The 288,358-nt window shown below is 51.2% G+C and overlaps 1 protein-coding gene across 4 annotated transcripts; it reads left to right on the top strand.

The window, feature by feature from the left end:
- The first annotated feature begins 80,983 nt into the window (after positions 1 to 80,983).
- On the top strand, positions 80,984 to 222,402 carry CNTN3 (contactin 3). 4 transcript variants are annotated; one of them, XM_080671955.1, is made up of 23 exons: positions 80,984 to 81,119; positions 122,117 to 122,248; positions 124,725 to 124,851; positions 139,982 to 140,157; positions 159,400 to 159,495; positions 179,418 to 179,621; positions 181,417 to 181,519; positions 181,980 to 182,164; positions 186,833 to 186,969; positions 188,158 to 188,287; positions 188,739 to 188,889; positions 196,668 to 196,795; positions 197,530 to 197,705; positions 200,295 to 200,412; positions 201,540 to 201,698; positions 201,795 to 201,944; positions 203,587 to 203,657; positions 204,899 to 205,133; positions 207,647 to 207,762; positions 208,323 to 208,506; positions 217,737 to 217,849; positions 218,867 to 219,035; positions 220,181 to 220,369. In XM_080671955.1, the coding sequence occupies exons 2-23, from the start codon at positions 122,194 to 122,196 to the stop codon at positions 220,276 to 220,278; spliced, it is 3,081 nt and encodes a 1,026-aa protein (XP_080528081.1). In that variant the 5' UTR covers positions 80,984 to 81,119; positions 122,117 to 122,193; the 3' UTR covers positions 220,279 to 220,369. The 4 variants fall into 4 exon arrangements, with proteins under 4 accessions (XP_080528081.1, XP_080528080.1, XP_080528082.1 ...); XM_080671954.1 differs by having other exon boundaries at positions 207,644 to 207,762; XM_080671956.1 differs by lacking the exon at positions 201,795 to 201,944 and having other exon boundaries at positions 207,644 to 207,762; positions 220,181 to 222,402.
- The last annotated feature ends 65,956 nt before the right edge of the window (positions 222,403 to 288,358 follow it).

Here is a 288,358-nt window from a genome sequence, read left to right as displayed (position 1 = left end):
GCCTGGGATTTTATGTGAGTAGAGGAAAGTTATTTCTAAGACATTATCAGTGTTGGGTATCAAATCCAAGAAAACAGCAAAAGTTGGCGAGACAAGTCCTTCAAATATCAGAAGAAAGATATAAACCAAAGACTGGATGGACAGATATTGGAGAGAAAAGAAGTCTCCAAGAAAAACACAAGAGAACTCCATGGAGACCGCGCGTCCCCAACCCCGTCGGATAGTTTTGTGGGAACCGTAATTTAACAGAAGGGAAGCGCGCAGGCTGGAAAGTGTGCGCATTACGGCGTTCACGAGTCATAAAACCATCTTCATTTTAGCCGGTCACATCTTCTGTGTAAATCGCTCCAGGGCCTTCCAAATGGTGAGAGGAGCGAGGACTGGATCCAGTGAAGTTCATTTAAAAGCGAGTGCGTACGTTCCTTACGATTTCAATAATTCCCGTTTTGCGAGGATTGAAAACCACTGGTGAGGCAGTCAAGGGAAGAAGCCATTTACTAAAGCGTCGGGCTCTCGTTAACCCTTCACGTGCCAACTCGGCTGTTTAAGGGCGTTTGCAGGGTTAGCGCGCTCTTTTGTCCATTTTACACCGAAAATGATACTCGTCGTTCGCTGCTCTGTTAGTACTAGCCCTGTCTGAACGACACAGCCCTGTCAAAGGAAGCCGGGACTCCCCCTTCCTGGCTCTGCTCTTCAGATAGAATAACATTGTGTCATATCATCCCGTGTTATTGCTTCCATAAAGTTCTCTGCAGGGTGAAAAAGCAAGGTGAACGGTCCCTTTCCCGGGAGCCAGCCTCCTGCCACAGAAGATGAGCCTCTAATACCCTGGAACATCACAACGGCCCGGGCCATAAACTTCCTTTCCAGCAGCTTATCATTCACCTACCTGCTTCTTCTCTCTCCCACCCAGGGCGGTTCACATTATTCTCACTTGGTACGCAATGCACTGGTCACACTTCATAGCTGAACAACCTTTGCCCTTGACAAATCCATTACCCAGAGCGTCCGACCCTGGCTTGATGTGGGTGGGCATTGCTCTCGGCCATGAAAGCGCCTTCCAGCTTCCACGGTCCGCCTAAGCCAGCTCTGCCTGGCTTTGCGCCTTTGTCCTCTTCATCTCACATTGGATTACTGCAGGGCAGGAAGCGTGGAGAAGAGCCTCACCCGCCTCTAAAATTTTATGGAAATAAACTCTTTGCAGTTTGCCAAACCACCCTGGGAAGATGCTTTTCTCCTCAAATCCAAAAGTAAAGTTTTAAATCCTCATTTGCCATCAACAACACGCGAGTAGGCTGTCAAACACCTCTGACTGCTGAACGTAAATACATCATGATGTACACGGACTCCCACGTACATGCACACAGCAGCACATGTGTGTGCACACAAGTATATATGTGCGCACACGTGCGCACGTGCACACATGCTATATGCATGTATATATGTGCACACGCATGCATGTTATAACCAGCAAGTCACCTTCTCATTTCATGATGCAACTCAGCCCAAATTCACTTTCAGGTCACACCAACAAAGGGTTTTTTTTTTCCCATGGAAAGAAAGCCAAACAGAATATGAGACAATAACTCTAGTCTTCCGCTTATATTCCAAAATATTATCCCATGAAAGGTGACAATGAGGGTTACTCCTCTAGAGAAAGAAACCAATCTCCAAAATAATGTCCTGGAAATAGCTTTCTACTGAGATCCGCTTCTTTATTTTTAAGGGGAAAAATAACACAAATAGAGGCAGCATTTGAGCAAATTGCACGGTAAGAAGCGTCCGCATTAGGCACACGTCCCCCTTTCTGTTTAGGAAGGGAAAGTCTTCTCATAGCAGTGAACACAGCTGAATATTAACAACGGCTTTGCGCACCCTTGCGTTCTTTCTGAAATATTTTAGAGTCTTGTGTAAGGCTTCGTTACTACTTACATAATCAAAATCACCACCACCACCACTGCTAGAGAACATGAAGGAGGGACATGTCCTTGAGATGACCTTGACACAACTGACTCTCAAAATAACTGTTCCTAAAGTGATCCCTGAAATGGCTGAATTTTTATGTTTCAGTGAAATTCAAACCCCCAACAACCTCCCCTGATGTTCACTGACCTGGGGAATGTCCATCGGTCAGTCACAGCGGACAGGGCGGACGTGTGTCTGTCCGTCCAGGTAGCGTCTCCGTGTTTGTGGACAGGAGACGCAGTACAGGTCTGCAGCAAAGGCAGCTACACTTCAATCTTTGCTAAAATCGTGAGAGAACGGCCCAGCTCTTTTTCTAACTGGGATTAGACCGGAACCTTGTTTTTAATAGTTTTCAGTTGAGCAAATCTGGGATTTGGAGTCAGACAACCCGAGTTCAGGCACCAGCTGTTGGCTGAATACTAAGGACCCAACTTGGGGCCTCCTGAGGACCTTGTACACAAGGATGGGCAGACGCTCCTAAAAGGCAAAGGAAGCCCGGCCACAGTGTGGCTCAGTGGTTGAGCATTGACCTATGAACCAGGAGGTCACAGTCCTATTCTCGGTCAGTGCATATGCCCAGGTTGGGGGCGTGATATCTGGTGTGGGGTATGCAGGAGACAGTGGATCAATGATTCTCTCTCATCATTGATGTTCCTATCTCTTTCTCCTGCTCCACTCCTCTCTGAAATGAATAAAAATACTTTTTTTAAAGGAAAAGGAAAACAAAGACAATGAAAGACAAAGAGCCTGTCCCCACTGGAGGTGACAGAGACCTGACACCTCGGGCAACATGGGGTCCCTGGCTGGACGGCTCCTGGGCCAGAAAAAGGACACCCGGGGGCAGCTGGAGAAATGTGAATATCTGAAAATAATCAGACTGCCTCCACCTTATGTTCTTACCTTTATAAACTATATGCAGGACCATTTAAGGAAGCTGGTGAAGGCACATGGGGAATGTATGTAGTGGTTTTGAACTTTGCCTACTTCTTGTCAGCCTGAGATTATTTCAAAGTCAAACGCTTTTTTAAAAGTTGTGTGTTATGTAAAATGCAGCTTAGATTTTACACATATATACATACATACATATAAGATCTAAATGGAGCCCAGGGCCTCCCCGGATGTCAACATAGGATTTTAATCATTTGCTCCGGGTTCATAACTCACTTTAAAATAGCAAGAGGGAACCCCTTCTTTGAAGGCTGCTTCTGACTCATGACGTGAATTTTAGCCTATCAGTCCCATACTGCTTTCTGCATCTCTAATAAATTCTGGAACCTTCCAGGGGATCAAGAGGCAGGGATTGCAGGTTCCCAGGTGGAAGTTGCCCTGGAATAGAGAGGCTGCTAACTGACAGATGCGGTTCCAGGTGCGACCTGTAGGTGGCTCTGGCCCTTCGAGGTGTATTTTTCAAAAATTATATGAGTTCCGTGTCCTAGATTTCCAGGCTGACAGATTTTACACCAACACTCAGAATTCTGGCTTCTCTCTGAAAATGGGGAAACGCTGGTCCAGTCCCCGCAGTCACGCACCCCAGGGCCTGAGGAGAAGTGGCCCCTGGCTTCCGGGTTCTGATCCCTAGTCCCCACCCCTCCCTACTGTCTTCCCAGGCCCTTGTCCCTCACTTTCATTGCCTGGCTTCACACTTGCAACCTGGGTTCGCAATAGAGAGCAATGTCAGATCAGGAAATGTTGGAGAACTCCCTACCATTATTTTATAAAAGACTCCAGGGAGCGCTCTTTGTGAGAAAAATCTACATAATTACGCAGAAATAGAAACACTTGCCCAGGAAATGTTAAAGCCAAATAACACTTGATATAAAAATAAAATAGGGTAATGTATTCTGAGGCAATGGTGCATTTACCTCCTCTAGTTGAATGTTTTTACTTTAAATAAGAGCATTATGTGAAGTAATAAAAGACTCATACATTTAAAATTTGTTTGGAAGAAACATTAATGAACTCCATAAAAATGTAAAAATAATACAAAAGACTATTTTAGAAGTTTTTTGGCGTGTGTGTGTGTGTTTTTTTTAAAAGAAGACAAATAGTCTCCCCCAAATTCAAAATAGTTCTACTCATTAACATTTTTTAATGTTAAATGATTACTTAGAGGATTGCAGTAAGAAGAAAAAAAAGAAAGAATATTATTAGAACTACAGATCTCTGTTACTGCATTTCGTGGACAGTCCCGTAATAAAATAGATTAAAAGACAAATTAATCACGTGCTCCCCTTCAAGAGAAAGCACGTGTGCACGTTACCATAGCAACTACATACATTTCCTATTAACTTTCTTATTACAGGGAAAAAATCAGTAACGACAGGTTACTTAAGAGAACATACAGCTTTTGGAGATGTCTATTTACTTAGCTAATATTATTACCAAAACTGCTTTCCGATGAAAAATCGAAGGCAAGTCCTTTTTTTAAAATGAGTATCGCCAGCAACGAAGCAGGTGTTAGCAGGCCCAGCCAGACCCCGCCTCTCCGTGGCTCCGACACGCTCTCCACTAATTATGCGTCAAACAGCATCCGCTGGGCCAGCCATGCGGCTGTAATTGTACACGTTAGGCTCATAAAAACATACCACTAACCTTTGAAATTGCCTTGAAAATTAAAACAGCAGCCAACTTTCTTTCAGTTCAACTAAATGCTGTTGGCCCTGGATTTTCCAGAACTGGTTAGCATGAAAAAAAAAAAAAAAAAAAGATAAGTCAATGAGGGTGTTTTTTTTTCCCACCCTAGAAAGACTGTCCAATGAAATGGGATTGACAATTTGGGTTTTAGCTGCACAACTGCTTCATCCACATTAGACCCGTAACAGATTAGCGTCTGGAGGCTTTTAATTTTGTCTCTGATTTTTGTCTTGCAAATTCAAATGCTCTCATACAACCACGCAAATGGGGCTCCAGGGGCAAGGGCAGGGGAGGCGCAGAAGCACAAGCCTGGGTTGAGGGAGCAAGAACGTCTCCTCTCTTCAAATCCATCTTTTCCAGTTCTATGGCCTCTGGTTACCCAGGTTAAGGTCCCAGGGTCCCACATGAGTCGTCTTTGTTTGCAAAGGGAGCTGTATGATTGAAAAATGCTTTTCACATTTTATTATAACCTTATTCACTTAGTTAACCACTAATACTTTGGGTATTTTTCATAAGGAAAAAAAGCCCACCGTCGAAACTCTGCCTCTAATACCTTCACCCCCTCTTTCCTTCAAAGCAGAGAATCAAAGAGGAAGCAAACTTACTGGGCGTTTTGTTTGTTTGTTTGTTTGCAGCTGGAGGACCGAGAGAGGAATAAAGCCCTGTGATCCCAGCTGGCCAGAGGGTGGTTTTGTCCTTCCTGACATCCGGAAAGTGTCCTCAAGCTTTTGAGGTGAAAAGAATGTGTTATCTTTTTCATCTCAGCTCTCTTTGTTCCTCTCACTGCGCAATAGCATCAAAAATCTGGCTTGACGAGTGAACAATTTTACTTTTATTTCATCCTAGAATTTGTAAAGTGCAAGACAGAAAGTACCAGAAGGCTTCAAAATTCTCTGATCACATAGAGGACGGTCAGGTATTGAAGGGAACCAGATCACGTTGCCCCAAATTATGCCACTTGCGCATATTGACTACTTTGAGTTAAAGGCCCTTAAGAAACACCAAATGCAAGAAGGACACCCAGACCCCCTTTCACTCCTGAAAATAGCAGTTACATCTCCGGGGACAGGTGCCCTCCCAGTTCTGGAGGAAGGAAGATATTTTCAGCAGCCCAGTGAAGGTACCAGAGGAATCCACACACAAACCCCACTCCATCCGTGTCCTACCACGTATCTACCCAGAGTTTGCCACCTGGGAAGCAAGGACTGCTTTCTGTCATCCTGTTAGCCTCTACGCATTTACTGTTCTTTGTTGAGAATGCCAGGTAAGCTGGAGTTCTAACCACCTTTTAGAGTTACTCTTGAGTTAGCTTTCTCCGGTGTGATATGTAGGTCATGTGTTAATAAACTCTGTTTTCTGTTGTTAATCTGTCTGTTACAGGGGTGTCAGTCAAGAATGTAGGAGGGTAGAGGAAAAATTACTTTTCCTCCCCTACAGTATAAACATAATTCTATTAAATCTGGTGTTAACCAACATGTTGGATAATCCCATTCACTCCTCTGCACCTGGACACCCTACAAAGAGAGACAGCAGCAGACACTATTAGAGGCGGAGACACTGACCTACAGTGGCCCCAAGAAAGCAAACAATTTACAACATATCCCAGTTTTTCCATTCATCTCCAGTGGCTTCATAATCACCTTCATTTCTACCTTGTCACTATCAACCCCCAATTTCTTATTTATCCATCATCTTTTCTCTCATTGAACCCTCAAAGGAAAAAAATCACAATAACTCTTAACAACTAATCTGGACACATTTCAACAATGGCCTCTATCACATTGAATATGGTTCTATGAATAAGAAAGTCCACAATAACCACATCTTGTGTGGAAACTAGATGTGAGTGGACTAGTGCTGTGTTCAGGGCCCCACCCACTGGACTTCCACCTCATTAGTGTGTCGTCATGAGGGTGGCCAGGTAGCAGTGGCTAAAGTTTGGCCCCTATACAAGCCCGTTCCACTACCGGCAGCATCTGATGGAGGCGACAATGCAAACGGCCAGGGCATCTCATCCTTTTCGCAATGGCCAACCATTTCTGAAAACACAGTCAGGGCCCACGCTTCCCAGCTGATATGGGAACACAGTCAGGGCCCACGCTTCCCAGCAGATATGGGAACACAGTCAGGGCCCACGCTTCCCAGCAGATATGGGAACACAGTCAGGGCCCACGCTTCCCAGCAGATATGGGAACAGAGTCAGAGCCCACGCTTCCCGGCTGATATGGGAACACAGTCAGGGCCCACGCTTCCCAGCAGATATGGGAACAGAGTCAGAGCCCACGCTTCCCGGCTGATATGGGAACACAGTCAGGGCCCACGCTTCCCAGCAGATATGGGAACACAGTCAGAGCCCACGCTTCCCAGCTGATATGGGAACACAGTCAGGGCCCACGCTTCCCAGCTGATATGGGAACACAGTCAGGGCCCACGCTTCCCAGCAGATATGGGAACACAGTCAGGGCCCACGCTTCCCAGCTGATATGGGAACACAGTCAGGGCCCACGCTTCCCAGCTGATATGGGAACACAGTCAGGGCCCACGCTTCCCGGCTGATATGGGAACACAGTCAGGGCCCACGCTTCCCGGCTGATATGGGAACACAGTCAGGGCCCACGCTTCCCGGCTGATATGGGAACACAGTCAGGGCCCACGCTTCCCGGCTGATATGGGAACACAGTCAGGGCCCACGCTTCCCGGCTGATATGGGAACACAGTCAGGGCCCACGCTTCCCGGCTGATATGGGAACACAGTCAGGGCCCACGCTTCCCGGCTGATATGGGAACACAGTCAGGGCCCACGCTTCCCGGCTGATATGGGAACACAGTCAGGGCCCACGCTTCCCGGCTGATATGGGAACACAGTCAGGGCCCACGCTTCCCAGCAGATATGGGAACACAGTCAGGGCCCACGTTTTCCAGCTGATATGGGAACACAGTCAGGGCCCACGCTTCCCAGCAGATATGGGAACACAGTCAGGGCCCACGCTTCCCGGCTGATATGGGAACACAGTCAGGGCCCACGCTTCCCGGCTGATATGGGAACACAGTCAGGGCCCACGTTTTCCAGCTGATATGGGAACACAGTCAGAGCCCACGCTTCCCAGCTGATATGGGAACACAGTCAGGGCCCACGCTTCCCAGAGATATGGGAACAGAGTCAGGGCCCACGCTTCCCAGAGATATGGGAACACAGAGCCCACGCTTCCCAGCTGATATGGGAACACAGTAAGGGCCCAGACTTCCCAGCTGATATGGAAACACAGTCAGGGCCCACGTTTTCCAGCTGATATGGGAACACAGTCAGGGCCCACACTTCCCAGCAGATATGGGAACACAGTCAGGGCCCACACTTCCCAGCTGATATGGGAACACAGTCAGGGCCCACGTTTTCCAGCTGATATGGGAACACAGTCAGGGCCCACGCTTCCCAGCGGATATGGGAACACAGTCAGGGCCCACGTTTTCCAGCTGATATGGGAACACAGTCAGGGCCCACGCTTCCCAGCTGATATGGGAACACAGAGCCCACGCTTCCCGGCTGATATGGGAACACAGTCAGGGCCCTCGTTTTCCAGCTGATATGGGAACACAGTCAGGGCCCAGGCTTCCCGGTTCATATGGGAACACAGTCAGGGCCCACGCTTCCCAGCTGATATGGGAACACAGTCAGGGCCCACACTTCCCAGCTGATATGGGAACACAGTCAGGGCCCACGCTTCCCAGCTGATATGGGAACACAGTCAGGGCCCACGCTTCCCAGCTGATATGGGAACACAGTCAGGGCCCACGCTTCCCAGCTGATATGGGAACACAGTCAGGGCCCACGCTTTCCAGCTGATATGGGAACACAGTCAGGGCCCACGCTCTCCAGCTGATATGGGAACACAGTCAGAGCCCACGCTTCCCGGCTGATATGGGAACACAGTCAGGGCCCACGCTTTCCAGCTGATATGGGAACACAGTCAGGGCCCACGCTTCCCAGCAGATATGGGAACACAGTCAGGGCCCACGCTTTCCAGCTGATATGGGAACACAGTCAGGGCCCACGCTTCCCGGCAGATATGGGAACATAGTCAGGGCCCACACTTCCCAGAGATATGGGAACACAGTCAGGGCCCACGCTTCCCGGCTGATATGGGAACACAGTCAGGGCCCACACTTCCCAGCTGATATGGGAACACAGTCAGGGCCCACGCTTCCCAGCTGATATGGGAACACAGTCAGGGCCCATGCTTCCCAGCTGATATGGGAACACAGTCAGGGCCCACGCTTCCCAGCTGATATGGGAACACAGTCAGGGCCCACGCTTTCCAGCTGATATGGGAACACAGTCAGGGCCCACGCTCTCCAGCTGATATGGGAACACAGTCAGAGCCCACGCTTCCCGGCTGATATGGGAACACAGTCAGGGCCCACGCTTTCCAGCTGATATGGGAACACAGTCAGGGCCCACGCTTCCCAGTAGATATGGGAACACAGTCAGGGCCCACGCTTCCCGGCTGATATGGGAACACAGTCAGGGCCCACACTTCCCAGCTGATATGGGAACACAGTCAGGGCCCACACTTCCCGGCTGATATGGGAACACAGTCAGGGCCCACACTTCCCAGAGATATGGGAACACAGTCAGGGCCCACACTTCCCAGAGATATGGGAACACAGTCAGGGCCCACGCTTCCCGGCTGATATGGGAACACAGTCAGGGCCCACACTTCCCAGCTGATATGGGAACACAGTCAGGGCCCACGCTTCCCAGCTGATATGGGAACACAGTCAGGGCCCACGCTTCCCAGCTGATATGGGAACACAGTCAGGGCCCACGCTTCCCGGCAGATATGGGAACACAGTCAGGGCCCACACTTCCCAGCTGATATGGGAACACAGTCAGGGCCCACACTTCCCAGAGATATGGGAACACAGTCAGGGCCCACGCTTCCCAGCTGATATGGAATGCTTACAAAAGTGGGACTGATCTTGCAGGCAGTAAACATTGTTTCATGCATCATTGCTGACGCCCAGAACACAGAGCATGTTCGTCCCCAGGGCTGACCCGGCTTCTGGGAGAAGAGATACTGATCATGCCTGTAACCACGTGTTCAGTGTTACTTAGCACATCATGCTCCAGACGGTCATGCTCTTTCTCTGCAGGGAGGGTTGGTTTGCCTTGAGCTATTTTGAGACAAAGCATAGTCTAAATAATTTTCCCTTTGGGGGGCCGAGAATTGCTACTATTCACTTAAAGAGCGTGGTTGTTCAAAAGAGGCAAGTATTCACATTTGTCTACATTTCGTCTATTCTAGGTAGGCAGAGCTGTCCTGATTCCCACACTGGCCTTGACGAGGTGATAAACTGTATTGATTCATGCCCAAACCGGATGTTGACTTGACCGCATCTGGTGATGATATAACTCATACCAAGCACATTGTGCTGGGATTGTTTTTAATTGTCATGGGTGCTCCAAAGGGAATGTAAGCGTTCCACTCACAGGCTGTGCCAACTCAAGTTAGATAGGATCGTTCCCAAAGCAATCATGATGCATTGCAGTGCGTCGAAAGCCAAGCACATGATCATCTTCTCCCCAGTTTGGGGCCGACATGGGGAAGAGCTTGGTACATGTCCCGTCTTAACCAGGATGAAACAGGACAGGAAGGGAAAGGGCATGTGCACGTTGGAACATTTAGGTGTGTGTTTTTTGTCACTGAGAATGCTAGTCTGTTGTTTCCCTTTCTATGAGGCAAGTTTTCTGTGTCCACAATTGAGAAAGCAGAGGCTCAGAAATAGTAAACATCTTGTTCAAGGCTCCAAATTGGGAAGCCAGAGAATTGGAGTTAGGGTTTACGTCGGTTGCCATGGAGACAGACCATGGCCTTGCCCGCCCATCGATGCTGCTTTCAAAAGGCAAAGCTATTAGAAGTGCAGAACCAGTGGTTTAAACATATTGGCTCATCTGGTGATGTTTCCGGAAGGGTGTGAACACGAGCCATTAACACTAAGATGAGTCTGGTCAAAAGAAAATAAACCACAACTCACCCAGGCATTAGAATAAACAACCTCCACCCGGCTGGCATGGCTCAGTGGTTGAGCGTCAACCTATGAACCAGGAGGTCACGGTTCAATTCCCCATCAGGGCTCATGCCGGGGGTGGGGGTAGCAGGCTTGATTCTCAGTGGGGGGTGTGCAGGAGGCAGCCGATCAATGATTCTCTCTCATCATTGATTCTTCTCTCTCTCTCCCCCTCTCCCTTCCTCTCTGAAGTCATTAAACACATATTTAAAAAAGCATAAACAACCTCCATTAGGTGGGGGGCACTAAATGCTATGTGAAACTCACCTGGATAACGTGACCGTAAGACAAAGTTAGACAACCAGTTGACATGACCACAAACAGAATATTAGGGTCCCCTTTACCACACTAAGAACTTGTTTTACTTGGTGCCAGGAGAGAGGCAGGTAAGGAGGGGACTGAGGCTGTAGCGGACGCCAAGGTGGGCCCCTCCTTCTGTTCTCCCTCCACCCCTCGACGCCTCACACTAGAGCCGGTCCTCTGACAGTCACAGGCCCTCTCAGCAAAGGCCACCACCGAAGGCCTCCCCAGGAAGATGCTGAAGAAAGGGGAGCATCCGTCCTAATATTAGGCCACGTTGGAGACGCTTTTCACCTTTTTTTCAGGTTCTCATTTCCATCGGCAAGTGACGCACAGCAGGTTCCGAGAGGCCTCTTCTATGAAGACGATCATGCTTAATTCAGCGAGAGAAGCCTGAAAGCCGGAACACGGACCCTCTGCAGGTTTGCTGCGGATGGAAAGCCTAAGAAAGGAAAGGCCGCCAGCAGAGGTTTAAAAGGATGAAGATGAATAAGGAAAATATGTTCGCGGCAGGAGAACCATCTGGGACCAGACGCTGCTGAACAAACATTTATCATTCCCATCCATCCGAGGTTTCGTAGCAAACGCACTTCCCAGATGAGACGCCAAACGGGAAATGCCCATCTAATAATCAAATGGGCAGAGCTCCCCACGCAGGACAACTGTTCCAGAGAGACCCCCGACCTATGTCAGTAACACAAAAATAACTCGGAGCTTGTGTGGGGAATGAAAGGCACAAAGCTCAAAACTGGACGTAAACAGACCAAGAAATCAATTCGATGCGATTTCGACAAACTGATAGTAGCGTCAGCATCTCCCTGGTTTGTGCTAACCTTTTTTTTTTTTTTTAATTGATTTCAGAGAGGAAGGGAGAGGGAGAGAGAGATAAAAACATCAATGATAAGAGAGAATCATTAATTGGCTGCCTCCTGCACCCCCCCCCCCCCCCCGCCACTGGGGATCGAGTCTGCAATCTGGGCATGTGTCCTGACCAGGAATCGAACCGTAACCTCCTGGTTGATAGGTTGATGCTCAGCCACGGAGCCCTGCCGGCTGGGCTAGAGAGATGATTTTAAACTCTATTTGGTAAATACGTAGGACGTTGTCAACGTTAGTTAAAAGAGGCAGAGGTGAGGGAATGCAGACTGGGGCAGCCCACCGTGGGAAACGCTGTGGAGGGCCCTCAAATAATTAAACATGGAGCTGCCTTACGACTCAGCGATTCCACTTCTGGGAAGAGAGCCAAAGGAACCCCAAAATCACTAACGCGAGGAGATCTGCACCCCGTGTTCACCACTGTGATACCTACAACAGCCAAGACGTGGAAACAGCCTACATGCCCATCCAGGTGAGTTATGGGGTGTCCCCCTAAAAGGTATACACATACATTTTTTTTGATAACTCAGTTGATGTTTCCTTACTAGTATTTTCAGATTTAATCCATAGGCATTAATAATTATTCAAAGTGTATGAACATTTCTTTGGGCGCAGCCTGTATCATGAAATATTATTAAGCCATAAAAAATGAAATCTTGTCATCTGCAACAACATGGATGGACCTTGAGTAAAATATGTTAGACAAAAACAAATATTATGGCCCAATTGGCGGGGCTCAGTGGTTGAGCGTCGACCTATGAACCTAGAGGTCACAGTTCGATTCCCAGTCAGGGCACATGCCCAGGTTGTGGGCTCGATCTCCAGTGGGGGGTGTGCAGGAGGCAACCAATCAATGATTCTCTCTCATCATTGATGTTTCTATTTCTCTCTCCCTCTCTGAAATCAATAAAATATATATTTAAAAAGAAAACAAAAGAAAAAACAAATATGATAGCCCATGCTATATCCAAGGCCAAGAAGTGGAAGACACCCCACCTGATTTAGGAAGAAATGTAAAAGTTCATGGCACAGAGCAAGGAACAGGGAAGGGATGAAAGTCGGCCTGATGGCTCCACCTGTCTCCAAATCTCCATCTTCCTTACTGGGAAACCCAGACCAATCGGAAATCAGTCTCAACTGTTATCATTCATTATATTATTATTCATTTAAAACGATCAGAAAGATCCATTTTGTAGCTTTCATTCTGAAAAATTCACCATCAAAACCCACTTAAGGACTTACAAGTTCAGTTTTTATAAATCACGGACGTGCCCATTATCAGGAAGTTGCTAGAAACTCCCCGTACCTCTTGGGAGTACATTTCCTGTTCCTTTAAGGAACGAATACCTCTACTCAGCATGTAGGTCGAGCCCAATTCTGAGTCTTTTACATTCTGGAAGGCACAGGAGAGGAACATAAATTTATAAAATGTGACATTTTAATCAAGCTCCAAGCTGTTGGCTAATTACATTCCATGGCACTAAAAGGAAAGCCAGGAGTGTCAGGTTGGTGCAGAGATGAACACAAAAGTGTCCTTAGCACTTCTCAGATCCCTCTGAATACCACGTTCCCCAATCGCCCAGAAAAGAGAGAGCAGTAAATCCTCCTAAAAGTCATATTTCCAATTTTCTCTTCCATTTCATTTTGGAGGAAATTTGGACCCGGGTCTATTCAGATGCTGACATTTTCTTTCTGCACATGTTTTCTGTACCAAAAAAAAAAAAAAAAAAATACGTAGAATGGATCTACCAGTAACACTGGAGACCATTAAGCTACGGAAGCATGAAATTATTAGAAATTATTATTTTAATGCTATGCACTTGTGCATAACTGTGAACAAGCCTTTGTCAGGACCCTACCTAGTGCTCTACATGCAGATGGGGCTGGAGTTTAGAACGCAGCCCCAGGGACACACTCAAAAGCATGAGACCTGCCCCTGGCTCCAGGGAGGCCAGCCGTGGACCAGAGACTGAGGCTGACACACGCCATCCCTCCCTGGAATGGGCCTGAACTCACCTGACCTGGTTTTCTAAGGATATCATACATGAAGTACACAAGAGGCACTGCTGTTTTATTTTATTATCATTATTATTATGTTTTAAATATATGTTTATTGATTTCAGAGAGGAAGGGAGAGGGAGAGAGAGAGAAACATCAATGAGGAGAGAGAATCATTGATTGGCTGCCTCCTGCATGCCTCACACTGGGGATTCAGCACCGAAACCCAGGCATGTGCCCTTGACTGGAATCGAAACCAGGACCCTTTAGTCCAGCTGTGGGCAAACTACGGCCCGCGGGCCGGATCCGGCTGTTCTATCCGGTTCTCTTGCTCTCCCCTCCGCTCCTTTACTTTGAATTTATATTAGTTCACACAAACACTCCATCCGTGCTTTTGTTCCGGCCCTCCGGTCCAGTTTAAGAACCCATTGTGGCCCTCGAGTCAAAAAGTTTGCCCACCCCTGCTTTAGTCCATCGGCCGACACTCTACCCGCTGAGCCAAACAGGCTAGGGCTGCGCTGCTGTTTTATTGGGAGAGACTCCCCCTCACACAGAGCGAGGCAGAGGTACTGTATGCAAACATGACCAGGTAACTGACCAAAGGCAAGGCCATTCCCTGCTCAGGGAGCAGTACCTGAGGTGGACATGACTCTGGGCCATTTTCTCCCACAAGGTGATCTCCCTTCCAGTAAGCAAAGACCTGGAGAGGATGATGCTCAGCGAAATAAGCCCGTCAGAGAAAGACAGGTATCACACGGCCTCACTCATATGTGGAATCTAATGAACAACATAAGCTGATGAACAACATAGATCCAGAGACATGGAACCATGGGGCAGAATCTCGAGGGAAGGCAAGGATGGGTGCGTGGGAAGAGATCAACCACAGACCTTGTATGATATATGCATAACCTGTGGACACAGACAATGGGGTGGTAAAGGCCTGGGCTGGGGTGGGGGCGGGGCGGGCTAGAAGAGGACAGGACAATGGGAGGGGAGGGAAGGGGACATGTGTAATACTTTCAACAATAAAGATCGAAAACTAAAGAATGGCCCTGACCGGTTTGGCTCAGTGGATGGAGCATCGGCCTGCGGACTCCAGGGACCCAGGTTCGATTCCGGTCAAGGGCATGTACCTTGGTTGCAGGCACATACCCAGTGGGGAGTGTGCAGGAGGCAGCTGATCGATGTTTCTCTCTCATCGATGTTTCTAACTCTCTATCCCTCTCCCTTCCTCTCTGTAAAAAATCAATAAAATATATTTAAAAAAAAGAAAGAAAACTAAAGAATAAAGTGAGAGGATGGAGTCGACCACGCACTAAATGCCTCTGTGGCCCCTGGGTTGCGTGGCAGCCAGGAGGCTGACGGTGAAGCAGGATCCTTGTGGTACTCACCACAGTGGAGGTCCCTGTAAGAGCCGGGCTGGCCGCCCGCCTCCTTTATACTCGGGTCCCCTTGGAAAATGAAAACCATCACAGGCCCAGAAAGGCCTTTCGAAGATACCACGTCCATGCTTTCATTCTAAGGGCAGGCCACAAAAAACGAGGGTGAAGCCTTGAACCGCAATTCTGCGATGTTCCCTCCTATGGTCCAGAGCTTGTAAACGAGCGCTCTGTGTCACTTACTAAGTGAAAGTCTCGGGAAATCTATATGCATTTCTGGAATCTAAAACCTGGTCACAAGGAAGATGAACTAAAAATAAAACATTTTGGGATCATTGTTATTGATCCTTCCTTTTTCTTGTCAAGGTGGTGACTCCACTTCTTCTTCGGGGTATTGGATGAAGTGATGGATGGATGGATGGATGGATGGATGGATGGATGGATGAATGGATGCATGGATGGATGGATGGATGAATGAATGGATGGATAAATGGATGGATGGATGGATGGATGGATGAATGGATGGATAAATGGATGGATGGATGGATGGATGGATGGATGGATGGATGGATGCATGGATGGATGGATGGATGGATGGATGAATGGATGGATAAATGGATGGATGGATGGATGGATGGATGGATGGATGGATGGATGAATGGATGGATAAATGGATGGATGGATGGATGGATGGATGGATGGATGGATAAATGGATGGATGGATGGATGGATGGATGGATGGATGGATGGATAAATGGATGGATGGATGGATGAATGGATGGATGGATAGGATGGGATAGATGGGTGGACAGACAGATACATAGATACACAGATCAACACACAAACATAAATATAAACATCTTTTAGAAATATTGCAATCAGTAATTTTGATAAAGACAAACCATTGTTCTTCCTTTAACCCAATTGTGGTTCTTTGAATAGGAAATACCTATTATTTTTAAAAACTGAGGCTATCTGCTTTTCCCAGCTTCGGTTTTTTAACACTTATGTAAATTTTTCCAAAGGCACTTTCCTTGCTAAACCTATTTCTGGAATAATTTTATTTAGAAAAATAATAAATTGTCATGGTATGATTTCAGGTCCTTTAGAAAAAAAAAATGTTTAATGATTTCCCCTGTCACTTCTCGGCATTGTCAGTAACAAATCTCAGCAGACGCACTGAATTAAAATCTTGTTAATTTTGCCAAATAACAAAAAGATGTGTGAGCGCCCTGCTAACGACACATGCTTCACGCACGGAGCTGCCCTCGGGACTGAAGTGAGTCCTGCGGAACACGTGACATCAAGTCACAAAGGTGACTCACAGGATAAACTTTCCCCAAGTTGCAGAACACAAGAAGGCAAAAGCAAACGTCCAAGCTATAGATTTGGGGAACCACAGCCACATAGTTACCGAACAGGGTTACAAACTATGCAGCAAATAAGCTCTCCGATGCCTATCCTTCCACGCACTGGTCCCACTTACCGGTACTTATTTCTCTGGAATGTCCATAAATTGGATGGGTTTGTTTGCCTGAAGATGGAAGTGTGTCAGGCTAGGACTTACAAACTGCTTTCAGTTTTAGATTGTGGTCCAGTCGTTACAGTTGTGCGTCTATGTTGCCCAGGCCAGCCTTCCGTTTTGTCGATGACACATTTATTTCATGTCCTTTATAATCACCTTCATGACGTACAGGAAGCTGCCCGAATCATGCTTACGAAGGCCAAAGGCCTGGTGTAAAATGGAAATTGCATTCAGAGGCATGAGAGAGGAATCATTTTGTTCACTGCTTTTGGGATTTACTGAGCCACGCACATCCAACGACGCAAACCCTTGGATGCGTCCTGGAAACTCCGTGTGTCCGCTCTCCGGGTGGTCTTCCGGCCCCACCTGCCAGGGCCCAGTGTGAGTTACGGTGGGTCCTGCAGTGGTGACCTCGCCCTAGACTTCCTCAGTTGCTAAGAACAGGAGGCACCAGCCGCCCCGGAAAAGGGGCTGCAAGTGTTTGGACTAGAGCCAGGGGTGGGCAAACTTTTTGACTCGAGGGCCACAATGGGTTCTTAAACTGGACCGGAGGGCCGGAACAAAAGCATGGATGGAGTGTTTGTGTGAACTAATATAAATTCAAAGTAAAGGAGTGGAGGGGAGAGCAAGAGAACCGGATAGAACAGCCGGATCCGGCCCGCGGGCCGTAGTTTGCCCACGGCTGGACTAGACCTTCCGAGCAGCAGCCTCCGGATCAAAGCTGAATGGTAAATGCACTGGGGAGCTTCGCAAGGTGCCACCCGCAGGTCCCACGCTGGGTTGAGCACCAGAGCGAAGGAAAACCCCTCTGAAGCGATTAGCTGAGGTGTTGGCATGTGATGCCAGGTGGATGCTCTGGGACCTTTCCCTGGCTTAACGGGGATTAGCAAGTCTTAAAAGGGGGAGCATTGTTGGGTGCAAAGCTCGCCGCCACGCTCTTAGAAACATAAACGGGACCATCGTTGTCCTGTGGACGCAAATCTGCTGTCTATTCGTTCACGACGGTGAAATCCCCTACGAAAAGATTAAACAGAAGAAGGCACGTGGCTTGCCGATAGCCACAGAGCCTCAAGATTGTTACCCACGTGAAACCAGTTTCTCAGGGTATGTTAGTGGGTTTTGCATTCAGCCACCTGGATGTCCCTGTGAATGTACCGCAAGACTGTGCAGGGAGAGATAACGTTGGGAAAGAAATGAAACAGTCCGGGTGTTCTCAGGTAGCCACTGACCACCTGGGTGGCCCATAAAAAAAACCCACCACTTTTCTCAGCTTTCGTATCCTTGTGCATAAAACAGGAGGATGTGCACCCCACCACCCTTGCATGCTGCAGGGTGTATCAATTACACGTTGCATCCGAAAGAGCTTTAAAAGCGATGCAACATTCTTTCACGTTTTACGTCTTACTATTATTCCCATTTTGTCTCCTGCAACTTGACTGAGTTCATTAATGAGATGTAACAGGTTTTTTTTTTGTTGTTGTTGTTGTTGTTGGGTCTTTAGCGTTTTCTATTCATCATGTCATCTGCAAATAGAAACAATCTTACCAGGAAGGGGAAACAGTTATTCTTCACTTTTTCCCACTTCGTTAAAAGCAGTATTTGTCATGGGTGATAAATGAGACTACAGGTCTCAAGTCATGTTCACTAAAAAGAAATAATCAAAGTCAACTAGTTGGGAAAGGAAGAAAAATAAATATAAGCAAGAAAAGGGACGTTCAAAGCCTTCCTGCCTTAAGATAAAAAATGTTATGCTCTTGGGAACAACTTCCAATTCTATTTACGATCATAAATCTGTTGTGACGATCATTAACCTGTGACAATAACAAGGGTTTCCTGCAGAGCTCCGGTTACTGCCAGGCGATGCTTTCAGGATTTCACACAGGGACCAACACGTTAAACCTCACAACAACCCCAGGAGGGAAGGACCTTTGTCATTTCAGGTTTAAAAAGAGGAAACTGAGTTAAAGACAGGTTTGTAACTTGTCAACAGAACTATTCAGGGTTCCGTAGCTGTTCCGCTGCCCTTCACCCCAAAACACAACAACCCAGCAGGCAGCAGGCGTCCTGAGCGTGTGAAGACAGAACACGTGGCTGATTCAGGCTCTACATGTGCAGTGACCTGAAGGTTGCCAACCTGAATATATCCTTTGGGCTTAGACCAGGGGTGGGCAAACTTTTTGACTCGAGGGCCACAATGGGTTCTTAAATTGGACCGGAGGGCCGGAACAAAAGCATGGATGGAGTGTTTGTGTGAACTAATATAAATTCAAAGTAAAGGAGCGGAGGGGAGAGCAAGAGAACCCTCCGCTCTTTTGGCTCCGTGGGCCGGATAGAACAGCCGAACGGGACGGATCCGGCCCACAGGCAGTAGTTTGCCCAAGGCTGGCTTAGATGTAAAAACAAAAAGACCCCACAAAAATGTACATTGCAAGTTAGAAGCCAGCGTACCGTAGACTGAATGCCGTCAAGTTGATTAAAATTAGTATCTGAAACATCATTGACATGCAAGATTGTTGTTCATGTTCGTTTTCCCCTGCTCTCATTAGCACCAGCCCCATGGAGCTTCTGAATACATCCCGTTGTTTGTACACATTTAGCCACGTCTACTTATGAAACCATTCTGTGTCGGAAGAAAACCATACCTTCTCCGAAAATACTCATACTCGGAGTAGACTGAGTTTAAGGTTGTATGGGACATGGGCAGTCCATGTCTGATAACATAGCCACGATACAAACCCCAGTGATGTTTTGAGGCACCTTTACTTCTATGGTTGAATCTCATTATTTACAGAGACGTAGAAGTATATGTAATTAGCGCATGCCAAGAAAATCTGAGTTCCGAGAAACGGGTCATTTGCACTCGGTCTTAAACATACGAATACGATTTCGACGGCTGTGGTCAGAGCCCCTAAGCCCAGGCTGAGATGGGGGTGCTCAGGCAAGCAGCTCCGTAAAGGGGGTCCGGGAGAAAGGGAGAAGCTGGGGAGGACACAGGACAGTGAGGCTGAGGCTGGGGCTGGCCCCGCAGCAGCAAGCCTGGGAACCCCAGAGGCAATCTCTTTGCCTTTGGGCTGATGTAGCTGCCGCAACCAACCAGTCACTGACTCCGGGTACCCCGAGGGCTGCATTCCCAAGCCCCTCCCCGAAGCAGCTTCCATGCTCTAGGGCAGCCGTGGGCAAACTACGGCCCGCGGGCCGGATCCGGCTGTTCTATCCGGTTCTCTTGCTCTCCCCTCCGCTCCTTTACTTTGAATTTATATTAGTTCACACAAACACTCCATCCATGCTTTTGTTCCGGCCCTCCGGTCCAGTTTAAGAACCCATGGTGGCCCTCGAGTCAAAAAGTTTGCCCACCCCTGCTCTAGGGACAAGGGACAGCTTCACGGTTTCCTGGAGATGTGGGCAAAGAGTGTCAGCTAGAGGCGCGGATGTGAGCCAGTCACAGAACTGGAGTTTCCAGGGCGAAGAATGATGAGGGCCAAGACTTTCCTATTCACAGCAGCTCTGGCCACCTGGCCTCACACAATGAGTGAGGAGGGACTGGCTCAACCCAGAGGGGCTCCCTGTAGGAGGCGCCCTCCAACTGTCCTCCTCCGGCCACCGCTGCTGCAGCTCCTACCCAGAGATGACAGAAGGGAAGGAGCGCTGTCCCCGTCGCTGGAAGGTCTCAGAATGAAGCCAACGGGGACAAGGATTTTTACGTTTCAACGCTGAGAGCAGACGCTGCATCACACAGCACGGTGGCTACTTCCAGACTAAATACCGACAAGGAGAGGAAAAAACCACACGGTTACAAGAGACGGGAACGATCCATCACCCCGTCCTTAGGGATCACAATACTTGTCCAATCACCCTTCCAGGAATCCTTGAAGCCGTTATTTTGTTCACTTAACTCGTGGCCGCTGAGATTTATTTACCAGCCGGCAGACGCCATCCATCGCGGCGAGGAAAGGTAATTTCACTGAGTCGCACCAGAGGCAAGGCCCGACGCACGTTCGCCCCGAGAGGCCACCAAGACGGTCTCATCACGAAATAAAAACGGTGCCATTGTGCTTGATGGTTCTGGCTTCCAGATTTACAGATGCCGTAAAAAACACGGAAATAATCTTCCGGAGAAATAGATCACCTCCACGGGGAAGGGGAGGGAGGGCGGGGAAAGGCCGCTGGAGGGCCCTGGGGCCCCGGGACCCCAGGAGAGGTGTCCAGCGAACAGCAGCAGCGACAGGGTGATCGGGAGGCTCCGTTCTTAGAGAAAATCACAGGGACGTGTGGACTCTCTGCGTGAACTCTGGCTGTGCATTGACCCCCCAGGACCCTGGGCGTTGATCAACAGCAAATTGGAGAGAAATGAGAAGGGGAGAGGGTGCCTGGGAGTCAGTCACAGGAGCCGTTCCTGCCGCCAGTGACCAGGGCAGTGTCTGCAGCTGGCGTGGCTCCGGGGACGTTTTCCTGTCTCACGGGAGGAATCCTCTGTCGGAATTGCCAGCTACTCTCATCTTCGCGTTAATACCCATGCCCCTCATTGTGCCGTAACTCCAAATACATAGTTTACAAGTATTTTTCACACACACGGTCATGGACGACTTCATACCGTCAAACGCTCACCGTATATCTCAGGGTACTTTGTACTCCCCTCAGAACGAAAACATCACGGGCTGCACGTGAGCGCTGACAGACTTGGGGGAGAGCGTCCGGTTGCCCAGCAGAGAGGCCGGGAAAGGACGCACGGCCTGCTGTGCAGTGATCGGACGGCGGCCGGGACAAGGGCCGACAGGGTGCGGGTCACCGGGCAGCTGGCATGTCGGCGACCAGGCGATGGCCGTGGCGGGACAGAAGCTGGCTGGCGGCAGTGACGTGTGGTGAGTAACAGGTGGGCGAGGCCACGTGAGCAACGCATCCGGGATGACGCCGGCCAACACGGGGTAGATAAGCCGCTGCTTAATTCCGAAAACAAAATCCTCCTGGCTGTCCATGCAGCTTCATTAAAACACACACGGAAGTCCTGGAATTCAATCCAAGAGCAAACGGAACTGTGTTTTGTCACGCAGATCCTCCTGAGCCTTCCCCCTTCCCCGCCCCGCCCCCCGCTGCCACCCCCAGATGCCACATCCCTGGCATCCAGCTCCCGTCTCCGTCTCTTTAAAGCTGTGGGTGTGGGTCTCAGCAGGGAGCGTACTTTGGGAGGTGTTTAGCGATAACATCTGTTGTCTGCGTGTATGACATAGCTCGGCGGTCGTCACCCACTCCGCGTCTCCTGATCCGTGTGAATGCTACTGAGATATGATTATGAATTTCTTCTCATTTCATCTCCCCCCATCACACACACTTTATGAATCTGTTATGAGTTTTGCTTATTATCATGAGCCTAATGAACACATTTCGCCGATGGGGAGAGATGTCTGTGCGTGTTCGTGTCACTGTAACCGTGGCAGGGAGTGGGTCCCGGCACCTCACTTCACCAGTAGGCGTGTGTCTACAATGTGCGTCTGAGACTGGGGGACTGGGGTTTGTTTAGTACACACCTTGTCACACCCAAGCGGTGAGTGACTCACATGTTGCTCCAGGCAGAAACTAAGTTTGGAGGATAAAGTGTTTTTCTAAAGCTAGAAATTCTTGAGATAAAAGTTAAGCATATGTTTTTAATTCCCCGCTCCCTGACTCCTTTCCCCTTTTGGAATCAGTTCGGCATATGTCACCGTCACATTCATTTTTCTAAAAGTACGTTTTCGCCCTAGTTGGTGTGGCTCCTTGGATAGACCATTGGCCTGCAGACTGAAGGGTTCTGGGTTTGATTCTGGTCAAGGGCACATGCCCGGGTTATGGCTCGATCCCCAGTAGGGGGCGTGCAGGAGGCAGCCGATCCATGATTCTCTCTCATCATTGATGTTTCTATCTCTCTTTCCTTCTCCCTTCCTCTCTAAAAATCAATAAAAATATATTTAAAAAATAAAATAATAATAAAAGTGCATTTTCATCACTTCGCTGAATCACTTTTGGACAGAAGCTGCTCCCCGTTTGAGCTCTTCCACAAACTTTCCTCACCCTGAAAACACCACCTCACTACCTGGGTCTCACAAGCAGGGTACCCCGTACTCAACCACATTCCCTCACATCTCCTTCCTTCTCTGCAGCCAGGACCCCTGTCCCTTGTCCCTCCCACCCCGCCAGGTCCCGGAGCAGCTGTCACTCTCCAAACACCACCATGCACCCTGGAAGCCAAGATTAAATCCCAACTCCTCCCTCAATCATCACTCCATCACAGTGACCATTCATTTCAGAGTTACCTCCATTACATGGTGATTCCCACTGAAGATATTAATCAGGTTGCAGAGTAACATTTTATCACTAACTAGAGTCCCTATGCACGAAGATTCATGCAAGAATGGGCCTTCCTTCCCCGGGCTGTTGGTACTGCCTTCGCTCCGGCTGGAGCTGCCTTTCTGCCTTCCCACGCTGCCCAGAGGCCCAGAGCGGCTGGGGAGGTGCAGAACGCCTGAATTGTCGCCATGGCAACAACACAAGCATCCCGCCCCGCCCCAGCCACTCGAGCGCCTGCATATGCAAATTAACCCACCATCTTTGTTGGGTTAATTTGCATACTCACTCCTGATTGGCTGATGGGTGCCGCAAAGGTATGGTCAATTTGCATCCTACTCTTTTATTAGTGTAGATAGATCTTCTAGTCTCTAAATCAGGGATGGGGAACATCTGACCCGTGGGCAGTATGAGGCCTGAGAAATCACTTGGTCTGGCCCTGACAAGGCATGAGGGCGAGTTAATTAAATGTTTTACCAAATACAGCAGGCTAACTTTTAAGCTGATCATTTTGTATGGCCCGAGAATGATGTAAATATCCAAATGGCCCTTGGCAGGAAACAGGAAGGAATCCTTCCCCATATGCTTACCTGTGGCTCCAGGTGCCCACGGGCTTTCAATAAAGAGTGGTCCAGGGATGAGACCGTTCATTAAACTCAAGTCGGTCATGTGGGCACATGCTTACTTTCCACGCTGGGAGCACCCAGGAGACAGAACACATTCCACTTGTGTTGTCTAATCTTCCCCTGCTCTTCTGACTTGTAATTTTCAGCCACTGAGAGAAAGCCAAAGATGAAACCTAACATGACAGGAACTGAACCATTTGGAAATTCGAAGTTACTGGGAGGAAAGGCTGTGGAGGTCAGTCTCACTCTCACTGGGATTCCGTCCCCCGTGACGTGGCTCACTGAACCCTGTAACCGAAGATAAGCACCCAAAGCGCCATCGAGGGGCCACCCATAGTCACCGTTAACAACTGCAGGGATGTGGACAGATCTCACTCTTCAGAACTGACTATGCCCGTGGGAATGTGCAGACACAAAAGTGCATGATATGCGTCTTAGAAATGGCTGATATTAAGATAAACGTGAGAGCCCCGCCTGTGTGGCTCAGTGGTTGAGCATCAACCTATGAACCAAGAGGTCAGGGTTCGATTCCCGGTCAGGGCACATGCCCGGGTTGCGGCTAGATCCCCATTAGGGGGCGTGCAAAAGGCAGCTGATGGATGATTCTCTCTCATCATTGATGTTTCTTTCTCTCTCTCCCTTCCTCTCTAAAATCAATAAAAACATATTTTTATTTAAAAAAAAAAAAAAAGACACAACAGTGACCTAGAATAAAAGACTGGGGCCCTGGCGTGATACAGCTGGAAGCTCAGATGCGCAGCAAGGTCAATAGTAATGAGATGAGTACAGAAGGACACATCTCGATGATTTCCCTTGTAGGAAGTAAGTGTCACGGTAGACATGATGAGCAGGACCCGCTGAAAGGAAATGAAGTTCAACTTGACCCTGAGGGGGGAGAGGAGGCGGCCGTGCAGAGAGACCAATGGATTGTTTTCTTGACTAAATATGTTAGTAGTCGCCACAGTGAGACGTGAAGCAAACAAACATTTTATTTGATGCGACCATAACCTGCTCTTGTCGCCCCAGATCAATGCCTGCTCCCCTAGGAGCTCTGTGAGGTGGGCAGCGGACAAGCTGTTGTGTCTCCACATTTGTAGAGACATCATTTTAAGAAGAAATGTAACAGAAGATTTTAAGAGCAAGATCTAAGTCCTCATCCTCATCATTTCTCTAGTACTTTCCATTTCTTTCTGCCATGCATCTTATTTTCCTAAGAATACACAGGGAAGTGCAGTAAGATTTATTAAAAAGAACCAGGCTGCGGGTAGGGGTGGATTTATTAAAAATAAAAAACAAAAACGAAACAAACAAACAAAAAACCCACAAAAAATGAGATTTCACTTAGCAAAGACAAGTACCATATTATTTCACTTGTATGTGGAATTTAATGAATAAATTGAACTACCAAGCAAAATAGAGACTCAGAGAGCTGGCAGACAGCTCTGGTGGGGAGAGGTGTTGTGGGGGGGGAGGGGCGCAGGGTAGAGGAATTGAGCAAAAAAAAAAAAAAGAGAGAGCTCATGGACATGGACAACAGTATGGTGATTTTGGGGGGGATTAGGCAGGTGGGTAGAGGTGGAAGAGGGCATGGAGGCGATAAATGGTGATGGGGAAAAAAGTTAAATAAAAAATAGATTAAAAAGAAAAAGAATCAAGAAACAGGCTTGCAGTGAAGGTGTTTGTATTCTGGTCTGATCTTTATCATTCAAAGGCTGTTGGCTCTCAAAAATCTCTCTTCCTCTTGAAAAAACCCCTGCATGCCACCCTCCCATCCCCCCGGCCCCAGACAGTAAGAACCTTGCTCCTGGGAAGGTTCCTGCCCAATCTGAGGAGCCAGAGCCTCACAGATGCCCAAGGACCACCCAGGGGCAGGAGAGAGGAGCCACAGGGATGCTGAGCAGCAGAGCCACACCTCCTTTGCCAACTTCAACAGTTCACATTCAGGTTTGATGAGAAGAGTGGGTTCTGTGTCGGAAACGACCTGGTAAACCAGCGGAGAAGTTGACATGGAGACTCCACCTCCAAATAGCAGTTGAGGAAGAATCCATGATCCTCTAAACTAAGACTGAAATGATCATCATTTGCCTCTGATGAGGAAAGAAAGAAAGTGGGAAAGGTCAGATCCAGACATTGTCACACAATGAGTGTAAATGGCTGGCTAAATGCCTTTTGTTAAGTCATTAGTTCAAGGCACATTGAAATAACTCAGTCCCCTTTGTCTGAAAATAAACGGGGACAGTGAGGCAGAGAAAACTCGGGGGGAAACCATGGTATAGGTGTAAATCCAGGCGTGCTGCCCGCTGGGCACGGCATGCAACTCCTCCCAGGCAGGGACCGGAGCATCCTGACCCCCAGGTACCCTGCAGGTCAGTCACTGTCACCGTCAGCCACAGCCTCAACCCAGCCCTGATGGGGGACCCTCCACAGAGCTGCGACTCGGGTCCACCTTGCCACGTCCATTCCCACGTGGCATAGGCTCCCTCAAATGCAGGTCACAGTTACGTACGTGACATTAAAGACAGGCAGAAATTCTCAATAAAAATTTACATTTGCCAGTCACTTCTTTCCAAGACAAGTAGGGCGTCTTATTCCTCCGATAATTGGAATGCAGTAACCCAGCTTTACCAGGATTCCATGAGAACTCACTTAAAAATACATATATCTATATATCTATCCTATCTAATAAAAGAGTAATATGCAAATGGACCATCACTCCAACACACAAGATGGCTGCCCCCATGTGGTCAAAGATGGATGCCCCCATGTGGATACAAGATGGCCGCCACAAGATGGCCAGCAGGGGAGGGCAGTTGGGAGGGACCAGGCCTGCAAGGGAGGGCAGTTAGGGGTGACCAGAGGTAACTGGGCCTGCAGGGAAGGGCAGTTGGGGGGGACCCAGGCCTGCAGGGGAGAGCAGTTGGGGGGGACCAGGCCTGCAGGGGAGGGCAGTTAGGGGTGATCAGGCTGGCAGGGGAGCAGTTAGGCATCAATCAGGCTGGCAGGCGAGTGGTTAGGGGGTGATCAGGCTGGCAGGCAGAAGCAGTAAGGGGCAATCAGGAAGGCAGGCAGGCGAGCAGCTGGGAGCCAGCAGTCCTGGATTGTGAGAGGGATGTCTGACTGCCCGTTTAGGCCCGATCCTACTGGGATCGGGCCTAAACGGGCAGTTGAACATCCCTCGAGGGGTCCCAGATTGGAGAGGGTGTAGGCTGGGCTGAGGGACACCCCCCACCATGCACGAATTTCGTGCACTGGGCCTCTAGTATATCTATTATCTATCTATCTATATGTACATATATATGCAGATAGATAGATAGATAGATAGATAGATAGATAGAGATATACACTGAGTGGCCAGATTGGTCCGGCCAGCCTGGCCAGAGGGAGGGGACATGGGCGGTTGGCCAGCCTGCCTGCTGGTCAAACTCCTGGTTGAGGGGACAATTTGCATATTAGCCTTTTATTATATAAGATATACACTGAGTGGCCAGATTATTATGCGTTCAGAGATCATCATAATCTGGCCACTCAGCGTGTGTGTATGTGTGTGTGTGAGGAAGAGAGAGGAAGAGAGAGAAACATCCATGAAGAGAATCATTGATCAGCTGCCTCCTGCACTCCCCCTACTGGGGATCGAGGCCACAACCCTGGCATGTGGCCTGAGCAGGAATCGAATCGTGACCTCCTGGTTCATAAACACTCAACCACTGAACCATGCCAGCCGAGTGAGAAATTGCTTTTTATTGGGCATCTTCTAGCAGAAGGAGATCTCTGGGGCTACCTCCGATGGGGAGCTTCTGTCAGAAACAATGGCGACGATTTGGGAGGACACTGCCTCACAGCAATGATTCCTCGGCAATATTGAAAAGGAATACACGTCTCCAACAAACCCTTTGCAAAGGCAGATCCCATAGAGCTTTTGAAATAGAGCCAATTCCAAGTGTGGCACCTACCTCAAAGACTGTCTTATTGTCACAGGGCATTGGGAGAGAGAGAGAGAGAGAGAGAGAGAGAGAGAGAGAGAGAGAGAGAGAGAGAGAGAGAGAGAGGGAGAGGGAGAGAACAGATGGCTAGGAGGGGGAATAGAAACAGTTTATCTTTAAAAATGGAATTGCGAGGAATGTTTTCTGCCAGTTTATTCTCTGGAAAAATGTGGGGAAGGTGCATTTTGCTCTCAACCTGCAGCGATACCCCGTTCACCTGGAAATATTTCCCTATTTCACAGGAGCCTTTAAGAAATGTCTTTGCTTCACACAAATCTCCTTTCCCCTAGTTGGCTTTAATTAAGTTTAGACTAGGGTATCTAGATACTAAAAAAAATAAACGCAAATCAAATTACTGTCTCTACCAACCAGTTCTAATATTCCCCCTTCCAGCCGTATCCTGCGTTCAAGGTGTTTGTGAACATTTTTCCTAAATCAAATTTCCGATATTCAATCACATTTCAAATGCACTCCCCGATGCGATTAGTTAAAGCCGCCTCCTGGAGTGAACGGCACAGTTATTCACCCCGGGAGGACCTCACAATCTTTAGCGAACGTCTAACTCCAACGACCAGAAGTCCGTTGTCAATGTAAGTTTTTACTCCTGAAAAGGACAATCTAGATAGCAGATGAGCTGAAAAAGTGTTTTGATTTACAGCATCGGCAACCTCTAACCCAGCCCAATTTCTATCACAGAACCGTGATGCTGCCTGCTCAGAGCTCGGAGTATTTTGTTTCTTATGTAAGAAATCTTTGCTCTTTCTTGGCAGAAAGCTTCTACTGATAATGGTTACATTTATTTCTGGTTTCTTGGAGATTTCATTCCATGGAACACCGAGCAAATGGCTTAACACATCTTTATATGATCTTAAATATGATACTTTCAGCCCAAGTACAAAAGCAGCGAAGAAAATTCCCCATCACAAGGTAGCCCAGGTCATTTCGTTGGATAAAGCAGAGGCAAATGGACAAATCCTACTTTAAAAAGGCTCACAAATCCCTCACTTAACCAGGGGAGAAACATAAAAACCAAGGAGAAAAAAAAAATCTCCTATTTTTCACCAGCACACCAAAGCTACTGTGAAATTGATGAAATGCGGGATTTAGACCTACAAAAACAAGATGCACCACCACCACCACCAACAACAACAATAACAAGGAAACAAGAGTCAAGGAGAAAAGCTCTTGTGTTGCTTTAAATAAAATCCAATAGGATAAAGTGGGATTGTCCCAGGAGGCAACTAACCCCAGGGCTTATGTTGAAATACCAACCACAAAACGTAACACATGTTGGAAGAATTCTGCTTTGCGGGGAGCACACGACCTACATCGTTAAAACACCCACAGAATTACTCTGTCTTATAAGTTCTTTACATTGACTTGAAATTTCATGTCCAGATTGAACTTTTGAGGAGTAAGTGCTATCAAAAGAAACGGTTGGCTTACATCCTCATTCAAGCATTTGAACGTTAGCATTTTTTTAATCTCCCGCCCCAGGTCTGGAAGAAAGAAATATAATTTGAGGCTACTCCATATATCTTAGCTACGTACATGGGCTGAACATTGTTGTCTCAGTTTATTTTATATTCAAATATTCTTGCCTGCAAAATAAGCATAATTTAGGATTAAATGTTAATTCTAAGAAAATGTGTCTTTCCAATGGAAATAGCTGAACTCAAATAAATTCATTTTTTTTATTTTTGTAGCCTATGCTCTACATTCTAAGGGCATGTTACAATTTTCATAGAGCTATTTTTGTCTTCCTTCTAATTTATCAATCTCTGTATTTTTTAAGTATTTTTTTTATTGAGTTCAGAAAGGAAGGGAGAGGGAGAGAGAGATAGAAACATCCATGATGAGACAGAATCATTGATTGGCTGCCTCCTACTGGGGATTGAGCCCACAACCTGGACCAGTGATCAGACCAGGAATCGAGCTGTGACCTCCTGATTCATAGGTTGACACTCAACCACTGAGCCACATCTCTATAAATTCTTCTTGACTTTCTCCGCATTGCTGTTATGATCCCACAACAGAAATAACGAGAATTCATTCTGAAGATTCAGTGTTTTCCATGTCCCGAGGGTGAGGACATAGTCAGGTCACAGAAAAGGGTGGGGACAAGGGGCGGAAAGGTACCTGAAACTTAGGAATTAGCTTCTCTCTCTCCCTTCTCCTCTGTGGGTAGCACCTGTGGAGAGAATATGACCAGATTGAGGCCATCATCCCTCCTCAGACGCAATCAAGTGACCCCTGGAGATCGAACTTTTATGTCCAAACCAACTGCAACCCCTGGTCCTCAAGATCAAATAATTGATAAACGGCTCAGTGGTTGAACAATGACCTATGAACCAGGAGGTCTCTGTTTGATTCCCAGTTGGGGCACAGGCCCTGGCTGTGGGCTCGATCCCCAGTAGGGGGTATGCAGGAGGCAGCCCATCAATGATTCTCTCTCATCATTGATCTCTCTCTTAATCTTTCTCTCTCTCTCTCTCTCTCCATTCCTCTCTGAAATCAATAAAAATATGTATTTAAAAAAGTATTGATAAATGGATTCTAATTATGCTCCGGTGCGAGGGGCTGAGGGCAGTTCACAAGGAGGCCACCCCTTGAGACGGGCATTAGAGGGAGAGTATGATTCTCACACTGTTTCTCCCCAGGAGGGCAGGCGCGCTTGGCGATGAAGAGCACAAACCCCGAATCGAGGAGGCAGCAGCGGCTGAAGACGTGAGCGATCGGTGTGTTCAGAAAACCAGCGGGAGACGAGGCTGGAAGAACCCGGGGGACCTTGCCTCGGGTTATCCTGTCCCGTTTGGAGGTGCGTCGAGGACAAACGTCTTTCATTGCCTCGCCCGCTGCCTTTCGACCACGTCTCTGTTCCTCAGTAAAAGTTTGCTGATTTGTTAGGGACAGAAATGGCTGCTCTCCGCATCTCAGTCCCTCAGGCCTAGCCTTCAACGTCGCCTAATGAATAGCAAGTCTCCCTCCAATGCCTCCCGCTTCTCAAGCTCTGCCTTTGTCCCATGGCTCCTGGCAACTGGCAGCGCGGACCCCGGGAGGAGGGGGAGGGCCCGAAGGAGCTGTCGCCTCCAGGTGCCCTAAGAAGTAAAACCTGCCAATCACGTGCATATCATCCGCTGTCAATGCTTCTGTGTCAACCCTGAGCCAGAGTCCAACCTCACCCTTCCTGAGGGACCTCTCATACTCTCTGCCAAGACAACGCATAATTCTGTGTGCAGGCCAAGGGCTCGCCCATTTGTTTAAAATAAAGTATTTGGCTAACAGTGAGTGCAACAGCAATAGTTCACAGACACATGGAACAGGAGAGAGAGCCCAGAAACGAACTCCAGCATCGATGGTCGTCAGACGAGCAGTCTCTGACTTCCTCCAAAACTGTTTCTCAGTTGGAACGCAAAGTCAGTCCTAACGTTGGTTCCCGGGAAATGCGATCGGCTCCACGTGGCTGTCCACAAAACGCACCGAGGAGGACACGGGAGTGCGTGCAGGGCCGGCCCGTGGTAGCATCGGAACTAGAGGTTCGCTTCCTTCGGTCCCAGATTACATTTCGGTAAAATTCTCTGAGGGTGTGTAACAGGGGCAGGCTGGGCCGGTTAAAGAAAGACTGTAGCCTGGCTGGCATGGCTCAATGATTGAGTGTCGACCTATGACCAGAAAGTCACGGTTCTATTCCCCGTCAGGGCACATGGCCGGGTTATGGGCTCGATCCCCAATGTGGGGTGTGCAGGAGGCAGCCGATCAAAGATTCTCTCTCATCCTGGACGTTTCTCTCTCTCTCTCTCTCTCTCTCTCTCTCTCTCTCTCTCTCTCCCTTTCCCTTCCTCTCTGAAATCATTAAAAAATATTTTAAAAAGAAAAGAAAAGAAAAGAAAGACGGTAAAATGCCAGGAAGGGAGGAGGCCGCCCAGGCTGTCTGCATGAGGTCAGGCTCAGTCCCTATCACAGGGCCACCAGGTGCAGGTCCATGCACCTCCCCGAGTGGGTGAGGCGACGACGTGGCCTCATAGACCAACTCGCTGGCCACGTCCTGGAATAATCCTACACGTGCAGTACTTCTGAACATATACAATAAAAATAATGGATTGCCAGCTTGACATAAGTTTCTGAACCTAGCATTTTGATTAGCCGCATTCTAAAAAAATGCCATGTGGGTAGGTGGTTGGTAAAACCATGCCAGTCACTTCAACTGAGCGGCTGGCCTGTGTCCAGCAGTCCTTCCCCTCCACAGACACCCGTGTGCTGTTGGTTTTCAGAGACCTTCTCTGTGATTCGTGTAGCCTTGCTAGAGGAAAAGTGTGTTTTGTTTCAGGCCAGCATGATCTAAAGGGATTCATTACAAGCGTGTATTATTTTAGAAAACTCAGCCCCACTGACGCCCCAGAATGTGTGCATTTGACTCCTGAGGAACTTACCATATTTGTTCTCTGTAACTGTCATTTCCTTTTGCTGCCTTAGCATCCACAAACGACTGGGGCCGGTTACCATGGCAGCAGCGAGGGCAGACCCATTGTCCCCTTGTCAGTCATCTCCCCAATGAGGTCTGGTGGGGAGCGCTAACCGTGGGGGAGTGGAGCCCCCACATCTTCACACAGCTCTGGACTCGGAGTCCTGGGATGGAAGGGCTCAGACGGAGGGAGGCCCGTTTCCATGGCAATGAGGGAGCAGCGCCCATTGTTGGGTTTGTCACTCATCTCAGCAATGTTTGCCTTGGGAGCCTGCGCTGAGCATGTCTGCCCACATTTGGTTGCAGATTCAGGAGACCGGATGGCGACGCTGCTATGGCAACCACGGTTTTTGTCTTAGGGGAGATCCTAGAATAAAGTAACCTCGCCGGTTCCAACAGAAATTTTAAGTAACTAGCAGCGGAGGCCAAAGAAAAGAAGTTGTGGTAACAAACTCCCTTCTGCCACAAGGATACCAAGTCTGACTTCCTCGTTTTCCCGTCGCTTGTGGCAACGCGGTGTTCGGAAGTGAGAAGGGAAAATACATGGAGGGTTAGAACACGAAAAAGAACCTAAAATCATCACATATGACTTCTCTTTAAAATAAGAACAGAGAAGAGAATGGCTCAGAGACATATGTGTAAGCAATACTCACATATTCAAGGAATCCCTCTTATCAGTCTATGTTTTCGCTAATTTAATTGAAGTTCTCCCCACACTTACAGCGGTAATTCACGTTCCCAGTCAAACCGTGACCCTCTCCCCAGCGCGGACCACTTAGGGTAACAGGGATGCAGAGAAATCAGAAAACCGTCTCGCTAACAACACCTTAGTCCAGTGGTCGGCAAACTCATTAGTCAACAGAGCCAAGTATCAACAGTACAACGATTGAAATTTCTTTGGAGAGCCAAATTTTTTAAACTTAAACTTCTTCTAACGCCACTTCTTCAAAATAGACTCTCCCAGGCCGTGGTATTTTGTGGAAGAGCCACACTCAAGAGGCCAAAGAGCTACATGTGGCTTGCGAGCTGCAGTTTGCCAACCACGGCCTTAGGAGACTTCATTTACTCCTCACTCCCCCTCTTTTTTTTTTTTTTTAAATATATTTTATTGATATTTTACAGAGAGGAAGGGAGAGGGATACAGAGTTAGAAACATCGATGAGAGAGAAACATCGATCAGCTGCCTCCTGCACACCTCCCACTGGGGATGTGCCCGCAACCAAGGTACATGCCCTTGACCGGAATCGAACCCGGGACCCTTCAGTTCGCAGGCCGACGCTCTATCCACTGAGTAAAACCGGTTTTGGCTCCCCCTCTTCATGGGCCCCAGGATGGATGCCAAGGAAGAAACAGCCAATAAGAATTCTAGAAAAGGCCACGACTGAGACTGTCATCTTTCTCCAATTACGGTGCCATTTCTGGAATGTCAGACCACGGAGAACTGGACAACCACGGGCACACATTTATTTCCTAGAAAATTATTAAAAGCACAGGAAATTTTAATTGAAACACTCAGAGCTGAACACTACTCGCATTTTGACTTATGATTTCGTCTCAGTACTTCTCTTCTATGAGATTCTAATCTACGCTGTGATAAGAATTGAGTGTATGACTTGCATTATTCCACATAAATTCCACTAAAAAAACTTTTGAGGACGTTATTATGTGTATTTTCAGAGGGACTGCAGCTCCTTGGCTGAGCTACTTGAAATGAAACACTTCTATTACCAAATTCTAGGATAGACTATTTTCATTTTTTTAAATCCCACCCTCCCCCGCAAAATCAGAATCACATTACATGCATTGCCTTACTCTTTCTTGTGTCCATGGGACCTGTGGACTGATCAAGAAGTTGTCAATTGCTAGACATTATGTTTAAGTGTCCATGCGGTAACTTCTCACTTTATTCGTCAGCTTTGGCAACTATTTTATGTCTGTGCGGTGTTAATGCATTCTTTCAATCTTAGGACATCTTTAACGAGCGGCTGAATATTCTGGGTTGGAGTCTCTAACGGCTTATGGATGTAGATGGCATGCGTTATTTTCTGACTATTCTTTGGGGAAATGGAGAGAGGACACTTAACCTTTATTTAGTCCTTTTACCTGGGGACGGAATGGAGGCAGCCTGGGTTGATGGGGCACGAACGGCGGAGGAGACATCTGGAGAAGAACCTGCGGTCCTGCCTGTGAGGCGGGGACAGATGGTGCGCCCGATGGAAACGGGGAGTCAGCTCTAACGGCAGGGACCCGAGCCAAGGTGGACGTGCTCCCTGAATCGTCTCCGATGCCCAACACTGAGGTGAAGCAGAACAGATTGATAAGAAAACCTAGCGTTCCTTTGTCTTTTTCCTGGACGTTGGCCACTTTGCAGTAAGAAGTGGGCAGCCTGGGGCCGGCCACCCCCGTGCACGGGCACTGCCTGCAGGCGGGGTCACAGATGCCGGCAGAGACATGGAGTGGACTCAGACACTGTCTCTCACACAAAAGAAAATCATTTGCTATCCGGCTCTTTCGTTGGGTCAATCCTTTCTTGGAGGCAAGGAACATTGATCAAGAAAAAGACCACCAAACTGGCCAGTGTGGCTCAGTGGTTGAGTATCAATCTATGAACCAGGAGGTCACGGTTCGATTCCCAGTCAGTGCACATGCCCAGGTTGTGGGCTAGATCCCCAGTGTGGGGCGTGCAGGAGGCAGCTGATCAATGATTCTCTCTCAACATTGATGTCTGTCTCTGTCTGTCTCTGTCTGTCTCTCTTCTTCTTCTTCTTCTTCTTCTTCTTCTTCTTCTTCTTCTTCATCAATAAAAATATATAAGACAGGAGAAAAAGACCACAAAGTGTCCCCGAGATTTACCAGGACAGAGGCTTTTGGAGCCTCTGTGAGAGCAGTTTTCAGTGAAATGGTTGATGCTAAAAACAAAGAAACTGACCACCAAAGGAAGGGTGGGGAGCAGGGCAGCCAGTTCTTCAGGCTGCATGGCCGGCTGACCACCAGCTCCCCCGCCACTTCCCCCACCAATAAAACGTATTATCTCCACTCACGGGTGAGGAAACAGCGATTCAGATATTTTACGCAACGTGGCCAGAGTCGCGCAGCACCTGGGTGTGGGTCAGAACGAGAATCTAAGTCTATGTAATCAACACTCATGTTCTTTCTGCTAAATCACATTTCCCCCTAGCATTTAAGCTTGAGAGTCCAGAGTGAAGGCCTCGTGGAATTGTTTGAGGTTCCAGAAATAGTGAACTTAGAAGGCAGAGCATTCTTGCAGAACATCGGCACTGTGAAACTTCATCAGTTCTCAGTGTCCGTGGGCACAGCGAAGGAGTGAGGTCATTTAATACCCAAGCTCAATGAGTCCAAAATCATGCTCTCCAATGCAAAGGGCCCTTCTAACTGACAGGATCTGCCTACGCAGAGTAATTTTTTTTAAAATATATTTTATAGATTTTTTTTACAGAGAGGAATAGAGAGTTAGAAACATCGATGAGAGAGAGACATCGATCAGCTGCTTCCTGCACGCCCCCTACTGGGGATGTGCCCGCAACCCAGGTACATGCCCTTGGCTGGAATCGAACCTGGGACCCTTCAGTCCGCAGGCTGACGCTCTATCCACTGAGCCAAACCGGTCAGGTCCGCAGAGTAAGTTTTCATGGACATCACAGTTTCCTTACAATAGCATCCATTCTAAAATCTCTCCCTCTCCCTTCCTCTCTGAAATCAATAAAAATATTTTTAAAAAATAAAATAAATTAATAACCATTAAGGGAGCAATAAATACTAATGCCAACAGTAACAGCAAAGTGAAGGCATTCCTGCTGAAAGGAAGAGAGAGACCTGGCAGACCAGAGCCTCACTGCCCTACAAGCTCCACATGAGAAACCCGAACAGAAGGACATAAGCCATGTTCCTAACACGGAGTTCATTCCTGCCCAGATCAATAGATGCGCGTTGCAGGAGATGGATCAGCTTCATTTCCCCTCATTCCTTGGTCCATGTTTAGGCCAACAACTGTAAGTAAGATTGGCAGGTTGGAGGGAGAGGGTAGCTATCATATATGTCTCTATTCCTTAGAAATGACTCTACAGCAGGGGGACTCTATGGGGTGTCCACGCCACAGGAACACTTCGGGGGGCAGGTCGGGGTTCCAACCGGTGACGCATCACCCGTATTCAGAGCCCCCCTGGACTGATTCCACCTGGACGAGTGCTCTTTGCCAAGTTATGAAATACAATCCTTACACCACCACCGTCGGCAAGATCCGCCTAAAGGGGAGAAGTACGCGGGGACGCTGGAAAGAACATGAATAATGTGCACTCTCAGCCTCATCCTGTATCATCTATATATATAAAAGCCTAAGCGACAGGATGACCAAATGACCAAACAACCGGTTGCTATGATGATCAGTGACCACCAGGGGGCAGACGCTTAATGCAGGAGCTGCCCCCTGGTGGTCAGTGCACTCCCACAGCCAACCTCCTGTGGACCCTAAACACTCCCCCGACCCCCCTCCCCCACCAGCCAGCCCTGATGGCCCTGATTGCCAGCCAGGCCAAAGGACCCCACCCGTGCATGAATTCATGTACCGGGCCTCTAGTGTTGAATAAAAAGGGGCCTGCTCTCCAAGGTGGCCTTGCACACGTGTCTGACCGCACAAACACTCTCGGATCAGCAGCCTGGAGATGCGTCAACAGCACAATGAAGGCCTATACGGGACACGAGGCCAATGTACCCAGAGAGAGAGAGAGGGAAACGCGATCGAGAAAGTCTTTGTCAGACGAGCTACAACTGCGTGTAACTAATACCTAATCGCCCATCCAGAACGTATTATCCACCCGGCAGAACAAAGGTGGGCAATTTGCTCTGATCTGCTGAAATGATTCACCAAATTACCGCATAAAAATACACTTAGCTCATATTAAAGTTATGACACTCACCAATCAAACCATAGCCGACTCAGAATGAATGCTGATTCGCCCTAATGTTGTGTTTTTTCTGTGTGTGGGTGGGGGGAGGGGAGGGAAGGGTTTCAGGGGTCCTCAAACTTTTTAAACAGGGGGCCAGTTCACTGTCCCTCAGACCGTTGGAGGGCCAGACTATAGTTTAAAAAAAAAATTATGAACAAATTCCTATGCGCACTGCGGGCCCGGGACGAGTCGGCTGCTAAGCAGGACAGGCAGCGGCACCTGGCGGGCTGGATAAATGTCCTCGGCGGGCCGCATGTGGCCCGCGGGCCGTAGTTTGAGGACCCCTGGAATCTACTCCAAGGGAACAAATCAAAGGTAGAATAAAAACCTCAAACAGAAAGTGAAAATTCACATCGGAATTCTTCTAGAACTATAATTCCATAAAACTTGGGACGCCAAAGCTAAAATATGGAAAAACGTCAACATGAATTAAGCCATTGCATTGGTTACTTAGCCAATACACAACAAATTACGTGCAGATATGAGTGTGCAATTTAATTTGCACGCAAACGTAATGGTGATGACCTGTGTGCCTTCTTGGGTCTGAAAAATTAGCTCTATAGACATGTCCTGGGGGGAAATCTGGTAACTGACGTTGTCATGGGGGGCCCCGGCGGGGGTGGGGGGCACTGGAAAGGTACTCTGGGGAACAGATCATGGCTCTCCTCCGCATTCCTGTCCTGTATTAGAATCAGTTTCTACGCCCTTTGTCACATGACTCCCCAGCACCTCCCAGTGGCCCGAAAGTGTATTTCCTCGTTCAGTGATGTGGGGTTTTGCCACAGGATTCCCTTTGCCCAGTAGGCTGTGGGCTACCATGACAGTGTCCCAGCTACAAGCTGAAGACTTGAAAGGCCTTTCATGATTCTGCTCATCTTTCTGCTTCCATGCCATCTGCCTTTAGAGAAACTTGCTCGCGTGGCTACTGATGATGGTTGTTGTTCATCTTCACCTGAGGATATTTTACCATTGATTTTTAGAGAGAGTGGAAAGGAGGGGAGAGACAGAGAGAGAAACATCAGTGTGAGAGAGACACATGGATTGGTTGCCTCCCACACGGGCTCCAATCAGGACCCGGGGGAGGTGGGGGGAGGAGGGGGAATCGAGCCTACAACATAGATACATGCCCTTGACCAGAATTGAACCCAGGACTCTTCATTCAGTCTGTGGTCTGACGCTCTATCCACTGAGCCAAACCAGCCAGGGCAGCCAAGGAGGTTTTGAGGTTGTTTATTAGGCAGCAACATCTGTCACACTTAGAAAAGGCCTTCCAACAACATGCACACCATGGGCGCGTGACGCTGGCCTCCCTAGCTTTCGATTGGCCATGGCCCCTCACTCCATAATGTTTAGGACGGGGAGCTGGGGGAACCACATCTTGGCAGGTTTCTGGCTGCTGTGACTTGATTCTGTGTGTGCACGTGAATTTAGATCACCAATCAGAAGCATTTCAGGGTATTTGGAAGGACAACCTAGGAATAGTTTGAGTGTTTCCTCCAAGTCTTTCGCCAGAAGAATGGGAGGTTTGGCCCCCTACAGGCATCTTCCTGATACACGGAGAAGACACGGCAACGGAGCTGAAAGCATTGAGAGACGGAAAGAAACAAATCGTGGTGGTGGGGCCAGTCTCTGAGCCCAGCTCCACCTGCAGGTGATGGAGATTTTTTTTCTATGCGCGCCAATGTCCTCTTACTCCTCAATCCAACTTGAATGGAGCTCTTGGCCCCTGGCCAGAGAGATTCCAAATGGACACAGAGCTCTAATTTCAACTTAAAGGATGGGAATGGAGAAAATGTCCTTTTGAACACCGTTTCCCTTTATTTGAGCTGAAACACTCGGCCACTCTGTAATGTGTACAGACAGGATTTGCTGCAGAAAGAGAGCAATTATGAAAGTGTATGCAAAACACAAGCCGAAATCTCCTTCTAGCCACGTAATTTTCTTGTAAAAATATCATCATAAAATAATTCTAGTGTCTCCCAATCACAGCGTAAAATTAACATTTCCAAAGATACAATAGTATTATAATATTTTTTTTCCTACAGGACAAAATATTTCATCCATTTAGACTAACTTTATAATCTTCTAAACTTTACTTACATGACGAGGCTATCTAAAACTACTAAATTTAAAAGGCACAAGCTTAATCCCAGCTTTACCTCCGAAGAGTAGGTCTGTCCTGCCTGGCCGGCGTGGCTCAGTGGGTGAGCATTGACCTATGAACCAGGAGGTCATGGTTGGATTCCCAGTCAGGCACATGCCCGGGGTTGTGTGTTCAAACCCCAGGGTGGGGCGTGCAGGAGGCAGCTGATCAACGATTCTCTCCCATCACTGATGTTTCTATCTCTCTCCTTCTCCCTTCCTCTCTGAAATTTATATATTATATATATATATATGTGTGTGTATATATATATATATATATGTATATATATATATAACATAATATATATAATATTATACGTATATATATTTTAAGAGCATGTCTGTCTTTAAGTCAAGTCGGGATAAATCTGGTTTCCCGGGTAGAGCAGGTAAAGCGTCTGTTTCGTGACTGAGTCAAGGGTATTCATTGCCATCGCTAACCAGGTTGCTTGGATTCTGTGAGCTCCTTGGTGATCCTCGGTATTGTACACAGGCTGCTGCCTAAACTGGATAAGCGTTTGATAATTAGATGATCAGATGTTAATAAGTCACTTCTGGCTGCTTAGCTACTGCCTATATTTTAGAAAATAATATCCAATTTCTCTGGCTGCAGATAGAATGCATACCCACTTTATGTAACTTAGAAATTACCAGAAGGTCCAGAGGGGAAAAAAGAGCCAGCTATGTTCCAGACACAAGACGTTCATCACCCTAGCATGCTGCTGTATTTCTCTCGCCAGAAGTTACTTTCTACAATGATGCAGTTTATATAATGTGTGCCTTGTTTTTCTGTGTGTTTTTTATTTTTTATTTTTACTTATTAGATTTGAATGTTCCCTTATGACAATCATTTGCCAAAAGTGAAACTCAATGTCACTTTTATTGGGAACTGATGCTGGGGGTACAGACCCCCACAGACCCCTGCTGTGGCAGCAGCCAGATGGGCGGGAGGACGGGCTCTCCCTAGTCCTCCAAGGGAGTGACCAAACCTGTCCCCTGCCCCTTTCTCCAAAGAAACTAGAATGCACTGAGACCACGGCCTGGGGCCACCTAGAACGTGTCTCTCAGAACAGAACTCGGACCATGTCCACGCCAGGGCCGGCCTGCCCGCTTGTGACAATGAGAGCCGCCAGGCTGTCCTAACCTGATCCTGACCTGCACGGAATTTGCATTTTAACCAGCTCCCCGGGGAATCTGGGCCAGTGGATTAACATCCTATTCAACACGCTTCTTCTTCAGGATCAGGGTTAGCACCTGTGCTCGCTCGCTCCAGGGAATGCAGGGGTGGGCAAACTTTTTGACTCGAGGGCCACAATGGGTTCTTAAACTGGACCGGAGGGCCGGAACAAAAGCATGGATGGAGTGTTTGTGTGAACTAATATAAATTCAAAGTAAAGGAGCGGAGGGGAGAGCAAGAGAACCCTCCGCTCTTTCGGCTCCGCGGGCCGGATAGAACAGCCGAACGGGCTGGATCCAGCCCGCGGGCCGTAGTTTGCCCACGGCTGGAATAGAGAGATGCACAGGAGTGGACCTGACCCCGCCCTGCGCAACTGCAGCCCAGCGAGGAGCCAGCCTCAGTGAGGGTCACGGGGATGGACGCGGAATCTCAATGGGACAGGCTCCTGAGGACCAGGATGGACGCTCTGGAATGTGGCCTCGGGAAGACGGACGTGATGTCAGGGGACCTGGGGGAGGGGCCTGGAGAGTGAGGACCAGGCAGGGAGCACCCTGTGAGGAGAGGACCGAGAGGTGGCAGCTGCCGGACCCACTGAGTCCTGTCTTCACGTCTACAAACCCAACAGCGACCCTCAAAGGGCTCACAGCGGACAGGGCACACTCAGGGTTATTATTCTCCCATCCCTGAGCTGTGCGGTCCACACGGTACCACCAACCTGTCAGTGTGTTACAGCCACACGTGGCCAGGCCCCACCCATCAGACGGCCACAGAGAATACTCGTTGTCCCTAAAGTCCCACCAGCAGTGCTGGGGGTCGGCAGACCCCACCGCGGTGGGCGCCCGAGAGCTGGTGAGAAACCCAAGTCAGGCCCTTCCCTGCATCGGGAGGATTCTCAGGTGATCTGGAGGCAAGGAAAGTGAGAATCAGAACTCATGGTCGCAGACCACTTAACGAGGTCCTCCGGATAGCTGGCACTCTGATTGGTAGAAAGCAGCAACTCACTCCAATCTCAGTGTCATGGTGCAGGATCCAGGTGAAGTGCCCTCGGGGCCTCCATTCCATGAGCTCGATTCCTGCTCAAGGGCCCACACCTGGGTCGCAGGTTCAATCCACACCCAGGTCTGGACGTGTGCAGGAGGCAGCCAAATGATCTCTCTCTCTCTCTCTCTTTCTCCCCCCTCCCTCTCCCTTCCTCTCCCTTCCTCCCTTCCACTCTCTCTAAAAATCAATGGAAAAAATATCCTCAGGTGAGACTAACAAAAAGGAAAGAAAAAAACTTGCCCATGCAGGACCCTAGTACAGTGGTCGGCAAACTCATTAGTCAACAGAGCCAAACATCAACAGCACAACGATTGAAATTTCTTTGGAGAGCCACATTTTTTAAACTTAAACTTCTTCTAATGCCACTTCTTCAACATAGACTCGCCCAGGCCGTGGTATTTTGTGGAAGAGCCACACTCAAGGGGCCAAAGAGCCGCATGTGGCTCGCGAGCCGCGGTTTGCCGACCACTGCTGGTACAATTGGTACTAGTCACATGATAGCTGCTATATTCTTCTACACCTTTTGCATTTGTTTGCCGACTACATTTGCATTTGTCGGCGAAGGCACATATTTAAGACTGAAATAATTTTCCCCTAAATAAAATACATGCATGAAAAATAAACCTATCACTGGAAATGCCTTGGTTTTCCAGAAGGCTATGCTGCTGTCCTCGTTTAAGGACTGGAGTTTCAGAACAAAAGGGCCTGCAGGAATGTAGATATGGAATTACCCCGTCGAAACCCTGTACCTGATTTATCTCCGGCCATCATTCACGCTGAAATTACCGGGTGGCACTGTAGGACCAAATTGGATTCGAGCAATAATAGGAGGCCGCGGTAGCTCCTGATGAGTAGACACTATGCATAAATGAAATAAATTAATAATCTACTTAACGGTGACATTTTTAGAGCCTGTTTATGTCCTAATTTCAAAAAATGTAGGTGTTAATCACGCGTTGAACAGTGAATCATGGAGGCCGACGTCCTTTTCTAGAAGTCCAAAGGGCTCGGGCTGGTTTGCAAGGGATAGCCTCCGGGAAGCCGGCTCGGGGGTCCGTGGAGAACCTGCCGGGCTGTGCGTGCAAACAGCACAGTGCCTGTGCACGGAATATTCGGGTAACAACTTTGGTAAAGGCGGGTAACCAGGTAACCACCTCGGTAAAGGTGGAACGCAGCAAGCCGTCGGAAGACAAGAAAATAGTTCTGTGGGCTGAAGCTGTGAGACTTTCTACTGGGAAGAATGCAGTAAAAATCAATGACGAGCCCAGCCGGTGTGGCTCAGTGGTTGAGCATCGACCTATGAACCAGGAGGTCATGCTTCGATTCCCAGTCAGGGCACATGCCTGGGTTGCGGGTTTGAGCCCCAGCAGGAGGCAGCCGATCAATGATTCTCTCTCATCATTGATGTTCCTCTCTCTCTAGCCCTCTCCCTTCCTTCTGAAATCAATCAAAAGATATTTAGGAATAAAATCACTGAAGAAAATCAACTGAACAAGGGCATGAAGGAGAAGCTGACTGTGGAAGTGGAGATACCTCTGAGGGCGGTGACTCCTGGCCATGCCCCGCCCCATCCCACAGCTCCTCTCCCTCCCCTCTGACAACGCACCTGGGAAACAGAAATAAGACATGCACGCAGGAGCAAGTGCTGAGGTCCCACAAGGAGACCCAAAGGAGCAGACAGACCTGGCCTCCTGTAGAGTGATGACAGCTGTATGTTGGAAAAACACCTCCAATTCTCCCCCTGGTCAAGCACGTTAAATAAACCACCACATGGACACGCTCAATCCCTCAGATGCTGGGCATGAAAGGTGTGGGCTGAGGTGGTTGCTTATCCTGTTTCTACCACCTGAAAAGTTCCCAGTCGGCCTTCACCATCCCCTTCAATACAGGGCCCCCTAGGGCCCCGAGCACATATTGTACACAGCATCCCAGCGGAATTGCTTGTTGTTGCTCACACAGTACAAGATGACCGCAGAATTGCTGAAAAATGCAGAGAAGCCAAACGTGGGTAGATTATAGGTAACCCTGGGACGGAGGTAAAAGTCGAGGTAGATGCTGTATTTTGCCTTCCCCCTGGGGCTTCCTCCTGAGGAGCACCCCATTTTCTCTCCAGGACCCCCCTCCCCTCAATACCATACAGTGAGGCCAGACCAACTCCATTCTGGACTCATGCAACCAGGGTGCTGGTCTCAGGCCTAACTAATCAAATCCCACGATGACAGGTTCGGGGAACAACTCACAAGGTGAATCAGGCAGCGATGCTGGGTCACCTGAGGCCCACGGAGAAGGATGCACGTGCTTCTGCCTGTCTTATTCCCACCTTTTTTTTCTTTTTTTAATATATTTTTATTGATGTCAGAGGGAAGGGAGAAAGAGAATCATCAGTGATGAGAGAAAATCACTGATCAGCTGCCTCCTGCACACCCCCTACTGGGGATTGAGCCCGCAACCTGGGCACGTACCCTGAGTGGGATCGAACTGTGACCTCCTGGTTCATAGGCTGACGCTCAACCACTGAGCCACGCCGGCCGGGCCGTGTCTTGGTTTTCAGCTGGGATGCTAACTGGAGGGACTGGATGTGTGTTGGGCCCACTTTCCCACTGTGTGGTCCTGCCCGAGACTAAGCTACCAGGCAGGGCGGTGAGTGGAGGGGGCCTTGGACTCTGGACACACACCTTAGAACCCGCTGCCCTGCACCTCGTGGGTCCCTCCGCCCGTGTGAGCCACGGAGCCCTTTCCTCGTAAACCTACTTGGGTTTCCTTCCATTCCTCACAACGGAAGATCTAATAATATGTAACTGTTCGTACTCGGCTGATTATTCTTCCTGGCTATCCTCGGGCAGATATACTCAGTTTAATAGATAATAGAAAGAGAACAACAAGGGAAAAATCTTGTTCTGTACATATTGTCCTCCAGCGCGGCAGGCAAATATTATTCATCGTATTTTACAATAAGCCAAGCAGGGCACAGGGGCAGAGGGAATAAGTCAGATTTGGGGCCGGGACCCATGTCCTGTTGACATGTGGTATTTATTTGTATTGCATAGTTTCATCCTTCAACTTTCTCTTCATCCTAACACTTTGTTTCCTGAATATCAGTAAAGATGATCTCCCACGTGAACGGAAAAGTGAAGGAATAAATGATGAGTTGACAAAGATCTTCATCAACCATCCAAATTAGAAATCTAGGAAGTGATGCTATGGAGGGGCGGGGCCAGGACCTGCAGGCGTGTAAATACAGCCAGTCCTCCTTCCACCGCATGTCACCCGTGCCAAGGTCTGTGTTGGGACAGCGGGGAATGTGACCATGATGGAACCCTGCCTGGTTCCAGCCCCTTATATCACAGGACATGAGACTGACGCATCCAGGTGTGTTCACCAATGATGTGAGAACACCAACCCTGACGTGGACTGTGAGGGGATGGGTTTGGTGCTAAAAGGGTGTGTAACAGGACAATCTGATGTAATGAGGAGAGGGAAGGATGTCCATGGGCAATGATGCTTAAATGAGATCTTTAGGATGAGCAGGCTTGAGACAGCATCAAGAAGCATTCCTAACTGGGCAACAGCATGGGTGAAAATCTCCCTGGGGGGAGGGGGGAGGGGAGAGGAGGACGGGGGTGGGGTGGGGTCTGTGAGGAGCAGGTGGAACCCTGATGATGCCCTGACTAAAGGTATGTCTGGTGTTGGTTCTTTCAAAGCTTCGATCTCTAAGATTAGGGGTAAACTTTTATCTACGTATCTATTTATTTATTGTTAATCCTCCTGAGAGGGTATTTTCTTCTATTGCTTTTCAGAGAGAGTGGGAGGGACGGAGAGAGAGGAAGAGAAGAGAAATAGAGACAGAGAGAGACACCGATATGAGAGAGACACATTGATTGGTTGCTTCCCACACCACATGCTGCGACCAGGGCAAGAGATGGAACCTGCAATCCAGGTACATGCCCTTGACCAGGAATCAAACCCGAGACCCTTAGGGGCTGGGGCTCATGCTCTAACCACTTGGGCCATGGCTAGGTGTAAAGTTTTGAAAATGTACTCACTCCAATCTCTCTGATCACATAAGGAGATGAACCTTTTCCCCACACAAATTAGCTTCCTTTTAAAATCATCCCCTGAGAAAGGCTCCCTTGGAAGAATATCACTGAATTCGCATGTTTCCTTTTTGATAGGGAAGCCCAGCTTTCCCGGGATCCCGTGTCATGTGAGCTATTTTCAGATGATACCTTTTCTGTGCTAATCTTCCCTAGAACCATGCAATTTAGCGCTTAACGGCACCCTGAAAGAGTTCTTTAATTTTAAGGACGGAGAAACCAAGCTGCCCCTACTTGGAGTCACACAAGGTCACCCCGTTAAGATGACACAAATGACTAGCTATTTCTCAGAAAACCACTTTTTGCCGAACTAAATCCCAATTTCTATATCTGACCATTATCTTGTCAATCCTTTAATCCTTTCCATGGACTCTCTCAGTTTTCTATCTCTCTCTTAAGCTGCAGAGCTCAAACCATGTCACAGAGAAGCTAATGACAGCGTAGGAAGGAGACACAGCAGGTTACAGTCCCCGCAGAGTTTCCCACACCGTGTCCCCGAAATACGCATGGCCTAAGTGTCACCAATGTCTGCTGTCCTATCTGAATAAGACGGTAACTTTAATACAGATATGTAAAAAGCTCTGGCATAATACCACCATGGTGGACCTGGTACACTCATCTCAAAATGGGTAGATTTTTCAAATAATCTATTTTTAATAAGAAATCGTCTAAACCAGCCTTGGGCAAACTACGGCCTGCGGACCGGATCCGGCCCGTTCGGCTGTTCTATCCGGCCCGCGGAGCCGAAAGAGCGGAGGGTTCTCTTGCTCTCCCCTCCGCTCCTTTACTTTGAATTTATATTAGTTCACACAAACACTCCATCCATGCTTTTGTTCCGGCCCTCCGGTCCAGTTTAAGAACCCATGGTGGCCCTCGAGTCACAAAGTTTGCCCACCCCTGGAACAGTCTTTTGTTGTTGTTGTTAATTCTCACCCAAGGATATTTTTTTCTATTGATTTTCAGAGACAGTGGAAGGGAGGGAGGGAGGGGGAGAGAGAGGGAGAAAAACATCGATGTGAGAGAGACACATCTATTGGTTGCCTCCACATGTGCCTTGACTAAGGCTGGGGATCGAACCTGTGACCCAGGTATGTGCCCTTGATGGGGAATCAAACCCAGGAACCTTTGGTGTGCGGTTGAGGTTCTAACCGCTGAACTTTATGCTCAGTGAATTTGCACTGTTTCATTACGTTGTTGTTGAATTTCTTCCTTCTGATCATCTCCTGCAACCCCTGAGATGCGCCCTATAACCCAGCTGTTGTATAGGACCCCGGGGGGCCGTCCCTAACCCCGGTCCTTCCAAGTGCCACGTGAGAGATAAAAGCGCACATTAAGCGAAATACTTGAGCAGAAAGGGTAAGCCCTTATTATTTATAAATCAGTGGGTTTTAGAATGTGCTTGGGCCTCCGATGAATTATATGGGCATTAAACGGAACGGCATGCTTTCCCCAGCAATCGTACACTGGTATTCAGAAGTGGTTTTTAATAAAAATCCAATCAACGTTTTTAAAACGCTGCTTTCAGCAGCAATTAAGCTTCGAAGCAGTTCAAGAAACAGTCAACTGTTTCCAAAAATAGAGTGTAAGGGTCAGGACGCTACCCTCATTCATAGCTAGAGAAAGGGTTCGGAGGAAGAAAGGGGGTCAAAGACATTGTTCGCACTCTGCCATCACAGAATTGACAAGGGACGAGCCAGATGTGGACAAAACAGCCATTTCCAGCCTCACAGAGAGATCAACCCCACCATGGAGGAGACAGACCCGGGTTTACCTCCCCATCCCCTGAGCCGGGCACCCAGCCCTTCCCCGATTCCCACAACAAATCTAAAAATAACAAGGTCTCTCCATACATGTGTGGTCTTCACACGTGCTCACATTATACTGTAACATATCCCATTGGAAAACTATCATCTTGACTTTCTCTTCTCCCAGGTTCCTTCATTCCGCCTCGAGTGTGAATTCTGTCGAACACTTAGGGAGGAAGTGATGCCAACTTTACACGACTCTTTCCAACTAAAACTGAGAAAGAACACCCCCTCTCTTTCCCCCAACCTGATTTATGAGGCCAGCACAACCCTAATACCAAAACCTGATAAAGAAAAGAAATTAGACCAATTGCCACTCATGATCATAAATTCAAAATGCTTAAAGCAATACTGGTGAATAACACCTAACAGCACATGAAACGATAATGCATCATAAACGTGTGGAGTGTACCCCTGGAATGCAAGGTGAATTTATCATTAGGAAATCAAGCAATGTATGTTACAGATAAAAGGAGCGGGGGGGGGGGGGGGGGGACCTGCCATTATTAATCACTGGAGTGATGAAAGCTTAGGGTGCTTCCTCGATGTGACCAAAGTGCTGAGAATAACCCTTTTATTTAGGTTTGTCCCAAGATAACAAATCAGACAAGGATATTTTCCCATACTTATAGTCACCATTGTACTAGAAGTCCTAGCCACTGAAATAAAACAAGAAAAAGAAATAAAATCATACAGAGTAGAAATAAAAAAATAAAACCTTTTTAATTTCTATACTTACATAGAAAACACAGAGAATTTCAAAAAATATACTAGAATCCGTGACCTTCACAAGGTCAGATGCTATAATGTCAATAATCAACATTCAACCATAGTTCTATATCTGACTGATGAGCAGTGGGAAAATACATTTTTTTTTACAATATATTTTATTGATTTTTTTATAGAGAGGAAGGGAGAGGGATAGAGAGTTAGAAACATCGATGAGAGAGAAACATCGATCAGCTGCCTCCTGCACACCTCCTACTGGGGATGTGCCCGCAACCAAGGTGCATGCCCTTGACCGGAATCGAACCTGGGACCCTTCAGTCCACAGGCCGACACTCTATCCACTAAGCCAAACCGGCTAGGGCGGAAAATACAATTTAACAGCAACATTTGCATGTCGGAACGTCAGAGAGCTGGGAATAAATGGGGTACGAGCTCAATGCTGAAAACTGCCAGCACTGTGGGGGGAAACCAAAGACAATCTAAATAAATGGAGAAATGGACCATGACGTGGATTAGAAGAGATCGAGTCTGCTCTCACCCAAACCAACAGATGCTTGAAGTCAAGCCCAATGGAAATCATCACAGGATTAAATAAAACTGACCAGCTGCTCTAACATTTACCACGAAATACCAACAACCTGACATACCGAAGCAAGCCCAAAAGACAAGAACAGAGTTGAGAGACACGCACTACCTAATTTCAAGATGGTTGAATCTACAGCAGCGATTTTCAACCTCTCTCACCTCAGCGCACATGAACGAGTTACTAAGATTCTGCAGCATTCCAAAAATATATTTTTTGCTGGTGTGACCAAAAAAAAAAAAAAAAAATAGGTATAATTTCAATTCACTGGCAATGGACAGCTACTGTTGTGTTGGCTGTTGTCATTTTTTTTTTTTTTTTGGACAATCTAAGGGAAAGAGGTCAGTGCAATAGCTGACTATTTAGTTCTCAAGGTTCTTGTGGCACGCCGGTGGAAAATCGCTGAGCTATAGTGGCGATGGTGTTCTGTTGGTGTAAGTATAGACACACAGACCAGCGGGACAGAAGGGAGAGCATGGAGATACCAACTGGCTGTTGACAAAGTTCCAAATCTTTTTTTTGTGAGGAAAGGAGACTTTTCAAGGAATGCTGTTGGAAAATTTGAATATCTGTAAAAAAATTTTTTTTAAAAGGAACATGGACCACGATTTTACACCTTATAAATATTAAATTATGAGGAATCATTGATTTAATTATAAATTCTGGACTCATCAGACCTCTTGGAAATGCCTTTATTAGCCCTAAGGACACATTAAACCATAACCACAAAGTGTGTTTAAATGGGCAGATTACACTTCATCAAAATACACAAGGAAGAAGATGAAAATGCAAACTACCGACTAGGAGATAATATTTGCAATATATACATCTGCCAAAGGACTTATATCCACAATGGACACTTTTAAAAATTCTATAAACTAATGATTTTTTTTTAAATGAAGGACACAGATGCCTGAATAGACATTTCACAGCAGACAATATACAACTGGTCAATAAGCAAATGAAAGATGCTCACCCCATCAGTCACCAACCAGGCAAATGCAAATTAAAACCAGAATGAAATTCCGTTTCCTATCCTCGGACATGATTAGATTTAAAGGGACCGACACTGATGAATGGGAGGGAGGAAGCAGGTGGAGGGACCGAAGCTTCCAGGCATTGCTGGTGGGAGCGTAAAGCAGCGCGGCGTCTTTGGATACTCGGTGGCAGTTATTTTAAAGTGAAACGTAGACGCCACCCTTGGCCCTTGGCTCAGGAGACATGAGGACGTGCCCCGAATCAACTGGTGTGAGAATGTTCTTGGCGAAAAGTCAGCAACCACCCAGAGGTGTGTCTTCAGGAGAAGGAGAGCCTGCCAGTCCACCACAGAGGACTCACACACGCAGCAATGTGGGCGAATCCCGCATTACGTTGTGTGAAAGAAGCCGACACAAGCCATACGTTCCCCATGAAGCCATCGCTATGATATCAAATGCCTGGCATGGGTAACCGTCGGAGACGGGAACCGGAACGGGTGGGCGTAGTGAGGAGACAGATGCGAAAGGGCAGAGGAGTCATCTACACGGACCTTGTGGGCTGTAAAAATGCGCCAGAACCAACCCTTGAGACTGTGCCTTCGCCTGCAGGAGGCAGCCAACCAATGAACCTGTGAGCAGGAGCCTTTGACAACTGGCGGAAAGCCACTGGAATATGCCCTGACATCCATCTCAATGGCGTGAGAACCACAGAAGCCAGGACCCTTCCTCATGATGCTAAACACACATACCTGGCCCGGGGGTCGGAGAGGTGATACGGAACCAGGGGAAGATAGAGCAGCCGCAGGCCAGGCATGGGCCAGCAGATAAGCGACAGTTGTCCAAATGTCTGCCCCTCAGTCCCCACCCCCCTTCCCATTGTAACTGAAAACACACCAGCAGGTGCATTACGGAGTCACCACGAGTCACGTGTGCACGAATCCTGCCTCCTGTCAGGACTGGCCAGGTATGACACAGTGAAGAACTGAGAGGACAGGCTCCCGACTGTCACATCTCACATCACTGCTGTCCAGCTGTGTGACCTCAGACAACTTACTAGAGTTCTCTGGGCCTGAGCACCCTCATCTAGAAAATCAGATAATAATAGTTCCTATTAAGGACACTTCTGGTAAGAGCAAGACGAAGAACAGGTTTAAAAAAATGTCACAGAACTGCGCTGTGCATGCCAGCCAGTCGGTAAATGCAACTGGTCTTAGAGGGCGTGCCAAACCTCTCCACACACAAGGAGAATCCTATTCTTACCTTTAACTAGGTCCGTTAGTCATTTAAAGAGCCTTGTAGTTGTGAACCTATAAAATTATATCATCATGTGCCTCTGTAAACTTAGTTTATGCATATACATGTAAATGTAAATGTGAGTGCTTATATGGTTGCTCAAAACCCGCACAGATTGGTAAAAGCCCGGTTTGAAAAAGGCATTTATCAAGTAAGCCGCAGGGCTGATAAATCCCACTGAATAGAAGAATCTGCCTAAAAATAGTCCATCACGTGACTGTGCTTTCCGACAGGACGCACAGCCGAGTAGGACCTTGTAATTTACACATTTATGTCAAACACCGATGCGCAAGGAGATGTTTTCCTGGTCTCGGTGTACTGACAATCACAATGTATAACAGAAGCAGTTGGTCATGGGCTGATATATGGCGTTTTAGATAAAAAGAGGGTAAAATGCTCAGCCGAGCTGCAGTTCAATTATTGAGTGCTCTCATTGAAGGGTAGAAGTAGATTGAATCGCTTCTTCCTTATGTGCGGTCTACACATCTAAGACACAGCATCTGCTGGAGAAAGCTACCTGCTAATCCCTGGCACCCCGCTGAGCAAAAATGCCGGCTCAGGTGCACAGTGGCTTAACTGCATACAAAATACGATGATCTCTGCAGAACACGCCGAGGAATCTACGATAAAGCCAAGTAAACGGATAAGTGAGTTTAGCAAGGTCTCCGAAGGCAAGGTCAAATGCCAAAGTTAATCACGTTTCTGAGTGCTAGCAAAAACCAACTCCAGCGTTAAATGTATTTTTAAGCCACCATTTATCAAGAACTCTGAAACTAAAATGCTTGGACATAAACTGGAAGTAACACATGCTCAAGACTTGTGTACTGGAACTGGAAAAGATGGCTGAGCATAATTAGAGAACACCTAAGAAAATGGAAAATTAGGCTATGTTTACGGATCAGAAGAGTAACTATTGTTAAGGTGTCAAATCTCTCCAATAAGACTTGTAGATTAAACATTCAATCAACCACTTATCTGTAGGACTTTGTGTACAACTGGGCAAGCGGATCTACACTTCATACTAACATGTAAAAGACTGGCTAAAACAAGGTGGGAAATGAGGAACAGAGTTGGAGAACGTGGTCCTTCCGGTTTAGAGACTTACTAGAAAGGTAATCAGTGAGAGGAAGAATAGACACCATGTTCAATAGAACAAAAAGGGAAGTCCATGTGAGAAATGCTCACCTGTCTGAATTCAAATAATGGACTCGGAGACACAAAGCATGGCGAAAACGAGACCTTTAATGCCGTCTTGCAAGAGCGGGTGACTGGTTGAGCAGGCATGCTCAGAGCGCAATCACAATCAATTTAACCCTAATGCAAGAGAGCCCCTCCCCCAGTTCCTCAATGGCTGAGTAGTATGGGGTTAACAGTCATTCCCCACCCCGCCTTACATCACCTAGGTCAGTGGTTGACAAACCCCGCTCTGTTGACTAATGAGTTTGCCGACCACGGGCCTAGGTCCTAATGTCTCCTATTGGGTTATTTTAAAAAATGGGCTGAGCCTTTTCTCGATGTCTCCACCTCCCTTTGTCTAGTTGTGGTGGGCGGATCTTCCTGGAACATGTGCTGCTGCTCACGTACACCGTTCTTTGTTCTTATACCCTCTCCCCTCCTCCCTACATCATTTTCGCCCTGGGAACATTCAGTAGCGGGCTGGCAACATGCTGTTCGTTTTCTCTACTAAAAGTTGACTGTGCTGAAGATGGATCACAGAGGCCTATTTCCTACACTCCAGAAATAGGTCCTCGCCGACACAGCACCCGATTTCTCCAAATGTGCAGAGGTAACACACCTGCTCAACCAATGGTGCTGGAATTACTGAACATCCACAAATGGAACATTTAACCTTTATCCTCACCTTCCAGGATAGACAAACACAGATTTGAAACGGACCATAAACCAAAATACTATAGGTAAAACAGAAAAATCTCCAAAGACAACACAGTAGGACACGTATCTGACTTAGGGTTAGGCAACTATTTCTTTGATTGGACACGTTAAGTGCAAATGACCGAGATAAAAATGGTCAGCTGGACTTCATCAAAATTAAAAAAAAAATAGTTCCTCTTTAGAAGGCATTCTTTAAGAAATGAAATGGCAAGTCACAAAATGGAAGAGGATATTTGTGAAAGGTACATGGTAAAGGACTCATATGGAGAACATAAAAGGACTCAAAACTCAAGAAGACAAACAACTAGACTTCAAAACATGGGCAAAAACTGGAACACAAACCACAAGGTATGTACAAGGGCCAAAGAAGCATGTGGCCACCAGGTGTTGGTGACATTCAGAAGAAAACCGTAAGGTAACCCGACCACACCCCCGCCACACTGATGACGATTGTTATAAGAACAGGGACGCCAAGTGCTGCGGGGACCACAGAGCTGCCGGGACTCTCGGGGCTGCTCATGGGACCGCAGAGTGGGACGGCTGCACTTTTTAAAAATATTTTTATGGATATTTTAGAGAGAGAGGAAGGGAGAGGGAGAGAGAGAGAAACACTGATGAGAGAGAAACTTCGATTGGCTACCTCCACACGCCCCCCTACCAGGGACTGAGCCCACAACCGGGGCATGTGCCCTGACCGGGAACCGAACCCGTGACCTCCTGGTTCCTGAGATAACACTCAACCACTGAGCCACACCGGCTGGGCTACAGGGTCTTTCCCACACGATGCAAACAGTGTGTTATTGCAAAGGAAAGAGGCCTCATGATGGTAGAACACCAAATAGTTCTGCTTGAGTCTCTCTTGCCCATGAGCTATCCATACAGTCTAAGAGCGAAGAGAGAGAATAGCGGAGTGTGTGTGTGTGTGTTAAATTATCCACTTGAAACAGCCAGTGAGCGGCGAAGGTTGGCTTGTGGTTTGCCCACAGGGTTGGGTCTTCAGGTACAATTGTTCTTAGTAACAGAAGGAGACACATTCCAGGATCGCAATTCTCCAAAGTGAAAGGAGAATGCAGATATATATTTTGGAAGTGCATACTATCAGTGTGAATTGAATTGCATGTTTAAAAATAAAGCTACCTCCTTCAGAACACTTAAGTGTCTGTGAGAATGTAGCCGGCGTTCGAAAGTTATTATTAGACATAGTCAATCACAATGTTTAAGATCCACAGTGCCAGTAAAGACAACCAAAACCTGACAAGTTGGTATTTCATTAGAGCTTGTCAAGAAACTGCAATCGACTGACCATAATTACATGCAGTCGAGTGGGAAGGTCGTGCATAGAATGAATATCAGGTTCCAAAGTGTAAAACTTAAAACTGTACAAAACATGAATTCCTGCAGGGAAATTTCTCTTAATGATACAACCAAGGTGATCTCTGGGGCTCCATGGAGATGCCCAAAGGGGTGAAGTCTTGTGGGGTGCCTTTCAGGGGGACGAGAAGTTCGGGAGGTTGATGGAGCCGAATGACGGTGAAAGGCTCTTTGCCACTTTATTCCTTGTGAGGTGTAGATGCGGAGAGGAAAGAATCAAATAGAACAAGTCAACATTAATGAATAGTGGTCACATGTGGCAGGCTATGAACCCACCACAATAAAGTCAGCATCACTGATATGTATGCAAATCTATGCGGATGATGCAAATGACCAAGGGCTAGTTCAGCCAGGATCCGTGAGGAGAACAAGGACCTCTGGGCCCGGAGTGGCCCTCAGGTCATCTGGGCCTCCAAGTGGGCCCCCTCCTCTGTTCCAGGCAGAACAGTGGCCTCTGTTCTGCCTCCAACAGGTACCTCAGCTTCCTGAACTGACCGAACCCGATGACAACCCCACGTTCATTCCTCACACATGAAGGGGACCCCTCCACTTGCCTCTGGTGTACATACCGCGCTTGGCCCTGAATGTCTCAACTCCGTCTCCGACTCGAATTTGGCTGATTGTTCTTTAAAACACTAAATAAAACCAGATTGATGGCTAGAGCGCTTCGACAAAGACACAAAGTAATTCTCCAGGAAATGTCTCTCTGGAAAACATCATTAAATTGGTGCCTTCTACAGTGTCCAAATCTCCTCGGCAACACAATTAGCATAAACTATTCGAACCATAGCTCTGTGGGCGTGGTTTAAACGTGTTAAATGGCATTTCCTGTTTCTAAAGGCAACTACTTTTTATCTTGGGTCAACCATCTATAAAGCACTTATAAAACAAGTGAAATGTGTAGAAGCCCATCTGGTGTCCTGTCCCTTTGTTAATTCTAAAGTGACATAAATCACAGGAGGCAGCAAAGTGTGCGACACACCACTGTGCGTACACTGTATCTAATCGGACTTCGAAGAAAAAAATAAATGTACGGAAAAGATGATTTATGGCAAAGCAGTACATTCTGGCAATGTTCATGAATCACCTATTTTGATACTCTTACCTAAAATGAAACTTAAAAAATTTTGGTAATTTTTTTTTTGGTGGTGGTGGTGTGTGTGTTGGGGGGAGGAGGGGGGCGGGTGGTAACAGCCTGAGAAGGTGATGTAGACAGTTCTATTTTAAGTTTAGCAATTAAAAAAGACCTGTATGGACACGAGGTAAAGACTGATGTTGACAATCACAGCAGCTAAACTTTTTCCTTCAAGATTTGTCAAATCAAAGAATATCGCTTGAGTGTCCGTACGCCTTTCTAGAAAAGTTATGACCAATCGGCAGTTATTTAAATGGGGTTCAAAGTAGACTTTACCTGATTGGATAATATAAATCTTGAGCCTGCAGTAGAAAAAGGACCAGGGAGCGGGAATCAATCCTTCAGTGACCCTATAAATCCTGTGAAAGAGCTTCAGCTTCTGTGTGTCCCGGTAAAACTTACACATTTCAGCACACTTTAATACAATGTGTGGGCCGAGATTAACATCGCAGCGGGAGTTGATTTATACACCTTTTAGAAGTTTCTAGAAAACGAAATTTTGTGTTTCCTTGGAAATTGGTATCGCACACCTGTCTGTAATTAATATTAATGGGAAACTTTCACTAATATTTACACTGTAAATGTACACAAAATACGTAGACCTTCAAAGACTCACCATTTCTGAATCAAGTTTTGCCAGCCCTCCTGAGTTTCATATCTTTCTCCAAGAACGAATCATTCATGTCAAGGCACATCCAAAGCAATGGCTCTTGGTGTCAAGGACCGGCCGACATTCATGAAGCCCTAATGAAAAGTGGAAGCACCAGGGAAAACAGACTATTTCATCCTTGCTATCCGTTCCATCAAGTAGTCAGGCAGCTGCGTGACAGAAATGCTGAGAGAGGAGCCACAGACCCATCTGTCCACGTTGTGGAGCAGGTTGGGTGAGACACACCAAGAGGCTTCATGATCCCGTGGGCTGGGAGACTTCATGATCCCGTAGGCTAGGACAGTGGTCGGCAAACTGCGGCTCGCGAGCCACATGCAGCTCACGAGCCGTGGTTTGCCGCTCTGTTGACTAATGAATTTGCCGACCACTGGGATAGGGGCTTAATCACAGGGAACAACAACAGCCTGTGATTATTGGAATCGAGAGTCTAGGTCAGCGGTCGGCAAACTCATTAGTCAACAGAGCGGCAAACCACGGCTCGCGAGCCGCATGTGGCTCATGAGCCGCAGTTTGCCGACCACTGGGCTAGGAGACGTCATGATCCTGTTGCCTAGGAGACTACGTGATCTTGTGGGCTAGGAGACTTCATGATCCCGTGGGCTGGAAGACTTCATGATCCCATGATCTGGGAGACCTCATGATTCCGTGGTCTAGGAGACTTTATGATTCCACTAGAGGCCCAATGCATGAAATTCGTACAAGAGTAGGTCTTCCTTCCCCCAGCTGCCAGCACTGGCTTCCCTCTGGCACCTGGGACCCGGGCTTCCCTCACAGCCCCGGCTTTTTTGGTCGTCCGGAAGGATGTCCGGTCTAGTTAGCATATTACGCTTTTACCATTATAGATGGTCTGGAAGATCATTCGGCTGTGAGTAAGGATCAGAGAGCACTGAGCCTCCCAGGAAAAGGAAGAGTTTGTAAAAACCTCACGGTTACAATATTTGCTGTACAATCCCCTGAGAAACTCCTGCATAGAACAAACCTTCTCGACCATAATGGGGGGGCTGCTGAGCCTGCCTGCCTGGCCCTCTTGGCACTGACCTTGGCACCCTACAGCTTCATGTGAACACCCAGGACTCTGCCTCAGGTCTGGGCTGTGTGGCAGACCTGCCCGCCTGAGAGTCACAGGCCCTGAACGCTGCCTTCAGCCGATGAAGAAAGGCATGGTGGGTACATACCCTTCAAGGACTCTGGTAATGACGGGGTTACACAGGCTCGTTGCTACGGTGATTCTCCCCTCTAACCACAGCAATGGGAAGTGTGTGCACGAATTAACATAGTCCTTTTACAGCTTCTTACCTGGGTAAGTCTCCTCCTCTCCCTGTCTATAGTGAACCCCTCCTATCATAAGCCTATGGCCTGTAAGATCCCTTTTGGGGAAAAATAGCATCAAATCCAGAAAAAGTACAACCAATGCAGTTGGGGTCCCAGAACTGACGCCTGTCCAGAATGGGCACCTCTCTAATCCACCTGCACTCAGGACTCCCCCAGGAGAGAGCTGTGTTGTCCCCTCAGAATTTAATCTAAATCGTAGATAGAATCCACCAACAGGAAACGGTATTCTAAGGAACTGCCAATTATTATCTTTCTAGAACAGAAATGAAGACATTTTTTTTTTTTTTACCAAAACAGCAGACTTCACTTGTTTATCACAGACCCACAGCGTTCACAGTGCACGCTATTCTGTGACACCGATTTGCGCCTACAGATTTCACTACTAATTGCCGGCATGACTAGGGACGGTGAAACAATACCAGGGAGATCCATGGGCTTGAAACACCTGCAGCAACACGATATCTGGTGATACTCGCACAGAAGCCGTTATTTCTCTTATCGCCGGCGTTCAGCACAGATGCTTTGTACACAGAAAACTTCCGCACACATATATAATGGGAGATGACAAAAATCAGAATGTTTTGTGGAGCCTGCAATGTAAGAGAATTCAGGAAAGTGAAAAGATACCCCAGACATGGGGAAGGAAGAGGCCTGAGGGAGGAGGAGGCAGACCTGAACTTGGTCTACTGCTCACAGTGCAGGAGACACACCTTTGGTCTGGCCCTGTCAAGGCATTGGGGGTGAGTCAATCAAACGTTTGACCAAGCCTAACCAGCGAGGCTCAGTGGTTGAGCGTCCACCTATGAACCAGGCAGGCACATGCCCAGGTTGTGGGCTTGATCCCCAGTGCAGCCGATCCATGATTCTCTCTCATCATGGATGTTTCTATCTCTCTCTCCTTCCTCTCTGAAATCAATAAAAGTATATTTTTTAAAAAGTAAATAAATGTTTGACCAACGATAGCAGGCTAATTTTTAAGTTGATCACTTTGTGTGGCCTGCGAATGATGTTATAAACACCCCAATGGCCCTTGGCAGGAAAAAGTTTCCCCACCCTGGTGTCGGAGCATCAGCAAGCTGATCACTTGGCCACTTCCTCTGTGTACAAATGAGGTTGGAGGTGTTCTCACCTCCCGCTGAAAGCAAAGTCGACACGTGTCCACTGACTGAAGAGGGGACGGCAAGAGGCATGCTTTCATCTCAAGGTAGAAAGTGCCCGATGCACACTGGCCCACCCAAGCAGTCCTGGAGGTCACATTGGCCTGATGTGGGAGGAGGAACCCAGTGACCACAGCTGAGTGACCTTGGACAGCGAACCGATCGGGGCTATTTCTGCTTTTAAAACTGGCTCTAATTATACCTGCCCTACATTCCACTCGGGGAGACGGTGACGCTCAAATGGAACGATGAGCTGATGTCCTGTCCCAGATATGAGGGAGAGACAGAGTCAAAAGTAGGAGAGAGCAGGTGGGAACGTTAGAATCTTTCCAAGTGATACTTTAAAAACACACACATGTATTTATATTTCTGAGAGGAAGGGAGAGGGAGAGAGAGCTAGAAACATCCATGATGAGAGAGAATCATGGATCGGCTGCCTCCTGCATGCCACACCCTGGGGATCAAGCCCACAACCTGGGCATGTGCCCTGACCAGGAATCGAACTTTGACCTCCTGGTTCATAAGTCGATGCTCAACCACTCAGCCACACTTGCCAGGCTTAATTACACTGCATGTGGGTGAGAGGTGACCACTGGGGAAATGAGGCCAGAAGGTGTCAAAGCAGGTCCCCAAGGAAGTGTCACTGCAGATGTGTGTTCCCTTCAACAGACAGGTTCTACACCCTGCATCTCCACTCCCTGCTCTGCTGCCCCCAAAATGCCCCCCAAATGCTATAGCTCTCCAATACGACTCCGCCCACATTAAAAAGGGCATCTAATTTCACTGCAGGTACGATTGAGGATTTTAGCAGATTGTGTGCAATTGGTTCACATCCTTGTAAATTTCCTCTCTAGCCATTTTGATCATTTTCAAAACTTACATAAGTATTTTTTCCCCAGCTTCCCAAAATCTAAGCCTGGATTTAAAAAAAAAAAGTATCCTTGAAAAAAGAGAGAGACACTTTAATGAAATAATAAAGCAAATGATAAAAGACCCAAAGGAAGAGAGGAAAAAAAAATTAAGTTATTGCCAGCGGAAATTTTTCAACTAAGAAGAGAAGATAATGGCTGGTGTAATACAATAGAAATGACTTTGGGGAAGTTATGATAACAGGCTCTGTTTTCTTAGAGTAGTTATTAACGATCTACCAGAATTAGTCATTAATTATCCACATAGGATTATGTATAAAGCCTTTGTCTAATGTAGTAAATGCTTAGTTTGAAAATGGAAATATTCCATCTTCCTCGTGAATGCCCGAGACAAGACATATCAGCCCGAGGCTTCTATTATCCAATGTGTTCTGAATTATCTATAACTCTTTCCCTAAATCCTCAATGTCTTTGCGTGTTATAAACAAAAGACACATTTGGAGGGGATTAGAAATATGAGTGAATTACCATTTAAGCTGATTCGGCCCAAAGCGGACAATAGGGAGGCTGTCAGTCTTGGTAAATCCACTTTAGTGTTTCAACAAACAGCCCAAGGCATCCTGTGTGGTTCTGGCAGTGAAGGGTGACACTGGGGAGACAGGGTTGGGCACACCCTATGCTGCACTACTGCCAGCAAGAGGGCCAGCCGGACGGAGTGCAGGGGACACGGCTCCTCCGTTGAATGGGGCTGCTTATTTAAAAAAAAAAAAAAAAAAAAAAAAATATATATATATATATATATATATATATATATTTTTTTTTTTTTTTCTTTTCAGAGAGAAGGAGGGAGAGAGGGAGAAAGAGAGAAATATCAGTGATGAGAGAGAATCATGGATGGGCTGCCTCCTGCACGCCCCCTACTGGGGATTGAGCCCACAATCCCGGGCATGTGCTTTCTCACAATCTCTAGACGCAGGCGTCCTCAAACTACGGCCCGCGGGCCACGTGCGGCCCGCCGAGGACATTTATCCGGCCCGCCAGGTGCCGCTGCCTGTCCTGCTTAGCAGCCGATGCGTCCCGGGCCCGCAGTGCGCATAGGAATTTGTTCATAGTTGTTTTTTTTAAACTATAGTCTGGCCCTCCAATGGTCTGAGGGACAGTGAACTGGCCCCCTGTTTAAAAAGTTTGAGGACCCCTGCGAGAGCGCTGAGAACAACACACAATTCTTTATGGGAAAAGCAAACGCATGCTCTTGCTGTGTAAATGGCAGGAAATCACCCTGATAAATAGGGTTTCTGGTGGCAAAGTGGAGTCAAGTTTGCTTGAACTGAGCATCCGTGATAGATGGCTCAGCCTTAAAACGAATCAGAAACCCAGGCATTGAGACAGGTGCACGAGTCGCCGCAGTGCACAGCTCGCGACTGGAGCCATGTGGAAAGATCTGCTGTGAACAATAAATCAGCCCTTTGGGGGAGAACAAGAGGTGTCGGAGATTGCAACTGGGTCAGATGCCGGGTATAAATTCCATCCCTGGTTTCAGGTCCAAAACACCCCGAAACACGGTGGCGAACATGGGGTGGGGGGTTCTCAGGCCTCACTGAGAATAAAGGTTAGGCAGCTGAGAACCAGAGCGACACTGTTCATTCCGAAGAACAATTACGCTGTTCTGAGCATGGATAACAAGAGCGGCTTTAAAGCAGGAAGGTGCTAGCATCACCTAGCCTTTCTTCTAAAGTCCCAAAGACTTGATGGATAAAAATATCTCCAAGTTCTTAATAAGTAAGTTTATGCAGCAACAAATAACAGCCCCATAAGTGCAGCGACCATGTCGGATTAGAGTTATGTCCCTATGGCGTACCAAGGGCTAAAAGTGCAGGGTTGTCTCCAATGTCTGAGTGAATCAGTGGGAGATCAAATGAAGGAAGAAATGTGAGGTGGCCACAGAATCAGCATCCTTGTCTTTGTCCCTAAAATGTAAACAGCCACCATAATGGGCAGGACAGGGTCTTCCTTCAATGCCTGCTAATCGCCACCTCTGCGACCTTAATCAACAGCCTTAACCCCATGGAGCCCTCTTGTTCCATCTGTGAGATAAGCTATTTCAAAGGGATTGAAGGTCATCAGCAAATCTGGCATTCTAAAATTTGCTCTTTAATGCCTTTTTATATATACATCAATTTTAAAAAGTATATAACAGAGAGGGAGGGAGAGGAAGACAGAGGTAGAATCATCAATGATGAGAGAGAATCATTGATTGGCTGCCTCCTACACGCCCCCTACTGGGGATGGAGCCCACAACCCGGGGAACTAAACTGTGACCTCCTGGTTCATAGGTTGATGCTCAACCACTGAGCCACACCAGCTAGGCTAAAATCTGCTCTTTAATTATAACTATCACCTGAGCGCCAAGAAGGAAAAACATACAGAAGCAATGAAGGACGTATTCTGGTCACCAAGGACGTGGACGTGGAATCGGAGACGATTCAGCCTCAGTCTACCATCTGTGGCCTCCTGACTTTGACCTGGCTCTTGAACAAGACTTCCTTTGTAAAAACCCGATGTGATGAGAGTGAAATGATTGGCATGTGGAACAGATTTGACCTAATCCCCAGCCACTGTGAGTGTTCTCAACCACTGTGACTGTCGCTGCCGTCAGCGTGGAGTTCACAGTCCAGCTCCACCAACTCAAATGCCCATCTATGCCGGAAACACCCCCAGAGACATCCAGAAGTCCGCTGGCCTCATGCTGACACATGAATGAACCATCAGAGGAGGACCACACTCCGGACCCTCCAGACGCTGAGTGGGGCCACTGTGGGAAGCAGAAGTGAAATGGGCTGTTTCTCAGCCTAAGCGGTATCCTTGCCTGCTGCTCAGAGATTCACAGGGAACAACTTAATTATTCACATTTTCAGAGCTCACAATGACTCCCTGAAGAATGACCCTCTGACCAGCAGGAGACGATGACTACGGCACAGGGTAATGGCGGTGCCATGAACTGTCCCCTCATGTTAGGGCAGGTGGGATGCTCAGGGTCTTGAACATACCTGTATTGAATCTCACCACAGCCCTGGGAGGTAGGGAACACTGTCTTTATTCTACTAGAGGCCTGGTACATGAAATTCGTGCATGGTGGGGGGTGTCCCTCAGCCCAGCCTGCACCCTCTCCAATCTGGGACCCCTCGAGGGATGTCCGACTGCCCGTTTAACGGACATCCCTCTCACAATCCAGCACTGCTGGTTCCCATCTGCTCACCTGCCTGCCTTCCTGATTTCCCCTAACTGCTTCTGCCTGCCAGCCTGATCACCCTCTAACCACTCCCCTGCCAGCCTGATTGATGCCTAACTGCTCCCCTGCCAGCCTGATTGATGCCTAACTGCTCCCCTGCCAGCCTGTTTGCCCCTACTACCCTCCCCTGCCGGCCTGGTCACCCCTAACTGCCCTCCCCTGCTGATCTGGTCACCCCTAACTGCTCTCCCCTACAGGCCTGGGTCCCCCGCAACCGCCCTTCCCTGCAGGCCCTGTCACCCCCAACTTCCCTCCTCTGCTGGCCTGGTCACCCCTAACTGCCCTCCCCTGCAGGCTTGATCACCCCCAACTGTCCTCCCTTGTAGGCCTGGTCCCTCCCAACTGCCCTCCCCTGCTGGCCATCTTGTGGTGGCCATCTTGTGTCCACATGGGGGCAGGATCTTTGACCACATGGGGGCAGGAGTGATGGTCAATCTGCATATTACTCTTTTATTAGATAGGATAGAGGCCTGGTGCATGGTTGGGGGCCAGCTGGTTTGCCCTGAAGGGTGTCCTGGATCAGGGTGGGGGTTCCCTTGGGGCGTGGGGTGGCCTGGGCGAGGGGCCTGTGGTGGTTTGCAGGCCGGCCACGCCCCCCAGCAACCCAAGCGGAGGCCCTAGTATCTGGGATTTATTTATCTTTTACAATTGAAACTTTGTAGCCTGGAGCGGAGCCAAGCCTTTTGCTCACTCCGTGGTGGCAACCATTTCTGTTGGGATTTATTTATCTTCTATAATTGAAACTTTGTAGCCTTAAGTGGAGGCCAAGCAGTCCAGGGCTGCAGAAGCTTGGCTTCCTCCATTGCCGGGGGCAACCCTAGCCTCCTGCTCTCTCCAGCTTCGTGGCTGCCACTATCTTTGTTGGGATTTATTTATCTTCTATAATTGAACTTTGTAGCCTGGAGTGGAGGCCTGGGTCGGCCAGGGTGTGCGGAAACCTTGGCTTCCTCCATCGCTGGGGAAACCCAAGCCTCCCTCTTACTCTCTCTGTGGCCACAGCCATCTTGGTTGGGTTAATTTGCATACTTCCTCCTGATTGGCTGGTGGGCGTGGCTTGCGGGTGTAGCGGAGTGATGGTTAATTTGCATATTACTCTTTTATTAGATAGGATAAATCAGGAAACGATGCCAGGCTAGAGGGAGGAGCGACGAGGATCCAAACTCAATTCTACCTGATGTCAAAGCCTCTTTCTAATCACTGCCTTCCCTCCTCTCCCCTCCCCCGAAAAAAAGAGACAGACTCCACAAAGACCTCCACATAGGACAGACTCCACAAAGACCTCCACATAATGACACCACACAGACCTCCCCTCCTAAGTGAAATGTTTTACATTTTTTGAAATATGTTTTCCACTTCCCCATGATGATTCTGTAATGGATGGACTTCAGCCTATCGATGTGTTTTTAAGGTTGGTTCCTCCTCCTCCGTATTTCCACAGAAGCCTAGGATTGATCGAGAATCAATATTTGAAAACCACATTACTCCGGGGCTTGTAGTCACAGCGGACAGGTTGGGGCTGAATGGGAAATGATGAACCCCTCCGGTCTCCACAGGGAATGCTGTTATCTATTTAAAGCTCCTCAAAGCCTGTGACACTCAGGTTTTTATCTGCTTCCTTTCAGTTAACTTTCAATTGTTAAAAATAAAATTCCGGGGGGAAAACACTACAGAACGTGACACAGAGTAATAGGCCCGAATTCCCTCGGCACCAGTACATGGTGTCCACTTAGTGCTCTGTGCCAGGGTCGGCACGGCGTTGCCTTAAATATCAGGGAAAACAATGAACTATCTTGCTAAAGACTCACCATAAAAAGTTATCACCAGGAAAATAATAAAGACACTATCAGTTGTAAAGATTACAATGTGAAAAAATGATAATATGGAAGAAATTAAATTGTCCTCATTCCCGACAGCCAATTAAACCTTGGGAGATCTTACCAACTAGACAGAAGGAGTAAAATTCTATCTAGACATGGGAAAGCCAATGTAGACATATCCCTTGAAAAAAAGTCCTTATAAGCTGCAGGGAAGTGTAGTGCCATTAATGTTACATGATGTCATCTCCTCAAGATAAATCTAGAATCAATGACTCTGTTTGGTTTGAAGAAAATCATACTCTTAATGAGTAAGTGGGGAAATGAAATGAATTTCCATTTTATTCTGATGCCTGTCTGGAGGTCAGTATGAAAACAATTAAATTTGAAACTTTTTTTTTTTTTCAGAAAACACTATAAGAATTCAATATTATGAAACTGAAAAATACTGGACAGAACTAGTTTATTTTAAAACCATTAAGAGCCGGCCAGGTGGGTGTGGCTTTGTTGGTTGAGCATCACTTGTTCGATTCCCAGTCAGGGCACATGCCCAGGTTATGGGCTGGATCCCCAGTAGGGGGTATGCAGGAGGTATCCTGTTGGTGTTTCCCTCTCATTTCTCTCTCATCAATGTTTCTCCCTCTCTCTCCCTCTCTCTCAAATCAATAAAAACGTATTTTAAAAAATAAAGTAAAACCATAGGAGACATTGTATCACAGTCTTTATGGTTATACTCTCTATCTCAGTATCTATGAACATACAATAAGTTAAATACACTTCCATTCTATCAAATGTACTCACTTACTGAAAACATACATTTATATATAGTATCAAAAGCTCTTCAATATTTCTCGCTTTAAGAAAATCCAGCCTAATCGTAAACCCTGATTTTAATCTCTTCCAAGCATCCCATCTCTTATCAGGGCAATACTGCGATGATGAGGAAGGACCCTAAGAGGGTGGGAGAACTCCGTACAGACTAGGAACCTGGTTAAAACAGGTTCCATCTCATGCAGGTAACACCTGGGGGAAAATCGGTCGGTGGGACCAAGCACACTGATATGTCCTCCTGCAGAATGTATCACAAAATAGGCTGCACGGGGTGAAGGCATTCACTTTTTAAAACACACATTCGATGTGTCGTTCAAAAGGACAATGGGCTTCTGAGAGCAATCCTCTAACACGCCAGGAAAAAAGTATCTGCTCTCTGTCACCCAATTCACTGCGACTAGACTCTCCTTAAATCGCATCCAAATATTCAGAAGGGGACCATCCATAAAGTAATGGGGAAATACATGAGAATATTTCAGGAAATAAAACCCTTCCATCTAGCGTATTGCACCAATAGTTACAATATGTTGTTGGAGAGAGTTTACATTTTTCTTTATGGCCATTCTTTAAATCTTATCCTGAAATATTGCTTCACAGGGAAAGTAAAAAAGATTGCTTCTGTCAAAATATGCCCCATAAAAAGTTTACAGCTATAACGGCGACACATTGGCCCTCGCCATGGAGCCAGCCGTGTGGGGCAGACACCGGGCAAGGGGCCAACACACACTTCCCGGAGGCTGCGCTGTGTAGCTTCACTCCCAACCCCTCTGCTTTGTTTCCTTTTGCTTTTTATCCTCTCATTGTTTTCAGGTAAAACATTTTTTATGATTTAAAACCTATTTCTAAAAAAATAAATAAATCAGCAACATTCTGGGCACAGAGAATAAAGAAATATTGGCTTTTCTGGAGGAAAAGAAATTCATCACCCAAAGCTACCATTAGTCTTGATTCTCATGTGAAAAAAAAAAACACATTCACTTCTAATGCCTCCACCATAAAAGTGTGTGTGTGTGTGTGTGTGTGTGTGAACTCACTGTGTGTGTGAACTCACTGTGTGTGTGAACTCACTGTGTGTGTGTGAACTCACTGTGTGTGTGAACTCACTGTGTGTGTGAACTGTGTGTGTGAACTGTGTGTGTGTGAACTCGCTGTGTGTGTGTGTGAACTCGCTGTGTGTGTGTGTGTGAACTCACTGTGTGTGTGTGTATGAACTCACTGTGTGTGTGAACTGTGTGTGTGAACTGTGTGTGTGTGAACTCGCTGTGTGTGTGTGTGAACTTGCTGTGTGTGTGAACTCACTGTGTGTGTGTGTGAACTCACTGTGTGTGTAAAGTCACTGTGTGTGTGTGTGAACTCGCTGTGTGTGTGTGAACTCACTGTGTGTGAACTCACTGTGTGTGTGAACTGTGTGTGTGTGTGTGTGAACTCGCTGTGTGTGTGAACTCACTGTGTGTGTGTGTGTGAACTCGCTGTGTGTGTGAACTCACTGTGTGTGTGTGAACTCACTGTGTGTGTGAACTGTGTGTGTGAACTCACTGTGTGTGTGAACTCACTGTGTGTGTGAACTCACTGTGTGTGTGAACTCGCTGTGTGTGTGAACTCACTGTGTGTGTGTGTGAACTCACTGTGTGTGTGAACTCACTGTGTGTGAACTGTGTGTGTGAACTGTGTGTGTGTGTGAACTCACTGTGTGTGTGAACTCACTGTGTGTGTGTGTGTGAACTCACTGTGTGTGTGAACTCACTGTGTGTGAACTGTGTGTGTGAACTCACTGTGTGTGTGTGTGAACTCACTGTGTGTGTGTGTGAACTCACTGCGTGTGTGTGTGTGAACTCACTGTGTGTGTGTGTGAACTCACTGTGTGTGTGAACTCACTGTGTGTGTGTGTGTGAACTCACTGTGTGTGTGAACTGTGTGTGTGAACTGTGTGTGTGAACTGTGTGTGTGTGTGTGTGTGTGTGTGAACTCACTGTGTGTGTGTGGCTAAACAACACAGCAAGTAAGTTTTAGATGTTTCAAACTAACAGGTTAAATTATTTCTCACTTTATCTTTCAGTAATATAGTAAATCTTCGTGAAGATCGGAACAGCACTCTGAGGAGCGGGAACGCACCCCCCCTCTCAGTGCTTCCGTTATTCTAACAATCTCCTTGACCACCACCCCTCCTGCCACCAAAACCCATTTGTCTCCAGACCTTGACAACTTTCAGCTTCATTCTAATGAACTCTTCTATGGAACCGTCAACCAAATGTAATTTTTCTATTCGATGTATTGCTCCTTTATGGGAAGAAAACATATGTGTCCGTCCTTTGGTTTCGTCTCTGCCTCATCCCTTCCTATGGGGAAACCACTCCCTATATATACCACCCTCACCCTCAGCCTTCACCTCAGGGCACACCCACTCTTTTCCCCTCCGCCAAGAGCTCGAGATCTGGGTCCGCCCAGGACTTTGCTGTCAGACAACCCTTGACTTCTGTGTGGAAGCCCAAACCCTGGAAATCAGAATATTACCCTATTTGAAACCAGGGTCTTTTTAAAAATTTTTAAATATATCTTCGTTGATTTCAGAGAGGAAGGGAGAGGGAGAGAGAGACAGAAACATTAATGATAAGAGAGAATCACTGATCAGCTGCCTCCTGCACGCCCCCCACCGGGGAATGAGTCTGAAACCTGGGCATGTGCCCTGACCAGGAATCGAACCGTGACTTCTTGGTTCATAGGTCGACACTCAACCACTGAGCCATGCTGGCTGGGCAGAAATGGGGTCTTTTAAAGGTGATTACGCTGAATGAGGTACTCAGGGCGGCCCTAATGCAGTAACAGTGGAGTATGGAGAAGAGGAGACGTGGCCGCATGGGCATGGTGCTGGCCACCCAAGGGCCAGCCCGAAGAGACCAGCCTGGCTCCTGGAGCTGCCCCTCCTCTCAGCTCCCTGAGGAGTGCCTCTCTGGCTGTGGAGCGGCCCGGGAGGTGGCATTTCTTATGAATGCAGAGTGTCTCTTTGAAACCTCAGAACAGGACCATTGAAGGAGCTGCACTAATCACACCCTTTCACAGAGGCAGAAACCCGGGTGTGGAGCGAGAGACCCCTGGGGTCAGGCAGGCTGTAGGACCCTCGCTCCTTCCGTACTGTGGACGGTGTGCGTGTGGCCAGATACCGATTTGGCTTCCTAAGGAAAATCGTGGTAAACCATACCTAACATAATATTCACCATCTTCACCATTTCTAAGGGGACAGCTCCGTGGTGTTGAGTGCATTCATGTTGCTCTGCCACTGTCCCCAGGACTCTCTCTGTTAAAAATCTGACTGGTGTGGCTCGCCCGTTTAATTCCCAGTCAGAGAACAGGTCTGGGTTGCAGGCTGCATCCCCAGTAGGGTGGGTGCAGGAGACACAGCCAATCCATGCTTCTCCCTTTCCCTTCCTTTCTCTTTAAAATCAATAAAAACATTAAAAAGAAAACTAAAATGGTGAACCCACTAGTAACTACCTCCCCCCCCCCCCCCCGCCCCCAAGTCCCCAGCAATCTCTGTTCTCCTTCCTGTTGCTTGATAAACAGTTATCACATCATCACAAAATTTCCCCGATCTGTCATGGTCCCCATTTAAAGATGACAAAACCAGGCTGAGGTATTGGCCCAAGCTCACAGATCCAGGAACTGGAGAGCAGGTGAGGGTCAGCAGTGAGGTGACCACCCCCTGTCCTTCACCACGACCCTCAGGATCACAGAGAATGAGGGAAACGCAATCCGCCCAGCACACGTCCCATCGGCCCCTCACATCCTTCTTCACACGGACCTTAATTCCAACTGAAATTTAGGTTACTGCTATTAAATACCCGTCTGCTTGAACAGATGTAGATATCAGGTGATTTGCTGGTTAGTATCGACAAAGTCTACACAGGGAGGAAAAAGCAGCAGCAGCTCCGTCACCGGAAAATGATACCCAGGTTGTGTGAGCATCAGGTGCAGAGACGCCTTTGCATCGTCCGGCAGTTTCCGCCTTTCACAGCTTCCGAGTGCAGGTCCTCGATGGGAGAAGCAAAAACAAAAGGCTGCTTCCGAACAGACATTCAAAAGGCAACACCAGCCGACTGCTCAGGAGAGAGAGAGGTTGGATGCTGGAGAAAGCAGGACCCCCGAGTGCGAGGTCCCCCTGGGAATCGGCGGCCCGATGGCCAGGCGAGAGCAGACACGGGGTTGGAAGGAACAGGATGACCTCCCAGGGAGGAACAGGAGAAAGGCTCAAGCGTGAGGGGACAGAAGCGCAGGCGAGGGGAAGCGCGTGGCCCTGGGGTTCCCTGCAGAACGATAGCGGGAGGCAGACGAAAGCTGGACCCCACATTTCCTCCAGACCGAGCACAGAGCCCAGCGGCGCCTGCTCCTCAGGTGATGTGTGGCCAGGAACGGAGAGATGGCGTTTAGACATCGGTCCCCAGAGAATGTGTTACGGATCCACCATCACCAGTGAGACCTTCATCCCTGCAGAATGTCACAGGGAGGCTCCAAACAGATCTTGCAGAACATTAAATAACTACATTTATCTACACATTTTTAAAGATTTTTAATTGATTTTTAGAGAGAGAGGAAGGGACAGGGGGAGGGGGAGAGGGAGAGGGAGAGGAAGAGGGAGAGGGAGAGGGAGAGGGAGAGGAACATGGATGTGACAAGGGGACATTGCTCAGCTGTCTCCTGCAAGCCCCCTACTGGGGATCAAGCTTGCAATCCAGGCATGTGCCCTGACTGGGAATCAAAACTGCAACCCTTTGGTGTCCAGAACGACACGCAATCAACTGAGCCACACTGGCCAGGGTTTGTTTGTTTTTAAAATAAGTTTATTGACAATCAGGTGGTCACAGCACCTGCAATATTAAAGAATATACTTAAGGAAAATGATATTGGTCCTTTAGTCAACCTTCAAAAACAAAAAAAAAAAACAAAACAAAAAAAAACAACTTAAACCAAAACAAATGTCCTGGGGGGAAAGTTAGCTCAGTTACCAGGATTTTATGTTGATGGACAAATAGCCTCTATTTTAATTCCTTTTTTCCTCCCAAATTTCAAGAGCAGGGTGAGAAGAGCCGAAATGGGTCAGGTGGCGGCCCCTCTGTCTGTGGTGACGCCCGTGCCCCCGAGCCCCCCAGGTGTGCAGAAAGGGGGCCGCAGATTGGCTCCTGCCCTGGAAAGGCCTCCCAACGCCCGGGTCCCCGGAGGCAGTCCCTTGGAGAGTCTTCCCTGTGACCTCAATAAAATAACCATCCCCTGTGGTTGCGTCAGAGAATTCCTGCGTACAAGTTACAGAAAATGACAACTTCTAAAAGAAACGAAGTACCCCAATATCCAATCTTTCACATGAATGAAATAGAGCTCTTTGATATCTATGGATGTCAATGTATTATTATTATGCAAAGTAAATAAAAACTATAGGAATTATAACCTAATTTATGGTACAGCTCCTTAGGCAAAGCAGAGAGCGTCCCAGTAGAATATAGCAAAACTAAAGTGCTTATTTTTACTTCCACATTATAAAATTCAAGATGGAAGTCCCCTCACATAGAACAGAAATGCTTTTAAAAAAAAATGATGTATTATTATCCCTCTGAAAGTAATCCAATGATATTTTTGCACTTCCTCACAGATGGGAACCAAATATTAATAATATTCTCATATGTTCTTCCTCATTAAAAATCACACTGAAAGTTAATTGTCTGCACTCCGGCAAATCTCTAGCTTAAATTCTTTCAAAGGCAATGTCCTCTCTTTCTGTTCCTTCCCCCGAAGTGTGGCAGAGCTAACACACATATTGTCAGGTTGGGGTTTGAGTTTTACAGGACTCATCCTCCAAAGTGGCCCTGTCCCGATGCATGGGTGCTGAGGGAGACAGAGTCTCCGGGGTCAGAGACAAATGACCTATGAATATTCCTCACAACCCAGGCAACAGCACACCGTGTCTGCATCAGTTCCCCTAGCTGCCAGTCCTATGGGGGTAACACGTTGGGCTACACACACACAGCGGGTTGTGTCAGAGTGCAGAACACTGCTTTTGGGGAAATCCACCATTGTTTTGTAAATCCTCACCTGAGGACAGGCTTAGAGAGAGAAAAGGAGAGGAAGGGGGAGGAGGAGGGGGAGGGGGAAGGGAAGGGGGAGGGGAGGAGGAGGGGGACGGGGGGAGGGAGACAGATTGATGTAAGAGAGAAACATCAATTGGTTGCCTTGCCCCAACTGGGGATTGAACCTGCAACCACGGTGTGTGCCCTGACTGGGAATCGAATAGGTCAATCCACATAATTGAAAAGACGAGTATGTGACATCATCAGTTAACTAACTGAAACGAATTACATAATTAATGAGATGAGTCCCAGCCTTAGGGAAAATGTCAGATTATGCTGACCATATGGGACAAGATCATTTATGGTTAATGATTGCTCAAGAGCTGGGGGAATCCGAGATGAAGCAGCAGAAATGGGCAGGGAAGATGCTCACCGGGCCAGCGTGTTCGTACGTGGGCAGCTCTGCACGTGGAGAGGCCTCGAGAGATAGGCCTACCCCAGCACCACCTGGAAGGTGGGCGAGAAAGCAGGTAAGGAAGCGGTTGTGCGGAGTCTCATGGCGCCAACTGCGGAGCCTGCAGCGAAGGGAAACCCCGCGTTCCTGTCCCTGCACCCAGTCCCCAGCGCAGCTCAGAACCATGTCCTCAGGGGCCTTAAGGACCACTAACCAAGTTGCAGACATGTCATTTTATCTACATTCATACTTTATTTTCTAATATGTGATTTTAATCACTTTTAAAATATGTTTTTATTGATTTTCAGAGAGAGGAAAGGAGACGGGGAGAGAGATAGAAACATCAATGATGAGAGAGAATCATCGGTTGGCTGCCTCCTGCACACCCCCTACTGGGGATCGAGCCCACAACCCAGGCATGTGCCCTGATGGGAATTGAACCATGACCTCCTGGTTCATATATAGACGCTCAACCACTGAGCCACGCCAGCTGGGCATATGATTTTAATCATTCTGTGTGTGTATGGCTTGAGAGAGAAAGAGAGAGAGATATTAGAATTTACCATTTGTCCTCAAGGTCCCCTCCCTGGGGGCAAACCATTCTCTTTTTCATTTAACATCTGAGGATTCCCACTTTACTTATCCGACGATGCCGGCCCTGCTTAGTGAGGCTGGCAGTCGAGGTCTGAGAAAGGATAGGATATTCGATGCATGGGGCGCCCGTTGGGGAGAAAATTGAAGTCATAAAGATAATGATCGATCGATGTGCACCGTTCTAATTACCACCACCAGGGTCTGTCGGAGGTTTGGAAACAGGACCGATGACCTGAAAAATAACCTCGGATTAGAAGATACCAGGCCTCCAAGCTCCAGAGGCAGCGGGGACAGCCGTGGGGCTGAAATCTGCTTTCCGCCGTGGCCTGGCGTGTGGGACCAGGATAAGTCCGACCGTGTTCAACAGACACCCACCAGGACAGCCCCCAGATGTCGGCACACGTGGGAGGCGCTGGCAATAAGGTCTGTTTGCATCGACTACCCTTCCTTTTAAAACATGTCCCTCTCAGCGATCATTTCACTCTAAGGGACTGTCACCTGTCATGACTAAGAGTGGGAGAATGTCTTAGAAAGCGCTCCTTTCTTCCGTCTTGTGCAAACACTCTGGGAATCAGATGTAGGTTAGGCCTGAACCTGAATAACCCTAGGCTGCCTCTGCCACGCGTGGAGACCCCCCGTGACGGGCGTGCCCGTGGGTTCTGATGGACATGCTCCTCCTTCCTGGGAAGACGTCCAGCATTTACACTTTCTGTTTACACGAAAAGAGATCTGTGTCCCCACAATCCACACGCCCATTGGGATGGCCGGAAAGGCATTTTTCAAACCTGCGCTTCCCATACAATGGCAGGCCTGGGTCTTTTTAGGTTCACGGGCGTGTATTTAAATGTCACAAAGGATCGTGTTTGCAGGAGAGTCGCAGAAACATTTTGTCAAAATAACTGCGGGATGAAAGGCATTAGGAGGCAAGTGCCTTCCTGTCTGAGGCTGTCCCCACATGTCCCCAGTCCCACGCATCCCCCCCACGTGGGCCGGAAGGCTCTGCTTCCCCAGCAGAGGATGCAGTCTGAAACCCTGGGACTGCACGACCGTGTATTAAAAACCTGCTCACTCACTAACCCAGGGGTCGGCAAACTCATTAGTCCACAGAGCCAAATATCCACAGGACAATGACTGAAATTTCTTTGGAGAGCCACATTTTTTAAACTTAAACTTCTTCTAACGCCACTTCTTCAAAATAGGCTCGCCCAGGCCGTGGTATTTTGTGGAAGAGCCACACTTAAGGGGCCAAAGAGCCGCATGTGGCTCGCGAGCCGCAGTTTGCCGACCACTGCACTAATTCCTCCTCGGCTCCCTGCGGGAGGGCTTGATTATGAGGAAGGCCAATTAAAAGACATCGCCCAGCACAGTGGTCATCGCGGGAAATGATCGAGGAAGTGACTCCAGGGGGACCTGCAGAAGCAGGGTCAGAGGGAGGTCAGTGCAGTCATGAATGGTTCAGGAACCTTAGGTTCAGGCTGCATGGCCAGCAACATCCTGACAGCCATATGCATCCATGTTTTTTTTTTTGGGTGTGGTTTGTTTTTTAATCCTCACCCAAGGATATTTTTCCCATTGATTTTTATTTATTTTTAAAATATTTTTATTGATTTTAGAGAGGAAGGAGGGAGGAGGGGGGGAGAGGGGGGAAGAAAGAGAGAGAGAAAGAGAGAGAGAGAGAGAGAGACATCAGTGATGAGAATCATTGATCGCCTGCCTCCTGCACGCCCCCTGCCTCCTGCACACCCCCTTACTAGGGATGGAGTCTGCAACCCGGGTATGTGTCCTAACCCAGAATAAAACTGCGACCTCCTGGCTCAGAGGTCAACGTTCAACCCCTGAGCCATGCCAGCCAGGCTCCATTGATTTTTAGAGAGAGTGGAAGGGAGGGGGAGAGACAGAGAGAGACAGAAACATTGACATGAGAGACACATGGATCCATTGCCTCCGCACACCTCCCGACCAGGGCTGGGGATTGAACCTGTATGTGCCCCCTGACTGGTAATCGAACCCCAGACCCTTTGGTCCACGGCTGACGCTCTAACCATTGAGCAACCAGCCAGGGCTCCAGGTGTTCTAATCCCGCAGGTGAGGGTGGGTGTGATGGGGGACTTTTACCCCACAAGCGGAGTGTCCTGCTCAGAGCACAAACCGCACGGCATGTTTACTGGGAAGGGCCTGGGTTTCAGAACAGCCCGCGAGCACATTCCAGACAGATTCCGAACGACACCAGTGCTTCCCAAACATCCCACCTCCCATCGCTGCCGCGGATGCGGGGCTGGCGGCCTCGCGGTCCCATTTAGCGAGCAGTAAAGGGAGAAACGAGGAAGGCGAGACTCATCTCCCTGCGCTGCCCGTATGCCCAGATTCCGCGCCCAGAATGCTGCCTGACTCATCAGAGCCCATATGCTGCCACCCACTGGAGGTTGAAGCCCAATATTTTATTCTCAGATTCGGGGGGGTGAGGGCGGGGGGGCGTGGCGGGGAGAGTCTGACGAAGCGGTTGTCCGATTTTCAGGCTGAAATGGTCCAGGGCAAGCCAGACACCGTTCCAGAAAGCACCGGCTGGCTGCCTCCCCACGAGTGCTGTGAGCGCGCAGCTGTGCTCCCCCCAAAACATGGGTCTCGTGCCTCGGTGGGCATGGCCGCGGGTATCCCAGGAGAACCAGAGGGGCCGTAGAAACACGGGCTTTGAACACACCTGGATGTTTGAGAACCTACAGGCCGTCAGGGAGGAAGAGAAAGGAGGCGTGGAATAAAACAGAAACATCTCTAAAGTGAAGGACGCTCTCCCGATGCCACCCCTAGCCTGCGCTTTAGGGTTACACACCCGCCGCCTCTAGCTTCCTGTTGGCAATGGGTTTGGCCCTCGCACCGGGGGAGTCTCAGGCCCAGATCCCCACCACGCTTCGTTCCTTGTCCAGCTAAGTCTCTGGCGAGGCGGGAGCGTTGACGATGGCTGCTCCTCCCGTGACTGGCTCTGATCCTGGCGGCCTCCTGCAGAGCAGGGGCCCCGGCAGAGCCCCCCTCCGGGGAAGCAAGCAGGCAGCGTGCCCAGCTCAGGGCAGAGTCCCTGGCTCTCAGCCAAAGCCGCCCCGACAGGGTTACAGCCTGGAAGCGTGTGTAGCCCCGGGCTGCTTTTCGTACCGTATGTCAGTCTTGAGATTCTGCCATTCCTTGTTTCAAGTTAATGATCTAAATTTTATATGCAAGAACCCTCTAAAAAAATAAAAAAATAAAAAAGCGGGGCGGGAACAGGAGATGAACGGTGGGGGAGAGGCAAATTTGGCTCTAGAGGGCCGCGCGTGAGTCACAGAGCCATCTGCCTAAGAGCCCTGAGGCCACTCCTCAAACATGTGGATTAAAAGTTGTTCCCTGAGAGGAAGACACAGATGAGAACGCTAATTACAAAAAACAACCACCACCAAATGCATACAAATGTCTTCAAAACAGGGAGGTTGTGACCGCTTGTACAATTAGCACTGTTCTCTGGTAAATACTAATTGCCCCTCGCACGTGAGCTGAACTGGGGCTTAGTCTAGACCTGTGGTCGGCAAACTGTGGCTCGCGAGCCACATGCGGCTCTTTGGCCCCTTGAGTGTGGCTCTTCCACAAAATACCACGGCCTGGGTGAGTCTATTTTGAAGAAGTGGCATTAGAAGAAGTTTAAGTTTAAAAAATGTGGCTCTCAAAAGAAATTTCAATCGTCGTTCTGTTGATATTTAGCTCTGTTGACTAATGAGTTTGCCGACCACTGGTCTAGACGATGGATGCTGAGTGGTTTCCAACAGCAGATGTACAGCAGGCATGGAAGAGAGACAGTGGAAAAGGGCAATACACCAACATGCTCAGGCCACTGTCTGGGCCACCCCAGCTCCACCTCGCACGGCCGTCTTCCCTCTCTGTCTGTCTGTCTGTGTCTGTCTTCACGGGGCAGGTCTGCAGGTCTGTGTGTCTGCGTCCAATTCCACCATCCCATTCGGACCCACCCCAATCCTGTGAGACTGCCTCTTAACTTAACTAATTACACCTGCAACATCCTTATTTCCAAATAAGGTCACGTTCCCAGGTACCTGGGGTTAGAGCTTCAACATATCTTTTTGGGGCACAAGTCAACCCACACGTGTTTCAAACTTAGCTGCACAGATGAAATCACATGGGTGACTTAAAAAACACACCAATGGCCCGGGCCAGTATGGCTCAGTGGATAGAGGGTCGGCCTGTGGACTGAAGGGTCTCGGGTTCGATTCTAGTCAAGGGCACGTACCTCGGTTGCAGGCTCGGCCCCGGGGCCCTGGTTGGGGCACGTGCAGGAGACAACCCATCGATGTGTTTCTCTCACATGGATGTTTCTCTCTGTCTTACCCTCTCTCTTCCACTCTCCCTAAAAAGCAATGGAAAACTAGCCTCAGGTGAGGATTAACAAAAACACACAAAAACACAGGGACGCCTGGGTGTCCCTCCCCAGAGCTCCCACACCAATCAGGAGAGGGGGAGGCCAGGGCACGTGCTGGGAGCCATGGACACAGCACTGAACACAACCAAGTCCCCACTTTCTGGAAGCTTCCGTTCTAGTGAGGGATTCTGGCAGTTAAGACTAGGTAAAAAGCCAATGTCGCAACCGGGACATGCCCTGTGAAGTGAAGAAGATGAGGGCGGAGCCACTGTGCATGGGAAGGTGGGCAGACAGGACAAGGAGGAGACACCTGCGTGACTTACAGGCGATGTATATCCAGAGCCAAGCCCCAGGCATGTGGAGCGTTTTGTGTGACCCGAGTGTCCACGTCCTGCAGTGGGACCTTCTCCCCAGCTCAGGGAGGAGCTTGCTTGACTGAGGACACAATGCACAATCCGACATGTAAGGCGAATGTTTCGTGGAAGGATTTTTGCCTCTATTATGTAGTGATTGTCACGTCTCATTTTTCAAGTGGGATGCCGAAAACCTCCTATTACTCTTTAGTCGGAGACCCAACAAACCTGTCAGGACCACACATCCCCGCCCTGGAGATGAGAATTCTGCAAACTCCATGACTCACGCTCCGAGCCAGACGTGAGCGGGACCCTGGGCGGGACCAGGGCCGTGTCCAGGTCACTGAAAGATGGATGCCTCTTCCTGTAGAAACGGGCAGGTTTCACGTCGGAACGTCACTACCTTCCCATCCTTGCTCTGACCTGCAATGGCCGGTCTGTGGGTCCAGCAGGTATTTTCTTCACTGCCTTCAGCTGCCCAGTAAACAGGCAAACAAACCCCACGTGTGTGGTGTCGGCAGCACGAAACAGCTGCGCGGGGCCTGCACAGATGGGGCATCTCAGTCGCAGGAAGAGGAGCTCACACTTCAAAAGGCTTCGATATAAAAGGTGCCATCGAAAAAGGAAGTTTTCCTTCTTGGTTGTAATACCCCAAAAAGAGGGTATGCCACCGACACGGCTGCTCTATCTTGATTGCAGAATGGCTTCTGATGCCACACGCACTGGAGGCCAAAAGCAATAAAAGCTCCATCCAGCCCTCACGCTGAGCAGACCCACATGTGCCTTTAATTTTTTTTTTTTTAATTTCCTGGGCTTCCGGCCCAGAAATTGGATGGGAATTTTATTTAAACCTGCTCTTGTGTATCAACTTTTGGTAAATAGCAGGTTTTTGGCTGACTCACATCATGCTCTCCATTTGGAGCAGAGGGAGGAAATGAAATGATCTCTCTCTCTCTCTCTAGACAGACACCTATGCATGCACATCTTACCTGTTCTGACGATGACACGGTGGCTCACACTAAATGCCCGTCGCCATTCCTAGACACTTAGGATGTGCACGCTCCCCTTCACCCCACGGCAACCCCAGACTCGAAGTCCGTTCCATCACCTTCCAGCGCTAATCCGCTTCCCCCAGCACCGGCAGTGCGGTCGGAGTTTGGAAATGACTAATGACTTGGTGGGGGCGGGGGGAGGGCAGGGGTGTCCAGGGGCTCAGGCTTAGGTTTCTCGCGCATGTGAATTCAGTGCTGTCCTGTCTTGCCCTGTCGCTCTGCTGCCCGGGGCCAGCCCCCCTGCCTGATGACAATGCTCTCTCCCTTCCCACTAGACAGGGCACGGATGGATGTCTTAGAGGAAAATGCACCGTGAGCCCTCGCCCTGGGAACACTGGGAAGAGGCACCGTGTGATGGATGTGTGGGCAGGGGGCCCTCATCACAGCCACGAGGTGCACCACACGCATGGGCATCATTTGCATGTTGTCCTCTCAGTTCCTCCTAGAATGCACCAGTTCTACCCAATCAAACACTCCGTCACACTCAGGGGGCTTGCCAGCATGCTCCCGGACCGCAAGCAAAGGGTTATTTACAGGAACCAATAACAAGGGAAGCGGCCATAAACCACCTCTCCATACCTATTCCAGGTTTTTTCCCTTTGGTTAAGTACAGAGACCTTAAGAAACCAAAATTTACCACAATTTAATTCTGAGGGCGAAAGCACATTATTTTTATTTATAGTAGCGAGCGCTATCTATCCTTGCCTCCGTGCTTTAAAACCTAAATCCCCCAGCTTTTTTTTTTTTTTTTAACGCAGCCATTCTTCCTACAAGGAAGAACAGTATCTTGTCAAAGTGAGAGGAGAGGAGAAAAGTGCCAACAGAGGACAGAGTCCCCCCCCTCCCCCCCCCCCCCCCCCCGCCTGTGTATCCCAGGCCCCAGGTGTGCTCTTGTGGGCAAGGGTCAGGAAGGGGGGCTGGGGGGGGGGGTGGTGTGTGTGTGTGTGTGTGTGTGTGTGTGTGTGTGTGTGTGTGCTCATCACTGCCCCCTAGTGTCAGGCCTTTGCAGCAGGTCCTTCCACCCTTGCATCCCTGGACCTGGGTTCCACCTCTTGTCTTTGAAACCCCCTGAAGGAGAGTTTTTCCAGAGACAGGAGTCAAAAGGGCCCTTTCCCTTCATGTCCCCTGGGCTCTCCTTGCTGAGGGGTGTGCCTGTCCCTCCAGTACGAGGACTAGGAGAGAGGACAGAGAGGGCACAGGGCTGGAAGCTCCCTTTTAAAAACTATAAACGTAAGACACTTTAAAATGTGGACACTGGGCCCAAACTCCTGCCCAGAGTCCAGCATCCCTGCTGACCCGACCTCTCGCACATGCATTTCAGGGAAAAGCCACACAGCGGACTGCCAGCCTCCTGCACTGGGCTCCTGCTGGCTGAGCAACCCTTATAAAGGGGTCCCTGGTATCCTATTTCAACCAATGGGCTGAGAGACCTGCCGGTCCAATGGGAGCTGAACAGCCATAGACTTATTTGCATCACTCCTGAGCAATCAGAGCAGCTACCTAATGGCCAATCAGAACATGCCATCCCAACCAGGGGCCGTGTTATTTGGACCACACTATGCAAATTTTGGATTCCTCATTTGCATAAGGATGGACCAATCAGGGACCAGGGTGGCACTCTCTCTAAGTAAGAGACCTCCCCTGCGCCCATACGGAGGCTGTGCCCCCTGATCCCAAAATGTTCAACCTAAGAAAGTTTCTCCTTTCACCACACCCCAGATGGGTGGTAGTCACCTCCGGTTGACAAAAACAATGTCAAAGAATTCTAACACTCAGCCGCAACTTCGGTTTTACTCACAAGGACTATTGCGAGTATCCCGCGACAGCCTTCTAGACATGGTGAATGCATTGATATATATGCATGCATACATGTATGCAAGCGAGAAAACTGTGCTTTTCGGGAACCAACTTCCTTCTCCTAGGAAAACCTCCCGAAGCCCTCCCCCCCCTCCCCCCGTGAGAGGCTCCCCCCTCAGATCCCCACGCCTGTCTCCAGGGCATGTGAATTTTTTTCTCCCAATGATGGACAGATAGGTTGTCTCCAGTGGTTTCAGTTACTGCTCATGCCTTTACACAGGTGCTATTAGGAACTCGCGCTGTTCCTTTGGGTCCAGGTTCTGCCACCAGCCACTGGCTGGAGGTGATTCGGAAAATGCAGGTGAGGAACCCTAACCGCACAGGGTCCTCATAGGAAGAATACAATTGTGATGAGTCTCAGATCGGACTCCTGGAAGCCTGAGGCCAGTGAATTTCCACTCACTACATCAGGGCACAGTCACAGACCCAGAGATTCTCTGGGGAGAAAGACACCAAGAACGGATTCCCTTCAAGCGCGCAGCCCACTGCCTGGGGCGCAGCGTACCCTGAACAACCACCCGCTTTATTCTTCACACTGAGGTCCAGAGCGCAGCCAGGTGCAATCCCTACCTTTACCCCGCGCTCCCCGGCCGGCTGCGTGTGTGCTCGGGAGGCCACCCAGCGGCGGCGGCGTGCTGCTCTCCGCCCTCCAGCGCCACCTCGGGGCCGCAGGCCAGACACACTTGGACGTGCAGAGCGCGGGCGAGGCGTGCGGCGTGGGGTACGGCGGGGCGTGGGCGCGCGGGGGCGGGGCGTGGCACCGGCACTAGGCGCTTATGGGGCGTGGAGTCCCCCTGGGCCAGAGCACGCGGGGGGCGTGGCGTGGGAAATGGAGCGCACGGGTTGCCGGGGGGCGTGGGCGCACGGGGCGGGGCCGCGGGCGCGGGGCCCGGTTGGCTGCGCCGCGCGCTGGCCCTCCGCCTCCCCGCCCTGGCCCCGCCCCTATCGGCGCAGAGTGGCGGAGGCACCGGCAGCAGGACCGCGGCTGCCCAGACACACAGCCAGGCCGGCGGGGTGGCGCTGCCGGGTGGGGACGGCGTGCACCCTGAAGGCGCACGGAGGCCGTGGGATCAGGTAGGTCGGGATGTCCGTCCTCGCGCCGCCGGACCGACTGGACACGCTGGCTTCATGGCCCACGGGCTGCAAAGTTTGGGGAAGACGAGGCATGTCTAGCCCGTGTGCTTTGGGGCGCTTGTTCCCTTCAGGCGAGGGCTGTTTCGGGGTAAAAAATTGGTACCTGGCTCCAGCGGGGGCTATGCGCGCCTGGCCCTCTGGCCGGCCCTTAGCGCTGAAAGTTGGGGAGGGGGAGAGGGGCTGCGAAACCTCGGTACACAGAGAAGGAGCCCCGGTGGCCCCTGGTCTAGTAGGAAGGTGACAGCGGTGAGCCCGGGAACCCCCTTCCCTCCGGGCTTGGGGACGCCGGGGCAGGATTCCTCGCTAGAGATCAAGTTTTCTCAGCTGCCTCTCCACTTCCAAGTCTGCCCTGGTGGACCGAGTGCAGCCTGGATTCCTGAGCTCGGACCTGGGTCTCCCGCTGCTTCTCCTTCTCTAAAGAAAGCCTGCAAAGCATCCCACTCGTGCGGGTCACCAAGTCCCACCCCAGCGGCTGCGGGGTGCCGGGTCACAGCGCTGCAGGGACCGGCTATGGTGCTGGAGACGCAAGGACAGCCTCTGGGTTCCACTGTGCACAGCTAGCTGCTCAGGGCTGCCGGTCTGTGCCCCTTCCCCGCCTGGCATTTGCTTATGGCTTTGCAAGCAGGAGATGCTCCCACAGCAAATGATTTCATAATAAATGGTGCCGCTCAGGCGAGGAGAGGCATTCCCTCTTCGGAGCCCTGGGGAAGGGGTGGCCAGTCTGGTCACCTGCAACCAGGATTGGGGGAAGCAGTGAGCAGGATGGAGGCAGACGGGGGATGTGTGATGTGCAGAGAGGTCGGAAACCCTGGCTCCTGTGGTGAGTAGGTAAATCCAGAAATCATCTCAAGTGATGAAGCAGGAAAAGAATCTGATAAGTATTAGGGAGGCTGCTCGCGCTGTGGGTTGTGTCTGCCCCCACGGAGATGAATATCGTGCTTGCTGAAAAGAATCCTGATCTGTAAATAGATTAAAAACAGGCATTAATGCGAACAATGAGTCAGGGCCTTCGGAGATTGACAGGAGGGATAATTGCCTTGGAAAGAGCTACTGTCTCAGTATCGCTCCAGTGTGTGGCTCTGGCGTTGCTGGCTGTGTTTGGTAACAGTAGCATAACTTTGGCTCCCACGCCCTGGCCTGTGAGTTGGTGGGTTTAACCCTTTGTGGGTCATGGGACCAGGGAGGAAGTGGCAGGGAAATCGTCATAACCACGTGGACGGCATATGCAAAAGCCCAGTACGTGGCAGGGACAGGTCCCGGTGGGACAGGCCGCAGTGGGACAGGTCCTTGTGACAGACGCCCGGTGGGACCCCTGGACGGATCTGTACCCGCTAGGGACCTCGAGCCGGTGGCTGCACTGTTCAGGTGAAGGCCAGGTGGGCTGCGTATGTGTGGGCCTCCCGCCTGGAGATGGGCCGGCTGAGACACCGCCTGGCTAATTGACTGGCTGGCTGATGGATCCGCAGCCGCGGCCTCAGACAGTGACATCCAGCCCCATGTCCCTCTCCCTGTCTGGATGTCATTAATGTCAGCCTCAAGCCCGGGAGCCTTGAAGTGCACTTCTCAGATGAGTCTTAACTTTTAAACACCCTCATGACATCGCCACAGACCCCGAGGGTTCCTTAAAATGGCCACAGCACCTCTCATAGGACCACGTGCCCTGCAGGTTCAGCTGGAGCCGAGACCAGCTGTGGACAACACGCCATGGGCTCTCCCTGGCTCATTTATGCTCGATGCCCTCCCGGTCACATTTCATACAAAATACGTCTTTCTCGTGTATAGGTTCCCCACTCCTTCCCCCACTCCTTCCCCCACATCCAGTGCACATCTTCCAGCTTCGTTTTTCCTGCCCAATTTAAGCGTCCAACTTGAAGTTTTCATCAGCTCTTACTAACGTTCGCACTGAAATAGTGTAGAGATATAACTGCACCTTTTCTTTTTCTTTAAATATATTTTTACTGATTTCAGAGAGGCAGGGAGAGGGAGAGCGAGAGGTAGAGACATCAATGATGAGAATCATGGATCGGCTGCCTCCTGCACACCCCCTACTGGGGATGGAGCCCACAACCCGGGCATGTGCCCTTGACCAGAATCAGTCTCAGGACCCGTCCACAGGCCGACGCTCTATCCCCTGAGCTAAACCAGCGAGGTCTATACCTGTACCTTCTCATGCTGCACGACATACATATATGTGTGTGTGTGTGTGTATGTGTATATATATATATATCACTGTGTTGTGGCCATATCACCAGACAGAGGAACGATGCTGTTTCCCTGTCCCCAGCAGTCAGTAAGTCATTAGCAGTGAAGTCATGTTAATTTTATATACTGGGAGCGAATCAGATGGCGGGGGATTTATTGATGCTGTGGGCGTGTGTCTGCCCCCTCAGAATCAGTCACCCCAGCCGTCTGCCTTGAAGCCGGCTGATGGGCCGGAGTTACTCTGTCCCTCTGAGGGTGAGCGTGTCTGAGATGCTCCCTGGTTTCAACCCGCATTTAATATGCTGTGGTTGGTGGTGGACGTGTCCCTTTCTTAGGCCTGATCTTGGTGCACCGGAGAGCGTCCTTTTTGCAGAGATGTTGGGCAGTGATTGGCGTGTTGGGCCACAGGCTCGTTTAAGGTACCAGAGGTCTTTGAAATGGAGGGATAACAGGTCTCCGGTTCAGATCTGTTTGGAATAAACATTTCGGAGATGACCAAGTGGGCTGAGTGGTGTTTGGTTTTCAGTCCTCTCTCTGCCTCTTCTCCCCCCTCCCTCCCTCCCCATCCCCGCTGCATCTGTCTCCGACACACTGTGGCGGGCGTGTGTCTTCTGAAAATTTGCTGCAGGAGGCAGGCACCCCTGGTTGAGACTCTGCCTGCCACGTTCCCATCACAGTGCTTTTTTCATTCCGCCCTTTCACGCGCACGTTACACACGAGAAGTGGGGGTCCGTGATACCGTGATAGAAGCGCTGGCAGAACTTGATAGCGTCTCAAACAGCTGGGCTACGTGGAATGTAAATATTTGTAGCATCTTGACTGTGCCAGGAAGCTGCCTTGCAGGAAGCGAGAGACAACGGCAGCCTTGTTAAGCGGGATAAAGTAATTCCGACGATGCGCATGCTCCTTATTGGGGACGGTGCATCGTGGGACATGGGTTATGTAGGTGACTCTCTTAGGTGCTTTTGTGACTCAGAGTGTGAACTTCCCGGGTGCTGAAACGGGAGGACCAGCTTTTCTAACTCGCTTGGTGGAGTGCCTTGCGAATGTTGGGATGAGATCTGTCATTCAGAAACTACTTGGATTACATGGCTGACCCGTGAGCCTGTCCCAACACTGTTTGCACTGGGAAAAAGAATTCCTGGGCTCATGACAACACTTTACATGCTCTGCCGGCTGGTGTGGCTCACTAGTTGACCGTTGTCCTGTGCACCAAGAGGTTGCTGGTTCGATTCCTCATCAGGGCGCATGCCCAGGTGGCAGGCTCCATCCCCAGTAGGGGGCGTGCAGGAGGCAACCAATTGATGTGTTTCTCTCCCATCGATGTTTCTCTCTCTCTCTGTCTCCCCTCCTCCCTTCCACTCTCTCTGTTTAATCTTTTTATTTTAAAATAGAAATGGAAAAATATCCTCAGGTAAGGATTAACAATAACAACAACAACAACAACAAAAAAAACACAACAACAAACACAGGACATTCATTGGGGTTTTCCTGCACCAGCCTGGGTCCGAGCACCGGATCGCACGTCTTGCCTCAGTGCAGGGGTGAAGAAGCCGTCTGCTGCCCCGCCGGTGCTCGCTCCAGCCTTCTAGACACTCCGTGCTGGATGAAGCCATGAGCCACTGGCGGGGGGGGGGGGGGGTGGGGGGGGTGGGAGGGGAGGGTGGGGTGGGGGGGAGGTGCTGCGGGACACCCAGTGCCTGGTCTGGAGAAGACTTCTCCCTACTCATCCCATCCAGGGCCTTCCAGCCACAGCGGCCCCTTCAACTTACTGGGAGATTCAGTAGACACTCCCAGTGTCCACCTCACACCCCTCCTTCCCCCTTCCCCCACGCCCCCAGCTAACTGTTGCTTCTGCCAGGTAACTCTTTACTTTCCTGCTGCCATTTGCCCTTGACCCCGCCTCTGGGCTCCTCCCTGACCAGGCGTGGGACCGTGCTGTCCACTCTGCACTGCCCCTGTGTCCTGCTTCGGGGGGGGGGTGGGTGGGATCAGAACTTAATGAACATTGTTCAGCTGTTCAGTCCCCGCCCTTCCTGATAGCCGGCGGGTGGAGTGGCACAGGCATGTCAGGGCTTCGGTTAATATCGGTAGAATGCAACTTTCATCTTTTATTCACATGAAATTCGACTGTAGTTATATTCAGGCTTGAAATTATTTTGTTGGACTTAAAATGATTGCTTAGGAGATTTTATTTTATTTTGCACAGTTTCGGGGTGACCCATCATTCATGGAAAACAGACCAGGATTTTGATATTGTCTGCATTTAGAAAATTCTGTGACAAAGGCATATGCCCGAAAGCAGTGGTCAGCAAACCGCGGCTCTTTGGCACCTTGAGTGTGGCTCTTCCACAAAATACCACGGCCTGGGCGAGTCTATTTTGAAGAAGAGGCATTAGAAGAAGTTTAAGTTTAAAAAATGTGGCTTGCAAAAGAAATTTCAGTTGTTATACTGTTGATGTTTGGCTCTGTTGACTAATGAGTTTGTCGACCACTGCCCTAAAGGAAGCATAGACTGAAGATGGTCTGTACGGAGGCCTGGTCCTTGGTGTAACTGGCTCATTTGAGTGCAAGGTGGGATTTGAGTGCAATTTGGAATTCTCAGAATTCATTATCTTCTTAGAGTAAAACAGTGGCATGTGGGAAACAGAACTAAATGACTGGCCCTAGCCGGACCAAAGGGTCCTGGGTTCGATTCCGGTCAAGGGCAGGTACCTTGGTTGCAGGCTTCTCCCTGGCCCGGGCCCTGGTCAGGGCATGTGCAGGAGGCAACCAATCGATGTGTTTCTCTCACATTGATGTTTCTCTCTGTCTTCCCCTCTCTCTTCCACTCTCCCTAAAAATCAATGGAAACATATCCTCAAGTGGGGATTAACAAAAAACAAAGAACTAAATGACTGAAAAACAACAAATCAAAGCCCATCTTCCTAAACTATAAATAATGGTCCACGGGGCACCATGTGAGCATGGAACAGCCGCCCCTCATCCCAAACAGAGGGCCCCTTGGAAGGCCAAAAATACTCATTCCCCTCCCACTGCCCCCATGTGAGATCTTTCTAGAAGCACCCCCTAGGATGATCTGGTGAAATAATGGACATTCCTGGGCCCGCTCAGGACTTTTTGGGCTATTTCGGGGGTCCGACTTGGTAACTTACATTTGTTTTTAAGAAATATTCAGATTATTCTTTTTTAAAAATATATTTTATTGATTTTTTTACAGAAAGGAAGGGAGAGGGATAGAGAGAGACATCAATGAGAGAGAAACATCGATCAGCTGCCTCCTGCACACCCCCTACTGGGGATGTGCCCGCAACCAAGGTACATGCCCTTGACCGGAATCGAACCTGGGACCCTTCAGTCCGACGCTCTATCCACTGAGCCAAACCGGTTAGGACGGTAACTTACATTTTTAAACTTTGTATTTTAAAATAGTAACACAGGAAGTCACAGAAATAGTACAAAGAGTACCATGTACCCTTCCCCTCTCCCTCCTCCCCCCTCCTCCCCGCCACGGGATGTCGGGGTTCATGGTACACTTTCTGAACCAGGGGTTGCCCTTGGCGCGTTACCATCAGCCGGGCAGCCCATCTTGCCACTTGTCACCATTTTTTAACCCGATCCGGTGTGTATGGCTCAGTGCGGTTTTAATCCATGTATAGATTCATGTGTCTGGGGTTTAATTTAAAGAACAAACATCCTCAAAACCGGAGCCTCCGTGTCGGCATACAACGATGCTATATTTATGCAAGTGTCTTCGAGGCTTCAGACTTCCTCTCCCACAGGCCGGTTTCCATGCAAATATTTGTCTGGTTGTTCTTAAACAGCACGATCTGCTTCTCCTTGGAGACGCCGGCGTGTGACAGTTGCTATGGAGACCCAAGTGTTGGCATTTTACACCTGGGACTTGGCATCTGGGTGGCTCTGGCCGTCAGCTTGGGAGCTGGAGCTGACTGACTCAGACCTGGACAGGATGTTTTGGTGTGTTTTTTTAATCCTCACCTAAGGATATTTTTCCATTGACTTTTAGAGAGAGTAGAAGAAAGAGGGAAAGACAGAGAAACATGGATGTGAGAGAAGCACATAGATCGCTTGCCTCCTGCATGTGCCCCGACCAGGGTATGGGCCAGGGAGGAGCTTGCACCTGAGGCACATTCCTTGACTGGAATCAAACCCGGGACCTTCAGTCTGCAGGCCGACGCTCTTTCCATTGAGCCAAACCGGCTAAGGCTCGGACAGGGTTTTTATGCCACCCAGGCAGAGACCCGCTGAGGCTGCTTCTCCTGTGTAACTGCCTCCCAGGCCATTTCCGGTTCTTCCATGGAAACAGCCACTCTGTAAAATAACTTCACACATTGCAGGGACGGTAATGACCCTTCTCGGGCAATTAAAATCAGCTGGAACCTTGTACCCGCGATCCAGGCCGGGCTGCATGCTGGCGGGCGGCTGCCTCTGCAGGGGAAGCAGCGAGTTGCTGATCGCCAGTCGTGGTGATGAATCCGTGAGCATCCGAGGGCTCTGGAACCCAGGTGGGCGCGTTGGCACCCGGTAGTGTGAGCCACGGAGACGGTGCTTCCCCTGCACCCACCCATTGGCTTCACCAGCAGAAGTATTCACATTAGTGAATATGAGTCGGCCAGTCATTTTCTCAATTCTTTTGGTTGCTGTTGTTAATCCTCACCTGAGGATATTTTTCTCCTTGATTTTCAGAGAGAGTGGAAGGGAGAAAGGGCGGTGGAAGGAGAGAGAGAGAGAAAGAGAGAGAGAGAGAAAGAAAGAGAGAGAGAGAGAAAGAGAGAGAGAGAAAGAAAGAGAGAGAGAGAGAGAGAGAGAAAGAGAGAGAGAGAGAGAGAAAGACATCAATGTGAAAGAGACACATTTATTGGTTGCTTCCCGCTCATGCCCCGACTGGAGCCGGGGATCAAACCTGCAACCCAGGTACACGCCCTTGACTGGGAATCAAAGCCTTGACCCTTAGGTGCAAGGGCTGATGCTCTAGCCAGTGAACCACCCTGGCCAGGGCTCCGTTATTCTTCGGGAAGCTTTGCTAGTGCTTTTTATTTTGCTGAGTAAAGCCAACCAGGACCCGTGTGCACGGATGGGCTGTACACTTTTGAAATTTTGAGCCTCGTAGGTCAAAGGTTTTTCTCTCTTTCTCACTTTCTCATACCATTACGCGCACATTTTCTCACACACAATGGAAGAATACACACGTTTATTTTTAGTACTGCTCTATGGGACTGTTGTATGAATATTAAACAGGGAGTGGCCCTGGGGAGCTGGTTCTCTGGTTCTGCGGGGGGGGGGCATATTGATTTCTGAAAACAGGAAGCATCTCAGTCTGTGGTTTTCTTATGCCACGGAACCAACCACGTAGTCTGGGGAGGTGCAGGTGAGTGGACAGCATACGGCCATGTGTCGGACACTTCTAGAACACAGGCGTTACCCCTTCTTCATCCAATGGTGCTGTCATTGTCTGTGGCTTCAGAATGTCTTTGGTCATTTTTCCAGAAATTACTTCTGGGGGTTTCCTCCTGAATCTTGATTTTAAAAAAAAATTCTTTCATGTGATGATGAATACTCTATTTCTTTGTCATTAATGTCCCCCCCCCCCGCCATCCTCCCCCCCCCCCCCGCGCACACGCTCAAATCATACAACACGTGAGGTAAGGGGTGCAGACATTTTGTAAGCATTTCAGCAAGAGAATAACAGCAAAGGCTGGGAGGGATTTCGGGCTGCACTTCGGGTCAATGCGCCCGTGTTGTTTAAAGTGAGTTGCTTCCTCCTCTTCCTCTTCCTTTTTTCCTTTTCCGGGTTTTCTTGCTTGCTTCAGGGGTCTGTTTTTGAATGGGCTCTTCTGTGCTGACCCCTAGTGCAGGGGTCCTCAAACTATGGCCCGCGGGCCACATGCGGGCCGCCGAGGACATTGATCCGGCCCGCCAGGTGCTGCTGCCTGTCCTGCTTAGCAGCCGACTCGTCCCGGGCCCGCAGTGTGCATAGGAATTTGTTCATAGTTGTTTTTTTTAAACTATAGTCCGGCCCTCCAACGGTCTGAGGGACAGTGAACTGGCCCACCCTGTTTAAAAAGTTTGAGGACCCCTGCCCTAGTGGGTAAGGGTTTTCAGCCGTCTCTCATTGAAAAGTTGACATGTCTTGGTTTGCAGGGGAACTTGGGGGCGTCAGGGAAGGCAGCTATAAAACTTACCAAGTTTGACCTTCCGAGAAGGACGACTTTAGAAGAAGGTGCAGCACAGGTCAGCCCTGCAGGAGGCAGATTGCAAAGGCGGCCACAGCGGCCCCTTCCTCAGCCAGGAATGGGGGCTTGCACTTCCCATAAAGCGTGAGTCTCTCTCGCTTACCCTGAATCAGGCTGGAGGTGAGGGAGAGAATACGGAGGTGGTGGTGGTGTGAGGGCTGAGCCTCTGCCTAAGACTCGGGGTGCAGGGTTCTTGCTCTCCTCTGGCCCCCGCTCATCATGGCTCCTGCTGGGGCCTGGCCTGCGTCTCCTATGCTGAGCTTATCCACAGGCTACATCCCAGGACAGTGGGCAGACATGGATTCCCTGGGAAGGTGTGGTGTGGGAAGGAGTATTGGCCTAAAACAGGAGGCCTTTCTGTTGCTCTCTGATGGGGTGGCTGGGAGCTGTGCTGGCAAACGGTTCTGAGTCACATGGGACCACAGTCACTGCGAGTGTTCTTATTAAACTTACTAGTGACCTGGTGCACGGATTCATGCACATTGAAAGGAAATTAATTAGAAGGTGGCCGGTGGGGCGGGACTGAGTGAGATGGGACAAGCACTCCCTGGAGGCAACCTCTCGCAGTCCCTCCAGCAGGTGGGGTCCCTCGGCTTGGCCTGTGGGGATCGGGCCGAAACCAGCTCTCTGACATCCCCCGAGGGGTCCCGAGTGTGAGAGGGCACTCTGCAAAGTTGCTGTCGTACAGGGTGTGGAACGCAAGCGTGTAGTAAACCAGATTCAGGGCTGACAGAGCCCCAGCAACAACATAACTCATGGCCGAAGGTGGAATCACACGGCCCCAGGAGGAATCAGGCTCCCTCCTCTCTGGTTTCGGGGTGCATCACCCGAGAACCGCTGCTGCCAAGTCACTGCAGCTCGGCAGCTCCTATGTTGAGCATCTGCCCCCTGGTGGTCAGTGTGCATCATAGTGACTGGTTGGACGGTCGGACACTTAGCATATTAGCCTTTTATATATATGTAGATTTTTTTAGAGTGTAGGCAAAACTCTGGGTTGATATGTCTCGGCGATCAGTAATTCTCTCTAGGAAATTTCTTTTTTTTGTAATGTTACAGAATAAAAATGTGTGCAGTTTACTAAGTCAACAACTGTGGCCTTTAATTACTTCATAAAATGTGCAGCTTCTGAGTGTCTAGGACGTTTTAGGCACACATATAGCTTTAGAATAAACATAGCCTCCTAAAATGTAAACATGTGCAAATTGACTCAATATTCCCACAGCGGTGGGCAGACGTGGGTTCCACAGGAAGGTGTGGGGGGTGGAAAGGAGTATTTGTGAGCAAGAACACAGCTGGCCCAGAGGAATTTCCATAATGATTGTACTTAGAAAACAACCAGGAGTTTCCAGTGGCCTAAAGCAAGAGTCCTCTCTGTCGCTCTCTGATGGGGTGGCTGGGAGCTGTCCTGGCTTTGCTCCCGTGGCCCCGGGCTGCAGCTGCAGTTCCGGCTGGTCAGGGACCTCCAGGTCCTCTGGGGTGCAGGCTGAGGGGGGCTCCTGGCAGAAACCGTCCTCATGCACGTTGTTGGGGTGCAAAACAGGTGGACAGGACAGCATCAGTGCTTGAAACTGGAATAAGCCCTCACTCATCCTCACTCGGCAACCCTGGCTGCGTTCCTTCCTCCACGTTTTGAGGGGTGCATGTGGCGGCTCTCAGGCCTCGCGGGGGCCAGGCCTGGGCCTGCAGACAGCACCATGGCCGCACTCCCTGGGTGAGGGTGTCCCAGGCTCCCTCAGCCTCCCTATGGGGAGGATCAGCACCATGGACAGCAGCAGGAGGACCTGGCTGCCATGATTACCAGGCCTCTATTCTAAGGGCACCACCTACTAATTTCTAATTTTCTTCTAGAAGTTTCCAAGGAACCTTTCCAAGGACTTGGTATGAGGTGTAGAAAGTCTGATCTGCTCAATTTGAGGCGTGTGATTGGCTGAAGGTGAGCCTGCTGTGTGAGCCCGAAGTCCTTTCTGAACCTCGAGGGTGAGATTCCTCGCCAGGCTGATTTTCAGTGTTGCTAGTTATCAAAGTTCTGTGATTAAGGACAATAAACAGAATTAATCTGGGTGCGTGAATTAGGATCAAACCTGTCACCTGTGAAGATGGCTCTGAACACGGGGAGCTCATTTTAAATGCGTTCTGAGGGAATTTGGTTGATTTTAAAATTTACACGCAACGTGCAAATCCACAGGAATGCCTGGTGCTGCTGTCACTGTCCCTAAAAATAAATATACTGATCGATGACCTGAATAACCGAGTGGAGGCAGCGGTGGGATTCGGGCTGTTTTCTTCTTAGTAATTGTGCCTTCCATTTCACCATTTCATGGAGCCGTCACTCACACCCCGGAGGAGCAACGTCTGGGTGACTCCCTATTCATTAAAAAAAATCAAAAAAAATCTGCCCGATAAAATATAGTTCCTGCAAGGTTTTTGCTTGGAGTGTAGAGATTTTTCATGTATGGTATTAAATCATGTGGAGAGGTTGATCTAGCTAATGAAATCATTATCCCAAGAATCATGACAAACATTTCTCCAAAATGGTTATACAGTAGAGGGTGGTTTTCTGGTTCAGGACCAAACCCAGAGTCCCTGTGATTTAGGGGACCTTGTGCCCGGTCACCGTGCACAGTCAGAGCCCAGCTGTCACCTCTGACCCGGAGGGACAGTGAGCCGAGCCCCCTCATTCCTGCCGCCTTACCACCCCATGTAATCAGAGTGGACGGTGCATTAACATGGCCCCGTCCCCACCCTATGGTTGTCAGGAGGTAGGAGGGACCTGCACCCCAGCATCTGGGTCACACTTCCTTGAAGGTGAGGGGTTAACCCCAGGCCATTGGCTGGTACCTAAGAGGCCTTGGGTGCAGCGACCCCGGAACGTTGCCTCCTAAGCAGTAACATCCTCTAGTGACAAAATCACCCCTTTCCCACGGGAGGGGCCCTTGGGTTCCAGCCCACGCACTCTCAGTTCCCTTCCCTCTATTTGCTCAGGGGGTGGCGCCTTTGAGTTCAATGTTGGCGATACTTTGTGGGGTTTCGTTTGTTTGCATATCCATCGTTGAATCCTCTGTGATGTAGGAAATACTGCATGGAATTTGGAACTGCAGTACTGGCTGTGTAGGCCAGTGGGAGGACTGATGGAATTGTGCACGGCCGGCAGCCCCATGGGGGCACGCCCACGTGCAGTGCGCTTGGGGGTTCACAGGGCCGGATGCTGACCGCCCACGAGAGTCGTCCCCCACGCTTCCCAACTCACCTTGTGTCTCAGTGGGGGCAGGGGCTAGGAGACAGGACACGCCCTCTGGAGTTCCCTCTCTTCCTTGTCCCTGGAGTGAGTCTTCTGTCCCCTCTGTGTCCTCATTCAAAGGGCCACCTCCCCTTCTCCGTGTCCAGAGAGTGGCTCACTCTGGGCCACGTCACTCCACTCTCCCGAGGCCGGGGGGTGGGAGCTGGGAGAAGAGAGAAGGTACGCTGTCAGCCCTCCGTATCCATGGGTTCCCCTCCGTGCCCGCGGTTCCCCAACCTCATGTCACAGATACTGGCAGAAAAAAGTGATGCGGCCCAGCCAGCCGGAGTGGTGCAGTGGTTGAGCGTTGACCCATGAACCAGGAGGTCACAGTTCAATTCCTGGTCAGGGCACATGCCTGGGTTGCAGGCTTGGTCCCCAGTAGGGGGTGTGCAGGAAACAGCTGATCAATGATTCTCTCTCATCACTGATGTTTCTGTCTCTCTCTCCCTCTTCCTTCCTCTCTTAAATTAATAAAAATTATATATGTATTTTAAAAAGTGATGTGGTTGCTGGTGTGCTATGTAGTTAGATATACCAGGGTCGACGGGACTTTTTTCTTGTCATTACCAGGGGTCCTCAAACTTTTTAAACAGGGGGCCAGTTCACTGTCCCTCAGACTGTTGGAGGGCCGGACTATAGTTTAAAAAAAAAACTATGAACAAATTCCTATGCGCACTGTGGGCCCGGGACGAGTCGGCTGCTAAGCAGGACAGGCAGCAGCACCCAGCGGGCCGGATAAATGTCCTCGGCGGGCCGCATGTGGCCCGCGGGCCGTAGTTTGAGGACGCCTGCGACCCGTGGTCGGCAAACTCATTAGTCAACAGAGCCAAATATCAACAGTACAACGATTGAAATTTCTTTTGAGGGCCAAATTTTTTAAACTTAAACTTCTTCTAACACCACTTCTTCAAAATAGACTCGCCCCGGCCATGGTATTTTGTGGGAGAGCCACACTCAAGGGGCCAAAGAGCCGCATGTGGCTCGCGAGCCGCAGTTTGCCGACCACGGCCCTAGACGATACAGAATAACCACTATTTACATGGTATTTACATTGCATTCAGTATTGTAGGTAATCGGGAGATGATGGAAAGCAGATGGAGGGTGTGGCAGGTGACACGCAAACACTGTGCCATTTGACATATGGGACTGAAGCATCCGAGGACGTGGGCATCCTCGGGGGTCCCAGAACCAGTCCCCTGTGGGTACCGAGGATGACTGTGCCCTATGAGTTTTCAAGTGAGTGGGGTATGTCTCACTGTCCCTGTGGGCTTCCTCATAACAGATGAAATATTAAAAACAGCGGCTAACATTTCATTCTTAAAACAACCCTAACCCACGAACAGGGCCTCCTGCGTGCGTGTGTGTGTGTGTGTGTGTGTGTGTGTTAGAGAGTTGAGCAGAGCTTCCACTTCCTCACCTGTCACGTCAACGACGTTGTCCTGGCTCCTGTGAAACTGAAGCTCACAGTCTGTGGCCCGGACCCAGCCGGTGGGTACAAATACACTGCTCAGACGGCACAGCCTTTTCTTAGCTCCTGGACTTGGTGACACTCAGGGAGGCCAGGCCCGCTGTTACATTGTTGCACGTTGGAAGTCACCTGTAACGCTCCCCTTGGACCCTCCCTGTCCTTCATTGTTCTGGGATGTTCGGTAGCCAGTCGCCTTTGCTGCAGGAATTGCTGGGAAACCAGGGAAAAACCAGAGAAAACGGGGCTTCTGTTCTTGCGGCCACTGACTTGCGTGGAAATTCTAGAGACGCTGCAGTCGGATCCGAGGTAACGCTCTCACCAGGCTGATGTTTTATGTGTCAGACCACAAAATAATCGTTAACTGGCCACGTGCATTTTAGACGCCTTGTAAATGGTTTTAAAGTGAAGCGTGCCACCCTCTAGAACTCAGTTAATTTGTAGTCAGAATTTCTGCGACGTCTTCTTAAAAAGAACAGAAGCAGGAGATCAACCTCTAATACTCGGAGTGAGAATATTGGGTCAATGGGCACATTCGTTTGCGTTTTTGGAAGCTGCATGTATTTTGAAGCTCCATTTGTGTCTAAAACGTCCTAGCCACTCAGTATCTGCGTGTTTTATGAAGTAATTGGAGGTCACAGTTGTTGACTTAGTAAACTGCACACCTTTTTATTGTGTAAAGTTACCAAAAAAAAAAAAAAAAGAAATAAATTTCCTACAGAGAATTGCTGATCACCCAGACACATCAACCCAGCGTTTTGCCTAAGCTCTAAAAAATAAGTATAATAAGAACGCTCATGGGGACTGCAGTCCCACGTGACTCAGAATCATTGGCTGTGAAGGGAATTCCTCTTACGAAGCTTTACCCTCATTTTCCTTGAGGAAAAGTGACCCAGAACATCAGCCACATGGCTAAGCCACTGGGCCACGCCACGTGGGACAGCCACATCCCACAGGCTGAGGGCTTGGACAGGGTGGCTCTCGGATTCCTTACAGTGCGGATCGCTGGATACGGTTTATCTACATAATTTGTTTCTTTTTCCTTTTGGCCAAGTGATACTTTGGGGTTGATACATTTTCCACGGTTCCTGATTCCCGTGTGAAATCACCTTCTGCATCCACATGCCATGGAAATGGGGATGCGCCCTGAGGTTTCTCTGTTTCCCTCGGAGCTTCTAGAACCCGCCCCCCCCCCCCCCCCCCCCCCCCGCCAATTTCCTTTTCTCTCTCTGTTTAGATGGTCTTCTGTCCACCTTCTGATCCCCACCATGGACATGGCTTCCTGAGTCCCAGGCGGGCACACGGTGTGGCTCTGTCTGTCCTTCCTTCCAAGCTCAAGCCCCCTGCGCAGCCCTCGCCGTCACTGCCCCTCCCTGGCTCTCACTCCCAGAGCGTCTGGGCCCTCTCTCTGTGCGACCTCTGTCCTCCCCGGGCGCCAAGGCCGAGGTCTGAGCTTCTGCCCGGACGTCTTTCCCTGGCCCTGTCTTCCCTCAGGGGCCGTCCTCTCTGCTCTCCGTGCTGTCACTCCCGTCCTGCTCTCGAGTCCCCAGCCTTCCATCCTTCCTCCTCGCTGAGCCCCAGGCGGACAGCCGCCCTTTCCGCCTGAATGTCTTGCTGTTGATTTGGGACACGAGGTGCCTGAATGTGAATCTGTCTTTCTCCCCAAACCTGGCTGCTCCTCTCATGCTCCCAGCGTCTGACTCAGGACCATCCTTCCTCCCGCCAGGGAAGCCGCCATCCTGGGTCCCCACCCCCCTCTCCTCATTCGTCCCCATTGCCCATCACACATGCTGATGGGCACGTGTCAGATCCTGTCCTGCCCCAGGTGTTGCTTCATGCCTTCCCTCGTCCTGTGCTCACCTATGGTGAGGGCCCCTTTGCAGAAGGCTGCTGTGAGCATCCTTTAAGCTCCGAGTGTCCAGCCGCTGTGAGCAGGCAGGGACCGTTACTAACCCAGAAGGAAACCAGGCTCTGAGAGCAAAGGACTCCAGCCCCTTCCCTGGGCCACACCACGTCCTGGATGTGACCCCGCCCGGCGCTCTGTGGCTGCCACTGTAATTACTGCTCAGCACACACCGATGTAGTTTCTTAATACTTTCTGCCTCACACGGCGCCGTGTGGCCATCACCGCTCAGGCAGGCAGAGGACAGAGCTGGTGTGAGTGCCCCGGACCTGGTGGGCATGTCCTGGTCGCTCCAGGTGAGGAAGTTACGTTGGACGTAGATTTTAGCATTCTCCCTCGGGGCTCCCGGTTTATTAATGACTTTCATGTCTTTTCTTTCTTTTGTTTTGTTAATCCTCAACAAAGGATACATTTCCATTGATTCTTAGAGTGGGGAGGAGGGGGAAAGACAGAGAGAAACATCCATGTGAGAGAGACACATTGATTGGTTGCCTTCCACACACACCCCACCCTGCCCAGACCAGGGCTGGGGATCATGCCTGCAACCCAGGTACGTGCCCTTGATGGGAATCGAACCTGGGTCCCTTCAGTCCATGGGCCAAGGATCTATCCAGGGGTGGGCAAACTTTTTGACTCGAGGGCCACAATGGGTTCTTAAACTGGACTGGAGGGCCGGAACAAAAGCATGGATGGAGTGTTTGTGTGAACTAATATAAATTCAAAGTAAAGGAGCGGAGGGGAGAGCAAGAGAACCGGATAGAACAGCTGGATCCAGCCCGCGGGCCGTAGTTTGCCCACGGCTGATCTATCCACTGGGCCAAACCGGCCAGGACTCGTGTGTTTTCTGGGTGAAATTCCATGGCGTGATGGGTTGGAAACCTGCTCCGTCGTCACAGAGCAGCTGATGTCTGGCAGGCGGCATTCTCAGGCCGGAGTCTGACCGGAGGAGTGGCTGCCCCAGGCTCCGTGCCCCCTGCCCGCTGTCTGCTCTGTGCCAGGCGGGGGAGGCGATTTTGCTTTTCTTTGTACCTTGGAGACATCGAGCAGCTTGTCACGATTTCAGAAATCTTGGAGGAAATGAAGGCTGAATGCCCAGACGGTAATTTCACCATTATCCCAGCGGGTCTGGCTCCTGCTGGAGACATTGTGATTTTAACAAGGAAGTTACAAGAGAAGAGCTCCCCCCCACCCCCCGGCTCTGTGAACAGGTGGAGTAAAGCACCTGTTCTCCGCAGCTCATTTCGACAGCTGAGAAAACCCTCCAATGGCCATGGATAGATCCCTTTTCATCTGTATTTATCCGACATTGAAATTACCGGTTTAGTTGTGTTTATTTGAAATGAGAAAATCATTAGATCTTAAGACAGCCATTTAGTATTTCAAGATGATAGTAATGAAGGTTTTCCTAAGTGAAGTAAAGAGTTTTGATTTTATAGTGCACCTTAAAATGGACTTATTATTATTATTACTGTTTTTTTAAATATGTTTTTATTGATTTCAGAGAGGAAGGGAGAGGGAGAAAGAGATAGAAACATCAGTGAGGAGAGAGAATCACCAATCAACTGCCTCCTGCACACCCCCTACTGGGGATGGAGCACACTACCGGGGCATGTGCCCTGGACCAGAATCAAACCATAACCTCCTGGTTCATAAGTCCATGCTCAACCACTGAGCCATGCTGGCCAGGCTAAAATGGACTTATTTTTTTAACATACTTAATGCTTAATTATCAAGTTAGCGTGTAGTGTGGGTGTGTCCTACAAAAAGCCAATATTCTCTCAAGAGATGTTGGGTCACATACACATTTAAGTCAGTTTATTCCTATAAAGGATGGCCACTTATGTGTATGTAGCATTTTACTTCTCTGAAACCTGATTTCAAAATAAGGAAGTGCAAGCCATCTAAGCTTCCTCTCTCAGGCTCTCAGCGTTCTGTCATCTCTTAGGTTCTCTATTTGTCGGTCTGGTATCCATCAATTATAGGGCCAAATAATGGCCAGCGCTTTCTCTGTCTCCCTGGGATCAGACCCTATAGTCTGACCAATGTCCCAGACAGCTGGCCGCAGCCCCTGGGCCCAGACCCCCCCATGATCCTTCGGACTAGCCCTTCAAATCGAGGGCCCTGTGCTGCCCGCCCCAGCCTTGCCTGCCCCAGTGAGGGCTGTGCCTGTGCCCTCTGCTTCTTTCCACAGCCCCTGCTTCCCCACGTGGCCCTGGGTCGGTGGCATGCCCCCTAGTCTGGGGGAAGTCAGTAATGCGTCTACCAGTGGCGTTAGACTCCCTGGGTGGTCACTCAGTCACCTCCATCAGTGAAAATCCCAGGAGAACATGCCTGGCTGGTGTGGCTCAGTGGTTGAGCAACCTGTGAACCAGGAGGTCAGGGTTCGATTCCCGATCAGGGCATATGCCCGGGTGGTGGGCTTGATCCCCACAGTAGGGTGTGCAGAGACAGCTGATCAGTGATTCTCTCTCATCATTGATGTTTCTATCTCTCTCTCCCTCTCCCTTCCTCTCTGAAATCAATTAAAAAGAAAAAAAAAACATCCCAGTAGAAGGAATATTCTTTTATTTTTTAAATATATTTTATTGACTTTTTTACAGAGAGAAAGGGAGAGGGATAGAGAGTTAGAAACATCGATGAGAGATAAACATCGATCAGCTGCCTCCTGCACACCCTCTAACTGGGGATGTGCCCGCAACCAAGGTAGATGCCCTTGACTGGAATCGAACCCGGGACCCTTCAGTCTGCAGGCCGACGCTCTATCCACTGAGCCAAACTGGTCAGGGCAGGAATATTCTTGTAAATGCAGATAATGAACATGAGAGCTCCCTTCAGTCTGTGGACTGTGTCCCTGGGGAAACTGGCCCGGAGTGGAACTTCTGTGTCTGGGATCCCACGGCCCTTTGTTCCCTGTAGCAGACCTGAGGCTCCTCTAGCCCCCTTCCTGTCCACTCTGTCCCCCTTCCTGTCCACTCTGTCCCCCTTCCTGTCCACTCTTGTCCCCCTTCCTGCCCACTCTGTCCCCCTTCCTGTCCACTCTGTCCCCCTTCCTGCCCACTCTGTCCCCCTTCCTGCCCACTCTGTCCCCCTTCCTGTCCACTCTGTCCCTCTTCCTGTCCACTCTGTCCCCCTTCCTGCCCACTCTGTCCCCCTTCCTGCCCACTCTGTCCCCCTTCCTGCCCACTCTGTCCCCTTCCTGCCCACTCTGTCCCCCTTCCTGCCCACTCTGTCCCCCTTCCTGTCCACTCTGTCCCCCTTCCTGCCCACTCTGTCCCCCTTCCTGCCCACTCTGTCCCCCTTCCTGTCCACTCTGTCCCCCTTCCTGTCCACTCTGTCCCTCTTCCTGTCCACTCTGTCCCCCTTCCTGTCCACTCTGTCCCCCTTCCTGTCCACTCTGTCCCTCTTCCTGTCCACTCTGTCCCCCTTCCTGTCCACTCTGTCCCTCTTCCTGTCCACTCTGTCCCCCTTCCTGTCCACTCTGTCCCCCTTCCTGCCCACTCTGTCCCCCTTCCTGTCCACTCTGTCCCCTTCCTGTCCACTCTGTCCCCTTCCTGCCCACTCTGTCCCCTTCCTGCCCACTCTGTCCCCCTTCCTGCTCACTCTGTCCCCCTTCCTGTCCACTCTGTCCCCCTTCCTGCCCACTCTGTCCCCCTTCCTGTCCACTCTGTCCCCCTTCCTGCCCACTCTGTCCCCCTTCCTGCCCACTCTGTCCCCCTTCCTGTCCACTCTGTCCCCTTCCTGCCCACTCTGTCCCCTTCCTGCCCACTCTGTCCCCCTTCCTGCCCACTCTGTCCCCCTTCCTGTCCACTCTGTCCCCTTCCTGTCCACTCTGTCCCCTTCCTGCCCACTCTGTCCCCCTTCCTGTCCACTCTGTCCCCCTTCCTGTCCACTCTGTCCCTCTTCCTGCCCACTCTGTCCCCCTTCCTGCCCACTCTGTCCCTCTTCTGTGCAGCCATTTCTAGTAAATGAGAAGCTGTTCCCTACTGTGGCTTTAATTTGCATGACTAATGCCTCTAAGCATCTTTTCATATACTAATTTATCACTTTTATGTCTTCGTCTAGGAAGTGTTTGTTCAAGGCTATTGCCCGTTTTTATTGGGCCTTTTATCTTTCCAGCATTTACTTATATACTCTGCATACACCTGTACTGCTAATTTTGTCCTTAGACTATTAATTAATTTTCTCAATGATTAATTTTCATAATGATATTAATTTTCTTAACGATGCTATTTATGGCAAGACATTTTTAATTTTGAACAAATCCAGGTTAGCATTTTTTTTAGGAATGGCAGATACTTAGCGTGTCCTGGGCATGGTCACGTGGCTTTCTTCCGGAAGCTTCCTGGTCTGCTGTCTCATGTTAGATCTGTGATCTATGTCAGATATATGGTGTGGATGGAGAACATGAGACTGGGGATTGCTTTATGTAGATATCACGTTGGCAGTAACACGTATTAAAGACGCTTTCCACCCCATGAACGGCCTTGGTGCCTTGGTTCAAAAACCTAAAACTACCCACCTAATATCTGGGGTCTTTTTCTGAGCTCGGCTCCCTCCACGGATCCATCTGCAAGTTCAACACTGAATTCTCAGTCAGTGTGACGCCTTTGACATTCTTTCTCGCCAATGTGTGTTGTCTGGTCTGGCTCCAGTGTGGTTCCATGTAAGTCTGAGGGTCATCTGGGTTCATCCAAGGGGCCTGACTCTGTGAGGTGACTCGGGAGGATGGACTTCCACCCCGCTGGGTCTTCCAGGCAGCGAGCATCACTCCTTCTCCTTTACCCCGCTCGTCTTGAATGTCTCTCCGCCACCTTCGTGGTTTTCCTGCTGGGTGTTGCACATCCTCGTTAGATTTCTTCCTGGGTAGTTGACGTTTCTGTGTGCCATGGTAAGGATGACTTTTAAATGTTCACTTTCCAGTTTTCCATTGTTACATTTAGAAATACAGCCGACGTTAGTATATTGACCTTGTGTTCTGCAACATTGCTCATTCACATGATAATCTAAGTGGGGTTTTGCTTTCATAGGTTTTATGGGCTTTTCTTTTAAAAAAAATAGGATTTTTATTGATTTTTAGGGAGAGAGAGAAAGGGCGAGGGAGGGAGAGAGAGAAAGAGAAGCATTGATGAGAGAGAGAAACATCGATTGGTTGCCTCCCACTAGCACCCTGACCGGGGCCAAACTCGCAACCTGTGTGTGTGCCCTGACCAGCAATCGAACCGGCAACCTTTCGGTGCAAGGGATGTTGCTCAACCAACCGAGCCACACTAGCCAGGACTGGGGTTTTCTTATATACTGTCTGTAAAAATAATGAGCTTTCTATTTTTCCCCACCCAAATGCTTTTATTTTCTTTGCTTGCCTTATTGCATTGTCCACCAATGCCAGTGCCAGGGTGTTCGAACAAGTGGAAGTCTGTAATACAACAATAAAGGTTTAAAAAAAAATGAACCATCTGAGATCCCACTTTAAGAAGCAAACACAGAGAAGTAAATGAAGCTCAAAATAAATGTAAGAAAGAAAACACACATCCAAAATAAGAGCCTAAATGAATGAAACAAATGAAAGGACAAGCAACAGGGGAAATAAAGTGAAACATTGTTTCGTTAGAACCATTAGTAACGCTGCACAGGAGGAAAAGACATAAAAGAGAGGCTTCCACATCAGGAATGAGAAGGGCAACACCAGCGCAGGTCCTAATCATAATAAGGAAAGAGACCGTAAATTTATTATTATTATTATTATTATTATTATTATTATTGTTTTGCAGCGAGGGATGAAAACCCTGTGATTTGGGCCCCTTCCCTGGGTCCTTTCCAGGCACGTGGAAAATGCCACCTGAGCCGACCACCCACCCGGTGCCTCCTAATTTCGGGAAGGGATTCTCCCAGGGTTCCTGCCTGCTGTGGACGGATCTGCAGAAGGGGCTTGTGGAGCGGAGCTGTCCACCCTGCAGGGCTGGGAAGGGAGCTTAGGGGACCCTGCAGGGCTCACAGGCGCAGACCTTGACCTTGACTCACAGTGGGGGTCGTGCCCTGGGAGAGGCTCCTTGTTATCTGCAACTTTTTACATTAATTCCCAGCAGTGGGAACCTTGGGCTTTGCATCTGCTAATAAGATGCTGGGATTCACTTATTTATGTTTTTTATGGATTCTTTCCTGAGAGGAAGAAAGAGGGAGAGAGAGAAACATCAGTGAGCTAGAAACATCAGTGCTGAGAGAGAAGCATTGATTGGCTGCCTCCTGCACGCCCCCTACTGGGGATGGAGCCAGCAAGCCTGGCGAACTGGTCACCTAACACTCAACCACCTGGGCCCCAGCGCCCAGGGCTGGATTTTATCGTATTGATGTCCTCGTTCCTGCAGTTTGAACTTTTTCTCTTACAATTTATAACAAGTGTTTGGTTAAGTGGTTGTTTCATACCTGCCCCCTGTTGATGACGTCCTCAATCAAAATGCGGATTTTCATAAGCAGTCATTTCGGCTTTCTTTAACCGAGAATTCATAAATAACATTACCTTCACCTTATGAGGGCATGCATGCTTTGCAGATCGGTTAAGGATGTATCGGAAATGTATTGTCATGAAAACACGGACCATTTAAAAATAAATGTCTTTTCTTTACATACAAAATGACACGTCCATACATTAGAACTCACTTGTTCATTCAAAAAACCTGCTCGGCGCGCCTGCCCGTGCCAGCACGCACCCAGATTCCACACAGCGCCTGTGTGCGGGGAACGGATTTCATGTTACCGCGTCTAATCCTGGGTTCCTATCAGCCATGTCCACCACTGGTGCCGGATAAAACTTTTGGCTAAAATTCATGCTACGATGTGACCGAGTCCTTGGCTGTGGCCAATGTTGTAATGGGGGCGTTTTGAGATAGCCCCTCTCCTGCGCTGAGGGGAAGGGGGCTGGGAAGCAGGGAGGGTGGGTAAAGCGGAGTCACCCCGGGTCTGTGCGGAGATGTGCAGGGAGATGTGTGCTGGCTCCTGGGAGCGGACCCCCCGTCCGGGTCTGAGCAGCCTGCACCCACTATCATTCTTCCCCCCGCCCCTCGCTCTGGGCACCCTGTAACAGTAAGTGATGCTGGGCAGCCAGACACACTCCAGTGCCCTCACATGGGAAGGCGGGACAGGGAGAATTCAGCTTCTCACTGCTGGTGTCCCTGGGATGAACTGTGTTTTAGTGAAGTGTCTTCGCTTGCTTCGTGCTCAGAAACACTGATACCCCCTGGATACGGTTTATCCATGCACCCGAGACACCCCGGCGTGGGGTGGCGATGTCTCCACGTTGTTCCAGGTGCAGTACCTGGGTCCTCCCCGGGGGAGGGGACACAGGAGGCTGGGGGGTTATTGGGGTCACTCAGCACCGTGAGAAGCCGCTGCTCACAGCCCCAAGGCCGCCTCTCCTCGGAAGGTCAAGCGTGCTCACTAGACTCTCCTGGAATCGTTGAGGAAGCTGAGAAAGAAAATAAGCTTAAAATTGCCAGTTTGAGCCCAGGAAATAAACACTGTGTTTCCAGTAGGGAAGTAGGATTTAAGGCTTTATTTGAATGTGCTTTTTAAAAACATGTCCCTTTAAGACAAGGGGTATGTAGTAATTCCTTCTCTCTTCTAAGTAGAAAAAAACATGAAGCAGCAGGGTGTGTTTTTTTCCCCTTTTTTCTTCCACTTGGTACAAATTACAACTCAAGGCCAGAAAAACCCAATCCTATTAAAAAATGGGCAAAGGATCTGAATAGACACTTCTTCAAAGAGGACATGCAGATGGCCAAGAGACCTCTGAAAAGATGCTCCATGTCGCTGATCATCAGAGAGATGCAGATTAAAGGCACAAAGAGCCCTTGCTGGTTTGGCTCAGAGGGTGGCCCGAGGACTGAGGTTCTTGGGTTCGATTCCGATCAAGGGCACGGAACTCGGTTGCAGGCTCAATCCCCGGCCCTGGTCGGGATGCGTGCAGGAGGCAACCCGTCCATGTGTCTCTCTCACATCGATGTTTCTCTCTGTCCCTCCACCTCCCTTCCACTCTCTCTCAAAATCAATGGGAAACATAGCCTCAGGTGAAGATTAACAGAAAAGCAAAAATCAACCCCAAAACCACAAGCACAATGAGAGATCGCCTCACACTTACCCAAATGGCCATCGTCAGTCAATCAACAAACAGCAAGTGTTGGCGAGGACGTGAAAAGAGGGGGACCCCCATGTGATGCTGGTGGGATGCAGATTGGTGCAGCCACTGTGGAAAACAGAATGGAATTCCCTCCACAAATTAAAAATGAAACTGCCTTTTTAAAGATGTATCTGTATTGTTGAAAGTATTACCGATGTCCCCTTTGTGTGTTTTTCCCCATCGACCCCCCCCCCCCACCTCCACCCAGCACCCACCCCTCCCAGGTCTTCACCACACTACTGAACTGCCTTTTGAGCCAGCAATCCCACTTCTGGGAATAGATCCTAAGAATCCCCAAACGCTAATTCCAAAGCATGTGTGCACCCCTGGGTCCATTGCGGTGTTATTCACGATAGCTAAGATCTGGAAGCAGCCCAGGTGCCCGTCAGCAGACGAGTGGATAAAACAGCCGGGGACATTTGCACTATGGAATACTGTGCAGCTGTAAAAAAGAAGGATCTCTTACCCTTTGAGACAGCATGGAGGGACCCGGAGAGCATTACGCTAAGTGAAATAAGCCCGTCCGAGAAAGACAAGGACCATATGATCTCACTCCCATGTGAAACCTAAGGAACAAAAGAAACTAACAACAACAAAAAGAAACAGACTCGTAGAGGCAGCGAACAGACTGACAGCTGTCAGAGGGGAGGGAGTTGGGGGACTGAGTGAAAAGGGTGAGGAGATTAGAAAAAACAAACAAACACATCAAAAACTCATAGACACAGACAGCAGTATGGTGATGGCCAGAAGGAAAGGGGGCTGAGGAGGTGGAAGAGGGTAAAGGGGGGATAAATAAATTAATGGGAGGAGACGTGACTTGGGGTGGTGAACACATCATACAACATATAGATGATGTAGGATTGCGCCCCTGAAACCTACATAATTTTATTAACCAATGTCACCCCGATAAATTCAATAAAAGAGGAAAATTTTAATTATAATGTGAGAAACAGGAACTTTTCTAAAGAATAGATACAGTTTAAAGGCATTTTTAATAGACTAATGTACAGGGATTTTTATCTTCGCCATAAAAAGAACTTTTTTTCTGGTTTACATATAAATGATTAATGCAGTTTCAACTTTTATCGATTTGTGAAATTGTTTCCTCCTCGCTTGTGGCTAGGTGAAGAATTATTTTTTCGCCACACGCGGAAAAGGGTGTGTAGTCTGGTCTGGCTTTGGGAATGGGTTATGTGCGCTATTGACTTTTTAAATTTTTTAAATGGCAAGGAAGACGCTATGCAGATTAGCTGTCAGACTTGTGTTGGTTTATTGATGAGAACACGGGAAGTTTATGTGAAAAGCTCAGGTGGGAGAGCGGAGTGTGTGCACACACGTGTGTACAGCTGGAGCATTTCTGAAGATACAAGTCTGTGTGGTTTCCCACTGGACTCCTGGGCTGTGTCTCCCAGGAGAAAACTGGGACAGTGGGCTCCAGCGAGGTGAGCCGGAGCGGGGTGGGCCTGAGAGGAAGGAGAAGGAACAGCACTGGGCGGAGCCAGAGGGGTGTGGTGTCGGGGAGCGATGCTTGCAGCCACACGGCCAGGAGGTGACATCCCCCAGGGGGTGGGGGTGGGCGGCAGTAGGTGCCCTGGGCTCGGGAACTCACCACAAGGTTCCAACCGAAGAGAAGGTCACCCGGTCGGACTCGGCTCTGAGAGTCCAGGCACTGGAATCCCAGGAGCCCATGGGAAGGAACCTGTCAAGGGCACATACCTGGGTTTGATCCCTGGCCCAGGTCAGGGCACGTGCAGGAGGCAACCAATCAATGTGTCTCTCTCACATCGAGGTTTCTCTCCCTCCTCCTCCCTCCCTTTCACTCTCTCTAAAAATCAATGAAAAGCCCAGCCGGTGTGACTTAGTGGTTGACCTATGAACTAGGACAGCTGTGGGCAAACTACGGCCCGCGGGCCGGATCCGGCCCGTTCGGCTGTTCTATCTGGCCCGCGGAGCCGAAAGAGCGGAGGGTTCTCTTGCTCTCCCCTCCGCTCCTTTACTTTGAATTTATATTAGTTCACACAAACACTCCATCCATGCTTTTGTTCCGGCCCTCCGGTCCAGTTTAAGAACCCATTGTGGCCCTCGAGTCAAAAAGTTTGCCCACCCCTGATAGGAGGTCATGGTTCCATTCCCTGTCAGGGCACATGCCCAGATTGTGGGCTCAATCCCAGTAGGGGGCATGCAGGAGGCAGCCGATCCATGATTCTCATCATTGATGTTTTTTTCTCTCTCTCTCCCTCTCTCATATATAAACAACTATTTAAAAAAAAAATAAAGGTAGCATTTCTAGAGGGTCCGGAGGCGGGAGGGGGGGTGGGGAAGGAAGGAACAGGGATGCTAGGGCAGAGAAACTGTTCTGTGTGAGAATGGAATGATGGATACGTTGGCCAACAACTGTCTCCTGGAGCTTTTGTCATGTTGCACATGGTGGTTCCGAATGATGTGAGGATTTTAGGATCCCTGTTATTCACCCCAAAATTGTTTTTAAAGATTTTCCCATTCAATCTCATAGTACCCGAGAATCACCTACACTAAGGCCTAAAGTGCAGGTTCCTTGATCTCACTCTGATGTTCTTATTTAGTTAATGGGGGCGGGGGGAGGCAAACTATAATTGGCTTGTTAAATACACACCCCAAGGGGCTCTGAAGGAGCTGGCTGAAGCCGTGTCTTTCCAGGAGACTCAGTTTTAGCATAGAAGGTGGCCTGTGCGGGGTACTCTATGCTTTAGGTACAGGGGTCCTCAAACTTTTTAAACAGGGGGCCAGTTCACTGTCCCTCAGACTGTTGGAGGGCCGGACTATAGTTTAAAAAAAACAACTATGAACAAATTCCTATGCGCACTGCGGGCCCGGGACGAGTCGGCTGCTAAGCAGGACAGGCAGCGGCACCCGGCGGGCCGGATACATGTCCTCGGCGGGCCACATGTGGCCCGCAGGCCGTAGTTTGAGGACGTCTGCAAAGTTTAGGAAGTTTATGTCCTTGTAAATAGCAGTTCCTGGATAAAATGAAGTTATCAAACATCATTAAATAACGTTGAATGCTTGTGGAGCCATATTGTAAATACTACGTGAAAAGCAAAGCATTCTGACATTTGTTCATTGAAGAGTTTTACTATATGATCTGAGAACGGATAGAAAGCCCTCTTTTTTTTAAAAAAAATGTGTTTATTAATTTTAGAGAGGGGAAGGGAGGGAGAGAGAGAGATAGAAACATCAATGGTGAGAGAGAAGCATTGATTGGCTGCCTCCTACATGCCCCCTACTGGGGATCGAGCCTGAAACCTGGGCATGTGCCCTGACCAGGAATGGAACCATGACCTCCTGCTTCATAGGTCCAAGCTCAACCACTGAGCCACACTGGCCGGGCTAGAAAGTCCTTTAAATCTCCAAGTTTTTCAAAGTCAGGCGTGTTCTATTCTGAGCCGAGCTGTCCAGCGCATATCGCCCTAGCATAAGGCCGCGAGCTCATGTTGTAATTTACCGAGAAGGAACCCTAAAGTGCCACTTCCTGCAGTGCCGCCCCCCCACCGATCCCTGTCAGTCCCCCCGGGCCACGCCCCGCCTGCGGCCTGTGATCAATTCAGAAAGACCCCTCTGCCTTCTTCCTCGCCCAGCCTTCCTGGGGCTTCCGATTAATTTATCCTCAACGGCGACAGACTCTGCCATCGCAAAGTGAACGTTTAACCTGAACTTGTCGGTCAGATATGATTCAAAACCATTTGCGAGGAAATACCGTAGTAATGTTCTCCATGCGTCCCGCCGTCTCTGCGCTCGGCCTTCTCTCCCTCTGCCCCCCCCCCCCCCCCCCCCCCCGCTGGCTGCTCCACCCAGTCTCCTGTGACCTTCTCATTCGGAAGTTTCGCCTCGAGGTCCGAGTCCAGTGACCCAGGTCTCCTAACAGGCGGGCTCATGCCTGTGCTGTGGGGGGAGGGAGATATAAACTAATATTTGTACGTAAAATATGAATATTAAGAACACCTTCAGGGGAAAATTAGAAAACAGTATTGAGGGTCTAACATGGGGTTCGTCTTACAGCTAATTTTTCAGTTGTGATCAAATGCCAGGTATACCCGGGGCATGTTTTAGCTTCTTCATAGGAGCTCCTATTTCCCGTGAATGCCTGCGTTTCCCCTGATCCACGTCACATCGGACCTCACACCTTGTCACTCTAAAGGCCTTTCTGTACAAAAGCAAGGACCAGCGTACCGGCAGGCACGTGGCCTGCAGCGGGCAACCCTAACGCCTACGGGGCTCCCCAGCCTCCCCGTTCTCACGGGGCCTGGTGCGGCCGGAGGTTATCCTCCCTGCGCGGTGCACGCGGTGCGCGCTCTGACCTGATTTTCCTGACCGCATCGCCTTCTTCAATGCCCGGGCTCTCTTTCTCCTGCATTTCCTGCCTTCGGAGAATTCTGGAAGGAAACACGCTGTTCGACACGAGGTCATGTGGGCTGGCAGGTGTGGCTCTCTTTAAAGAAGAGAGACGGAAACGTTACTCTTTTCATCGGAACTTGGCACACCATAAAGAAAAGATCGGCTCACACCCTTGTCAGTTGTAAACACGGGAAGACAACGCCCCGGCCCGTGTTGCTCAGTGGGTTGTGCGCCATCCCTTGCCTATGGGTCGTTTAAAGGGACATTTCTCGGCACCCCCCGGTACTCTGTAGTGGTGATACATCGAGTCCTGAGACGTCCACGTGACACTCTGCCCAGAAGGGCACACTCAATAGCTGCATGTGGTTGTCACTGTTGTCCTGTGCTAGACATGGACGCACTTGTGCCAGGCCCTGTCCACGGGGGGCCACATGCTGAGAGGAGTAGCTCAGCCCACGGTGATGTTAACGAGGGGCTTCCTTTTTACTGGAAGATCATTTACATGCTCCTCCACCCAGTAAAAACCCACTGAAATGTTTTAAGGCACCAAGAGCAACACTGAACACCTGAGTGGAGCTGTGTGGACCTGCTGAGTGAGAGCAAGGATGGCCATGTGCCTGCGCCTGTCCCGTACCTGCACCTGTACCTGCCCTGTGCCTGCCCCTACCCTGTGCCTGCCCTGTGCCTGCCCTGTGCCTGCCCCTGCACCTGCCCCTGCACCTGCCCTGTACCTGCACCTGCACCTGCCCTGTGCCTGCCCTGTGCCTGCACCTGTGCCTGCCCTGTGCCTGCCCTGTGCCTGCCCTGTGCCTGCACCTGTGCCTGCCCTGTGCCTGCACCTGCCCTGTACCTGCACCTGCCCTGTGCCTGTCCTGTACCTGCTCTGTACCTGCACCTGCCCTGTACCTGCACCTGCCCTGTACCTGCACCTGCCCTGTACCTCCCCTGTACCTGCCCTGTACCTGCCCTGCGCCTGCACCTGCCCTGTACCTGCACCTGCCCTGTGCCTGGACCTGCCCTGTGCCTGCCCTGTGCCTGCACCTGTACCTGCCCTGTACCTGCACCTGCCCTGTGCCTGCCCTGTGCCTGCACCTGCCCTTTACCTGCCCTGTGCCTGCACCTGCCCTGTGCCTGCACCTGCCCTGTGCCTGCACCTGCCCTGTACATGCCCTGTACCTGCACCTGCCCTGTGCCTGCACCTGCCCTGTGCCTGCACCTGCCCTGTACCTGCCCTGTGCCTGCACCTGCCCTGTACATGCCCTGTACCTGCACCTGCCCTGTGCCTGCACCTGCCCTGTACCTGCCCTGTGCCTGCACCTGTGCCTGCCCTGTGCCTGCACCTGTGCCTGCCCTGTGCCTGCACCTGTGCCTGCACCTGTGCCTGCCCTGTGCCTGCCCTGTGCCTGCACCTGTGCCTGCCCTGTGCCTGCCCTGTACCTGCACCTGCACCTGCCCTGTGCCTGCACCTGCCCTGTACCTGCCCTGTGCCTGCACCTGCCTTGTGCCTGCCCTGTACCTGCACCTGCCCTGTGCCTGCCCTGTACCTGCACCTGCACCTGCCCTGTACCTGCACCTGCCCTGTACCTGCCCTGTGCCTGCACCTGCCTTGTGCCTGCCCTGTACCTGCACCTGCCCTGTGCCTGCCCTGTGCCTGCACCTGCCTTGTGCCTGCCCTGTGCCTGCACCTGCCCTGTACCTGCCCTGTGCCTGCACCTGCCCTGTACCTTCCCTGTGCCTGCCCTGTGCCTGCACCTGTGCCTGCCCTGTACCTGCACCTGCCCTGTGCCTGCCCTGTGCCTGCACCTGCCCTGTGCCTGCCCTGTGCCTGCACCTGCCTTGTGCCTGCCCTGTACCTGCACCTGCCCTGTGCCTGCCCTGTGCCTGCACCTGTGCCTGCCCTGTACCTGCACCTGCCCTGTACCTGCCCTGTGCCTGCACCTGCCCTGTGCCTGCCCTGTGCCTGCACATGCCCTGTGCCTGCCCTGTACCTGCACCTGCCCTGTGCCTGCCCTGTGCCTGCACCTGGCCTGTACCTGCCCTGTGCCTGCACCTGTGCCTGCCCTGCACCTGCCCTGTACCTGCCCTGCACCTGCCCTGCGTGCAGCCAATTGGGCATAATTAGGCTGGGTGGGGTGGCAGAACCAACATTTCTTGACTTTGAGATACTTTTTGAGTCAGCAGCTTCTTTATTTACTATTTTCTCCCGTCCCTGCCTCGGAGAAGCTCCTTTCACAGAAAACACACCACCTGCCAAGGACTCCAATGCCCACACCTGCTTTAAAGCCTTTGTCATGAAATGTTTAAGTTTTCAAAATGCCCATGTGATCATAATCATCATCTACTCACACACAGACCCCAGTAACCGGAGCGTCTCCAGATCGAGCAGGGAGATTTTAATTAGAATAAATGAGAACCCATCTTCTTGTCGTTGCTTGAAAACATGCCTTAAAGCACCGGTGCTGCTAAAGCAACCCATAGTCGTCTGACCCTGCAAGCAACCGGGCTCGGAGGAGCAGCTGCGGGACAATGTGACCGAAGCCGCGCCCTCAGCTCCCTTCGCTGTGCTGAGCCTCGGTCACTCACTTTCCCACTGGGAAGTCAGCGGTTCTGTAGCCAAAGCAAGAAGCTGGGGTTTTTTTTTGCACCCACCACAGTTTCACAAACAGTTGCTAATTAATCAGCACATAATCTTTCAAGTAAGAGCTACCCCTGCGCTTACATCAAAAGCCTTCCTGTGGCCCCGCTGGTGTGGCTCTGTGGTTGAGCGTTGACCTCTGAACCAGGAGGTCATGGTTTGATTCCTGGTCAGGGCACTTGCCCACATTGCGGGCTCGATCCCCAGTGTGGGGCGTGCAGGAGGCAGCCGATCCATGATTCTCTCTCATCATTGAAGTTTCTCTCTCTCTCTTTCTCTCTCTCCACCCCTTCCTCTCTGAAATCAATAATTTTTTTTTTTAAAAGCCTTGCTGTGGATGGGTGTTAGGGCTGGAAGCTCACCCCTAAGCTCGACTGGCCCAGGAAACCCACTTCCTGTGTTTCTGTGACTCCGTTCAGGCTGTTTTAATCGCAGACCCTGCTGCCTCCCCAGCCTTCCTGCTGTGGCTCCCAAGTCCCTGTGGAGCCAGAACTGAGAGATGGCAGCACGAGCAGTGGTCAGAGGAGGGGGCTCGGTCAGAGGACGGGGCTCGGTCAGAGGCTGGGGCTCGGTCAGAGGAGGGGGCTCGGTCAGAGGACGGGGCTCGGTCAGAGGACGGGGCTCGGTCAGAGGAGGGGGCTCGGTCAGAGGAGGGGGCTCGGTCAGAGGACGGGGCTCGGTCAGAGGAGGGGGCTCGGTCAGAGGAGGGGGCTCGGTGAGAGGAGGGGGCTCGGTCAGAGGAGGGGGCTCGGTCAGAGGAGGGGGCTCGGTGAGAGGAGGGGGCTCGGTCAGAGGACGGGGCTCGGTGAGAGGACGGGGCTCGGTGAGAGGAGGGGGCTCGGTCAGAGGAGGGGGCTCGGTCAGAGGAGGGGGCTCGGTCAGAGGAGGGGGCTCGGTCAGAGGAGGGGGCTCGGTCAGAGGAGGGGGCTCGGTCAGAGGACGGGGCTCGGTCAGAGGCTGGGGCTCGGTCAGAGGAGGGGGCTCGGTCAGAGGACGGGGCTCGGTCAGAGGACGGGGCTCGGTCAGAGGCTGGGGCTCGGTCAGAGGACGGGGCTCGGTCAGAGGACGGGGCTCGGTCAGAGGAGGGGGCTCGGTCAGAGGAGGGGGCTCGGTCAGAGGACGGGGCTCGGTCAGAGGACGGGGCTCGGTCAGAGGCTGGGGCTCGGTGAGAGGAGGGGGCTCGGTCAGAGGACGGGGCTCGGTCAGAGGCTGGGGCTCGGTCAGAGGAGGGGGCTCGGTCAGAGGACGGGGCTCGGTCAGAGGAGGGGGCTCGGTGAGAGGAGGGGGCTCGGTCAGAGGAGGGGGCTCGGTCAGAGGAGGGGGCTCGGTCAGAGGAGGGGGCTCGGTGAGAGGAGGGGGCTCGGTCAGAGGACGGGGCTCGGTCAGAGGAGGGGGCTCGGTCAGAGGCTGGGGCTCGGTCAGAGGCTGGGGCTCGGTCAGAGGACGGGGCTCGGTCAGAGGACGGGGCTCGGTCAGAGGACGGGGCTCGGTCAGAGGCTGGGGCTCGGTCAGAGGCTGGGGCTCGGTCAGAGGAGGGGGCTCGGTCAGAGGACGGGGCTCGGTCAGAGGAGGGGGCTCGGTCAGAGGACGGGGCTCGGTCAGAGGACGGGGCTCGGTCAGAGGAGGGGGCTCGGTCAGAGGACGGGGCTCGGTCAGAGGAGGGGGCTCGGTCAGAGGACGGGGCTCGGTCAGAGGAGGGGGCTCGGTCAGAGGAGGGGGCTCGGTCAGAGGACGGGGCTCGGTCAGAGGACGGGGCTCGGTCAGAGGACGGGGCTCGGTCAGAGGACGGGGCTCGGTCAGAGGAGGGGGCTCGGTCAGAGGACGGGGCTCGGTCAGAGGACGGGGCTCGGTCAGAGGACGGGGCTCGGTCAGAGGCTGGGGCTCGGTCAGAGGACGGGGCTCGGTCAGAGGAGGGGGCTCGGTCAGAGGCTGGGGCTCGGTCATTGCCCTCCCTGCCGGTGCCGCCCCAGCTGCTGTGCCTCGGTCTCCCTGGAAACTCCAGGTGACGGGCTCCCCCGTCTGTCCGTGGCTCCCAGAGCCCAGGCCCAGGGCCGGAAGCTTCTCCTCAGCGCCCAGCGAGCCTCCTTCCAGCCGAGACCTTTGCGGAGTCTTCTCCGTGGGGTTCGGAAGCACCTCCTGCTTTTGGCAGCGACTACTTAGGGGACAGGCAACTTGAACTCCATCCGCCTCCACCTCCTGGCCAGGAGGAACCTCAGAGCTTGCCAGTGCACCCCACGGAGAGGAGGACACAGCCCCACGGCTGGGGAGGGAGACACAGCCCCACAGCCGGGGAGGAGGGCACGGCCCCACAGCCGGAGAGGAGGGCACGGCCCCACAGCCGGGGAGGAGGGCACGGCCCCACAGCCGGGGAGGAGGGCACGGCCCCACAGCCGGAGAGGAGGACACGGCCCCACATCTGGGGAGGAGGACACGGCCCCACATCTGGGGAGGAGGACACGGCCCCACAGCTGGGGAGGAGGACACGGCCCCACAGCTGGGGAGGAGGGCACGGCCCCACAGCTGGAAGGAGGGCACGGCCCCACAGCCAAGGTGGAGCGGCCTGCAGGCGCTCGCTGGCAGTGGGGCGATATTTGGAAGCGGAGCTGGTTCCTGAGAGCGCCAGGCCCGCAGCAGAGTTCCTTCGGGAAGTTTTAAACTGACGGCAGTTTCTGGGCCTATTGCCTGGAAATGGGGAGGCAGTGAGACAGGGGATCGGCGTTTTTATTTAGCTCCCCAGATGGTCTGATGCGGGGCCAACTGTGGCAACTCCAGCCCTAAATCAGATGTTCATGAATTCAACACATATTGTGTGGCGTGTCCACGTGGGCCCCGCTCGGGGACGGGCTGTGGGCAGCCGGCGGGGTGCCTGCTGAAATGGCTGGGCGGGAGGTGAGCACAGCAGGTGCGGCCTTATTTGAACAACTCTCCAAAGAGGGTCTTGGCTCCTGTGGCTGGTTTTTTGTTCCTCTCCCCTCCCTGTAGGTTTAGAGACTGCAGAGTCCCGTCTGCAGGCCACATCTGGTCTAGTTTTGTTAGACCAGCCCGGTGTTTCAAAAAAAACAACAACAGATGCTGCCCTAGCAGGGGTACGCAGTGGTCAGAGCATCGGCCTGCACACCGGCCAGTCTGGCTTTGGTCCCCAGTCAAGGGCACGGACCTGGGTTGCAGGCTCAATCCCTGGCCTCGGTTGGGTCACCTGAGGGAGGCAGCCAGTTGATGTGTCTCTCTCACATCGTTGTTTCTCTCCGTCTCCCCCTCCCTTCCACACTCTCTACAAATCAATGGGAAAAAAATATCCCAGGGTGAGGATTAAAAAAAAATGAGTTGCCAACATGAAAAACAAAAAGACAAGTGAGCAACACTGTCTGAACCCCAGAGGCCGCTTCCCTTTGCTCTGGGTGGCCTGGGACCCTCCCGGTTCCCCCACCCGGCAGTTCTCACAAACGTATACTGTCTGCCGGTTCTTGAATGTCCTCATATTCGGAGTGCGTTTGGAAAACTGGATGTGTGTTTGTGGAGACTATTCCTTGTCTTTGTTTTTCTTTTCTTTTAAAAAAATATATTTTTATTGATGTCAGAGAGGAAGGGAGAGGGAGAGAGAGAGAAACCTCAGTGATGAGAATCATTGATCAGCTGCCTCCTGCACGCCCCCTACTGGGGATCGAACCCACAACCCGGGCATGTGCCTTGACCGGGAATGGAACCATGACTTCCTGGTTCATGGGTCGATGCTCAACCACTGAGCCACGCCGGCCGGGCTGTTTTTGTTTTCTGAAATGCAGAGGCTGGTGGCCAGATCATGTCTTGGTTCTACCCAAGGAAACGTGTGTGTGTGTGTGTGTGTGTGTGTGTGTGTGTGTGTGTGAGTGTGTGAGTGTGTTAGGATTGCATGTAGCGGTACTTTATCCAGAGGGTCCAGGGAAGCAGGGAAGCAGGATCTGTGCCCTGGACACACCAGCATCTCAGAGTCTGTTCAGAGCTGGGCCTGCCTCCCCCCACGCCCCGCCGGATCAGATCTGCAGGTGGCTTTTGGGTAAATGCCGTCTGTCTCCTGAGTCCGCCCGACTGTGGGGAGACCAGGCAGTCCAGACACGTGTGTGAACTGAGATGTGAGGACTCTTCCTTGCCCCTCACCGTCTACCTTGAACTCTAAACTTTTCCTGCTGGTACTTGCAAATGCTTTCCTCGCCTTTCCTGTGGGCAGGCTTAGAAAATCTTCCTCGTATGGCCCTCAGGGCGGCCGTTGGGTTCCTGTGACCCGAGGCAGCCTGTGGACAGCGCCCAGCGAATCCCCATCTGGGCAGAGTCTTCGGGACCCGTTGGACGTGGGCTGCAACATGTGGCTCTTAGGTGTGAGCTCCCAGAGGGTGGATGAGAATCATGCCGTGGAGCAGAATGCAGTGCTTTCTGCATCACAGGTTTCCCCTCCTGTCCCCGTCACACTCCCCGCAAGGAAGGGGTTTGCATTGTATCCCTGATTAGACACCATGTTGCTGTGTTGCTGATACACTCTGTTGCATGTTCCTCCAGGGCCACAGGGGGGTCAGGTACACCGTTCAGGCTTCTTTAAGCAGGAAAATGCATTCGGTCAGACGCTTCCGGGCGGATGGCGTCCAGATGGCAGGCCTGTTTGTTTTGGTCCGCACACGTGTTCTGAAGTTGTGGTTTACATGGGTTGCTTGCTAACGTTGGGAAACGGGGACAGCTCCTATAAAACTCGGCGTGTCCGGGGTCTTCTGAAAACTCGGAGCGCCTGGAGGCCCCGGGTTCACAGTGCTCCGAGGGGACCGCCCTCCTCCCCTCCCTGTGGTATTGTATCTGTGCCCTGGTCCCCATGATTCCTTGCAGGCTGGCAGCTTGAGCCCCCATCCCTGTGCGCTAGGGGTTTCTTCTGAACCATCGCTTGTTTGCAGGAAAACAGCCAGAGCTGTGCCCCTGTGTGTGTGGAGGGGGAGGGGGGGCGGGGGGGGAGAAGAGGGTCTGTCTCCTCCGCTGAAATCCATACTGTGGGGATAAATTCACGGTTTGCCTCCATTTAGATTCACGCCTTTGTTGATAGCGTGGATGTGTTATACACCTAGAAGCAGCCCCTAATAGGTGTGAGTTCCAAGCTTATTACTGCTCATCTCCGGGATTAGCGTTCCCAAAGGTGTCAGAATCACTCCATTCGTTGTGATAAAACGCAACTTTAGAAAACACACAGTTAAGCAGAACAATGGCGCAGCTGATGTCTCTGTGAAGTGAATTGGAGACCTACCTTTAAGTGCCTCCTTCGCTGAGGTCTTATTAATCACCCGTCAGGTGCCCATCATATTTAATGTCTGCATAACAGTCACGGGCACTATCCTGTCTCCGTTCCAGGGAGCCGGCTCAGCAGACAACCCCAGTCCTTCTCCTCACATTAAAGCACTTAGGCGCACACTCACCGCCCAACTCCACAGATGCGAAACCGAGGGCTGAGGGCAAAGGAGGTTGAAGGAACAAGTAATACAACGGTGTGTGTGCACATATGTATCTATGCCACATATGTGTACACACATATACATATACACCATGTTTAACCACAATTTATTCCGCCTCCATGGTTTCTGTACTATTTTTTTTTTTTTAAGAGTACAAGTTACTGTTTTAATCCTCACCCGGGATATGCTTTTTATTGATATTTAGTGAGGAAGGGGGAGAGGGAGAGAGAGAGAGAGAAACATGGATCTGAGAGAGATGCTTGCAAACCAGTGAGCCCCGGTGGTGTGGACGTGGGAGCAATGAAAACTCAAGAATGGCATTTGTTTCTCCGGGATGGGAGTTGGAGGTGACTCTCTGTGGCTCCGAGACATGCGTGCAGCCATCCTTCCGAACGAATCTCCGTCCCGTTGGCCTCTGAAAAGGAGAATCGCATTAGGTGCCTGTCCGTCTGGGAGAAACGAAGCCACGCTCAACGAAAACGGCTAAACTGAATTTCCCAGGAAAGGAAGTGGCCCGAGTGTTGGCCAGGGCTGCAGGCAGCGGTGCCCGCAGACGTTTAATATTACAAATGCGTATCAATATTTCATGATCTATTATCTTCGCGGCATCTCATAATGCATGTGACAAAAGCCGCAAATGGTCTCTAAGAGCAAGACACAGGAACTGTTCTGGAGCCTTTTTTTGGCTCTGGGTCCAAGGTCTGGCATTTCTTGGCCCTCAGCTGACCAGCATTAAGAATAGAGAGGGCGATGGTCAATACGTGCTAACTTGGGGAGCTATTTAAAGACCGCAGTGAGGAACGCGTTGTGGATACAGTAAGCTGCTGCCCCCGGATGCAGATGTGTCTCAGCAGAGAAAATCCTAAAGGCTATCAGCTATTTTTCCTTTGATTGGAGACGATCCCGTGAACACGGGAAGCGCAGATGGCATTTGATTGGGGTGTGTCTTGCTCTTGCGGCTTCCTTTGTCATTATGTTGGCTCGGTGGCTTCAGGAGGGGGGCGTGTCCCCTCTCTCTGCGACAGTTCTTGGCAACACAGAGACCCACCGGACCCTGATTGCATTCGTTGCCTTCATTGTTTATCACGTCAGCGCCCTGCGTGGCGTTGATGAAAGGAGCAACATACCTTTTAAATATAACATTCCTGAACGAGTTTTTTTTTTTATCTTCCAACTTTATACAGTGTATGCCTGTGTGCGTGCCTTAATGAGAATATTAGAATATCCCTATGTCCTCTCTTGCATCAGACAGTTTGCCTAATGTTTTCTAGCCTGTGCGTCTATGAATCCGAAGGGAAAGATAAGGTGGGTATGTTTGGAAAATGTGTTTTTTTTTTTTTTTATCATTTTACGCCTGGTACAGATTATCACGTGTCTGATGTGAATGCCCGCCCCTTGCGAATCTGATCGTGTCAACTCCTGGTTCCAGACGGCAATGACTTTTCCTGGGCTTCGCTCTGAGACCAGCATCCTTAGCCCGACATCTGAGCCTCCACGCCCCCCCCATTGTACCCTGCAGCCTCATTTCCTACACACACACCTTCGCCATCGGCAACCTCTCCTTCTGCCCTTGCCACAAGCCGTCAGCACCTAAGTAACCAGGGCTTTGCTGAAATATTGACCTATACGTAGGTCATGGGCACGGACCAATCAGAGAGCAGGATTCTGGAACTCCTGCTAACCAGGCATCCGCCCTGAGGTGGTGGGTCGAGGGGCAGGGGTGGGGTCTGAGCAGCCCAGGAGGGCGGGTGGGGGGGGGTGGCCAGTCTGAATAGAGTTCAGGGCGACACCTGGTCTGTGTCCACACCCGAAAGGGCGCTCCTCCCTCTCCCCTCAGCACACACAGCACACGTCGGTTATGATCTCCGCCTTCCCGCCATCTACTCACCCCCTCAGAGGAGCCCCTGACCTTCCCGGGGAGGCCGGCCCCCTGCTCCCGAGGCTCCGTGGAAACCTGTCCCTGTCACTGCACCTCCCAGTGGCCAGTTCACAGCGACTCTGCGCTGACTGGATCGCAAGCCCCTCCCACTTGTTCACAGACTCCACTGGGGCAGGGCTGGTCCGTGACCTGACACCCCTCCCCTCCGCCTCCAGAATTACAATCTGACACCTCATAGCTGCTCAATATGTATGTATGGACCACATGAATTTTCAAAAAGACTTGAGAACGTCTTCGAATACATTTACACGTCTAAAATGTAACTGACACGTGGAACCTTGGGTGCATTGTTGGGAAGATCAGAGTGTTAAGGAATCATCCTTTTAATAACGTCTTACATTTTTTTCTGAAATAATTTAAGTTCATGGCTAAATAAATATTGCTTTTCTATTGTGTGCATGTGCATGTGCATGCATGTGTGTGCGTGTGTCTGCCCATGTGCACATGCATGCCTGTGCAGCTGTGTCCGTTGTGCATGTGTGTGTGTGTGTGAGCTCATGATTTCTGGACCACAGTTTCCTCAAGACATGATCGGAAGGAGGGTGTGGTGGTGATGAATTGTCAGTTATCAGCTTAATCCAGAATGATTTGGGGCAGCATTCGGGTTTGTAATTGAAAGTAATTGTGGACATGGACGGCGTCGCTGACGGAGCAGAACTAGAGGAAGGCGGGCGGGTCTGAAAGCTTCCGGGCCGCAGAGGAGGCGCCAGCCAGGGCGGAGGCCTGAGAACCCAGGGATGAGTGAGTGAGGTGGAGAGGGCGCCCCACCCCCCTAGGTACTGAGAGCACTCGGTCATCTTGGCGTCGGTCTCTGGGACAGACCCCACTGCACGTGGCTCCCAAAGCTGTCTCGGGTGCGTCACGTGGCAGAGGGGCCTAACCTCTCGCTCCCTGCCCCTTCCGCACCTGAGGCCACTGCTGGGCTGTGGAGCCACGTCGCTACCCAGCGAGTGGCTGGACGTGCTGGGCAGTGACACCCCGGGAATGGCCTCCACACGGGGACTAGTGGGAGGTGGTGTGTGAGCCCCCAGCCTGGCCCCGTGACGAGGATTATGCCGGCAGCTCCGGGACAGCCTTCGGTGACTCCGGGTTAAGCTGGCGTCACACCCATTTTGGTGGCTTGTCTCACCCATATCGGCTGCTCCCTTCCCCTCTCACCCCCGACTGTTAATGTCCTTCACCTGCCAGGGAAACGGCCTGACGTGAATTCATTTTGCAGCGTTTGCAGTTGTGTGCATGCGTGTGTGTGCGTGTATGTGTGTGTGTGCCCAGTGGTGGATGGGGAGTGTAGAGTGTGCCCTTTGCAGTGGTGGATGGGGAGTGTGGAGTGTGCCCTTTGCAGTGGTGGATGGGGAGTGTGGAGTGTGGAGTGTGCCCTTTGCAGTGGTGGATGGGCAGTGTGGAGTGTGCCCTTTGCAGTGGTGGATGGTGAGTGTGGAGTGTGGAGTGTGCCCTTTGCAGTGGTGGATGGGCAGTGTGGAGTGTGCCCTTTGCAGTGGTGGATGGGGAGTGTGGAGTGTGGAGTGTGCCCTTTGCAGTGGTGGATGGGCAGTGTGGAGTGTGCCCTTTGCAGTGGTGGATGGGGAGTGTAGAGTGTGCCCTTTGCAATGGTGGATGGTGAGTGTGGAGTGTGGAGTGTGCCCTTTGCAGTGGTGGATGGGCAGTGTGGAGTGTGCCCTTTGCAGTGGTGGATGGTGAGTGTGGAGTGTGCCCTTTGCAGTGGTGGATGGGGAGTGTGGAGTGTGGAGTGTGCCCTTTGCAGTGGTGGATGGGGAGTGTGGAGTGTGCCCTTTGCAGTGGTGGATGGGGAGTGTGCCCTTTGCAGTGGTGGATGGTGAGTGTGGAGTGTGCCCTTTGCAGTGGTGGATGGGGAGTGTGGAGTGTGGAGTGTGCCCTTTGCAGTGGTGGATGGGGAGTGTGGAGTGTGCCCTTTGCAGTGGTGGATGGGGAGTGTGCCCTTTGCAGTGGTGGATGGTGAGTGTGGAGTGTGCCCTTTGCAGTGGTGGATGGGGAGTGTGGGGTGTGCCCTTTGCAGTGGTGGATGGGGAGTGTGGAGTGTGCCCTTTGCAGTGGTGGATGGGGAGTGTGGAGTGTGCTCTTTGCAGTGGTGGATGGGGAGTGTGGAGTGTGCCCTTTGCAGTGGTGGGTGGTGAGGAATGGCCACAGATCTAATTCCTGGGACAGTGGTTGTCAACTGTATGTTGGTGGTTCCAGGTTCCCAGGGGCGGAGTCAGCGCTGCCCAATCTGGCTTCCTCTCCACCATCCCAGCCCCAGCGCCGCCTCCCACATACCTTAGGTCGCAGCATCGCCATGGGAACAGCGGGCTTAGTCTATCAGTGTAAGAACGTGACTTGGGCGTTGTGATATTTTCACTTTTTTAATGGTTGAGACACGGTTCAGATCGACGACATGGCTCACTTGTCAGATCCCACATTGAAGCTGGGATTCCTCCCCCTGGCTCAGCGACAGCGAATTCGGCCCAGGCCCAGCGGTGCGTCCTCCCACCCGCATGGGCCGCAGTCAACAGTCGGAACAGGTTCCCAGCTCTTAGGTGCGCGGCCACCCGGTTTGGCCTCTCACTGCGCAGGTGAACGAGAGCTTGTAGCCGCTGAACATGACGCAGGGTGTGCACATAGTTATTTCCTGTCTACCAGCCCATTCCAGTTGATGGCAATGAAAGAGGATAGACAAGAAAACCGTTTCCTTGCAAGACTCCCAGGCCCGGTAGTTTGCACCGCGAACGTTCCGGGTCTGTGCTCGGCAGCACGCTCCCTGCACTTGTCTCTGAAAGCGCTGCCCTGGGGGTGAGCCTCCGTCCTGCCATTTATAATGGACATGCCTCGTCATGGACCCGGGGACCAAGATACCCGGTGCTTTGAGGTGTCTGCACACGAGACCCTCGTAGTCTTCCCAGCATGTCATCATCAGACAAAATGAGGAAAGTAGGAATGCCAGGGTTATAACTGCTGTAATTATTATCTCGCCGATGTTTTAATATTTACCATATTAATATTTAATATTTCAGGGTTGAACACGTCTGATTTTATGAAGCCATTTCCATCTGCCTCTCAGTTACATAGAGTTGGTTTTTTTTAAATATCTCTACATTTCATACATATTCTCTTTGGCATCCAAAAATATGCATTTCCTTTGAGGATTTTGAGTGGCATAGAGTTTTAGGAGAAGAAGACAATGCATTTTTTAAGGCACCTCGTTTTTTTTCAAGCCTAACTTCTTTGTACATATATTTTACAGATTAAGGATTTACCTGAAGATAAAGCACCCTGTTCATCAGAGACTGGACCAGAGTTCCTCCCTGTGGGCAATTAAAGATGCTGTTGTCATGGAAACAGATGGTCCTGCTGTCATTCATTGGCTGCCTAGGAGGTAAAACTAAGCTGTATTTTCCAAGTTGAGGTTAGAAATATACTTGAGTCATATAGTCAATAATTTTTAAACTGTGGAGTAATACTCCTCCAGTAGCAAGGAAGAACAGTTATTTTTGTTTGTTTTGTTTTGTTTTTGTTGTGTTTTTTTTTTTTTTTCAGAAGGAAAATTCAAATACTCTCTTCTGACGGTCAGATTCTCATTTCAGCCCCTAATTTTGGCCCAGTGTTTTATGCCTTCTTATGTCATGAGTCTCCTGTAGCAGACGAATGCAACAGTTAATCAGAATTTGCGGATGTTAGTTCATGAATATATTTTTCCCAAAGGAGCTAAAAGTTATAATCTCTAGTGTAATGGGCGAATATAAATTTTAAAGAAAGCCGGTATTTTTACATCCCATCTTGAAAACAACAGTTTTCCTTTTAGCAGATAGATTATTTCAGGGAGCAAAAATAAACGTAGGCTTTTTATTTGTTAACTTGGAAAATTTGAAGTTCAGAACAAAACAGAAAGGAAAAGGAATAATTTTCCAGACATCTACCATACAAAAGCAGCTCTTATAGATCATTTGATGTATTTCTTTTGTTCGTTTTGTTTTGTTTTCTGAAGGAATGGATAAGTAAGAGAAGATTTTAAAAATTAATATATGTGTAACGCTTAGGTTTTTCAAAATTTTCATTCTTCTTCTTATTGTGAAAATTCCCCAGCGCCTATGAAGTTGAAAGAATAGTACAATGGACACCCACACATGCACCATTTAGATGGAACTGCTGGGCCGTGTCACTGTATTTGTTCTATTTGTGAACATATGTGGATGTATTTTCTTCTGTTGATTGACTGATTGGTCAGCTAAGCCCTTTGAAAGTAAGTTACGAAAGTCATCGCCTCTCTCTCCCCTGCAAATTTCAGCACCCATCTCCTGAGAAGACCAATTTTGTCCATAAACACCATTTCCTGGTGAGAAGGGAGCTGACCCAACGTTGCCTGGTTTCCTGCCTAGACAAGGGCATCGCTGTGTAACGAGGCCAAACGTGTCATCCGGTAAAACACACGTTACCGGAAGTAGACTTTTGAGCCCTTATATCAAACTTTAAACATCTTTCAAATATTTAAATGAAACAAAAACCTCCAACTTTTAAGTTAAAGGGTTTTTTAAAAAAACAGGTGTTTTCCCGTGACATCTCAGTTTTGTTCCTAAAACAACTATTCATCTAGCACAGTGGTCGGCAAACTGCGGCTCGCGAGCCACATGCGGCTCTTTGGCCCCTTGAGTGTGGCTCTTCCACAGAATACCACGGCCTGGGCGAGTCTATTTTGAAGAAGTGGCGTCAGAAGAAGTTTAAGTTTAAAAAAGTTGGCTCTCCAAAGAAATTTCAATCGTTGTCCTGTTGATATTTGGCTCTGTTGACTAATGAGTTTGCCGACCACTGATTTAACCCATAGGGGAAAAGGAGTAATTATTTCCAGATTTCTGCCTATTTAAGTGATATTTGGAGAAAATGCAATGTAGATATCAAAACATTGTTCTTCTTGGATGACATTCTTCATTTACAAAGTCTCCCATTTGAGTTCCGTTGGAGGAGGAGGAAGATGAAAGTGAAGGACCCACGGTGATGAGAGTATTCACGGCTCAGTTTTTAGAGAACAGCCTTGAAACTCCCCAGTTAATGGGAAATGGGAAGATACACTCAGGAAGGGGAGGGATCACTGCAGAGAAAGGTCAGTCCCTCAAAGCTTTAAGGGGTTGAGTGGTAATTTTATACCATGTGCAAATTGTTCTCAGCATTTTTTGAGAAATCTTGTATAGGTTTATGAATGAATTTATGAAAACACAGTATCCATTTTACTAAAATATTGACTTTATTAGAAAGTTGAAAGGCCAACTTGATTCTCGGGATATGTTGCTAAAAAAGCTGCAAGGGTTGGTAAGGGCCACTTGGAGTAATGTGATACATTATATTGATATAGGGCAGTGGTCGGCAAACTGCGGCTCTGTTGACTAATGAGTTTGCCGACCACTGACCTAGACCCTCGATTCTAATAATGACAGGCTGTTGTTGTTCCTCGTGATTAAGCCCCTATCCCAGTGGTCGGCAAACTCATTAGTCAACGGAGCGGCACACCACGGCGGCTTGCAAGCCGCAGTTTGCCGACCACTGATATAGGGTATCCATGTGTTTTTTCCCCCCATTTTAAAAAGATGTTGGTAAAGGTCTTTATAGAGCAACCTCCAGACCCCAGACCCTGTTGTGCAGGGAGCCCGTGTTGTGCGGTGGGTACCGGCCAGCCCGTGGCAGGCGGCGTGGCGCTGGCTTCCACCTTCGGCTCTGAGACCGGGTGGTGGGTGATAGCTTGTCCACCACCCCCTGGCGCCTCCGTGGTCAGCCCGGGGCTTCTCGGGGCAGAGGAGAGTGGCTGGAACGCAGTGTTCAGCACCTCCACTCACCCCGGCCGCCCTCGCTGTCTCCGCCCACAGGGGAGCTGCTCTTACATGGCCCCGTGTTCGTCAGCGAGCCCCGCGACAGCATGGCCCCCGTCGGTGCTGCGGACCAGAGAGTCACGTTCAACTGCGAGGCGAGAGGCAACCCTTCCCCTCATTACAGGTAGGGCGCGTGGCTCAGTGCTTAGAGCAGGGGTGGGCAAACTTTATTTATTTATTTATATATTTTTTTATTTTTATTTTTTACAGAGAGGAAGGAAGAGTGATAGATAGTCAGAAACATCGATGAGAGAGAAACATCGATCAGCTGCCTCTTGCACACCTCCTACTGGGGATGTGCCCGCAACCAAGGTACATGCCCTTGACTGGAATCGAACCTGGGACCTTTCAGTCCGCAGGCTGACGCTCTATCCACTGAGCCAAACCGGTTTTGGCGGGTGGGCAAACTTTTTGACTCGAGGGCCACAATGGGTTCTTAAATTGGACCGGAGGGCCGGAACAAAAGCATGGATGGAGTGTTTGTGTGAACTAATATCAATTCAAAGTAAAGGAGCAGAGGGGAGAGCAAGAGAACCCTCCGCTCTTTCGGCTCCGTGGGCCGGAAAGAACAGCCGAACGGGCCGGATGCGGCCTGCGGGCCGTAGTTTGCCCACGGCTGGCTTAGAGCATTGGTCTGCGGACCGAAGGGTCTTGGGTGTGATTCCCAGTCCAGGACACAGACCATGGTTGCAGGCTCCATCCCTGGCCTCAGTCGGGATGCATGCAAGAGGCAATCAATTGATGTGTCTCTGTCACATAGATGTTTCTCTCTCTCTCTCTCTCTCTCTCTCTCTCTCTCTCTCTCTCTCTCTCTCTCTCTCTCTCCCTCTCCCCCTCCCCCCTCCCTCTCTCCTGCACTCCTCCCTTCCCTCCATTCTCTCTAAAAAATTCAATGGGAAAAATATCCTTGTGTGAGGATAAACAAACAAACAAAAAATAATGTGGGGACTGAATTTTTGGAGGCCGTGTGTTTATGGCGGGAAGAAATGCGTGCATCTGTGGTTACACCTGGGTTCAGCAGACCTGAGGTATGAGCACTGGGCCCCGCACACAGAGCCTCATTCCCATCTGGGGCGGGGGGGTGGGGGTTGTTTCTGGCGTGAAGAGAAACGCTGCAGAATCCCCCACAAGGCCAGTGGCTTCCTCCGGACCCAGCGTGCAATTTGCAGTGCGTGCTGGGGCTGAGGCATCCAACAGCATCCTGGGATGGAATCCAGTGTCTAAGGATGTGGTCCCTGTTCACACTGGAACGCTGCACAGCCACAAGAAAGGGGGAAATACGACCATTTGCAACACCGTGGGCGGACCTTGAGGACATCATGCGAAGTGAAATAAGTCAGTCCGAAAAGCTAAGAACCATACGACTTCACTCATGTGGGCTCTAAGGCTGAAACTTGTGGACACAAACAGCAGAGTGGTGGTTGCCAGAGGGAAGGGGGTCGGGGAAGAAGGGGGCCCTAACATGAGGTGACAGGAGACGATTGACTCTGGGTGTTGGGCACACGGTGCAAAAATACAGATCTTATAACATAGAAACCCACACCTGAAACCTGTGTGTTCATGTTGACCAATGTCACCCAAATACATTCAATATGAAAAAATAAGAAAAGGAATTGGAAATCCTAGTTTTAGAGAAAGAACCTTCAGTGTCTGACCTTCTCCTTTACCATTTTCCTGGGGTGTGTTTGAAGGTCCAATACATACAGAATAAAATACATTCTTACTAAGATCAGTTTGCTTATCCTTGAAGAGAAAAACGCATTTAATTAATTAGATTTTTTTTTCACGTAAAAGTCTATATTTTTCCGATTCTAGAGATAACACCTGTTCACTGAAATACCTCCAATACCACAGAAAGGTATACGGAGAGAAAGACTAATCCTCTCGTCTTCGGTCGCCTTAAGATAAAAATACATGCGCACATTTTGGGGCGATGGTGGGTCCTTGGTTGGGATGGGTATGTACTGTATGAAACATTCCCAGATTAGCATTTTGACTCCTAGGGGTGCTAAGGGGGCCCGCTTTCACGCAGAGATGAATTGTGTGTGAACAGCATGTGCTGCTTCCGTGGGAGGGGCCACAAGACAGTGCCGGGGTTCCGAGGGAACCTTCTCTCAGTCCTGAGAGCATTTGTCTCCAAAACTCTGTTTACAGAATTAGTTGGCTTGGCACAGCTTTGCTGAATCCCGCAGAGCGAGCCGACGGCGGCCCGTATCCATAACGTCTCACTGTTTAGAGTGTTCGTGTCACTCCCCGAGCTTCCGCTCAGTTAAGTCATGTACATAGTTGATGCCAATGGTCAATGGCAACTGGGTCAGCATGAGGTCGGAAGGCCCACCTTTGTATTTTTTTTAATATATTTTTATTGGTTTCAGAGAGGAAGGGAAAGGGAGAGAGGGATAGAAACATCAATGATAAGAGAGAATCATTGATTGGCTGCCTCCTGCATGCCCCACACTGGGAATCGAGCCTGCGACCCCGGGCATGTGCCCTGGCCAGGAATTGAACCTTGACCTCCCGGCTTATAGGTTGATGCTCAACCACTAAGTTAAGCCGGCTGGGTGACCTTTGCAGTTTCTTGTTTGTTTTTTAATCCTCACCTGAGGATTTCTTTTCCCCGTTGATTTTTTTAGAGAGAGTGGAAGAGAGAGGGAAAGACAGAGAGAAATACTGATGTGAGAGAAACACATCAATTGGTTGGTTGCCTCCTGCATGAGCCCTGACCAGGGCCCCGGGCTGGGGAGGAGCCTGCAACCAAGGTACATGCCCTTGACCGGAATCAAACCCGGGACCCTTTGGTCCTCAGGCCGACGCTCTATCCCCTGAACCAAACCGGCTAGGGCCTTTGCATTTTTTTGCATCTGGAAGCTTTGCAAGGTCACTGATATCCACCAGCCGGTGTACTGAGCACCTACTGTGTACTTTCAGCAACACAGCACCAGGGTCCTGGTCAGCCTTGGCAGAGGTGGTGACATTTTCTCTCTGCCTCTCCCCCTCCCTATAGACATAGGAAAGGTGTCAGACCTGATGAAAGAGACAAGAATCTAGCATTTCGCAAGCTGGATTCGTTCTTCAGACTTCTGGACGTATTCTCCACTCTCGGGGAAATAGGAACGAACCAGCTGAGCCAGGCGTGATCCTGGAATAATCTTCCCAGCGTTTTTCTAGGACATTCTAACCTGTTGAAAACGCCTCCGCGTGTTTCTCCCCGGGAGGAAGAGGCCGCTAGGCATGACTGTGAACACACAGAGACTCCGGCGAGCGCGGGCTCGTGGGCGGGCTGTTTCCCTGTAGTCAGTCAAATTTCACGCCCTGGCATTTGCCTTCTGAATCATGGGACGACAAATGTGTCAACTGAAGGATTGTCAAGATACAAGATTTAGTCCTTCGGGCATTTCAAAATGGGTAGATTAATTAGGCTTGGAAACAGCAGGACGTATTGCCTTTAGAAACCCAGACAATGTAGCCTGTCATTGTCCTTATTTCTTTGGACATTGGGTATTTACTGAAAAAAACAGAGAGCAAGTTTTTAACCAGTTAACTGCCAGATATTTTGAATGTAACTAATAAAGGTCCGCTGCTTGTGTCTATGGATGCTTACGGCGTGCACACGGTTCGCTGTGTCAGTGGCATGTATGCATGCCTATGAAAAGGTTCTCCTGTTTGCAAAGCGCTTCTGATGTTGTGTTACAGGGCCTGGGATGGCGTGTGTTGAAATGCAAACACAATCCGTAGCCGAGACTGGAAGCGGTGGGACTTAGGTTGGGTTATCAGCATTACGTCTTATAGCGAAGGAATTGAACGAGCAGGTGTTAGGGAATGAGCAGGTATTGTTCAAACCCTTGGCTAGCCGACAGCGCCAACACTTGCATTGTAGCTGTAAGATTTTCCGACGTTAAGACATCTAACCAGTAGATTTTCACTTAAACCGGAGGTGTATAGTCACTAGAAATGAAGACCTTAAAACAGCACAGGGAACCTCCTTTTTTTGTGAGCATTAGGCTTTCCGGCCACGGGCGACGGCAGCCCGTTACGTGTAACCTGCATAGGTTTTGCTGCTGGAGTCATGGGTGTATAAAACCCCATGGGCTGTGATTGTAACTGGACTCTCACGGCACCTTCACTTACGGCCTGATTCTCCCCCAGGCTCCCTGCCCCCTGCCCCCTGCCCCCAGGCTTTTGACTTTAAAGTCCACCAGGTAATGTTCTACATGATTCTTTAAATGTTCCAGAGAAAACATTCTAGCTTGTTCTTAGGTTTTTACTCTCCTTTAAAAACTACAGAGAAGCACTATAGATATGCGATAATTGAGGACACATAGAAGATATGGGGGATTTTCTCCATGAAGCAAGAGAGAATCCTATCTAATAAAGAGGGAATATGCTAATTAACCATCACTCCATCACAAAGATGGCTGCACCCACAGCTGAGGCCAAGTTCCCATAAGGAGCCTTAACAAGCAATCAGCAGAAACATGAGGCTACACCCTCCCCCGCCCCCATGGGGCTTGACAGGGGACCTCAAGGTGCACTTCCTATCCTGGTGCTGGGCTAGGGGACCTCAGGCTGCCCCTCCGGCCCCAGCGCCAGGCCAGGGGACCTCAGGCCATGCCCCCCACCAGGTGGGGCTTGACAGGGGACCTCAGGCCGCACCCCCCACCCCAGCACTGAGCCAGGGGACCTGAGGCTGTGCCCCCCTGCCTGGCGGAGCTTGACAGGGTCCTCAAGGTGCACCCCCAGTGCTGGGTCGGGGGAACTCAGGCCGTGCCCCCCGCCCAGGGGGGACCTGAGGCTGCACCCCTCTGCTGATGGGGCTTGACAGGGGACCTGAGGCTGTTCCCCCCTCCCAGTGCCAGGCTGGGGGACCTGAGGCTGCGCCCCCTCCCCGCCTGGCAGGGCTTGACGGGGGACCTCAGGCCATGTCCCACACCTGGTGGGGCTTGGCGGGGGACCTCAAGGCACGCCCCCCCACCCCGGTCTTGGCTGGGGGACCTCAGGCCACGCCCCCCATCCTGGTGCCGGGCCAGGGGACCTGAGGCTACGTTCCCTGCCTGGCGGGGCTTGACAAGGGTGGGACTAGCCAGGTCTGGATCTATCCCAATGAGGGGAGGGGGGCAGCTGGGTCTGGGTCTCACGTGATTTTGAGGAGCATGTGGGTGGGCAGGGACTTTACTCTAGGTCCCGTGATGTGCCCCAGACTCTGACAGGAGGAAGGTTTTCATATACATTTTACTAATTTTCTTTCATCTCTGACACTTCTATTATAAAGGGCAAATAGCAATATTAAATTATTTCCTCTAATTAATCCCCTTTTAATGTGCACGAATTTCGTGCACCGGGCCACTAGTATGTTTTTATAAGGATAAATCTTAGCAGATAAGTAGATAGGTAGTAGGTAGAGAGATAGATACATAGGTAGATCATACATACATCACACACACATACATAGATAGATATGTAGATAGATACATAGATATAGATAGATAACATGTAGGTAAGTGGATAGGTAGATAAGACACAGATGTACATAGGTAGGTAGGTAGGTAGATACATAGATATATAGATACACACATATGCAGGTAGGTACGTAGGTAGATAGATATACACACACATAAGTAGGTATGTATGTAGGTAGGTAGGTAGATGGATAAATAGATAGATAAGTAAATACTTAGGTAGGTAATGTTCTACATTAGGTAGGTAGGTAGGTAGGTAGTTACAAAGGTGCCAAGGAGTAAAATTGGGGCGTTATGTGTAACCATAGTGAATGGAACGCAAACAGAAGGTTCAGAACAAACTTTGTCTTACGAAGACTGTCCATTGCAAGCCCAGAGCCTGCCCTACAAACGGAGGCAACCTTGTCTCAAGAGAGATTTCTTTGTTGTTATCCATTGAGTAAAAAAAACCAAAAAACGAAAAACAGCCTCTTAATTGGCCTTACTAGGAAGTCTGAAAGTTCAGAAATTCTCCAGAGAATCCCTGTCTGGGGTTTCATGGAGGGTTTTATTCTTCCTTGTGCCTCTCCCCGCCGGAGCCCCGCTGCCTACCTGTGAGAGTTCATTGTGTTGGGTCTCCTCCTAACGCCAGTGCCGCGGAAGGCGGTGCCCTGAGGAGGCCTTCATAGCTCCTGTGAATAGCCCGGGGTCTCCGGCGTCCATTAGGTGACAAATGCCCACCTGTTCGCTCACTGAAGACCCTGAGCCGGGGGGTCTCTGGGCCGGGTTGGGTAGAACGGGCAGTGCCCCGTGGAGCAGGCAGGTAACAGACCTGCAGAGGCGCCTGCCAGGCGCTCATGGGACACTTTGAGCAGCAATGGGAGCTGCCCCAGCGCCTGGCCACAAGCCCTCACGGGGTCCCCGCGCCTCTCAGCAGCGCGGCTGGCGGTGGCTGTCCCCGATCCGGATCCAGTGTCACCAAGCTTTCCGAGAGATGTTTTCTTTCTGGGCTCTCTCCACGTCTGATGTGGAGTCTGCTTTTCTGTTCACACCTGGTGGAGGCCACAGAAAACAAGTCTGAATGCTGAACGTGGCCCACGTGGGCTGTTCTCAACATTCGGCTCAGCTGGAGGTTGGCAGCTGTGCTGTCCAGTACGCAGTGCAGCCAGATTTGGGGGCAAAGGGCACGGAGTTAACAGGGAGAAAACAGGGAGTCTGGGGTTAGGTCAGGAGCCAGGCTCAGTCAGGTCGGCAGCAGTCCGGGATGCTCTTAAGTTTGGGGTGCTTCTTCTGTTTTGCTCACTTTAGGACGGATTTCAATGAGGGGACAAAGGTGGCTCCCCGGAGGTGAGCAGAGGGCGGCCTGAGACTCCCGACTGGCATCGGCTGGAGAAAAGGGCATCTCCCTGTTTGGGTCCTGAAAGGTTCCAACCACGTCAGGAAAATGTGAAATAAAAACACAGCGATGTTGTCAGCAGTCAGCCCAGGAGAAATGTACGGGTCAGGTCTCGGTCCTGGACTGGGGCAGTCAGGGAAGGCTTCCTCTTGGGGGGTCCTTTTCCTGGAATTTCTGAGTGGGGACGAGAGGGGTGACCTGCTGACCACTGACGTCCTCGGACCTGAGGGGACATTCTGAGGCCCAGCCCTGGGGCTTGGGAAGTGTGGCCTCATAAGAGGAGAATGAGGGATCTGCTACCAGAAAAAGCTGAACCTGTTGCAGGAATCGTAGAAATAGCCAACCTCCACCCTCTACTGTCTCCTGGGGTTAACTAAGACCCGCGGTCGGCAAACTGCGGCTCGCGAGCCACATGAGGCTCTTTGGCCCCTTGAGTGTGGCTCTTCCACAAAATACCACGGCCTGGGCAAGTCTATTTGGAAGAAGTGGCGTTAGAAGAAGTTGAAGTTTAAAAAATGTGGCTCTCCAAAGAAATTTCAATCGTTGTGCTGTTGATATTTGGCTCTGTTGACTAATGAGTTTGCCGACCACTGACTGAGACAGTCACTGACCAGTTGGAAAGGGCCGTAACTATGGTAACCGAACTCTTGTTTTTACTCCCAGTAGAGCCGTAATCTCTATTGTTTAAAATGTACGTTTAAATTTATCAACACGGGACTAATAGGAATCGGTGTCATAAAACATGGTCAAAAACTCAATTTTTAAAACACAGCATCACCATTACACTCATTTATATCTCCAGCAATTACTGCGGGAGCCTAAGTAGTTATTTTTGGCTAAATTATGGAATATGCAAATTCAGACATTCTTGCTTTCAAAGGCTACAATTATTCTCATCACTTCAGTAAACATATTAACAAACATTGCATTGGAACACAAACGCCTTTGCTTATTAACACGAGGCCGCATCTAAAACCACAAATTGCTTCTGTGATTAAAATCCTCATTTTCCCGTCAAGCCCCACATAAAGTGTTGCCTGTTGATTTAATAAGTGTTTAGTGTCGGCTGGTTTCCCAAACCCTACCCAGCCCCCTAAAGATTTTAGTACATTTTTTGTTCTTTTTTTTTTTTTTTGCATTATTTTATGTTGAAGCCCAAGTGACATCTCTTTTTCTCTAGAATATGGCTTTACTTCCATTTTCCTGACAGATTTTGTGGGATCGTTTGGATATCCTGCGGGATGATAACTTTATACCGTCCGCTGCGGGTGCATGCTATCCTGGGATTATTTTCAGACTACCTGAAGGCACTCAATTTATTTTCAGGTTAGTTTCAACTTCAAAGGGTGACCTTCCTGCCCTAGCTGGTTTGGCTCAGTGAGTAGAGTGCTGGCCTGCAGACCAAAGGGTCCCGGCTTCAATTCCAGTCAAGGGCACAGACCTTGGGTGCAGGCTCCTCCCCGGCCTGGGCCCTGGTGCAGGAGGCAACCCATCGATGTGTTTCTCTCATAGGGATGTTTCTCTCTGTCTTTCCCTCTCTCTTCCACGCTCCCTAAAAATCAATGGAAAAATATCCTCGGGTGAGGAATTACCAAAAAAAAAAAAAAAAAGGGGGGGGGGTGTGACCTTCCCTGACCTTGTCCTCAGGTTCTAACAGAAAATGGGATTTGGGACTTGGTGCCTCCAATTACACTGGCAGCAAGATCTATCGCTATTTGTTGTTGTTTTGTCCCTGGGTGGTTGTGTGTAGGAGGTGCCCTATGTGATGGTAACTAGCGTGGTAAGTAAATAGTGGCCCGTGAAGTAAATGAAGATGATTGTGCATTGACGCCCCATCTCCGAGATGTGTGTCGATCAAGGGATGGCCAGCGTCAGGGGCGGCTCCGTGGGGCCAGTTAGGGCCGGGTTGGAGGGTGGGATTGAGGCCCTTCCTCAGGATGCACCTGTGAGCCGCCGCCCCCTGGCTCATGGCTTCGGCGGGAATCGGCGGTGACTCAGTGGTGACTCAAGCAGCCGCCCTTCAGGGGAGCCTCTATGCTTCCCACCCTGAGAAGTTGGGCTGTCGTAAGGTTTAGCTCATTAAGACATACATTTGTATTTGGAAGGCAGTGACTCACCCACAGCCATTGATGTCCTGCTTGATCTCCTGGACGCAATGCTGTATGCTTGTCATCATTTAGGAGTGACGTCTACCAGTTGAAATGTCTCCTACATCAGGCACATTGTGCTTTTACTTAAATTTATTTTTTAATATGTTTTTATTGATTTCAGAGAGGAAGGGAGAGGGAGAGAGAAACATCAACCATGAGAGAGAATCATTGATCGGCTGCCTCTTGCACGCCCCCTACTGGGGATCAAGCCCGAAATCCCAGCATGTGCCCTGATGGAGAATCAAACCTTGACCTCCTGGTTCATAGGTCAATGCTCCACCACTGAGCCACGCCAGCTGGGCAGACACCTTATGCTTTACATTCAAGTTTCTAAACCTGTTGGTTCAAGGGCGTGCATGAAAATTCCCCACAGACCCCGCCCTTCTCTGTGTGGGCTCCCCACTTCCTCACTCACTCCACCTGCCCAGCCCCAAGCCAGTCTGGTCAGTACTGGAGCGTCCGGTGGTGTAGACAATATAGCTGAGATTTAGAAGTGGACCAGTCACATCCCAGCGAAAGCAGACGTCTCCTTCCAGCACCCCTGCCTTCCTCTGCCCTCCCCTCCACCAGGCTGTCAGCCCAGAAACACACTCACACACACAACCTCCACTCGGTGGTTCGGGGCCCGGGAGTGCGTTGACTGAGGAGCAGGGGGTTTGCGAAGGAGAACCAGGAGCCCTGTCTCCCTTGCGGGTTCCACAACAAATCCCAGTTCGTGTAGAATGAGGGTCTGAACACGAAGGCTGGCGGCCAGGAGGAGATCACTCAGGAGGGTTACGACGGAGGAAGATGCAGACTCGCTCCTTACCCGTGACCTTCCCACAGAGCTCATGTCACCAGGTCCCTCTGTGTCCAGAGCAGAAGTCAATGTCCCCCGACGGGAATGCCGGGGTGTGGCCCCCTTAGCAGCCACAGGGAGGCCCCCTTTGCTCCATCCCTGCCTTCCGCCTTTTGGAATGGAATGTTGTATCTGTGAAGTTTTAAACAATGTCCACATTTCAGAAAGATTTCATTCAAGACTATAGAGTTCCTTATGAACTTCAGAACGTAGACTCTGCAACTTTCACAACGATTGTGAATGTGCAAAACTAAAAGGCATCCGTCTCTAAAAGCTTCCAGGTTGATGTCCAGAATGTGCCACTCACCTGTCACCATTACTCCTGTGCGTTTGAGTTCATCAGCTCTGAACAGATGGATGACAATTTACTGCAAAAAATTAGTCTGATTTGTACATTTTTTGGACATAGACTCTGTGAAAGAAGGAGTGTGCGTGTAAGCCTTGGGTTTTTTCCCACACAGATGAAAATATCAGAACCATTTACAGATCGGGCTGAAACGAGACTATTTTGCATTAGGGAATTAAAACTGTTTTCTCAGGATAAAGCGCAGGCCCAGCGATTTCTTCCATATTTCAGAGCTTAAACAAAGACAGCCCTTTTGAATTCGCATACTTTCAGCAAGTGGAAAAACAATCAATATTTAATAAGATATTTTATGTCACCTGGGGATGGGTTCCATTAACGAGGACTCGTGTGGGAAGGTGGGAAATAATTGTGCGCTTTGTGGAGAGAGAATGAGCGTTCCCGAGGCCTCCCCAGTGCACCCGCGCTCCGGAGGGGCCGCTGAAAGCGATGCCTCGTCCCCTGCTGTGGCGGGAGCACACTTCAAGGAGCCATTGCTGCCTCTCCCGTAGTGAAATGACGTAGGGACCGTGTCCTCGGGAAGAAGACCGAGCTGACGGAAGTAAGAAATATTTATGCAAATGGAGCCAACTTGTCCATTTTGGTTCTTCGTCGGAACTTCGGGGTGATGGCTTTTAGATCGGAGACAATTACTGAGGTAGAGTATTCACCCCATACTCTACGACCCCTAACTCTCTCCAGCTACTGCAGAGGAAGGAAGAACGGCTTCTCCCAATTCTTATTTATCTTACAGTTTTCCGCATAGCCACTATTCATTCAACAGAGAAACCCAGGAACGCAGTTTTCAAATGCTGAGTCTGGCCACAAACATTCTATTTTCCTATTGATTTTTTTTATGGAGTGGAAGGGAGAGAGAGAGAGAGAAACATCAATGTGAGAGAGACACGTTGATCAGTTGCCTTCTGCATGTACCCCAACCAGGGTCAGGGATGGAACTTGCAACCCAGGTGCATGCCCTTGACTAGGAATTGAGCCTGCAACCCTCGGGTGCATGCTCTGACACTCCAACCTCTTAGCCACACGGGCCAGGGCTGGCCACAAGCATTCTAACTCGTGAGCTAAAATCTCTTTCTTCCCCCCATGCAAACTGAACTTTGTAGGGAACAAAAACACAGGTACCCTTTGCCATGAGAAGACTCCATTCAAAACTGTGAAATCAGCTACGTCTCTCCTGACTTGAGCTCAGCGCCATTTTCCCACTGCACACCATTCACAGGTTACGTTGCAGCCCGCCCCCTTGGGATGTCCCCGCAGACCTACTGTTTGAAGGTGAAGCCACCATGATTCTTGTTCCAGTTCCGCTGGCTTCTCAGGCAGGTGCACGTCAGATAGTGCATACATGCAGACACAGTCGCCCACCTGGGAGGAGGGGCCAGAAGCACTGAGTGAAGGAGGGAACATATAACCAACAAGTATTCGGGGGAGGAAGAAAGAAAAATGAGGTGGAAAGACCGCTGGCGGCCTGTGAGGGCGCCACCCCATTGGCCGAGTGGCTCCTTGAGCTACCAGCTTTGCATCCATTGTCTACGTAAATGAAGGTATAGAGCAACCCTAGAAAAAGATGGCATTTGTTCATTCCACATGGTAAAAACTTAGGTCTAGGGAAGGTGAGTGATTTGTGCATGGTCACACAGCTGCAGGGAGCGTTTGCTTCTGGATCCCCTCGGGGTTCATTAGGCTGTTACCTGGCACGAGTGGCCAGGGCCTGGGGCCTAACAGAGGTCAGGGAAGGCAACAGGAGAAAGTCCACCAACATGAAGCTTCATGAAGGTAGGGACCCACTAACCACATCCTCAGAAACTAGAAAGTTGATGGTGTTTTTCTCAGGAAGGGGTGGGAGGGATGATGATGGTGATGGTGGTGATGATGGTAGTGATGGTGATGAATGTAATAATGATGGTGATGGTGATGGTGGTAATGGTAGTGATGGTGTTAATGATGGTGACAGTGCTGATGATGGCGATGCTAATGGTGGTGACAGTGATGGTGATGGTGGTGATGATGGTAGTGATGGGGATGATGGTAGTGATGGTGATGAATGTAATAATGATGGTGATGGTGATGGTGGTAATGGTAGTGATGATGGTAATGCTGAGGATGGTGGAAGTGATGGTGATGATGGTGGTGATGGTGGTGATGCTGGTGATGCTGTTCCTCAGACTACCACTGCGTATCAAGCATACAGAGTATTTGGACAGAATGTAGATGGACAGTTTTCCTTTGTTTCATTGCCTTTTTTGAGTTTCTGTAGTTCTAGGATTTGGGGAGGAAGAAGATGAGAGGGTTAATACATGTTTATGGTTTGACTTCCAAACTATAAGGACAGAATTAAAGTCAAAATAGAAGAAAATGACCCAAAATGTTCATGCAAATATGAACTTGACCTGGGAAGGATCATGCGAGAGTTACTGTATTATAAACAGAGAAAAAATATAGCAGATTCTTCTGCAAACGAGCTTGCAGCTCTTCCTTTTCCATTTTTGTGATTTTGTTCTTTTTAAGTTCAGAAGAAAAGAGTTGGGGCCTGAAATTTTTCTCTTACGTTTAATTTGGTCTCTCAGAAGAAATGTTGCTTTAGACCTAGGAGACTTGTATGTGAATAAAGAAAGACAAATTAAGAAATTCTTGATTTTAAAGGGGAGCAAATGATACATTTTTGAGCACAAGGGAATAAACTTATGAATTTATTTATTTCCTTTAGTCTCCATCATTCAAGTTTCATTGCACACTACTTCAAATATAGAATATGATGTAGATATATAATCAAGAATAATGATGAACCTTTGTATAACCACAGCTCAGTTTAAGAAATGAAACAAAAAATGCTAAATTTCCCAGCATTTGCCCTTAAATACATTCTACTTTCTCTCCATGAGAGCTTTAAAATACCTTAAGTTGAAGTGTATCATTTTCGTACATTAAAACTATGTTTAGAACAGCCCTAATATGACTTGATGTGTTTTAAAACTTTATATAAACAGTATCAAACTGCATATTTTAATTTGCATTTTTATTAACCATAGTTTGTGAGACTTCTTCATGCTTATGAAATTTCTCACATTTTCGCAGTGGTATAATATTCCATTTAACTTCTGCACATCCACTTGGGATAAAGTTTGCATTTCATCTTTTTATCTGTTTTTACAGTGCATAGTATGTCCAGGTTAAATATTCTATATATTAATGAGACAAGTTTAGATGGTCCGTGACATGATTAAAGGACTCAGGCTGGAATTAAAATGGGTATCACTTCTGTTCTGGCCAATTAGTACACATGGGACAGTTACCGACTCACTGAGCTGCTTTATTGAAATCCTCATCTAGGAAAAGGGCGTTATGTCGCCCATTTCCTCAAAATCCTCATAAAGAGAATATCATAATGGAAATTCTTGTTTTAATTTGCTAAAATTTATAGACTAGGTACTCATGTGGCTTTATTGCTAGAATTAAGTCTTAGGGAACATGGATGGCTCAGTTTACACAGGGGATGTGTTCTGGGGATGGTGGGACATGGGTAAGTTTTTAAAGGTGAAATATTTTTTTATCCACTCATCTACTGATGGGCAGTTAGCTGCTTTCAAATCTTGGCTGTTGTAAATAATGCTGCAGTAAACATAGGGCACATTTACACAATGGAGTACCACTCTGTTATAAAAAGGAATAACATTTACCCTTTGCAATAGCATGAATGGACCTGGAGAGCATTAGGCTAAGTGTAAAGAGCCAGTCAGAGAAAGATGAATATCATGACTTCACACATATGTGGAATCTAAGGAACAAACAGAACTACCAAGCAAAACAGAGACAGACTCATAGAGAGCAGGCTGACAGCTGTGATGGGGATGGAGGAATTGAGCAAAAAGAAAAAAAAAAAAAAAGAAAAAGAATTCATGGACCTGGTCAACAATGCGGTGATTGTGGGGAAGTATTGAGTTGGGTGGAGGTGGAAGAGGGCTTAGAGGAGATAAATAGTGATGGAAAAATAAAATAGCCCAGCTGATGTGGCTCAGTGGTTGAGCATAGACCTATGAATCGGGAAGTTCATGGTTTCATTCCCAGTCAGGGCACATGCCCGGGGTTATGGGTTCGATCCCAGTAGGGGGTGTGCAGGAGGCAGCTGATCACTGATTCTCTCTCATCAGTGATGTTTCTATCTCTCTCTCCCTCTCCCTTCTTCTCTGAAATCAATAAAAATATATATATTTAAAAAAAAAACTGAAGGTGACATCTACCTCGATGTGTCAGGTGCACCCCCTGTTTAAAACGCCTGGCGTTCCTGTTGCAAACCCTTGTTTAATACCAGCTTCTTTCTCTTCCCTTTTCCCCCTCTGGCTTCCTGTTGGTAAATAGGGCCCTGGGGCCCGTGCCTGTTCTGGTCCGACGCCCGAGGTGACATGTAGGGATTTTTACCACCGTGCACTCTTCAGCAAATAGCACCGTGATGGCTTAGAGAACAGTGTATGCCTGGGGGACGGGTATTTACCCAGACAGATGGAAATGGATAGCTGAGCACTTACCCAATTAGTGGGTTAAATGTGCCCAGTCGGTCTGGATAAATCACAGAAATGTGCCCTTCCCCGCGTCCGGCCAGCGTGAGATCGCCTGCCGCGTGCGAGGCAATTACCTCGACGTTCTGCCCCTCGTGGCCGGCCCAGGCCGAGCCTGATTTCCCCGGTGAGCACAACAGCACGCCGCATCGTGCTCACTTTTCAGGAAATCCCGAGGAGTCTCTGACGTCCAGATGCTGTGCTGCCCTGGTTTCTATAGACGCCGGCCTTCGGTTGCTGCGGAATACCCCGGGCGTGTTCGAGATGCAGTTATGAATCAGGGCAACCACAGGAGAGGTGGTGTTTGAGTGGACTTCATAAGGCTGATTTAATATATATATATATATATGTATGTATATATATATGTATGTATATATATATGTATGTATATATATATGTATGTATATATATATATATATATGTATGTATATATATATATATATACATACATATATATATATATTCAGTATCCTCTCAGGCTACATTTATATCCTAAGAGGGAAAAATCCTTGCCTTTTCTCCAGATGGCAGCTGAACGGAAGCGATATTAACCTGGGCGTGGAGTCTCGTTACGAGCTGAACCGAGGAGACCTGGTGCTCATTAACCCCCACAGGGATCGGGACTCGGGGAGTTATCAGTGTTTTGCGACGAATGCGCTCGGAACCATCGTCAGCAGAGAAGCAAAGCTGCAGTTTGCCTGTAAGTTCCGGGCCACACCCCTGCAAGCCCAACGTCTGACAGCACGTAGCGGCCTTGGTGCGGCCCCGGGGGGTTCGGAAACAACACGTGGTGTCATGCATGTAGTAGATGGATGCAATATAAATGCTATGATCGCTGTAGAGACTGGGGACCTGAGACCCAATTTAGCCTTGTGGGTGTTTAAAAAAAATATACGGGGTATTTTTATTGATTTCAGAGACGAAAGGAGAGGGAGAGAGAGAGAGAAACATCCATGATGAGAGAGAACCAGCGATCGGCTGCCTCATCCATGCCCCGCACTGGGGATCAAGCCGACAACGTAGCCATGTGCCCTGTCTGGGAATCGAACTGTGACCTCCTGGTTCATAGCTTGACACTCAACCACTGAGCCACACTGGCCAGGCGACCGGATTTAGTTTTGATCTTCCCCATATGCCTGTGAACACTGTCCATTTTGTGTTTCTTCTCACTGGTCTCCCTTCCTTTGCGTCGGTTGTGTGTTTGTACAGGACACCTGTCAGGGTGGAGACCTGCATTGGGGGCAGGCCCAGGGTTGCAGGTCAGGGGTCTTCGCTGTGGGCAAAGGTCGCCGAGAAGCATCCTTGCTCGCTGCTCCCTCGGGTGGTCCCCGCTCTGGGCTCTGCCGCATATGCATGCTTAGTGATGCTTACGTATACCTGCTCGCCATGGTGATGAACCTAACATCTCCTTTATGGGAAAAGGAGTGGATGTGGCTAAGCTAGCCACCCTACAGACAACTGTTTGTGTGATCGCATCGTCCCAATGTGGCCTCCAGGTGCTGTTGGTTTTCAGGTCACAGTGGCCATGCTCTGGAGCAGGCGTCCTCAAACTACGGCCCGCGGGCCACACGCGGCCCGCCGAGGACATTTATCCGGCCCGCCGGGTGCCGCTGCCTGTCCTGCTTAGCAGCCGACGCGTCCCGGGCCCGCAGTGCGCATAGGAATTTGTTCATAGTTTTGTTTTTAAACTATAATCCGGCCCTCCAACGGTCTGAGGGACAGTGAACTGGCTCCCTGTTTAAAAAGTTTGAGGACCCCTGCTCTGGAGCATCGCTGTTGCCTCCCCAGCCTCAACTCCCGGGGACAAGCAACCATCAGATGGGGACAGTCTCAGCAGCCTTGCCATACGGGGTTTCTGTTTAAAGACGCCTTGTGTCGCCAGCATGGCTCCGTGGTTGAGCATCAACCTGTGAACCAGGAGGTCACAGTTCAATTCCTGGTCAAGGGCACATGCCCGGGTTGCGGGCTCGATCCCCAGTAGGGGGTGTGCAGGAGGCAGCTAATCAATGAATTCTCTCTCATCATTGATGTTTCTATCTCTCTCTCCCTCTCTCTTCCTCTCTGAAATCAATGAAAATATAAAATAAATAAAAATAAAGCAATAGCCTCTGGCTTTATCAGTGCATCATTCATGCTGTATACATTTAAAAAGCAACACATTTGGGTCACACACAATGCTTCCCAAGCTAGTCACACGGGAAGGTTTTGACTGTTCAAACTGGGGTTGTATAGAAGTCACCTTTTTTTCCCTAGGTCTGTGTTTTCTGCTTTCCCACGCGAGGGAGATAGCTCTGTTGCTTGCTTTTTGAATCACAAACATGGTTTATTTTGTAAGATGCCCGCAGATGTCATAAGATATTCGTTGCATGGCGGTATTATTTCAGGCTCTGCATTTTGGGGGGAACGTTGATTGAGAAGATTCCTTTGACAGGAATCTTATTCACAGCTCTCCCAGGCTTTGCCGTGTCCGCCTCCCGACCCTCGGCTTTGGAGGGGCTCGCCTGCGAATGAGCAGGTTGGGGGACGGGGCCTGTGGCCGGCATGGCTGAATTGATGGGGATTCTGCCAGGACATTCTCTCCCAGAAGCACGTGGGGGTGAATTTCCATGCCAGGACCCTCTCTTGTGGTGGAAAACTGGAGACTAGAGTGTTCCCTGGGCCACGGAGGCAGCTTGGCCTGGGATCCTCAACACCGAGACCTTCATTTCAGGCTCACGAGCCCATTGGGGGGGGCGGGTAGTGGGGAATAGGATCTCATCAAATTAACCCAAACTATGTACAAACCGTGAGCGACAAAAGGGGAGGAAGAGCCTCCCCCTCCCCGTGATCTGTCTGTGCTGCGGGCAGATGGGAATGGTGTGAGCTGGGGCCGCAGCAGGGCTCACAGCTACGTCGTTTGTGTTCACGGGAGCCATCCTATCCCAGGCACCCTGACACCAAGAAACAGGGTGGCGTGTTTTGATGAATAACGATCACTGGCTGGTCTGTTGTTAGATCCAAGGTGACGGAGGATGCAAACCAGGGGCCACCGGGAACCCCCCTGTGTTAGGCAGCGGGTGATGGCTGGGGGAGACACACTTAGAAACCTGAGATCGACCTGGTGTAACCTGGGGACGTTTTTCATGTAGATATGCATGGGGGTGGAGCCGGCTGCAGGCTGGGAGGCGGGGAGAGGACGTGACTCCTTGGGGAAGGACATGCGTGTTGAGCATGCTGATGCACCGCCCACGATCTACCTGGAAAGTCCCTTCTCCCCTTCGTTCGGTAGCGATAACGTGACCGGTCAGCCAGCACTGCTGTGTGTGCGTGCATGTGCACGTGTGTGCATGTGTGCACATGTGTGTGTGCACGTGTATGTGTGCGTGTGCGGGCCATGCCCTGTCCAGGGCACCTGGAGGAAATCCCCAAGGCTTCCTCTTGTCCGTGGCAGCCTGCCTGGGTCTGGCTGTGTGCGTGTGGAGAGAGGAAGACAGTTTTTACAATCCTTACAGACTTGCGGAGAGCAGGGGCGTGTGAGTCCGGACGGAGGACAAGTTCGCGTGGCATTGTTAACAGCTTCATTTGGACAGATCCACCGGGCTGCCTGTGACCCAGGTGATGTCCTGGGAGTAGACGGGAGGCTTCCTGGGATGGACCCGTGGTGTTTCCTTGAAGCCCCGGAAAGTTCTTGCTTGGACATCCTCTGCCTGTTTTTCTGTGTGACTCCCCACCTCTGGTCCCTGGGGGCCTGTTTCTTCATCGCTGCATCCCTTCTCCCGATGTCTTCGCGGCAGAACCCTGCGGTGTCCCCGTGAGCGAAACCTCGCCCGGGAGGTGGGCAGCTCCAGGCTGTGTTTACAGATAAACCAGAGGCCGGTGCGTGAAACTGCACTCAGCCCTCAGTTCAGAGGCAGCACAGTGTGTGTGTGTGTGTGTGTGTGTGTGTGTGTGTGTGTGTGTGTGTATGGGGGGGTTGGGTTCCACAGGGGACTGGGTGCCATCATTTTTAGGCCGCTGTGTTCTCCCGCTATGGGGAGCTCGCTAAAAACACCCCTCTCTCCTTTCACAGAAGCACCTCTTTAATTGAGCCCTGGCTTAATGCGCATCCATTACGCCGCTAGGATTCTATTTTGCAAATGTTGGGAAATGTCTTTAAAATCATACCTGAAATCCTGTGATTTTCACAGTCATGATCTCTTTCAAGAGACTTTTTCTCCCTCTCTTCGCCCTCCTCCTTGTTTTTGTTCGACTTGCAGTCATGTTCCCCAAAATAAAAATAGCTCTTAGAAGCCCATCATTCACTGCACATCTTTCCCTAATTCTGCGTTTGATGGAAGAGCCTCTTGTTTCTCAGATTTAGGATGATTGGATTTGCAAGAGATGTACTAAAGCATCCCTTGTTTTATTTTTTCCTTCTGTGAATTGCCTGCCCGAGTCCTTCGGGGATAAAGCAAAGAATATGCTACTTGAAGGCATAGTACATCTTTAAAAAAAAAAAAATTCTTCTGTCTGGTGTAAATTATACCTCAGGACATTAATTTCAAAATCTCAAAGGACAGTGTTTTATGAAATAGAATATATCATCACTTAAGTTATTTGATTTGTTAAAGTAACTGATGGAAATTTCCTGCGGCGAACACTAGTCCGTGTTCTTGTTTGTACCCGCAAACTGTGCCGACTGTCCCTCGCGCACTCAGCTCCTGGCTTTCTGCTCAGCAACACTGACAGATAATGACCGAAAGTCAACGGATAGGCCGTTTCCTTCACACGTCTTTATTCCTAGTATCTTGAATATGAATCCTTTAAAAAATATTTTTATTGATTTTTAGAGAGAGGAAGGGCAAGAGCCAGAGAAACATCGATGTGAGAGTGAAAAATATTGATTGGCTACCTTCTGCACGTCCCCTACTGGGGATCGAACCTTCAACCCAGGCATGTGACCTGATGAGTCGAACTGTGACCTCCTGGTTCATAGGTTGATGCTCAGCCAACTGAGCCATCCCGGCCAGGGCTTGATTATGACTTCTTGATGATCAACTTCAGAAGTTTTAGAATAACTACCTTTCAGATTATTAAATTTATTTTAATTGCATCGGCTGAAAAGGTTTCCTAAAAGTCTGTCTGCAGCTCCACGTTACCCAGTACACAACCTGCTCATGAAAAGTCCCTCTCCACCCGTGACCTTTCACTGACTTTCCCTCCACGACAGCAACTCATCGGGACCTCAGGCTCCCCCGGGATAGGCGTTGACGATGGGACATGGAATTAGCACATTCTGGGTTTTCCCCTCAAAATAAGCATGTCTGTCAGTGCACCCGAGAGCTTCATTATCGTCTGTCTTTCTTGACTGTGAATGTGGTTGTTGTTAATATTGTCATCACGCTTTTCCTAACACCATGTTCTGATGGTGTCAGCAATCAATATCCTCTTATCTGAAGAGGCCCCGACGTCCTCGGCAGGAATTCCCAGTAAGACTAACAAAGTGGCTCATCTTCTCCCTCTGTCCACGCTTCCGGCCGCGCTTCGCTCTGTGACTGCCCTGCTCTCCCCACGCTCCCTCATTTCCTCCCTCCCCCTCCCCCTCCCCCTCCCCCTCCCCCCTCCCCCTCCCCCTCTCCTTTCTCTCTTCCTCCCTCCTTCCCTTTCCCTCTCCCTCTCCCTCCTCCTCCTTCCCTCTCCCTCCCCCTCTCCCTCCCCCTCCTTCCCTCTCCCTCCCCCTCTCCCTCCCCCTCCCTCTCCCCTTCCCCCTCTCCTTTCTCTCTCCCTCCCTCCCTCCCTTTCCCTCTCTCTCTCCCTCTCCCTGCTGCAGGAAGGGCATTTCAGCCCTGGGAACAGCATGTGCTAAGGTGGGAAAAGCAGGAGGCACAGGACATTCAAGGCCTGAGAGAAGTTGGATGGTAGGAGCCGAGATTTGCAGAGGCTCGTGGAGGGAGACCCAGCTGGGAAATGACCAAGATCTCACACGCCTCTCCGAGACCTGGGGCCAGTGGAAGCCACTGGGGTGGGCACGCAGGGCGGGGGTGGACACGCAGGGCGGGGGTGGGCACGCAGGGCGGGGGTGGGAACGCAGGGAGGGGGTGGGAACGCAGGGAGGGGGTGGGCACGCAGGGCGGGGGTGGGCACGCAGGGAGGGGGTGGGCACGCAGGGCGGGGGTGGGAACGCAGGGAGGAGGTGGGCACGCAGGGCGGGGGTGGGCACGCAGGGAGGAGGTGGGCACGCAGGGAGGGGGTGGGCACGCAGGGCGGGGGTGGGCACGCAGGGAGGGGGTGGGCACGCAGGGCGGGGGTGGGAACGCAGGGAGGAGGTGGGCACGCAGGGCGGGGGTGGGCACGCAGGGCAGGGTGGGCACGCAGGGAGGGGGTGGGCATGCAGGGCGGGGGTGGGCACTCAGGGAGGGGGTGGGCACGCAGGGAGGGGGTGGGCACGCAGGGCGGGGGTGGGCATGCAGAGCAGCAGAGTGAGAGTGCACTTGGATGAGTGTCGGGCCATTAGATGGAATGTGCTGATGAGGGGGCTGGGAAATGAGGAGGGAAGCGAGGGAGGAGGTGCTCGGGGATAGACCTCCCGGACTTGGGGACAGATTGGGGGCGAGGCAGAGGAAAGAGGGAGAATGACAGTGAGGGCCCTCTGGGCCTGGGCGGGTGTGCAGGGTGGCAGGGGCTCCGTGGAGAAAAGGGAGTGAGCCCCAGGAAGGAAACTCGCTACAAGACCCGGACACAGGCCCGGTTAAGGAGGGGGTGCCCCGAGGAGTCCGGTCGGTGCGACGGGGAGGAGCAGGCACTCGGTGACGCCAGAGAGACTTGGGCTGAGGCGCACACGAGGCAGATGCCGTGGTCCTTGTCCTTATCGCACTCCGTCAGCTGTCCGAATGGAAGGTCCTCGGCGGAGGCGGGCTCTGCAGCCAGAGGCGAATCGCCCTGGAGAGAGAGGGAGAGCGGATCCTGCCGGGTCCGTATGGCTGTGGGTGGGGAACCAGCCCGGCCCGTTCGCCCCTTCGTATGCCCCGTTGCATGCACACCAATGGGTATACGGGTCTGTGGGGGTTCACAGTGGCAACGGGGGCACAGATCAGACATGTGGGCAGCTGCCCCTTTGCGGTCCAACATCCCTGTTCCTTACCTTTGGGGACCACTGGTCTCCTCTCTGTGCCCCTGGCCGGGCCTTTCCGGAAGGTCGTGGAAATGGGGTCCCGCAGCCCGTCAGCTCATGCGTCTGGCTCCTCCCGGGCCACGTGGCCTCTGCCTCCAGGACCCGGCTCCCTCTGTAGCAGGCGAGCGGCCGTGGGCAATGTGGAGACGCGTGCGCGTGGCCGTGCGCCAGTAAAGCTGTATCTCTGGGCGCTGGACCTTCAGTTTCCGGTGATTTTCCCGTGACATGAAAGCAAAATTCTTCTTTTGATTGTTTTCAGCTGAACCACTCTTAGCTCCGAGGCCGGACTAAAGCAGACGGTGGGGTGGGGCGACCTCAGATAGACAGAGGGTGGAGCGACCTCAGACAGACAGACAGTCTGCCAACTGCCTGCCCATGAGCCCCGGGCACGCAGGACACGTGAGCTCCTGGCCTCATCGATGGCTCTGGCATGTCAGAATTGCCACTGCTGATTAGAAATGGAGACGGTAGAGTGGCTGAGCATCAACCTATGAACCAGGAGGTCACGGATCGATTCCCAGTCAGGGCACATGCCCAGGTTGTGGGATTGATCCCTAGTGGGGAGCATGCAGGAGGCAGCCCATCAATGATTCTCTCTCATTGATGTTTCTCTCTCTCTCTCTCTCTCTCTCTCTCTCTCTCTCTCTCTCTCTCTCTCTCTCTCCCTCTCCCTTCCTCTCTGAAATCAATAAAAATATATTAAAAAAAAAAGAAAAGGAGAAGGAATATATTACCCCAGCAGAGTGCTGTGTCCCTGGAGCTCACCAAATTAGCAACTGCTCCCTCCCCTCTCTCAGTCTCTACAGAATATTTTTAGATGGATTCAGCGCGGGGGACCATTTGTCCCGCTGTGTCTGGGACACGTTTGCTTACACCTGCTTTCCCTGCTAGTTGATGCCTGTTTTCTTATTCACATTGTCTCGATGAAGAGGCTCAGTTCTATGGCCGACTCGGAGTGAGCTCGTCAGCCCACACAGAGGAGCCGCGGGGGGCGGCCTGGAAGCACACCCCTCCCTGCGCCCCGGTGACTGGCCCAGAGAGCCTCTGTGGGAACCTGAGGGCTCCCTGTTTGGGTCTTGGTATCAACCATGGCTGCGTTCCACCTGCAGAGTTAAAAACACACACACGCACTTTCTGGACCCAGAATTATTTATCCAACCAGGTGTCCCTTTTCTTAAAAATGGTTAGAAAGTCAGAATGACCTTTATAACCTGCATATAAGTGAGTAGGACTTTCTACCGGTGCCCGACTCTGTTACAGAGGTCCCCCCCCCCCCCCCTTGAACTTTGTTAACTGCTTAGATTCTCCTCATCTGTTTGTCATGTATTATCTCCCCTTCTGGGCCATGCAGAATATGTTCTTAAACAAGTCCTGGCGCTAGAAATGTAAGGAGGTGGTGTTCTATCAGGCTTCCGTTATAAACGCTAAACGCAAAGGATGTCTCATTATTAACATGGCACACACGTAAGGAGCCAAGGTAAACGTGTCTTCTTCGGCTTCATGATTGTAAAGGGGTAGAAGGGAGGGTCCAGAACAGCCCCCAGCCCTTAGACCACAGTAATGTGGACAGCGGAAGGGTGGGTTGGGTGGGGGCAGTTTCTGGGAGGGGGGCGCATGTAACCCGGTTGAGGTAAATGATATCGTCCTGTTATTCCTGTTTCACCGATGAGAACACCGAGTCGCGGAGAGCGGAGGTGACTGGCCTTAGGCGTGGGGTTGATGGTCAAGTGTGGCCGCAGACCAGGGCCAGTTACCTGTACATCAAAGGTGTTGCCACCCGTGGGCACCTGACTCTAGAATCGGTCTGAGTGGGCAGTTATTTTCTGAAAACCGTTACCCCTTTGGAGTACATTAAGCTTTTGCAAGCAATCAAAACACTTTTTAACAGTTTTCACCCTTACACCAAATGGTGACTTCCTTGTGTTTCCCCACCAAAGTCCGTTATATAGTCTTATTTATCATAGGTTTCTGTAAAACATCAGGTCTTAATAATAAAATGATCCATCAGCTACTGTAACTTCTCTCTTATCTCAGAACTTTATTAAATATGCTATTTTAATATTAAAATGAATATTAACGTCAGCTCCACCATTCACAGAGTGTAGCCTATTTGTGGAAGAGATTTTTTAAGCTTGGTGTTTGTTGGTCTTCAGAATTATTTTATTCGCTTTATATATAAAGTGTGTGGAGATGGATTTCATTTTCCTCTGAGTGTGACCTCTTAGTGACTTGCTATTTCAGCATAAATGAAACATTTTAAACTCGCAGCCAGAGGAAATGAACACCACGCGTTCATCTTCTGGAAACGTTGTAGCCGAGTCACAACAAGGAGATAGAGAAAATTTGTGTAATTTGTGTTTTTTTCATCAAAAACGTGAATTTGCTCCGGTGAGACTTCCTGCAGTTATTGGCTGTGAGTTGCAGAGATGCCGAATCACCCCACTGTTTTAGACAGTTTACTTCCCACCTCGGGGGCTGGGAGTGGCAGGTGCTCTCCCCGGCAGGGGCCCTGTGCCAGTGAGCAGTGAACCTCTCCCCCAGCCCCTCTGCTCCGCGCTGACGTGACGGCCTAGTGTCGGGACAAAACTCCTCAGCTCCCAAATACACCATTTCCACATCTGTCTCCCTCGTGCAGGCCCATTAAGGCAAGAGGACCCCGCCGTGCTGCCAGGGCGCTGTGGGCAGAGCTGGCTTCGGTTCTGCAGGTCCCACAGTTAAGCCCCTGCAGAGCCTTTGGCTAGTGCCCCTTTGGCTAGTGGGCAGGGAACACCACACGGGTTTTGTCAGTCAAGTAATTAAAGTGGAATCGTCTTACCTTGCTTTCTTTTCAACAGTTAGAACTTCATTTAAAACATGCTCTGTGGCTGGTTGGCATGGCTCAGTGGTTGAGCATCGACCTATGAGCCAGGAGGTCATGTTTCGAGTCTCAGTCAGGGCACATGCCCAGGTTGTGGGCTCCATCCCCAGTGTGGGGCATGCAGGAGGCAGCCAATGATTCTCTCTCATCATGGATGTTTCTCTCTCTCTCTCCCTCTCCCTACCTCTCTGAACTCAATAAAAACGTATTTTTTAAAAAGTGCTCTGTGCACAATGAACGGTGGGCCTCCTTCCCGCCCACGTCCTGGGTGTCCAGGCAGCCAGCCCCCCTGCGCCTCCTGCGGTGTTTTAGGTGCGGGCCCTGAAAAGCGGGGACGCCAGCCAGTCCAGCATCTGAGAATTCCATCCACACACTGCAGATTCTTTCCTATCAGAAACTGTGGTTCTGATTTCCCCTCCCCGCTCCACACACACACACGCACATACAAACACACAAACACACACATGCACAAACACAAGCAAACACACAAACGCACACACATGCACACATACACACACACCCACAAACACACACGTGCACACACACAAACACAAGCACACACACACAAACACACACACATGCACACACACATGGCTGTGAGCTAGTCCACAGCATAGACCAGAGACTCAAAGCCTGGTTCCTAGGCCTGCAGCATCAGCTTCACCTGGGGACTTCCTACAGAAGCACCTTCCGGGCTCCACCTCAGAGCTGGTGCATCAGACACGCCTGGGTGGGGCCCAGGGGCCTGCGTGGTTTTTAAAAAATATATATTTTCATTGACTTTAGAGATGAAGGGAGAGGAAGAGAGAGAGAGAAACATCCATGATGAGAGAGAATCATTGATTGGCTGCCTCCTGCATGCCCCACACTGGGGATCGAGCCCACAACCCAGGCGTATGCCCTGACTGGGAATCAAACTGTGACCTCCCTAGTTCCTAGGTCGACCCTCGGCCACACGACTGAGCAGGAGCCCGCATTTTAATAACAGCTCAGGGGGTGCTGCCCAGGGCTCCAGATGACCCATGTCCTTCCTAATGGTTTCTCTGACGACCGTTTAGGCTTTCCCCAGCCTTGGTTTTGTAAACAGTGCTTCAGAGAAGATCTGTGTATTCAGATCTTTGGGGGAGAGTGATAGGAGTCAGCACGTTGCTCTCCGAGGTCACCCCATCCAGGTGTCCACCAAGGGTATGGGATTTTTCTTAGTATTTCTGAGCATAAAAAAGCTTCTGCTTTTCCTTCTATAGTCTGGGAACTGGAATCCTTGGAAACGTTTTAAAGCTGTGTAGCAGAAACGGCGTATGTATAAAATATATCTCTAATAGCTGCAAAGCAGTTGCCAAGCTTCCCTGCCGATGAATGAGCGCCCGGGATGAGTTCCCGAAAGTCTCTCGCGTTTGGAAGCTGGAGCCCTTCACTCTCAGGAGGTGAAGCCACAGACGCAGCAGGGTTGCCCCTCTCGCTACTAAATGATTACATGATGACTTATGGTTATCACCCATTATTGTAAAACTAGAGGCCCGGTGCACGAAATTGGTGCACGGGTAGGGTCCCTAGGCCTGGCTGGTGATGAGGGCCCATTGGGGCCTTCCAGCTGCCAGCCGGGGCCTTCCTTCATTCCACACCGCCCCCTGGTAGTCAGCACACATCATAGTGAGCGATTGAACTCCTGGTCTCCAGGTTGAACTCCTGAGGGGACACTTTGCATACTAGCCTTTTATATCTATAGATTAAGAGATGCACTTCTATGTGCTCTTTAGAGAAACATGTCATTCCATTGCCTGGTGAGCCATAACTTTCATGCTCGTCTCTTGCTTGATGACAGTGTGCCAAACCTGCTCCTTGAAGGTTAGGGTCCTGGGTCAATATTTGGGGCTCCCTGAGTCAGGGACTAGTCAGCTGGGCTCCTGAATGTTTGGAGGAGGCCGATTCATGCCAAGTTTCAGTAAATGTCAGAATGGAAATAACTTCAGTTCACCCAGACTTACATTTTCATGAAGGACAAAGGATGTCAAAGTGTTTTCTGACTATCAGGTAGACCCCCCTGTGTCTGAAATTTCAGTGTGGGTGGCCCTCAGCTTACCCCCCCACCCCGCACCCGCCCCTCCTGCCCAATCAAAATCCTCAGGGGCGGGGCCTGGGATCTTCCCTGGAAACTGGCTCCCTTGCGGATTATCATACACCAACGTGGTTTTTATTCTTCTCTCTATTAAAAATGATGGCTGGTGTTCTTAATTGAGCAAAGATGATTAAAGAGATTAGGGCTCTAGGAGAGTACATAAATAATTCAGATGTAAACTCTCTGCTGCAGTGGTGTGATTTACTTAAGACTCAGAGCCTCATCGAAACCTAATTAATTGGATGTTCCGCCCTTTCCTCTTACTCTGTCCTTCCTGTGGCGAGGTGAGTGGCAAAGGAGTGGCCCCGAGCAGGCACAGTAAGAAACCACAAAGACTCGATGATAATTTTACTACATGATTCATCGATATTTACACCCAATAGCTGCTGAAAAGACTTGCATTGGCTTACAGAAGGAAATTCATACAAGATAGGGCAGGCCCAGATGAAAGTATGGGAACATGTATATATACACATACATATGTATTTCAGAGAGGAAGGGAGAGGGAGAGAGAGGAACATCAATGATGAGAGAGAATCATGGATCAGCTGCCTCCTGCACACTCCCTACTGGGGAGGGAGCCTGCAACCCAGGCATGTGCCCTGACCGGGAATTGAACTGGGACCTCCTGGGTCATCGGTTGACACTCAGTCGCTGAGCCACGCAGGCTAGGTAAAAATGGGAGACCGTTTAAAAGGATCAGAGGCGTGTGTGTGTGTGTGTGTGTCGGGGGGAGGGGGGGTTCATGCTAACCGCTGGGAAGAGCCCTGCTGGCCGCCACTGAAGCACAGGGTGTGTAAATGCTCCGTCTTGGACATGGGCAGCGTGTCCAGCTGCCACACGAGGCTGACTTCTGCGTCCAGGCAGAGGGGGATGCAGATGAACAGGGACGGGCATTGTGTGTTTAACAGAAAACAAAGGAACGCGTTGCTAAAGATGCAGGAAATGAGTTGTGAGGTGCGCCACCTGGTAGAAGTGAAGGCCCTTCCTGAACAGGAGCAGCCACGGGGGACACTCTGTGTGGTCTGGGGGCCTGTGCTCACAGCCGGTGGTCAGTGGCTGCGCGTGACGTCCCGTTTCCTCCTCACGCCCAACGACCCGCACGTTCTCCCGTGTCCCAGCCGCGGAAGCTCAGGTGTGTGGGGGGAGGCGACGCCTTCCAAGCTGCTCAGCATGCAGGTGGCATCTGCGCGCAGAGCCTGTGAGGGACCCTGCACTCTGCAGGCTCGGCAGGTTCGCCCGCCGGGTGTGTTTCCTGGTGCCGTCGGCTCGGCAGTAAATGGCACGTGGGGGGCACAGGACGACGAGTGTTAATGTTCACAGTGTCACCGTCTCTCCCTTCCCAGGCCACGTCCAACATCAGGCCCCTCTAACGCGCGCCCTGAGGCATGACCAGTGTCTCCTGGTTCTGTGGTTCCTCCGTGGTGTTGGTTAGAAGAAGTCTGTGTCCATCTGTCTCCCATACGGCAGTGGTCACAGCATGAAACGGGGGTTCGCGTGAACATAAACCAGGAGGAACGGAGAGGTTCATCTTCCTCTCACCGGGACAGGGATGGAGAGACCTTCCTGTTTAAAAAGTCAAGTTATGCCCAGCCGGTGTGGCTCCGTGGTGGAGCATTGACCTATGAACCAGGAGGTCACGGTTTGATTCCCAGTCAAGGCACATGCCCGGGTTGCGGGCTCGATCCCCAGTAGGGGGCGTGCAGGAGGCAGCTGATCCATGATTGTCTCTCATCATTGTGGTTCCTATATCTCTCTCCTTCTCCCTCCCTTCCTCTCTGAAATCAATAAAAACATATTTTCAAAGTCAAGTTACAGAACACGTACTGCCAGGAGATGTGTTCTGAGAGGGCGAAGCCCAGCCCATCATGGTGGCGGGTGCACCAAACAGGGACCGTGGGCGCCATTCCCCCCGCCGCCCAGCTTCATAGTTTCTGGAACTTTCCGTGAGCAGAGGTCCGAGGCGTAAGAACCCATTCGGGCAGTTACCAGGTTTATTCTAACTACGATATACTTGCATGTTCCCTTCGCCCTGCCCTCTGCAGCAGCACGGTGCCCTGATGGCTCTCTAACTCGTCTACGTGTTTGTGCCTTAGACGTTTACACCGAGAAACCTCTCTCCAGGGCTCTTTAAGGCACGCCGGGCGGGGGTGTCCTGGGCTCATGGATCCACGTGGCACCTGGTGCCGTGGGTGATGTGTTTCTGTAGCATGAATTGCACCGTGTTCTTTGCTTATGGTGGACCTCGGACGTAATTTATACGGAAAACAAGCGGCATGAATCTGCCTTGTTTGCTAAACCCCAGGAACACAGGCAAATGCCTATGCAGAGGTTTACTGATAGTGAGTTTCCAGGGCAACAGGCAGGAGATCATAATATTTACATCCATCTACTACTATGCTCCAGTGTATTTTAGGGTATGGTGTTAAAAGGACACAATAATATACCCCCCCCTTTTTTTTTTCTTAAATCACTTTATATTAGGCTGATTTTTTTTTTCTTGGCTAAGTGTTTTTAAAGCCTTTCTAAAAATTACCAGGAAGTCATTATTCAAAACATAACTTTTTTTTATTATTTTCCATTCGTTGTAAATCACATACTTTTGTTTGTGAAAGTTTTAGAATTACTGTGCGTGTCACAGTGAGTCTGACCCAGGGTTAAAGTTTGGGGAAAATGCACGCGTTTCTTTAAATCCCACACGCATGTTCAGTGGGAGGGTCTTTCTTCGCTCTTTGCTGGGTGAGCTTTAAGTCAGTAGCTAAGGAGCTCCTCAGCAGAAAACGGAAGTCAGCCACGCGAGGAAGTGACCTCCGCTATGGCCAGCCTCCCACCCACGGGCAGGAACGTACGGTTCCGTGTGGGTTCATGGGGAGCGTCAGGCCGAGGCCTCCTATCGAAACGATGCGATGACACCTGTTCCTACGCTGAGTCCGTAATCCACGTGCCCAGGGTTCAGGGATGAAGCTCACTTTCTAGGCAGGATGGGGGGGTGGGCACTAGATAAACAAACACACCGCGCAACACTGTGTAAAAACTCTGAGGAGACATGGCTGCGTTAGATTGCAGAGACTGATGACTAAGGGAGTTCTCATGGGGGGTGTTGTGTGCACCGTCTGAAAGCTGTGTCATCAGCCATCTCCTTCGACCCCGCATCAACCCCAGGGATTCCTCAGCAGGTGTTTCCTCCTTGTTGGGAAAACAGAACCAAAGCCGGACAGGTTCGGGGCACAGACAGCTTTCAGAGGTGCAAACACATCTATCTCCTCGCTCAACCTTGGGGGCACTTGAAAAGACGTGTTGAACAATTGATTGGATGGTGGAAAGAATAATGTACGTTAAATATGACTTTCAAATCGGGCAGATAGCATCCTTTTCAGTATTTTTCTCTAAGGCCAAGTTTCTGCAGACTGAAGGCAGTGAGCAGCTTCAGTGTCCATTTGGATGTGATGTTCCTCTCTCCAAGTTAGGAATTGGGGTGGGGGGGTGGGGAGCCATCAGCCTGGGGCTGACTCCTCATGAGCAGCGTGGCTTTGGGCGAAGTCCCAGTTCTCTTTGGTTTGCACGTGTGAAATTGGGAGGAAGAAGAACGCACGTGACCTGTCTCACGGGTTTCTTTTGAAAATCGGTTAAAAGCTGTGTGTCTGTAGCGGTTCATGCATGGGAAGTCATTTCAATCCTTTAAAAAACCTCCATGTCACGTGAATTAGGGAAGTATTTTTTTTCCCACAATTCATAAGTAATCGTTGATGTTTCTCTCTTATTTTGATAAGCCTTTTCAGTATGAAATCTATAATAATAAAAGCATGATATGCTAATTAGACCGAACGTCCTTCCAGATGACCTTCCGGATGAAGCCGGGGCTGCGAGGGAAGCCCGGGTCCCGGGTGCCGGAGGGAAGCTGGTGCCGGCAGCTGGGGGAATTTCGTGCATCGGGCCTCTAGTGATCATATAATTAAAGAAAAATAAAGCCAATTAGCTTCCTTTTTGGCAACCAAGGTGCTCTTTGGATGTCAGCCCCTAGGACTCCTCCTCCCCCCTGCACCCCCCAGTGAGCCAGCCTGCCAGTCTGCCAATGAGCTACTGAGGGGACGCCTTCAATAACAAACTATTTGTAAACAAGGGTAAGAATTCCGTATTTGATACTGTTTCCTGTAGTGTGAGGAGAGTCCTTGCTTTGCTAAGTGTATTTTTACTTTTCACATTCCTGTGACAGATAAAAGCGAGGGTATCATGCAACAACGAATATTCGTCCTTAAAATCACGTGTCTTTGCAGGCTGCTCACTCAGGTGCAGGAGAACCTGCATTTGCATAAGAGGAAGCATCTCCCAGGGCCCGAGACATTTGCACAGAATCCCACGGAGGGTTTTAGGAAGAGACGCAGGGGCAGGCTGTCCGCCCCCGCCTCCTGGCTGCAACGTTTTCGAGGCTGTTAAAAGCGTTTTAAAAAGCGTTTGCGGCCCTAACTGGTTTGGCTCAGTGGATAGAGCGTCGGCCTGCGGACTAAAGGGTCCCAGGTTCGATTCCGGTCAAGGGCATGTACCTGGGTTGTGGGCACATCCCCGGTGGGGGGCGTGCAGGAGGCAGCTGATCGATGTCTCTCTCTCATCGATGTTTCTAACTTTCTATCCCTCTCTCTTCCTCTCTGTAAAAAATCAATAAAATATATTTAAAAAAAAAAAAAAAAAAAAGCGTTTGCGGTCGTAGTGAAGACACCTGCACTGAGGTGGCGTGATCTGTTCCCAGGCTCAGAACCTTGTCATCTGAGGAGGGCTCTTCAGAGCCAAGCTGGCCCGTGGCTGCGTCGGAGCGGAAGGCTCCAGGCTGTGTTTGGGGAAGCGATCGTTAGGGCTCCCCGGCTGCACCCAGCTCCACGGGGAGGCTTTGGCACAGAAGGTTCCGTGGGTCTTGAAAACCCAGCCCCGTTGGACTGGCGGGGTTTTGTCTAAGAACTCCGGCTTTCCCCATGGCCCTGTTAAAACCAAACTGGCTTTTAAAATACGGCTTTCACGCAGGTGCGCTGAGGTATCCCAAACCTCTGGTGCCCCTGGAGACCTTTGTTTCAAGGACAAGGAGCGTGGCTCAGTGGTTGAGCGTCGACCTCTGAGCCAGGAGGTCATGGTTCAATTCCCGGTCAGGGCACATGCCTGGGTTGGGGGCTCCATCCCCAGTGTGGGGCGTGCAGGAGGCAGCCGATCCATGATTCTCTCTCATCATTGATGTTTCTCTCTCTCTTTCCCTCTCCCTTCCTTTCTGAAATCCATAAAGGAATATTTAAAAAATAATAAAAAATATTTCTGATGCAGCCTGGTGCACAGGTAAGTCTACAGATATCCGCGTTTGCAGTGAGACTCCCAGGCGGTAATGAGGCCGGGGCCCTGGACCACACCCTGGGTGACATCAACTAAGAACCCAGGGCATTCTGCTTTATAGGAACACGTCCAGGGTCGTCAGTGCTGTGCCGGGAGCAGAGCCGTGGGAAGCATGTCGAAGCCATCACCGGTCTTCTTGCTGTGTGGATGCGTGTGGATGCATGTGGATGTGTGTGCTCCGTGAACCGGCCACGTTGGGCCCCACAGATAATGCCCCTGTCCTCATAGGCTATAGAGGCAGCACCAACACAGCGTCCTGAGCAGTGGTCACACCTGGTGCTTCGGGGAAAGAGGTTCTTACCTTTCAGGGAGAGGAGACGTGATCGTTCTAGAACTATTTTATCCTTTTGGCATATTCTGGCCGAAATCGGCGATGACTCCCTTCCGCCGTGTGAAGTTAAATAACCGCGGGAACAGGAACGGGGTAGGAGAGCCTCAAGGCTGACACCCACGGGAGGTCAGGAAGGCACCATTTGGTTATCATCCACATGTGGGCTCATCCTGGTATGCTGCCCCCTATCCCCACCCCCAGCCCTGCCCCCGCTTAGCCTGGACCCATCGGATGGTGCAATTGGGCCGTGCTAACGGAGCTGCATTGCAGGAGCCTTGCGCTGTGATAATATGGCGCTTTACTCACACATTTAAGGGGACACAATGCTCGGTTATTGAATCATTTTTGTAGGGGGCCTCTGGTTCCGGTCAGTCCAGAACACACTCCGGCTCCTTTTCTCGCCACGTATATGTGGGCTTCGCTGATTTGCTTTGCTCCGTGCTCATAACCAGCAGTGTAATACTCGTTCAGGGCTAATGAAATGCAGCACTTCTCTCATCTCCCTCGGATGCACCAATTAATTTTTTATTAACCCTCACCTGAGGATATTTCTTTCATTGCTTGTAAGAGAGAGTGGGAAGGAGGGAAAGAGAGAGAGAAAAAACATGGAGGTGAGAGAGACACATGGACTGGTTGCCTCCCGCGTGCACCCTGACTGGGACTGGGGAGCAAACTGCAACCCAGGTACATGCCCTTGACTGGGAATCGAACCCACAACCCTTTGGTGCCCAGGCCGATGCTCTAGCCATTGGGATTCACAGGCCAGGGCTGATGCACGGATTTAAAGTGCATAGAACAGTCACATGTACTAGTATACACTTTGTAGTTTCACCAATCCAAAGATAATTATTTTGCCTTTTACATTTTTTCAAGGCAGAGTTGAAATTCCCTAAGTTTCCCCCTCCGATACACGCACTGGCCCCTTTGCATGGTCGCCGCGGGGCGGTCTGCGTCCACCGTCAGGCGCCATGAAACGGGTGTATTTTCCCACAAACCAGCAGTGCAGTCCACTGGGTACAGAGTGTGACACCCTCGACTGCCTGTAGAAGTCCCCTCCTTTTTTTTTTTTTTAAATATATTTTATTGATTTTCACAGAGAGGAAGGGAGAGGGATAGAGAGCTAGAAACATCGATGAGAGAGAAACATCGATCAGCTGCCTCCTGCACACCTCCTACTGGGGATGTGCCCGCAACCAAGGTACATGCCCTTGACCGGAATCGAACCCGGGACCTTTCAGTCCGCAGGCCGACGCTCTATCCACTGAGCCAAACCGGTTTCGGCTCCCCTCCTTTTTAGTCAGACTTTGGAGAACGGGTACATTATTTTTCTTCCTTTCCCCAGAGAGGCCTCAGCTTTGTTCAGAATCAAACCGGTAGGATTTTCTCGTGCATTTGAAGCCAGAGGGTGTGAGTCGGGATTTGCTGTCCTGATGGTTCTGGGAGGAAATTCAGTGTCTTAAAAATAACCTACTAAGTGCGATCCAAATAGCACTTGCCTCGATGGCTTCATGACCCACCGGAAGGACATTCCTCGGACAATTATAAAGACAGCTTCTGTTTTTTTCAGAGCTACCAGTCCGGGGGACGATGTGAGGTAATTCACTGCTCTCCTGTGAACTCCCCCCACTCGGTAAACGGCCCGGGACTCACCCTCACAGAATTCTCCAAGACGTGGGACCGATAGGACTCCTGTATTCCACGATAGGACTCGGAGTATTTTCAACTCTGTGTATAAATAGCACCACCGATCACAGGGGGAATAAATGTGTCTGTGCTACTGATGATAACATAGCGCAGCGGGAAAATGTGCAAAGAGTTGGCTCTCATTGGCAGGAGAAGCTAAACGTGGTCGTGATTTGGTGAATCGCTGTGACGGGTGTGGGTACCGGGCCATGTAGATATTTGGTTGAAGGCGTTTCGCTTCCTCCTCTGGGTCCCCTTTCCCGGTTTTCTAATGCTCACGCCTGCGCTGTTTGCCCTTTGGGGCAGCCCCGCCCTGTCTGACGCTGTTCTAGAAACCCAGGATTGGCGGGTCGGTATGGGTTTGACATGTCACCCTACGACAGAGAGGAGCGTCACTGCGCGGACATTTTCATGTCGTTCTTTCTGAAATGCTGTTTCGTTTTGTTTTCAAATCAGATCTCGAAAACTTTAAAACCAAAATGCGAAGGGCCGTGTCGGTGCGCGAAGGCCAGGGCGTGGTCCTGCTGTGCGGCCCCCCGCCTCACTCCGGAGGTAAGACGCGCCCGCTTTTGCTCTTTATTGGGTACCTTTCTGGGCAAGGCCCGCCTGCCGCCTGTGTGCCGTTACCGCATTGACCAATGAGCCGCAACCCGGGCGTGTGCCCTGGCCGGGAACCGAACCGTGACCTCCTGGTTCATAGGTCGACGCTCAACCCCTGAGCCACGCGGGCTGGGCCTTTTTTATTTATCCATCCATCATTTTATTCATTCATTGATTGACTCGTCTAATACCTGTTGATGTGTGGGAGATGCTTCATGTCTGTGTCCCTAAACATGGCCCTTTACTTACCTAATCTCCGTATTGAGTTAAGGAGACACTGAGCTTTGCTGATAAACTGGATGGACATGTGCGTGGGTCGGTATTTGTTGGTGTGCCACCCTCCACCCCCCCAGCGCCCCCAGTGGCCTCACTGAGCTGTGCGTGCAGGACATGGAAACGTAGAAGGAATTCCGTCCGCAGGGCCCAGTGTCCCCCAGGATGTGGAAAGGTGGGTTTGCTGGGACAGGTAGCCCCGTCATGACGGAGTGGGTGCCGTTTTTCAGCCAGACGCTGGGTTTTGGCTCACAGCACCCAGGACAGGATGCGGCTGGCCTTCTGCGTGGGCAGGCCAAGGCTCAGAGCTGGTGAGTAACCTGTCCAAAGCCACACAGCCGTGTCTCCTCCCAGCGGGCTCCCACACTGCTCGGGTCCAGCTGGTCATTGCCAGGACAAAGCAGATCTGTGGGTTTTTCAAGAAAGCTGGGAACGAGCATGGCCCATTTCCCCAGAATGATGTAACAGTGTGTGTCAACAGCACGGGGCTTGAGGTACCTTCGGCCCGCCGGCCACAGCTCGGCGTCTCTTCAAGGACGTTCCACTGATGCTCTTTTTTTCTAAAGCCTCCTTCCCTCAACTATCTGACGTAACACAGGCCCAGAGAGAGCGAAAGGTACGGCTTACAGCCTTTAAAAATGCACTTGTGTTAGATTCGGAAGGACGTGATTCCAAAGTAGACTAATTGGAACCCCTGATTAGGGCTCCGGAGGCTGCAGAGTTTGGAGGGAGCATCTCAGTCCCTGAGGAAATAGTTTCACGTTCCGTGCTTCCCCGGAGTAACTGCGTGTTCTCCACTCGCAGCCTCCTTTGCATCTTCCCCTTGTTTAACAGATTGTTATGGCCCCAAAGTCCCGATAAATCTGTCCACTACACAGAAAAACGCCGCGGGGTCTAGAGTGTGAGGTTCTGTTATAGGTAAGTACACACTCTGTCCTTCTTTTAGACCAGTGGTCGGCAAACTCATTAGTCAACAGAGCCAAATATCCACAGGACAACAATTGAAATTTCTTTTGAGAGCCGAAAACCGACTTCTGCGCATGGGCCACGAAGTTTCAATCGCGATGTACGTGCACGCCCGCACGTGGTATTTTGTGGAAGAGCCACACTCAAGGGGCCAAAGAGCCGCATGTGGCTCACGAGTCGCAGTTTGCCGACCACTGTTTTAGAGCAAATTCTGTCTTAGCTGGGAAGAGGTGGATCTGGGAGGGCAGGGATGATGGTCCCCACTGTGCCACGCCAGCACAGCCAGGGGGAACCTAAGAGGGGGCGGTGAAGGATTGAGAAAAGACAGACAGGGGGTCTGGGTGGGACGCTGTCCTCTCTGATGGAGAGCCTCTCTGATGGGGAGATAGCGACAGTGCCACGGACTACAAGCCGTGTCTTTATTGTATAACCAGATGCCACGAGGCAAAGTAAGGGCGTGATCAAGATGTTAACAGCATTCTCGTGGGTTTCAATCCTACTCACCTACATGCACCTGAACTCTATCAAGCCCACATCACTCAGGCATGTGGGACCACAGGTTCGGACCAGAGGTTCAAGCTTACAACTACAGCTATTGGCTATCATTGTGCTCAGAGGGCTCTGCCCTCCAAGCTGGGACTTGCACGTGGCCATGAGAGGACTGTGCCCCTCATTAGTCCGAGCCTTGAACCTGTCCAAACACTGTAGCCGCTCTCCACACCCCACCATCCAGTTCCCCGGCAGGAAAGGAACCCCGTGTCCTCCTGGATAAATGCAGAAACTCAGCGGAAACGTGGAGCCGACCCCCCCAGTGTCCACGCCTAAATCCTTTGTCCTTAATGTAAATGTTGGTGCAGATCTGGAAATTCAAGGATTTTTTTCCCCCTCGTTTCCTCACATGATCTCAGTGCTTTTGGTGACATCTTTTATTCGGAAGCGTTGTGCACCTTGCAACCCAGTCTTGTACTTTATTTTTAATTTATCTTTTAATATTTAAAGAATTTTTAACATTTTTATCTTATGTTTTTCATCACCCTTTATCCCCTCTATACCCTCTTCCACCTCCGCCCATCCCCCTCCACCCCCGCAGCCACCACACTATTGTCCACGTCCATGTGAGGTTTGCACAGCCTGCTGCAGGGACTCTGCCTGTGAGCCCCTCCCCTCCCCACAGCTGGAGCCACCTGGCCGCCTCCTGCAGCCCCCCACCCAGGGCCCCACCCCTGCGGGCAGCACAATCAGAACGGAAAATTCCAGGCTCCCGCCGGGGGCTCCTCATTCCGTTGGTTTTACATGTTGGTTTATCAGCATGAGTTGTCCTCAGAGGCCCTGGTGTGACAGGGTGGCATTCGCCACAGCGTCTCCTTGTGCAGCCAAAACAGGCATCGTGCAAAGTGCGAGGCGCTTAAACAAAAGCGAAATGTACGGAGACGCCGTTCCCCGCTTCCCAGAGGTCCACGTGACGCCGGTTTGCGTTGCCGAGAGACCTAGGTCAACGGGTACCTGTTGGCACTCATGGAAAGGCATCTGAAGACAATTTTTATTTTACCCAAAAACTGGCAAAAAGGGGAAGATCATGGGCAGCGCTGGTTTTGCGGCAGCCGCGCCTGCGCAGGTCAGCGGCCCACGGGAACTCATCCTGTCGTTTCTGCCTCCCTGTGAGTGTTAGGTTAGGGCAGTGGTCGGCAAACTCATTAGTCCACAGAGCCAAATACCAACAGGACAACGACTGAAATTTCTGTTGAGAGCCACATTTTTTAAACTTAAACTTCTTCTAACGCCACTTTTTCCAAATAGACTCGCCCAGGCCGTGGTATTTTGTGGAAGAGCCACACTCCAGGGGCCAAAGAGCCGCATGTGGCTCGCGAGCCGCAGTTTGCCGACCACTGGGTTAGGGCTTACATGTTGTGTGGGGTGGTTTCCCACGTTATTTGGGGAGCTTGACAGCTTTTCCACGTGGATGAGGGTAGTTGTTTCCTGTGGCACTTCGGCTCCTGGAAGTTTTCATAGGAGATTCTGTTGTGGGTAGCAGGGCGCATCCTGCATATTTTTTTAAGTTTGTCCGTTTCCAGGTCTTGCACGTGATCAGAGACAGATTTCTTGAACCAATTTAACAGGAATTGGGGCAACTAGCAGCTGCGAGATTAGGACTCTGATAAAGCATCCTGGTGGGGAAAAACCTAGGGCGCCCTAGCACACAGAGTCCTCAAACCCTGAGTCACAGGAGCCTCTTCTAAGCCTGCGTAGTCTGTTGGCAAAAGGACCCGAGAACCTTTGCCCATGGAAGTGAGGGAGTGGTAGAATGGATCACATGTGGATGATCGCGCTCGGTCCTGGTCCTGGAGGCATCCCTGGTCTCATTTCTCAAGCACCGTACCAGCCAGGGCCTCCGTGGCCATGAGGCGGCTTCGCTGGAAGACAGAGGGGAGGTGGTTCTGTGACAAGTCCTGGAACGAGGGGTGCGTGAGCGTCTGGAGCAGGGAGCTGTCCGGATCCTCCCACAGAGCTGCCCACCGATCCCACGTGGAGATGCAGGACTTGTCAGAGCGTCACTTACAGAGGTCACCGTGACTCTGCCCGGAGCTGGCCGTGGGGCGCGTGCGTGAGACCTCCCCCCGCATCTGCAGGCTGGAGAGGTGTCGAGAGAAGTTCATACTGCATGCCAGCGTCACGCCTCATTCCCGGCCCCTCCGAGGACACAGCCCTCTTCCCAACGCACCTCCCGCTGCACGCACCCGGTTCCTGCCTTTGCGTTCCTGTGATGCTTTTCAAAACCAACACTGTTACCTGACGGGGGGATAATCCCGGGGTGAGACCTGCACCGCACTGACGGCGCTGGTTCTGTGGAGTTTTGCTTTCCTTGCCTTAAGCGCTCGTTAGATCAGATTCTCAAAAGTGCGTCCGGAATATTCCGGTGTTAAACCCAGGGATTTACAGAACACGAGTCCAGAGGCCAGCGGGGAGCTTGCTTCCTCTGAACAGCACTGGCTGCCGTTGCTGCCTCCCCCGCCGAGCAGGGTTGTTCCAGCTTGTGGGCGACCTTCGGCCTCCTCCCCGGAGGATAAGCTGGCAGCGGGAAGCCGACGATTTTCGGGGCCGTTCTGGCTCAGCTGGACATACCCGGTCACCGGAAGGTTCACCGGAGATGTGCTTGTTGCTCACAACCACCAGCCGCCGTGGGGGACCTGCTGGGCACACGTCGCCTCTGATACACGTCCCTGTGCAAGCAGGAGGGGGACGTGGTCCCTTCAAATGCCAACAAGGTGTTATACCTGCATAACCTGAGAGGCCTTTGAATGGATGCAAAGTTGTGTGATGATCGGCCATATTTATTTCCCCAGGATATTCCAAACCTGCTTTTTAAGAAGGTTCTGGGCAGGGGCGGGGGGGGTGGGGTGCGAAACAATACGTTTGTCATGTTATATGGGCTCAGGTGGCACCCCAAAATAATTACAATAGTAACGTCAAAGATCACCAATCACCGTAACGCATGGGAGAGTCATGAACGTGTTTGCCACGTTGCAAGAGTTGCCAGCGTGTGACACAGACACGCAGTGAGCAAACGCTGTCAGGAAAGGAGTGCTGATGGACGAGCTGACACGGGGTCACCCCTAACCTTCAGTTTGTAAAAGACTCGGTATCTGCGAAGCCCCTGAAACAGGCTGAGCCCGTACCCGTGTCCCCTGGTTCTTCGCTTCTCTCAAGCTCCTCTTCACTTTCCAGGGGTCCTCAAACTACGGCCCGCGGGCCACATGCGGCCCGCCGAGGACATGTATCCGGCCCGCCGGGTGCCGCTGCCTGTCCCGCTTAGCAGCCGACGCGTCCCGGTCCCGCAGTGCGCATAGGAATTTGTTCATAGTTTTTTTTTTAAAACTATAGTCCGGCCCTCCAACAGTCTGAGGGACAGTGAACTGGCCCCTGTGTAAAAAGTCTGAGGACCCCTGCCTGTGCGTTACCTAGAAACAGCACAAGCTCCAGTTAAGACTGGAACGTAAAGTCGAATCCACTGTCAGCTGCGGTTTGACTCCACTTGGTCGCCGGCCGGAAAATGGCTCAGAACGGGACTTCCATTTGCCTTTTGCTTCCTTCTCTACAAGACACAGTGTTGCAAACAGCGGAGTTGTCATTTTAGGCCGAAAAGAATTAATAAGTACATGCTCGCCCTGAAACTCTCCTCTGCATCTTTCCTTTATTGCTTTCTTCCTCTGGCAGCAGCAGAATAATTACCAGAAACGTGCAATCCTGGAGCTGTTACATTTTAGCTATTTATTCTCCTTGCCGGCAAACTTGAGTCCGCGGAGTTTCTTTTCCTTTTGGCAAAATTATCGACTTGCTAAGGGAGAAAAACAACCTCCGTGACAGAAAAAAAAAGGTGTTTGTTTCTGAAGCTCATTATCATTTAAATGCTATACCTATTTTCATCCCATCATACTTTAATAATTTGTAGGGCAAGTTTCCCATTCACACAACTTATTTTGCCCTAAAAGAAAAAAAAATTATCGTTCAAATACAATACTTCATTCTTCTAAAAGCACATCAGAACCATCCCATTCCAAAAAAAAAAAAAAAATCAAAATCGAGATGGGAATTATCGAATATTTGCGTATTATTGGGGGAAAATTGGTAACTGCGACATTGCGACTTCACACTTGGAAATATGATGTATCATCAGCTTTCAAATCACAATATCCTGCAGCAAATTGCTCTTTGTAGCCCTGCCCATCGTGGCTCAATGGTTAGAGCGTCTGCCTGTGCACTGAAGGGTTTGGGGTTCGATTTCTGGTCAAGGGCACATACCTGGGTTGCAGATTCCATCTCTAGTCCCCTGTTGGGGCAACGTACTGGAGGAAACCAGTCCATGGGTCTCTCTCACATCCATGTTTTTCTCTCCCTCCCTCCTTCCCTCCCTCCCTTCCTCTCTCCCCAACCCCCCTCCTTGCTACATAAACTGCACATACCTTTTCCTGCATAAATGGCTGCACACATCTAGCGTGAGTGTGTTCTTATTTGGAAATCTAAGGTACAGAGAATCCTTCTTTGCTTTGACCTCATAGCTGAAATGAAACACGGATCCCCAAACATACACGCATCTAAAAGCTGGGTTGCGGTTTCCCTGGGTGTGCAAATCAACCCTTCAGACGCCGTCGTTGTTATTGCTGGGATCTTAGGAAAGGTTTCCAGAGGCCGAAGGGTCCGCATACACCTGAGCGACCCTTGGTCCTCACCAACACTGCTTGTGATGCTGGGGACACAGAGCTGCTACTTCATCCTTCCTGGAGGTCACCTGGGAGGGTGTGTGTGAGAATCTCCACTTCCACATAGTCTCTAATTCCTTAAGAGTAGACATCTGGAAGGAGCATGTTGTGTTGCCATGGCTACAGGCGACTTCAATTGAATTGAGAGAGAGGAAGGGAGAGGGAGGAGAAAGAGAAACGTTGATTTGTTGCCTCCTGCACATACCCCAACCTGGGATCTAACCTGCAACCTGGGCATGTGTCCTGACCAGGAATTGAACCCGCCACCTTTTGGTTCCAGGGACGACACTTCAACCCACTGAGCCACACCGGCCAGGGTGCAGGAATTACTGCTCACCGTGACACTTTTAAGCCTAAACTGGTGCAGCGATTGTCACAATGGCCTGCAATCACAGTTTCTTATAAAACTTTCCGAAGTAAGTCTTCCTCAAATAGAAGTTTCCACCCTGGAGCTCTACAAAGAGGAGATTTTGCAGGCGAGGGAAATGTGTTAATTACCAGGCTGCGGATTCTAATTGAAAGAGCAACAGAGACAGCCAGCTTCCGCGCGACCCCAGCGGGACGGGCCCCCGCGGCTCTCAACGCCAGGGTCCCATCTGCTCAATGGAACACCTTCTGTTTGAAGACTAACAAGTGGGAAGTTAAAAGGAAAAGTAATGGGGTCTTTGAAGGAGGGAAGGCGAGCCTGATGTTAATTTGGAGAGTCTTTCCTTGGTGGAAAATGTACTGACACCTTTTAATTAGACACACAATTCAGAAGACTTTTAACCATTTCAAGGCCCAGGTGTACGTCTCAAACAGGGGAACCTTCTTGTTCCCGTGATGCGGCCGGCCATCATGACTTTCCGAGATCTCCCAGTGTCTCTGGGTCATGTAACTCCCCAGGCTTCTGTTTCCTCCCCACACTGAGCTGGCCCCCAAGGATAGAGAAATAACGGGACACCATGGTCCCTTCCAGCTGCTCAGAGTCTGGGGAGCGGGGTCCATAATAGAGACTCTTAGGAGCCGTGTCGTAAGCGGACGTGCCCCTTACCGTGACTCACCGGGTACCAGCAGCTGGTGCTGTCTCCTCCCTGGGTGTCCTCTCCCCCCGACAGCGACCGTTCGCTCTCTGTTAGTGGAGTTTTTACGGATTGTACTTTTACGATGTTCTGACGGTTTAGGGATCGCGTCTTCCTTAAGAATCTAAGTAGGAGAACGCAGCATCATGTAAACTGTAATAACAGCGACGTTCACTGAGCACTTGCTAAGTGCCACTGAGACACCCAGCTGATTTCATCTTTGCCGCAGCCCCGGGAAGTCTTGTCGTCCCATTTCACAGATGGAAACACCAAGCGCAGAGTGAATGACTGGCTCGGGGTGGTCTCGGTCCTGAGGCTGAGCGGGACTCACTGCCTCCCAGCCCACAGCGGGCTTACCACCCACAGGAGGTCCACACTCCCAGCATCCGTCCTTGCGTCCCGTCCTTCCGATGGCATGGTGCTTCCTGTCTTCTGTAACCTGAGATGGCATCAGCTACCCCCCCCCCGCCGCCCCCACCCCAGGAAGCACGCAGCAGACAAAATGGGGACCCTGTGGGCGGCCGAAGTCAGCACGAATCCCAAGGGTCCTGTTTTATGGGGCTGCCAACCCAAGTTATTAAAACCCCTCAGTCCTATTACATGCCATTCCGTGCCCGATTGCTCTGCTGAGACATGTTTCCAGTAATTCACAGCCGGGACTGGGCTCTCAGTAGAACTTGACAGATGGGTGGTGGTGGAGAGACTAAGATGCGGGGGCCGGGGGGGGGGGGGGCGGGGGAAACACGTTCAGAGCCGCCTTTGTGATTCCGCGCCGCCTCCCTGGCCTGCGTCCTAACCCTCGCCAACCCTCTCTGGTGTCTGAGCACTGAGGTCTGATTTGGCTGCGGCCTCATTGCCAGCCTCCTCCTGGTGGGATTTGCAGTGGGGGTGTCTGCTCCCCGTGGGGGACGCTTGCAGAGCCCGTGGGGAGGGGGGCTGCCCTGGGAGAGGCCTGGCTGAGGCCTGGGCCTTGCTCGCTGGCTTCCCAAGGGGCTGAGTCTGCTTTTCCCTGTTTCCCCAGCGCGGCTCCCAGCGCCCTGGGCCTCGGGGAGAGCATGCACATGGAGACGGGGGAGTGGGGATGCGAACCGGTCACAGACACAAACAGCTTTCCTTGTTTCCAAAACAGCAGAGTGGGCAGGGAGATGAAGCAGAAACGGCGGCGGTTGGGGCTGTGCAACGTTTTTCTTCTGTTTTAGTCAAATCCGTGAACAGGAGCTGGTGCCCGGGTCTCGCTCCCACCCAGGTCAGGCAGCGGGTTCCGGAGCCGCTGGGAGTCGGTGCTGGGCTCACAGACGACAGGTTTGTTCCCAACAGCTCAGTCCCTTGGAACGTGGTGGCCTGGGACGCCCTGAGCCATTCCCACGGAGAGGTGTCGCTCTGAACAAAGGGGGGCTCCCTCCCAGCTGCTGCCTGCTGTTCCCAGAACCTTCAGCACCTCTTGCAGGAGCCCCTGGTTTATGTCGGGGCAGCGTCGGGCTTCCTTCCTGGTCTGGGCTGCGGATCTAGACGAGGCCTTCAGATTCTCTGTCGTCCCTGGGATTTGGGGCAGAGCTCGGAATGAGGGGTAGGCGAGGGCGCACAGGGAGTCCGCGTGAGTGTGCAGGTGTGCAGGTGTGAGCTCCCCGGCGGCCTTGCGGCCTTGGGAATCCTGCCAGTAAAACAGGGTGACTCCTCTAAGCTCAGGATGGTGTGAGGACTGGAGGGGACATCGTGTGCAGGGACAGGCCTGGCACAGACAGGGTTCTCCTCCAGCACCAGCCGTGCCTGCCCCGCCGCCCCTAGGGCGGGGGCTGTGGTTACTGTCACCTGATGCTCTTCTCATGACTGTGCTGCTCCTCTGTCCCGCCCTTCTGGGAGCGTTTCTGTGGGTCACGTTTTAGAAGATGGGTTTTCATGCAGGGTGTCCCCCCACATGCGTACACACTTTGGATGGTCATAAAGTCGGTGATTCCTAACACGGTTCATTTTCAAAATGTAAAAGAATCTACGGAATAATGTTTTATGTCAACGCCTGTTTTCACACGGATGCCCGTTCTGGTCCAGGCCCAGCTGGTAACACGAAGCAATGGAATTGCAAACGTCAAGAATCACTTCTTGCGGTATCCGAGCGCCCTCCGTTCGTCCACTGTTGCTGGCTTTGTACCGTAAACTCTATCTTTTAAGTATCCCCATCAAAAAGCCCCATGGCACGTTAGGGTAAGTGTTCTTTGTTTAAAGCTTAGTCTGGCTTCACCCATCATGTCAAATCAGTTAAACCTGAAAAGGAGTGAAAATGAAGTGAGTCGTCAGCTGTTAGAGTGTGTACACATTTTGGGGGGACACTGTATAGAATGTGTAGAAGCCGGACATGTGCTTCCCCTGAAAAGGGGGGAGACCTGTTTTCTCTCTTGTGACTAGAAAACTTACTTTATTGAGCGGTGTGCTAAAATAATTCCCCCATTAATCTAACCTTTTCATCCAGTGTCAATATCAGGGTGATTTAATTTAATTTATTCTCTCCACAAATATAAAAGCCAGTGGAGTCCCATAAAGTGTGTCCATAAATATCTCCTCAGCTATACACGATTGAGAGGTAAGGGTCAATAATCTTAATAATTAAAGCCCCGTGGTAAACACCTTAATTGCTGCTGTCAGTAACTTGTACATGGAGTTGGTTTGAAGCTGGGTGTTGACATTGCGAGCCTGAACCGAAAAATTAATCAATTGCATGGGACAATCGCCAAGAGTTCACGTGTTGGTCTCCAGTGTGGAAACCCGCTCGATTAGCTTCCATAATCAAACCGAAACTTTGAAAAAACATAAGAGACTAAAATGATCGTTAAATCTGAGCCCCCTGATCCCATCAGACGTCCTGCCACTGGGACAACGCCCCCCCCCCCCCGCCCCCCGCCAGGGCTTCCTTCCTGGGGAGGCTGCGAGGCCAGTCGGTTTCTGTCCTGTAGGCAGCTGTGAGCAGCTGTGGGCAGCTGGGGGAGGGGTTCTGTGAAGAAAAATGGGGACAATCTGTTGTGTTTTCAAAGGCTACTTTAGCTACCCCTTAAAACATAACTTACCAGGACGTGCTTGTTAAATATAATCATTAAGATTAACCTTACAGCTTTTCTAAGGAAAGTTTTCCATAAAATCGAATATATTCCTGGATTGTGAAAGTCATTCTCTATGAACCTTTGTTTTAAAATAGCACAGGAATGCCAAAACCGGTTTGGCTCAGTGGATAGAGCGTCAGCCTGCGGACTGAAAGGTCCCAGGTTCGATTCCGGTCAAGGGCACGTGCCTTGGTTGCGGGCACATCCCCAGTGGGAGGTGTACAGGAGGCAGCTGATCGATGTTTCTCTCTCATCGATGTTTCTAGCTCTCTATCACTCTCTCTTCCTCTCTGTAAAATATCAATAAAATATATTTAAAAAATAAAAAAATAAAATAGCATAGGAAAATCTCAAATTATTCAAGTGCTGTAGTTTTTATTGTATGTTGTTTTCAATTAGCATTGACAGTCAGTATTATTTTGTGTTAGTGTTGGGTGTGCACATAGTGGCTGACAACCTCCCCGCCATCCATGGTTATGGCAGTATGACCGGCTCTGTTCTCCGTGCTGTACGTTACATCCCGTGGCTATTGAGCAACTACCAATGCGAACCAGGGGAATCCTATGGAACGGCCTCTTTTTCACCGAAGTTGAGAGCAGAGATGTATTTGTTTATTTTTTAAATCTTTATTGTTGAAAGTATTACAGATGTTCCCTTTTTTCCCCCATTGACCCCTTCTAGCCCTCCACCCCCGCCCCAGGCCCTCACCACCCCATTGTCTGTGTCCATGGGCCATCATCGATGCACAGCCGTTCTTTGGTGGATCCTTTCCCACCCGCCCACTCACCCCCACCTTCCCTCTGAGGTTCAACAGTCTGTTCGATGCTTCTCTGTCTCTGGATCTGTTTAGTTCTTCAGTTTATTTTGTTCATTAGATCCCACATATGCGTGAGATCGTGTGATACTTGTCTTTCTCTGGCTGGCTTATTTCACTTAGCGCAGTGCTCTCCAGGTCCCTCCAGGCTGTTGCAAAGGGTAAGAGTTCCATCCTTTTTGCAGCTGCATGGTGTAGGGGTCCTCAAACTATGGCCTGCGGGCCACATGCGGCCCGCCGAGGACATGTATCCGGCCCACCGGGTGCTGCTGCCTGTCCTGCTTAGCAGCCGACTTATCCCGGGCCCGCAGTGCGCATAGGAATTTGTTCATAGTTTTTTTTTTTTAAACTATAGTTCAGCCCTCCAACGGTCTGAGGGACAGTGAACTGGCCCCCTGTTTAAAAAGTTTGAGGACCCCTGGTCGATGTACCACAGCTCTTGTAACCAGTCCTCTGAGAGCAGAGATTTCTAAGTGGATACCAAGGCGGGAACCTGGAATAGGACCCAAGTCAAGTCCTCACCCGAGGTCCCGCGACTGAAACGCAGACTCCTCTTCCGTGCTGAGGGGACCCCAGGCTCACTCCCACTTGCTTCCATCAGCGAGAGAGCGTGGCCCAGTGCCGTGTGTCCTTGAGCGGTGCTCGACACGCTCCGAGTTTCCGTTACACACGATCTTTGCTGTTTCTCCATGGGAAGAGGGGGAGACGCTTCCCTTCATATCGTCACACCTCAGGGCAGAACGGAAATGCGGAGGCAGAGCAGGTTCCGCTGCAGGTCGTCACGGGAGGGGTGGCCGATCGAATCCTTACGGCTGAGACCCATCTCCTGAGCTGCTGTTGCTTCCCGCGAGGTGTTGGTGCTAAAACCAAAGCTCCGACTGGATCGTGACAGCCTTTCCCTGCGAGAGGCGACGAGATGTTTTCTTTGCACCAGAGCAGGTGTGGTCAGCGCCCGAGCCGCAGCAAACGACACAGCTGTGGAGTGGCCGGTGGCGACACGCGCTCGCTAACGGCTCCGATGGACACATCCCCCGGGAGGCGGGAACAGCCAGCGAAGGCCAGCTGATGGAGTTCATCAGCGAAAAGGGTGAAGGACAGAAGCACGCTCACGCACCCCCCAGGAGGCATGTTGCTGAAATAAAATGCGGCGTAAAACAAATACGAGCGGTTTCAGTAACTCCCAGGGCCTCGGGCAACATATGGTCTCAGAAATGACGTGTCCTGTTGGCACAGAGGCTGGAGTCCCACGGTGGGGGGACGGGGGGGGGGTGGGGGAGGAGGAGAGAGAGTCCCACTTCAGCTGAAACGGAGCACCTCCACTGGACGGAAGGACAGGGAAGAAGCGGTCTTTCTGTCACCCCAGGTAATGTTCAGGGACAAGGGTCGTCGTGAGCAGAGTGGGCCATCGGACAACTGGTTGAATGGGAATTTATCTGGAAAACGAAAGGCAAGTTGTTGTGGAGAATACACAGAAGACGTTGAAGAGGTGACGCCCCTTCCCCGCAGCTGAAGGAGGGTCAGTGACATTCATGTCGGACCGATTAGATTTTAGGAAAATGCAGCCTTGACTTCGATCGGGGCCGACCTGATGCGCCTCTAACTCCCATCACGTACCTGCTTCCTGGAAGGGGACGCTGACGCCCCGTCGGCTGCGGAAGAGGCACCGATGCTGATGCTGTGCCACCTTGTCCGAGGGTCCTGTCTCTCCTCAGAGCTGCTCCGCGTGGAACCGTCTGAGCAGGGAGCAGCTGGTCGCTTTGTGTCGCTTTGTGTCGAATCAGGTAAAGACATTTGGAGCCAAAAATAAAAATAAAAGGAGCCGGTGCTCTTACAACTTCATTTATTTTAAATATATTTTTACTGATTTCAGAGAGAGGAAGGGAGAGGGAGAGAGAGAGAAACATCAGTGATGATTGAGAGTCGTTGATCGGCTGCCTCCTGCACACCCCACACTGGGCATGGAGCCCTCAACCTAGGCATGTGCCCTGACCTGGAATTGAACCATGACCTCCTGGTTCATAGGTCGACACTCAACCACTGAGGCACACCAGCAGGGCTGTTTAACTGTTTTGATGAACAGTTTGATAAGCTAATGGTGACCAGGGGTACTTGTCCTGTGTGTGTGTGTGTGTGTGTGTGTGTGTGTGTGTGTGTGTCTATGAGAAAGGGGGGCGGGAAGGGAGGGAGAGAGGAACTTTAATTTCCATGGCTTTCTGAGGACTCATTTACTGTCCCCAGTAAGAACACACTTCTGATTTATTAGGTAACTTCATCTTCTACTAAAAACCTCATTTCTATTCACCAGTGAAAATGGACATTTTATTCTTCTTTTTAAAAAAAAGTCACCCACATGGCAAAAAGAGACTGATCCAGCCCCCAGGACATTCCTTCAACAACAAGGTTTAATTTTCATAAAAGAAGTGAGATCCCGTGAGGAAGGGGCAGGTCAGGGTGCTGCCCTGTGGCCGCCAGCCCTTAATTATTCCAGGTAGGTCACGGCCCATGTTCCCACCTGCAAGCTATTTGTGGCCTTTGGGACCCCAGGAAGCCGGTCTGTAATGCACTCTGAGTGATGATGTGGGAATTATAACCCCAAAGCACCCCCACTGGGTCCGTTAGGTGTGGGCTTCCCCTGGGAGCCTGTGCTGAAGGAAATTTCCATTTTGCAAGCAGGTAAACTCTGCATATCATTTTAATAGCAAGGCAGGTCAATCAAATGATAATTGGCTGCAATTAGCACTCCAGAGGGCTGGCAAGGTGCTTTATCTTCCCCTGGGCTGCACTTAAAAAGAAAGTGTCCTTTACTGACACCGAAGGCGTGAACGTTGCATTATTCCATCTAAGTGACGAGGAAAGTGCCCTGGGCAGAGGGCATGGCTGGACTGCAGGTGCACACCCCACCTGTGTCTGCGGGAGGTTCCTCAAAAAGAGGAAAAATAATTATGCTCCGTGAAACCAGCCAATCTGAGAAAGACAGGTGTCGCATGATGTCACTTATGGGTGGCACCCAGTGAACAAAATGAACTGACCAACAAAATAAGACCCGAAGCAGGGAGGTGTGGAACAGGCTGACATACCTCAATGTGGGGATAGGGGGACCAGAAGAGACAAACCAAAGAGCTTATATACTTCCTAGAGGCCTGGTGCACGAATTCGTGCACCCGTGGGACCCTCAGCCTGGCCTGCAGGATCGGGCCAAAATTGGCTCTCCAACATCCCCCAAGGGGTCCTGGATTGCAAGAGGGCACAGGCCAGGCTGAGGGACCCCACGGGTGCATCGGGGCTGGGGAGGGACGCAGGAGGTTGGCCAGCTGGGGAGGGACCACGGGAGGGTTCCAGGGCCTGTCCAGCCTGTCTTGCTGAGTCCCAATGGGCTGGACCCCAGCAGCAAGCTAACCTACCAGTCAGAGTGTCTGCCCCCTGATGGTCAGTGCACATCATAGCGAGCGGTTGAGCGGCCTTAGCATATCATTAGCATACTAGAGGCCCGGTGCATGAAAATTCATGCACTCAGGGGGCTCCCTCAGCCTGGCCTGCACCCTCTTGCAGACCAGGAGCCCTCGGGAGATGTCCCTCTGCGGGAGGCGACCCACAGGCCGGCCCTGCCCCCCGATTGCCCCTCTGCCACTGCTGGTCACTGCTGCCCCCCGATCGCCATCCCCTCCCTCTGCCCTCTGGCACCCGCCTTGGCTTGCCTGGAACCGCCCACTCACCGGACCCACCACCCACTGACTGATTGTTCCGCCATTTGGTCAATTTGCATATTAGGCTTTTATTATATAGGATAGGCAGGGCCCATGGACATGGGCAATAGGGTGGAGAAGACCCGGGGGTGGGGTGGGGTTAAGGGAGGGAAAATGGGATATATCTATAACACTATCAACAATAGAAAATTTAAAAACGTGCCGAAACTGGATGGCTCAGTGGATAGAGCGTCGGCCTGTGGACTGAAGGGTCCCGGGGCATGTACCTTGGTTGCGGGCACATCCCCGGTGGGAGGTGTGCAGGAGGCAGCTGATCGATGTTTCTCTCTCATCGATGTTTCTAGCTCTCTATCCCTCTCCCTTCCTCTCTGTAAAATATCAATAAAATATATTTTAAAAAAAAAAGAAAATTTAAAAATGTTAAATTTAAAAAGAGAAAAAATGAAAAGTTGGAAATAAGAAAAAGTAGGAGCATGCGGCCAAGCAGGGATGCCACAAGGAAGCCCCGGAGGTATTGCTGGGTTCCATATGGCAGGTGTGGAAGGACGGCTGCCCTGGCACCCTGGGTGCAGCGCCTGGTGCCGGAGGGGCAGGGGGAGAGGAGGGCGGGGGGAGGGCACCACTGAGGAGAGGCACTTCCCTGCACACGCTTGACAGCGATGACCGAGAACAGCAGCGCCTCGGGGTCCGGGTGTGACGGGGACGTTGGCACCCACTGAAGAGACTCCGGCTCCGGAAAGGAAACAGGGCACAGAGTGAGGACACTGCCTTTTCTCTTGGCCGTGGCCATGGAAATAGTTCAGAGCTGCTCCCAAAGGTGGCAGCTCCACACGGGGTATGGAGCCGGGAGGCCAAGGGGACACGCAGCCTGAGCCTGGGAAGCCAGGTGGGGCTGGGACAACAGGGAGCCCCTCACACAAGAGGGAGTGGAGGTGAGATAGGCTGTCACTCCTGTGGCTGGTCTGTGGGACAGTGACCTTCACACAGGCTTTCTGACAAGGTCAGGCTTCATGGGCCTGTAGTGGGTGTCGCCACCTCTCAGCAGCGCACAGGCCACAGGCGAGCAGGTGTACGTTCACCATGTTCAGCTTAGGGACCAGGCTGCAGGGTTAGAATTGGCCTCGAGTGCGAAAGGAGGGAGAAAACGTCACTTTCCTGGTTCTGCTCTTGGGACCCTCGGTGGTCGGACCCGTTAATATGGACTCGCAGTAGGTTTCCTTGAGGCTCAGCCAGGAAACTTACTGTGTGAGGAAATGTTGCCCAGATAACACCGAGCACACAGCTCCTGAAAGCCACACAGGCATGCGTTAGATGTGCACACAGGTGCCTCTGCTGTGAGGTACGGACCTCGAAGTCCTAACCATTGATCATTTACTCCTCAAACATAAATGACTTTCACCCTGGCCAGTTTGGTTCAGTGGTTAGAGCATAGGCCAAAGGGTCTCAGGTTCGATTCCCGGTCAAGGACACTCTTTCGTTTTCTTTTTCCTCTTTGGGGCGCAAGTAGGAGGCAACCAATCAATGTGTCTCTAACACATCGATGTTTCTCTCTCTCTCTTTCTCTCTCTCTCTCCCCTCCCCCATCCTTTCCACACTCTCTAAAAATCAATGGAAAAAATATTCTTACTCATTGGGTGAGGATTAAAAACACACACACACACACACACACGAAAAAAAAAAAAAAAACTTAAATGGTTTTCAGCTTGCGGCATTGGTGTAGGTTTTTTAATATGTCCTGTGTCCCCGACCCTCCACCCATGTGGCATCGTCTGTGAGCATCAGAGCCAAGGGCTCTTCCCAGTCCCCAGTCATGTAAACCAGTGACAACAGCCTGACGGCCCCCCAGGGAGCCACCACACCCTTTAAACGCACCTTATTTCAAAGTAGCACAACTTCTCCCAATTGGCTCCACAGCCAGTGCCCAAGTTGCCTTGACAGTTTTGCCCAACTGCCATTTTCTTCCGACAGAATTTCCTCTAGAAACTGCCTGTCCAAAGGGTCACATCTCCCTCGCGATGAATTTTAGGATGGAGATGAGGTGCACCTGTTAAGTGTCAGCTGTATTTGTATCCATGGGTCTCCAGGTAAACACTCCGGTGTCATATTTCGTGTTCAGTGACCGGCCTTGTGTGTAAGTGACCAGGGGGGACTGTGGCCGCGGGAAGGATGGCACCCATCATGCATTGCTCTGTAGAAGCCCACGTTCAGCAATTCACTGTGTAAATGTATGGCTTGGAGGGTAAAACCCTTTGTTCTCTCATAAAAAATGGCTCCTGTCCCTAATAGGCATGTAGCATTGTTACCAGAAGGCCCCATGTCCAGGTGGCTTTTGCATAAAGTTCGTGATTTACACAAGAGGTCTTGTAAAGTCTAGCAGCTTGTCTGAGGATATAACATGATCATTTTTAGTGTAGCATTGTGTTGACCATCAGACATGAAATGACATGGAAACGTCTCCAAAGAAGGCTGCTGGCTTGACGTGGATTTTATTGGGCGGAGTACAACTGATGTTTACCGCAACGGCAGGATTTTATTCATCTGATGGTCTGACAGCGGGTGTGTGTTACTGTATCAGAAGGCAGTAAGTCACGTGGTTTTCTAATGCTTCCCATCGGGGAGATGGCCTGTGTGTGTTACGCATCCTGCGGGCCATCCCTGCCACAGGGCAGGCCTCTGGGGCGTGAGTGCGCCTCCCTTTCTTTCTTGTTTCATGGCTGAGAGTGCTGGGCGCCTGCCCCGTCACTTAGCTGCCGGAGAAGGGGTCCCCTAAATGGGACATTTTCCCTTCTCTGAGGTGGGACTCTCAATAGGCTTGCGCCGTTTGACTCCGGGATGCTCACCTGTCTGGGCGTGTCTGGGGGCAGGTACCAGGAACCTCAGATCCTGGGTGGAGGTGAGGGGGATCATGGGTGGGAGTTGGCATCACTGATAGTTCTGTGAAGGGAAGTCCTGGAAAAGGACGTTCCCTCCAGGCCCAAGGGGAGGCGCTGTTTTAAACACAGAGCAGGGCTTTACCTGCCCTCCTGTCCTTCAACACCTGTTCCTCACCTGGAAACTGTCCCCTCTCCTGCCCCTGGAGCCGCAGCAGCCGTGGCCTGCCCGTCCACGCGGTCCCACTGTCGCTGGTAAACGTACCTGCTGGCCCCTACACCGAATGGAAGGGCCCTTCACCCAGGGAATCAGGCCTTCAGTACATGTTTGGACTAACTGTTCATGAAATGTATCTTGGTTACATACATTTTTTCAGAACTATATGTGTCTGTGGTGACCCATATATTTTCCTTTGGAAAAGCATTAGCATAATGAACCGATGCGATGAGGTTAATACAATCGTAAGAGAAAATAGAGCCACCGAAGAAGGGATCTGATAATCCAGGAGAAAGTCATTTCTTTGGACCCTGATGTTCAAGAAAACACTCAGATTTCACGGTAGGTGGAGGTAGTGGCATAAATGTAGTATTCATTAGCTCGGAGTGGGGCAGGCAGGAGAAGAACTGACATCACTTGTTACCAGGCGGGGGAGGACAGACCAGGAAATAGGCGATCATGTGCAGAGTGACACCCGTTTTTTTAGGAGACGCAGGTGTAGAGGTGCTCCGAGTAGGACCAGAGCAGGTGACTCCTCACGCTGGAACGGAGCTTTGAAAACCACGGGGAGTGTCCGCGGCAGAACGGGGTGGGTGTTGAAAGGGAGGGAGCAGGGGGCAGACCGAGGAGAGGATGTCACCAGCTCAGGCTCCTGCGACCACGCGGGGTCTCAGACTCAAGCGATTTTGCGTTACTCCTGAGGCCACTGCAGAGGGCGGAGCGTTCTAGCCAGGAAGGGCCATGATGGGCTTGGTAACAAGGAGAGAGCATGTATGGGTTGCGTGGACACACATACTTTGTGTGTCCACGCGACCCATACATGCAGACTGAAGCAGAGAGACTTGTCGGGGGGGGGGGTGGTCTGGAAGGATAATGACATTGACACTGGTACCTGCTGCCACAGGAAGGCTGATCTGGCCCGGCCGTGTGGCTCAGTTGATTGAGCTTCGCCTCATGCACCTGGAGGTCATGTTTCCATTCTGAGTCAGGGCACATGCCTAGGTTGTGGGTTCGATCCCCAGTAGGGGACATGCAGGAGGCAGCCAATCCATGTTTCTCTCTCATTGATGTTTCTCTATCCTTCTCCCTTCCTCTCTCTCTCAAATCAATAAAAAAATTCAAAAAAGAATGCCGATCAGCCCTGGCAGGCGTGACCCAGTGCTAAGAGTGTTGGTCCATGCACCAAAGGCTCCCCTGTTCGATCCCCTTTCAAGGGCAGGGTGTGCAGGGGGTACGCTGGGGTGTCACTGAGTTGTGATTCAGTCCTTGGCCCTGGGCGGGGAGCGTGCAGGAGGTAATCAATGTGTCTCTCTCACATCAACGATTCTCTCTCTCTTTTCTATCTCTCCCTCCCTCACCTTCCCTCCCTCTCTCCTACTCTCTCTAAATATCAATGGAAGAAAACATCCTCAGGTGAGGATTAACAAACAAAACCAATAAGGAAAAGAATGCTAAACAGCGGGGTCCTCCATCTCAGCCCAGAGTGGACGCCGAGGGGTGCCGTAATGGCCTCTCTTTGTGATCTGCACCCAAAACACTTGGTATGGTAAAGGTGGTTTGTGCATTCTCAACATGGAGAACTCTCCTTAATAATGGAACGCTTTTCTCCCCAAAACTTCTGTTAGAACTGTCCTACGCGTGGATCTTCAATGAATACCCGTCCTTTGTCGAAGAAGATGGCCGGAGGTTTATCTCTCAGGAGACGGGCCACCTCTACGTGGCCAAGGTGGAGCCGTCCGACGTGGGGAACTACACGTGCGTGGTGACGAGCGTGGTGGCCGCCGCCAGGGTGCTGGGCTCCCCGACGCCTCTGATGCTGCGTGCCGACGGTAGGAACTCCGGGTGGGAATGTGGTGGATCCAAGCAACGACACACGGGGAAAGGGAAAAGCATATCTCAAAGAATCATCGTTTCATTTGTTTCGGAACAAGAAGTATTTTCGAGCGCAGGGACCCCAATGACTCCATAAACCACAGGTCCCTGCGCACAGTCCTCACGCAGGGCCAGCTTCGGAATTTGCAGAATGAAAAGAGGGGCCTGTTGTTCCAAAGCGATTAACTCTGGATGGTGACCCCGTTACACCAGGCACAGGGCCCCTGAGCCTGGGACCCTGCTGCTCCCCACGAAGTCCCCTGTCCTGACCCTCGCCAGCGTAAGGCACTTTGTTACAAGCGAAACGTTCTCTATAACAAATAAAAGAAAACACGTGCACGTTGGATCCCCAAAACGTATGCATCGTACAGCTGAACGTTTGTACACTTTTAAAAAATGTATATTTTAATTGATTCAGAGAAGAAGAGAGAGGGAGAGAGAGAAGCATCAATGAGAGAGAATCACGGGTCGGCTGCCTCCTGCACGCCCCCTACTGGGGATCGAGCCCGCAACCCAGGCATGTGCCCTGACCAGGAATCAAACCTTGACCTCCTGGCTCATAGGTCTGTGCTCAACCACTGAGCCACCCTTGGATAATATGTCATTTTACCCACCATCAGAAACGTGGTGATAACTCACAGTACTGTATTGTCCTTGGAATTTGCTTAGAGGGCAGATCTTAAGTGCTCTCATCACACACAAAAAATAACAATGAAGTAAAAGCGGTATCCAGCCCTGACCGGTTTGGCTCAGTGGATAGAGCGTCGGACTGGGGACTGAAGGGTCCCAGGTTCGATTCCAGTCAAGGGCATGTACCTTGGTTGCGGGCACATCCCCAGTGGGGGGTGTGCAGGAGGCAGCTGCTCGATGTTTCTCATCGATGTTTCTAACTCTCTATCCCTCTCCCTTCCTCTCTGTAAAAAATCAATAAAATATATTTTTTTTAAAAAAGCGGTATCCATGGGCGGGGCTCCATGTGCTACCTTGACGGAGATAATCATTTCACAAGATGCACATATATTAATTAAATCATCTCATTGTACACCAAAAGAAGTCTCAATATACGCAATATATTTACCATGCAACCTAAATAGATATGGTATTTGTCAATCATACCTCAGTATAAAGCGTGGGGAAATAGGTTTCATTATCTCCTTCATGGCTGTTAAATAATCTCTTTCATGAGCTGCAGAGGAAGCAGACATATGAGCCTGAGAAACCGCCCACTTACACAAAACCATCTCTGATGCAGCCCAGTGCCAGGACCCGTTACCTGAGCCCTCTTCCTGGTCTGTTATAATTGCCCGGGTCCTTTCCCAGTTTTTACATTACTGTTTCCTGTCGGCAGGGATGCACTTACTAACTCTGTCTGAGCTACCAGGGCGCCATGAAGTAACTTTCCCCCCATCATTTTTGCTCTTCGTGGTATTTCAGGAAGTCAGGACGCATTGTCTATTTCACTTTGACCGGGAATGTCCTAACGGGACAGACAATACCAAAGCCACCCACGTCATACAACGGAAAACACATGGTGGTTTGCTCAGACCTGTTCCGTACACGGTAGTTCATGGACCTTGGAATCCGAGGATGCTTATTCATGTTGCCCATGTGGCCCGAGTCAGCTCGGCGTCCGAACCCGCTAACGGGTGGGAAGTGAGTCCTTGGTGCAGCAAGAGAAAGCTGTCTTGAAGGGAAAGGGGCCGGTTGCCAACGTAACGGTGAAACTGTGCAATCTGCATTGTGCATTTACAGGTGTGATGGCTGAATACGAACCGAAAATAGAAGTCCAGTTTCCAGAAACTCTTCCGGCCGCGAAAGGGTCCACCGTGAGGCTGGAATGCTTCGCGCTTGGGAAGTAAGTGCCGTGGCCCTCCCGCCGACGCGCTGAGCGGCAGGTGCCGTAAGGGATCGAGATGGTTTTTGACCGACTCTGCTTCGCCTCACTTTCTTCCTTTCTTTCCTTTAGAAGCAAAAGAAAAATAAAGCAGCAGGGGGGTGCGCCCGTATCGTTTACTCTAAAGGCCTTTGCTGCACGTGCCTCTGCCTCATTTTGTAAAGAATCGGTGTTAGGGTTCTTTTCCTCGCTCCTATGACCATGCAGTGAGTAGGTTAGACCTTGGACACCAAATCATGCATTCACTCAGGAAAACACAGCACTTAGGTTATTCCGCTGGGAGCCTGAGGTCGGGCGAGGCCCCGGGTTTGTGTAATCGACGAGGACGGAAACCTGTTGTCTTGTTCTGGACCCAGACCGAAGCGGTACTTGTCCAGGCTTCCATTTACAAGAGCAACTAACGTGCCGCGTTTCTTCGCAGCCCCGTGCCCCGGATCACTTGGAGGAGGGGTGACGGGCGGCCGTTGCCCAGAAAAGTGACCTTGCGGAAGTTCGGCGGTGTGCTGGAGATCCCCGGCTTCGAGCAGGAGGACGCGGGCTCTTACGAGTGCCTCGCCGAGAATTCCCGGGGGAGAAACGTGGCCCGCGGGCGTCTCACTTACTACGGTCGGTGTCCCCGTGGTCGGTGTCCCCGTCCCCATGGGTCAGTGGGAGTGGGAGTGTCTCTCTTATCAAACGCTGAGGTGGGCGGGGCGGGAGGTCATGGCAGAATCTGGGGTCCACCTTGGTCTCCATTTTGTGAAATCAGGATGAATATCATAAAAGGGGTTGAAAAGACATAGAAGTCTGCAGTTGGAGGCATTCCATGTTCTTTCTCTGCATTTTAAAATGATTCCTATGATCTATCTATGTATAAAAGCCTAAGCAACCGTCTGACCATTCAACCACTCAACCGGTAGCTATGAGGTTCACTGATCACCAGGGGGCAGACGCTCAATGCACAGGCATGGAAACATGGAACAGACGGATGAATCTCAGAGGGAAAGGGGGAGGGGGAGGGGGGGAAAAGATTAACCAAATTCTTGCACCGATGGAGCCCCTCGGCCTGGCCTGTGGGGATTGGGCCGAAACCAGCAGTCCGACATCTCCCGAGGGGTCCAGGATTGCGAGAGGGCGCAGGCCAGGCCCAGGGTCCCCACCGGTGCACGAATCTGTGCACTGGGCCTCTAGTAATGAAATAGTTCACTTTCTGTTCTGACAATAACCTTTTAGACATGTAACCATGTCCAGGGGAGACATCTTCCTAGAACATGTGGTTTGATATGTTCATGATCTTTGCTAAGCAGACGGGAGCTTGTGCTGGGAAGCAGGTGTTACTGCTTTAGATGCGCTGTGGGCACCGGGTCCTGACCTCAGTGTCTGTCCCTCCGGAGACGGGACTGCCTGTGGGCTGCCTGGGATCTGTGACCACATTTATTCAATGTACCCCTCCACTCTGGAAGGGAAAGGATCATCATGTGACCTTCATTTAGAGTCTATATGTAGCAAAATTAGATCGTCTTTTATTCAAAAAAATTTTCCAAATACATTTTATTAAAAATATTCTAGGTCCTTTTTTTGGGGGGGTGTGGGGGGGTCCTGGCCAGTTTTGCTCAGAGGATAGAACATTAGCCTGTTGACTGGAGAATCCTGGGTTCCATCCCAGTCAAGGGCGTGTACCACAATTGCAGGCTCCATCCCTGGCCCTGGTCGGGGCACGTGTGGGAGGCAACTGATCGATGTGTCTCTCTCACATGGATGTTTCTCTCTCTGTCTCTCCCCCTCCCTTCCACACTCTAAAAATCAATGGAAAAATATCCTCAGGTGAGGATTCAAAAATAATAATAATACCCTAGGTTTTTGATGACAGCATGATTTCAAAAATATAAATGGATAATTGAGTAAAATGTACCATAAAGACATGAGCATGTCAGTGAGTGAATATATATCTGCAGAATAATGGTTAGAAACATCAAAAACTAGTGGGAATGGTCCACTCTGTGAGGGAAAAATGGCAGCGTCCGATTTTCCTTGGAAGCTGGGGATTGAAGCAGGTTGCTCACTGGGCGGCCACATAAATGCTTCAGGGAGGAAAAAGTTCCCAAAGACACACATTAAAATGGGGCGGGTTATTATGTCCCCTGAGAAAAACCGGAGCGTCATGGGCCTTGGCCCTGATTCCTGGACGCTGTCAGGAGCGACAGGGAGGCGTGTTTGCAGCTCACTCTCCTGCACACCTAGGTTAGAGGGCACCACGCCAACCTGCGGGGACACAGGTGTCCAGTCTGTGTGCCAGTGGGTGAGGCAGAGATGGGCGGGGCACCTTCTCCCTCCTTTCCCCTCCCTCCCCCAACCCCCCCCCGCCCCATGGCTGGAATGCTCTCAGGCCCCTGCAAAGCAAGTCGTTGGTTCTGGTATCATAGGTCATCTCCTCCTTTCAAGCGGCCGCTGCCTGGCCCAGTGCAGACACACACGGGCCAGTCCAACTGTCTTTTTTTTTTCTTTTTAAATATGTTTTTATTGCTCTCAGAGAGGCAGGCAGAGGAGGAGAGAGAGAGAAACGCATCAATAATGAAAGAGAATCATGGATCGGCTGCCTCCTGCATGCTGTACCCTGGGGATTGAGCCCTCAACCCGGGCATGTGCCTTGACCAGAAATTGAACTGTGACCTCCTGGTTCATAGCTTGATGCTCAACCACGGAGCCACGCCGGCTGGGCTGGTCCAACTGTCTTAATGCTTCCGGAGGAATATGTTAGCTGCAGGGACAGCATCCCCGAATCAGTAATAACCCAGGACAGGGAGGCGGAGCTGGGGGGGTGGTCAGCCGCCTCAGGGTTCAGCCCGGGCTCGGCTTCTCTGTGATTTTCCCCCCGTTTTCATGGCTCCATCTGTTCCCTTTCTCTGCATGTGAGTTTCGTGATAGTCACCGAGTGGCTGCTGGGGCGACCAACACGTCCATCCTCATCACCCTTCCTCTCTCGAAAGCACCACGAATTCCCTCCGCCAGTCCCGTCCCACGGCCCCCACGCCGATGCTGAAGCAAGCCCGCCAAGGAGACACGTAGACAAGTTCAGAGAAACTGTTCAGAACGGGAACGAGATCAGGGTGTCCCGGGTTTTATGGGTGATGTGAGGAGATGGACGAGGGGATGGCTCCGTGAAAACCCGGGTTGTTTGGGGGACAAAGAAGGGAAATGGAGGCACCGTAGGCAACCTCCGTGAAGGGGAGAGGCCGCAGCTGGCGTCCGTCGTGTCGTGTCTACACCTCAGAAACCAGGGAGACACCGTTTCACGGAAGTTACGCCAGTTCTCTGGTTAGCGGGCCTAGGGTTTGCTGTAGAAGACGGTCTGATAGGGTATTTGGATCTCATCTGACGGAATAAGGGGGGTGTCACAGTTAAAGTGGCGGCCGTAACTCCAGGGCTGGCTCTGACGGGCGGGGTGTCCTCCCCTTTGGAGGAGACATGAGCGCGGGAGCCCGGGGAGAATCTTGCGGGGAAACTCGCGTGTCCGTCAAGGGCTCACGTGGGAGGCCTGTTTGCAGCCACATTCTGCCGGCCGATAATTTCTGCAAAAAGAGAATGCATTTCCAGGTAAAGAAGTGCTTTTGGACTGGCTACTTCAGGGCGGGCACGCAGTTTACGTAAAGGAATGAAATAAGGTAAAACATAGGTCCAATTCCTCTAACCGCCGAACAGCTATGTTTTCATTTCAATTTCTTTTTTTTTTGCAGACAGCATTTTATGAGAGAGAAATTGAGAGGACATAGCTTCCCAGGGTTGCAATTAGTTAGAAATAGGTAAACTGTTCCTCCGTCTGGTGAATGCCTACATGAGCCCCCGCCCGCATCACACAGGACATGGAACCAGCGTGACAACCCGCCCCCCCGTTTGGGGTCCGAGGTGCAAGCTGAGACCTGGCCCTGGAGCAGGCTGTGTACTGAGTGGCTTTCGTTGTAGGTGGTATTTTGCTTTCATCTGCAAAGAGAACGTTCCAAAGAGTAACCTTCTACAAAAGTGAAGCCCAGCTGGTGTGGCTCAGTGGTTGAGCATTGACCTATGAACCAGGACAGTGGTCGGCAAACCGCGGCTCGCGAGCCACATGCGGCTCTTTGGCCCCTTGAGTGTGGCTCTTCCACAAAATACCACGGCCTGGGCGAGTCTATTTTGAAGAAGTGGCGTTAGAAGAAGTTGAAGTTTAAAAAATGTGGCTCTCAAAGGAAATTTCAATCGCTGTACTGTTGATATTGGGCTCTGTTGACTAATGAGTTTGCCGACCACTGAGCTAGGAGGTCACGGTCAGGGCACATGCCCAGGTTGCAGGCTTAATCCCCAATATGGGGCGTGCAGGAGGCAGCCAATCAATGATTCTCTCTCATCATTGATGTTTCTCTCTCTCTCTCTTCCTCTCCCTTCCTCTCTGAAATCAATAAAAAATATAAAGCATCAGGGAAGATGATCAATCCACTGGATACAATGGTTCTTCATGCATCATTTATGGGCACCCAAGTTACCCCTTTTTCCATAAAAAACACACATGATTCCGATGGAACCCCTTTATCCACCTTCTCTGCTTTCATTTTAATTCACACCGAGGCTCGGGAGACGCCCGCTGGGTTGCCTGTCATTGGGAGTTAGCCCTGACTTGGAGGACATATTTTTTCCTCGGCCACAGAAGTCCCTCTCCTGTGGATGGGAATTTTTAGGGCAGTGGTCGGCAAACCGCAGCTCGGAGCCACCTGTGGCTCTTTGGTCCCTTGAGTGTGGCTCTTCCACAGAATACCACATGTGGGCGCGCACATACAGTGCGATTGAAACTTCGTGGCCCATGCTCAGAAGCCGGTTTTCGGCTCTCAAAAGAAATTTCAGTCGTTGTACTGTTGATATTTGGCTCTGTGGACTAATGAGTTTGCCGACCACAGGCTTAGGGCATCATGAAGATACCTGCTGTCCCTCCCAGATTAAGTCAGCATCAGTTGCGACACAAAAGAAATGAAAACCTAGTCCGTGTCCCTGCATTCCCGTCGACTCACAGAGACCGGAGAGTGTCCCAGAATGCACAGAGCTCAAAAGCAGACAACAGGGGAAGCGCTCGGCTTAGAAGTGACCGTGGCCACCTCCCCGTCCATGTGGAAACGTTGATGAATCCGCGGGGTCGGGATGGAGGGAATGAAACAGCTTCGGGCTCAGTGCTCACGTCCGTCCGTGCTCGCAGTCTTGTGCCCGTTGGCGTGTCCGTGGAGAACGTCTTTATTCTTTCCTCGGCTGGGGGTTGACGCGTTCCTTCCCTTGCAGCAAAGCCTCACTGGGTCCAGCTCATCCGAGACGTGGAGGCTGCGGTGGAGGAGAGCCTGCGCTGGGATTGCCGGGCCGGCGGGAAGCCCAAGCCCTCCTACCGGTGGCTGAGGAACGGGGAGGCCCTGGCGCTGGAGGTGAGGCCAGTCCCTGGGCATCCGTCCTCTGTCCCTGTGTCCCTGTGTCCCTGTATCCGTGTGTGAGTAGCGGTGCAGGTGGGAGAGCGTCCTGACTTGGCATTTCATGGGGAAAGAGTGATTTTTGTGAATTTAGTCTATGCGATGCTGCATCACTTATTAAAAAATATATATTTTTTTATCGATTTCGGAGAGGAAGGGAGAGGGAGAGAGATAGAAACATCAGTGATGAGAGAGAATCATTGATCGGCTGCCTCCTACACGGCACACACTGGAGATCAAACCCACAACCCGGGCATGTACCCTGACTAGGAATCGAACCATGACCTCCTGGTTCATAGGTTGACGCTCAACCACTGGGCCACACCGGCCAAGCCCCATTTTTAATGCACAAAATGTATAATGTCTTTCATCAACGTGATTTAAAAAAAAAAATGGTGAAAACCTTTCCAGTTGAGGAGATGGAAAGCTTGGGACATTTTTAAGGGTCCGTAGTGTTAAAGCTCTATCTCCCTCTCCCTTTCCCTTCCTTTCTGAAATCAATAAAAATGTATGTGCTTTAAAGGCGTTCTGGGAGCGTTACGTGGTGGCACCATGTTCCCTGTCCTTGTTACTTACGGATGTCCCTTTGGACCGACATGCTTGCTAGTATCTCAGTGTGTGGCTCTCACGTTCACCAGTCCCACATTTTCACATGAAGAAGAGTTTAAGTTTCAAGGCAGGTTGTCTGATAATCTGAGGAAAGGAAGGAGGATCTGGTGAAGAAGGTGTAGTCAGCCCTGGCTGGGTTTGCTCAGTGGATGGAGCGTCGGCCTGCAGACTGAAGGGTCCCTGGTGCTTGCTCAGTGGATGGAGCGTCGGCCTGCAGACTGAAGGGTCCCTGGTTCGACTCTGGTCAAGGGCATGTTCCCTGGGTTCAGTCCCAGCCCAGTCAGGGCACCTGTGGGAGACAGCCAGTCCATGTGTCTCTCTCACATAGATATTTCTCTCTCTCTCTGTGTGTGTGTCTCCCCTCCCTTCCATTCTCTCTAAAAGTCAATGGGAACAATAAAAATAAATAAATAAATGTCAATAGGAAAAATATCCTCAGGGAGGATTAACCAAAAAAAAAAAAAAAAAAAAAGTAGTTTTCAGCAGTTTGCTGCTCTGAAACACACTTACCTGGGGGAGGTCTTTGTCTCCGAGCAGGAGCGGATCCAGCTGGAAAACGGCGCCCTGAGCATCGTGAACCTGAGCGTGGCGGACGCGGGCATGTTCCAGTGCCTGGCGGAGAACAAGCACGGCCTCGCCTACTCCAGCGCCGAGCTCCGGGTGCTGGGTGAGACGCCCCTTCTCTTGTCTCGTTATTTTCCCTAAACCCTCCATTTTGCCAGAAGCAGAAATGCTTGCTTTTCTTTTTTTCTTTTTTAAAATTTATTTTTATTGATTCCAGAGGGGAAGGGAGAGGGAGGGGGAGAGAGAAACATCAATGATGAGAGAATCATGGATTGGCTGCCTCCTGCATGCCCCACACTGGGGATCAAGCCTGCAACCCGGGCCTGTGCCCTGACCAGGAATCGAACCGTGACCTCCTGGTTCATAGGTCGGCGCTCAACCACTGAGCCACGCTGGCCGGGCATAAATACTTATTTTTATATTCCCACATCTGATAACATCGACGGTTTTCCCGGGGAGTGGGCCGGGGTTTCTAAGCAAGGCCTACGCCCCCGTGGCTTCTGTATTTTTAATCTGAGCCCTGGTCCTCTCTCCTGTTCCTCCTTCCTCTCCAGCCTCCGCTCCGGACTTCTCCACGGCTCCCATGAAGAAGCTGGTGCGGGCGCAGGTGGGCAGCGCCGTGGGCCTGGACTGCCGGCCCCGAGCCGCCCCCCGGGCCCTGTGCTCCTGGAAGAGAGGAGGGGTGACCGTGCGGGAGGATGGAAGGTATTCGGGCCACCGAGGTGTGGCTTGGTTTCCTCCCACTTTCCACAGGGATACCTGTGGGCCTTAGAAACGATCGAAACAGGCAGTTATTTTACGTGCGAGACGGGTTTGCTCCGGAATAGCAGGGGGATGCCCCGGGGACAGGGAGCTGGGATGCAGCCTCCTTGGGTCACGGAGTAGCTGGGCTTGATCCCAGAGGAGGAGGGGAGGAGGGGCCTTTGGAGGAGCTGGGGCGGTAACAGCATCCCGGGGGCGGGGCTAATGTCACAGGCGCTCAGCCAGAGGTGCAGGTGAGGCCTGACAGGTGGGGTGTTCTGCTGACCAGGAGGATCCCTTCCCTCCTCCGCTGCCCTGGTCTGGCCTCCTCTTTGGGGTCCAGGTGCCGGAGCGGAACAGCGCCCCCTTCAGGCTGGCCGGCTCCATTCCCAATGAGGATTCCATCCTTTATTTTCCACATTCTAGGTTTTCAATAGGAGGTGAGACGCAGTCCCATTCCAACGCCATGGGAGGTGTTGCAAGACCAGGATAGCCTGTTTTGTTCTGCAGTCCCCTCCTGATAACAGCAGTCGGGCCCTGGAATCTAAAATAGCGCTCTCTCCCTCTTCACTGAGAGGACTTGGTCTTAGACAGGATTTCCCCTCCGATCCCCGCGAGACTCCCGCGTGGCAGAGCCATGGTGAAGACATCAGCGTTGCTTTCAGGTGGAGAGAGCGGCTCAGGCTCGGGGAATAGGGGTTAGTTCCCAGGCGAGGTCTTGGAAGAGCTGCTCTGAGTAGATAACAGGCTTACGATGCGGAGAGCGACCCGGCCTCTCAGCGTTAAGTGCTCGTCCTTCCGTTTGGAAATATTTTGAGGACCAGCTGCAGGCTAGTCACTAGGTATTTAGTCTTTGTTTAAATGTGTTTTTATTGATTTCAGAGAAGAAGGGAGAGGGGGAGAGAGGGAAACATCAATGATGAGAGGGAAGCATTGATTGGCTGCTTCCTGCACGCCCACACTGGCGATCGAGCCTGCAACCCGGGCATGTGCCCTGAGTTGGAATCGAACCCGTGACCCCCTGGTTCATAGGTCGATGTTCAACCACTGAGCCACGCTGGCCAGGCTAGGTATTTATCAGACACATCACTCCCCTTGTTCTCAGCTTCTTGGAGTCTGTGAAGGTGACACAGGGGTCACAGGGGTGCCCACTTGGGGAAGAACAGGAGGCTCCGTGATTCCCTGAGAAGGCCCGTCTGCATGTGAGGGAGCAGGAGCAGGTCTTCTGGAGGACCCAGGGTTCTTGGAGAAGCGTGCCAGGCAAGGGGAACAGCACGTGTGGGGGCACAGAGGCCTGGGCATTGCATTGCAGTGATGAAGGCTCCGTGACCCTCCAGGGGACAGCACCCTCCGAGGGGTGCAGCCGGGTGAGCAGGGGCCTTACTGGGAATGACGTGGTTGCTGAATTGCGGAGTCCGGACTCGGTTCTGTGGGCACTGGGGGGCAGCAGAAGTAAAGTAGCAACGTCAGAGGTCAGATTTCTGTTTTAAAAAACTGGAGTGGTGGTCCTAGCCTGTTCGGCTCAGTGGATAGAGCATCAGCCTTTGGACTGAAGGGTCCCAGATTCATTTCTGGTCAGGGGCACACACCTCGCTTGCAGGCTGAATCCTGGCCCTGGTGGAGGCTCGTACGGGAGGCAACCAATCAATGTGTCTCTCTCACATTGATGTTTCTCTCTCTGTGTCTCTCCCTCTTCCTTCCTTTCTCTCTAAAAATCAATGGGAAAATATCCTCTGGTGAGGATTAACAACAACAACAGAAAATGGGCACGGTGGCCATGGGGAGCGTGGACTGGGATGGAGATGCCCAGTTAGCAAATGGTAGCCTGAACTAAGGAAATGGCGTGCGAATGGAGAGGAGGGTCCGGGAGGGAGGTTGGATCAGCAGGACCTCTGAGAGGATGGGGTTCATGATTTGAAGAAACGGGAAGATAGGAAGGAGTCCAGGGTGAATCCTCATTTTCCAGCGTGAGCACCAGGGTGGTGCATGGAAGACCTGGTCAGGGAGACGGAAGGTTCCGGAAGGAGCAGGACAGAGGCAGGGCATGCATGTTCATCTGGGGCTAGCGGAGTGTGCAGTGGGTGTGGAAGAACCAGCTGGATGTGTCTGTGCGCTTGAGGTTCACTGGACAAATCGGGGCTCAGGAGAGGGGCTGAGCTGCAGACAGAATGCAGGAGCCGTGAGCAGGGGACGGCCGGGGAAACCACGCGGTGGACCAGGTGCTCTCGGCGGGTACCTGTCACCTGTCGGCACGTGGGAGGGTCTGCCTCTCACCTGGGAAGTGGGTGGAAACGTAGCAATTGAGTGGAGGAGGCCTGCTTTACAATCCCATTTAAATGGCTAACGGCTACAATGTACAAGTAATGCATGTATTAAGTCAACTCAAGTCAAAGGTCAGCGTGACTCCCCTGGTGGACAGGCACGCTAAACGTTGAAATCACCGGTGTCGACAGGGAGCGAAGTTGGTTTTGTTTGGGGATGTTCCTGCTGTTTATTTTCTGGGTGTGCCGCCCCCTGTTGAGAAGAAGTGCCGCCCCCTCCCTGCAGGAAGCACTGGTTCTGAACCTAGCGCCGCCTGACCCACGCCCTCCCTGACCCACGCCCTCCCTGACCCACGCCCCCCCTGCCAAGCATCCAAGGCCTCAGGACAGACGCATCAGTATCTCCGAGCTGTGGCGTTTACCCATTTCCTCAAACCCACGCGTTTCCAAGACCGGAATGAAAATGGGAGGACTTTTCTCCTTTAAGCAAAGTAAACTTGAAAAAGGCCCCGGACAATGAGAACAGGCACCATCAGCAAGAAGAAACCTCCCGTTGGCACATTTTAAAGGATGTTGAGCTCTCCCGTATCCCTTGGTAGCATTTAAAATGCATTAGCCAATTATTATTTTTTTTTTAATGGGGCTTTCACCTGAATGCTGTTGCTTATCACAGTAGATGCTTTACTGCAATGGACTTCATTCAGAGGCAAGTGGAAGGATGGCCCATTATTTCTAATTAAACACATTAAAATTGTTTTATGTTCTATGCAGCATTTAATGTAGAAATTTAAATGCTTCTAAAAGGGGGCATTTCTCCCGAATATTAGTGACCATGATGCGGACAGTGTTTATAAAACGTATTAACCCATTCTCTGTGTATTTTTTGCATATAGGTAGCAGGTGGCTGTTAAAATGCCATCAGCATTATGTGCTGGGGGTACCATGTCTATGATATTCCTGAAAAAGGCACAGCTTTGGGACAGAGAACAGCAGTCCCTGCTTGCAGAGCTGAGAGTGGGTGGAGAGGGTGACTGTCGGGGTTACGGGGCGAGGGGGGGTGTAGGGTAGGGATGAGGGGATTCTTCTAGGGCTGGGTTGTGACATGGTTACACAGGCTCATGCATGTGTTCAAGTTCAGACCTGCACACCCACGAGGCTCACTAAGACTGCATGCAGATGCCTGAATTTCCTTAAAGTCTTCTTTTTTAATATATATTTTATTGATTTCTTACAGAGAAGAAGGGAGAGAGATAGAGAGTTAGAAACATCGATGAGAGAGAAACATCGATCAGCTGCCTCCTGCACACCCCCTGCTGGGGATGTGCCCACAACCAAGGTACATGCCCTTGACCGGAATCGAACCTGGGACCCTTGAGTCCACAGGCCAATGCTCTATCCACTGAGCCAAACCGGTTAGGGCTCCTTAAAGTCTTACATGCCGTTTTACATTCGTCTCATCCCACCTTCATGAGCAGCTTCAGGTCCTGTAAAAGCTCGAGAAATGCAGGTCCCCTTTGCTTTTGGGGGACGCGTTGAGCCATCCATTCGGTGACATCCCTTCGGAGCAGAATCTAAACTTCCGCCCTGACAAGGGCAGGCTGCTCATGTGTCTGCGTGCGTATGCATGTCGTTCTGTTGTATGCCTACATGTGTATGCAGCCTGCGAGTCACCACGCCCATTACTGCCAGGGCCAGGAGAAGTGAACGGTGAGTTTTATTTGCTGTTTGATTTAACTTCAGCCCATGGAGAGAGAGAGAGGAGCGGCCACGTGTGGGACAGGTCGCTCAGCCTGAGTCTTGGTGTCGCCTCTGCTTGTGGAACGGGCCAGAAAGCCCTACGTCGCCGGGTTCGTCATTCTGCTTGGTGCCATGTGCTTGGCACACGTTCTTAGCAAGCGGTTGGCTGAACACCTGGTCTTGCCGGACCCGCAGGGCAAGGACAGTGTTTCCTTTGGGCAAATGGCTCCCAACACCGTCCCTGCCCCGTTTCTCTCAAAGCCCGGACGCCCCTTTCCTGACCTCCGGGCCTGGAGTCGCATAGGTAAAACGAGAGTGGTTTATGTGAGGCACCTGCTCGGGCGGCTTTCCCACGGGGTCTCCCGTGCAGGCCAAGCAGCTGCCGATGTTGTTTGTAATACTCGCCTTTTCCACCGTGTTGCCCAGGTACGTAAGAGCAGGCGTCCTCAAACTACGGCCCGCAGGCCCCATGCGGCCCGCCGAGGACATGTATCCAGCCCACCGGGTGCCGCTGCCTGTCCTGCTTAGCAGCCGACGCGTCCCGGGCCCGCAGTGCGCATAGTAATTTGTTCATAGTTGTTTTGTTTTTTTAAACTATAGCCCGGTCCTCCAACGGTCTGAGGGACAGTGAACTGGCCCCCTGTTTAAAAAGTTTGAGGACCCCTGCTTAAGAGTAAGTAACGGGACTGGGTTCAAAAGGAAAGGGATGAGCAATGAGAAAAAAACCTTTCTAAATTTTTTTTTTACAACAACTGTTTTCCATTAGGTAAACCTTAAATACATAAATTCCACCCACATATTAGTAAAGAAATCGCATCGGCTACCTTTTGCAGGTCGTCGTGCGGTTGTTAAATCCATATTTCAAATATAACCTTTACGGATTATAAACGTTAAGGCCGCGTTTAAAATATTTTGCCGATGCTATGATTCCCATAGGGAGGGCCGGTTAACGTGTCTACTTCACACCAGTTTCTTGTTCAAACTTGATACGTTACTTTGTATCCAGGCTCAGCATGGAAGTTTTACGTACTGGGTATGTCTCCCCAGTCCAGGGAAGCCCCAAATCCCATGAGCAGCCCAACACCCCCTCCCTGAAAACGCAAAGAAAACATGGTATTGCGGTTGTAGGAACCTGTGGCGTCATTGCATGCTGCCTTTGCATTTTTCTGCGAATATGTTTAAGGAAAAGCAGGTTCTTTCTCTGGAAGTAGCAACAGTGACTGTTGTAACTCCAAGATACACTGCAGGAGGGGGTGGTGTTGCCTTTGAATTCTCGCCAAAAGGAAGGAGGGAGGAGCTGAGCGCTCACTGCGTCTCGGCTGCAGCTTCTTCCGGACCTAGAAAACCCGGCTTCTACTCCACGCCCTGCTCCTTGTTACCCGCTGGGGTCCCCTTCCCAAGCCCGAGGGCGGGGCGCACAGGTCTTCCTTCCGTGTCACTCCTGCGGTTCTTTGCCACGCGTGTCATGTGACAGTGTGTGATGAGTGTGTAGGGAAAGCCCACCTGATTCTCGGAGCCGGGCCTAGAGGGAAAGTGGGGTCTCGTCCACCCTCCCCAGGGGCAGGTCCAGCTCCCGAGTTTGGGAGGAGGACGGTGTCTGCTGCCTGGAGAGAATGGACATCACGTACGTGCTCAGAAGACGGAGTCCAGATCTCCGCGTGACCTCCCGCACCGTCCTGCGTCCTGGCCACCTCCTGTGACCCACCCCCTCTGAGATGCGCTCCTGTGAGGCACAGGGGCAGCCTGTCCTTTCCACTCGCACCAAGTCAACTACAGCGACGCTCAGAACCCAGCGGAACAGCCACGGTCTCAGGAACCCTGGCTCCACACTTTTCCCAGCTTTAATCAGACTGTGGTATTACCGATGCTCAACTGTGGCCAAAGTTCAGGTCCATGTTGCCAAGACAAGGGTGTATTTTCTGAACAAACAGGGCTTCGTAAGGGTCGTAAATGCGATGTCATCGCTGAAGCACAGCCTGGGCCCTCAGAGCAGCCTGGGTAATGACCTTTATCATCCCAAACCGTCTGCAGATGCACAAGGTTAAGTGAAATAACCCCTTTGACGACGAAAGGGGAAGACCAATTAAGGGGGACATAGAGGTAGAGTGTGGAGCTGGCCGCTCCTCAGAGCGAGCTGGAGAGCCTCCTTCCGAATGCTCATCTCATGAATCCACATTTAACACTGGTGCCTCGCCGGCGCCCCCCGCCTCTTGGCCCTGGCCTTTGCAGAAAGCATGCCCTGGAAGCTTAGGGAGCCATGTCACCACAGGCTCTGTGGCCGTGCGGATTCTGGAAGGCTGGCTGCTGAGCAGCAGTCTCTCCCTCCATTTCCTGAAGGGCGTCTGTCTGTGTGTAGGCCAGGAAATGCCCGGCGGGCCTCTTAGAACTTCCTGGAAGAACCCGTGGTGGAAGAAGATAGCCAGTGAGCTCACAACTTTTCCTGCGATGAGTTTGCCGCCTTTGAGGGTCCGTGTGTTGGTGTTGGAGTTGGTGCGCCTCCTGAGTGGCAGCCTTGCCTTGGACGCTGCCCCTCCTCTTGGGGGGGGGGAAGGGGGGCAACGGGGCAGAGGGCAGGCTTGTGAGTGAGGGTTATTGAGCCTTGTGCCCGGGGGATTTCCTGTTCTTTCAATATTCCTAGTGGGTCCCTATGTGTCTGGAAAGTTCTGCTGTCACACTGTCTCCGCACTGGGAGACGGCTGTAATCGCCTGGCTGTTCTCTGGTACCAGCCTGCAGCGTCCGTGTAAGCTGAACTCTCGGTCATTCCACAAGCGACATTGGTCCCTGGTCTTGGTGCTCGCCACCCTCCCAGGGTGGGGCCCAGCTTCCTGGAGCCCCCAGTCCCACCTCCTCCCTCTGACTCCGAACCGTGGCCTCGCGTATAAATGTCTCCGAGGCCTCCCGACATCATCTCCCCGCTTCCTTCGCTTATTAACACCTCCAGCAAATCACTCTTCTGTGTTAGTCACAGCAGGTCGCATTTATGGATGGAAGCTACGCGTCCGTGCTAGTCTCTTTGGGGGACAGGGCAGAATACTCTCACCGGTGGGATTCACCTTCGGGGTGAGTCACATGTTTATACTCATGCTTCCCCCTTTGAGACTTCTCCACCAGTTTTCTCCTTTCTGCCTCCCTGACAAAAGGGAGGGAAGAATCCTTGGGTAGGTTCGATTCCCGGTCAGGGCACATGCCCGGGTTGTGGGCTCGATCCCCAGTATTGGGCCTGCAGGAGGCAGCCGATCAATGATCCTCTCTCATCACTGATGTTTCTCTCTCTCTCTCTCTCTCTGCCTCTCCCTTCCTCTCTCTGAAATCAATAAAAAATATATATATAATTTTTAAGTCTGGATTTTCCTGGCTTGAATGTGCTTCTCCCAGCTTCATAATGAAAGGCCAGCAGGTTCCTTATTTCTGAGATCCTCTTCTGGATTTAAGGAACATAGTCTCAGCCTACTTTTCATTTTCTCCAAACTGGTGAGGGTAAGGCACGAGGGACCTGCCACCCCTGCCTGTTTGGGAAATATCTCCCACTTATTTGATGTTGGAATTTCCCACATTTAGGCGCCATGTCGGTAATGCAGTGAAGTCCTCTTTCCCGGGGGATGGAAACTTTACTTCCATTTCCCTTTATTTCCAAGAACACCTCAAAAGTACTAGCGTAAGGCAGCAATTCTGTACGATTGCTATTTATTTGGGGGGAAATGGGACTGCTATCCATTTACTTGTCGAATTTGTATTTCCTTTAGAATTTCTTTTCTAAAAGATGGAGGCCTCAGCATAGCCAATGTGACGAAGGCCGACGCTGGGACATACACCTGCTTCGCAGAAAACCAGTTCGGGACGGCCAACGACTCCACGCGCCTGGTGGTCACAGGTGGGGTCCCCACGCGGGCGGAAGCACACTGGTCACTGAGCTGGTGACCTGTGTTACGTCGTGCTGTTCTGCTCTGTGAGGTCTTGGGGATCCTCTCTGTCTTTTCCCATATCCTCGAGGGTGTCTGGAGGTGTTCAGGACCCTGGGAGGGTCCTTGATATCAGTGAAAGTCCCTTAGAGTTGTGCATTTATTTTGTTCATGTATGGGAAATGTCTGGCCCACGGGCTGACTAGGGCCCATGAAATCATTTGGTCGGGCCCTGCCAAGGCATGAGGGGTGAGCGAATGAAATGTTTGGCCAAATGGTGCAGGCTCGTTTTTAAATTGATAACTTTGTGTGGCCCGAGAATGATGTTAGAAGTAGCCACACAGCCCTTGGCAGGAAAAAGGGTCCCCAGCCCTGATTTACTCATTCAAGGCAAACCTGAGCACCTACTGCATGCCGGTCCTCGGCTCATGTCATCAGCACAGATGATGCTGCTGCCCTGGGAGGCTGACCTCCTAGCTGAGGTGGGAAGAAAACAGTGGGGATGGAAAGCAGGGAATTAGTGGAAGGAGAAAGCTGCAAACCATCTGAAACTCGGAGGGCGTGGGGCGGTGAGCCGGGGCAGACACGCACACTCTAGGCTAGATGTGCCGTTGGCCTGGGAACGTCGCTTTCATGGAAACAAAATGCTGGCGTTTTGCTTAAAACCTGATTCCGCCTCCCCCCCCCCGCCCCGCCCGGCCCCCAGACCCCACGAGAATAACGGTGGCGCCGTCGAACATGGACGTGTCCGTGGGCGAGAGCGTGGTCCTGCCCTGCCAGGTGCGGCACGACCCCCTGCTGGACGTCGCGTTCACCTGGTACTTCAACGGGGCGCTCGCCGACTTCCAGAAGGACGGCTCCCACCTGGAGAAGGTCGGCGGGGTGAGTGGCCCTTCCTTCCTGCGCTGTGTAGACTCGAAAAGCAGCGCGACTGTGATGTTCAGGAAATGTCTGTCAGCCCTGGCCGGTGTTGCCAAGTGGTTAGAGCATCGGCCTGGTGCGCCAGTGGGTTGCAGGTCCGATTCCCCGTCAAGAGCACATACCTGGGTTGCAGATGTCCTTTTTTGTTTTGTTTTGTTTTTTGTTTTTCATATATTTTTATTGATTTCAGAGAGGAAGGGAGAGGGAGAGAGAGATAGACACATCAGTGATCAGAGAGAATCATGGATCGGCTGCCTCCTGCACACCCCCTACTGGGTATCGAGCCCACAACCCAGGCATGTGCCCTGACTGGGAATCGAACCGTGACCTCCTGGGTCATAGGTCAATGCCCAACCACTGAGCCACGCTGGCAGGGCAGCAGGTAATCTTTTAAAAGCAAAGGAAGGGGAGATGTTTGGAATCCTAGCCTCAGTTAAGTATGATTTCACCGCCACATCTGTCTTCGACCATCAGGCTTATCCCATCTCGGAAGCCTGGTCTCCTCATTCATGGTTCTAACCAAGTGAGGGTTGTTGAGAACTGCACGTGCTGTCACTCCACGGCCTGCATGGTGTAGGTTCTGCAGGAGACATGAAGCCATCTCCCTACAAGAGACAGGGAGCGGAAACATGACGTTTCAGAACGGAATCTCCATCGCTTGGCAGTTCAGGTCTTTGTCTAAAGGCTGGTTCGTGGCCTGTGAATTGGCGTATGGACCTGTGCCTTGGTAACAGTACTCTGCCATCTGCATAAACCACTAAGCCCTCCACGGCGACATGACCCTTAAGCACACGCAATTCAGCACATTGGTTTCCTGCTGCGTGAGAAGGAGACACGTAACAGCCCTTCCCTCAGATTGTGTGCCCGCGGCAGCGTGGGCGTGAATACGGGGAAGGTCTGTCTGCTTGTCTTTTACCCCGAGTGTTTCCAAAGTGGTCTTTCAGGAGGGAGAGGGGCCATTTAGAAAGTGAAAACCCAAACTCACAGCCTTCAACCCATTCGGGCCCTTGTCATCGGGACTGTGCTGCATATGCAGTATTCATTCATTACAAAAAGCCAACACACCTTTTTGGGGAAAGTGCATAAGCTCAAAAAGCTCCAGCAAGCCCAGCTGCTCAAATATCCCCCTCCCTCCTCCCCTCCCCCCTCCCCCCCCCCCCCCCCCCCGAGAGCCAAGCATTCCCTCCTCTTCCCAGGAGATTTGCACACAGGTGGGAAGCGGAGAAAAGCATGAGCGGGTGCTGAGCTGGAGATAAAGAGAAGTGTCACCTGGTGGGAGGAAATAGACTCTGAGACCATGGTCTCTGCCCTCATTTATTTTTGAAGCATAAATGCCCAGAGGAAAGCTGGTCTTCAGCCATGGAAGTCCGTCTGCAGCCCTGGGAGTGTTCCCTCTATTTCCTGTGTGGTTTCCCCTCTATTTCCTGTGTGGTGTTCCCTCTATTTCCTGTGTGGTGTTCCCTCTATTTCCTGTGTGGTTTCCCCTCTATTTCCTGTGTGGTTTCCCCTCTATTTCCTGCATGGTGTTCCCTCTATTTCCTGCGTGGTTTTCCCTCTATTTCCTGTGTGGTTTCCCCTCTATTTCCTGTGTGGTTTCCCCTCTATTTCCTGTGTGGTTTTCCCTCTATTTCCTGTGTGGTTTCCCCTCTATTTCTTGTGTGGTTTCCCCTCTATTTTCTGTGTGGTTTCCCCTCTATTTCCTGCATGGTGTTCCCTCTATTTCCTACGTGGTTTCCCCTCTATTTCCTGTGTGGTTTCCCCCTCTATTTCCTGCGTGGTGTTCCCTCTATATCCTGTGTGCTGTTCCTTCTATTTCCTGTGCAGTTTCCCCTCTATTTCCTGTGTGGTTTCCCCTCTATTTCCTGCATGGTGTTCCCTCTATTTCCTGCGTGGTGTTCCCTCTATTTCCTGTGTGGTTTCCCCTCTATTTCCTGTGTGGTTTCCCCTCTATTTCCTGCATGGTGTTCCCTCTATTTCCTGTGTGGTTTCCCCTCTATTTCCTGTGTGGTTTCCCCTCTATTTCCTGTGTGGTTTTCCCTCTATTTCCTGTGTGGTTTCCCCTCTATTTCCTGTGTGGTTTCCCCTCTATTTTCTGTGTGGTTTCCCCTCTATTTCCTGCGTGGTTTCCCCTCTATTTCCTGCGTGGTTTCTCCTCTATTTCCTGCGTGGTTTCCCTCTATTTCCTGTGTGGTTTCCCCTCTATTTCCTGTGTGGTGTTCCCTCTATTTCCTGTGTGGTTTCTCCTCTATTTCATGCGTGGTTTCCCCTCTATTTCCTGTGTGGTTTCCCCTCTATTTCCTGCATGGTGTTCCCTCTATTTCCTGCGTGGTTTTCCCTCTATTTCCTGTGTGGTTTCCCCTCTATTTCCTGTGTGGTTTTCCCTCCCCTGTGTGGTGTTCACCCTCTCGTTTCTATTTCCATACGTTCTGGGGTGTCGGCTTCATCTCCACACGTGTTCTCTCTGGATACAGGTCTCCTCCGTGGCCACAGCCTTCACGAGGGTTTGGTTTGCAGAATAAAAGTGTGCTCGTTACGTGTGTATTCCCACAGAGCTCATCTGGCGATTTGATGATCAGAAACATCCAGCTGAAGCACGCAGGGAAGTACGTCTGTGTGGTGCAGAGTGTGGTGGACAGTGTCTCCTCGGCCGCGGACCTTGTAGTGAGAGGTAAACGTCGATGCCACCGTGTTTCTTATTGAACATCTTCCCTGGGCCTGTCTCCCTGCAGCTAAACCAGGACGAGGGGGCAGAGGAGCATGCGATTTTATTGTTGATTTGTTCCCTGCTCCCTGAGAATGTGACAGTAAGGAAGGGTGCAAATTCAAAGAAATAAAAATTTCAGCTCCACCCTCTGTACAGCTTTTGCACAGCAGCTGATGTGCTGTGAGCATGTAGTGAAGTCAGTGATGGAGTTTAATATGAAAGGGAATAGTTGTGTGTGCACGCACACACGTGTGCATTTGTGTGTGCGTGTACATGTGTGTGGGTGCATGTGTGGTGTGTGAAGACATGCATGTGCATTGTGTTTTGTGTGTGTATGTGTGCACGTGTGTGTGCATGTGTATGGAAACTCCAAAGGAATCAGTATCATCCTGAATGCCTACCAGTGGTCGGCAAACCGCAGCTCACGAGCCACATGCAGCTCGCGAGCCGCCGCCGTTTGCCGCTCGGTTGACTAATGAGTTTGCCAACCTTGACTAAATGTTACTGTGTAGTTGGAAGCTGTGAGGATTAGGCAATTGTGGCAAATTGTGTGCAAAGAGGTAAAGGATAGTATATGACAGTGGTCAGCAAACTCATTAGTCACCAGAGCGGCAAACGCGGTTTGCCGACCACTGGCCTAGACAACCTGAGCTGCTCTCCAAGGTGCTGCTTTGCTGCTGGGCTGAGATGACCCGCATGTCTCCCAGAGAAAGCAGCCTGGATGACCTGCTGGGACGACTGAGATGAGCCCAGTGGTGGCAGGAGTGGGAACCCCGCCCAAAGCAAAGGACATTGAGTTTGAAAAAGAGCAGAAATCCTTCTGAACAGGGGCCTCCAAAGCAGGCGTCATGTGCTGCTGTGAGGCATCCCGGTTTCAGAACGACTGCCTCCCAGTCAGATTTAAGCCTAACAACAGAAGGCGGGACGGGGCGGGGCGGGGGGGGCGCAGTTTTATTACAGGTAAATGGCCTTTTCTGTAAGTGCCTTTGAAATAGGATTCTGGCGGTATTCCAGTGGTCATGTGACATGTTCTTCCCTTCGGAAAAAGGGGGTGACACGTGTGGCCTAGCTACTCCTGCTTGCCTTCCCAGGTTCCCCCGGGCCACCAGCAAACGTGCAGGTGGAAGAGATCACAGACACAACAGCCCAGGTATCCTGGACAGAAGGCCCCGACAACCACAGCCCCATCACCGCCTACTCCGTCCAGGCGAGGACGCCGTTCTCCGTGGGCTGGCAGGCCGCCAGGACAGGTAAGGGGTCAGGCCGATGCTGTGGGTACCTCTCCGTGGGTTGCCAGTCAGCACCGAACCACGCAGACTCTGACCTCTCTGACTTGCTCTTTGTAGTGCCTGAGGTCATTGATGGGAAAACACACACTGCCACTGTAGTGGAGTTAAACCCGTGGGTGGAGTACGAATTTCGGGTTGTAGCCAGCAACAAAATCGGAGGTGGAGAACCCAGTTTGCCCTCAGAAAAAGTAAGAACTGAAGAGGCAGGTTAGTGTTTTGTTTCCTGAGTAATGGGTTGGCAGGTTCCCCGGGTGCGAGCTTGCATTTCCCTCGGCCTTGGTCTCCCGGCCAGCAGGGGACCGGCCTCCGTGACCCATGGGCGCAATGATCCCCCCGTCTTTAACGGCAGGACTGGCCGGACGGCATTTGTCAGAAAGACTCCCCTGAACGTGCCTCGGATGCATCCTGACATTTCCAGCGCCCAGTGCATTGTCAGCGTCCACTAATGCATGTTGAGTTGATCTGGTCTTGTCACTTAAGGTGATAATTACTCGCTGACATCGTCACCCTGTTAGCAGGGAAGTGCTGTTCTCATTTGTAAGGAGCCCTGACAAACTGTGGGATAATGATGATTCGGAGTTGGCGGCCAGGAAACCTCGCTTTGCACCCCCCCCCCCCCCACCGCATTGAGTTCAAACAGTGCATGAGGAGGGACCTTCGGCCCCTTGGGATTCAGCCAGGAGAGAATCATTGCTAGAATGTCCCACCTCGGGAAACGATTCAGGTGAACCATACGACTATTTGGCAATTCTGAAAATATCCTAACATCACAGCCAAAAATGAGAAAAGCGTGCATCCTGTCCCGTGATCGAGGCATCCGAGGGGACGTAACGGCTCCCTGTCAGATTCTGTAATACGAGGGCGATACTCCGTAAAACGGCGTTTTAAACACAGCCCGTGTGTCCATGTCGGTTCTAAGCCAGGATCGGCGTGATGGCACCCGTTCCCATAACTTGAGTGATGCTGCCTCACGCGGGGCGATGCAGATAGCACCGATGCCAGGCCTGGATGTTGTGGGCCACAGGGACCACGTCGGCCTGGTGCTCATTCATTTTCTCGCCTGGCATGTTAAAGAGCGTCCCCTGTGGCTGAGCGCCTTCTGGTGTGGTGCGTGCTGCTGTGAACGAGACCAGCCCCAGGGACCCTGGATTCTAGCCGCGTCCCGGGGCTTTCTCAGCGCAGGCTCACGGGGGCGAGAAAACTGGTGCCCGTGTGCGGTCAGTAGCTCATCGGGCCTCGAGGCTTCCAGACGGGGCATTTTTATGTAAAGCTGCCGTTCTGTCGTCCTTTTTCCTTGTTTTACAGACCTTCAGACCGAGTCCATTTTTTTCTTACAGGTTGAAACCTTGATCATTTCACACAAATGTAAATGATGTCCCGATTGCCCCCAAAGATAGAGACAGCTTACCCTTGAACAAGGTGGGGGTTAGGGGCACCGACCCTCATACATTTGACAGTCAGACTCTCAGAAACTTAAGTTGTAGCTCGGTGTCCCCTGGGGTTGGTGCCAGGACCCCTGTGAATAAGGACAAGGTGCTCAGCCGCCTGTACAGCACACTGCGGGTCAGCGCATGCGGCCGGCTCTGCCTCTGTGCATTGTGGACTCCAGGCCGCGGATCCAAACCAGTGCAGGTGTTCACTGAGAAAAACACGTGCATCAGTGCTGCTCAAGGGCCCACTGTGTGTACATACCCGGAGGGATACATTGCATATACGCACACACGTGTGCGCAGAATGTGCCTGTGATCAAATTATGTCAATTATGAAAAACGAGCAAGATCGCATCTTCTTTCAGGCACACGTTGCCAAAGGCCAGTAGGGTTTCACCTCTGTCTCTCTAACCTCACAGTCCCCGAAGTGTCTCCTTCCGAGGTCAGTGGGGGAGGCGGAAGCCGGTCCGAACTGGTGATAACCTGGGAGGTGAGTGTCTGGGTTGCATCTGCCCCTCAGGGCCCTGCTGTTCCCACAATCCTCGGGGCCTCAAGTGGGGGGCTCCTGGGGGGCTGGAATCCTGCTGTTCTCACAGTCCTTGGGACCTGGCGAGGGGGGGGGGGGGTAGGGAGGCTGTTAGGGTCCTGCTGGCAGCCAGTGCTTTTTAAAAAAATATATGTTTTTATTAATTTCAGAGAGAGGAAGGGAGAGGGGGAGAGAGAGAGAAATAGCCATGAGAGAAAACATCATCTATTGACTGCCTCCTGCACGCCCCCTACTGGGGATGGAGCCTGCAACCTGGGCATGTGCCCTGACAGGGAATCGAACCGTGACCTTCTGGTTCATAGGTCAACGCTCAACCACTGAGCCACACCAGCCAGGAGGCTAATGCTTTTAAAGCTCAGGCTGGCTAATCACCGTTCCTAGCATTTTTCGTATTTTTAAAAACTGCATCGTTGTGACATTTTATAGACAGAACACTGAGGCGTAGAGTTATTAAATAATTTGCCCGAGGTCATCAGGCTGGGACACCCAGGGGGAGAGTCAGGTCCCGGCTGCTGACCCCCAGCTGCCCGTGCAACATCCCGAGCAGCTGTACGCTCGCTGGTGAGGGACCCCCTGGGACTCGCCCCTGACGCCTCAGGTGCTGGCTGCCTGGCTTTCTCTCAGCTGCTGCTTGATGTCATAATGAGGAACAATTTTAATGAGCACATTGAAAGCAGACGGCACTAGCATTGCCTCTATGATTTAAAGATGTTGAAAGACATTAAAAGTCGAGATCATGATGGGATGGGAGTAGGAATTTTTGATGTGACCCAAATGCAGCTTTGAGTGTTTTTATTTCCTGTTTTTCTTATGTTATGGTTTGCACTTAATTATCATATCCATGTGTGATTTCTGTTCATAAAGTCAACACGAGGGATAAGGTGATATTTATTTGGCATAGGAGATGTGGTTATTCAACTTACTATTGTTGTTGTTATCATCAACATCGTTATTATTATCATCAATCAGAACTCAGGTGGAGCTACAAGATGCTCAGACACGTGAACAGCTTTGGAAAATTTCAGAATGAAAGTGCCCATGTGGGTCTCACTGTGCTTCCCCTTGGCTTAGCACCCACTCAGTACTGTGTGGATTCCTCCCGGGTGCGCCCCCTGCAGGCCGGGCTGGCAGCGGCACGCACCCAGCCTTGGTCCCCTAGGTGACGGGAGCCCTCTCTTCCACAGCCGGTCCCCGAGGAGCTGCAGAATGGCGAGGGCTTTGGGTACGTGGTCGCCTTCCGCCCCCTGGGAGTCACCACCTGGATCCAGACCGTGGTCACGTCCCCCGACGCCCCACGATACGTGTTCAGGAACGAGAGCATCGTGCCCTTTGCGCCGTACGAAGTGAAAGTGGGCGTTTACAACAACAAGGGCGAAGGGCCGTTCAGCCCCGTGGCCACCGTGTTCTCGGCAGAGGAAGGTACACACACGGCGATTGTGCTTCGGGTCCCAGCCGAGGCCCCGACCCGGTTTGGGAGTTCTCTGTGGCCTCAGATACATGTCTGCACGGAGCCATGGTCAGGGACATGGTGAGGTGCCCACGTGACGTGGAGACTCGGCCTATGGTGAGCGGACGTCACGGCCGGTCACAGGTCTGTTTATGGGGACATCCTGAGCCCCAGCTGTGACAGCTTCCTCTCGTCCCGTGTACAGGTTCAATTCCTGGTCAGGGCACGATACCCAGGTTTCAGGTTCGGTCCCTGCTTGGGGCGCATACAGGAGACAACCGATCAATGTTACTCTCTCACATCGATGTTTCTCTCTTCCTCTCTCTCCCTCTCTCCCTCCCTTTCTCTCACTAAAACCAGTAAGCATATCCTCAGGTGAGGATTAAAGAGAAAAGACAATGTACTGTGTTCTCCTGGAAATGCCCTCGTCTCCAGTGGCACAGGTTCCCACGATCAAGAAAGTTGATCCACCAGAGGGGAGGCCAGGGCATGACGGTGGGGAGGTGTGACGGTGCCACTTCGAGCTGTGGCCCGATGCATCACATCCCACTGGGACTGGGACCCAACCCATTGCTCACCGCCCCCCCCCACCCCCAGATATTGTACGTGTTTAGAAAATAACACAGATGGAGGAGACACCTGTGACATTGCGGGTTCATAGGTCAGGAGCCACTGAGCACTATCTCCTGAGTTAACAGGTGTGGAGTGCTACCCTCGGCCAGGCATTACCTCGGTGCAGTGTTCCAGGAGAAAGACCTGTGGGTGTGGTTATGATTTCTCATTTCCCTTGAAGCTGATAAAAATGAGAAAATGGACCCAAATCCGTGCAGACGCCCCGAGCCAGGGTTTTGACCCGGGGCCTCTGCTCTGCACTGTTCTGAGCTCAGGAAACAGATTCGCAGGGTCTCCTCTGTGGCCAGTTCCCCAGGCGGCCGAGCTGCCGTGCCTGAAAGCAATAAGTCACTCAGGTTTTCTTTCTACCCCGCCCCTGTTATCCTCTCCTTTCCTAAGGAGTAGAAAGCAAACATGTGTCACCAACATCTTCACAAAAGAAACAGCTTTTATATATTCACAGCCAGACCCCATTTGCAAGGCCTGCTGGGGTTTTCAGGACACGCGCTGGTCTGGGGTGCCAGAGAGGGATGGCAGTCAACCAGGGAGCTCCCGGCCTGCCACCCTCCGCACCCTGGACCTTGGACCCCGGGGTGGCCGCCAGGAGGGGGCAGACACGACTTATTCCTCCCGCCTCCCACCTCCCGCACTCCCCTCCTGTTCTCATTCTCCTCCACTGAGGACTTGGGTGAAGGCCTTTCTGTTGCAAATGTCAGGAAAGGCTGGTATCTGTCTATGAAAAAGGCGAGGGACTTTTTGGAAACATACTGGGATCTCTCACTGAGTCCAAGGAGGGGGTAAACTGAGTCCTCAGGGGGGCCTTCATCAGAGATGCCCTGGGGCCCGGACGGGCTACCTCAGGCACCCAGACTGACTGGCAGGCCCCGAGTTCTCCTCATCTTCCCAAACCAACGTTCGCATTCCTGGGAGAAGCATCTCCGAGGAATCTGTCTCTATTGGTCGGCCGTGGTGGGGAGCTGGGTTGTTTAACAAAGAAGTGGATTCTGGGGGAGAAGTCTCTTCTCAGAGCTGTGCCTGAGAGGGGGAGAGGGGGGCCTGGGAAACCAGGATCCCCCCCTGGGGCTGTCTGTTACAGGGGGGACCTGGGACTGTGCATGTGTGTCTACAACCTTCCAAAGGGCCCACCCTCCATATGAGTGTGCGAGTGTGTGCGTGTGTGAGGGCCTGGGCCAGAGAAGGGGCTCGCTAAATGCTTCTGGGATGAATGAACTCTGGAGCCCTTGACCTTGGCAAGTCACAAAAGGATGATCAGCCTGACCGGCATGGCTCAGTGGTTGAGCATCGACCTATGAACCAGGAGGTCACGGTTCAATTCCCAGTCAGGGCACATGCCAGGATAGTAGGCTCGATCCCCAATAGGGGGAATGCAGGGGGCAGCCAATCCATGATTCTCTCTCATCATGGATGTTTCTCTCTCTCTCTCCCTCTCCTTCCTCTCTGGAGTCAATAAAAAATTATTTTAAAAACGAAGAAGAAGAATCAGTAGCATTTGTGGGCACAGGGGCTCCCGGCAAGAGCTGCGGGTGACAAGAAGGCATGGTGGTGGGTGGAGAGGACAGAGGGGAGGAGGGAGACAAGCTGGGCCTGGAGGAGGGGGAGGGGCAGGAGCAGGGAGCCCAGGCTACCGTGGCCCCTGAGCCAGGAGACACCATGGCTCTGATGGCCTCTGTCCCTGAGGAACGCAAGTGGGCCAGTGTCTCTGTTTTCATGACATGGTTCATGATGTTAAATATTTTTTACTGAGTCGTCCATGAATTTTCAAACGTATTAACCCGCTCTCTGAAAACAAGGACTTCAGTAGATTTTTACCACTTCCTGCCCACATTGTGTTTTGGTTGGTGTTCCCAAGCAGAACCTACAGCGGCGCCGGCTCACGTCTGGGCCCACAGCCTGTCTTCCTCGGAAATTGAGGTGTCCTGGAGCGCCATCCCCTGGAAGCTGAGCAGCGGCCATCTCCTCGGCTACGAGGTAATTGCTCTCGGAAGCTGCGGCCTGCAGGCGGCCACATCCCTCGCTCCGTCCCTGAACATCTTCGTAACAATGACGTCCTAGCTAGCGTCTGGCTTCCACTGACATTTCACCAGCACGTGGGCCCATGTGAAGATCCAGGGATATTGAAATGAGCTCACCACGTTGAACGAAAATAACGTTAGTTGGGGTAGAAAAGGGAACAATAGCCGTAGGAAAGGAACCGGATCCCACCGGCACAGTTTTTAGAAGGATTGACCGAGACACGAGGGTGAGATCGGCCTGTCCGGTTCGCGTTCAGGGGACGTCCATGCGGTCAGGCTGGTCCTCAGCTCCCGTTCTTCCTTTCTTGGTGGCCTTGGCCCCTGTAGACGAATAACTCCTTTCCTTTCTCCAGATCCTGTCTCCTCCTTGAGCCTCCATGGCTCAGAGCCCAACTGTGTGCAGCACACAGTAGGCACTTTGTGAATACTTGTCTAAATGCGGAATTACATCAGGGCGCCCACTTTAGTGAAGGCCGCTGAACGTGAAGGTGGCACCCGTCGTGTTTCGGCCCCCAGGTGCGGTACTGGACCAGTGGAGAGGAGGGCTCGCCGCACAGAGTGAAGGTGGTGGCAGGGGAGACCGCGGCCCGGCTCCACGGCCTGAGGAGCCACCTGGTGTACCACGCAGCCGTCCGGGCTTACAACAGCGCAGGTGCCGGGCCCTTCAGTGCCACGGTGAATGCCACCACCAAGAAGACGCGTAGGTATCTTGCGTGTTGGGTGGGGGTCGGCGGGAGTTTGCATCCGGAATGGCAGCTTCTGTGTGGGTAGGTGGTCGGGCCACAGCAGCCAGCCCAGCCCAGCCCCTGCAAACACAGCGCCATGCGCACTTTCGTGATCCCCCAAACCGGCAGGGTGCCACCCCGGGGTGCGGGCACGGCCCCGTTGGAAAGCTCAGTGTGAGGTGTTTAGTCAGGTACGTCCACTTTTCTCTTCAGCTGTGACCGCCTTCCTGGGCTCGGGGTTTCTGGTAAGTGTGAGAGAGTTAACATTCATGCCGAGGACTCGGGGGCGATTTCTCTTCCTCTCTCCCCTACGGTGTTTGGAAGATGGCAACATAGAGGAAACGGTTACCCTCAGAGGTGGGTCCAGGTGGGATGCTTTAAATAGGACCAGGTGAAAGCGTGGCCCTGAGCCGAGTCTGTTAGCGTGCTCGCGGGGACGCACAAGTACCCAGCGTGAGCCCCCGTTCCCTGTCAGAACGAGGGTGCAGACCCGGCCGGCGTGGCTCAGTGGGTGAGTGTCAACCTGTGAACCAGGTTCATCTCCCGATCGGGGCACATGCCCAGGCTGTGGGCTCCATCCCCAGGGTGGGACTTGGCAGGAGGCAGCTGATCAATGATGCTCTCACTGTTGATGTCTCTCTCTCCCCATCTCCCTTCCTCTCTGAAATCAGTAACAATATTTTTTAAAAGAATGAGGCCGCAGGAAGAGCCGGGGTTCTTGGTTTGGGTTCAAGGTGCTGTGTTTTGACGAGACGGAGTGCGCACAGGTATTGAGTCTGTACTGCTGGGCTCCTTCTTCGCCACACAGCCATTTGAGTGGCCGTTGTCCTTGTCACCTCTCAGCCGTCCTCATCACCTCACAGCCGTCCTTGTCACCTCTCAGCCGTCCTCATCACCTCACAGCCGTCCTTGTCACCATCACGGCCGTCCTCGTCACCATCACGGCCGTCCTTGTCACCTCTCGGCCGTCCTTGTCACCTCTCAGCCGTCCTTGTCACCTCTCAGCCGTCCTTGTCATCATCACAGCCGTCCTTGTCACCATCACGGCCGTCCTTGTCACCATCACAGCCGTCCTTGTCACCATCACAGCCGTCCTTGTCACCTCTCAGCCGTCCTTGTCATCATCACGGCCGTCCTCGTCACCTCACAGCCGTCCTCGTCACCATCACGGCCGTCCTTGTCACCTCACAGCCGTCCTTGTCACCTCACAGCCGTCCTCGTCACCATCACGGCCGTCCTTGTCACCTCACAGCCGTCCTTGTCACCTCACAGCCGTCCTCGTCACCATCACGGCCGTCCTCGTCACCATCACGGCCGTCCTTGTCATCATCACGGCCGTCCTTGTCACCTCTCAGCCGTCCTTGTCACCTCTCAGCCGTCCTTGTCACCTCTCAGCCGTCCTTGTCACCTCTCAGCCGTCCTTGTCACCTCTCTGCCGTCCTTGTCACCATCACGGCCGTCCTTGTCACCATCACGGCCGTCCTCGTCACATCACAGCCGTCCTCGTCACCTCTCGGCCGTCCTTGTCACCTCTCAGCCGTCCTTGTCACCTCTCGGCCGTCCTTGTCACCATCACGGCCGTCCTTGTCACCATCACGGCCGTCCTTGTCACCATCACGGCCGTCCTTGTCACCATCACGGCCGTCCTTGTCACCATCACGGCCGTCCTTGTCACCATCACGGCCGTCCTTGTCACCATCACGGCCGTCCTTGTCACCATCACGGCCGTCCTCGTCACCATCACGGCCGTCCTCGTCACCTCACAGCCGTCCTCGTCACCATCACAGCCGTCCTTGTCACCTCACAGCCGTCCTTGTCACCATCACGGCCGTCCTTGTCACCATCACAGCCGTCCTTGTCACCTCACAGCCGTCCTTGTCACCTCACAGCCGTCCTCGTCACCTCACAGCCGTCCTCGTCACCATCACGGCCGTCCTCGTCACCTCACAGCCGTCCTTGTCACCTCTCAGCCGTCCTTGTCACCTCACAGCCGTCCTTGTCACCTCTCGGCCGTCCTTGTCACCTCTCGGCCGTCCTTGTCACCATCACAGCCGTCCTTGTCACCATCACGGCCGTCCTTGTCACCATCACGGCCGTCCTTGTCACCATCACGGCCGTCCTTGTCACCATCACGGCCGTCCTTGTCACCATCACGGCCGTCCTCGTCACCTCACAGCCGTCCTCGTCACCATCACGGCCGTCCTTGTCACCATCACGGCCGTCCTTGTCACCTCACGGCCGTCCTTGTCAACTCACAGCCGTCCTTGTCACCTCTCGGCCGTCCTTGTCACCATCACGGCCGTCCTTGTCACCTCTCGGCCGTCCTTGTCACCTCTCGGCCGTCCTTGTCACCATCACGGCCGTCCTTGTCACCATCACGGCCGTCCTTGTCACCATCACGGCCGTCCTTGTCAACTCACAGCCGTCCTTGTCACCTCTCGGCCGTCCTTGTCACCATCACGGCCGTCCTTGTCACCATCACGGCCGTCCTTGTCACCATCACGGCCGTCCTTGTCACCTCTCGGCCGTCCTTGTCACCTCTCAGCCGTCCTTGTCACCATCACGGCCGTCCTTGTCAACTCACAGCCGTCCTTGTCACCATCACGGCCGTCCTTGTCACCTCTCGGCCGTCCTTGTCACCTCTCGGCCGTCCTTATCACCTCTCGGCCATCCTTGTCACCATCACGGCCGTCCTTGTCACCATCACGGCCGTCCTTGTCAACTCACAGCCGTCCTTGTCAACTCACAGCCGTCCTTGTCACCATCACGGCCGTCCTTGTCACCTCTCGGCCGTCCTTGTCACCTCTCAGCCGTCCTTGTCACCATCACGGCCGTCCTTGTCACCTCTCAGCCGTCCTTGTCACCATCACGGCCGTCCTTGTCACCTCTCGGCCGTCCTTGTCACCTCTCGGCCGTCCTTGTCACCATCACAGCCGTCCTTGTCACCATCACAGCCGTCCTTGTCACCTCTCAGCCGTCCTTGTCACCTCTCTGCCGTTCTTGTCACCTCTCAGCCGTCCTTGTCACCTCTCGGCCATCCTTGTCACCATCACGGCCGTCCTTGTCACCTCTCGGCCATCCTTGTCACCATCACGGCCGTCCTTGTCACCATCACAGCCGTCCTTGTCACCTCTCAGCCGTCCTTGTCACCTCTCGGCCATCCTTGTCACCATCACGGCCGTCCTTGTCACCATCACAGCCGTCCTTGTCACCTCTCAGCCGTCCTTGTCACCTCTCAGCCGTCCTTGTCACCATCACGGCCGTCCTTGTCACCATCACAGCCGTCCTTGTCACCTCTCAGCCGTCCTTGTCACCTCTCAGCCGTCCTCATCACCTCACAGCCGTCCTCGTCACCATCACGGCCGTCCTTGTCACCTCTCGGCCGTCCTTGTCACCTCTCGGCCATCCTTGTCACCATCACGGCCGTCCTTGTCACCATCACAGCCGTCCTTGTCACCTCTCAGCCGTCCTTGTCACCTCTCAGCCGTCCTTGTCACCATCACGGCCGTCCTTGTCACCATCACAGCCGTCCTTGTCACCTCTCAGCCGTCCTTGTCACCTCTCAGCCGTCCTTGTCACCATCACGGCCGTCCTTGTCACCATCACAGCCGTCCTTGTCACCTCTCAGCCGTCCTTGTCACCTCTCAGCCGTCCTCATCACCTCACAGCCGTCCTCGTCACCATCACGGCCATCCTTGTCACCTCACAGCCGTCCTTTTCACCATCACGGCCGTTCTTGTCACCTCTCAGCCGTCCTCATCATCACTGCCGTCCTTGTCACCTCACAGCTGTCCTTGTCACCTCACAGCCGTCCTTGTCACCGGCACAGCCGTCCTTGTTACCTCACAGCCGTCCTTGTCACCTCACAGTGTCTGTTAACCGTTAGGAATATTCTACGTCCCAAGCGCTTCAGACACATAGCCCAGTTCGAACCCATTTTCTCTGTCTGACAGATGGGCAGGGGGTGAGGAAGGACTCACTTTTACACACGGTGCACTCCTCACACTTGCAGAAAACTGTTTTTCCCGGTTTATTTCCGTCATGCAGTAACTCAGTAAGCGTTTGCTTCCCTGGCTCTCAGGGAAAGAGGCAGTGTGGCTTGATGGCCAGTTTCCTCAGTGGGTTTCTGTGTTCGCACGGAATTCCCGGATCTGTATGAGAACTAAGGACCCCAAGCATATAGAATTGAATGCCGTTGGCCGATGCTGTGGATAACTTAAAATGCAGACAAAGCATCATCCTACCACTTCGGGTTTTAATGAATTTAAGTTGGTTGGGCCGGTGACTTTCAGATGTCTGTCTTTGCATCTTCTGTAGAAAATTGAGTCTGGGTAACAACTTGCCGGCAGAAAGAGATTGCGAAAGTTTAGCAACACGCTCTTTTCACCCCCGGAGCAGCATACATTTATAGGCAGCCAACTAACATGTAATTAAATTTTATCCTTCACTAATAATTAGGGAAAGTGTGACCCGATCTCTTATTCCCAGCTCCAGGTTGGCAAACTACGGCCCGCGGGCCAGATCCGGTGGTTCTATCCGGTTCTCTTGCTCTCCCCTCCGCTCCTTTACTTTGAATTTATATTAGTTCACACAAACACTCCATCCATGCTTTTGTTCCGGCCCTCCGGTCCAGTTTAAGAACCCATTGTGGCCCTCGAGTCAAAAAGTTTGCCCACCCCTGGGTTAGACCATGGAGCATGTGGGTTTGCAAGTAAACTGAAAATATCATCGTTAGGTATGTTTGGTATTCCCAACACCTATTCTGAATTAGTAAGATTTAAATAGACATCATTACGTATTCAAAGCACGGTGTCCCTCAAAAGTTCTGATTGCAAAAATATATGCAAGCAGGTTTATCAGGCTCTTTCCCTGACTTGGGAATTGATGTGAATACTCGGTAGGAGACGGTGGCCGTAAAACCCCCAAGACACCATCCCGGGACCAGCGAGGGACTCGGTGAACTGACCCGGCCGGAGGAGGGGCTGGTTATGAATCAACAGGCATATGATGGCCCATGCAGAAGGAGAGAAGCAAAATTTTAAAAAGAAGCAGAAACCACTGTCATATTTTCAACAATAAAGTTAAGCTTATAAAAATAAAACACAGGGTAACTGAAAAAATAAAAAGAAGCAAAACCCTTCATGATTGAGCAATGGTACACAAGCACCCAGTCTAATGGGGAAACCACAGGGAACCATAAGGATAGTGATTATGATTTTTTTATTTTTTAAATAAATTTTTATTGATTTCAGAGAGGAAGGGAGAAGGAGAGAGGGATAGAAACATCAGTGATGAGAGTGTCATTGATCAGCTGCCTCCTGCACACCCCCTACTGGGGATCGAGCCCGCAACCCAGGCATGTGCCCTGACATGGAATCGACCTGTGACCTCCCTCCCGGTGCATAAGTTGACGCTCAACCCCAGAGCCACATCGGCAGGGCATGGTTATGATTTTAACGGCTGACGCTTCCACTGTTCTGTGAATGTCTCAAGCATCGAATTCCCTAATTCTCAGCTTAGAGGGCGCCAAGGCGCACGCAGTCCCTGACTGTCCCCCAGAGGAAGGAGTGGGACCCACCCATACCCAGTCCTATCCTCTGGGTGCCCTTTCCTTGGACACGGGTATTCGTGTCTCATTCAACACCAGGTTACTGGGACCCTACCCTGTGCCCAGGACCCGGGAGGGTGCTCTGAGACAGCACTGCTGTGCACACGAGGTGTGCAATGGTGGAAATTCCAGCCATGGAACATAATCTCCGGAAATTCCACATTTCATCAGGCGTCTGCATGTTGGCCGTGGCTATTACCATGGACAAGTTTCCCACATTGAGTAGGAAGTATAGGGATTTTAATTATCCCTAGTCCGGCTGGCATGGCTCCGTGGTTGAGGGCCAACCTATGAACCAGGAAGTCACTGTTTGATTCCCGGTCAGGGCACATGCCCGGGTTGTGGGCTCGATCCTCAGTGTGGGGTGTGCAGGAGGCAGCTGATCAATGATTCTCATCATCGATGTTTCTATCTCCCTTCCTCTCTGAAATCAATATTTATGTATATATATATATATAGATAGATAGATAGATATTTATATATATATTTATATATTTATATTTTTACTAGTCAAAAATCTCTAATCATCCAAACGTTGTATAAAAAGAACATTGCTAATTTTTAGATTTCGTGTCAGTCATTTTTCAAACAGACCACGATACCCATGAAACAGGATCTCTTAAAGCTGTGTGCGATATCACAGTTTAACTGTCGCCCTAACCTCTGAGGTGGCTTTGGCTGCAAATCCTACTGGCGGGTTTTGGTAAGGCCTTTGTGATTGTCGCCAGAAAGACACTGAGCGCCATGCTTCAGGCGTCAAGAACTAACACAAGGGCTTTGAGGACTCTCTGGCTGGCTGTTCACTCAGCCCTGCGCCCAGTGTGGGCCTGGGAGCCACTCATTACAGCTCGATGGGTGGCTGAGACCTACGGAAGCAGGCCAACCTGAAGTACTATAAGGAATCAAACATACTTCCTTTGGGCTGAAAACTGTGATTTGTTATCATACAGATCGTGACCGCTCTCTTGTTGTTCGTGTGAAATAACATAGGGATTCTCAAGTCACGTGGCTTCCGCTGAACACTTCATTTTTGATCTCCAACCGCGTGTGCTTTTCGAGAGCGTTTCTCTTAAACACGAAGTAGCCTCTTTAATAAGATGAGTTTCTGTCACTTGGCAACCCAAAGCCAGCTCTTCGGAGCACCTTCCACCCGAAGGCGCCGAGGAGGAAACCTGCGGGTGGCACATAAACGCCCACGAAACCTGTCGGCTCCTGAAAAGAAACACACTGAGAATTCCACGTCCAGGGATCGCAAGGACGAGGATGCAGGGCGAACATTCTGCTTTCTCCACCCGAACAGTCAGCAGGGGCCCCGGCGCTCCGCGTGGACGGGGTCAGCCGGCATCCCCTGACCATCCCGGAGATCTCGAGCTGTGCATTCCCCAAACTGCGCCCTTGATGCCCCGCCCACCCTGTAACACGGGTCCCTTCTGCCGTCTTCCCGGCTCAGTACGTCCAGTCCCAGGGCTTCTGCTGCTCAGGCCCCAAATCTCAGCGTTACCCTCGACTTTTCTCTTTTTCTCGTACCCGCAACTGACGGAGAACCCGCGGCTCCCTGCTCGCTGCCGTCCAGCGCATCCCTCGCTCGGGCCAGGGCCACACCCCCCTGCGCAGCCTGTGCCCGCCCTGGCGTGGCACCCCCGCACACAGACCAGGTCCTCCCAGTGCCCACCGGGCCGGCTGCAGTCCTTGGCTCGCTCCCTACCGCTCCCGCAGGCTCTGCCCCAGCTCGGCCCTCCGCCCAGGGAGCCCTGTCTGCAGGTGCCCACGTGCAAGTTTCCCGTGTCCTCTCGACCTTCGCTCCGATGTCACCGCGGTGCACGTGAGCCCGGGTGGGGCAGTGCCGCCCTCGTGCTGGCACTCCTGGCGCCCTCCTGGCTCTGCCCCCAGCGAGCACCTGGCGCTGTGGTTCGGCGCCCGCCTGCGTCACCGCGGTCTCTCCACCCCGCGTGGGCCGCAGCGTGGGCCCCTCGGGCAGAGGCCGCCTGCTTCCATCACCCATGTCCCCAGTGCTCTGTCCCAGGGCCCTCGGAACACGTGGTGGCCTAAGTGCGTGGACAGACGAGACGGTCCCCATCATCAGGGTCTGTTCCGAGGTGGCCTTGTTCTCCCCCAGGTCCCTCCTCGGGGCAGAGTGATTCCATCGGCACCTCCAGGTTATTTCTACCAACCAGACACGCTGCGACAGTGGGCATCTCCCCCCACACCCCGCACTCCACACCCCACACCCCACACCTCACACCCTAACACCCCCATACCCCCACACCCACACCCCCACACCCCACACCCTCACACGCCCACACCCCCACACCCCCACACCCACACCCCCACACCCCACACCCTCACACGCCCACACCCCAACACCCCCACACCTCACACCCCACACCTCACACCCCCCACCCCCACACCTCACACCCCCACATCCCACACCCCCACACCTCACACCCCCACACCCCAACACCCCCACACCTCACACCCCCACACCTCACACCCCCCACCCCCACACCTCACACCCCCACATCCCACACCCCCACACCTCACACCCCCACACCCCAACACCCCCACACCTCACACCCCACACCTCACACCCCCCACCCCCACACCTCACACCCCCACATCCCACACCCCCACACCTCACACCCCAACACCCCCACACCTCACACCCCCCACCCCCACACCTCACACCCCCACATCCCACACCCCCACACCTCACACCCCCACACCCCAACACCCCCACACCTCACACCCCACACCTCACACCCCCCACCCCCACACCTCACACCCCCACATCCCACACCCCCACACCTCACACCCCCACACCCCACACCCCCACACCTCACACCCCACACCCCCACACCCCACACCTCACATCCCCACACCCCACACCTCACACCCCCACACCCCCACACCTCACACCCCCACACCCCACACCCCCACACCTCACACCCCACACCCCCACACCTCACACCCCCACACCCCACACCTCACACCCCCACACCCCACACCTCACACCCCCACACCCCCACACCTCACACCCCACACCTCCACACCCCACACCCCCGCACTCTACACCCCACACCCCCACACCTCACACCCCACACCCCCACACCCCACACCTCACACCCCCACACCCCACACCTCACACCCCCACACCCCACACCTCACACCCCCACACCTCACTCCCCCACACCCCCACACCTCACACCCCCACACTCCACACCTCACACCTCACACCCCCACACCTCACACCCCCACACCCCACACCCCCACACTCCCACCAGAGCACTCAGAACCTGCACGCATTCTTCCAGCTCTTCCCAGATCCTGTCTCTGGGGCCGATGATGGAAGGTGGGGACCGGCCCCCCGGAACCAGGGGTCCTGGGTTTGTGCCGGCACTGATGACGACACGTGTGTCCACCTGAGAAACGAGTGTTGAGCGGCTCTGTCCGTTTGCACTTGAGGTTTCCTGGCTCCACCCGCACGCTGGGCATCCCCGCGGGGACGGGGACACTGGTCCGCTGCCTCCGGGCCCTTCTCTGCCCGGGGACAGTGCCCTGGAGCTCGGGTTCCTGTTGACCCCTCACTCTCCCTTCCAGCTCCCAGCCAGCCGCCGGGAAACGTGGTCTGGAACGCCACGGACGCCAAGGTGTTTCTGAGCTGGGAGCAGGTCCGAGCCAAGGAGAATGAGTCGGAAGTGACGGGGTACAAGGTGAGTGGCGGGGTTTGCGCGGTCTCCGGCTCCCGCCAGGGCTTTCCAGGGAGCCGGGCTCCATTTCCTCAGTGAGGGAGGTAGGGCTCTGGCTACACCCTAAGGACGTCGTGCACATGTCAAGCCTTGTAGGAAGAAGGCTGGTCCCCAAGGTGTCCGAGTCCTTAAACACAATGAAAGGGAAGTAATTCTGCTCACGTGGGGGTTTGGGATAAAATGTTTGTAAATGGTTTATGTTAGTTTGCTGCTTCTGATGCTACCCAAGGACCACTTTAAAAATGATAACTGCCTGGCTGGTGTGGCTCAGTGGTTGAGCATTGATGGATCTGAACCAGGAGGTCACAGCTCCATTCCTGGTCAGGGCACATGCCGGGTTTCTGGCTCAATCCCCAGTAGGGGGCGTGTAGCAGGCAGCTGATCAAAGTTCCGCTCTCTCATGGATGTTTCTATCCCTCTCCCTTCCTCTCTCTCTAAAAAAATAATTTAAAAAATCAATAAATCATATTTGAGCCTTAGGTTTGGCTCCGTGGATAGAGCTTTGGGCCGTGGTTCAATTCTGATCAAGGGCATGGACCTTGTTGCAGGTTAGATTCCCAGGCCTTGGTCAGTGCCCAGCCCCGGTCAGGGCATGTGCAGGAGACAACCAATCGATGTGTCTCTCTCCCTCCCACTCTCTCTAAAAATCAATGGAAAAATATCCCCGGGGGAGGATCACCAACAACAAACATATTTAAGAAAACATAGTGAGAAGCATTGACTCTGGTCCTCCGTGAGTGTCCGCGATCAGGACAGGGGGCCTTGTCCCACCCGGACACCTTCCCGCTCAGCCCTCCGTGTGACCCTAACCCTCCCAGATGCTGTGGTTGATGGTCCTGCCACGTGCGAACCCCAGGCGTGACCGTGGCTAGAGAGAGCTGAGGATGGGACGTAAGCTGGGGGCGTAGAGAAGGACAGGGCACAGGCCAGAGCAGGGAGTTCCAGCTCGGGCAACATGATGAGTGTGTTGACGCATTCCAGGTGTTCTACAGGACTAGCGGCCAGGGCGGCCTGCAGGTGCTGAGCACAAACCGAACGTCGGCCGAGCTGCGGCTGCCCGTCCAGGAGGGTTACGTCGTCCACGTCCGGGCCACGACGGCCGGAGGGGACGGGGCCAGCAGTGCGCCCATCAGGATCCCAAGGAGAACCAGTAAGGGGCCAGGCCACACCCGCTCCCCCACAACACCCACGGGGACCCCGAGTCCTCAGGGCCTGTCTGCCCACTCCTTCCCCACACACTGCACGTCGGGTGCTGAGAAAGTTTGGGGGGTGAGGGGTGAGGCAGGGGGAACTAACTCCTCGCGAATCATGGATAATAAGGGGAAGGATAAGACAGGAAGACAGAAAAGACGTGGAGACATATGTAGCAAAACTGTCCGTTTGGATCCCCCCCCATGCTTGCCCGTGAAGCCTGCTTTAATGAAACCCTCCATTGATCTCCGTTGTGTGTGTCATAGAGCAGAATTGTTTTCAAAACTAAGTTGTTTTCTCAGATTCAGTGAACGTTAAGTGATAGTGTATGAACAAAGCCTGGAATTGTTTAAGAAAACGTAAATACAGCCCGGCTGGTGTGGCTCAGTGGTTGAGCGTGGACCCAAGAACCAGGAGGTCACAGGTTCAATTCCCGGTCGTGCGTATGCCCGGATTGCAGGCTCGCTCCCCAGTGGGGGGCGTGCAGGGAGCAGCTGATCAATGATTCTCTCTCATCATGAAGTTTCTATCTCTCTCTCCCTCTCCCTTCCTCTCTCTGATATCCATTTTAAAAATATTTTAAAAAAGGAAGGAAGGAAGAGAGAGGAAGGAAGGAAGGAAGGAAGGAAGGAAGGAAGGAAGGAAGGAAGGAAGGAGGAAAAGAAAGAAAGAGAAAGAGGAAGAAAGGAAGGAAGGAAGGAAGGAAGGAAGGAAGGAAGGAAGGAAGGAAAAGAGAGAGAGAGAAAGAGGAAGGAAAGAAGGAAGGAAAGAAGGAGGAAGGAAGGAAGGAAGGAAGGAAGGAAGGAAGGGAAAGAGAGAGAAAGAGGAAGGAAAGAAGGAAGGAAGGAGGAAGGAAGGAATGAAGGGAAAGAGAGAGAGAAAGAGGAAGGAAGGAAGGAAGGAAGGAAGGAAGGAAGGAAGGAAGGAAGGAAGGAAGGAAACCAGTGTGTTCATAGATCCCGTTGGCGGCTAATATGTGCCCCACTGTAAACAAAAGGCGGCTGATCATGACGTGTGGTCCTTCCTGCTCTGAGAGGAAGAGCAGGGTCTTGCCGTGGCTGTGATGCAGGAGCCGTATTCACCAGCTGTCTCTCACCTTGACAGGTTCGGATGCCAGGGGCTCCCCGTCGGCCATCGCCAGCGTCCACCCCGTGTCACGCTACCTGCCGGCAGTCCTGTTCGTGGCTCATGCCCTGTGGTGACAGCAACTCTTTTTTACCATTTACTGCAAGTTAATTGGTGACAAAAAAAAAGTGCTTTCACGAAATGCAGTGATTATGCATGGTTTCCCCCCCTCCCCCAACTCTGTATTTTTAACTTTCTACATAGGTAAAATACAAATATAATTCAAAAACAAACAGTACATCCTCTTAGGGGAATCTGAAATGCCTTAATACTTGATAAACCAAAGGACTTTATATATTATGTACTTCAGACTTTTGATATATAGGGTGTCCCCCAAAAATGTATACACACACATTGAATAACTATAAAGGCGGTGTTTATTAAAATACATTTCATTTTCAAAATTGAGCTATGGGCTGTTGAAGGGTGTACACATTTTGGGGGGACACCCTATAGGTGTTTGTAAGCGATGGTTTTACACACTGCCTGTGGGTAAAGACTCCCATCCTCCCACGCGGACACATGTATGTTTGTTGTGTGTTTTATTCATGTAGAGAAGCTCATTGAATCCAAAAGTTAGGTTCCCCATCAGAGCAGCACTGTCTGGGGCAGTGGTCGGCAAACTCATTCGTCAACAGAGCCAAATATCAACAGTACAACGATTGAAATTTCTTTGGAGAGCCACGTTTTTTAAACTTCTTCTAACGCCACTTCTTCAAAATAGACTCGCCCAGGCCGTGGTATTTTGTGGAAGAGCCACACTCAAGGGGCCAAAGAGCCGCATGTGGCTCGCGAGCCGCAGTTTGCCGACCACGGGTCTGGGGGATTTGATCAGTGTTATTTTGAAAGGGTCAGAAACGCATTTAGAAACTGTCCTGTTCTGAAGAGGGCGCGTGGGATTCGAAGGAGGGTTGGAAAATGCTGACCTGGAGGTTCCAGGGGGGCTGTTTGGCCCCAGTGTCCTAGGGAGGGAGTGGGGTTCTTCCCACGCCACTTTACCCACAACTCATCTATAAACCGTGGGGATGGTCACCCCCTCCCCCCGCCCCCTTACCTGCCTTGGCCCCCCGAGAAGGACTTGAAACAGATAAGGAAGGAGGCGTGAGCGGGCCTGCCTGCCCTGTGCAAACCTTGGTGAGAATGAGTTTACAGCAGATGCAAGGACTGTGGCGTTTCTACAGCCTGCAGCCCATTCCTGCGAAGGCTTTTGTTTCATTCAGTGACACTGTGAAACTGAAAGGGTCACACTTTATCCTTTTCAAAAATTAAATAAGAATAATAAGCATGACGTGTGTCCCTCACACCCAGGAGCAAGCTCGCAGCTTTTATCAAAACACCGTGGGCAAGAGAAGGAAGGACCCGAATCTCAGCCCGGACATTAAACAAAACTCATACGACTTTTCATTTCCGATTTCTGGTTCCTTTAAGAGGCCCTCTGTTTTTTTGGGGTGACAGAGACCTTTTTTGTGTTTTGGTGTGTGTTTTAATGAAATCCTGCCGTCTATCTGAGAGAGTCGGGCAGGCTTTTTAGTTCCTGCGGTAAATTTGTAATAGAACTGGGCGAGGCTGCTGACTCTGATGTGTGCGGTTTTCAAGGGCTTTTCAAGGACGAGACTTCAGAGCAATATGCAGAGAATAACGTGCAATCCGCAGATGGAGTGTTAGACGAGGCAAAAACAATGTTTTACCTCTCTCTCTCTCTTTTTTTTTTCCCTAACAATTTCACAATTTGCAGAAACTTGTTCTCTGCAGAATTCTCAGAATTTGAAGCCAACAGTTTCATGTATCAGAAAGCGTAAAGCTGTGCTTTTACGGTTAGAAATTACATTTAAGATAAAGTCGTCCTACGCAAAGGAGAAGACTATTTATAACTTCCTCTGCAAGGTCTGTATATACTGTAAATACCGAGGAAAATCTCACCATTGCTCCTTCCGTCAAAACAGAGGCCGCACTCTCTCCAGTTCCTGTATGTGAAGCTACACGTAATGGAGAGGCACCTCTTTATGACTTAGTGATTCCTATGCTTCCATGTCCAACACCATTGCTCTGTGTCTATGGCGTTTCTAGCAAGATATCTCCATGAGATTTGTACATTGTTTCATATTGAAAAGTATAAAAAGTATCTTTACATTTCTGTGTGTGTATCCTATGGTTATCTGTATGTATTATTTTCTATCATTCTAATATAATCTACAACAATCAAATGCCTGTCCGTGATTAATTATGGGGTGGCCCAAAGGGACTTTGAAAGGGCCCCGGATTGATTATATTTTTCCGCCCACTTTCCCCTTCTCTCTTTTTACAGGATATTTTGAGAAGTATTTGTACACCCTGCGGACTGAGTGCACCCAGCATGTGCGACAATGCCCTCTCTATTCGAGGCGTAGCAGCTGCGGGGAGGGAGGGCAGAGAGGGGAAGCAGAAAATTCACTTTGTAGGATTATGGTATTGAGTCTGCTCTGACTTTATTTGGTTGGTGGCAGCTACTTGTACATTTTTGACGAGGTTTTTTTTGTTTTGTTTTGTTTTTTTTAACGATTGGCATCCATTTGCCGGGCCCTGCATAGACTTTCTCTTTGGTATTGGGGTTAGAGCGCAGCTTTTAAGCAACCCTTATGATAGAAAGGGTTCTAAATATTTGAAAAAATACACTAGAAAAAAGATTATTTTCTGACTAGTACTGGTACGTAGAAGATGGTATGCCAGCTCTCGGTAGAACTAAACTCTCCTACCAGACTTTTCTTTGCTATTTGCACACTTTTATAAGAAAATAAATGGCTCTTACAGAAAGACTCCACAACGCCAATGTCAGCCTTCATTAACTGGCCTCGGCCTCGTTCACTAGCTCCTTCCCTCCCTGCCCCGTGAGTAGCCCGCATCCTGACTTCACAGCAACCGGTTTTTATCACCCAAATATGCATCCTCAGACGCCTCAGTCTCGCCCCTCTATTTAAATCTGATATATCTCCTAAGTTTCTCTTCACCTACAGTTCTCCCTCCATCCTTTATTTTTAACTCGCCATTTATCAGCACAATACAGCTCATCACTCTTGGTGTGCCGGCTTTGCCTGTAAATAAATTCGGCCGCTGCCCGTGGGTAGCTCCTATCTGTTCAGAGACTCATGAATCACCCTTAAAACCCCAACAAGTGACTCTGACTTCCAAGCCCCGCGACGTGGATAGGCCTCCATCTGTATGTATGTTCATGCCCCGTGGGGCACAGAAATCATTTGGAAATAAAATTATAGTTTATTTAAGAAATAAAGTCGATCGACTAGGTACAGGGGGCTGCGAGGTGTCTCCCAGGGGCAGGGGCAGGGGCAGGAACCCCGAGGTTAGTAAGGGACAAAGGGGTGCTTGTTACGGTCACCCAGAGTATCGCCAGGGGTAGAACCAATGGTGGAGCAGGCCATCCCCCCAGGGTAACGGGGCTAGGGTGACACATTGCCCATTAATGGGCACCCCAGGAAAATCTGGGTTCTGCTTTCGTGGGTCTGGGGCAGGGCCAGGACGTGCCCTCTGAACGCCTCCTGGGAGGGGTCCACCCTGCTTGCCATGGAGCGCCTCTGGAAAACGAGGGGCCCCCTCCAACTGGCCAGCGGGGTGGTGCACGTAGCTTGCTGTGGAGGCCTCCACGGTATTCACCGCGGGTCAGCGTAGGGGCATGGAGTGTGCATGCCGACTAGCAGCACCCGAGACTGCAGGGCACCTGTGAGAGCACAGGCCCTCCGATGCCAGGTATTAGATGGAGACATGAGAAGCCACAGGCACAGACGGGGGAGACTATTGTAGATGGAGCAGCCACTGCTACTGTAGGGGCCGCCAGACAAAGGAGTTCTTCAAAGCAGCCGCACCCGGCTGGCCAGTGGCCCCTCGTACACCCGCTCACACAGAGGAGGCCTTGTGCCCAATAGTGACTCTCCTGCTACATTAACATAAACAGGCTGCCCGAGGGTGCGCCTGCGCAGAGCGTGTACTGCCACTGAGTCATTGCCCTCGCACCCGCGTGGGGCAAAGGGGCCTGTCACCTGGCGCAGTGGTCGGCAGACTCATGAGTGTAACGGAGCGCATCCCCCGGAGATAGACCACCGAGACCAATTGGATCAAACAGGGAAAAGTTTATTGCAGATTCGAATCTGGGCCCCGCCATAGCTGACGCAGCAGCAGGCAAGTGCCGTGGCGAGAGCGCTATTGAAGGGGCAGTCCCTTCCTTTATACCCCTTCCCTCTACCCGTGACGATCTGGCATTCCCTGATTGGTCCCTTTGAATTTGCCCGCGAATTCGGGACCCCTTTGTCTCAGGCCCTTCCTAATATGGCCTGCTGGTGCAGTGAGGAAATCCTATACCGGATCTTTCCCTATGTGGGTGGTCTGTGGCAGGGACAGCTCTGTCATGTCTCTGGCATGCAGGGGGTGGGGTTTAGTGGCCAGGTAGAAACTATTTCCTTTGTTGATGGGACTCAGTGCCTGTGAGGGGTGACCTTTCCAAATGGCTGTTTAAAAAATTTTTCTACTCTGACTCCAGACCCTAAGGCCTAGTCCCTTCCTGCCCTCCACAATGAGTCCACAGAGCCAAATATCCACAGGACAACGATGGAAATTCCTTTGGAGAGCCACATTTTTTTAAACTTAAACTTCTTCTAACGCCACTTCTTCAAAATAGACTCGCCCAGGCCGTGGTATTTTGTGGAAGAGCCACACTCACGGGGCCAAAGAGCCGCATGTGGCTCGCGAGCTGCAGTTTGCCGACCACGGGCCTGGTGGTACTGCTGTGGCCTCGCCTGCACGCATGCGTATGGCGAACTGGCCTTGATCATCCGGTGTGCTCTGGTGAGGGTTCCCACAGTGCCACGCGGAACCCCGATGACGTTACCGGCCCTCCCCGCCCCACTCCACCCGCCGCCTCTCCATTGTCTGCAGCCACCGTTCTCTGAAAGGGGGTTCATCTTGGCGATCAGGACCAGCCTCGGGGGAGCCCGGATGTCTCTTCCGTTGCTTTCCCTGTAAAGGGAATTACCAGTCCCTACAGCTGTGCCTGAGGCAGAACGCGAGGCTGGCTGGCTGGCTGTCCGTCTGGGCTTATTATTATTATTATTATTTTTTGGGGGGACTTATTATTTAACTGTCCTCGGTCTCCTCATGAAGCGTGGCCTGTGGCGTGAAGGAGCACCAGGCCCAGGCATTACCGGGCAGGTGTTCGAAAGGCGTCGGTAAGCACTTCTGTGAGGGCTAATTAGCGCCCTAATCCATCCTGCAGAGCAGTCGTCTCTTCTTCCTCATTAGCTTCGGACGCACTGGGTGACACGGCTTACAAAGTGTTCCTGCCAACTTCCACGAAGTGTGAGTACCCCAAGGACGAAATGCTACGAATGTGTCTTCCAGACACGCCAATAGGTGTGTTTTTTATAAAAGACAGCTTGTAATCAAGTCTCAACACTTATTTGTAGAGGATAGAGTCGACTTGTAAATATTTATACTTGTGCAGATTCTTTACTTGGAGATGCAGACCAGGAAGTTTCGTAGTTAGAAGGATGAGCCATGATTCATGTCATTCCTGTGTCAGGAAGCTACTTCGCAACTAAAATGAGTGGCCCATTCGCCCACCAGCTCCATCACGGTGTTGGGTAAAAACTCAGCCCCAATTACCTCTCCACAAGCATGTGTATTCCTCTTCATTTATTCTGTCCAGCTTAATGGAGATGTAATTGACATGTGACACGGTGCAAGGTTAAGATGCCACCTTAAGGCGTAAGGTGAACATGTAACAACGGGATGATCTGGCAAATGTACAGATCCCACCATAAGCTGAGCTAACATCTCTGACACTTCACATAATTACCATGTTTGGGGGAGCTGGAAATGATGTACTTGTTATAGTACAGTGATACTATAATCACACGTTTAACCTTAAAAATCTTTGATTGGTGCCCGGTCAGTGTGGCTCAGTGGTTGAGCGTTGACCTATGAACCAGGAGGTCAGGCTTCAATCCCTGGTCAGGGCACATGCCTGGGTTGTGAGTTCGATCCCCAGTGGGGGGTGTGTAGGAGGCAGCCGATCAATGATTCTCTATCGTCATTGATGTTTCTCTCTCTCTCTCTCCCTCCCTCTTCCTCTCCCTTCCTCTCTCTGAAATCAATGAAAACATTTTTTTAAGTGACATAGGAATATCAGAAACTTGGAGACCGGGTCCAGTCTCAGTACCCAGGCCTTAGGTATCCTCAAACTACGGCCCGTGGGCCACATGCGGCCCGCCGGGGATATTTATCCGGCCCGCCGGGTGCCACTGCCTGTCCTGCTTAGCAGCCAACTCGTCCCGGGCCCGCAGTGCGCATAGGAATTTGTTCATAGTTTTTTTTTTAAACTATAGTCCGGCCCTCCAACGGTCTGAGGGACAGTGAACTGGCCCCCTGTTTAAAAAGTTTGAGGACCCCTGCGAGAAGATAGTAAAGCAGTTTAGTAGGTGAGTCCTGGAAACGTATCGTGAAACTGGGATGGAGCTCTGGCTCCTACACTTGTTGGAAGTAGGCTGGGGAAGGAGAGAGCTAATAATTGGCCTTGCGGCTCATCGTCCCAGGAGGCTTACTTAGTAAAAGGGGACACAGGAGACGTGTCATGGGCGCAGGCCTGAGCTGGAATAGCCGTTCGCTGTGACACGAGCTGGAGCCTGAAGAGGCCTCTGTGTGTTCTGTGCGGGGCTCGAGCCTGAATGATGTCCAACCCGCGTCGCAGGCCAGCGAACCTCTGCACAGACTTTTGTTACCGGGGAGGAACGCAGGCACACAGATGCTGCCGAGCACAACTTTTAACAAAAGAGCCACGTTGCCCGTAAACGAAAGAGAGACTGTGCCGGGGGCTGTAGGAAAACATCACAGAACAGGGAGTGTGGCCCTTGGAGAATGCGCTCCTGTCGTCAACACCCGGGGATGACATTTTAACTAGTAGTTACGCAAAACTGTGCTCTCGCCCACTCTGCTTTTCAAAATGAAAGGAGTGTGAAGGGCCTGTCACGGGGGCACGTTTCACGGGGCCTCATGGCATGGACACAGCAGGCCCCGGACGGGAGCGGCACCTCCTGTCGCTCGTACCGTGTCACGTGTGGGCATCGTTTTCAAGTTGTCACACTGGTCCTCCCGTGGGTGACAATGTGTGATTAGTTGTTTCTTTTTTTAATACATTTTTATTGATTTCAGAGAGGAAGGAAGAGGGAGAGAAACATCAATGATGAGAGAGAATCATTGTTAGCTGCTGCCTCCTGCACGCCCCCTACTGGGGATCGAGCCCACAACCCAGGCCTGTGCCCTGAGCGGGAATCGAACCGTGACCTCCTGGTTCACAGGTCGACGCTCCACCCCTGAGCCACGCCGGCCGGGCAGTTCTGTGTTCCACTTTGAGCCTCTCTGCCATGTTGTTGACTCGGTGAAGCGAGCTGACTGATTTATCAACTCCGTGCAGGGAAGCTGCTGTGCTTTATGACCTCCCGCGTTAATGAACCGTGAAGGAGGGTTTACAAACCTATTAAGACAGCGGCGCACGGCATCCCTGATTATCCCCGAATGACAAGGCCTCTCAGTAATAAATGCCTGGGACCCTAAACGCTGAAGGTCCCATTCCCGTCCACAGGCCCCAAGGGATGGGAGGTGTTGCTTCGCCATCACACACCACTGAGCTCGTTTCCGAAGCTCATTCTTAACGAATCCACTTCCCAGATATTTCGTTAAGAAATAATCTGCACGTGCCGAAACCGGTTTGGCTCAGTGGATAGAGCGTCGGCTTGCGGACTGAAGGGTCCCAGGTTCGATTCCGGTCAAGGGCATGTACCTTGGTTGCGGGCACATCCTCAGTGGGAGGTGTGCAGGAGGCAGCTGATCGATGTTTCTCTCTCATCGATGTTTCTAGCTCTCTATCCCTCTCCCTTCCTCTCTGTGAAATATCAATAAAATATATTTAAAAAAAAAAAAAAAGAAATAATCTGCACGATTCCAGAGCCACGGCTGTCTGATTCAAGCCCGTTCATCCTATCTAATAAAGAGGGAATATGCTAATTAACCATCACTCCGTCACAAAGATGGCTGCACCCACAGCTGAGGCCAAGTTCCCATAAGGAGGCTTAACAAGCAATCAGCAGGGACCTGAGGCTACGCCCTCCCTCACCCCCATGGGGCTTGACGGGACCTCAGGCAGCATTCCCCACCCAGCAGGGCTTGACAGGGGACCTCAAGGTGCACTTCCCGTCCTGGTGCTGACCTAGGGGACATCAGGCTGCTCCCCCGGCCCCAGTGCCAGGCCGGGGGACCTTAGGCCACACCCCCCAATTGGTGGGGCTTAACAGGGGACCTCAGGCCGCACCCCCCGCCCCAGCACCGAGCCAGGGGACCTGAGGCTGCATCCCCCTGCCTGGCGGGGCTTGACAGGGGACCTCAAGGTGCACCCCCAGTGCTGGGTCAGGGGAACTCAGGCCGCGCCCCCCGCCCAGGGGGGACCTGAGGCTGCACCCCCCTGCCGATGGGGCTTGACAGGGGACCTGAGGCTGTTCCCCCCTCCTGGTGCCAGGCCCGGGGACCTGAGGCTGCGAGCCCCCCCCCCACCTGGTGAGGCTTGACGGGGGACCTAAGGCCATGCCCCCCACCCAGCGGGGCTTGACAGGGGATCTCAGGCCATGTCCCACACCTGGTGGGGCTTGACAGGGGACCTCAAGGCATGCCCCCCCACCCTGGTCTGGGCTGGGGGACCTCAGGCCACGCCCCCCCATCCTGGCGCCAGGCCAGGGGACCTGAGGCTACGTTCCCTGCCCGGCGGGGCTTGACAAGGGTGGGACTAGCCAGGTCTGGATCTATCCCAATGAGGGGGCGGGGCAGTCAGGTCTGGGTCTCACGCAATTTTGAGGAGCATGTGGGTGGGTGGGTTCTTGACTCTGGGTCCCGTGGTGTGGCCCAGACTCTGACAGGAGGAAGGTTTTCATATACATTTTACTAATTTTCTTTAATCTCTGACACTTCTATTATAGAGAAAGGGCAAATAGCAATATTAATTTCCTCTAATTAATCCCTTTTTAATGTGCGCGAATTTCGTGCACCGGGCCACTAGTTTTACAGAATTAAAGATCCAAGTGTGTAACTTCCTAGAGGCGGGGTGTGCCTCTGACCCCTCCCTCCTGGGGAGCAAAGGTTGCATCACCCTCCAGCATCTCCAGAGACACCCAGGGGCAGAGGGGGTGGCGATGGGGAAGGTCTGTCTCGAGTTCCTCGCTACAGCACCCCACCCCGGGCGAGGGTTTCATCGGGGTGTGACTGGCCGAGGCTCTGCTGCCCGCGCTGCTTCCTGCTATGTTCATCGCCTCTCTCGCCGTCTCCTTTTTTATCAGTAATTTTCCCCCCATTAGTACCAAAGAGGGGTGCGTTCTCCCCTTATGATCAGTAGCCCCCGTTTTCACTGTTCTCCCAAATTTAAGCCCAAACCCAAAAGCAACAGAGAGGTCTGCTAAGTACCAAGAGCCCCCCCGAGAGGCTGAGCTGGACGGCGTGGGCCCCCTTCTGGGCAGCAGGCCCCCGTCCGCCCCCTCTGGTGGGATACCCGCTGGCCTCTCAGGTGGGAGTGTCTGGAGCTTGTCTCCCGGCCACGGTCCGTCAGAAAACCAGACTGACAATCAACGGCGACATATTTAACGCTGGACATGAAGCTGTGGATTTAAATCCCACTGCAAAAAATATTTTTCAGCCCTAACCGGTGTTGCTCAGTGGATAGAGCGTCGGCCTGCAGACTGAAGGGTCCCGGGTTCGATTCCGGTCAAGGGCATGTACATTGGTTGCAGGCACATCCCCAGTAGGGGGCGTGCAGGAGGCAGCTGATCGATGTCTCTCTCTCATCGATGTTTCTAACTCTCTATCCCTCTCTCTTCCTCTCTGTAAAAAATCAATAAAATATATTTTTAAAAAATATATATTTTTCAGAGGAAACACAATCCAGAATGTCCCCCTATAAAAAGGAAGATTCTAGCTTACGGCTCCTGAAACTCTATTTCAAACGCGGACTTAAAAATGCATTCATTACAGCCTGCCTGGCGTGGCTCAGGGGTTGAGCGTTGACCTATGAACCAGGAGGTCACAGCTCAATTCCCAGTCGGGGCACATGCCCGGGTTTCGGGCTCGATCCCCAGTAGGGGGCGGTGCAGGAGGCAGCCGATCCATGGTTCTTTATCATCATTGATGTTTCTCTCTTTCTCTCCCTCTCTCTCCCCCTCCCTCTCCCTTCCTCTCTAAAATCAATAATTAAATATTTTCTAAAAGTCCATTCATGACAAAATCAGCAGAACAGCACCCAGGGTGAAAAACAGCCACGGTTTGGGCCCCTTCTGCTCTGTGGCGTTTTCGGCTCCACAGCCTTCTCCCTCTGTGGCCATTTCTCCTGAGAATAATCAGATGCCTGTTCAGCTTGCTGTAATAATAATTAAGCACGCATTTCCCCTAAAAGACACATTTGACGTGTTTTTGCTCATGATGGCCCTGCAATGCCCCTTTCCCGGGTGGAGCTGTTTGACTTTAAAAACCAGTGCCATCCGAATAATCCTCAGAATCTAATAAAGATTCCATCAGCGTAACATTGTTATCCGTAGGCAGAAAGAGCCAATTCAATTACGGCGCCGGTTGAAAAATTGAAAGGCTTTTTAACTCGCGGGTGGAAAAGTTGTAGTACATATTAAAGCGGTTAGTACAGAACTCGTGCATCCAGGCTAACAAATGCTAATTCGTTCCTTTGTTACCCTCTCATTTATATGATTCATGGGGGCCTCCAGCCAGCGAAACGGGTACTACATTTCATGTGCATTAGAAAAAGTAGCAAAGCAATGAATTGTGAAGCTATTAACGCCCGGGTCTGCTGGCATTATTAAGCCGAGCACATCACATAGGGTCGCGCCACGGCTTCCTCAGAAGCCCGGAGAAAGGTCATCGGAGCGTCCTGGGCGCCCACGCGCGGCTGGCGGGGAGCTGAGCCCGGTGCCCGCAGCTCCTCAGGGGCGACGCGTCTAATAACTACAGACCCGCCGTGCTGGTGCTGCTGCAGGTACAGGGGACGCTGCCCCAGATCACATGCTTCTCCCTGCGGTAATTACAGATGAGCAGGGAGCGGGGAGGGAGGAAATACGGGTTCCTCTGCTTGTCTGCCTTGCCGCGAGCAGACGGCTGGCGCTCCCAAGGCAGAAAGGGCCACCGGACGTCCTGGGCGCCGCGGGCAGCACGGGTCGAGTCACCGGAATCTGTTCGTATCTTCTTACTTGCGGTGGCGTTTTAAGCGCTGCAGGACCAGCCGGCGCATCTTCCGACTTAAACGCTACAACAGTGAGCCCACTGGATACATTTCAGTAACAGTTTAGCAGGGGTGGGCAAACTTTTTGACTCGAGGGCCACAATGGGTTCTTAAACTGGACCGGAGGGCCGGAACAAAAGCATGGATGGAGTGTTTGTGTGAACTAATATAAAGTCAAAGTAAAGGAGAGCAAGAGAACCCTCCGCTCTTTCGGCTCCGCGGGCCGGATAGAACAGCCGAACGGGCCGGATTCGGCCCGCGGGCCGTAGTTTGCCCACGGCTGGCTTAAGGACTCACGTGGGGTTTAGAGGGGAAGGAAACAAAGTCGATGCCCACGATGCCCACGTGACTTGCTGGCTCCGGACACAGGCTCGCATCTAGCTGTTAACATTTGGGGATTTTGCAGGGGCTTTAAAGGAGGTTATAGTTTGTGCAGTTGAGAAGACCAGTAAGGGAACAAAACCCAATTTCAGATGGTTACGGTGGATCTGGACCCATGGGTTTTCTGTGGCTTCTTGTCGCTGCCCCACACTTGACTTGTTCCTGGCCCCAGAAGGAAATATTTAGATTTTGCCAATTTTAAATTCTTCAGCTTTTTTAAAAAAAAAAATATTTTTATTGATTTCAGACAGGAAGGGAGAGGGAGAGGGAGAGAGAGATAAAAACATCAATGATGAGAGAGAATCATTGACTGGCTGCCTCCTGCATGCCCCATATTGGAGATCGAGCCCACAACCCGGGCATGTGCCCTTGACCAGAATCAAACCCAGACCTTACAGTCCGCAGGCCGACGCTCTATCCACTGAGCCAAACTGGCTAGGGCAAATTCTTCTTCAGCTTTACAATTGCGTTATTCTGGTGCCAAGCAGTTAGAGTCCATTCAACAACTTTTTGAATGCCTGGTATGATATAGGCCACGTTGGGGACTTGGAAGACCCGGGCAAGCTATTATTGGATGGGAAATAAAAGATAATACAATAAGGTTCCTGGGCTCCAAGATTTTGCATGCTCAGTAACGGTCTAAATTTCACGTAGACAGACACTTCCTTGTACGGACAGAAAAATATCTACCCTTGGTAATGGTATCACATCCATTTTCCCAAGGAGTCGAGGGCCAGAGCGTGGGAAGGATATCCCCGGTAAGCAGATGTTGGTCCCTTCGTGCTGCATGTTAAGAAGGTTTAAAGGAAACCGCACCTTTGGAATTGTGGGGCGTGGCTACAGTGTTTGGACAGGTTCAAGCCTCGGACTGATGAGAGGGCACAGTCCTCTCATGGCCACGTGCAAGTCCCAGCTTGGAGGGCAGAGCCTCCCAGCACAACGATAGCCAACAGCTGTAGTTGTAAGCTTGAACCTCTGGTCCGAACACGTGGCCCCACGTGCCTGAGGGATATAGGCTGCACGTAAACAAAGCTTGATCAGGTGCATGTAATGGAGAAGGATCGAAACCCACGAGAATGTTGTAAACATCTTGACCACTCCCTTCCTTCGCCTCATGGAAATCTGGCTATAAAATAAAGACACAGCTTGTAGTCTGTGGTGCTGTCTCTCCATGAGGGAGCAGCGTCCCCCCGAGACCCAGCTTTCATTCTCTTGTCTGTCTTTTCTAAGCCTTTCAGCCGCCCCCACTCAGGGTCACCCTTGGCCGTGCCGGCGCGGCACATGGAATTATGAATTCTTTGTATGGTGGACACAGCCCTGTGGGGCGGGGATAGCTTTCAGTCAGGGCAAGGGGTCAAGATAATGCCCAGCTGTGTCTCGTTAAACTTACCCTCGCCAACTCCGTGCATCTCCCATACACTGTGGCAGGGGTCCTCAAACTTTTTAAACAGGGGGCCAGTTCACTGGCCCTCAGACCGTTGGAGGGCCGGACTATAGTTTAAAAAAAAAACTATGAACAAATTCCTATGCGCACTGCGGACCCGGGACGCGTCGGCTGCTAAGCAGGACAGGCAGCGGCACCCGGCGGGCCGGATACATGTCCTCGGCGGGCCGCATGTGGCCCATGGGCCGCAGTTTGAGGACCCCTGTGGCCTGTGGGGTTCCCAGGGCTGTCGTTTCCTGAGGCTGCTGTAACCACGCCACCCACTGGGCCACTGACAGCACAGACGTGTGTCTTCTCCTGGTTGCAGAGGCCGGAAGTCCCACCTCAAGGCGCTGCGGGCCAGGCTCCCTCGGGAGGTCCTGGGGCAGGTGCGCCGTGTTGCACGTGAGTCCAGGCATCCCGGGTGTTTCTTAGCTTTTCCTGCAGACCTCCAGCCCCGCCCCCTCCTCACGTGGCCGCCTCTCCGTTGGCATCTCCCTGAATCGTCGCCGCCTCATGGGGACACCAGGTGTTGTTAATGCCGGAGGCTGTGCATGTGTTGCGGTGAGCAGGAAAGCTCTGTACCTGCCTCTTAATTTTGCTGTGAACCCAAAACTTCTCTCTAAAAAAATAAAATCTTTTTTTTAAAAAATATTTTTATTGATTTCAGAGAGGAAGGGAGAGGGAGGGAGAGAAGGAAACATCAATGATGAGAGAGAATCATTGATTGGCTGCCTCCTGCACGTCCCCTACTGGGGATGGAGCCTGCAACCTGGGCATGTGCCCTGGCTGGGAATCGAACTACGACCTCCTGATGCATGGGACGGAGCTCAATCACTGAGCCACATTAGCCAGGCTTCATACCCTTTGAATCGATCATTTGTTTGAGTACATTGTTGGTATGAGTGACAGAAGAAATTCAGTAGCCTGGATGCAAAAAGAAAATTTAAATTAAATTAAAATTAAAAAAGAGCTTTGTAATCTGGGAGGTCCTGTGACAAAAACAGCCTTTTCTGTGACCAGGATGGAGAATAGATATACATCCTCACCAGTCAAGCTAGACCAGTGGTCGGCAAACCACGGCTCGTGAGCCACATGCAGCTCTTTGACCCCTTGAGTGTGGCTCTTCCACAAAATACCACAGCCTGGGCGAGTCTATTTTGAAGAAGTGGCATTAGAAGAAGTTTAAGTTTAAAAAATTTGGCTCTCAAAAGAAATTTCCATCGTTGTACTGCTGATATTTGGCTCTGTTGACTGATGAGTTTGCCGACCACTGAGCTAGACCAATGGGAAACCTTGCTTGACTTCAATTAATTAGCTCCATCCTCCTGAGGAAGAACCTTCATTGTGTACAGATGTGGTCAGCCGCACTCTCACAAAGCCATAAAGCACCAACGGTTTCCTTATCCATCGGAAGCCTTCTTTATCCGTCCTGCTAACGGCACCCCCTCTGTCAGCTGGCGACATGCAGAGGGCCCCCATCCCATTCCCTTGTGTAATCCGGTCCCATCACTGTGACCCCATTCTGCCTCCGCTCACTTCTCTTTTTCGTCGCTGCCTGTGAGTGATCTAGGATCACGTCCACCCAGACATGTACGCAAGCCCGGAGGGGTCCTCACTTCCACGCATCTCCTCGTACCTTGCGTCACTGCTGTCGTTTTGAGCGGGACTGACGGCGGCCAGGCCCGGGCTGCTTCTGCTGGTAATTCCTCCAGCACCCAAGGCAGTACATGGACGGTGCTCGGAATTGGCCCGAGTGAATGAATGGCTGTGCTTTGCAAGGAAAGAAAATCTCATCGGTTTTAGGAAATAGGGCTATTTGCGGTGGGGGGGGGGGGGGGGGAGGGGCTGTCCTTTCTCGTTTTTCATACACATGTTAGCGCTAATTTCCCATAAGCAGTCAATACCCACTCTGAATTTTGAAAGTAAGTGCATCACTTTCTCATCTTTAAATGGAATTAAAATAGTACTTATCTCTTCGGCTATTTTAAAACATATATTTGTATTGATTTCAGAGAGGAAGGGAGAGGGAGAGAGAGATAGAAACATCAATGATGAGAGAGAATCATTGATTGGCTGCCTCCTGCACGCTCCCTACTGGGGATCGAGCCTGCAACCTGAGCATGTGCCCTGACCAGGAATCGAACCGTGACCTTTTGGTTCATAGGTCAATGCTCAACCACTGAGCCACGCCGGCCAGGCACCTCTTTGGCTATGAAAGGGACTAAATAATTCAGTGTACTGAACGTGCCAGGAACAGGGAGGGCTCCCAGCCATAGAGGCGTCCGGGGGCGAAGCAGCTGGAAGTGCCCCTCCTGGGCAAAGACAGTCTCTTCACAACACGACCGCATGCCCTGGGCATCCAGGTGACTGGCCACCTGGCCAGATAAAGCCCGAATTAATGTACTAGGTCAGCTGCCAGCACTTAGCAAAGGTGTGGTGATTGTTTAAAGTGATCGCAGATTCGATAAAACATTTCACGCGGGACCCCGTGCAGCCCCGTTATGTTTCTGAGGCCAGCGGGCCATGAACATGACGAATGTGGTGACCTGCTCACTCACGAGCCCGAGGTTCCCGCCGTGCCGTCACGGGAATGGCGCTGTGGCCTCCAACACCGCGTGCGGGGAGCCTCCGGGAGGTTAATTGACCACAAGATCAATATGCGGAAATAGTATGATATGATTACTAAGAAAAAGCCATTGCTTTCTCACCCGAAGGCTCCTGGAGAAGCGTGTATCCCAGCGAGAGTTCGGGGAGACGCCGGTCGGGTCTGCGCTAAATGCAGAATGGCCCTCCCAGCTGTGTGCAGTGTGCATCCATCAGGGCGCTCTGGAGAAGGAGGGTCAATACAGGAGCCTGTGAAAAATGCCGTTCACGGTCAACGGAATTCATAAAGAAACCCTAGGCCTGTCCGGCCGGCGGGGCTCAGGGTGTGAGTGTCAACCTGTGACCAGGAGGTCACTATTCGATTCCAGGTCAGGGCACGCGCCCTGGTCCCAGGCTCGGTCCCCAGGGTGGGGTGAGCAGGAGGCAATCGATCCATGATGCTCTCTCACCGTTGATCTTCCCATCTCTCTCTCCGTCTCCCTTCCTCTCTGAAATCAATGGAAATATATATATATTTTTAAAAAGAAACCCTAGGTCTGAGAGGCAGAGAAGGTTTGAGGAGAAACTCAGAGCCGAGGATGGTGCCGAGGAGAGGACTGGGTGGAGTTCCGGTCAGATGAGCAGGGCTTGAGAAAGGCAGAGGCAAGCAGAGGGGACACACCCTGGTAAACGCGTGAGTCCCGTGTCCACGGAGGGTTCACACGGAGGCTGGGCGGGGGCAGCGGCCCCTTTGGACCTCTGTCCCACTGTGAAGACCTGATCGCTCACCTTTGAGGAAGTCTCCATTGACCTGAAGGATGAAAGTTTGGAATAAATAAAAAGCCATGTGGATAACCATCAGAAGAGCAGGTTTTAGTATCACCGCTGCTAATAAAACACTTTCTCCCGGCAATGGACCAAGCGTGCACGCCTAGATGGTGGGGAAACCTTGAAATCGCTTTTTCCTTCAAAAGTAATATCTTGCCCTAGCTGGTTTGGCTCAGTGGATAGAGCGTCAGGTCAGCCTACGGACTGAAGGGTCCCAGGTTCCATCCCAGTCAAGGGCATGTACCTTGGCTGCGGGCACATCCCCAGTGGGGGGTGTGCAGGAGGCAGCTGATCGATGTTCCTCTCTCATCGATGTTTCTAACTCTCTATCCTCTCCCTTCCTCTCTGTAAAAAATCAATAAAATATATTTTTTAAAAAAAAGCAATATCCTAAAATTTGATTAATTGTCCCCACAGCCTCTTTGAGTCATGTGACCGGCCCCTGGTGCAACCCGGCTGTGGGTCCAGTGAGCTCCCCCCACAGACAACATTTCACATGGACTGTCACGGCTCGGAGCTGGGCCGTAAGCAGGTCCTGTGGGGCTCCCTGGGGAGAGGACTGTTGGACGCCTGTGCCACGTTCCTAAGGCCTTCGTCCCGTGAGCCACTTCCCTCGGTGCCCGTGCCCCATGTCCTGTCCTGTAACGAACCACAGCAGCGAGTACGGCCGGGGGCAGAGTCCTCCCGGTGAGTCACAGACCTGGAGGGGTCTGGGGATGCTTGACCCAAGTATAGTCTTCTAGTTCCTTGCTCCGCACTTTCCAAGGTGACCTTGTATGGCAAAGCCATTCATCCGGTCCATGGAGATTCACTGAGCACCTACTACGCGCTGGGCACCGCGCTGGAGTCTGGGAATACATTTGTGGATGGGACCACGTGGCACCTGCCTTGGCGGAGCTCGGGTTCGACGGGGGCTGAAACAGATGAAGGCAAAGACCTACTTTCCTTCAGCATGTCCTTTTCTTCCCAGGGAGGGAAGCTTGCCAACTCCTCACAGAACAGTAAATAAAGGGCAGCCGCCGACAGGTGCGTGCATGGCTTTCTGTTTCCCCTAGAAAAGAAGTTAATTAGATTGTGAAGGGCAGCATACGATTTGAAAGTCCAGCAGAGACGAAGGCCGTGGAGGCTGATGCTGGAATGGTTACTGTTCCTTCTCCTCGCCGAGTTTTCCGGGCCTTCCCCGCACTCCACCCGCAAGAGAAAATGACAGACGTCCCCGCGTATCACCACTGGACCCTCGGCAAGTCCCAAGGAGGAATCTGTACGTGGGAACACAGCACGCCGGGGAGGGTCATTGATTTTTCAAGGCGACTTCACCGTTCTGGAAGTCGTGAGGTCCCGGGTCCCAATGGAAATGCAAGTGTGGGTTTCGAAAGACATCGAGTGACGAAGTGGAATGGTAGTGCCGTGGCCTTTGGGGAACTGAACAATAGCTGCCCTGGCATATTGGGAATTGAACGGCTCGCCCACCCCGGCTGCTTTCTGCACAGTTTCTCTGGGTGAGATTCAGCCCCCAGTGTTTATTTTCAGATGTGATTGGAACCTATTCGCCAGGCTCCCTCCGCTCCCATCTGCATAGAGCGGGGCGGTTTCGGTGCCCTGCACCAGCCAGCCAATATTCCTTCCTGTTGGCACCAGCTTGTGCGGGGAGATGGGAAACTGGGTGGTGCAGAAGGGCCACCGTGAGCCAATTCCCGGCAGCGACGGCGGTCTCGCTGGAGCCCATGTCTTGTGTGTTATGGACGCCCATGGTCGCCTGTGCGCTCTGCCTTCGATGCCTCATCAGTAACCGGGTCTGAGAGGGGCACTTCCTCAGGTTTAGGAGTAGCCGGGACGGGTGCGTGGCGGCCAATGCACCGGGCGCCCTGGCGTTTGTCAGGACTCTCTGTGCTCAGGATTTAATGTATAGATGGAGCATAAATCTGGCTTTGATTTCTAGACATTGGACAGATTCGTTAATCTTGCGTGAATATAAGTAACATACAGTGTTTGCTCGGTTTTCTCTCCCTGCACACGCGTCTTCCAGGCATGCGATCATGTGAGGCCATGGTGGTTGTAAATCCGCAACTGTTTTGAATTAGGTTTGAACGTGTGCTTGTTGCCTCAAATTTTGCACAGAAAAATCGGGTCAAGAGAGTTTGAGAAAGCCATTGAATTAAAAAGCACTGAAGCCCGGCCGGCATGGCTCAGTGGCTGAGCGTTGACCTATGAACCAGGAGGTCACGGTTCGATTCCTGGTCAGGGCACATGCCTGGGTTGTGGGCTCGATCCCCAGTGGGGGAGTGGAGCATGTCGGAGGCAGCCAGTTGATGATTCTCTCTCATCATGGATGTTTCTATCTCCTTCTCCCTCTCCGAAGTCAATAAAAATACCTTTTTTTTTTTTAATAAAAGGAAACTTTACTTGCTTTCTACATGCATTCAATAAGGACTGCAAATTGCACAATGAGATTCCTTTTGTTGCTTACATGAACATTCCATGTGCCAAAATCTCAGCTCGGGAGTGCCAGTGTCGGAGCCAGGCCTCAGACCCCGCATGTAGTCCGATCTGTGTCTGTGCTTAAACCTTTTCTACTCAAAGGCCATTTTTCATTGTATGCTGTCCTTAGAATGCTGCTGACTTCTCAGTTAGAGAAGAATGAGATTAAATAGGTCCACCGGCTGCGGAAACGTTATCTACCAATGTTTTCTTTCTCCAGCGCAAGATGAAAATGAATCAAAATGAGAGTGACAGCAGAATGTGGAAAATAACCATGCTTCAAAGGGACCTCTTTGCACAAAGCAGAACAACCCTTTAGGAATAAACACATCCAAGGTTTTCGAACGCAATTGGATAGCGGGGTTGCAAATCCTTTCATCAAAATTGTTTCTGAAGTTCAGGCGTTTTAAACCCTGTGCAATGGCTCACGTGTATTGAGCGTGCACTTGGGCCAGGCCCTATGTTAAAGGTGTGTATCTGCATGTGTGTATCTGCCTGTGTGTGTGCGCAGGTACCTGACTCAGAAATGCTCTTCTTAGCATCTACTAAGAGGCATAATGAATTAACAGAGAAAGGTTCAAAAGGATAATTTACTGGCATGTAGGTCCCCTAAATGGGGTGTAAATTATTACATTCTAAAGCGACAAATGGACGCATTTGTTAAAAAACAACTATCTAGAAACTTAAAATATATGGATTAGGATTAGGTTAGCACCAATTGAATCTAAAAACATGACGTTTGCCTCCATTCTTTAGCAATATGGGAAGTGTTGTCCCAAATACATTTAAGAATCTGTTTTAGTGGAGGATAATTCTATCTATAAAATTCTAGGTTCATATATATTGGGCCCCCCCCCCCCAAAAAAAAAAAAACTACAAAAACGTGGTTTAGAGAGTAAAAGTCGTTGTTAAGGTACTGTATTCAAAATAAAATTGTGTCTCACCATATACTCTATATTATAAACCGAATCTACTGTACGTAGTCTTATTTTACACCAAAGTCCAGCTGATCTAATTACTAATCTATGAGCAGACATGTTTCCCTCGAAAGTGGTGCCAAAATGTTGCCACAGCTGCCTCCAGGTCACACCGCACAGCAAATCACATCACGTGGCATCGGACAGGTGTTTCATCAGCTGGTTTTGGCTGAGAGGCAGGAACTTTTATGAGAGAAACCCAGAATCCATGTGTCGGGGGATGTGATGGATTCTTAAAACCACAGCATTAAACCCAGTCCATTGCCAGGATTAGTATGTGTGCTTGGGGTTCTCTCTGGCTCACTCTTTACAAACCCACCAGCCAGAGGCGTTGTATGAAGTCCTCATGTGTTCTAAGTACTGCTGGTGTTGGGGCTTCATCACACGCCCCACCTTGCTCTTCAGTTCCAGCCCCTGCGTTAGCTCTGTGACCGCCAGTGAGACTGTAACTTCTTAAAGAACAGAAAACGTATTTTCCTTTGCCTCTTCCAAGAGGTCTGTCCATGGTCCTAGTGGTGTGGTCTCTGTGCCCCAGGACTACACCGTGTTCCCACAGTCATTCTCCCTGGACCCGCCTCACCGTCTTCTCCGACACGTCCCCGCTCCTATGGCCTCACACCAGGTTCCTTCCCATCCCCCTTCCGTACTGGCTGAATCCACAATCCTCTGCCGAGTGGGTGCACACTCGCCCACTTCTGCCGGAACCGTTCCCGGTTAATGTTTCTATCCCGACCTTGCCTCATTCCCTGGAAGGTGGCCACCTCCGCGCTGGCTGGTCTCACGGGGACTTTACATTGTAACCCTCTGGGGGTGACACTGTTCTCAGCATATGCACGCAATGTTAGGGCTCAGCGATCTAGAAAGAGAGATGCGTGATGAGGGATGATATTGGATTTAAGAATAAACTTCCTTTTTTTAAAAGAAATGGGTGAGTTACAAATGTTGTCTTATTTTCTTCCTAGAAGAATTTTGCAAATTACAGAGTCACTAGCCCACAATAGCTTCAATTTGGTCCTTCGCAGAGACTCATACGTAGTTAGGTATATCGAAGTCACCTGTAGAACTTCATGAAAGTAAGAATTCCATTCCCAAGCTCCCTCAGCTGAGGTGCAGCTACCTCCGCTCCACGCCCCTAATCGTCCGCAAAGATAAACATCGGGAAAGAATATGTCCCAAAGAATGGCTTTTGATCCCACTAGGAAACAGCGCCTTGCGTGTATTGTGCACTTGGGGATGGCAATTTTGAAATATGTATATTTCTGGCTCTAAACACAATTCTAACTATATTTTTTAAAACGTTTGATAGGACAAAAAAAAAAAAAGAAAAAATTGGAGAATCGTTTATTTTTCCTCCGATGAAATTATCTTGGTTCCTTACTTGGAACATAATGCGGATTCCAGCCTACATTCAAACATTCAAAACTCTGTTCGCTCAAACACTCACCTCTCTACCTTATAAAGTCTCCAGGCGCCCAGCAGGACACTGGTAAGCCTTCCCAGAATCCAGGGGCGCAGATTTCCCAGGGGAGTTGACAAAGGGACGCCTAAATGAGAATGTCTGAGTGTTTTTCACTCTTAACCATCCCGGGGGGTTTCTTGAGCGGAGTGCCACGCTGGGAATGCCACCGCGGAGCGCGCTGGCTGGCGTGTGTGCACACACAGGATGTCCCCCGGGCTTCCTTGTGGCACTCCTGGTCTGGGTTTAAATGGCACTTGTCACCTGCAGTGCCTGTGTCCCGGTTCCCAGGGGCTCCATCCTTGTTGCTGTGGCAACCGGCAGACAGAGGGCAGCGGGGAGAGGAAGAGGCAGCCAGACTCCCCGTGCCTCCCTCACTTTTGAAGGAACCCACGGAGGGGTCTGCTGTGCGGTTTCGGATTTTATTCTCACAACTTTAAAAAAAAAAGAGGTTTTGTGGTTCATTCCCAAGAAATAATTGGAGCATCGCCAGAATCTCAGTGACAAGAGGAGATAAAGATGTTTATATTTCAGGGTGCAGCGGGCATGTTACCTCGAAAAGTATCCTACCTGTGCCACTGCTTTCTTCTTGGATTTTAAATGAATACGGGGGAGGGGGGCGCATAGGTAATACTTTCAACAATAAAGATTTTTTTTTTAAAGAAAGAATAACATATGTAATAGGGCAGAATCCATGTCAAACAATCGAGATAAGCTGCTTCTCTGGGTAAGGTTAGGGTAACCAGGAAACCCGCAGTTAAAACGCTCTCTCTGCACCGCCCAGGCTCTCTATGAAATGACAGAAAGAATAAGGAGCGACAGAACGCAAGCGCAGGGTTCCCGCGCCTCCTCCAAATGTGGGGGAGCCTCTGAAAGCTAAAGCATCCGAGGAGGGCCGGCCCATCCCTAGTGGACGTGTCCCCGAAGGATGAGCCCACAGACAGTTCCCTGGAGACAGTCTCCAAGTCAGGGGGGAAGCCAGTGTCCATGGGGTCCACACACCAGCCCCCGCCCCCTCCCGCCCCCCCGAGTACAGACACATCCTTGACATTGAAGGCAGCACAGCCCAGCCCGGCTGGCCACCTTCCCAGCACAGCCACCAGCCCAGCTGGGACAGTGAATCGAAGCGGCCCCCCCTGTGTGAGGAGGAGCGAGCAGGCCCGGACTCCCCTCGGAACGGCAGGCGTTCTGACCGGGTCTGCTCTTCCTTTTCTGTCCTCAGCATCCAACCTCGGCATTTCCCGTAAACTCGTCCCTCACCTGCTGGGCCAGCCCCCGTCAGCCCTCAAGGGAGAGCGCCCCATAAACTCTCTCATCTGGGAGTGTCTGTGCTGGGGGTTCTTGCAAGGGCAGCAGGCACACCTGGCTGTATGGCCCCTCCCAGGTGATGACCATCACAGGTGATACACACACGTGATGACCGTCACAGGTGATGCATGTCACAGGTGATACACACACGTGATGACCGTCACAGGTGATGCATGTCACAGGTGATACACACAGGTGATGACCGTCACAGGTGAGACACATCACAGGTGATGCATGTCACAGGCGGTGCACGTTACAGGTGATGCACGTCAGAGGTGATGCATTTCCTACAAACCAAGGCCAGACCTCCACCCGCAGAAAAGCAGGGACCGCCTCTCCGTGGTGGAAGCTGTAGCTGGCTGGTCCCAGGTCCCCTGCCCTTCAGCTGCGGGTGACCTTCCCTGGGTGAGCCCCACCCCGCGTCCGGCTGCGGAGAGACCACAGAGACCCAGGCCCTGGCCTCTGCTCCAGGGAGGACCCTCGCTCGGCAGGTAGGCTGCTCCCGCTCCGCCCTCCCTCCTCCCACGTGATTCCCCGGCGGCTCCTCGGTTCCCTGTCCACCCGAGGGGCGGCTGCCTTGCTGAGTGGCCTTCCCCAGCGGTGACAGTCCCCAGCGGTGCTCTGACGCCCGGGTCAGGGTTCACAGGGGTTTTCAAGCAGACTTCCCGGGAGATGGTGTGTTCTCCTCGTTAAATGTCACTGTTGTTGGAGCAGCTGCTAGTGGGTCTCAGGGTTTGGTCCTTCTGGAAAGGCCTGGCAATGGTATTCGAGGGGCTCAGAACGTTGCGGGTGCAGGGAGCTCGCCGTGCCTGGGATATCTTGTACCCCACACCGATATGCTCGCTACGCGCATTTTTAAAAGTTCATTGGCAAGGCGTTCGGGTTTGCGGGAGCTCCCATTTGAGGTCGAAACTGAATTGAAAATTCATGTGACGGAGTCAGGGCGTGCTGCCCCCCACATGGGAGCTGCGTGTGTTGAAGGCTCAGCTGAAGGAGTCTGAGAGGCCGAAGCAGGAAAGGCACATTGACCACCCCCTCCCCCCCACTTCCCTGAAACAGTTCCTAAGTGTCCCCTGTGAACGGGCCCCCCCCCCCCTGCACAGGAGGAAGGGGGACACCCTGTCACCAGGGACTGGGAATGTGGGCCTTGTCCAAGCTGCTGTGCCTTCCTATTGCCTCCCACTGCACGTCCCCCCGCGCCAACCCCCGTCTTGTCAACGCCTCACAAGTGCATTGTTCTCTGTGCACGAGGTGCAAACTGCCTGTCCTGTGGCCCTGGTGTGTTTGGGTCTCCGTTCTCCTGGGAGGGCTCCGTGTACCTGTAACGATTTGATAAAATGAGCGCTTTGCTTCTGTTCCTTCTTGCAGATTAATTTCCAGCCCCAGCTGGGCCCCAAGTAGGGTCGAGGAGATAATTTTTTCTCCCCTACAGCTGGAAACGATGCCCTTGTTATAATACAGTGAGCCTGCAAGCCTGGTTATCTTAGGAGCCTTTGAGTAGGAAAACCTTAGTTTAAAAAAAAAAAAGCCCCAAAGAGTGACACGCACACACACACTCACACACACACAGGAACACACGCATGCACCCACACGTGTGCACACACACATGCGTTCCCACATGGAGTCACAGAACGAAACATTAACTGGAAATGAAGTGTAATAGGAGAGCTTTTTGCTCCAACTTCCATTTGAACTTGAAAATAACAATAAAACGTTGCCGAGTGAAAAAAATGGTTTTTCTTCTCTCTTTCTCTCTCTCTCTTTCTCTCTCTCTCTCTTCTTCCCCCCTGCCCCCCCCCCTTTTAACTGGTCATCCTGGTTTTAAACATGAGATACAAGTCATCAATTTCACTGTGACTTAGCAATTTATTCGCACCGTGTTACCGCCGTGGACACTCACAGCTGAGCTTCGAGCCTGATGGAATATCGTTATCCACGTAATTCATTTTCTGCTGCTCCAACAAGGTGTTCAGGTTTGTGGGAGCTCCCATTTGAGGTTGAAATTGAATTGAAAATTCATGTGCAGGCTCCGCGGATGAGCCCACTCTGACTATCAGGAAAGTGTCAATTAAATTTACGCGGCAGTCTCTGGCATGCAAACCTGCTCCCGTGGCCTGAGAATCGCTCTCATTATCATATCGATTGGAGTCAACAAATGTGACTCACATCTGAGAAGAGCATCGGTTTGTGCCTGGATATTTACAGTGAACTCCCACCGTACGGTATATATCTGTCACACTGAGTTTTGTGTAAGTTATTAATGTTTACCGTCACGATTTATTGGTGCGTTATGGGCAATCCTTGGTTATTAAAGATGTTCTTGACGGAGCTGGAATTAATGATTCTCTATTAATTCACGATGTTTAGCCATAAAAATCAGACAAAGCCACATTGGCCGTAAATTGATTTACTAACAGAGACAGAAGTAGAAATAAGACAGCAAAGCCGTTTTCTCACCGGTACCAAGTAGCGTCTCAATAGAAAATAAATTGAATAGAAAAAAAATCACTCTTTTCCATAACAGTTTTCTGTTTCTTGGAGAAAGGGGAGGCACCAGGCGCAGGTCTGAGGCAGAAATAAAACACCTCGCAGTGGCTGTCAAGTTCCTCAGAAGATCTTTCGGCTTGAGGTAGTTTTCCAACATCACAAATGGGAAGGTGTGTTGTCTTTTTTTTTTTTTTTTTAAACCTGGCATTGAAAAAAGGGTCCCCAAAAAGGAACATTGAGACTCTCCATTGGGAAGCGTTCTTACAGATCTTAGCTCCAAATTAAAAATCCCCTCTTCTTATGTCTTTACCGATGGGGGGCGGTGGCCGGGGGAGACAGGGGAGGTGTTCATTTGCCAGGTTCTGCTGAAAATGCGCCATCAGCTGTGGAATGCATGCTGCTTTGGGGTGAATGCTGCACCTTGAGGTCCATGGATGTACCCAAGGGCCCGCAGACGAGGCCACAGAACCGCGGTATGACCTCGAGGAAAGGGGTGCACGCCTGTTAGCAGAAGGGGTAAGGATGGAGGCACAGCCCCTTCCCCTGAGGACCAGATGGCCTCGGGCTTAGGGCCCAATGCGGGGATTTCAGCCCGAGAGCCTCCGAGGGAGGAGACAGTGAGAACGCCCTGGGGAGACACTCCTGTGGCTTAAGGAACAGGAGAAGCATTGAATTCCATGCTGTAGCCACGGTCTCTGAAACAGAGATCCCCGGCATCTGACCCGGGAGACTCCTAACCTCATCACTTCCTGTGTGACCCTGAGTAAGAGCCCAAACCTCTCTGTGCTGCGACCATCTCATCCCTAAAATGGGGGTGAAAATAACCCCTGCCTCCTAAGCGTGTCAGGTTACATGACGTGCTTGAAACATAGTAAATGTGTTTTTATAAGTGTTGTTTCTGTTGTCACTATTGAATAGGAGTGACCAACACAGCAAACCGGGGCTTCCGTTTTGATCCCACATGTACGTGTGGCCCTATGGCATTTGCATGTCCCTGTCTGACTTATTTTACTTCTCAACATGCCCTCAAGACCCACCCACCTGGTCACAGATGGCAAGATTTCCTTCTTTTATTGCTAAGTAATATCCCATCCAATGCACAAACCGCATCTCCTTTGCCTGCCAAGGGCAGTGTGCCTCGGTTACAGGCTCCACCCCCAGCCCGATGGGGGCACATGTGGGAGGCAACCCGTGGATGTGTGTCTCTCTCTCTGTCTCTCCTCTCCCTTCCATTCCCTCTTTAAGGAAATCAATGGGGAAAATATCCTCAGGTGAGAATGAACACACACACACAAAAAAAAGAGGGTAGCGTCCCTCACGTTCTCCAAACCAGACTGCTTCGGCTTCGCACTGTGACGGGGGACTCAGGCTTCGCGCCCACGCGGCTCCATCTAACACGCACCGTTTCTCTGTGTTTCTCAAAGGGACGGCTGCGCTCGGAGCAGGTGCCTGGGCCCCCCTCCCTGCTCCTTGCAGCCGATCCAGCGGCCCCGAGAGGGAGGCTGTCGCGGTGTTGTCGCTCATGTCCCCGGTCCCCATTGGGGAACAAGAGTTAAACTAGCCACACAGACATCCATCTGTTCGTCCATCAAACGAGTCCCGAGGACCCGCCTGGCTGGGGCTGGGGACAAGGCTGCGCGTGAGGCTCATCCTAAAGGACGATGGCTCGGAGGACGGAGAAGTCGGGAGGCACCTACAGCTGGGTGTGGTGATGGTGGTCCATGGAAGGCCAGGTGTGCGGGTGCTCATGGCAGGGCCACCCGTCGTCTCGGTGAAGGAGGACTTAGAAGAAGAAACGATGTCGACACGGAGAGAAAAGATGAGTCGGCGTTGGGGAGGCCTGGGCACCCGGACAGGAGGTTTCCACCCAGAAAGACACCTCTTGCCAAGTTCCTTCACTGAGAGGGGGCTAGGGACCCCCTCCGAGAACCGCCCTCCTGCATCGATTATGGGGTTTGGGGCCAGGGAGGACCCCTGGGTCAGTCACATGACCATCAACCTCCTCAGACATAAAAGCACTTGGGACCCTCTTCAAAGCTAGGGAGGGGCTGTGGAAGGTCTGTAAGTGGAACCTGGAATCTGGAAACTTCGAGGGCCAGGCTGGGGGGAGAATTCATTAGCAAAACTTAGAAAAAAAAAAAGAGAAAACCCTTCAGCTTTTATTTTTTCCCCAGGTTATCTGCTTACTAGGATAATCGCCTACCGAGGCCGGGCTGAGAGCTGCGTGCACAGCCTGTGTCTCCCGGGCTGCTGGGTTCCGCGGGGAACGGCGGTGACTGACACAGAGCAGTCCTGGCCGGCTGCACGGACGTGTCTATCTCTCTTCTGCAGGCTCCACGAGAAGCCCAATAGCAGCTTTGTGAATGTCATTGATTCCCAAAATTTAAATTTTAAAGTAAGTAGGTAAGGTTACCGTAGCACAATTCTTCTCTGTTCTACTGTGGGAATTAACTTTGTTTTTTTGGTGTTTTTTTTTTTTTTTTAATCCAGCCAAATATGGGACTGTGAAAAAACAATTACAAAGCTGACCTCACAGTATGCACCCAACTCTTTTAATACTTGCTTTTTTAAAAAAGTATATTTTATTGATTTTTTTACAGAGAGGAAGGGAGAGAGATAGTTAGAAACATCGATGAGAGAGAAACATCGACCAGCTGCCTGCACACCCCCTACTGGGCATGTGCACACAACCAAGGTACATGCCCTTGACCGGAATCGAACCTGGGACCCTTCAGTCTGCAGGCCGACGCTCTATCCACTGAGCCAAACCAGTCAGGGCCAATACTTGCTTTAATTATGGGATAAAATCCCTAGGAAACAAAGAATACTAGTAATTATATTGAAATAGATTATATCACTGCATTTTTGTGAACTTTTGAGGTTTTGTGAAGTTACCATTAGTCTATTGTTCATGCGTAAGCAATCAGACCTTCCCATGCCAAGGGCAGCAAATTCGGGGCATTCAAGGCTCAGCCTCTGCCCAGCTTCCAGAATGTTCTGGAATGCCCTGATATCTCCCGACGCCTATTGTTGGAGCTGCCATGTGAAAGCCGGGGTCACCTTGTCCTGTCCCAGAATAGGCAGCCCCAAAGCCATTTAGTCCCCACAGCAGAGTGATGTTGAAAGAATCCATCCCTTAATAGAAAAGATAGTGCGGGGCGGCCCGATTCAGAAGCAAAGGAAGAAGGAAAAGGACAGGATGACCCAGCGCTTGGGACATCCTTACACACACAATCCCTTCGTTGTTTATCTGGAATTCACACTTACCTGGGCATCGCTAATGGGAAGAATCCAGTCTTCCCACCCGTGTATCTGCCTCCCCTCACACAGAGGTCCTTCCCTGGACACTCTGGTTGGCACATGCATGTGGGGTTTTCCCACCAAGCAATCCTCGGACACCAGGTGGCTGTCCCATGATTTAACTCAGTTCTGACCCGGTCTGCGGGGAGGCAGTGTCAGAACCCACTGGGTCAGCTCTCAGTCCCAGGAGACGGTCCACACCTCCCTTTAGATGAAATTCCTTGGCTCTGTGGCCACCTGTGCTCTGGCCTGCTGGGTATGAATCCGGGGTTCCCACAACCTCCTCCTCGCAGAACACAGTAGAGCATTTACACACGTTTACCCATCAATTTAAGGGTGTGATAAAGAACACAGACGCACAGCCCGATGAGAGACACGCAGGCCGAGGGCTGGGAGGGTCCGAGCACAGCAGCTCTGTCCCGCGGAGTTGGGGTACGTCACCATCCCGGTGCTTGGATGTGTTCACCCATCTGGAATCTCTCTGAATCCCATGCTTTTTGAATGTTTTTATGAATTTCAGACAGGAAAGGAGAGGAAGAGAGAAACATCAGTGATGAGAGAGAATCATGGATCGGCTGCCTCCTGCATGCCCCACCCTGGGGATCAAGCCTGCAACCCGGGCATGTGCCCTGATCAGGAATACAACTCTGACCTCCTGGTTCATAGGTCCATGCTCAACCACTGAGCCACACTGGCCGGGCTTGAATCCATACTTTTGGGATTTTATGGAGGCTCCATTCCCAGACCCTCCTTGTCTGAAGAATGGGGGTCAGGGCTGCAACTCCCGAGCTTGTAATCCAGGAGCTCTGTGTCAGGACTGGGGCTTGGGAGCAAGAGCTGTATGTTTTCTATTATCTCACAAAATCCTGCATATCTATATATATAAAAGGCTAATATGCACAGTGTCCCCTCGGGAGTTTGATCGCTCGCTATGATGTACATTTGCTATGGCGGCACGGGACAAAGGAAGGCCCTGGCTGGCAGCTGGAAGGCCCCAATAAGCCCTGATCACCAGCCAGGCCTAGGGACCCTACCTGTGCATGAATTTTGTCCACTGGGTATCTAATATATATATTTGTGTGTGTGTGTGTGTGTGTGTGTGTGCATGCATGTGTGCATGCGAGTGCACGCGCCTGGCCAACGATCAGAGCCTATCAGGGCTTTCCTTCCCCCCGCTGCCAGCAGCTGGCCCACCCCTACCACTCACTGCTTGCCATCTGTGAGGCACTGCCCCCCTTCCCCTGCCACTGGTCACCTCCATCTGTGGGCGACAGGCATGGAGTGCAATCGCTTGGCTGGCCTGGACCACCCTCTGCGGGGCGATCATGGGGCGATGGCGGCGTCCCCCAACCAATCACATCACACCCGCCTGGCGCCAGTGCGTGTCATAGCATGGTTGTCTGGAATGTCGTCCGGACGGTTGTTCTGCTGTTCGGTAGTTTGGTTGATTTGCATATTATGCTGCTATTATTATTATTATTATTATCATCATCATCATCATCATCATCATCATCTAGGGACATTTTCCTTGGACACTAGCATTTTTTTTCCTTTCTACCCATTTTGTCACATGAGCCTTAGCATTTCTCTTTCCACGAATTTGTCAGAACTTCTCCCATCCCTGGAGCATCCTGTCCTTCTCGGGTCTCTCCTGTGGCCCCCTCGCTCCGCCCCTTTGTCCTGCAGACTGACCAGCTTCTCTACAGTGGACATGGGAGGGACGCTGCTCTTCAGAGGGGAGCACGGGAGGTTGCAGCCCTGGCCAGGACCCGGGGAAGAAGGGCCCGGGCACCCCCAGCCTGTCTGTGCGTCACCCCCGAGGCAGGAATCTGATGGCTCCTAGGGGCACCAAACCTCTCATTCCTAAGGCACCAAACACGTTTTTGTTTTTGTTTTTTTGTGTGTGTGTTTTTTTTTTTTTTGCATTTATGTCAGTGAAATAGAAAAGTAAGTTATATCAAAGTGAGAAACCACTATGATTGTTAGACGGTTCAATCAACTCTTGGGCTTAAATTGTTTCCGGTGAGCCCCAGATTTTATTACTTTATTTTTTAAACTTTGGCTTCACTCTCCGCATGTTGTTATTCTAAATCTCAGTGTCGCTTCTTGTCTTAGAAATCAAAGCTAAACTTCGTAATTAGAGTTAATTGTGTTTTTAATTGCCAAACTAAAGAATTCACCTATCAATTAGAACACAAGGAAAAATGGGATCGCTCAGTAATATTCAGAGTTGGAAATTACAGACAATAGTCATTAAAAGATGGAAAGGAGGAACAGAGTTCTCACAGAATGCTGCTTTTTGTTCTTGAGGAGAATCCAAGAATACCGTCTTTTCATTCTTTGTCAATTAAAAAGGGCTTTTGCAGCCCACCGTGTTTATGTTGCAAGGAGAATTCCAGGTTTGTCATTAGGAGATTGTAATACCGCTGGCAGTAATGGCAAAGCTACATGCTTACCATGTAATTACCTTTCTCCTAGAAAACGTATGGTTTGGGAGAAAGAAAATTAGAAGAAGAACCTTCCAAAAAATTGTGTGTGTCTAGGACCTCTGTCCTGGGGGGAAGTAAGGCTTGCGTGTCAGAATAATCGTTATAATTTTTAAAAAGACTGTATCTTTGGCCTCTCATAATGACACTGAGGGGGGCCGTTTAAGTCTGGAGTCATTTTGGAAGGACACAGGTTAATGAATCCGTGGGGAAATATCCGAGGCTGAGGTCAATGTCCTAAGACTTAAAACTTCTGCCTCAAAATATACACTGACTTCCTGTCGAGCGCCCTCCTTCCTGCCCGTCCAACTTCCAACACCAGGAGAGAGGCCCCCCTTCAACTCTCGGGTCATTGTGATCACGGGGCAGCCCAGCTCAAACGCCCAGCTTTCCTTCTCCTAGGAGGCGAACTGTCTAATCAGGGGTGGGCAAACTTTTTGACTCGAGGGCCACAATGGGTTCTTAAACTGAACCGGAGGGCCGGAACAAAAGCATGGATGGAGTGTTTGTGTGAACTAATATAAATTCAAAGTAAAGGAGCGGAGGGGAGAGCAAGAGAACCCTCCGCTCTTTCGGCTCCGCGGGCCGGATAGAACAGTGGAACGGGCCGGATCCGGCCCACGGGCCGTAGTTTGCCCACGGCTGGTCTAAGTTCTGACTTTCGCTTTCTGTAACAAGAAGCTTTTACTTGCTCTACTTGTGTCTTCAAAGGCCCTCCCTTATTCTCTCTGTGGGTGAGACCCACTCCCTTCTGGAGGAGCCGAACCTCAGACCTCTGACTGATCACGGGACACCGACCAGGTTTAGAGCCTGCCCTGGGGTTTCTTGGTGTATGGACGCGAGAAACTCACTGCCTTTAAGCTTCCTTTTTTCTCATCCGGGAGCAGGGACACATAATAGCTGTACCACAGCAGATGTTCTTAATATAATTTATCACACAGTAAATGTGTATGTACCTCAATAGCCACTCAAGTTAGTAAAACCGTGTAAGATCGGGGCCACAGTATGATTTTCATGGGCTCTGGGTATGTTTGCCTTTCTGGGTCCTTTTCCTCATAAAAATATGAAAAGTTACCTATTAAAATATGTTCTTTGGCCCTAGCCGGTTTGTCTCAGTGGGTAGAGCGTCTGCCTCTGGACTGAAGGGTCCCAGGTTTGATTCCAGCCAAGGACATATGCCTGGGTTGCGGGATCGGTCCCCAGTAGGGGGTGTGCAGGAGGCAGCCAATCAATGATTCTCTCTCATCATTGATGTTCTATCTCTCTATCCCTTTCCCTTCCTCTCTGAAATCAATAAAAATATATTAAAAAATATTTTCTTTGACCTAAAAGTTCTTTTTTTTATTTTTTATTTTTTGAAGGACAGTTAAATGGTTTGGGGGCCCTGAACCTCCGGTGGCCCCTCGCGCTGTCCACATGACTGGTGGGTGGGGGTCACAGATGTGAATGGGTGATGATACGGATCCTACATCAGCACCTGGGCCTGGGAAAGGGACCACGTCCCACAGGGGCCTGTTAAAGGGACCACGTCCCCCAGGGGCCTGGGAAAGGGACCACGTCCCACAGGGGCCTGTTAAAGGGACCACGTCCCACAGGGGCCTGGGAAAGGGATCACTTCCCACAGGGGACTGGGAAAGGGACCACCTCCCACAGGGGCCTGTTAAAGGGACCACGTCCCACAGGGGCCTGGGAAAGGGACCACGTCCCACAGGGGCCTGTTAAAGGGACCACGTCCCACAGGGGCCTGGGAAAGGGATCACTTCCCACAGGGGCCTGGGAAAGGGACCACGTCCCACAGGGGCCTGGGAAAGGGATCACGTCCCACAGGGGACTGGGAAAGGGACCACCTCCCACAGGGGCCTGTTAAAGGGACCACGTCCCCCAGGGGCCTGGGAAAGGGACCACGTCCCACAGGGGCCTGTTAAAGGGACCACGTCCCACAGGGGCCTGGGAAAGGGATCACTTCCCACAGGGGCCTGGGAAAGGGACCACGTCCCACAGGGGCCTGGGAAAGGGATCACGTCCCACAGGGGACTGGGAAAGGGACCACCTCCCACAGGGGCCTGTTAAAGGGACCACGTCCCACAGGGGCCTGTTAAAGGGACCACGTCCCACACGGGCCTGGGAAAGGGACCACTTCCCACAGGGGCCTGGGAAAGGGACCACGTCCCACAGGGGCCTGGGAAAGGGACCACGTCCCACAGGGGCCTGTTAAAGGGACCACGTCCCACAGGGGCCTGGGAAAGGGACCACCTCCCACAGGGGCCTGTTAAAGGGACCACCTCCCACACGGGCCTGGGAAAGGGACCACTTCCCACAGGGGCCTGGGAAAGGGACCACGTCCCACACGGTGGTGAGTGCAGGCGTCTCCTTAAATAAGGAGCCACGCTCCCTTTCGAGATCACGTGTGCGCGTCTGTTGGCTGCTTTTCCAATGTGTGAACCAGGCTGCCCCGCCTGTAGGATCCAATGTTACAACGATTGAAACCACCCTCCGGCTGCCTTCCTGGAGGACGTGAAGAACGCCCTGCGCTGAGTAAAACGTGTGTGTGTGTCTCCCTTCACTAGCCCTCTTCCTCTCGCTGCTGCTCTCCTAACGTGAAGGGCACCTTCCAGAAGAAAATAAACCACGAGAAGGAAAATGCAGATTAAGGCATAAAAAGCCTCCCACGGCACAACCGATAAATGTGGCAGGGGGTCCAGCAGGCGGTGCCGGTCTGACCCAGCAGGGGCCTACCTGAGACGGGCAGATCGTGCTGGGCCCGGATCCCTGGAGCCTCGAGCGGAGCGGTTCTCGCTGGTCACGGCAGCAAAGCCGGACGTGCCTTGGGTTCCACGTGGGGGGAAGGGCGAGGAGGCGTGTGCATCACACACAACAGGAAGCCTGCAGCCGAGTCCGTCATGAACGTACCCAGGGCACGGAGCACGGTGCTGTGTAAAAGGGAGTGAGCGAGTGAGAGGCATCGCACACCATTCCTGCAGCTTAAACCACGTGCGGAGCAGCGACCCCCCATCCATGCATCCACGGGTCTAAATAACCCTGTAAAGGATGGAGTGGAAAGATGTCTCATTTTTCTAATCTTTACTGTTGAAAGTATTACATCTGCCCCTTCCCCCCATTGCCCTCACCCCCCCCCCCCCCCGCCAGGCCTTCACCATCCTATTGCTGTGTCTATCAGCCAATGGGAAGATGCCTTTTAAATGCTCTGGAAGGGATGCCAACAGCAGGGGAGGAGTTGGGAGTGGAGATGTGCAAACAATAAAAGGAACAAAAGAGCAGATTGTGTGTCCTGAGGTGACAGATGGCAGTCACTTAATCCTGTGCACCTCGAGGCCAAAGGATTTCCTTTAAAAATGCCCGGCAGGTGTGGCTCAGTCTTGAACATCAACCTATGAACCAGGAGGCCAGGGTTCAATTCCTGGTCAGGGCACATGCCCGGGCTGTGGGCTACATCCCCAAGAGTGTGCATGCAGGAGGGCAGGCGATCCATGATTCTCTCTCATCACTGATGTTTCTCTCTCCCTCTCCCTTCCTCTCTGAGATCAATACAGATATATATATTTTTTTAAATAATAAGTAAATATAGCCTCAAAAGGGGAACACACCGACTATGTGTGAAAAGTAGGCTTTGCAAACTTGACCGCTCCGGAAGGCTGTGGAGCACGGGTGAGTGGCCCCCCCGTCCGACAGGTGGGATGTACCCGACCCCATCTCCACAGGCCTGCCTACCAGGGCCAGAGCGTCCCATGTTTCAGGTGAGGATGTTCAATTGGCTTTTGGGGGAGGGGGTGCTGTCTTTCTAGTTTAAAACATTGGTCGTGTTAAAGTACACTGTTAAAGAGAGAATATGATCATGATTCTCAGGCCAGGATACAATGAATATGTAGCGAATATGTCACGTAACGAATTAATGGGGAGAGCAGCTAGCTCAGAGGAACCAGGAGCAGACGGACACCTGTGGGCGTTAGGACCCTGCGATGCGCCTACTCCGTGGAAATGCGGTCACCATCCAGGGGGCAAGAGCAATCCGAGGTGTCTCCCCTGGGAACACTCTGCATGTCTATGACTAAGAATCCCCTCCGTGGTTATCAGCGTTCCGCAGCTCCCGGGGCGGTGCCATGGCTCAGACACAACGCAATGCACACAGGCCCCAGGACTCAGATAACCCAGGCAAGGCCTCCTTTTCTGTTGGGGGAAAAAAAAAAAAGTAGGAATGTTTTTGCTCCACATCTAAGTGTTTCACCTTTTTCCCCCTCCTGTGACAGATTCACAAAGAACCACTTCACAGCTCAAATAGAAGCTGTCTGGCGAGCATTTGGCTGCCGAGCTTCGTAGACTGATAGTCCCAGCAAATATGGAGACAGGGTTGTGCTTGGAGCTGGAGATGGTATATGGTCTATATGAGCTTCTAAAACCCCTCCCCCCCTTTTTAAAGCCCCTCCTTTTTGCACCCTTGTCATCTAAATGTACAGACCAACGCCTGCCTTGGGACTACAGAAACTGTCAGTTACATGGGTCAAGAAATACAGGTGTTAATGACAGTACTAAAAAGAACGGTGACCCCTGGCCAGTTTTGCTCAGTGGTAAGAGCATCAGCCCCCCTCCAAACCAAAGGGTCAAGGGTTCAATTCCCGGTCAAGGGCACATACCTCAGTTGCAGGTTCTCTAGCACTGGTAGGGGCATATGTGGGAGGCATCTACTCGATGTTTCTCGCTCTTCCTATCCCTCCCTCCCTCCCATCTCTCTCTAGAAATCAATGAAAAAAATATCTTTGGGTGAGGATTTTTAAAAAATGGTGATCTTGAACCCCACACAGAACCATAGACAGCCTGTACCTTAAGAGGCAAATTATTTTTAAATATATATATATATATATATATATATATATATATATATATATATATATATATTTCTATTGATCTCAGAGAGGAAAGGAGAGGGAAATAGAGAGATAGAAACATCAATGATGAGAGAGAATCATTGATCGGCTGCCTCCTGCACGCCCCCTACTGGGGATCCAGCCTGCAACCCGGGCATGTGCCCTGACCGAGAATTGAACCGTGACCTCCTGGTATTGAACCGTGACCTTCCGGTTCATAGATTGATGTTCAACCACTGAGCCATTCTGGATGGGCAAGAGGCAAATTCTTTAACTAAACAGAACTTCCCAGCAAGATCCAGGCCATCCTTTGCCAGAGAGAAAGGTCCCAGCCGGCAGAGCGGGAGGAGAAGCTGGGTGGGCAGGACACGTTGAGAGAAGCTGTACAATACCTGTGGGAAAAGAAGGTTGGGAACTTGCTATTCTCAGAGCTTTGACCGGCATTTAGTGTTTGATAGCAAGCAGAAAATGCCCGCCTCGTTTTTAGTTCCAAAGCCGCTGGAACTGTGGCAGAATTGACCATTTTGCAGGAGGTCATCTAATCCTCCCTCCTAAGTTCAACTTGATTCCCGCCCCTGCCCACCCCTGAGGAGGAGGAATGCCGTGTCGTCGTCGGGGTAACTGGCCCCAGATGCAGAGTCAGAAACGTCTGATCCCAGCCTCCTCCGAATTCAGCGCTGGCATCCATCCCGAAGCGTTAACTTGAGCTAAGCGAATTGCAGCCTTGAATTGAAAATGCCTACTTCATACGCTCTCTCTCTGTGCGGGAATAATCCCGTGGTCACCGCGTTGGGGGTGGGGGAGACATATGATCCAAGCACCCATTTCCAGCACAGCTTTCGCCCGCATGGTGATAGTCCAGTCCTTTCGTGTGGGTGTGCACGGGGGCGGCGGCCTGGCAGCGCTCCAAGGTCACGGAAGTGTCTGTGCGAAGGATCGATGCGTCTGACTCAGTGCTTGTGGTGGACGCTGGACACATGCCATCGATCGTGCTGGTGTTTGGTTTAAATCAGATTCCTCCTGCCTCGTGCAGGAGTGATGGGCAGGGGCTCCAATGTGCTTCCTCAGCAAGGCATTCATCCATCGGAGAGCAAGGACCCCGTCTGAGTTCTGTGTGCCCGCTCCTCGCCGCCTGCTTCACCCAAGGACCCATCCTGGTCATTGTAGGAATCGCCACCTGCTCCGGCTCTCGGCCTGGAGCCAGCTTTGTCCGCGCCCCTTTGGGACGGCAGTGATGCTGATCGCGGCATAAACGGCCTTTTCTGGGGCATCAGTGCCTGGAAGATTGAGGATATCCCCCAGATCTGGTCAGAGGCCCCTTTGGGCCTGTGCTCTAAACACCACGGTGATCACTGTAAAATGGTGTCATTCGGCCCGGCCGACATGGCTCTGTGATTGAGTGTCCACCTATGAACCAGGAGGTCACGGTTTGATTCTAGTTCGGAGCACATGTCAGCCAATCAATGATTCTCTCATCATTGATATTTCTCTCTCTCTCTCTCTCTCTGTCTCTTTCTTTCTCTCTCTCTCTCTCTCTCCCTCTCCCTTCCTCTCTCTGAAATCAATAAAAACATTTAAAAAATATATAGATACATATATATTTGTGCCTCAGTTGCAGGTTCTCCAGCGCTGATAGGATCTATACCTATATCCCATATAATAAAAGGGTAATATGCAAATTGACTGAACGGCCGAACGACCGGTCGGTATGACATGCACTGACCACCAGGGGGCAGACGCTCAACACAGGAGCTGCCCCCTAGTGGTCAGTGCTCTCCCACAGGAGCGCCGCTCAGCCAGAAGCCGGGCTGACCTCCGCGGCAGCGCTAAGGATGTCCGGGGGAGCGGGCCTAAGCCGTCAGTAGGACATCCCCTGAGGGCCCCCAGATTGCGAAAGGGCGCAGGCTGGGCTGAGGGACCCGCCCCCCTCCAGTGCATGAATGCTGTGCACTGGGCCTCTAGAATATACCAGTATATAAAATGGTGTTGTTCAATGTTTTGTTTCACATAATGAACATTCTCAAAATTCACTATTTACAGACACGGCATCTGGGAGGCTATCTCATGATTGTAAGTTTTAGTTAATAAATAACAGCTTTGTCAACATGATGTATGTTAAACAGGAGCCTTAAGAACATAAAAGAGGGATGGAGACAATATTTCACTCTTCATTCTGTCTCTACTGCCTTGGTATTTTGAGCAAGTTTTCCCAAAACAGCCGTAGAATTTCCAGAAAGGACACGTGAAATTGGGCCATTTTTCTTGTAAACTGTGTTATCATTCATCATCTCTTTGGGATATTGAACACGGTGTCATATATCTGCTGCCACTGCTCTCACCCAGGAGTTATCAAACGCTGGTGAGAAATGGTGATGGAAAGGGTTTCTATTTCTCAGTTATTATCGAGAGCTTAAAATCACCTGCTCTACCCATTCCGGGCACTGCGCACTTCATGTGGAGTTCGAGAAGAATAAAACAGCCCTTGTTCCAGTCTTACCCTTCTCAGAAAGGTTTAACTCTGTGGGCCCGGGCAGGATTTAAGGAGACAATTCACGCTCCTACCTGCCAAGGCCGAACCCGAGCTGCAGCCGGAGGAACCATTTAGGGTTAGAACACGTATCACCACTCTTTTAAAATCCTGGGTGTGAGGTGTCATGAGAGTTGGGGGGAAAACTGATCATTAATTGACGATGTATCCACCCAATATTTTTATTAAAATCACATTCGACGGGTTATTGGGCTTGATTAACGTTACAGTGGACCGGGTTCTAATTTTTAGACTCCGTTGAGTGTCAGATGACTTTGAAAGTGCACAGATGCAGAAGCAAACAAAAACAATCCCCTCCCAATAGTTAGGGTTCTGTGGACCTCGGAGCCCTGAGACCTGTGGCGCCGGAGATGACGGCCCCCTCTCGGAGCCAGGCCCTGCCCATGTGCCAGCCTGCATGCTAGCCCACATTTCACGACCTTCTCTCCACGTCACACACTTTGGATTTCTGTTGACTCCTCCAACATTGCAAACTCACCTGCTCCTCCCCGAACCTGCACAGTCTCTCCCCAGGTCTTTGCAGGGCTGGGTCCTTCTCATCACACTCGGGGGCAAGACCTTGCACATTTATTGTGATGCTGTTGTTCCCCCAACACACAGGGCACATGCACACACCCAGAGCATGTGCACACACAGAGCACGTGCACATAAACACAGAACACGTGCACATAAACACAGAACACGTGCACACACACAGGTTCATGCACACACACAGAGCACGTGCACATAAACACAGAGCATGTGCACACACACAGGTTCATGCACACACACACAGAACACGTGCACATAAACACAGAGCACGTGCACACACACAGGTTCATGCACACATCCAGAGCATGTGCACATACAGAGCACGTGCACATAAACACAGAGCACATGCATACACACAGGCACATGCACACAGAGCACATGCACACACAGAACATGTACACACAGCATGTGCACACAAACACAGAGAACTGCACACACAGAACACGTGCACATAAACACAGAGCACGTGCACACACACAGGCACATGCACACACACAGAACGTGCACTCAGAGCATGTGCACACACAGGCATGGTGCACACACACAGGCACGTGCACACACAGGCACGTGCACACACACAGAACATGTGCACAGACACAGAGCACGTGCACACACACAGGCACGTGCACACACACAGGCACGTGCACACACAGGCACGTGCACACACACAGAACATGTGCACACACACAGAGCACGTGCACACACACAGGCACGATGCACACACACAGGCACGTGCACACACAGGCACGTGCACACACACAGGCACATGCACACACACAGCACATGTGCACACACACAGAGCACGTGCACACACACAGGCACGATGCACACACACAGGCACGTGCACACACAGGCACGTGCACACACACAGGCACATGCACACACACAGCACATGTGCACACACACAGGCACGTGCACACGCACACAGGCACATGCACACACACAGCACATGTGCACACACACAGGCACATGCACACACACAGCACATGTGCACACACACAGGCACGATGCACACACACAGAGCATGTGCACACACACAGGAATGGTGCACACACAGAGGCACGTGCACAGACACAGGCACGGTGTGCACACACAGAGCATATGCACACACACAGGCACGATGCACACACACAGGCACATGCACACACAGGCACGTGCACACACACAGGCATGATGCACACACAGGCACGTGCGCACACACACAGGCACATGCACACACACAGGCACGGTGCGCACACACACAGCATGTGCACACACATAGGAATGGTGCACACACACAGGCACGTGCACACACACAGGCACGGTGTGCACACACACAGCATGTGCACACACAGGCACAGTGCATTGTGTTATGTCATGTTCATTTCTTCATAACCTCATGACTCGATAGCAGGTCCCACGCTCATCTTGCTCACCACTAGGTCGCTCATATCTGGGACCTACCATGGCCTGGGCACACCCTGGCAGACCACATGTGTGGAGGGAAGAAGGGAGAAATAATCAGACTCATTGGAATTCAAACAGTACTTCCCATTAAATTAATGAAACCAATTTACACCACTAACCACAGCATACCGTATGAAAACTTGCTCGGTAAATGTTCGCATGCATTTTTAATATCTCGCCTGACCTGGGACAAGCTGAAATGAAAGCGTGACATGAAAAATCCCCCATCAGGGGGAAGGAGCAAGGAGATCAGAGGGTGGGGGAGGTTTTAAGCAGCTGCTCTTTGCTCTCCTGCCCGAAACCTCTCAAGTGCTGTTGGTGATCAAAGGCTCCGTGTCTTTGAGGAGGAAATGCTTATGAGGGATGTGATTTGACAAAGACCGACCCAAAGACAAGCGGGGTGAATAGCAAATGAGCTGTGAGGATTGCGGGCAGGAAAGGCACGTTTTGCTGGGGAAACTGCTCAGCGGCGAGTGGAATAAATCGCGAGAGAATCCCAGCGAGCAGGGCAGATAATTCACGAGATCAATCATTTCGCACCTGCTGTTCTCCACGTGCCCGATCTGGGCTCTGGCGTTGGCATCTGGGAGTTTTATGCGCTGGGTACAAAATAGATGATTAACATCCTATTAGGAAAATGCAATGCCCTAAACTCAACTGTTGTTTTACCAAATTGTTGTCTGAGGAGGGTGATAGCTTATGTTCTGAGAATCTTCAGCCTCATAGGAACTATCCGAGCCCGGCCAGTGTCGCTCAGTGGTAGAGCATCGACCTATGAACCTGGAGGTCAGGGTTCGATTCCCGCTCAGGGCACATGCCCAGGTTGTGGGCTAGATCTCCAGTAGGGGGCATGAAGGAGGTCCCCGATCAATGACCCTCTCTCATCATTGATGTTTCTATCTCTCTCTCCTTCCTCTCTGAAATCAATAAAAGTATATTTTAAAAAAGAAAAGAAAATAGTGCCCCATGACATGCACCCCCCACTAATAACTAACATCTGTGAACCCTAAAATAATTCCCAGTTATTTCCTGTTGGGAAAGCCTCTCTGATTGTGTGGGACCCTTAGAGAGCAGACCGCGGAGGGCCTCAGCCGCGCTCAGCAAGGCCCTGCGTGCCACCCTGAGCAGAGGAACGCTGGGTCCCGTGGGTAGAACTGATACAATCAGGACCTGCCTGCGCTCCGCATCCGGGACGCGTGACCTGTAATTCGCACCGGCAGTCCTGTGCTTGCCTGTCCTTCAGCGCCTTGTCCTTCCTGTATGAAAGGTGACATCCCCTTGACTCTTAAACTGTCTGAAGTCCCTCTTTGTTTATCTCGGTGAGAGAGAAGCCTGCAGGGTCACTGAGAGCCTTAGCCGGGACCCATGCGGAATGCTCGGTTCACACCCCCCACCCCCCCACCCCCCCACCCCCCCACCCCCCGCCAAAAGCAATAAGGAAAGGAGAGAGGCGTTGGATGTGACTGTGGACACACTTGAAAGGAAATTCAATAACGAGCTAAAACCCCACAGTAAACGCGTTGCTTGGGGGACCTTGGGCGTGGCTCCCTGCCAGGTGGAGCGGTGGTGATTCACTCATCTAACCCCTCCCGCCTCCGGCCTGCGGGTCCAGCGCCTCATGCTGCTGGGCGGACTCTCAGGGGTCTCTCTCTTTCCCGTCGTGTTCCCCGTCGGCCACATTCCCATGAGGCCAACCTGATGGAACCTCGCCTTCTCCTGGGGCTCCGAAAATCTCCAAAGGGGTCCGGCAGCTTCTGTCAGGGGGGCGGGCGGGGGGGTACATGGGGCTGTTGGGAGGCACAGCTGTGGTTGGCTCCCCATGGGGGGTGCTCAGTCTCCAGAGAGGCACGCCTCAAAGCTGGGCTCTGCAAGGACATCACGGTGCTGGGGGGTGCCCCCCCCAACTCCATCCGGCTGGGATCTGCTTCCCAGGAGTCTCAGAACTGAGGCTGGTTCCCTTTTAAGATGCGACCCAGAGGGAGGGTACCGTCACATTAGACTCCCCCGCCCCTCCCGCCACTGCGCGGGGAGGGGACACCCAGCGGCTGCGACTTGCAAAGGATGCTTCTCTTTGGGGAGGTGCCCATTTCGCCTCCCTCCCCCATCTCAGGGCCGCGTGCGGTCCAGGTCACCTGCTCCACAGCCACCTGTTCTCCTGAAACGGGAGGGAGACATCGTTCCCCTTGGACCCAAGGGAAACCCAGTCTTTCCACAAAGACCCGAGCACGAAGGGTCTCCTCCAGAGAGGTCACAGCGGAAGTGAAGAAAAACATGTTTTCCTGGACAAAGCTTTTGACCGGGGCCTCGCTTTTCCGGCAAGTTCACCAGAGCAGAAGTGCTGAGCCAACACCGGAGCTCCCTCCTGCGGGCCGGCGCGGGCGGATGTCAAACCCTCCTTCCTTCCATGCTGTGCTGCTGCTGATAAATTTTTAAACGCAGAGAAACTGGCTTCCGAGTGAGCCGCCTCTCGGGGCTTCTGCGGCCAGAATCCTGATGTGATTCCCGGGAAACGCACACAGGGCGTGGGGCGTGCGGGCGTGGACAGGGGGCAGCCATCCCCCAGCCCGGGGGGGGGGGGGGGGGCCGGGGCTGAGGTGCCCGAGTCCCAGGGTGGGCCATGCCGAGCGCTGGCCTTGAATTTCCAAGTGCGGCGCTGAAGTCTGAGCCACCCACACACAGCAGTGGATTTTGCCTCAGAGCTAAGAAAAAGCGTAGCAGCTTCTTTTAATTTGGGTTAACATTTCTTGTTCTGCCTGTATTTACTCTGGAAAAAAATATAGGGTAGGAAGAAAGAAGAGTGTATATTCCCTTGGATTGCTGGGCTCTTGATTTGTGTGTGTGTGTGTGTGTGTGTGTGTGTGTGTGTGTATATATATATATATGTTTGTTGTTGTTGTTGTTGTTGTTCATCCTCACCCGAAGATCTTTTTCCATTGATTTTTAGAGAGAGTGGAAGAGAAAGGGAGAGACGGAGAAATCGCGATGTGAGAGAGACACATCAGTTGGTTGCCTCCTGCACACATTCCGACCAGGGCTGGGGAACCTACAACCAAGGAAGGTGCCCTTGACCGGAATTGAACCCAGGACCCTTCAGTCCCTGGGCCAATGCTTTATCCACGAAGCCAAACCGGCTGGAGCTTGTCCGCTAACGTTGAAAGACAAGGCGTGGCACAGGTGACCGTGATGCCAAGCGGCTTTCAGAGCTCAGAAGCAGGTGACCCAGCGTCGGAGGTGCTGGGAGCCTGTCGCCCAAGTCCCACGTGGGTGCGGCTGTGCTGGGAACTGCTCCGTGTGGGCCGCTGCTCGGGGGCTGGTCTGTTCACCTCCATGTGTGGCCAAAAGCAGGCAGTGGCCTTTCCAACTATGACCTTGTCCGCAAGATCGACAGCTTTCTGCAGCCGCCTCTTGACAGAAAGTGGGCAGAGACCCAGAGGGCCAGGTGGCCTCCAGGGCGGTTCTTTTGCTAACCCTTCTCCATGCCCCCCTGGGAAGACCACGTGAAACAGGACGGGCCGAAGCAGGCATTTCAACAGGCGCCGTGACTGGCAGAAAGATGCAGAGGAAAACCGCAATGAAATGCCTGTTTCACCCACGTGCGTGGCCAGAGGGAGCAGGTATGGCCGGCACGGATTGGCGTGGAGTTAGAATCCGGTCCAACCCCGTGATGTCAGCTCTCGCGCTGAACACGGGACATGACATCACAGAGGTGCGTGTGTGGGTTCTCAAAAATATTCTTTGAAACATGGCAGTGTCTTCATCTCTCCAGCAGGCAAGATCATTTGTAAGAAAATCTTTGGCTTCCTGCCCCTTGGGTTGGCTGCGTTCCGGGGAGCGTGAGGGGCATCGGTCAGAAGTCAGCCGGCAGCCCCGGCCCGGCACGGCACGGCATGGAGGCACAGTGCCCAGTGTGGGGACCTTCGGCGGTGAGGCCTGGAGGCTCTGAGTTATTGGTACCGAAGTACAGAAACCTATTCTGTCTCAGTCACGTTGGATGAAAACAGCAATTTATGATGAGTTTCATAAAACCTGCGTAATTCAACATTGATGAGAGACACTGAAGATGAATGAAAGGTATAGAAGGGAGAACCTTTCTCATCAGTCATTTTGTCAAGAAGAAGGGACAAGAGTGATCGGCATGAAAACGGGCTGGGTGTGCACATTAATAATCCGCCAGAGCTAAATTAACAAATACTGTGTAAATGTATCCACAAAACTCTTCATCTGTAATAGAAAACCTTAATCCGCATGTGCCCGTGGGAGCCCTCCAGCACCCCGAGAGGGCCAGGCTGGGTCCGGGGAAGCAGGTGTCAGAGATATTCCAACAGGAGTGCAGACGGGCGAGGAAGCTGGCTTTCCAGGACCCCATGGCCTGGCCCCATTAGTGTTTGCTGCCGTGGTGAGATGCAACGTTTGGTTAAACCCCTGGAGGAAGGGTTAGAGCTGGGACATGTTGAAGATGAGTTCATGCTGAAGCACTACACAGCCCTGGCAAAGGAAGGGAGAGATTGCAGAGGGAGTGGGCACCGATGACCCTTTCTTCACCCGGGAGCCGGGGCGGGCTGGCCGCTGGCCAGGGACGGTGCCCACCCTGAGCTGTGGGTCTCAGAGCCCCCAGGGAGCTCCTGTGAGTCACGAACGTGGGCTTTCTCTCTATCGTGTCCACTTCCCAGGCCTGCTGGGAATGACCTGTTGAGCAGAAGGGCCTGATGAGCCCCCACGTTCTTTCCCTCCCTTGGAACTGCCATCACAACCCATTTCTGGCCCAGCCGATGTGGCTCAGTGGTTGAGTGTGGACCTATGAACCAGGAGGTCACGGTTCAATTCCCGGTCACGGCACATGCCCAGGTTGCGGGCTCGGTCCCCAGTTTGGGGAGGGGGGGCGTGGTGCAGGAGGCAGTCAATCGATGATTCTCTCTCATCATTGATGTTTCTATCTCTCTTTCCCTCTCCCTTCCTCTCTGAAATCAATAAAAATATATGCTTTTTTTAAAAAAAAACAAAAAACAACAATCCATTTTTGAACGCTGTCATTACCCCAGAAATTAACCACACACCCATGAGCAGTCGTTTCTACATGCCCCACGCCAACCCATAGCCCCAGGCCGCTGTGTCTCCTGTGTCTGTAGAGCTGGACTATTCTGGACATTTCACATGAGTGAACCATACAACACGTGGCCTTCTGTGACTGGCGGCTTTCCCTGAGGGCGTCGTTACGCTTGGTGGGCGTGAGGGTCTCAGTGTTCATCCATGTGGGAGCATGTATCTCTACAGTATTCCACTTTTATTGCTGCATAATATTCCATTCTATAGCTATCACACATGTTACTTATCTAGTCCTCAACTGATGCAAATTTGGGCTGTCCAACCTCTCCACATTCTTTGTCTTTTTGATTGAATCCATCCTGGTAGATGTAAGTGGTATTTTTATCATTTTGATACCCATCTTCCGGATGGCTAATGTGGTCTTGTTATTATTAAAAACAAACGCTAGGGAAAATTTACCATGCATTAGAGCTGCCAAAAATTTAGAATGGAGTGTGTACCTATCACACTCTTGCTTTATTAAAACCAGCTATGTCCCCAAAAGTAAAGATTTTGCCCTGTCCGGTGTGGCTCGGTTGGAGCATCATCCCATACACTGGAAGGTCATGGGTTTGATTCTAGGTCAGAGCATATACCCAGGTTTCAAGTTCAATCCCTGGTCGGGATGTGTACAGGAGGCAACCGATCATTGTTTCTCTCTCACATCAATATTTCTCTCTCTCTCTCTCTCTCTCTGTCTCTCTCCTCCTTCGTCTCTCTCTAAAATTAATAAAAACATCATTTTGAGTTACAATTAAAAAATATGTCTGCAACCAAGAATTTCACATAATTATTATTTAAAAAGTAAAGATTTTGCAGGTGGTGGAGCAGCTATTATTTGCTGGAAGCTTACTATTTTTAGGGAATGTTCTATTTTTAGGGAATGTTATTGTTTCCATCCTACAGATGAGCGATCTGGGGCAGGTGGGGGTTTGATGTTGCTCCCCCACCCCGCCACCATCACACCGATGTCCAGATGTCCACATTGCGTGGACACTGGCTTGAGTCTGCTGGCCTCCACGTCTAAACTGCTCTCCTCATAGGTTTGAGTGAAATTTTACAGGTGGAAGAAAACAAATGCAAGTGCGATGTGCTGATTAATAGTGCATTTGGTCGTTCACTTCATGAGGGCAAAGCAAAGAGCTGAAGCTGTGAGACTCTTCCTTGGGCTCTAAGATCTGGACTCAAAATTCGAGCATGTGCCCTCCCTGTCCATTCTGGTTCTGACTGAGAGTGAGCAGGTTTGCTCACCGCCTCCTCCACGCTCTGTTGCAATTACCCCCAAACTCCCAAGTCCGAAATACAGAGTGTCCTGCTCAGCCATCACTCTTCCGACTTTAAATGCGTTTCCCTGGGTTTGTTTGCCATAATTTAAATGGAAATTATTTCTATGACAGTAACCAAAGCACCATGAAATTCCATTCCACAGACTTTTATTATCGCGTTGACAAGGTTACATATGTATTTATGGGCTCATCTTCTGACAACATTTGCAACCGGTTTACCAACGGGAATGGCTAACAGATTAATTCCAAGGAGCCTCGTGGAGCCCCGTTGTCAAGTCCCCATCGATTTGTTTCCTCAGCTAATGGGCTGTGAATGTCAGAGCCCCTTTCAGTTCCTGCGAAAATCTGGGTGGATAAAAGGCAGCAACGCTCTGAGACACTGATGGTTCCCACGGGCCGCAGGACGGGAGGGCTAGTGGTGCTGAGGAGCCGGTGAGCCGACGGGCCTCTGCGTCACAAACATTGTTCCCCGCGAGGCGCAGCCGTCCGAGGATCCCGGGGCTGCCTGATAAGCCCTCCTCTTCACAGGAACGAGGTCTTGTCTATCACATGTTTCTAGTGTCATTGAAACCCCCAGGGTCCCTCTCTAACGTCTGCACGAGGGTCCCTCTCTAACGTCTGCACGAGGGTCAGTTCTGGGGTCCTGGTCCTGTGAACCCACTGTCTGTACCCATGAGAAAGGTGATATACTCTATGTTTCTTTTTTTAAATATATTTTTATGGATTTCGGAAGGAAGGGAAAGAGATAGAAACATCAAGGATGAGAGAGAATCATGAATCGGCTGCCTCCTGCACACCCCCTACTGGGGATCGAGCCCGCAACCTGGGCATGTGCCCTTGACTGGGAATTGAACCGTGACCTCCTGGTTCATAGGTCAACACTCAACCACTGAGCCATGCCGGCCAGGCCTTTAAGATTCTTAGGAAGGCCTGTTTTAAAAAATAATCTGAGTAAATGCTTTCAGGAGGCCAAGCATATTTTGTGCCTAAAAAAAAAAAACAAAACCAATCTGGAATATGGGATATCTACTTGCAAGGGACGTTTATAATGTATGTCTCTATCACCTTTTCATTTCACACTCATCTATTACTGTCACCTTATTATTTGTAAACTGATTTCCCAGGTCACTTCTATGGTCAGAGAGATTCAAACTGGATTAATAAAAACGTCAAAATTATAAAAATGCTGCGCATGCGTTTGTGGTTTTTAACAACCTCACACATCGCTGCTCCTGCGAACAAGCAATGCTCTCTTATCCCGAACAAGTAGGGGGCGTGCAGGAGGCAGCCGATTCATGATTCTATCTCATCCTGATGTTTCTATCTCTCTCCCTCCCTTCTGAAATCAATAAAAATATATTTTAAAAAAAAGAAACATAGAGTATATCACTTTTCTCATAGGTACAGACAGTAGGTTCACAGGACAAGGAGCCCAGAACTGACCCTCGTGCAGAAGTTAGAGGGGGACCCTCGTGCAGAAGTTAGAGAGGGATTGCCTGCCGGGGAGTGCCCCTCCGCCCCAGGGCTGCCTCCCTCCCAGGCCCACCCTCTTCCCCTCCCCGGCCACCTCAGGACAGAGGTCTCCCGAGCATGACCTTTGCATGTGAGGCCAGTATCACCAAAGACTGAATTCCATTCCGGGTCCAGTGCACACGCTTCCGGCATTTCCGGGGCAGTGTCTGCAGTTCTCAGTAAGATCACAAGTGTGCGTGGACGTGCATGGCTGTCTTGGAGGGGAGTCTGAGCTCTTCCTTGCCGTTGAGAAAGTTGACCGGACTCTCAGAGGCAGCGCGGACGTCCACGGGTTATTGAGCAGAACAACGGCCAACGCTGGCTGGAAGCCATGACACCTGCTTGCAACGAGAACCGTGACGGCACTGGGAGATCTGGAGGCCCCTTCGGGTTACTGAACACAGAAGATTCACGAAGCCAATGCTCCGAACCCCGGGCCAGCTCTCATTCCAGCTGAAAGATAGGCTGGCTGGCTGACCGGAGCTGCCAGGGCCCCTCCTGCCAAGCACAGAACACGTGTTTCCCCAGGTCCTGGGGGGCACTGGGCGCCCCGAGCATCCTCTGACCGGCACACAGGCTTGCGTTGCCCCGAGTTCACAGCCGCCCCGGTTCTCAGGGAGCCTACTGCTGCGTGTAACCGCCGCGTCGTTAGCTGGACAGTCCTCTTGTCCCAGATCATCGCTGACGGTCCAGCTGAGAATTGCTGCTCATGACTTCCCTTCCCTTCTCATAATGACGGCCCTTTAAAAGCCACGATTCCCTCTCTCTCCCTTCTAATTCTGTGCGATTGTTAGAAAGTATATTGCTCACCTCTCACCAGTTCCCGGCTTCTCCTGCTTTAATTAATTTCCTCTGCCACTGGCAGCCCAATACGCATCCTGAAAAGAGAAGCGAAGAAACGGTGCCATACGTGACAACATGTCAGCGAACACGGGTGAGGGCACGGCATGAGTGAAATCTAGCACTTGAGCCCGGCTCGTGTGGCTCAGTGGTTCAGTGTTGACCTATGAACCAGGAGGTCATGGTACAATTCCAGATCGGGGCACATGCCCCGGTTATGGGCTCCATCCCCAAGACGGGGCGTGCAGGCGGCAGCCGATCAATGATTCTCCCTCATCATGGATGTTTCTATCTCTCTTTCCCTCTCCCTTCCTCTCTGAAATAAAAAACACATGTGTGTTTTAAAATCTGTTACGTGGACCTCATGACATCCTCTTTGTCTTAAACTAAATGGAAAAATGGCACGGGGTTGAGCTGTTACTACTGCTTTCCGGTTTTGTTCACTGCGTAGCATTTTCCCGAAGGAGCTGTTCTCTCGCGACAGAGAAATTTAGTTTGGGTTGCCTCCCTTGATGGGGAGGCTGGAGAGGAAATGTCACTGCATGGTCACCAAAGGCCAGACCTGTGAAGTCCCCACAGGGAAGGACCAGCGCCCAGGCCCTGACTGGTCCGAGTGGCTTTATAAAAGCGCCAGGTTGCTTCTGATTCACGGTAGCGGCAAGGTCGTCCTGATGATGAAAAAATACAAGAAGGAAAACGAGGTCTGTATTTTCAGACCCTGAGATTCCATTTGTCACGAAGCCGAGTGACAGTTTTACTCGCTAGAAACATAAACTCTCCCTTTTGCTGAGAAAATTATCACTTTTTTCAGACCATATGTTGCTGCTGAACTGTGAGGCACTCGTCGTAAGATGCTTTAACAACACAAGCACGCTGCCTTTGAGCATCACTTTGTGTATGTTGCTCCTCTTTCCGAACGAAAGACAGCCGGATCCAGCATTGCACGGCGGGACTGTGAGAGCAGGGTCCTTGCTCGTGAGCTCATCCAGCTGCTCACGGAACCAGCAGGGTGGGTTTCTGGGAGCCACAGGACATGAAAAGGCGAGAGACAAAGCCAGGGGTATTTGCAGATCAGCTCAGTTTAAAAAAAAAAGAAAAAGAAAGAAAAATACAAGAGAAATCCTTATTGACAGTAAAGATATTATTGAGCAAAAAGGAGAAGAAAAAGGGATTGAGGTGTCAAGGGGGTTGGGGGCTGCCTCCCTGGTCCATGGTGCCCAGACTGAGTGTCTGCCCCATGCCCGACTTTGCACCAGGGGCTGTGAGGCACCAGGGGACGCCTCACAGGTGAGACGCACAGCCATTGCTCTGAGTGCAGACTTTGCGATCGAATCATGGAATCAAGCATAGCTCCATCCTGTCCCTTTTGGGATTCTGACAGGAATTACGTCAAATGTGTGGATCACTTTGGGTAGCATGGGCATTGGAACAGAATTAATTATTTCACTTTATGAATGCCAAATTTCTTTCCTGACCGCAGCGGGAACGTTTTCAGCGTTTCACCATTGAGTTCGATGCTCACAGTTTGTCATATTTGGCCTTGATTCCGTTGAGGTATGTTCCTTCAATACCTAATTTGTTGTGAGTTTCTATTAGGAAAAGCTGTTGGATTTTGTCAAAAGCTTTCTCTGCATCTGTTGAGATAATCATATGATTTTCTTGCTTCTCTGTTAATGTGAATCACATTGATTGACATGTGAATGGTAAACCATCCTTGCATTCCTGAGATGAATCCCACTCAGTCACGGAGCACAGTCCTTTCAATGCCCTGTCACACCTGCTGCATCCCATCTGCTGGTATTTTGCTGAGGTTTTTTTGCATCTATATTCATCAGGGATATTGGCCTGTATTTTTCTTTTCTTGTAGCATCCTGATCTGGCTTTAGTCTCAGGGTCATACTGGTCTTGTCAAAGGAGGTTAGAAGTGTTTCCTCCTCTTCCGTTTTTTGGAAGAATTAGACTTGGATTGTCACTCATTCTTCTTTTAATGTTTGGTAGAATTCACCAGGTCCTAGATTTTTCTTTGTTGGCAGTTTTTTTTGTGTGTGTGCGTGTGTTTTTTGTTTGTTTTGTTTTGTCTTTAATTTAATCTCCTTACTAAGACTTGTATTCAGATTTTGTATTTCTTAATGATTCAGTCCTGGTAGTTTGTATGTTTCTAATTTCTTCCAGGTTATGCAATCTGTTGGCATATAATTGTGTATAGTAGTCTCTTATAACTCTGTATTTCTGTGATATCACTTATTTTTCCTCTTTCCTTTATAATTTTATGCATTTGAATTTGCTCTTTCTTTTTCTTATTCAAGCTAGAGGTTTGACAATTTTGTTTCTTTTCAACCAACCAACCCGGTTCCATTGATACTTTCACACCATTGTGATCAGAAAAAGGAAAAAAAAATACTTGACATTATTCCAATCTTCCTAAACTTGTTAGGACTTGTTTGGGGGCCTCAGCCATGACCTGTCCTGAGGAATCTTCCATGTGTGCTCGAGAAGAATAAGTATTCTGCTACTGCTGGTGGAGTGTTTTGTATATGTCTGTTAGGTACACTTGATCTATATTGTCATTCAAGTGTGCTGTTTCTTTATTGCTTTTCTGTCAGGATGATCTATCCATTGTTGTAAGCGGGGTATTGAAGTTCCCTACTATTATTGTGTTCTCAGATGCGACCCCTTGATGCCAATAATGACTGTCAATGCTTATAACCTCAGAGACCAGATGTTATGGCGACTGTTACTGTCTCCACCTCTTGATGTCACACGTAAGTGAATCTATACTCAGTAAAGAATATTCATTGTCAAATGTTATACCTCCCAATGTTATAGCTCGTTAGCATCATTGACTGCACCTCTTCTGTGGGATGGCAGGGTTAGAAAACAATCTCTCTGACCAAACACCAATATTTCTCTTCCATATTGGATAGTTTGGAGGAAACTGAGTTCACTAATCCCCTCTCCTTCTATCCTGATAGTGAGTTATTTTCTATGGGCCTCTCTGCCCTTTCCTACTATTTAGCCATGAGATCCAGCCCAATGTCAAGTATAAAAAGGTACTTGGTCACCTCCCGATCCAGAAGGCCACCCTGTCTTCTATAATATCTCCTCTCAGCCCCAAGCAGCAGTTGCAAGCTTCACGCTCACGTGAAAAGAGTAGTGACTCATGACAACATGATTGAGTGTAAATCGTGTGGGGCAGACTGGGTGTCCCTTGGGTCCCTTTCTATCCTGCACCAAGAGGAGCCCCACGTGTCTGCTCCCATAGTCACCATCCCTGACCTTCAAGCAAAACATCACACTGTTATTTAACCTGAAGGACAAAAGAGCCAATATGCACAGCAGTGGAGAGAGATGAGGATGTATACCTGGTATAGTCGTTTCTTACGGTCTTTCTGGGCAGGTTCTGAGGTTTTTGCATAAAGGTTGCATGCCTGCCAATATATGGCAGGCCCTTGATAAATGTGTATGGACTGAGTCCAGCGTGGCCAAATATTGCTGTCTAGAGGCCCGGTGCATGAAATTTGTGCACAGGTAGGGTCTCTAGGCCTGGTCTGTGATCAGGGCCAATCAGGTTTCCCCACCCTCACCTCCCCACCTCCCCGCCTCCCCCTTCCCTTGCTCCCTCAGTGCCCCGCCTCAGCCGCTGGTCGCCTGCCATGTTCCACACCACCCCCTGGTGGTCAATGCACGTCATAGTGAGCAATCAAACTCCCAGTCTCCCGGTCGAACTCCCGAGGGGACACTTTGCATATTAGCCTTTTATATATATAGATAATATAGATTTGCATATGAGTTGCACCATCTCATTTAATTTTAACTTCAATATTAGAAAAATGAAGCAAATGAGAAAAATAATAGAAAAGAAAGGAATTAAATGATGCAGACAATTCCACCCAATAAGCCTGTGTCTTAGAGGGAGGGATCATGGGGAGATGTGACCACTCAGCCTGGAGTATGTTGTAGTCCCCATGGGATCACTGTGGTTACAGGTACATCCGCTGAGTGTCATTCACACGCTGGGGCCCCTCAATACAAGCCAGCACCGTCATCAGCTGCTCAGCTGCAGAAACCGAGGTTAGTTCGGCGTTGGAGGGAGCCTGGCTGGGTGGGGCTTGCTGAGAAATCCCTTGTCCTTCTCCAGTGCAGTGAGTAAACGTGGTCATTGCATAGCGTGCATCCCTGTCACCAAGGCTATGAAGAGCAGAAGCCACCGAGCCGTGGTGCCAAGCCCTCTGTTAAGGGCAGGTCAGGGGCGAGAGAGTGGCACTGACCACATGTGGCTTCCACCTTCCTTGATGCCTTTAGACCACGACACCCAAGGGAGATGTGACTCCTTCACATTCATGGGATGATTCTAGGTCCAAGCTTTGGACTTTGGATTTAGAAGTGCACGGGCAGTTGTTGTTGGTTTTTTTCATCGTCATTGAATCTGAGACACACAGCACAGTGGCAGAACTGTGGACTAACCACCGGATTCTGTGTCCTCATCTGTCAAACCAACAGGTGGGACTTCTGGTCATGAACGCCCCTTCCACTGTGTGATTCTCATCCTGAACCAATTAAATCCTGTTCTGCATACTGAGTGACCCCACGGGGAGGTGGTTTGGTTACAGCTTTGTTATGAAAATTGGACCTAGGGTGCCACAGAGAATAGTCAGACAGAAACAGGCATTGAGCTTGCTGAGTGAATGATCAAGATTAATTCTAATGAGAGTCTATGTGTATGAGTTGCCCCTTGACAGAAATTCTTAAATAAGAAAGATAGGACCAACATCTCAGGCACAATTCTCTGCACAGTCAGCAAACTGAGAAATAGCTTGATTAAACTACCCTTGGGTCAAAAGCCTGTCTGTGAGATTAGCCCTTATAATCATTTTTTATTAAAAATAAAAGAAAATCTACCACGTACGGCCAAGGGTTTAATTTGAGTACATGTTAGAAAAATAACTACAGCCGTTTTATACACTTGAAGAATTTTATTGGACACATTTGAAATCCCGTTCACAATAAATACAAGAGGAATATGAGAATAAATAAGCGTGATTTCTGATTATTCTCTAGAAGCACTGGGAATTCAACCCTCCCAGGCACGCGCTTAAATGGAAAGCCATCTGTAGGCACACACATTCTGCTGCTCTAATGAGACACTTGCTAAAAAGCCAAGTATGTCATCAAACACTTCTCGGGGACACATTCATATATAAACAAATACAGGGGTGTTGAATTATATTTCTGTTATGGAAGTTTACATTTAGTCTAGGTTTTAGCATTGTCTAGACTTTGAAGGGAAGACGGTCAGTCTTGGGGGGAAAAAAATCTCTCCCAGCCCTGCTGACATGGCTCAGTGGTTGAGTATCGAGCTATGAACTAGATCACAATTCGATTCCCAGTCTGGGCACATGCCCTGCTGCGGGCTGGATCCCCAGTAGGGGGCATGCAGGAGGCAGCTGATCAATGATTCTCTCTCATCACTGATGTTTCTATCTCTTGCTCCCTCTCCCTTCCTCTCTCTGAAAAAAACAACAACAACATATTATAAAAAATAATCCTTCCCAGTTCAACATTTTGTAAAACATGCTTTTCAGGAAAGGATGTTCATTGCGAAATGTTATACCTCCCATAACGTTGTTTGTTTTGCTCCCAGAAAGCATGCTTCGCCATTTGCCTAACGGCCCGACGCCCACTGTTTCTATAGATAGTTATCTGAGAAAATACTGAAACTCGGGAATTTGTCCAAGTGAATGCGAAGCAACAGGACCAAAACTCAGAATCCAGGATATTGAGAACGCGAGTCCAAGGTATGATATGTAATCAGGGCGTGTTGTCATGTCTGGAGCAGAGAGTTGTTGGCTCCTAGCATGTATCATCACCTCACCACCCGCCCCCACTAAGACCCTGGCCTGGAAGTGTTTTATGTTCCAGACCTCAGGGAAAGGGTGACTCAGAAGAACACAAAATGATTGATTTTTGGCTTTTGGCTTTCAAGAAGCATAATCACTATTCTGGCAAAAAGATGAATGCCTTGTGAGGGAGGACGCCCCGACCCTTCTAACCTCCCCGATCCCATCACAATAACTGCACTGTGGGTTCCTGACGGGAGAGGAGAACTGGGGGGGCTGGGGGCGAGTGAGCTTCAGGAAGGACCCCTGACCCTTAGCCCGAATCCTACAGTGGGGATAACGGAGAACCTCCAACCGCCCATCTGACCATGTCGATGATGGTTTAACAATTATTTAGGACCTTGACATAGACTTTAGATTACTTGTATTGATTTTCACAAGATTTGCAGTTTACTGATTTTCCTAAAGGAATTTCTTCCTTTCCCACGGCCCGTCCTCCGGATGAGCCTGGCATCTCTTCAGAAAAGACATGCTTGGTCAAGATTCCCAGGGAAGACATCGACCTGCCCCACCCCCACCCCCAACCCTTTACCCTGTTCTACAAAGAACAGGACTGGAGAATGCCCCTCCAGTAAGAAATGGCGGCTGGTTGCAAAACTCGAGTGAGACTAGCTAATGGAGTTCATTACCAGGTCACCGTTGCCTTCCCAAACTGACCCAATGGGAGGTCCTTCAAATTTGCCAAGAGATAGAACGCAGCACTTGTCGAGGAAGGGAGGGTGTCCTTCGGGGAGAGAGTGGCTGCCCCTCGCGCCCGGGACCCCAGCTCCGCACGGCGGGCTTGTGATGACACTGCACGGAGCACCCAGAGGACATGCCTTTCAGCGGCCCGTGGAGAAGGGATCCGGACTTCAAAAGCCATCGCAACTGCTCTGGTTGGCTGGTGTTTCTCAGTGGTTAGGGCATCTACCTGTGAACCCGGGTGTCTCAGGTTCAGTTCCTGGTCAAGGGCATGAACCTGGGCTGCAGGTGTGATCCCTGCCCCCGGTTGGGCACCTATGGGAGGCATCCGATAGATGTGTCTCTCTCACATCAATGTTTGTCTTTCTCTCTCTCTCCCCCTCCCCCTTCACTTTCTCTCTCTCTCTCTAAATATTTTCACTCCTCAGGTGAGGATTAATTAAAAACAAAACAAGCAATTGCACCCAAGCTGTCATCCTTGGACCCAGAGGTGGGGAATGTCTAGCCCAGCCTTGGGCAAACTATGGCCCGCAGGCCGGATCCGGCTGTTCTATCCGGTTCTCTTGCTCTCCCCTCCGCTCCTTTACTTTGAATTTATATTAGTTCACACAAACACTCCATCCATGCTTTTGTTCCGGCCCTACGGTCCAGTTTAAGAACCCGTTGTGGCCCTCGAGTCAAAAAGTTTGCCCACCCCTGGTCTAGCCCAAGGGCCATATGAGGCCCGAGAAATCACGTGGTCTCGCCCTGCCAAGGCATGAAGAGTGAGTGAATTCAGTGTTTGACCAAATAGAGCAGGCTGATTTTTAAGTGGATAATTTTGTGAGGCCCGAGACTGATGTTATAAATATCCAAATGGCCCCTGGCAGAGAAAGGTGCCCCACCCTTGCTAGGACCTGAGCCAGCCGTGACCGAGGACCGACCAAAGCAGTGGAGGTGTTCGCGGGCAGAGTGACCAGTGAGGAGAAGGAACAGGTTCTGAGTCCTGGCCGTTGTATCCTCGGGTGGCGGGGGTTTCCGTGAAGAATGAGCTCACGTCTGGGGTTCTCAGGGCGTTGGCTGAACTCGCCTCCTCCAGCCCCTCAGAGGCGTGAGGCTGAGGCAGCCCTGTCTCAGGGATTGTGTCTGTGCCCGTCCTTTCTCATTGGCGTGAGGTCGCAGAGGCGCGAGGCCACCTGCAGAGCACGGGAAATAATGGAGCCTCCTTGCTTCTTACTTCCTCTCAGAACGTGTCAGAGGCAATTTCTGTTGACCTTGTTTTCCCGGTGTGTGTGTGTGTGTGTGTGTGTGTGTGTGAGAGTGAGTGTGTGTGTGAGTGTGTGTGTATGTGTGTGTGAGTGTGTGTGTGTGAGTGTGTATGTGTGTGTGAGAGCGTGTGAGTGTGAGTGTGTGTGTGAGTGTGTGAATGTGTGTATGTGTGTGAGTGTGTGTGTGTATGTATGTGTGTGTGAGTGTGTGTTTGTGAGTGTATGTGTATGTGTGTGTATGTGTGTATGAGTGGTGTATGTGTGTGTATGTGTGTATGTGTGTGTATGTGTGTGTATGTGTGTGTGTGAGTGTGTGTGAGTGAATGTGTGTGTGTGTGAGTGTGTGTGTGAGTGTGAGTGTGTGTGTGTGAGTGTGTGTGTGTGAGTGTGTGTGTGTGAGTGTGTGTATGTGTGTGTGAGTGTGTGTGTGTGTGAGTGTGTGTGTGTGAGTGTGTGTGTGTGTGAGTGTGTGTGTGTGAGTGTGTGTGTGTATGTATGTGTGTGTGAGTGTGTGTGTTTGTGAGTGTATGTGTATGTGTGTGTATGTGTGTATGAGTGGTGTATGTGTGTGTATGTGTGTGTATGTGTGTGTGTGAGTGTGTGTGTGTGTGAGTGTGTGTGTGTGAGTGTGTGTGTGTATGTATGTGTGTGTGAGTGTGTGTGTTTGTGAGTGTATGTGTATGTGTGTGTATGTGTGTATGAGTGGTGTATGTGTGTGTATGTGTGTGTATGTGTGTGTGTGAGTGTGTGTGAGTGAATGTGTGTGTGTGTGAGTGTGTGTGTGAGTGTGTGAGTGTGAGTGTGTGTGTGTGTATGTGTGAGTGTGTGTGTGTGAGTGAATGTGTGTGTGTGTGAGTGTGTGTGTGTGAGTGAGTGTGTGTGTGTGAGTGAGTGTGTGAGTGTGTGTGTGTGTGTGTGTGAGTGTGTGTGTGTGTGAGTGTGTGTGTGTGTGAGTGTGTGTGTGTGTGTGAGTGTGTGTGTGAGTGTGTGTGTGTGTGAGTGAGTGTGTGAGTGTGTGTGTGTGAGTGTGTGTGAGTGAGTGTGTGTGTGTATGTGTGTGTGAGTGTGAGTGTGTGTGTGTGAGTGTGTGAGTGTGTGTGTGAGTGTGTGTGTGTGAGTGTGTGTGAGTGTGTGTGTGTGTGTGAGTGAGTGTGTGTGTGTGTGAGTGTGAGTGTGTGTGTGTGTGAGTGAGTGTGTGAGTGTGAGTGTGTGTGTGTGAGTGAGTGTGTGTGTGTGTGAGTGTGAGTGTGTGTGTGTGTGAGTGTGTGAGTGTGTGTGTGTGTGAGTGTGAGTGTGTGTGTGTGAGTGTGTGTGTGTGTGAGTGTGAGTGTGTGTGTGTGTGTGAGTGAGTGTGTGTGTGTGTGAAATCGCTCTCCTGGATTTGTTTTTGTTTTGCAATAGCCCTGACATGCATTTTCTTGATGCGCAGCCCCACTGCCCCCTCTTCTGGAAATTTCCATGATGAGGCCACAATTTGTGGGTCTTTGGAGCCCAGGACACCCACAGACCTGCCGGCTCACTTATGTATCCGGTTTTCTCCAGCGTAGACCGTTCACCTTCACCATCACCATCTTCACTCTCCTGTGCCCACGCCCTTCTCCACGGGCGAAGTATTGCTGTTGCCTGCAAGGCTCGTCCTGAGCTGCGCTTTCCTCCCCGTCTTCGCCTTTCGTTGCCTACGCCGCGTTCCTCCTTGCCTGGTGATTGCTTTCAAACCCTTTCGTATTAACCTGAGGTTTTGAACTTTGTCATAAATCCGTGGTCCTCAACCTTTCTCACGCCGCGGCCCTTTAATACAGTTCCTCATGTTGTGGTGACCACCAACCATAACATTATTTTCGTTGCTACTTCATCACTGTCATTCTGCTACTGTTAATGAATCGTAATGTAAATATCTGTGTTTTCCGATGGTCTTAGGCTATACAGCAGCGGTTCTCAACCTGTGGGTCGCGACCCACAGGAGCGAAGACGGTGCCGGCAGCCAGGGTAAGGAAGGCCCATTCTTGCACGAACCTTCGTGCATCAGGCCTCTAGTAAATGAAAATGAGCGTAAGATACACGTGGTGGGTTCTGGAGCTGGAAGGTCTGAACCTGTTTTGAAAGCCAATGACTACTACCTGAAGATAACATTTGATCCATGAATTGTTCTTCTCCACCAGTTGCTACATGAGAATCACTTAGGGGGCTTTTCAAAAACATTCACAGCCAGTGCCCTGGCCCAGTGGCTCGGTTGGTTGGAGCGTTGTCCCGTGCACCAGAGGGTCCCGGGTTTGATTCCCGGCCAGGGCACATACTGAGGTTGCATGAGAAAACACTACTTGGATTCTCGGATGGCACTGCTAGAATTTTTCCAAATTGGCATTAATTAATGCAGCAACTTAGAATAGAATTGTCGCCAGAGGTGGCAGCCCGTTGAACTATCCTGTCACCCAGTCCAGTGTCCACACGAGGGTGCCCTGGGATCCTGAGACGCACCGTCAGCGAAATAGTCTCATGTGCTCACATCTCAAAGGTAGCAAATGCCAGGAAATGAAACTCGTTTCTGGGACTGGTTCTTCGTAAACATATATTGGCTCCTAAGATTACAGATGCTTTTCTTCGCGTTTATTCCTAACTGTCCTCAACATCTCTGCTCATTAATTCAACCAAGAGAGGAACGGAATGTGGTATCTCAAATCGAGGCTGAATATTCTTCGTCCGTGGGTAGCAGTGTGCCAGCCGTCAGCACAGATCAAGAGCAGGTGTTGGCCATGTTGCTAACTGTGCCTGGGTCAGGTTTGTTTGCTGTGTTTTAATATTTTTATTGATTTCAGAGAGGCAGGGAGAGGCAAAGAGAGATAATGATGAGAGAGAATCATTGATCGGCTGCCTCCTGCGTGCCCCCTACTAGGGATTGGGCCTGCAATTCGGGCAGATGGCCAGACCAGGAATTGAGCTGTGACCTCCTGGTTCATAGGTCGATGCTCAAACCCTGAGCCACGCTGCCGGCTGGCCTGGGTCACATTTTCACTTTGCATCAGTGTTACTTTCCAGGCGTGGACTGCCACCTGCTCTCCCTTCAGAGAGGTGACACTCCCGCCTGTTGTTACCGGGGGTGGCGGGGTGGGGGGGGGGGGGGCGGGAATCCAGAGCTAATGACGAAGACACCTTTTCCCTTTGTGATTAAGTCTTCCTGGATGTTCCTCCGAGAGGCTAATTTCTTAGGGGCTACATTGAAATCGCATGGTTCTGCCAGACAATGCAGAGGGAGAGGAAAGGAAGCGAGAGGAGCCATGTTTCACAGGGAGCCACTAACCAGGCGACAGGCGGGCTCTCCATCAGCTCCCCGCGCGTCGGAGGAGTAAATCTAACCGCCCCACGCACGCGGGGAGAATCCATCTCTGTCGCCGAGGTTTAAGGAAGATTTTGACAAGAAATTTAATAACACGAAAGAGTAAGTGTGGTGTGATACCCAGCAGTTCATTTTCTGAAAGAAATGGATGAGAAAGTCAGTAGGTGAAGGCATTGTTCCCAGTTCATTCTTTCGAATTCATTGCATCTATTCATAACACAGCCCTGGCCGCGGCTCCGAGACGGCGGTGCTTCTACATAAAGCTGAGAGGAGGGGCCAGGTTCCCCAGGGCTTTCGATGGAGGGTTCGGGGCCTCGGCAAAACATCGAGAATCACCACACCACAAGCACCAAGCGTCCCTATAGACTGAAATTAAAAATAGACGAATTCTAGATGTTTCTCATCACACAATTTTGGGTCAGAACGGGATGTTCATCTTTTCTCTGTTCCCAGTTTTCAGTCCCAGACACAACGCCTGGTACCTTGGCCGACCGTGGGCTCTGCGCTGGTTCCTATCTGTTCCGGGGAGTCCTTTCCAACCACATCCGAGCAACAGGGAGGGCGTCAAAGCCTCAGACATCTTGCCCCCCCTCCCCCCAAGCGCCGTGTTGTTTCGCTGTGTGCGGTATGATTGCACGGGTGCTTCTGGAGGAACTGATTTCTGGAGCTCTCACCATGGAATAAAACGTGTCCAGTGAGAACACGTCCGCAAAGATAAGAAGCCTTCCCTTTAATTCATTTCAGAGAGGAAGGGAGAGGGAGAAAGATAGAAACATCAATGATAAGAGAGAATCATTGATTGGTTGCCTCCTGCACGCCCCCTGCTGGGGATGGAGCCCCCAGCCTGGGCATGTGCCCTGATCAGGAATCGAACCGTCACCTCCTAGTTCATAGGTCAACGCTCAACCACTGAGCCACGCCGGCTGGGCCATGGTCTCTGGTGTCTCTGTGCCTGCTGTGGGGTGTAACACTACAGTGAACATCGTCACTGAGTGGACAGCCCGCAGTTTGGAACCACTGAGACCGGCCTGCACACTCTCCCTCCGTCATGGACTTGGGGCATTTCCTTCTGGCCTTGGAGCCACACATGAAAACCCAAATAAAGGCAGCGATTCCAGCTTTGCAAAATTGTTCTGAGGATTGGAGATTGACACACGGAAAACAAAATCCCATAAAAATTAGGCATGCACATCATAGGTTTATAGGTCTCATTGCCTCCTTCAAAATCCGTGTGCAGGAATCCTAACCCTAGTTCTTCAGAAGCTGACCTTGTTTGGGGACAGAATCTTTACAGAGGGGATGGGTCACAGGAGGTCATCGGGGCGGGATGACCAGGCCCGTAGGACGGGTGTTCTCATAAAACTGGAAAACGGGGCACAGAGGTTGGCTCCGAGGAGAGAAGATGTGGAGAGGCCCAGGAAGACGGGGCCTCCAGCCAGGAGAGGGGCCTGAGCAGATCCTCCCTCCGCCTCAGAGAGAACCGGCCCCGACAGCTCCCGGCTCTCGGACTTCCCACCCAGAACCGTGAGGAGACCCGGTTCTGTCGCTTCAGCTGTCCCCGAGCCCTGGCAGACTCGACAATGGGTCAATAAAATCAGTGTATCTCCCACACCTCACCCTCAGTCTCTCTCTGTTACCACATCCGAGGACCGCGGCGAGGACACGGGCCAGGGTCCCCAACTCCTGGCTCATCCCCCCTGCACGGTGGCAGCAGCATCCACCTGGCCTTCCCCCTCGGTGGCCTGGCCCTCCCGACCTCGGGCCAGGGAAGCGGCTCCGTTCCGAGGATGACGCACAGCGGATGCAGCGCCGGCTGGTCCTGCTGGTCGGAAGGAAGCAAGGAGCCCGCATCCTGGTGTCATGAACCTGCAGCAGGTCGGGCCGCCCTCTGTTGACATGAGCGTCACCTGTCAGAGCGACGTGGCGTGGGGAAGACGCTTACATGAGGCTTGACTGTGGGAACCGGGGCCCAGCCCCCGCTCATCCACTGCGGGCTGTTTCTAAATCCTGTCCCTCGTATTTCTCGGCATAATTGATAAAGACTGTCACCATCTCCAGCGCCTTCCTTGCGTGGAGGCAAGAGACACACCATCCCTTAAAGGTTCTGACCTTGCGGAAGCTCCGTGTGTCCACACTGAGGGGCTGAGGCGTCCGAGCCCTGGATTCAGACTCTACGCGGCTCAGACGTGGCGGCTGGCGGGCAAGCAGCCCCGGCCGGGGCTGAGCTGAGCGTGTCTGCTTCCCTGAGCATCTGAGTTGGCCTCCTCTGGCTGAATGAAGACCTCCCGCCTCGGGGTTTATGCCTTTCAATATTTCTCGGCTGCCATCAGGTTGCTTTCTGACGCGTGGGCAGCCTCGGTCCGCGAGGAGAATGCCGCTAATTAGGTAGATAAATGCTAATCTTTCCTGACCCGGTGGTCCATGTTTGAAAGGCCATGAAAGATGTCTTCATCCCCTTGTGCACTTGGACGTGATTTGACGTGGCCGCATGGAGCCGCTGGTCCCATCCTCCCGTCTGATCAGCCGGAGACTCCGACCCCGACACGGTCTCTGGCTGTGGGCACGGAACGCACGACTTCACGCTTCTGTGACCAAACGCGGCTGCAGATGTGCAGCGGGACCTCGTGTTGCTGAAGCAGCTGGCGAGTGAACTTGGCGTCTTCCTTCCCAGAGGCCGGCCTGGCTCGGATCTCCGCGGCCCCGTGAAAAACTCGCGGGGCATGTTCACGAAGGCCTGGACAAGACCTCCTTTCAGATAAAATCCCCCGGGCTCCGAGGGAAATGCCATTCCGCAAAGCAAACCTGATGTTGGCCACGTGGGGCCGGGCCTTGGCCTCGGCTCTAAAACATACGCTCATTCAACGATGGTTCGCAAGCCATTGATAAAAAGCTTTACACAATATTCAGTCATCTGACGTCTGTATATCCCCTTTTAAAAACCTTTATGTATATAAATATAGAGATAAAATACACGTGTACGTTCTTTGGTTAATCGCTTCCCGCCCCTCTACTTGCTTCTGAGATTTGTCTGTTCCAGGGGTCCTCAAACTTTTTAAACAGGGGGCCAGTTCACTGTCCCTCAGACCGTTGGAGGGCCGGACTGTAGTTTTAAAAAAAAACTATGAACAAATTCCTATGCGCACTGCGGGCCCGGGACGAGTCAGCTGCTAAGCAGGACAGGCAGCGGCACCCGGCGGGCCGGATCAATGTCCTCGGCGGGCCGCATGTGGCCCGAGGGCCGTAGTTTGAGGACGCATGGACTCTATCCTATTAACCAAAGAACTCATACACATAGATGCATCACCCATGGACGCAGACAACAATGTGGCGAAGGCCTGGGGGGAGGGGAAAGGTTAAAGGGGGTCACTGGGGAAGAAGGGGACATTTGTAATACTTTCAACAATGAAGATAGATGATAGATAGATAGATAGATAGACAGACAGATAGAATATACACCCACAGACAAGCACACACACAAACTCACACCCTTGGAGCTCACTGACCCTTAAATCCTTAAATCTTTGTATCTTGAAAGACTCCGTTTACAAAAATGAGTTTAAATGTGTTCACTTGAATTCTGGGCTTTTGTAAGCCCACGAGGCGCGCCCTCGCGCTGTGCAGGGCCCCGTGAGAAGCGCCCCGGCCCGGGACGCCCCCCAGAGGCCAGGGCGTTGTCTCCGGGCGCCCCCCTCCTCCCCCCTCGGCCGTGGCGCGAGCGTCCGGAGCTGCACGCGTGATGAATGAAGCCTCGGGCCCCGCGGCACACGGGCGTGCGGCAGGAAGATTTAGTGTCCCCCGTGTGCCCTCCCGATAAGAAACGGTCTGGGCTTGTGGGAGCCATTTGTCCGGGAAGAGTAATTGTAGAAATTCTCGCAGTGACTTCACAGGGGCTGAATTCATCCGGGTTTTATTTCCAACACCTATTCTTCCGGAGCCCGCCTACCTCGGGGCCGAGGCTGGGGCCCACGGTGCGGGGACACGGCCGACGGCGTCCCGTGGGTCGCTCCTCTGCCCAGACTGTGGGCGAGCCGTGGGCGTTGAGAACCTTGCTCACCCGGGTCTGGCATTTCGAGCCGCAGTCGGGTGGCGAGGCTCTCCCGGGGTCTACGCATCGCTGATAAATCACTGGAACAGGACTAGAAAGCTGCCCGCTGTGGTCATGTTCCCGAGCGCCCGGCTGACGGAGGCAGCCTGTCCCACACCACGTGCGGGTGCCTCTGTCCTCCGGGGAAGTCAGTCTCTTTGTGAAAGGTCTGTGTGTTCTGCTCAACTGGTCTCATTCACGAGCCCACACACCTTTTCCCAGGAAACCTCCCAGCATCTGCCCTGCCCACCCGCCCTGCCCACCCACCCTGACCACCCGCCCTGATCACCCGCCCTGCCCACCCGCCCTGCCCACCCACCCTGCCCACCCGCCCGATCACCCGCCCTGACCACCCGCCCTGATCACCCACCCTGACCACCCGCCCGATCACCCGCCCTGACCACCCGCCCGATCACCCACCCGACCACCCACCCTGCCCACCCGCCCAATCACCCGCCCTGACCACCCGCCCTGACCACCCACCCTGATCACCCTCCCTGCCCACCTACCCTGATCACCCTCCCTGACCACCCACCCTGCCCACCCGCCCTGATCACCCTCCCTGACCACCCGCCCTGACCACCCACCCTGACCACCCGCCCGATCACCCGCCCTGACCACCTGCCCTGACCACCCGCCCTGACCCCCTCCCTGCCCACTTTCTCTGCCCACCCGCCCCGCCCACCCCCCTTGCCCACCCGCCCTGACGCAGCCTCTCAGGCACAGGCTTTCTCCCAGCCAGGCTGGCTCCACAGTGGGGAGCGAGGCTCTGCCTCTGGGAAGGTCCCCCCATAACAGACAGCTGTCCCGTTGGCCCCAGCCTGGGGAGCTAGCAGTCCCTTGGTGAGGGGGTGCTCCAGCATCCAACTCTGCTTATCACCTGGGTGCCCTGAGGGGCTCCCCCCACCTCCCCGGAGCCCCGTGCTCTCGCCTGCAGCTGAGCAAGGGTTTGGGCCCGGCTTCCTCTAACTCCAGCCCCTGGGGCCTCAGACTGTTTGGGACGAACACCAGTGAACCGTGTCTGGCCGCTCTCGTTCTGTCTCGCCACGTAGCTCACCCATCCTAATTGCCGCTCACTTACCTCCCCAAACTGGGACTTTTCCGAGACTGGGCCTCTGCCTTATTTTCCCATTACCCCCCACGCCCATGGGAGAACCTAGACTATACTAAGTGGACAAAAAATGTCCGAGAGAATGGGAAACGTAAAAAACTGAAAACCAATATGCGCGTTCTTCGAAGTGAACGCGGAAGGCCATTGTGGGCAGGTGCAAGAGAAGAATTCACTTTAGAAGGTTGACACGTGGAAAGTCACGAGATTACTGAGAACAGGCCGGGATGAGGCCTGAGCCCCGGCAGCACCCAGGGGAGTGGGTCCTGGCGGCGGGCTAGTGGCACTGCTGACGGGGACGCACATCCGTGTCCCTGTCCCTTCTGCCCTCAGGACGTGGCCGTCCGTTCGATGTTTCTGACCTGGATATGTCGGCGGTCGGCTCACACAGGTCTGCTCTGTGGTGCAGAACCATCCCCAGGCCCTGGTGAGGGGACCCTCCTGGCGTTTCTCCTGCAAGGGACACCCCCCCACAAGGTTCCCGTGAACTGGGCCAAAAGGAGGGTTCCAGAAACGAGGGCCGTGGTTGTGATGTATGATTCTTCTAGGAAATTGCTCTTTGAAACTCAGGATCAGGGAAGGATAACATTTCACCTGTGAAACGAGACTGCATTGGGGCAGGGAACGCGGTCCCGTGAGCAAGGGGAGGCCTTAGTGGGGACAGTCACGTTGTCGCCGGGCGCCCTCCAGTGGCCACAGCTGGAAGTTTCGGTCCAGGACAATGAAGTTGTTGTATTTCAGCCTCAGGGTTAGGGGGTGTTTCATCTCATCCCAAGTCCTATTTCAAAGGCAGCCTTTTCCCCAAACAGCCCCCCCGAACCGCATGGGGCTGGTCAGTGAGAACGCCACCCTGAGACCACAGTGCGACCTGGGACCTGCTACAGCCAGAGGACTTGAGCCTTGGGAAGGGGTGTCCCTGAGCCAGACCCGGCCACCCTGCCCGCCCTTCGCCCCCATGCACTGTGAACAGTGCCCCGGCCCGGAAGTGTGGCCGCTGGCAGACACCGGCCGCTTCCCCATGAGAATTCCCTGTGCTTAGGGGCCGGGAAGCAGAGGAGAGCGGGCGGAACTGCCATGAAATATGGCTCTCGGTTGTCCTCGTCCTGAGTCCTTGCCACACCTTGTCCTTTTCCCACCGCTGACGGATCGGCCGGAATTTGCATGCAACCCTTCATTTCGGAGCACAGGGTACTCTGAACCCGATGGACAAACTCTGAAGTCATTTTCAACTCAAAACGCTGCGTTTTTAAGTCATCTCTTCCTTCAGGGCGTCATTCCCGGCTCGGAAACCCAGTGGCCCCCATTCTACAGGCTCAGCTCCAGCTTCAGACGATGCTCGACTCGGAGTCCAGCCCGAGCCCCCCCGATGTCCCAGCCTCTGGCCAGAGCCGTGGCCCCAGCCCCACCAGGCCGCCCGTGCTGCCTTGCCCGGTCACCGTCCCTCTGCCTCCCTCCGCCACCCTCCGCTCTCCGAGCCTTCTCGGCCCACCTGATCCCCCGAAGGGGTGTATCCACAGCACAGCCCGGGCCCCGGCGACCTGAAGGCTGGCGTGGTGTCTGTGTGACCCGCGCCACCTCAGCCTCCTCACCTCTCACCTGTCTGTCACATCGAGGGGATGAGGATCACGCCGCGCACTTCATGAGCGTAGACCAGCGACTGTCAACCCACATGCCGCGAGGATTTTCAAAACCTGCAGCGCCTGCAGCGAGCGGGTGGGGAAGATGGGATGCGGCCGAGCCTCTGACCTCGCGCCCGGCCTCCTGCCCACTGTCCTCTCCTGCCGGCTCCCCGGAGCCACGTGTCCTGTGACCTGTCAGCCTAACCCTCGGGAGCGGCTGCCAGGTAAGAGAAATATCTGTGTGACTTCTTCTTCCCCCCGCGGCAGCTTTGTGTCTCCCGGGCTCCCCCCATAGGCTCACAGCACCGCACCCTCTGGGACGCTTTCAGCTAAAGAGACCTAAAACCCAAGGGGGTTACGTCCTTAAAACCCCAGGCAGGGCCCTGACCGGTTTGGCTCAGTGGATAGAGCGTCGGCCTGCGGACTGAAGGGTCCCAGGTTCGATTCCGGTCAAGGGCATGTACCTTGGTGGCGGGCACATCCCCAGTAGGGAGTGTGCAGGAGGCAGCTGGTCAATGTTTCTCTCTCATCGATGTTTCTAACTCTCTATGCCTCTGCCTTCCCCTCTGTAAAAAAAAAAAAAAAAAAAAAAAAAAAATCAATAAAATATATTTAAAAAAAAAAAAAAACAACCCAGGCAGGTTATGTCCTTAAAACCCCAGGCAGGTTATGTCCTTAAAACCCCAGGCAGGTTATGTCCTTAAAACCCCAGGGGGTTATGTGCTTTGTGGTGTGGACAGGTCCTGAGCTGCTGACACCATCGCAGGAGCGTGACTTGATTTCATATCCACATTTGCAAATGGGAATATTCTCCGGGCCTCGCAGGCGTTGGGAGGTTTGCTGGTAATGACCTACGTTCATTGTTGCTCCCGCTGACTTAAGGGAGGCGAAATGGGATGACGCGTCTTCTTAACAGTCCAGGACTTGCGTTTCCGGTTTGGTCATGTGTGCGAGTCAAGTTTCGGGGCTTTAGCGCCGTCTCGATGGGTGATTTTAATTAAGAGAACACAGGACACAGTCTAAGCCAGCACGTCTGTTATTTTAGTCTTCGTA

The sequence above is a fragment of the Plecotus auritus genome (assembly GCF_963455305.1).
Source record: "Plecotus auritus genome assembly, chromosome: 6".
Taxonomy (NCBI): Eukaryota; Metazoa; Chordata; class Mammalia; order Chiroptera; family Vespertilionidae; genus Plecotus; species Plecotus auritus.
Note: the sequence above shows the minus strand (reverse complement) of the source record. Positions and strands in the feature narration are given on the sequence as shown.

Bases quoted from the DNA above. Each gene is read 5' to 3' on its own strand.
- CNTN3 (XM_080671954.1), top strand. From the start codon at position 122,194: ATGCTGTTGTCATGGAAACAGATGGTCCTGCTGTCATTCATTGGCTGC. The intron at 181,520-181,979 runs GTAAGTGCCGTG...GTTTCTTCGCAG, and splicing joins GAATGCTTCGCGCTTGGGAA to CCCCGTGCCCCGGATCACTT. The intron at 196,796-197,529 runs GTGGGGTCCCCA...CCCGGCCCCCAG, and splicing joins CACGCGCCTGGTGGTCACAG to ACCCCACGAGAATAACGGTG.